This window comes from Macaca thibetana, chromosome 2 (assembly GCF_024542745.1).
Source record: "Macaca thibetana thibetana isolate TM-01 chromosome 2, ASM2454274v1, whole genome shotgun sequence".
Lineage (NCBI taxonomy): Eukaryota > Metazoa > Chordata > Mammalia > Primates > Cercopithecidae > Macaca > Macaca thibetana.
This window is the reverse complement of record NC_065579.1, coordinates 146,960,153-147,244,855: the sequence shown is the minus strand read 5'-3', so window position 1 is coordinate 147,244,855 and position 284,703 is coordinate 146,960,153. Positions and strand designations below refer to the sequence as shown.

General features: G+C 50.2%; 5 protein-coding genes across 20 annotated transcripts; 2 read left to right on the top strand and 3 right to left on the bottom strand.

Annotated features, from left to right (window-relative positions):
* Positions 1–28,660: 28,660 nt before the first annotated feature.
* TPRA1 (transmembrane protein adipocyte associated 1) lies at positions 28,661–46,541 on the bottom strand. Of its 8 annotated transcripts, none has more exons than XM_050781734.1 (11): positions 46,112–46,541; positions 35,983–36,124; positions 35,614–35,833; positions 32,521–32,607; positions 32,352–32,424; positions 32,148–32,227; positions 31,471–31,581; positions 31,279–31,339; positions 30,970–31,072; positions 30,752–30,832; positions 28,661–29,374 (listed from the first exon to the last, which is right to left on the bottom strand). In XM_050781734.1, the coding sequence occupies exons 2-11, from the start codon at positions 36,105–36,107 to the stop codon at positions 29,107–29,109; spliced, it is 1,209 nt and encodes a 402-aa protein (XP_050637691.1). In that variant the 5' UTR covers positions 36,108–36,124; positions 46,112–46,541; the 3' UTR covers positions 28,661–29,106. The 8 variants fall into 8 exon arrangements, with proteins under 8 accessions (XP_050637691.1, XP_050637693.1, XP_050637689.1 ...); XM_050781736.1 differs by lacking the exon at positions 46,112–46,541 and adding an exon at positions 45,459–45,666 and having other exon boundaries at positions 35,701–35,833; XM_050781732.1 differs by lacking the exon at positions 46,112–46,541 and adding an exon at positions 45,459–45,650.
* Positions 46,542–52,199: 5,658 nt separating this feature from the next.
* On the top strand, positions 52,200–127,490 carry LOC126949096 (DNA replication licensing factor MCM2). Of its 2 annotated transcripts, XM_050781594.1 has the most exons (18): positions 52,200–52,448; positions 53,321–53,550; positions 59,248–59,423; positions 59,535–59,795; positions 60,762–60,981; positions 61,254–61,461; positions 63,034–63,168; positions 63,505–63,696; positions 70,177–70,270; positions 71,188–71,316; positions 83,875–83,982; positions 93,837–94,115; positions 115,525–116,318; positions 117,392–117,466; positions 123,113–123,269; positions 123,818–123,879; positions 126,117–126,296; positions 126,950–127,490. In XM_050781594.1, the coding sequence occupies exons 1-18, from the start codon at positions 52,443–52,445 to the stop codon at positions 127,160–127,162; spliced, it is 3,519 nt and encodes a 1,172-aa protein (XP_050637551.1). In that variant the 5' UTR covers positions 52,200–52,442; the 3' UTR covers positions 127,163–127,490. The 2 variants fall into 2 exon arrangements, with proteins under 2 accessions (XP_050637551.1, XP_050637552.1); XM_050781595.1 differs by lacking the exons at positions 83,875–83,982; positions 93,837–94,115; positions 115,525–116,318; ... (3 more) ...; positions 126,117–126,296; positions 126,950–127,490 and adding exons at positions 71,599–71,725; positions 72,288–72,400; positions 73,339–73,590; ... (1 more) ...; positions 75,617–75,772; positions 76,194–76,958 and having other exon boundaries at positions 52,342–52,448; positions 71,188–71,438.
* Positions 127,491–127,592: 102 nt separating this feature from the next.
* On the top strand, positions 127,593–135,695 carry ABTB1 (ankyrin repeat and BTB domain containing 1). 5 transcript variants are annotated; one of them, XM_050781718.1, is made up of 12 exons: positions 127,593–127,775; positions 129,076–129,138; positions 129,218–129,273; positions 130,762–130,906; positions 131,062–131,221; positions 131,326–131,371; positions 131,763–131,879; positions 131,964–132,082; positions 132,262–132,360; positions 132,473–132,640; positions 134,756–134,956; positions 135,040–135,695. In XM_050781718.1, exons 1-12 carry the CDS (start codon positions 127,720–127,722, stop codon positions 135,244–135,246), a joined length of 1,437 nt encoding a protein of 478 aa, XP_050637675.1. In that variant the 5' UTR covers positions 127,593–127,719; the 3' UTR covers positions 135,247–135,695. The 5 variants fall into 5 exon arrangements, with proteins under 5 accessions (XP_050637675.1, XP_050637677.1, XP_050637676.1 ...); XM_050781719.1 differs by having other exon boundaries at positions 127,618–127,775; positions 129,076–129,103; XM_050781721.1 differs by having other exon boundaries at positions 127,647–128,081; positions 129,076–129,103.
* An 8,050-nt stretch (positions 135,696–143,745) lies between these two features.
* Positions 143,746–280,323, bottom strand: MGLL (monoglyceride lipase). Of its 4 annotated transcripts, XM_050781756.1 has the most exons (9): positions 279,388–279,957; positions 278,774–278,918; positions 237,104–237,210; positions 176,903–177,039; positions 175,511–175,621; positions 170,317–170,394; positions 165,050–165,139; positions 149,560–149,775; positions 143,746–147,041 (listed from the first exon to the last, which is right to left on the bottom strand). In XM_050781756.1, exons 1-9 carry the CDS (start codon positions 279,395–279,397, stop codon positions 146,916–146,918), a joined length of 1,020 nt encoding a protein of 339 aa, XP_050637713.1. In that variant the 5' UTR covers positions 279,398–279,957; the 3' UTR covers positions 143,746–146,915. The 4 variants fall into 4 exon arrangements, with proteins under 4 accessions (XP_050637713.1, XP_050637710.1, XP_050637711.1 ...); XM_050781753.1 differs by lacking the exon at positions 170,317–170,394 and having other exon boundaries at positions 279,388–280,323; XM_050781754.1 differs by lacking the exons at positions 170,317–170,394; positions 279,388–279,957 and adding an exon at positions 280,162–280,323.
* On the bottom strand, positions 222,182–222,701 carry LOC126949173 (60S ribosomal protein L23a-like). Its single transcript, XM_050781806.1, has one exon. The coding sequence runs from the start codon at positions 222,699–222,701 to the stop codon at positions 222,231–222,233; it is 471 nt and encodes a 156-aa protein (XP_050637763.1). The 3' UTR covers positions 222,182–222,230.
* Positions 280,324–284,703: the final 4,380 nt, after the last annotated feature.

The window sequence follows — 284,703 nt, the reverse complement described above, 5'->3', positions numbered from 1 at the left end:
TCTCTACAAAAAGTTTAAAAAAAAAATTAGCCAGTATAGTGGTGTGCACCTGTGGTCCCAGCTACTTGGGAGGCTGAGGTGGGAGGATCACTTAAGCCCAGGAGTTGGAGGCTGCAGAGTCATGCTCACACCACCGCATTCCAACCTGGGCAACAGAGTGAGACCCCATCTCAATAAACAAAAAACAGGTGTATTTTGCAGGCAGCATCTGAAGGCCCAGCTGCTGGCTTGGCTGTGAGCTTTGAGGAAATGAGCACAGTCAAGATGGAAGTACAGATGTGGGCAGGCCCTGTTCCAGGCTCCAGATGTTTCCATCCTAGCACTGGTAAGGATGAGCTCATTTGTTGAAGGGGGAAGTTATGCGCTTCAGGAGGGCAAGGGAATGGGGCATTGTTTAATCCTGCCTTATCCTTGAGCCCCCACAACTAGAGAAAATGTGTAACAACAGTGGAAAGGCTGCCTTCCTTCCATGCCTGTGGCCACTAGGTGCTCTCACCCCTGCTGCAGGCTAAGGGCATGGCCGCCCCCTGCCCAGGCAGCCTTCAAGGAGTTCCGTGCCAAGCCCAGAGCCAGAGCAAGAGCTGGCTCTGCCTGGAGGAGCTCATGCGAGTTGAGGAGATAAGGCACAAAATAATTAGTGAGCAGAGTGTATAATTAAGTGCTAAATTGTGTGTTTCAGACTCACTGAGCTGTGGGAGTGTGAGGTGGGGGAGTCACGCCAGGTTGGAGTGGCTGGGTGAGGCAGCTTCTGCAGGTTGGGGGCATGACTAAGCGGGGGCAGCCCAGAGAAGGAACAAGGTTCCAGGTGGGGGCAAGGCAATGGGGCAAGGGGTGGCAGGAGCACAGTGAGGTGCAGAGAAAGGGAAGAGAGCAGCCATCAGAGCGATAGGGTCTGCAGGTTGGGGCCCCAAGACTGCACTGGGTAAGCAGTGGATCCCAGCACCCTGTGACATGCTGGGCCTCAGGTGCCACATCTGCGAAATAGGGATGCTGAATGTATTTAGTGGGAAAGTCCGTGTATGGGTCCAGCCCAGGGTCTGGTACATGGGGACACCCAAGCAGACAAACAGGCAGGCACATATAGACAGGGGACGGGCAGACAGATGGGAGGAGCCAGGTGGTCGGACAGATGTTCAGACATAGATGGGCCAGACAGACAAGGAAGATAAGTTCAAACAGACAGCTGGATTCCTGTGTCCCAGCTCCTGGCCCTTCCACAGCCCTGACCACAGCAGGTCCTACCCACCCTCACCCTCTGAGAGGCGGGAAGCCTGGGGCTACCAGGTGGCCCCGAGCCTGAGGGCCCTGCATGGCAGGGTGTCCTTGCTGCAGCATTCAGGACCTGGGATTCTGGGAGAGTTGGGCTGACTTTAGGGTTTGGGGACCAGGGCCCAAAAGTTCAAAAGGGCCCAAGCAAATGGAAGGCAGGGCTGAGCATGGGTGGCCCTGGGCTGGAAGGAAACCAGGAGGCAGAACCGTGAGGGACACGTGCAGCCAGGCCAGGCCCCGGGCAGTCAGGACACACACAGAAGAAGGGGCATCATGTCGCTAGCATGGCAAGGGATCCCAGCAGCACAGGAGGCTTCCCCTTGGCAGTGCTGTGTTTGCAGCCTGGCTTAGTGTGCCGCCGCCTGTTAAACAAATATTGTGACAGGCCCACTCCGTGGACTCAGGGACGGTGACGGCACTGGCTGTCACCAAGGGCGGCCAGTAATGCGGGCACTCTGTACCACGCAACCTCTCCTTCCAACGCAGAGCAAGCCTGCTGCCTAAACAAGCACAGGGCTTGGCCACCACCAAACACACCCAGAGGAGACACGGGAGTGGGGCCCAGCCTGACTCCAGCTCTCCTGCCCCACACACACAGGCAGGAGGAGGCAGCCCCTCAGGCCCCTCTGCCCCACCTGGCACGGACACCTCCAGCCAGCAAACACCAAGCATCTATCATGTGTGGAGCACTGCCCTGGAAACAGGGAACAGGGCAGAGCTCCCGCCTAATGGAGGAGGCTGGCCATGGATGGATGGAAATACAGCATGCCTGGTGACAATACAGAGTCAGGAGAAAAGCCACAGGTAGAGCATGACAGGTATTAAAGCAAACTGAAAATGGCTTGAGAAGGACTTCATATTTCTGTATGTTAGTCCTTGTGGATGAACTGTAACCTAACTTAATAAGTAGACAAAATTGGAAACACTGTGTTCAAATAAGGCAAATGCCAACCTATAACCAATCCAGCTGTTTCTGTACCTGACTGCTGATTTCTGTACGTCATTTTCCCATTTTTGTCTATAAATCTTCTTCCGCCATATCTGCACTGGAATCTCTGTGAATCTGCTGTGATTCCAGGGGCTGCCCAGTTCCCGAATCATTCATTGCTCAATTAAACTCCTTTAAATTTAATTCAACTAAAGTTTTTATTTTATCACAGGGCAGTCAGGGAAGGCCTCCTGGAGACTTGGGCAGAGACCCAAAGGAAGTGAAGGGGCGGGCGGGATGGGAGAAGAGCATCTGGAACAGTGCACGCAGAGGCCCAGGGCCATGGCTGCCGCTGACATGTTCCGGGGCTGGTAAGGAGCTGGGTGTGGTGGAAGCAGACTCTGCACCAGGAGAGGAGGCCATGAGGCAGAGAGGTCCCCGGCCTCCATACAGGCCTCTAGGCCATTGCTGGGCTGTTTCTTCTGAGCAGGTCATGGAGTGCGTGGAACAGAGGAGGAACAGGACCTGACTTTGGGTTTAGGAGCGTTCCTCTGTCTGCTGTGGGGCAGGAGCAGAAGCAGCGAGGCCAGCAAGGACTCTGTGGCAATGACTCAGAAGAGGTGGGGTGGGTAGCCCACACCAGGGTGGGAACGGAGCCAGAGCGGGAGGTCAGATTCTGGGTGTATTTTGGAGGTGGAGGTGGCAGGGTTTCTTCGCAGGCCGGATGTAAGGCGTGAGGGAGAGAGAAGAGACAGGACAGAATGTGCTCATCCACTCGTTTGTTCATTCACCCTACATTCACTTTGTCTTTTTGACTAGGTGGGCAGGGAGTGTGGCAGCATTGATGAGGGTAGCTTTGTGGAAACACTCCTCTTAAACATCAAATACGCAGCCTCAGCCACACAGCCAAGGAGGAAGAAGCTCTTCCAAGAGTCTCCCATCCTCCCGTCCCTCCTCCTCCAGACTGAACCCCTGCCCAGCCCACAGGGACTGCAGGGCTCCAGAGCTTCTGACCCGCCTGGGGCGGGGGCAGGCCAGAGAAGGGTTGTGGACCACGGCACCTGTGAACCCAGTCCTGGAGGGGTACTGGGCAAAGATGAGGCGCAGGGCGAAGGTAGGAGGCAGTGGCATGCTGGCCCTTGTGCAGCGGAGCGAGGTCTGGGGCCCCAAGCGGCCTCACGCACCTGGCTGGAGGTTCAACTGTCCTGAGGCCGGGCAGCCATTGCAGGATTGTAAACCGGAGCAATTTTGTTTAAGACGTCGCCCTCTGGTGGCCATGTGCAAGGTGGCCTGGAGAGACATCCCTGGGAGGGCTGTGGCCCCAGCTAAGGCAGGAGGAGGGCTCAATCACCTCTCTCTTGGCCACCACAAAGAGGACAGAAGGGCCTGTGCCCCCTCCCACCCAGACCCTCACACTGCCACTGTGTGCTGAGCTTGTCCCTGCCCCACTGTTCCCTCAGCCCTGGTCCCAACCTCACTGTGACCTTGGGCAAGTTCTAATCCCCACAGCCTCCACGGAAGGGCGGGGCCCCAGGGTCTGTCAGCCAGAGGATCTGACAGTCCTAAATCCACACTTCCTTTTGCAGAGCCCAGCAAAACTGGGCAAGACAGGCCTGCAGTCCACCGTGGTAGCACAGCTGTGCGGCCTGATTTCAGCATTTTTAAACAAAGCCTCCAGATGGACTTCTTCTGCCTGCCGGGGAGGGCTGGATGGCTGCTGAGCTACCCTGGGCAGCTGCTGCACTCAGGGACTTTCCTCTAATTGGATCCCCTGGAAAGGAGAACAGCCTCAATCCCAGCCAGCCCATCCATCCATCCATTCATTGGTTCCTTGAGAACCCATCATGTGAACCAGGGCCCTGAGCTGGGGTCTGGGTGAGCAGGAAGAGGAAAGGCTGCACAGATGGAGCACACACTCGGGCAGGGAGGCCCATGGCCCTAGGCAGGCAGGGATCTGATGCATCATGTGGGGAGGCAGAGTTAAGCAGGGTGGAGTGACCCAGCAAGTGCTTCTCCGAGAAGGTGACATTTAGGCTGAGGCCTGAATGGAAAAATGGAGCCAGCCACATCACAGTCCAGGGAGGGGCTCCCAGAGAGGGGACTGCAAATGCAAAGGCCAAAAGACCAGCAGGAACCTGGGGGCTGTTTAAGGACCAGCACGGGAGAAGGGGGAGGTCAGGATTTCAGCAGGTGCCTCTCAGGCAGGGCCTGTGTCTGTGGCAGGAATAATCTATATTTTACAACACGTGTGCTCGGAGGGGCCTGCTTCGAGCCTGCTGGAGCCGCTCCCTCTGCTGTGGTGGGGACTAATGATGCCACTCATCTGTGCACAGCCACTTTATTATTACTTATTGGCCCACATGATCCTCCACCAGGAGGAACTGTTGGGCTTATTTAATGGATCAGGAAACTGAGGTTCCGAACAACAAGCAGGGCTGAATTTGAGCAGGAATAGCCATTCCAGCTGAATCCAGCCCTTAGAACTAGTTTGTTTTACTTGCATAGCTTTGAAAATTTGAATCCATTGCCAACTCTACAATATTGGGAGGCTTCACACTGAAGATGTTTCAACTTTTGGCATCTCTTCAATAGTCTGTGGCACTAGGCTATGGCAGTGTGAGCTCAGGCTCTGCACCAGGTTGTCTGAGGATGCCCCTTCAAACCGGAGGGCACAGCCCCTGCTCTCCCAATCCCATGCCCCTCTGGTGTCTTGACCTGCTCCCCCAGCACCTGAGTTTGCCACCTGGGCCACCCCTGCTTGAGGTGGGCTTCAGCCCACCTGCCGTGGCCAGCCCCTGCCTTGCCCAGCTGACAAGGGACACATACACTAGAGATTATCTGAGGGAACAAACAATCCTCCCACACCGCCCCCTACCCCAGTTCCACGACTGTCTCCTCACTTTCCTGCCACTAGACCTGAGACTCTCAACTCCAACTTTCAAGATGTGAATGAATTCAGAGACCCTAAGAGCTAGAGACCATGGATGGGGCTATCCTCCAAGGGGAAACTGAGGCCAGTGGGGTTCAGGGCCGGCCAGCCAGTCACTCCTGGGGCTTCTGGAGACATGCTGTGAAGAAGCACATTCTTCCCTTCACCGTGGGGCTCGGAGCCCCAGCTCTACCTCCATTTAACTGTGACGCTTGGGCAACAGGCCTCAGTTTCCCCAGCCGTTCACTGACGGGATCACTGTGAAGCTCACGGGGGCTTCTCGGCTCATGTACCCATTGTCTCAGGAGAGGAGCAGCTTGTCTCTCTGATTTCAAACTCAGCCTCCACTTTTGGCTATGTAACCTTGGGCAGGTGGCTTAACCTCTCTGAAGCTTGGTTTCTTCATCCAAAAAAGGAGATTATTGTGGGATTATTACGAGATTCCAGGATATGATTCAAGAAAAGCCCTTAGCACATAGCAAGTGTTCAGCAAATATGAGCAAGAGCAGGGAGTTGTGAGCTGACCCGTGTCCCCTCCCCAAGGGCATAGGCCAGGGTCATGACCAATAGGTCAGTGTCCCAGAGAAGGCCAGGCTCCAGGCCTCCTCATCCAGAGTCCACCTGCCTGAGTGATATAGTCCCAGACTGAGGTCACCCTCCACTCCCACGTCACTGAGTCCCTGCCATGTGCCAGGCAACCCTGTCAGTGCTGGAGGGAGGTCCCATGGAGACAGAGACTGGGAGGGTGCTGCCCTGAAGTTCTAGGGGGAGCAGGAAAGGAATAAATAGGGGAGTGGAACAGAAACATACAGGGAGGAATTGGGACTACTTGGTCCATTGCAGGGAGAGAGAATTTTGGGCCCTCAGGAGAGGTGGAGGGGAATTGCCAAGGAAGGGCTTTCCAAGCCAGGGAGACACACGTGCTGGGGCAGGAGGCAGGCACAACCCTGAGGCCTTGTGGATGGCCCAAGCCTCTTGTGCCCGATGCAAGAGGAGAGGAGGGGATAGGGGAGCCGCGGTGTCAGCTGGGCGGCAGGGCATTCATTCCAGCAGAAAGTCTCCTGGGGATTCTATTTTAAGGTGACAGGAGCCCTGGAGGGTTTGAAGCCAGCTGGGTGGTGGGCTTCCCATTCCACACCGAGGCCAGTGGCAGGCTCAGCTCAAACCCTGAGAGTCTGGCTCCAAGCCCAAAGCTCCAGGCAAGAAAATGAAGCTCAGAGGGGAACTCCTGCGGCAAGGATTGGGGTTGGGAAAGTGGTGCGACTGGGGAGGGAGGGACACAGGCTGTGGTCAGTGGGTGCGGTCTGAGGCTGGGGATTCAAGCTGGGGTCTGGAGGTGAGACACGGACTGGGTACTGGAGAGGGGACATAAGTTGGGGTACTGGGGAGGGGTCAAGGGAGGAGGGACGGGGCTAGGGCTAAGGGCTGGGTCCGGGGGAGGGGTTGGGGAGTAAGTCAGGCGGTGTTGGCGTAGCGCAGAGCAGACGCACAGCCCGGGGCTGGACAACAGGGCACGCGCTGCCGAGCCCCTCCGAAGGGCGCAACTGAGAGGAGCCTGCGGCAGTCCCGAGGCCCCCCTCCTCCTTCGCCTCCCTTCCTCCTCCTTTCCCTCCCCTCCTCTCGCGGCCTTCCCCTTTCTTTTACCCTCCCCTCTCCTCCCCTCTCCTCCCCTCTCCTACCCTCTTTCTCCTTGCTCTCCCCTCCCTTTTTCTCCCCTCCTCTCCCTTCCCTTCCCCCCCTTCCCCTCCCCTCCCCTCCCCTCCCTCCCCTCCCCTCCCCTCCCCTCCCTCCCCTCCCCTCCCCTCCCTCCCCCTCCCCCCCTCCCCTCCCCTCCCCTCCCCTCCCCTCCCCCCTCCCCTCCCCTCCCCTCCCCTCCCCTCCCCTCCCCTCCCCCTCCCGCCCCGCTCCCCTTCCGGAGCCCGACCCCGCGCGCCGCCATGCCTGGTGCCGCACCGCCCCCTGGTGCCCGCGTCAAGCATGGCGCGGAGCAACTGCACCGCGCCCGGGCTGCAATGGGGGCCAGAGGCCAGAGAACCCCTACAGCCTCCGGAGGCCGGGCATGGGGGCGGGCGCAGAACGTCGGGGACTTCCTTGGGACCCACGCTCAGCTCCGCCCTGCCCGCACTCGGCTGGGTCCTTGAGACCCCTCCCCTCTCTGGATCTCGCTTCACAGCGGAACATGGCCAAGGTCACTGACTGGGAGTGGCCGACCCAGCGCCAGGCGCTGTCCCGCAGCGCTGTCCCCGTCCCCGCAGGTCAGCAGGCTGCACGACTGAGCCTCAGTGTCCTCATCTGTAGCACGAGCATCATCATACCCCCGGCTTCAATCTTCACCTCTGAAACCATTGAAATCTCAGCAGTAAGAATCCAAGTATCCAAGTGCCAAATTCTCCATCAATGTCTACATAGTTTTGGTTTAAGTCTACCTTTTCGTGCATTTCCTTTTAGCACTGGAATGAAACTCAAGCCACAGGCCGGGCACGGTGGCTCATGCCTGTATTCCCACCACTTTGGGAAGCCGAGAACGGCGGATCACTTGAGCCCAGGAGTTGAAGACCAGCCTGGGGAACACAAGGAAACCCCGTCTCTACAAAAAAAAAAAAAAAAAAAATTAAAATTAGCCTGACTTGGTGGCTTGCGCCTGTAAATCCAGCTACTCAGGAGGCTGAGGCGGGAGGATCGGGAGGATCGCTTGAGCACAGGAGGTCGAGGCTGCAGTGAGCCGTGATCACACCACTGCACTCCAGCTGGGGCAGCAGAGCAAGACCCTGTCTCAAAAAAGCCCCTCCCCACACTCAGTAGCAATGGGCCCGCCTGCCCCAGCTCTGTCCTGGGAGCCCATCTAATCGCTCCTCCAGGGAAAGCCACATGGGCACGTGGCCAGGGCACCTGGGGCTATTCTTCATTCTGAGCAGTCCTGGCTGTTGCAGTTGCCCCTGCTGAGCGATTCGGGTCCCTTCCTCTCTGAGTCAATATGGATCCACTGCCCTACCTCGGAGCATGGATCTTGCAAACATCCCGGGCGCCACGAAATGATGCATCCTCACAGTTCCACCAGGGGAGCCACTGCTGCTGTTCATAGTCGTGAAAATATTGGAAACAACCCATCCAGGAGCTGGTTAGAGAAACTGCTTTGGGCACACAGTGGAATACCGCACAGTTGTTGAAGACAGTGAGGAGGCTCCGTGGGCTGACAGGAAAATTCCACATGCTGTTGGGAAACAGGTCCTTCCACATTGCTGTGAGACTCACCACTACCTCTAGATCCCAGGGCCCAGAACAGTCCTGGCACATAATGGATGTCCAATAAATACATGAATGAATGAATGAATGAATGAATGAATGAATGATCTGCACACTCTAACACTTAGGGATGAGGCAAGAGAAGCTGCATTCCCTGGGCCGTGCTGGTAGATGTTAGCAGAAGAACAAACATGCAGAACCACGCACAGAGTATAAGGCTTTTGTGTAGGAATGGGGTGGGGAAATAAGAATGTCTATTTGTATATGTTTGTGTAAAGAAACATTAAAAGGATCTATAAGAAATCAGTACAAGTAGTCACCTGTCTGGGGCATGGGGTGGTCAGGAATGGGGAGGAGAGAAAGAATTCTCAATATACATCACTGTAGCTTTTTAAGCCCCGTGAGAATATATTTCCTATTCAGAAATTTAAAAATTTTTAAATCAATGTACGTGGCTCTGACGAGGAGTGAGGAAGGAAGCCAAATACAGAAGGATATATATAGAATGCTACGGTTTGTGTGGGAAAGGCATTTCCTTATGTGTGGAATATCTCTGGAAGGATTACAATCCCCTCCTCAAGTGCTGGCAGTGATGGCCTCCAGGGGGAACGTGGGGCAGGGATTGGAGAGAGGCTCACCTTTGACTGCTGATCCTTTTGGATGGTTGGTTGGTTTTGCTTTTGTTTTTTACCATACGCGTGCTTTGAGATTTTCAAATCAAAAGAAAAAGAGATGAAAAAGCAAGTGGGTGAAAGCCCATGGCTGTTATAATAACACAGCAGCTCCCCCCACAGCATTCTGAGGGCGTTGGCTGCATTCAGTCACCTAGCATTCTCTGTAGGTACCATCAGCAGCTCCACTTTATGGCTGAGGAAGCTGAGCTGCAGAGCAGTGAGGTGGCCTGCCCAGCGTCACACAGGGTGAGCACACCCCCGGCAAGTCCCCATGGCCAGCAGCTGGAAAACACCGTTGTAGCCCAACACTATTCAATGCAGGGATTTCCTCTATGAAACCCTCTCAACTGGTTACCCAGCCTATGCTCAAATACCTCCCAGAATAGGAAGCTGGCCGCCTTACAGGGAGGGCATTCCATGGTCAGATGTTTGGGTCAAAAGCCCTCCCCACACTCAGTAGCAATGGGCCTGCCTGCCCCAGCTCTGTCCTGGGAGCCCATCTAATCCCTCCGCGAGGGAAAACCACGTGGGCACGTGGCCAGGGCACCTGGGGCTATTCTTCATTCTGAGCAGTCCTGGCTGTTGCAGTTGCCCCTGCTGAGCGATTCGGGTCCCTTCCTCTCTGAGTCAATATGGATCCACATGTCCCCTTTTGTTAAACTGCTGTGAACTTCACAGGGACAGTGCTAGCACACACAGAGGCCCCACTGATCTCCTCTAACTCTTCTCCATTTTAATCTTTGGTCTTGCACACATCAACCCAGCATGGGCATACCCCAGGGCCTTTGCCCTTGCTGTCCCCTCTGTCTGGAAAGCTCTTATTATGCCTGCATCTCCCCAGGCTTCAGTTTCTTAGCAGGAGTGTAACCTCCTTAGAAAGGCCTTCACCCACTACTCTAGCTAACATGTCTCCCCGCCATTCCCTTTCTCATTCCCATTTCAATCTGGAATCGTCTTGCTTCTTTGTTTCTTTGTTTGTCATCTGTTTCCCTTAGTAGAATATAAACTCCAGAGGACAAGGACTCTATTCCATGCACTGCTACTGCTAGATCCCAGTGCCCAGAACAGTCCTGGCACATAATGGGTGTCCCATAAATACGTGAATGAGTGAATGAAGAATCTGCACGCTATAGCACATAGCAATGAGCCAGGAGAGGATGCATTCCCTGGGCCATAGATCTACGAGTCCATCTCAGAGCAGCCCCCACACAGCCACTGTTACAAGCCCTGCACTTTAGCCCTCTCCTCTCCCATCCACCACCCAGGGCAGAGGTGAGGCCAGGAGGCCATCTTCCCAGAGAAATATCAGGGCTCTAAATTCAATTTAAAACAGTTTAATTGCCTAATTGCTCAGCTCTTCGGTGCAGTTTGTTAACAGAAGCGATTCTGCAGCAGCCAGGCCAGCCTAGCAGAAAATTGGCATTTCAGCCAGAGGGAATTAAAGAGGCAGAGCACAGAACTGCCACTGCTCCCAGCTGCCCCCATACCCACTACTCCACCACCCCCAGCCCTGTGTGAGGCCCGACTCCCTGAAGGACTTGCTTGAATCCCTGTTCACATGTCCATAGGTATGGGGGTGCAGGGTGGCGTTTGTGTTTGGGGATGAGCAGCTGTTCTGCCAGCATGTTTGGACGTCTCAGCCATGTGCTTACCTAAGCATGTCTGTGCTTTCCTTTTCTTCATTTTTAATTTAGGCTTTCAAAGGAAAAACACATGCAAATAATGCAAAAAAAAAATTTAATTCAAGATTTAAACAGGTTTACATCTACAATGAGCCCCTCTTCCCCAACCCTGATTCCAGACCACCAGTTCCCTTCCCCAGGGACAAACACTGCTATTGGTTTCCTGTGGGTCCTTCCAGAGACAGTTTATGTTTACATGTGCATAAAATTGTTTCTATGCAAATGATTACATACTATAAACATTATGCTGCTGTTGGCGGTGGCGGTGGTTTTGAGAATACATCTTGGAGACTCTTACTAACAAGAGCTTATCTAGACATTCCTCAATCTTTGGAACAGTTGCATAGTAATTCCATTGAAAGACTGTACTTTGATTTCTTAATCAATCCCCTATTGCTGGACATATAAATTATTTCCAACCTCATGCTTTTATAAACCACATAGCAATCTCAATCTTTATCCATACTTCGAGTTTGTACATGTGGGGGTATATGTGTATAGAATTCATATTCCTTTCAAAATCAATCCTTCCCTTCCCTTGCCTTCCCTTCCCTTGCCTTGCCTTCCCTTCCCTTCCCCTCCCCTCCCTTCCCCTCCCCTCCTCTCCCCTCCCCTTCCCTCCCTCCCCTTCCCTCCCTCCCCTTCCCTTCCCTTCCTTTTTTTCCTACCCAGAAGGCAATTTTTTTTTGAGATAGAATCTCATTCTGTGGTCCAGGCTGGAGTGCAGGAGTGCAATGGTGTGATCTCGGCTCACTGCAACCTCCACCTCCCAGGTTCAAATGATTCTCTTGCTTCAGCCTCCTGAGTAGCTGGGACTAGAGGTGAACACCACCATGCCCAGTTAATTTTTTGTATTTTTAGGAGAGACGGGGTTTCGCCATGTTGGCTAAGCTGGTTTCAAACTCCCCTCAAGTGATCCGCCCGCCTCAGCCTCCCAAAGTGCTGAGATTATAGGCATGAGCCATTGTGCCTGGCCCCAGAAAGCAATTCTTGATTCCCTTACAGGAAAATAAAGAATGCCACAATCCCACCAACTCAAAAGCAACTAGAAGCCAGGCACAGTGGCTTACTCCAATAATCCTAACACTCTGGGAGGTCAAGGTGGGAAGACTGCTTGAGGCCAGGAGGTCAAGACCAGCTTGGACAACATAGTAAGACCCCATCTCTACAAAAAATTTTAAAAAATTAGCCAGGCATAGTGGCACACACCTGTAGTCCCAGTTACTCCAGGGGCTGAGGTGGGAGGATTGCTTGGGCCTGAGAGGTCGAGGCTGCAGAGACCTATGATCACACCACTACACTCCAGCCTGGGCAACAGAGTGAGACCTGTGTCTAAAAAATAAAAATAAAAATAAAAAAGCAACCAGAAACAACCGTGATTAGCCCCCCAGAGCAAATCTTTCAGTCCCTCTTCCAAGCTGCTTCTGACTTCTGTCTTACCCAAATGGGCTCATACCATTCAGATTATTTTGCAAGCTGCTTTTTGTTGCACTCAGCAATAAATGACACTCATCTTCTGTGTAAACAGCTCCGTACTTCCTCTTGAGGGCTGAATAGCATGCCACTGTGCCCTCCAATGACAATGGACTTTACCACCCCTTATTAGAATCTAGATTGTTGCCAGCTTTTTATTATTGCAAACAGCACTGCAGGGATATTCCTTGCAGCTGAGTCTTGGCACACATCCTTAACTCTCTCCTAAGAATAGCTTCCCAGAAATGGAATTTTTAGGTCAAAGGGCATGTACTTTTTTTGCAGCACATGTTTAAACCATTTCAAGTGTGTGTGTGTGTGCGCATGTGTGCACTTCTGTCTTGTGTCTGTGGGCCTGAGCCTGTGGTTCCTGCAGGTCCCGGTGCAAATCTGTCATGTGTTTTTGCATAAAGGGCATGCATGTGTGCTTTCTCTTCAACCTTAGTCTCTAAAACTACTCAGCGCTGCCCCTCCTCTGCATAGTAGCCAGGGACATCCGGGAGTGGTTCTGAGCCTGTATGGTCTTTCTTCCTCGGCACAACCGTGGGAGAGGTTGCAGGCCTCACTCTGATCCCTGAACCGAGACAACTCTCCTCTGCCCCGGAACCTCTTGTAGCCAGAGTCAGAAACCCATCCTAAACCGGCTTCACAGTACAGGAGTATTTTGAGTCATTGCAGTGCAGGACTTTGGGGCTAGGTGGATCCAGGTGTTGAAAGAAGTCCATTCAGAATCGATATCTGTCTCCTGGTTCTGGTTCCCAGTGTGCTCGGAGGATGTCCCCACATTGGGCCAGCTGAGATCACATGTCCTTCCTGTGGCCATGGGACTGTGGTGCTTGCCAACTAGCCTGTGTCACAGGCCACCCACCTGTCCCCACCCTACCCAGATCTCCAGCTCCTCTCTGGAGCCACACCCTGCTCCCTGTGCCCTTGCCCCATCTGCTCATCTGCAGCCCACAGTGAAGAGGTCAGCAGACAGAGATGTTCATGTTTGCTTCACGCCTAGGATAACTGCAGTCTCAGAGGAGACCCCCAGAAACCCAAAATGCTTCCAGCCACAGAAGAGGAGAGCAGCTGGCAGCCAGAAGCATCCATTCCAAGTGAGAGAAGTCGAAGGGAACAAGGTTTAACCCCCTTGTCTTTGAAAAGCACTAAATGATTCAGCAAAAGGGATGAGAGGAAACCTTTGGCCAATTCACAGGTTCATGGCCATCTGTATATGTTCCTATCATCCTACTTTGTACCTCCAGCCTGAATGATGGGGAGGTCATTTGAAAATGGGACTGACCCTTCATTGCATGTACTGCTTCCAACCACAGATTCCATCAGGCTACACTTCTGAGATTCCCACTCATCCTTCAAAACCTATCTCCATGTCGCTGCCTTAGTGAAGCCCTCCTTGGCCCCCTCAGGTAGGGAGGGTCTCTCTGTCCACTGGCAGACCAAGATGGCCAAGCTCTGCCCTCTGAGAATCCATCAGTGTCCTGAGCTGACTTTCCCTAGCCTCATATCCCTTCATTCCATGAAAGGGGAACTTAGGGTGGAGTGGAAATTTTGATCACCTAAAGGAACAATAATTGTTTTCATTCCTTCATTTAAACAATATGTGTTGAGCACCTACCAAGAACCAGGCCTTGTGCTGAGTGTCCCCACAGAGGTCACAATAATCATATACTACAAACAAATACAGCATCACAAAGGTTGGCGCATGAAGAAGAGACAGCAGCTAAGGGCATGGTCCTGGAGCCAGAATGCCTGGGTTTGAATCACAGCTCCACTACTTCCCAGCAGCTTGGTGAGCTTAGCCAAGTCGCTAAGCCCCTCTGAGCCTCAGCTTTATCATCTGTAAAATAGGGACAAAAGCGCATCTGCCCCATTCATCTGTTCACAGGATTACATGGCCTGTGGAGGGAAGGTACCCAGGCTCCTGAGTGGGGCCTCCTGACCCACAGAAGAAGCCCTGTACATGTCTGCTCAACAGATACCTTTGGTGGCCTATATGTACCAGGCACTTCTCTTCTCTGCTGGTCAAGGAGGGCTCATGGTGGAATAGGATTTAGCCTTGGGAGAGACTGCAGGGGCATTCTAAAGACACCGACTAGCTGGCATCCCATGCCAGGCATCCCAACCTTTTGTGCATCGCGACTCACCTGGAAAAGACACGGTGAGGGGAGGGAGGTGCCACCTGCATGAGGCATGGTAGAAAAGCATGACATCGCCTTTATAGTGCAAAGCTTGACAGGAAGAATAAGATACAAAGTACTTAAAGAAGATAGTCAGTATTGGATGTGTATTAAATTTCCAAGGAAATTATTTTTAAATATGTAAATTCATCTTGAGTTGGCTTCTACAAGCATAACTTTTTTTTCTTTTTTCTTTTTTTTTTATTTTAAGACAGAGTCTCGTTCTATCACCCAGGCTGGAGTGCAGTGGCGCGATCTCGGCTCACTGCAATCTCCACCTCCCAGGTTCAAGTGATTCTCGTGCCTCAGCCTTTTGAGTAGCTGGGATTACAGGTGCACAACACCATGCCTGGCTAACCTTTTTATTTTTAGTAGAGGTGGAGTTTCACCATATTGGCCATGCTGGTCTCAAACTTCCCACCTAATCAGGACCTACCCTGATCTGCCCGCCTTGGCCTCCCAAAGTGCTGGGATTACAGGCGTGAGCCACTGCACCCAGCCTTACAAGCATACATTTTTGATATACCAATTTACCAGGTTTCATGTTTGAGCTGACTAAGCACAGTCCCTGATCAGGAATGGTTTTCAGGGATCAATCCTTTAGTTTCCCGACAGTCACCACTGATGAGAAGTGGCCCGGCAGGCAGCAGCGGAAGAGGACCGCCTGCAGTACTACAGAGAGCCCTCTGGTGGCAGGTGGGACATCGACTGGGCACAGTTGCTCTGACTGAATCTGAAAGGTGACAGTGGTGCCAAAGTTACTTTCCAATAAAATTCAACCATTGCACATTTTTGAATGGTTGTGAGACAATGATTTTGTAACTATAAAAATGTATAACTACAAAGAATCTATAACCTTCAATGACTGGCGGGCTAGGGTTGGAAAGCTGAGAGTTTGAGGGCTCCAGAGCCTGGGGTGCTGGGGTGTAGATGGGGAGGCACGGGAGGAGCATGTGGGGGCCATGCCAGAGGGGAGCCGAGGGAGGGGGCTGAGCCACCGAATAGATCTCTGTGTTTCAAAGGTCTCTGTAACTGAATGTGCAAATGGAATAGGATGGGGCAGAATAGAAATGACAGCATTGGCCTAGAAGAGAGGTAATGGCGGCGTGGACCAGGCTGGCAGAGGTGGGAAGGGACGGGTAGATTGAAGCTACATTTTGGAATTAAAATGCACAGGACTTGGTGATAGAATGGATGTGGGGATGAGAGAGTAGTGGGTGTCAGGAGAACTTCCAAGGCCTGGCTCCTGGAACTGGGCAGGCAGGTGTCCCCTTTGAAGTGGTAGCAGAGCCGCTTTCCTTACCCAGAAGCCAGCTGGGGTGGGGGTGAGGGGTGTCACAGGTGAACACACCTCCCAGTTTTCTGGGGACAGTCCTGGTTTATACCTATCATCCCTGAATATGTACCTATTGCCCCCTTCCACTCTCAAAAATGTCCCTGTTTTCCTCTGAATGATAAATAAAAATAAATGTAAATAAATTTTAAAATAAATGAATGGATGGGGAGATGAGAATGCTCTTCCTAACAGTGGAAGCTAACCGGTAAATGTGGAAGGGGTGGAGTATGTGATCTGAAAGTCACTATTTGGCCACCAGTTGGGGAACAATTGTTTCAGGCAAGAATCAAAGGACACTAAAACTGGCAAGTAAGGGCCAGGCACAGTGGCTCATGCCTGTAATCCAAGCACTTTGAGAGACCAAGGCGGGTGGATCACTTGAGATCAGGAGTTCAAGACCAGCCTGGCCAACATGGTGAAACCCATCTCTACTATAATAGAAAAATTAGCCAGGCATGGTGGCACATGCCTATAATTCCAGCTATTGAGGAGGCTGAGACAAGAGAATTGCTTGAACCCACGAGGTGTAGGTTGCAGTGATGAGCCAAGATCACATCACTGTACTCTAGCCTGGATGACAGAGCGGGACTCCATCTCAATTAAAACAAACAAACAAACAAACAAACAAACAAAAACCTGGCAAATGGAAGGTGGAGGGAGAAGAGAGAGTGCACCTGGGCTCAAAGCACTGCCTCTCCACAGAGGCATGTTACTCACAAAGGGGAAGAGCACATTTCCCACATTTACAGGGAAGAAGGTCCTTCCATAATCAAATGATAAGACAAACTGCTACCATGGGCCCCAATAGGGTGCAGTGAAGAGAATGCAGCATCCCTTCTGTGCCATCCCTCTGAAAACACAAAACCTGATCTCATCGTTAGGAAGCAGCAGACAAACCCAATTTGAGGGGCATTCTACTTTTTTAAAAATGCTGGAGGAGGCCAGGCATGGTGGCTCACGCCTGTAATCCCAGCACTTTGGGAGGCCGGGGTGGGTGGATCACCTGAGGTCAGGAGTTCAAGACCAGCCTGACCAATATGGCGAAACCCCATCTCCACTAAAAAATACAAAAATTAGCCAGGCGTGGTGGCAGGTGCCTGTAATTCCAGCTACTACTTGGGAGGCTGAGACAGGAGAATTGCTCGAACCTGGGAGGTAGAGGTTGCAGTGAGCTGAGATCATGCCACTGCACTCCAGTCTGGGCAACAGGGCGAGACTCCGTCTCAAAAAACAAAAAGTTCTTTGTAATATTTTTGTATCTTTTCTAGACATCTGAAATTATTTTAAAATAAAAAATATCTTTAATGTTACCCCAAAAAGGTGTGCTGGTGATTTGGACAAAATGCCATCCAAACCACAAGGACTACAACACAGTCATCACACCCCTTTGACCAGATTCTGCTGGAGACTGGAGAGGAATGGTCCCCAGAAGCCCTTTATATGCTACTTGACATGGGAGGTCAGGAAGGGAACACTCCCCTTTCCTACTCCAGGCCCCTTACCTATGCCCACCTGCCCCATAGCTCTAGCACTTCCTGAGGATGCACTATAACCTCAGGCATTGCCAGCTGGAGCATCTGATCAGGCCAGGCACGTTCAGGATGGAATGCTCTGACCAGCCAGCCCTGGTCAGAGCATTGCCCCTTCTAGCCATCAGTGTGGCCTATCTCAAGCTGCCCCGGGTTGGCATTCCTGGTCCTGGCTCAGAATCTGTCTTCCCTGGGAGCCATCTCAGTGGCCTCAGCCCTGAGCCCCAGCCACACACTCCCAGCTATCAAGACCGTGCTGCTTGATTTCACTGTCAAACATCAGATATAGCCTCCCATTCTTCAGCATTCCCCACCCTACGGCACCCACCAGTTCATTCATCCATCCATTCCTTCAACAAAATTGCTACTGAGCACTCAATACCATCAGTCACTATCCTAGGCACTGGGGAGACAACAGTAAACAAAGTATACGAAAATCCCTACCTTCATGGAACTTACACAACAAGGGAGATCAACAAGAAACTGTGTTAACAAACAAGTTAACACAGTTAATTTGTGAACAGGAGTCTCATGGGTAAAACAACAGCAAGACTCTGTACTTATCATTCCTGTGCACTTACTGTTTCCTCTGAACTTACAGTACCCTAGCACTTAGTGTTCCACCATCACGTACTGTTCCCTGCACTTCCTGTGTCCCCAAACATCCTGTGCTTACACACTTCTGTTCCCCTGCATTTCCTGTTCCCTTGCACTATTTCCTCTGCAATTCCTGTTGCCCCTACACTTCCTGTTACCCCTGCACTTACTGTTCTCCCACACTTGCTATTCACCTTTTGATGACTGTCCCCTCACTTATTGCTCCCCCTGCACTTACTCTTCCCCTGTACTTACTGTGCCCCCTTGCACTTGCTATTTGCCCCTCAGTTACCATTCCCCTGCACATATTGTTTCCTGCACTTACTATTAATCCTGCACTTCCCGTTCCCCTACACTTTCTGTCCCCCTGCACTTCCTAATCCCCTTACAATTACTGTTACCCCTGAACCTACTCTTCCCCCATACTTACTGTTCTCCTGCCCCCACACTGCTGTTTCCCTGCTCTTCCTATTTGCCTGCATTTACTATTCTCCCTGCTCTCCTTGTTCACCTTGCCCTTCCTGTTCCCACTGTACTTCCTATTTCCCTTACACTTACTATTCCCTTGCACTTACTGTTCCCCTGCACTTGCTGTTCCGGGGTGATATATGTTCCCTCTGTACTTACTATACTCTTAGCTGCCCACTTCTATCCCCAGATACCCACAATGGAGCCCCCTCACTTTCCTCATATCTTAACTCCAAAGTCACTTTTTCCTAAGTATTTCCTGCACAGTTTATTTACACTTTCTGCTTCTTCTCCCCACTCCAGCAATTCCCCTTCCCCTTCTCTGCTTGTTTTTCTTCCTAGCACTCACTGCTGTCTAAACCTCTGTATATTCCGTGTGTCTCCTGGATTATCTACCTCCCACACTAGAATATCAGCCCCTTCAGGGCAGGGATTTTTGTCTGGTTTCTTCACTGCTGTTTCCTCTGTGTGGATAAATGAACAACAAAAGGCGCTGCTTTCTAGTGTGGTTGTTCAGCTGTGTTGCTCTGAGAAGGTGATGCTGACCAGAGAAGGAGGTAAAGGAGAATCTGCAAAAGGAGTGAGAATTCAGGTTCTGTGATGTCACCTCACCGTTCCCAATGCAATGCTGATTTTCCCCTTAGATGTGCCTGCTCTGTGGAGCCACCACTGTCTGTTACAGTCTTAGGAACCCAGCTGCTCCCCAGGCTGGTTGCAGCAGGCCCTGGAGTGGCAGACCAGACCTAACACAGCCATCACACTCCCCACTGTCTCACATCCAGGTGGAGCAGCCCCATATTCCTCCCCTGCTGGTGCCTGTTCCATGGACTCACTGCCAGCTTGGGCCTTTCCATAGAACAAGCCAGCCTGTGACCACTTTGGACCCTCTTTCTTCACATAATATGCTCCATCGCCAAGTCTTCCCCATCCTGCAAGTCTTCTCCATCCTGGACAGACTGCTGACTTATTCTGGAAGAGGACTTCACCTGGGTCCCTGCCCTCTCAGCTGGCAGTGAGCAGAATCATTCCTAGCAGCTGAGGCCTGTGAATGTGATTCTAGCACCAGGACATACATAGATGTTTGGGAAAAAAGCCAAGTTATTGATCTCTTGGGAGAACCCACAGTTCTCAAGAGCCTTCTGAGCGATGGCTATTTTATAGGTCAGCTAATCCCCAACAGGAAGAGATATTATTGTCCCTATTTTACAGAAGAGGAAACTGAGACCCAGAGGGTAAAATGACCCACCCAAGGTCACTCTTAGAAGTAGAGTGACTTGCAGCCCAAGCATCCGACTTCTTTCCCTCACATGGCTGCCTCCCTCTGCACAGTGCTGACCTTCCCAGCTGGCCTGTTCAGATCTGGAAGTGTCCCTCTGGCCTGAAAATCACAGTTTTCCAAATTGGGACGGAATCAGAGAGGTTGGATCAATGACACACTGTTAGCAACCCCCAGGGGCCAAATGGGGCCAGTTGCAATGGCTCTGAGATGGGCCCAGAATGTGAGGAGTGTATCCCAGCAAGGTGGTTCCCAGAGCTCGAGTTGCCTCCTGAGGATCCATGCAGCAAGGGCAGTCGACACAACAAGGGCCTGTTTCCACTGGCTGCATTTGAAATCACTTTGTCTCAGCATCCCAAGAAGTAGACCCAGCAAAGAGGAACAGCAGTCCTGAAGCAACTCACCCGTGGACTACCCCTCGTCCTCCCCGGCTCTGTGGGTCTAAATGGTGGGTCTGTCCCTTGGCAACCCTAAAACTTTTAGGTCTCAGGACCCCTTTACACTCTTAAAAATTGAGGCCCTCAGACAGCTTTTGTCAGGAAGAGCTTTATCGATCAACGTTTACCATACTCATTAGAATGTAGAGCTTCGAAAGCACAAGAAGCCATGAGCATGCATCTCACTGGCTGTCAAAGCTGTGATGTCATCACATGACATGCCTGGAAAATTCCACCGTGCACTGTGACAGAATGAGTGAGAAAGGCAGATCATAGCTTATTGTGAAAATCGTTTTCACCTCACAAACCCCCTCAAAGGGTTTCAGAAATCTATAGGGGCCAGGACCCAAGTTTGAGAACCCCTGGTCTATGTCACATCCTTGTTTCAAAAGCTCCAGGGATTGCTATGACCACTTGGAAGAAAACTTTAGCAGCATTGAGTGAAGTTGAAGATGTGTATGCACATGACCCCAGAAAGTTTATTCCTCAAGACACACCCTAGGGAGGGCTTCAGAAAGTCACACATCAAATCATGCATGGGGATGTCGTTTGCTGTCACAGCTTGCAAACAAGCTGAATTGTCAGGAAAACTGACAAATAAATGATGCTGTATTTGTATAATGGAATACTACGCAGTAGGTGAAAGTGTTAACATAGATGAGTCGCCAAAACAAAATGAAATGAAACATCAAGTTATGGAAGAAAGTGATCAGTATGAACTTATTTGATTAATTTAAATGCACACAAGACAATGCCACATACTGTCACAGATACATGCTCCATGGATAAACACAAAATTTGAGACAGTGGGAGAGTAGTTGCCTACTGTGGGAGTCAAAGAAGGGAAAGAAGAAGGAAGGATTACACATGGTGGGGGGATGAATTGTATCCATGATGTCTTAACTTATAAGGTAACATTTGAAAGACCTATCTGAATGACTATGGGAAACTATGACAGGCCACTACCACCAGCACCACCAGCACCATCATCATCATCACCACCACCACCACCAGCACCACCAGCACCAGCATCATCACCATCAACACCATCACCAACACCACCAGCACCAGCATCACCACCACCATCACTACCAGCATCACCACCACCACCACCACCATCACTACCAGCACCACCACCACCATCACCACCACCATCACTACCAATACCACCACCACCATCACCACCACCATCGCTACCAGTACCACCACCACCAGCAGCACCATCATCAGCACCACCACTGGCACCACCATCAGCACCACCATCACCACCAGCACCACCATCATCAGCACCAGCACCAGTTCATTAACTGATACTTTGTATTTCTTAGTACATGTAGCAGAAACTGCCAATTGCCTATCTAATATCTGTTTTCTTTCTCTGTTTTATGATTTATGGGAGACAGCATGTGCCCAACCACCTCAGAAAAGGAAACCCTGCCATTTCCAACCTCCCTTGCAAACAGGGGTGACTCGATCAGCAATTTTTGGCCAACAAGGGGAAAGTGAGAGTTATTTAGTACAGTTGATGCGCCAGCTCTTCCCATGGAAGGGCTGCTGGCCCACAGCCCAGGGACCAAGACAGAACATGACAGCGGGAGCCACAGCTGCCATCCCAGGACTATGAGGCCACCTTTAGGATAGGAGCCAGGGCTGAGGCTAGCAGAGAATAAAGCCAGAAGGAGCCTGGGGCATGGACTGGCTGGCCTGCCCCCTCCTCACCTCAAGCTCCATCCCCTCTTTATTTAAGGTTCTCTGGTCCGGCTGTGTGTGTCCACAGCAGTGCACCCTCATACCCCACTCACTGGCAGAGGTGAACAATCGCACCTCCCCAGGCACATTCAGAGGGCATGCCGCTCACCGACGGTGCAAGTGGCATGTGCCCCAATTCTCCTACTGACTCACTCTAGCTGCTCTTCGCCTTTCTGTAGTCTGAGTTATAAGCTTGTCGAGCCTTCTTTTTTTTCTTCTTTTGGTGCCAAATAATGAAATTTCGACAGCTAGCCTAGAGAACTCTAAGCCTTTCTTACCACCAGTGAAAGAAATCTCAGCAAGATAAGAAGAAAGAAATGTTCCCCCTTCCCTAAAGCCGCAAAAATACAGGCACTCTTTGGAATCACAAGGCTGCCTCTGATAATGTGGGGAATTGAAAATGTTATATACATACACATATATATTTCTCTGTCTCTCTCTCTCTCGCCTCCCCCCTCTCCAGTGTGAAGACTGATGAGAAAATGTAAAATCCCATTCTATTTTCTGTTTGTATAAAAGTGTTTTCAGAAGGGATATTTGGACAAAGAAGTCTTGAAGGTGCCTGGACTTGGCTTTGCCAGCACAACCTGCGATGCTCTCCGGGCTGCGAGACCCATGACGAGGTGTCTTGTATGATAATTTCTTGCTCTGCTAAGAATATTTAATTTTACATCTGTCACTTTCTGAAATTTTTTGGTCAAACTATAAGAGGATCATTGCCATCTGCATGAAGGAAAAAATTAGTAAAAGCTAAGACGCTATTTCATTCCTTATTTGAACCAAGGTTCTGAGAGTCCTGTCTTATTTCAATCCACACTGATCTACCAGTCTTGTGCTCATGACTTCCCCGGACCAGCATGCCCTCCCTTTCCGCTCCTTCCTTCATTTCCCTGACACCTGCTCACCCTTCAATCTCACTGGTTGGAAGGCCCCTGCCTCCAGCTTGGAGCTGGGTCTCCTCCCCATGCCTGCAGCCACTGGGCATCCCTCTGCCTGGCTCTCCCCTCACCCACATAAGGCAGGGCTCCTCTAGTTACAAGTGACAAGAGCGCAGCTTCAACTGGCTTGAGCCAAAAAGGAGCTGTGTTGGCTGCAATGCCTGGAAACCCCTGCCATGCCCTGTTCAAGCTTGGATGGGTCCAAGTGCTAGGCGGAGGGCTTGCTCCTGAGCCCTGCCCCTCTCTAAGGCTCTGCTAGCCCTGTTGGCCTCATCCTCAGAGGATCTCACAAGGGAGCTAGGGCAGCTCCAGAACCACATTCCACCAGCTCTGCAAACCCTGCAGAAAGACACTTCTTGTTCTCAAGAATTCCAGAAGCAGCTCACTGATTCCGATTGGCTCAGCCTGAGTCACAAGCATGTTCCTCATTGGCTAGGCCTGAGCATGTTCCCACCAAGGAGCCGAGGCAAGGGCCAGTCCCCAGAAGGGAAGTTGGGGGCATCTTAGAAGTCTGGGCAGGCAGGCTGGGTATGATGGCTCATGCCTGTGATCCTAACACTTTGGGAGGCTGAGTTGGGAGGACCATTTGAGCTCAGGAGTTCAAGACCAGCCTGCGCAACGTAGCAAGACTCCATCTCTATTTTATTTTTAAAAAAAATTTTTTTTAAAGAAGACTGGGGAGGCAAAAAAGACTGGACCCCATGGCAACACGAGGTTGTAATTTGTTTTCTTGTCTGCCTTCTACATCTAGATTACCATAGAGTGTGACACAGGCATACTAGGTAGGTGCTCAGTAAACATGTGCAGAATGCCATGAGTGGGAAGGACAAGATGTAGCCTGGGAGAGTCCTCCTGATGACAGGGCCCAGGATTGCAGGGATGTCTGAAACTCTGATATGTGCAGGAGCCAGGCAGGAGACACGATGGTCCATGCCAGAAGGACCGGTCAGAACTGGGGGCGAAATGTCCCAATCTGAGACTGTCACATCTTCCAATTTTTTTTGAGAAGCCAAATACTTGGACATATATATGAAATCTTGTAATATTTAAAATCTGACAACTAATTTTTTAAACATTGTGCAAACCCACAGGACACCTCCATTTATGAGGATGATGAGGGTCAGCATTTGGAATGGGGAGGAGCAGGAACCCTCTGGAAGGCCACCGTCACAAGGGCTGCATCGGTGACTAGAGGAGGGTGCTTGTCACCCACTCCAGTCTGTAGTCAAGGGTTTCAGAGCCAGTCCCAGAGGCAGCCCAGGTGCCCACAGTGGGGAGGTCAATCGTGTGAGGGGGTGTGCCCCGCAAGCCCATGGCCCAGCTCCCGCCCGGGCAACCTCCAGTCCATGGGGAGGGCCAGCTCCTTGGAGCGGCTCTCACATTTTCCACCTCGAATTAGGCCCTGTCTTCCCCAGAATACCATTCGGCCCCAGCCAAGCAGAACTGATCTTTCGTCCCGGAGCCTCCTGGAGCCGGCTTTAAACACTCTTCACAGCAGGTTATTGGATCTGGATTTGAGGAGTGCATTCAGCTGAGTCATTGTCCCCAAACAATATGAGAAATTAAACGTTGGGCATGCTCCTGATCCCAGAGCCAATTACACGGGCCACTCCCCGCAAGCAGCCCCCGCACCCCCCAGAGAAGGTCCTGCTGAGAAACAGAGCGTGAACCGTTCCCCAGATGAAGATGCTGCACTGGGCCAGGCCCTGCACGGGATGGGGTGGAGGCTTCATAGAAGCCAAGGAGGCACAATCAGCCCCACATTATAGGCAGGGAAACTGAGGCACAGAGCACAGGAAGCCTGCCAGCTCACTTGAGGAAGTGGCAGAGCTAGGAGTGGAAACGAGTTGGCTCTATGCTCCAGAGGTGTGCACTCCAGACCCCGCTCTGCTATAACCGCCCCAGGCGCTCTCAGTCCCATCGCAGCAATCCTTTGGGCATTTCTCTGCATCCTTCAGACTGGCTTTGGAGGGGGTGCAGGCTCCTCATTTTGGTGCAATGGCCCAAGAGACAAGACTCGGGGCCATTCCAGTGCTGAGGGTGTTTCTATCAGATGTGACAGTACGGGGCAGTGGTGAGAGGCCTGGACTCAGTCAGATTGCCTGGAGTCAAAACCCACCCTACCGTGTATTTGGCCATGTGACCTCACTCCTTCAGGTTTCCCCGTCTGTAAAGTGGGGCCGTATAACCCATGGCGAGTGTTTAGAATGCTGCCGGAACACAGTGTTTAGAACTACTTTCATATCCCACCTAAATAATTGACCAAAAACACGTGCGGTGCCAGATGACCCTGCCTTCCTCTCCGATGTGACACGTGAAAGCCAGCTCCTCCCATTCACACCTTTCACACCTGATGTTGTTAAGGGGGACAGTTTGGTAAAATTGCTCTCCGTCCCCCTCCACTGACCTGGGTCCTCCTGAGAGGGGTGTTGCGACCCGGGTAAAGTCAGGTTGCAGATCTGGTAAGGTCTCAGGACCTTGCACAGCGTCAGGAGGTCAGAGGGACAGAGGCTCTAACGCCACTTGTTATGGCTGAAGTGCATCCCCCCAACACTCATGCACTGAAGCCCCAGCCCCCAGCACCTCTGCAGGGGACTGCATTTGGAGATTTGGCCTTTACAGAGGTGACTAAGGTGAAAAGAGGCCATTGGGGGTCCTAATCTAATCTGACTGGTGTCCATATAAAGAGAGGAAATTCAGACCCAGAGAGACAGCAGGGACCCCACACACAAAGGGAAGACCACTCGAAAAGGCAGCAAGCGGGTGGCTGACTGCAAACCCAGGAGAGGGGCCTCAGAGGAAACCAACAGTGGACCCCTTGATCTTGGAATTCCAGCCTCCAGAACTGTAAGAAAATAAACCCGTTGTTGAAGGCCCCCATCTGTAGTACTTTGTTATGGCAGCCCTGGCAAACCCATATATCACTGGCCATGCGTTCACCCGTCATATCACCGTGCTCCAGTGCTCTGGGTGGGTGGACCTGCAGGTCTCAGAGCTCTGCTGCTTCAGGGCCATGCTTGGGCTGGCATTGAGCTTGGCAGCAACTGAGGACCCTGTGTCCAAGGTCTCCTTCCCTAAATTCTCAATGGTGACACCTCTAAGGTGGGGGCTTCACTGACCCACAAACATCAGGGTGCAGTTACTGAGGGAGGAAAAATGGGTATTGGTAGCAACCAGTCACCTGCTACCCTGTACCATCAGTGAAGAAACGTCCAGGAGAAGCTGTGACCTGCCCAAGGTCCACGTGTAGCAGCAGTGGGAAGGTAAGACTAGACTTTGGCCACACACAATGAACTCTGTCACCACGTTAAAACTCCAGGAACCCCGCATCCTGCCACTCCTCTGCCTAATGCCTGTTCCCACCCAGACACCACAGAGGAGATGTGGTCCGAGCAGGGCTCTTCAGAAAGACTGAAAATGTGACTAACACACGTCAGTGAGGATGTGCCGGTGGGAATGAAGGCTGGCACAGCTTCTTGGAATGGGTGTGTTAGTTCAGATTAGGTTCAACTGTAAGAGAAACATCAAAAGTGGTTTGAACAAGATAGCCACTCATCTCTCTCGCACGTTCCAAAAGTCATCTGAAGGTAGGATGTCTGGGGTCATTACAGATGAGCTAGTGTCTGTGACATAGGCTCTATCCTGTTGCACTTCAGTGAAAAACTTCCATTCCCCAGATTACCCTATGGTTCAAGATGGCTGCTGTCACTCCAGCCATTATAAGCACATCCTACTCAGCCCGAAAGAAAGGCCACCTCCTATCCCTAGGGAAGTTGCATGCATACTTACATCCATTGGCCAGAACCCACCTGCAAGGAAAGTTAGAAAATGCAGTCTTTATTCTGGACAGCTGTGTATCCAGCTAAAAATCAGGGATTCTCTTTCAATGGAGAAAAACAGCATATATTGGAGGACAACTATTAATCTCTGCAGAAGACTCATAAGAATAATTAAAACTGATTAAGACTGTGTGCTCCAGCAATTCTACTTGCATGAGTTACCAAAAGCAAATTTGTAAGGATTGTTGATGTTGCCCTGTTTGTTGCTGGAAAATCTTTCAGAAACAAAAGTCCACCCCGAGGGAAGTGGTTTATAAATTGCCATATATCCACATGTATGCAGCTGCAGGGGTTAAGCAGTCCTGCACTTGACATGGAATGATCTCCAAGATCCACTGGAGCTACAGAATATTAGCATTAAGAAAGAGGGATGATATACACATCCATCGGTGTGAACACAGGATGGCTCTGGAAGGTTATGGAGACCCTGGGTGCTTCAGGAGGGTGACGAAGGAATTCAGTGCCACACAGGGAGATTTATCGTTCACCAAATACCCTCCTGTACTGCATGAACCTTTTTTTTTCTTGCCATGTACATATATGACCTATTTTTAAAAAACAAAAATTACAAAAATGGCCGGGCACGGTGGCTCACGCCTATAATCCCAGCACTTCGGGAGGCCAAGGTGGGCGGATCACGAGGTCAGGAGATCAAGACCATCCTGGCTAACATTGTGAAACCCCATCTCTACTAAAAAATACAAAAAATTAGCTGGGCATGGTGGCAGGTGCCTGTAGTCCCAGCTACTCGGGAGGCTGAGGCAGGAGAATGGCGTGAACCCAGGAGGAGGAGCTTGCAGTGAGCCAAGATGGCGCCACTGCACTCCAGCCTGGGCGACAGAGCAAGACTCCATCTCAACAATAACAACAACAAAAATTACAAAAATGGTCTCTTTTCTTCTGTTGATGCCTCTCTGCTCATTCACTGCACCCAGCAAACCTCAGCTGACACTGCCATCTTGGACTGCATGTGGATTTGATGGTCAAATCCCTGCTGGCCCCCAACCCTTACCCTGCTCACTCAGAATGCCGTGAGCTTGCCTTCCCTGATTACCAGGCTTTTACGTGAGCTGAGAGGCCTCAACAAAGTATGCCACTCAGGGGCACCCTGCAGTCCCCGCTGCAGCCCAGGAGTCCAGCTCACTGGCCATACTGTCAGCCCTGCCCACTAGCAACCCTCCTGGTCCTGGATCCCAGGGAGCCTGACACACTGGCGCCACAGACATGAGCTGTGTTGGAGCTGGTGCTCTCGGCACCCCGTTCCCGCCTAAATAAAGGCCAATCGTGGAGGCGAGCAACAGCCTGACCCTCAGGGTCCCCATGGCCGGGGCGGCGACCTCCTCAGGCTCTGAAGCATGCGGTTGGCTGTGTCCTGGGTGGGCCCCTGCTCTCCAACACTGGGGATTACATAACTGGCAGCAACTCCCTTTCACTCTGGCTGCCAAAAAGCTCAAAGCCGAACTCAGGTACAAGGGCAGTGGCAGGGACACGTGGGCCCCTCTCCCCTACTCACGCCTTATGATCCCAGTGCTTTGTTCTGATTTACTCCCATTTTTAGCCAACCACACCCATCCTTATGACAAACATCATTCCCCGCATCCTGTCTGCTGAGGGTTTACTAGTGCCAAGCACTATTCTCGAGGCTAAAAATAAGAGCTATCCTTATCGTTCATGACTGTATGCCAGCCACTCACGCTTAGTGTTTTCCAATCCTTACAAAAGGCCCTGCAGGATGCGTCTTCTCCGGATTTTACAGATGGCAATAGTAAGTCCATTCTGAGTTTTACTGGAGCTGAGCAGAGGGAACCCGCTGCTCAAGACAACAGTGTGTGTCTCTGACACAGAAGGGAGAGGGGCTGGCTCACAAAACATAGTTCTCCTCTCTCTCCAATGTCTGTCCCCACGACTCAGATGGGCCCAGGGGCAGGGGCAGCTGGGATCCTGTTTCTCTCCACCTCCCCAGCAGCCAGTCCAGGGCTTGGGCAATGGGGATTGTTCCTTAGTTGAGCAAACAGAGGCCCCCTGAGCCTCCCAGCCCCTCACCCAGCCCTCAGGCTCCTGAAAGGAACCAGCACCAGTATTCCTGCAAAACCTCCACATTAGCACCTTCTGCTCCTTTTCATTTTTATTAAAAAATAGATCAAGAAAATATACACACTTCAGTCCATCTACCACAGTGGGCTTTGAGGAGGCCAAAGCACCATGGGGATGGGATGGAGGCATTGGGAGAGCCAGCCCTGCCCTCGTGCCAAGGATGCAGAGAAGGAGGGTGCCCTCAGCCAACCTTGCCAAGCATGGCCCTGGAAGGAAAGCCTGGGCCATGTCGCTGAGCAGTATGAGACCAGATGGGAAGGGAGGAGAGTCCCCAGTGAGAGCAGAGATGGCAAAGGGGATTGGGAGCCCCAGGGAGGTGGGGCCTCCAGACTCATGGTGGGAACAGGGCCACACAAGGCTACCGCCCACAGAAGGTCCCTTGACCTGGTCCTCCTCCCCCGGGGACTCTGGACCTGCTGGCCTCCATTCTGGCCTGTCCTCTGCAGGCCCTGGCAGCTGCTCTCAGGCATTGATGGCCTTCCAGCGCTCGCTGTCCGTGCTGTTGATGCTGCCAGTGTGGCAGGGCATGGAAGCGATATCATCCAGGTAGGCCACCCCGCCCGCAGAGTCAAACTGTGTGCTTGAGTAGCTGGCAGCTGAGGCCCCAGCAGCCCCTGGAGCCTCCAGGCCCTCCCGCCGGGCCACAGCGTAGGGCTGGGGTAGGTGTACATCCGGCTCCTCTGTCTCGTCCACTTGGCATTTGTAGGAGAAGAGGATCTTGGGCTCTGAGCTGACAGGAGGGAGACAGGGGCACAGGAGCCTCACTGAGTGACTCAGGAACAGTCTTCCCTCCAGGCCAATGGGGCCACCAGATAAGGAAGGAATCGGCCAACAGCTGCCTGACACACACCCCAAGTAGGCCTGTCAGCTGGACCCCGGTGCCCATCTAGACTTGTTTTGGAACCCAGCCCTCCTCCCCCGACTGTGTGAGCTCAGGCAGGGGGCCTCTGTGCCTGCTTCCTCATGGTGAAATGGGTGCGTGGACACCGTGTGGAGGAAGAACGACATAAATCACGAGCCTTCAACAGCGCCTGCCCAAGCACTCAGGAAACACTGGCTGTGGCCTCCGCCCCACTCCTCTGACCCCTGCTGCTCATGTTACTGCCTGCTCCACCCTGATCTGGTCCCTCGGCCCTCAGGGTAACTCTCCAAGGGGGACACACTACACCCAATTTACAAAAAGGAGCCTGAGGCTCAGGAGAGAAATTGTGTCTGCAGATCCGAGCTGTGGCTGTGGGCCAGTCTGACCCTCTGCCAGCTTCACCCAGGGGGAGGCTGAGCCCCTCCCCACAAGACCTGGCAGGTGAGAAAGGAGGGGCAAAGCACCCACATTCCGACCACATTAGAGGCCTGGAGTGGGACCCCCAATCCCACGTCTTCAGCATCCCATCTCACAGATGCTTCTGCAGATGCACATGTGCATAGCAGTGTACTCACCCCCAGAGAATCCAACTGACTTCCCACCCCAAACCTGCTCCCCACTTAAGTCTTCCCCCAGCAGGGTACAAGCTCCATGAGGACAGGGATTTGCATCCACTGTGGGCCTCGCATCTTCTGGCTCTAGCAGTGTCTGGCACACAGTAGGTGTTCAATGAATGCTTGCGAATGAATGAGTTCATATATTATTAAATAAAAACTAGCAATGTAGGACAACGTGCACAGTCACTCTATCTCTCATGGTGAGAGTATGTCTGTGTGTACTGTACATACAATGTGCATATATATGTATGTATATATGTATATGTGCATATATCTACATGTATGTATATATTGAGCGCCTGTGTGTTCATGTGTGTATGCATGCATGTGGGCGTGCATGTTTGTGTGCATGTGCCCGTGTGTATCCGTATGTGTATGTTTGTGCATGTGTGCATGCTTGTGCATCTGTGCGTGCATGTGCACGTGTCCATGCACATGTGGGTGAGTGTGCATATATCTGTGTGCATGTGCATGTGTATCTGTACGCATGTGCCCATGTGCAAGTATGTGCATGCGCATGCACACTGAATGCATACACAGCCCCTCTGTTTCAATCCTCACACCCATTCTGGAAGAAGGCGCAGTTCCGCTAGCAGCCACGCGGGGGCGCCGGCGGCCACAGACTCACCCAAAGAAGCCCCGGAGGAAAGCCACGTAGATGAGCGGAGCAAAGAAGCTGAAGTACAGGAAGGTTGTGGCATCTACACAGCTGCGGAGAAGACAGGTCAGCGCAGGGCCTCCCAGCCCTATGCTGACTCCACACCTCCCCATGCCCCCAGTGGGTGGACACCCTGCCGCCCACTTCCCATGCCCCCACGAGGTAGACACCCTGCAGCCCCCACGCACCAGAGCCCCTCGATGATGTCCAAGCAGAGCAGCACACTCCCCAGCCCCTGCAGTAGGTTGAGCAGTGCCAGGATGCCCGCATACACGTAGAAGCTCCTCCGAGCTGGGGGCCAGACAGGGTGGGTCGTGAGGTCCCACCCTGGCCAGGCCAGACTCTGCCTCCAGCACCTACCACCCTCAAGCCTGGTGTGTCCCTCGGGGCCCCCCTAGGCCTCCCTTTCACCCAGGGCTCTCCAGCTCCCAGCCACAGTGGCCCAGTAGATGCCCTCCCGTCCCCGCCTGTCCCAGAGCTGCTGGCCAGCTGCTCACAAGGCAGGGAGATGCGCTCCTTCAGCGGGGTCTTGGGAAGGACGACCACCAGAGAGTAGACCTACAGAGACAGGCAGGGCTGAGACAGTGCTGGGGGCGCCAGCCCTGACCCACAGCCAGAAACCCAGGCATCCAATCCCCTACCTGGCCCTGAGGCCCCAGCCACCCCAGTTGCCCCAGCCTGAACCTCACCAGGAAGAAGAAGCAGGAGCTGACCAGCCAGAACTGGCGGCCCCCATGGCCATAGATATTAAAGTCCTCAGCTGAGAGATGGGCATCAGGGTACAGGATCTCCAGGGTGCCCTGCAGGGGCAAGCAGGAAGGGATGAAGGGAGAGGATCTCAAGGCTCCTCCCTCCCAGGGGCTTTCCCTGATGCAAAGGCCCCTAAGCTCTCTACCACACCAAGTCCAGCCTCTTGGCCTGACCCTCAAGTCACCTGCCCCAGCCTGCTCCCAGGCCACGTACTGCCCACCTGATTATAGCATCCGGAGCCGGCCCAGTCTTGGGCTGAGTCACATGGGGCAGGGGGCAGAGATGGACGAGGTGCAGTACCTCCCCCCAATCCAAGAAAGAGGCCTCTAGATGCATGCTTCTCAGGGAGGTCTGCGGACCTGCACTGTCCCTACCTGAACTCCTTATTAAAATGGCAAGTCCTGAGCCTCCCGCCCTGGTGCCCTGGCCTACTGGATCCGAATCTCCAGGGGACCCCAGAATGTGCCTCGGTAACAAGCATCCCATGTGATTTCTCAGGTGCAAAGTTTTGGGAACTCTGAAGGTGACAAAGACTGGAAACCTCACCCAAGCCCAGAAGCAGTGGGTGCCTGGTGCCCTGACCCCTGGCATCTCCTGCCCAAACCCACCCTCTTACCTGGGTGACAGAGTAGGCCAGAGACAGCACTGTGGTGATGGCCAGCAACCGCTTGATGCTGGACTTGCTCTCCAGGTGGCCTGGAAGAAACGTGCTGGTCAGTAGGCAGGAGCCAGCCCAGGTGACCACGCCAGAGTCAGCCCACAGCCAGGGAGGGGCAGGGGAGAGCGTTGCCGGGGCCCCGGAGCCCAGCGGTACACACACCAAAGGCCAGGCCCAGGATGATCACACTCAGCTCGATGGCCAGCAGGAAGAAGCGGGTGATCTCCCACAGGATCTGCACGCAGAGTGGGCACAGCGTCAGCCCAGGCCAGCATCCCCAGCCCACCCCAGGCCAGGCCTCCCTGGCCTCCCTCAGAGGGCCCAGCCGCACCTTATCAGCAACAGTTGCAGCGTTCGAGGTGCTCACCGTCATGGATACCACGGCCCGGGCAATGCCCACCAGTGCCACCACAAACACCTGGTGGGCAAGGGAGTGGCGTGGTAGTCAGGGAACAAGAGCCTCTGCATCGGCAGGGGCAGTAAGCTCATCCCCATATCTATAGGAGCCTTTGGTTCCTGAGGTTGGAAAGGAGGAAGGGGCAAGTCAGGGTGGGACACAGGGAGGTGGGGATCAGGCTCCAGGGAGCAAGGCTCACAGACTTGCAGACCCTCAACTGCAGGTGACCTCCAGCCTGGCCCTCCCCTCTTGGGGCCCCAGTTTCCTGGCTAGGAACAACAGCCTTGGGCTGGTGAGTAGGGGTGAGCACGGTGGAGCCAGATGGGCCAGGTTCACATCACAAGTAGCAGGCTGCTGCTTCCTGGCTCTGTACCTTAGCTTTCTCATCTATAAAACGGGGGCAGAAACAAAACCTACTGCATTTGATTGTTGGGTCAAATGGGTTAACAGATGCAGCAGAAGACTGCCTGGCACCCAGGAAGGGCCAAGTATACATTTGCTGTTATTATCATATTCATGGTTTTAATTCTGAGGCATGCGGGACCAGGCGAAAGGTCACCGACAACAGGTGTGGAGACCTCTAGGGAAGCCACCGGCCCAGCAGGTTTCGCAAAAGGGCCTGCTCAGCATCTGTGGCACTTATCGGCCTGGTATATCCATCCCCTTCCTCTCCCTCCTCACCCCCACTTCAGTGGTTCCAGGTGAGGCTGAGTCCCCCGCTCCTGGCTTCAGGGATGGGCCTAGGACGCAGCACTGGCCAGTGGTGTGTGTCATTCCCCTGGCCTGAGGGCTGGTTCAGGGAAGTGCCTGGGACCCACGGGAGCCCCATGAGAGAGAACCAGGATGTCAGGTGCAACTGCTGGGAAAGGCACACCAAGGGCATGCAAACCTGGAACCATGGACGCCACCCTGCTGCCACAAGGGCAGATGGCAAGAGAGCAGGGCCATCGGGGAGATCTCAGGCTAAGTGGGAGATGGAGATGGTGCCCCAGCACCACTGCTGTGCCCCAAAATCCTGCTGTGCCTGAGGCCCAGGAACTGCCCAGTTTCTCAGTCAGAAACTGGCTTCTGTGAGTCTCAGTTGGGTTTTCTGACACATGCCCAGATCCATATATACTCTGTCTTTTATGCCATGAGAAATTGTGTCAGCAGGGCAGGCAGCAAAAGCAACAAACTGCCAAACACCTACTGTATGCCAAGCTCCCACTGGGCTGCAGCTATGCAGATGACCTCATAGGTGCTCATACGAACTCCATAGCTAAAGCAGATCAACATCTATTACGCAGAAGGGCACTGGGGCACAGAGAGACCAAGCCACTGGCTCCAGGTCACACAGCAGCACGGCTGGGGTTCAGAGCTGGACTTCCTGAGTCCACTCTTACCATTGCCTCCTGAACTGTTTAGGACAAAGTCCTCAAAAGTTGATGGGCTGGGCCCTGTTCTATGTTCCTGGACATTTAGCCCTGGCTCTTTCTTCCTGCCTGCACTCCCCCTTATCCCACAAAAGGACATCTGCCTAGCATACAGTAGATGTTTAATATCTGTTGAATAAATACACAAATAAGTAAATGGGGAGAGAAGCAGAGAAGAAAGCAGGCCTCAGTTCCCAGTCCTGTCCATCACCATCTTGCAGGTGTAAGGGACATCAGGCCATACAGCCTCCAGGCTTCCCCAGTCCCTTGTCTGTCTCTCTGCCTGCCCACAGCCCACTCCTCTAACTGGGAAGTTCTGGGCTAGACCACAAAGAGGCGACCAGGGAGCCACTCGGCTCTCATGTAGTGGTATCTAAGGGTGGACTCTAGCCAGGCAGGCCCTGCAGGCAGGGTAAGGGCGCCCTGAAGGAAGGGAGCTGGACAGCCCACACCCGAAGCCCATACCTGGACAGCCCGCACCGAAAGCCCACACCAGGACAGCCCACACCTGGACAGGCTGCACCTGGACAGCCCTGAAGTCCACACCTGGATAGCCTGTCCCTGAACAGCCCATACCTGAAGCCTACACCTGACAGCCCCCAACCAGACAGCCTGCACCTGGATAACCCCCACCTGAAGCCCATTACCTAGACGGCTCATACCTGAAGCCCGCACCTGGACAGCCCATACCTGGGTAGTCCACACCTGAAGCCTTCTGCAGCCCACACCTGCACAGCCCAGACCTGTGGCCCATATCTGGAACCTGCATCAAGACTGCCCACACCTGGAACCCACACCTGAAGCCTATACTCAGCGCCCACACCTGGAGCCCACACCTGGAGCCCATACCTGGAGCCTATACCTGGACAGCCCACACCTGGAGCCCACACCTGGAGCCTATACCTGGACAGCCCACACCTGGAGCCTATACCGGACAGCCCACACCTGGAGCCTATACCGGACAGCCCACACCTGGAGCCTATACCTGGACAGCCCACACCTGGAGCCCACACCTGGAGCCTACACCTGGAGCCTATAACGGGACAGCCCACGTTTGGAGCTGCCTTCTCAACCACAGCCCTGACACCTCTCCCCAGGCAACATGTGCCAGGACCACCAAGTGGTGAGAATGCAGGCTCTCCCAGCAAGTAAGATGTCTTCTCCAAAGAGGTTTCACAGAATGGACAGATAAGGGACGAAAGGTTGGAGGATGCAGTGGGCATTTTCCCTACCCAGCATCCATTCCCCTCCCCTCTAGTATCAGCTCCCCAGTTCTGTTGTAGGGACCACCTCCCTCAGTCCACATGGTCCGGCTGAGCTGATGCTGCCCTCCCAGCTTCACAGAGCCCCTTTCCTTCCTAGCCACAGTGCTTGGCTCAGGGATGAGGATGGGATCCTAGGTGGGCCAGTCAGAGGAAATCCCAGGTCTACACTGGCACTATCAGCAAACAGGCACTGTCTGCCTGAGTTGTAGAGGCAGGATGTTAGCTCAAAGCTGTTCTTGGCCATCTTTGACACCATATGAGGGGAACTCATCAGAGATAAGTCCCAAAGACAGCAGAGATGCAGAAACAGATCTTAACGGCAAAATTTAACTGCCTGGATCCAGCCATACCTGAAGCTCATTTTCATTATAGAAGCAGCTAATTCCTTTTTGTTTCAGTTGTGTCGTTGGCTTTTCTGTCAACTGCAGTGAACTCACCAGGATGTAGAAGGTGATAAAAATGGGGCTGGAGGTGATGCGGATCTTGGCCCGAGCAGATGGAAGCTTCCAGAGCAGGAAGATGAGGAATAGCACATTGGGGATGAGCAGCAAGAGGTCCCAGTACCGGACCCTGGCAGACAGGCACAGGAGCTGGCTCACTGGCGAGGCCACATATGCACCCTCTCTCCAGCACACAGTCTGGCCCACCCTCACCACTCCCCGACTCCAGGAAAAGCCACTGACACTCAGCAAGCCTGCCCAGTGTTGTGACTGCCTCACCTGGAGGTGCCAATGTCTTCATAGAGCAGCAGCAGGCAGCGATGAGGCACACTGATGTTTGGTGCCAGGGGTGGGGGTAGTGCTGTGCTCCCATTGGCCCAAGTCGCCTCCTCCAGGGTGTCCATTCTGCCAGCAGCCAGCCCTGTGGGAGTGAGAGTCACCCAGTGAGCCGTGCAGGAGCTGTGTGGCCTGGGCCACTGTCCTCCTTCCTCTGGACCTGGGACTCCCAGGGGAAAATCAGAGGGGCTGCACAGAGCACCCCTGTAAACCACCCTCCCTACCTACTGCAACTCAGTGTGGGACTCCACACAGGTCACGACCCAATCCCCCATCTCAGGCTCTATCTCACGATCCGCAAACAATCACAAAGCCACCCCCTCAGCTGAGCATCTCCTGTGTAAGGCACAGCCATTTGGCTCCTTTCAGTCCTGAGGGCCCATGAGAGCAGCATGGGTGAGAGCACAGGCTCTGGGTTCACAGCCCAGCCCTGCCCTTTCCTTCCTGTCCTCTCCGTGCCTGTGTCCCCCACCCATGGAATGGGTGTAACAAGTAAGGCTGTGGTGATGCCAAATGCCTCAAACAAGACACACACGGGGAGTTCTTGGGAGCGGTCAGCCGTGGTTCCGACCCGCCACACCATGCAGAACTCAGAGGCCACTGACTCGTATGAGGCCACGGAACTGCTGAGGGCCACAGCTGGGCACCATGCCCTCCTCAGTTGCACCCTCTGGCCCTTATCTCCCTCTGCCACCACAGACAAAGATGGAGGGGACACTGAGCCGTGCCTGGGAGATGCACAGGAGGTCTCCAAGTGGAGATGGGCATGGGGGAAGAGGCTATACCACAGAGGGGCAGGGCAAGCTATGTCTGCAATGGTCAGGCTACAGGGTGAAACCAGGGACAGGGTGGGCCCATAGGCAGGGGCCCACACGACACTCTGAGCACAAGAGGTTGAGTCTAGCCTGGAAGACAGGAGAGCTGGTGGTCTGGGGTCCTGGGAACCACTCTGGGGTTGGAGGACTGAGGGTCTGGTCAGAAAACCAAGACTGTTGGCCGGGCGCGGTGGCTCACGCCTGTAATCCCAGCACTTTGGGAGGCCGAGACGGGCGGATCACGAGGTCAGGAGATCGAGACCATCCTGGCTAACACGGTGAAACCCCGTCTCTACTAAAAATACAAAAATTAGCCGGGCGCGGTGGCGGGCGCCTGTAGTCCCAGCTACTCGGGAGGCTGAGGCAGGAGAATGGCGGGAACCCGGGAAGGCGGAGCTTGCAGTGAGTGGAGATCGCGCCACTGCACTCCAGTCTGGGCGACAGAGCGAGACTCCGTCTCAAAAAAAAAAAAAAAAAAAAAAAAAACCAAGACTGTTGAGCTAGAGGACTCTCAGGGAATAGCAACAGGTACTTCCGCAGGGAATTTGGGGTGATCCAGGTGTGGCCTGGGGCACCAGAACATAACATATGCCAATATTTAGAATGATTTGAACAGATTGGGCCAGATGCCTGTGACTCTGCTTCACCAGGAATGCTCATAAAGCCTGTGGATGAAAGCTCCAGGCGGGAAGCAGCCCCAGAGCATGGGCATAAGTGGTCGACACTGCACAGCATAAAAAGAACGACCCACTGCTACAGGCAACACGAATGACTCTCAGAAGTGATATAGCGTGAAGCCAGGCACAAGGGCCGACAGGCATACAATCCGTGGACAAATGTAGACGGGGCACCTTTGGGGAGATGAAGAGCGTGGTAATTGGGGGAGGCATGCCAGCTTCTGGTTGTCAGATCCAGGTGGTGGGTACACAGGCGTGTTCACTGTGTGGTAATTCATTGAGCCACACACTGATGACTCCTAAGTCGTAGGTGCACTTCAGTAAATTTTAAAAAGTAAAAAAGATGTGGCTGGGCACAGTGGCTCACGCCTGCAATCCTAGCACTTTGGGAGGCCGAGGCAGGCAGATTGCCTGAGCTCAGGAGTTCGAGACCAGCCTGGGCAACATGGTGAAACCCCATCTCTACTAAAATACAAAAAAAAAAAAAAAAAAAGATTAGCTGGGCATGGCATCATGCACCTACAGTCCCAGCTACTCAGTAGGCTGAGGCAGTAGAATTGCTTGAACCCAGGTGATGGAGGCTGCAGTGAGCCGAGATGGTACCACTGCGCTCCAGCCTGGCCGACAGAGCGAGACTCTATCTCAAAAAAAAAAAAAAAAAAAAAAAAATGTGTCCTGAAAACATATCAAGGGCCCAGGCCTCCCCTTCAGCAAGGAGCTGCCCAGTGAGCTGCATGCCTGTCAGCAAGGTCTGCAGAAACGCAACAGGAGACCTGCTTCTGTTGTTGCCAAAGCCATCCCTGAACAACAGCAGCCCAAGACAGGGCTGGGGGAACTTAGGAATATTCCCATTGCTGGTCCAAGCCCTTAAACACCAGAACACCTCTGGATGAAAGGGAGGGAAGACTCTGAAGGGGGCCATGGGCTGGGGCTCAGGTTGCTCCAGTGGGCCACTCACTGGCTCTGGGATCAGGTCCCCAACTAAACAATAAGGACAGCAGGGTGCAGTGACTCACACCTGCAATCCCAACACTTTGGGAGGCTGAGGAGGGAGGACTGCTTGAGCTCAGGAGTTTCAGACCAGCCTGGGCAACATAGCAAGACCTCATCTCTACAAAAAACACAAAAATTGGCCAGGCGCAGTGGCTCACACCAGAAATTCCAGCACTTTGGGAGGCCAAGGCAGGCGGATCACTTGTGGTCAGGAGTTCAAGACAAGCCTGGTCAACATGCCAAAATTCCATCTCTACTAAAAAACACAAAAATTAGCCGGGCACGGTGGCGTGCAGCTGTAATACCAGCTACTTGGGAGCTGAGGCAGGAGAATCACTTGAATCACTTGAACCCGGGAGGCAGAGCTTGCAGTGAGCTGAGATCGTGCCACTGCACTCTAGCCTGGGCGACAGGGCAAGACTCTGTCTTAAAAAAAAAAAAAAAAAAAAAAAAGGCTGGGCGCGGTGGCTCACACCTATAATCCTAGCACTTTGGGAGGCTGAGGTAGGTGGAGAGGTTGGGAGTTTGAGGCCAGACTGACCAACATGGAGAAGCCCCGCCTCTACTAAAAAAAAAAAAAAATACAAAATTAGGACCAGGCACAGTGGTTTACACCAGTAATCCCAGCACTTTGGGAGGCCAAGGCGGGCGGATCACCTGGTCAGGAGTTCGAGACCACCCTGACCAAAATGGGAAAACCCTGTCTCTACTAAAAATACAAAAAAATTAGCCAGGCGTGGTGGCACATGCCTGTAATCCCAGCTACTCAGGAGGCTGAGGCAGGAGAATCACTTGAACCCAGGAGGCGGAGGTTGCAGTGAGCCAACATCGTACCATTGCTCTCCAGCCTGGGCAACAAGAGTGAAACTCCATCTCAAAAAAAAAAAGAAACAAATACAAAAATTAGCCAGGTATAGTGGTGCATACCTGTAGTCCCAGCTAATAGTAAGGCTGAGGTGGGAGGATGGCTTGAGCCCAGGAGTTCAAGGCTGCAGTGAGCTATGATCGTGCCACTGCACTCTAGCTTGGGTGACAGAGTGGGACCACGCCTCAAAAAAGAATTAATTAAAAATAATAAAACGAGGCCATAGCTGCAATCTTCAAGCGATGGGGAATATTAAAGACACATAGTAGATCCTAAGAAAGAAGATGGGTCCTTCCCTACTGTTGGGAGGGGAGCAAAGCAGCCCAGCCTTCATTAACACAAGCCTTTTTTTTTTTTTTTTTTTTTGAGACATCGTCTTGCTCTGTCACCAGGCTAGGGTGCAGTGGCGTGATCTCGGCTCACTTCAACCTCTGCCTCCCAGGTTCAAGCAATTCCCCTGCCTCAGCCTCCCGAGTAGCTGGGGCTACAGGCGCGTGCCACCATGCCCAGTTAATTTTTTGTATTTTAGTACAGACAGGGTTTCACCATGTTGGCCAGGATGGTCTTGATCTCCTGACCTTGTGATCCGCCCACCTCAGCCTCCCAAAGTGCTGGGATTACAGGTGTGAGTCACTGCACCTGGTCAACCTTTTTTTTTTTTTTTTTTTTTTTGAGATGGAGTTTCTCTCTTGTTGCCCAGGCTGGAGTGAGGTCTGCCAATTTCAGGTCATGCCCTTCTCCCTTCTGGGTGGCTGGAATATGGATAAGACGGTGGGAACAAGAACAGCCTTCTCAGACCATGAGGCAGAAACCCTGTATGAGGGTAACGGAACAGTGAGAAAGAAAGTGTCTGGGTCCCCAGCACAATGGGGACTCCGTGCATGTACTGGACAGCTTGCACGGAGGCTGTTATGCATAGATAAAAATAATCTATTATCTTAGCCTTTGTTTCAACAGCTAGCCCAAATCCCAATGAACATAAAGGTACTGCTTGGATTGGGTGGTCAGACATCTTGAGCCCAGCTCTCAATAAATAAGCAGGAGCCAGTCTTGGAAAGATCGAGATAAAGAACATTCCAGGGAGAATCACATGAGATCCAGATGCACAGGTCCAGAGGTGGGAACAGGTTTGTCCTGCCCCAAGGGCAAAAACAGGCCAGGGTAGCTGATACCAGAAAGGTTGGCAGGGCCAGGTCCCACATGCAACTCAACTTCACTCTTAAGTGCAACCAGAAGGGTGTTACGAGGAGTGAGGGGTCTGGTTTCCGTGGGGACAGGATGCCAGTGAAAAGGGATGAAGTGGAGGAGGAGCAGAGACAGGGAGGCCATGAGGAGCTCCTGCAACAGTCCAGGCATGAGAGGACAGAGGCTTGCACTAGTGGCAACAGCGCAGGTGGAACAGAGGGATTTGGGAGACCTTTGGGAGGCTCGGCCAACAAGACCCACTGACAGATCAAACACAGGGAATGAGAGAAGAGGCCAAAGAAGGCTGATGGTACAGTTTCTGGCCTGAGCCACTGGATGTTTTACAACTGAGGCCAACACTGCCCACAAGACACTGTCCCCTTCTTCCTCACTAACAAGCTACTATTTTGTTCAGGATCCCTCCATAAAGCCTAGTGTTCAAACAGGCCCCTCCCCAGCACCAGAAATTGAGTCTCCATTAATTTCAGCCAGTGGTCTCTGGGGTGGAGCTGGTGTGGAGCACTGCTCTAGTTTGACATGGCAACTGCTAGGGGATGGAGGACTGTGGACTTTTTTGTGTGCAGGGTCCAGGGCTGCCAAATGTCTGCAATGCATAGGACAGTCCACCAAATGAGTAACTGTCCTCCCCTACAGCTAGCATGCCCTGCAGAGTGGCTCTGGTCAAAGTCAAGAAGGGTGGCCCTTCTGCTCCTGGCCAGCAGCTGGTTGAGGCAAAGGCATGCGATGCCTCATGGAGAGATCTGCGCCTGCATGGGGCAGTAGAGGGCATGGTGTCCGGAACTGTGTCTTCCTGCACCCCTGGAGGACTGGGCCACCACCTGAGCATGGAGGAGCTTACAGCTGGAAGCGGGTGTGCAGTGCGGCCTCCTGCCTGACTTCTGGTGGCAGGAGATAATAACTTGTAACTCTGAGTTGAGAATATTAGCGACCTGATGAAGGAGGGAGATTCTACAGCCCTCTCCTCCCCACCCCTCTTATTTATTTATGTATTTATTTTTGAGACAGAGTCTCACTCTGTCACCGAGGTTAGAGTGCAGTGGTGCGATCTCGGCTCACTGCAACTTCTGCCTCCCAAGTCCAGCCTTCTGGGTTCAAGCAATCTTTCCATCTCAGCCTCCCAAGTAGCTAGGATCACAAGTGTGCACCACCATACCTGGCTAATTTTTGTATTTTTAGTAGAGACAGGGTTTCGCCATGTTGGCCAGGCTGGTCTAGAACTCCTGACCTCAAGTGATCCACCTGCCTCAGCCTCCCAAAGTGCTGAGATTACAGATGTGGGCCACCGTGACCGGCTATCCCCACACCTATTATAAAGCCAAGCCAGGCAGAACAAATGCCTGGTCCTAACAGCCCAACACCAGCTCTGACTCAGGATGGAATGTCACGCAGCCCCAGGATGGAAAGGGCCAGGGTGCGGGCCAGGCACCCTGCAGTCACCAGGAAGCAGAGCGGCCCCTTGCAGCACAGAAGCCAGTGGGGAGGAACAGGGGCAGGGAGGAGAATGGGGGAGTCAGGCAGAGTCCAGGATATGGAGGGTGGGGTAGGCTTCTGCTGGTTTTGCCTGCCCAGCATCCAGCCTCCTGCTAGTTGGTAAGAGTACTGCTTTCCTGAAGTGGAAACTCAGCTCCCAGACTCTCTGGAAGTTTATGGATGCCTGACTCCAACCCTTCACAACCCAGGGAATGCACCTGTGATCTAAGCCTGGCTAGTCAGGATGTTCCATCACCCTGGCCAATGAAAATCTGCCCTGAGACTTTTGCTGTAAATTATTATTAGAATAAATTATTAGAGCAAAAGTCTCAGGGGAGATTCTCATTGATAACTGAGGAAACACTCTCTGCTGACCTCAGTAAGTCAGGGCTGTACCACCTTGACCTCACACTCAGGGACCCGCCTCAGAGTAAAGCCGACACGGAGGAGTGCAGAGCTGAGACACAGACGGAGACAGATGTTGATGAGCTCACTGGAGCCCCTGGATTCAGCCACACCTAAAGCTAGTCCTACCCCCTTGGATTTTTCAGTTATAAATCCCAACAAATCCCCGTTTCTGCCTAGGCCAGTTTGAGTCTGATTTCTCTAATTTACCACTGAAAAACCTCCAGCTAACACAGGTTATGGAGTCAAGAAGATGGGCTGCACTGCTGGTTCCGCCACATGCTTGCTGTGTGACCTGGGTGAGTCACTCCCCCTCCAAATATCATGGGGAAAACACCTGCCTAATAAGGGATGCCATAAGAATCAAACAAAACCAGGGAGATAAACATCTACAAAAGCGACACATGTACAAAGGTGGTTGCTGCTTTTCTTTTTTTTTTTTTTTGAGACAGAGTCTCTTGCTCTGTCACTCAGGCTGGAGTGCAGTGGCGTGATCTCGGCTCACTGCAACCTCCACCTCCTGGGTTCAAGCTATTCTCCCACCTCAGCCTCCCAAGTAGCTGGGATTACCAGAGAAGGGACTGAAGGGCAAGGAGAGAAAGGAATTGGTTCCCAGGTCCATGGACTCCTTTGGAAGCCCCCATTGCTGTGGGGTCTGAGGAGAGGCAGAGGAGGTATAAGCTGCTCTCCCTGCCCCCACTCCCCTGCCAACAACGTAGCAACCTCTGTGCCCAACCTCTGTGCCCTGGTTTCCAATCCTGGGAGGGAGGTACTTATGTTATCCGCATTGTGCACGTGGAGCTCAGAGGGGCAGCCACTTGCCAGGCCGGCAATCCAGGCTGTCTGTCTCCAGAGCCCAGGCCCCCAGTCAACAACTTGCCAGGTACCCCTCTCCAGGCCTGTTTCTCCATCTGTGGGTCAAGAGCACCAGGCTTGTTCTAGAGCTATCTTCTCAGACCTGATGTGGGAAATACCCTGGTGTTGTTAACATGCAGATGCTCCTCCCAAGGGCAGGGGTAGGGCTGACAGTCTGTTTACCACAGGCTCCCAGGTGGTGCCCCTCCTGCTGCTGCTTGGGTCCAGCAACCCCACTGGGGTTATGGGGCTGCTGGCCATACCAGGATTGCCATTATGTATCAAAGCTTATGAAATACCTGAAGCCCTGACTTTTTTGGTTTTTTTTTTTTTTTTTTTTTTTTTGAGACAGTTTCGCTTTCTTGCTTAGCCTGCAGTGCAGTGGTAAAATCTCCACACAACCTCCGCCTCCTGGATTCAAGTGATCTCCTGCCTCAGCCTCCTGAGTAGCTGGGATTACAGGTGGGTGCCACTACACCCAGCTTATTTTTGTAGTTTTACTAGAGATGGGGTTTTGCCATATTGGCCAAGCTGGTCTCAAACTCCTGACCTCAGATGATCCACCCACCTTGGCCTCCCAAAGTGCTAGGATTACAGCCGTGAGCCACCACGCCTGGCCGGCACTGACTTTCAGTTAATAGGACCCTTGCTCTCATCTGTGCAACGGTATTGACCAAACCCCAACCACGGCTACCAGATGGGAAACCCTGGGGAGAGGGGCCCTCAATGCTTCCCACCCCAAAGGACTGTTGAGCTTACAAACCCTGGAGCAAGGACATGGTGGGGAAGCGCCATAGGGCAGAGGCCAAGTTACTTTGCTCTCCCGTGTTGTCCTTCAGCCTTGGGGCTGGCAGGTGTGTGGTCCCTGTCCTAAGCCAGAGACCCCAGAAGGATGGGGAGGCCTGGGCCCAATCTGACCTGTACCAGGCCCTCCTGGTTGCCTTCCACTTGCTGAGCTGGTCCCTTCCTCAGGGCCTTTGTACTGGCTCTCCCCTAGCTCTCTCCTGACACCTCCTCTGAGAGGCCCTCCCTTCTCAGCTGTCTCCAGCGCCCGAGCCGCGTTTGGGTGTTTACTACTCTCTATCCAGGGAGTGCTCAGGAATCGGTCCCCTAGAACACGGCCTGGCACGACACGAGCAGCCCTCAACAGGTTGTTATGACGGAAACAACTTAATCTCCAGCACCGCCAAGCCCCGCTGGGGACTGGACGACCCCGCGGCCCCTCCTCACTGCAGAGAGGAGCGCAAAGCCAGCCCCCACACGCCTTCCCCGAGTCCAGGGGGAGCGGAGGCTTTGACACTGCCCCTCGCGGGGCAGCAAAACCCCGAACCGGCGCAGGCTTGGCTCAGGAGCACCTCGGCCGCTGCGGACAGCCACCGTGGGGCTGCAGCCCGTGCCGCCACCCCGCGCCGGACCGGGTCGCCGAGGTCCGGATCTCCGCCCGCACTGCCTCCAGCCGGAGCCAAGCCCAACGCCGCTGCGTGCGGCTCCCTCCCGGGCCTCGCGTGACCCCGCGCCCCGAGCGACTCCTGACTGCCCAGCGCTTCTCCCCTGGGTTCTCACACCCAGGGCCTTCCCTCCCAAACGCCGCCTCGGCCGTCCGAGCTGTGCCCGAGCGGCAAGGGGCAGCTTGCGGAGCAAGGAGGAACACCGCGGCTGGGCTTCCCCTCTAGCTGCGGCAGGAGACAGGGAGAAGGCCGCTTCCTTACCTGAAAGCCCTGGCCGCGCTCAGGCCCGGCCGCCCCGGCCGCCCATCCGCCGCCGCTGGGTGTGCGCGGACCCAGTACAGGCCGCGGGACTCCGGCCTCCAGCGCCTGACCAGGCGGCCGGGGCCGGGGAGCGTCGCGCAAGGACCGGGCGCGGCCGGTTCCGCGGAATGAGGGCTAGGCAGGAAAGGCGAGGCGGGGTCAGCTCGCACACCCTGCAGCCCTTCCCGACAGCGGCCACCCGTCTTTTTCGTCCAGCCCAAACTGCGAAAACGGCCACAGTCCCACAAGTCCCAGAGTCCCTGTATAACTCGGGCCCGCCCTCTAACCTGCAGCAGCCTATAGGAATAAGCCATCACTGAAAAAAAAAAAAAAAAAAAGTGGGCGAGACCAACCAAATTCCCAAGAGGCGGAGCAGTCCGCTGACCTCTTAAAGAGACAGCACAGAGTGGGTGCGGAGGCGCGACGCTGCTTCAAGGAAGAGAGAGGCCTGCCTTTCTCACTCGGAAAGCGGGCGGAATCGAAGACTGGAAAGCTGAGGACGCGCCACTTCTCGCCCTGCGCGCCTTACAGCTGGCGGCAGTTGTCAGTGGACCAGCTGGCGGTAGCCGCGCTCCACCTCCCGGCCGGGGCCGCAGCCGGACCGTCGGGGCGGAGCTTCCGGGGACCGCCCCCTCGCCTGGAGGCGCCTCGGGAGCCCCGCAGGGGCGACCTGAGCTCAGCTGGGGGGAAGGCGGGGCGGGGCGGGGACCCTCACCCTCCCCGGCGCCACGCGCTCCCGCCGCGCCACGCCGCAGGGACGCCGCCTCCCAGCGCGCTGCTCCACGGGGCGGCGCCAGGCCTCCGGCACTCCTCTTAACAACCCTGCTGGGCGGTCATTATAGTCACGTTTTACAGGGCCACCTGAGGCTTGGAGAGGTCAAATAACTTGCCCAAAGCCCGCAATGAGGAAGCGACACAGCCAGGACGCCTCCCCCCAACTCTAACTTCCACAATTCTTCAAGCCGCTTCCTCTGGAAAGCCCTCCCTGATTGCGCCTGTCTTATCCCCTGGCATGGATGCTGCATTCACCATACTCACGCCATGCGGGTCTCTGTTTCTGTTCCTCAGCTATTCCAAGCTTGTTCCTGCTCCTGTCTCTACGCCTGTTCCCCTGCTGAGCTGGCTCCTTGCCACATCATGTCCTCAAGAGGGTTTTGTGGGCACCCTCGCTGGAGCAGCTGTCCAGTCTCATTTCCTTCCAAGCATCTTAATTCTCTCCTGATTGTCTTCATTAACTGCCTCCCCGTCCAGTCTCCCCACTCTATTATAGAATTCCAGCGTCATGAGGACAGAGCCAAGAGAGCCACGCTGCAGGATGTCCCCTGCAGCATCTTGAGGCTGACTCAGAGCCTGGCACAGATTGTAGGCACCCAGTTATTACAGGCACCCTAAGACTCATACCTCGTGACAGCACCGCTGGGCTGGAATGAGATTGGGTCCCATTCTCCTCCTTGCTCCTGTCCTAAAAACACAGGGAGATTGGGGAAGAAACCACCTTGTGATCCTCTGGGACTTCATCTGGGACTTTCCCAGCCTGGACTGCACCCAAATGTGCATAGCCTAAGTTTCAGTTTCTGTATTCACCAGAGAGGCTGGGCAATGGCGGCCTGCGTAATCACGAATGACCACAGACACAATGAGCCGTGGGGAATCCAGTGGCTCCTCAAGGGCCTGCCAGAAAGTTACAGGTATCACTCACGCTCACATTCAATTGGCCACCGCTTCTAGCCTCCAGAGGGCAGGAAACTGCCACCCTACCATGTGCCAGGAAGGAGAAGTCATGGGACATGTGTGACCAGGCCTGATAACTACCCTCTGTAAGGTTCTTGTATCAGTTTGAACTCTGAGAGCGCACCAACAGACAACACGAGGCGGTGTGGAAAAACATGCTGTTTTAATGAGCGCCTGGGTGCAGGTGGGCTGAGGCCTAAAATGGCATCAGCCCCAAGTGAGGACAGGGCAAAGGTTTTATAGTCTCCTGTAAACAGGAAGTACCCTAGTCTGGCATAACTGATACGTTGTACCCGGATGGCCTCTTTCTCCATCTTCATGGGTACGTGTCTTCCAGCCAGGGTAGGTATCTTCTGGCCGGCTCTTATCCTGCTTCTGCTATCTGGCTGGCACAAGTAGCCTTGTGCCTTGGGCCTAAGAAGGGAGGAGTTATTCATCTCCTTAAGCTTTCAGGCCCCGGGAAGAATCTTAAACCCTCTATTTTTCTTTTTCTCCCTTTTGAGACTTGGAGAATTCTACATTTTCTTCTCTTGAGTTTTGGACCCATATCTAGGTTTCTGTGGGATTTTGTTGTATTTATGAAATAACCGAAGGTATCTATTTCACCTCTCTCCATTTGAGAACTGAGGCAGTGGCTAATTCACTGCAGTATCCACTACACACAGGACAGAGCGTGGCATCTGCAACGTTAAATGAAAAGTAGCTTAATAGGACAGATCTGACTCTCAGGTTCTCCATCGCCCTACATCAGGCTCAGGGGTGGCCATGGCTGACAGTAGGAGATGCTGCTACAGAACTGGGCTCCCTGATAGCCATGGGGATGACAGCAATCTGCAAATAACAGAAGCCAGATGGTAGTGCTTAGGCGTGAGAAGCAAGGTGGGTGCAACTGTCATATGACCATCAAGATCAAGCTCAATATATCACTGGGATAGACATCCTGTGTAGTAAACAAAATGCCCGCACTGGTTCCTTGGTCTATGGGGTAAGAGTGATAGTAGTAAAAGTCAAGTGAAATCCTGTGAGACCCCACCATCACCACCACCCACCCCAGCCAAGAGAGCAAGCACATAAACAACATCACACACCAGAGAAAATGGTGGAGATTGGTGCCGCCCTTGAAGACCAAAGACGTGTGGGAGGGTTTCCCCGACCATGAACCTATTTAATTCATCAGTCTGACCTTATAAAAATAAACAGAATGGCAATGGACTGTTGCAGATTCAGCCAAGTGGTAGCCCTGACCACAGGTGCCGTGCAGGTGTCATTGCTAGCACAGACAAATCAGCACAGCCTCAGGGTATAGCCTTCCATCTGATCACCATACTTTTTCATCCCTATCAGGGACCATTTGCATTCACAGGAAGGGCCAACAGTACACACACATGGTCTTGTCCCAGGCCAATGGTACCGTTCCCATCCTTTGTCATCACAGAGTCTGAAGGGGACTGGGCCATCTGAACGTCTTGCAGAACACTGCACTGGTTCACGGTGTCAATGACAATGTGCTAATCAGGATAGATGAGCAGGTGGTGACAAGTACATGGAAAACTTGATGAGACATATGTGCTCCAATGGGCAGAAGATTAAACCCTATGAAGAATTAGGGGCTTGCCACATCAGTGAGATTTGTAGGGGTCTGGTGGTCTGGGGCACACCAGAACATCCCCCTCACACTCCATCCCAGAGGAGCAAGCACAATGCTTAGAGGCCTCTGAGTTCTGGAGGTAGAAGATTCCACACCTGGAAATGCTGCTCTGACCCACATATCTCGGGGTCACATGACATCAAAGGCTGTCCCTCAGACTATGGGACCCACAGCTCCCATGATACTAGAGGCATACCCGGTGGGAAGACATGCTGTGTGAAGCTTACAGCAAGCTCTGGTGGGAAAACCACAAAGTATACCCCCTAGGGTTCTGGAGCAAGACCAGGCCATCTATAGTAGAGAACCAGACACCATTCACAAAGCAGCACTGCCAGGCTACTGGACCCTGGTAGAGATGACTGGGGAACATCAAGTGACCATGAGGCCAGAGCTCAGAGCTGCCCCTCGTGAACTGGGTTCTGTCAGGCCCTCTAAGATGTAAATTCAGGTGGGTAGGCCTAGCAGCAATCCACTGTGAGACTAAGCAATCCATTGTAGATCCACGTCACCTACCACTGCCACAGCAGCTCCTCTGCCTCAGTTCACACCCACGCCCATGGGCAGCTGGCTCATTACATGCGCTGAGCTGGTTCATTACATGGGTCAGATGTGGTACCTGGATGTGCAGCGGTCGCATGGAGCCCTTGAGGATGAAAGCCGCAGGCTACAGATGGTGGAACCAGAGAGGGGAGGAGACTTGTCCTCAGCGATGTCCTGAAGCAGATGCCCCAGCAATGGATGCCTAGTGATGTGGGAAGAGCAAACCCCAAGGTGATGTGTCCTGGAGCAAGTCCAGCATGACTGTTGGCTGGGATCCCAGCTCCTCACTCCCCAAGCCTGTCCCAGGCTGCCCGAGTGTCCTCAAGACAGGGATGCTGCCTTTCCTCAGAGTGAGCAAAGCTGCAGTCTTTTTGTAACTGAATCTCCAAAGTAACATCCAACCACATTTGTCCTATGCTGTTGGGAGGAGATCACACAAGCGTGTGAATACCAGAAGGCGAGGGCCATAATAGAGGCTGCCTACTCACCCCACCCACCTTTCCATCTCTCCTATCCTGCCCCCCTCCACCAGTGTTTAAACATGCCCAAGAACCTCTCATCTGAGAAAAAGCCACATCCCACTCCAGTGCCTGTCCCAGCTCTCACAGTCCATTCCACACCTGGGAATGCCTCTCTGACCCATACATCTCTGAGTGACATAAAAGCGCTCCAGCCTCCAACTAGTAACTCACATTCACCTTTCTCACTTCCCTGTATCCTACCTGTCAACACACTTCAATGTGGTGTCTGACTCTAGACACACCGGCCATCCCAGATCTGCTATCGCCAGGCCCACTAACAGCTCCTAGTCCTCATCAGATGACCTCTGGGCAGCCAGCTGACCCCATCCACCATCTCGACTGCTGTCTTCAGTGGCCTTTGGAAGGGCTCCTGATAATCCCCAGCCCTGCTAGGATCTCCTCTCCTTGAGTGTGGGCCGGACATCAGGACTCACTTCTACCTAACAGAATATGGCAAAAGTAATGGAATATCACTTCCAAAACACGGCATCTGTCTTGAATGGCCTCTGTCTCTTGTTTGCTTGCTCTGAAAGAAACCAGCTGCCAGGTTGTAAGCTGCCCTGTGGAGAGGCCCCCACCCAAGAGCCAGTGGGAAGCTAAGTCTTCAGTCCAACAGCCTATGAGGACCTGAATCCTATGTGAAGAAAATTGGAAGGGGATCCTCCTCAAGATGAGCCTTCAGATGAGACCGCAGCCCTGGCCCATACCTTGACTGCAGCCTTGAAAGACCTGGAAGGCACCCAGCGGCATCATGCCCAGATCCCTGACCCACAGACACTGAGATAATGTGTGCTAATTACTTCAAGCTGCTAAATCCCAGGATAATTTTTTTTTTTTTTTGACACGGAGTTTCACTCTTGTTGCCCAGGCTGGAGTGCAATGGCGTGATCTCAGCTCACCGCAACCTCTGCCTCCAGGGTTGAAGTGATTCTCCTGCCTCAGCCTCCCAAGTAGCTGGGATTACAGGCATGCGCCACCATGCCTGGCTAATTTTGTAGTTTTAGCAGAGACAGGGTTTCTCCATGTTGGCCAGGCTGGTCTCTAATTCCCGACCTCAGGTGATCCGCCCACCTCAGCCTCCCAAAGCGCTGGGATTACAGGTGTGAGCCACCGTGCCTGGCCATCCCAGGATAATTTTTTATGCAGCAATAGATAACTAACACAAGCCCATGCAGTCTCGTCAACTTTACTCTCAGCAGCTCCTAGCATCCCAGGTGTATCCTTCACATCCTTTGTTGGTGTCTCTTAACTGTTGAGGTTTCCCAGGTCCCAGGCTTAGACCTTCTCGTCTCCCTACACTCACTCTGGATTATACAACCACTCCCAAGGCAATCTACAGCTGCAGTCCAAACTCCCCCTCAAGTCCCACACATGGATATCCAACAGCTTCCTGGATATGTCCCCTCGGCCCACATTCAGCACAGCCCAAAACAAACTCATCTTATTTCCCCTTATTGTTGGTCTTCCTGTGCGTTCCCATCTCAGCTATCATTCCCCTAGCTAAACCAGGATCCTGGTGTCATCCTGCATGCCTCTTTTGCTGTACTCAATCACCAACACCAATAGACCCCACCTCCTGGCTGGGCACGGTGGCTCACGCCTGTAATCCCAGCACTTTGGGAGGCCAAGGCAGGCAGATCCACTTGTCAGGAGTTGGAGATCAGCCTAGCTAACAATGGTGAATTCCCATCTCTACCAAAAATACAAAAATTAACCGGGCATTATGGCGTGCATCTGTAATCCCAGCTACTCAGGAGGCTAAGGCATGAGAATCACTTTGGGAGGCGGAGGTTGCAGTGAGCTGAGATCGCGCCACTGCACTCCAGCCTGGGTGACAGAGTAAGACTCTGTCTCAAAAAGAAAAAAAAAAAAGAAAGAAAAAGAAAAAGAAAAAAGATCCCACCTCCTAAACATCTTGTATTTCCAGTTCTCTCCATCACTCCTGCCCCTACCCTGGGTCCCATGCAGAGATGCTTATTCACTGCACAAAGTGCCTGGCTAAGAGGGCTGCGATTCAGCCCTGCCTCTGCTCACTAAGGCTGCCTGTAACTAGACAAGAACCACAACAACCTCCTCATTTGCTGCCTTCAACCTTGTTCAATCCACTTCCACCTGGTAGCAGCCGTAGGGATTCTAAAACACACCGGTTCACGTCTCACCCTGCTCAAAATGCTTTCATGGTCTTCCATTGCCTTCAGAATACAGAATAGTCAAACTCTCTAGAAAAACATCTAACTCTTTTTTGATCCGGATTTTCTCTCCCTCAAGTCTTGTCCATTGCCCGGCATCATAAGCTCCTAGCCTTAGTTCTTAGGCAGGGGCTTGCCCATCCGGGCCGTGCCATGCCCTCTGCGGCTTTGCACATGGCATCCTTCTATCTGTAACATTCTCCCTGCGTCTTCGCTCCCCTGGGCAAGGATAACTCCTACTAAAGCCTCAGATGTGACCTCCTACAAAATCCCAGAGTTGTCCAGCTACTTGAAGCATTGAGCCTTTGAGCTTTGGGAGAAGTTAAAACATTCTGCTCCTAAGACAGTAAGAAGGCGTCGGAAAACCAGGCTCTGGACCTCTGTTGCCTTGTCAGTAAAATGGCCCTGGTGTGACCGAGGTCACGTAGCCAGCAAGTGTCGTCGGGGGGCCCTGGAACCACAGCTCCTACCTCCACCCCGGCTCCCACTCCAGCTCAGGAGAGCGCACGCGCACAGCGCCCCGCCGCCCGCCTTCAGGCTCTGGGCGGGACCTCCGGGCGGCATGGGCGGGACCCGACTCTTTGGCCCACCCCTCCGTGTCCCCGCTGCTCGCCAGTGGACGCCGACGTCATGACGTCGCGTTCCGTAGGGCTCTTACCCGGCTTTGGTGGGTCACGTGAGCTACTTTTCGCGCGAAACCTGGTTGTTGCTGGAGTGGCTGAGAGGATCGTGGTACTGCGATGGCGGTGAGCGCGCTGGCGCGGGGCGGGCGGGATGGTGCGGGCGCCGGGGTCATGGGTGCGGAGGCTGCGCGCTTCCCGTACTCTTGCCCCGGCCCGGGTCGGCGCTCTGGGTGAGGTGGGGCCTCAGGCTCTGGGGCGCAGCTGCTTTCTCGCCTGCACCCCGCGTGACGCTAGGCCACCTGGCGACTCGTCTCCCCACCACTGACCTGGGGCCCTGGGCTCCCTAAGCCGCGCCCGACCCGCTCAACCCCTGTCCTTTATTCACCGCACACGTGCTTATTGAGCGCCATCTGTATGTCTGGCGCTGAGTGTACAAAAGACAGGCCCCCATCTCACTGCACTTCTTAAAACTTTTTTTTTTTTCAATTTCCTAATGATCCTTGTTCTGAATGCTACACTTACTTTCGTATTACTTTCTTGTCCCTTTGTCTTGTGTACTGTCTGTTCCACATCTGAGTTCCAGACCTCTTGTTTTGGTGGCTCTTCTATGCCATCTCTATCACAATACCTTGCACACTGTGTGTGCTGAAATAGCTCTAATGCTTAAGGGGGAGATAGTAGACAATAAACAGGTAAATAGGCAAATGACATAACCTCAGTGGTTTTTCATGGAGAAAGCACGGTGATGTGGGTGACCCGCTATTTGAGCTGCCTCCTATTTGTTTGGAAGCCACTGGCTCGGATTGCCCAGCAGAGAGCATTCCAGCTGAGAGAACAGCAAGGGCAAAGATCTGGAGGCTGGAAGGGGATTGGTGTGTTGGAGGACAAGAGTCACAGGTGGAGAGAGAGGAGGGAAGAACCCTGATAATAAAAAGGAAGCTGTATCATGCCTCACCAGCTTCTTAGGTTTCTGACAGCGGCACTTTCTCTTGCAGGAATCATCGGAGTCCTTCACCATGGCATCCAGCCCGGCCCAGCGTAGGCGAGGCAATGATCCTATCACCTCCAGCCCTGGCCGAAGCTCCCGGCGTACTGATGCCCTGACCTCCAGCCCTGGCCGTGACCTTCCACCCTTTGAGGATGAGTCTGAGGGGCTCCTAGGCACAGAGGGGCCCCTGGAAGAAGAAGAGGATGGAGAGGAGCTCATTGGAGATGGCATGGAAAGGTAATTTCAATCAAATTGAAATTCAAATTCAATCAAATTGAGCCCCTGGACTCAGCAGACAATTTTGCAGAGAGCCCATTGTGTGTCTGGTGGCCTGGCTTTGGGAGCTGGGAACAAATGAATCTGATGGCATTCTTGCCTTTGAGCACAGGTTGATCCAGGGTTCTGGGGAGACAGGTTTACAGAGCCGTGACATAGGTTTCTTTAACTTACTGTATGTAACTTGGAAAGACTAGACCCTAAGGGTTGGATAAGCCTAACTCCATAAGCACCCCAGGTAATGCAGAGCTCTCTAATCTGGAGGACTGCAACTCAAAAAGACAGGAAGCAGGAAGCCCAGTGTTTCTTGGTAACTTTTCAAAGGAAAGGTGCATGGGGGAGGAGGGATCTGATAAATAAAGTTTTAGAGTCAATCAGCAACCGTTTATTATACGTAATGTGCACCATGCCCTTTGTTAGGAATGGTCTTGTTTATTAGTAAACATGTGTTGGCCGGGCATGGTGGCTCACACCTGTAATCCCAGCACTTTGGGAGGCCGAGGTCGGCGGATCACCTGAAGTCAGGAGTTTGAAACCAGCCTGGTCAACATGGTGAAACCCCGTCTCTACTAAAAATACAAAAAATTAGCCAGGCGTGGTGGTGCATGCCTGTAGTCCCAGCTATTCAGGAGGCTGAGGCAGGAGAATCGCTTGAACCCAGGAGGCGTAGGTTGCCGTGAGCCGAGATCATGCCACTGCACTCCAGCTTGGGCGACAAGAGTGAAACTCAATCTCAAAAATAAATAAATAAATACATAAGTAGGTTATCAAGACTTAATGCTAGGAGAGTGGAGTAAGCTCTGCGCATGAGCAAGGCTAGATTTCTACTCCTGCCTTACTCTGCGTTTCCAGCTGGGATCTGGTAGATATGTCAGTAGCGGAGTTGTGTGAATGCCCAGGAGCCTCGTGGAGATGCTCCTTTTGTGCCTTTCCAGCCTTAGCGTGTGTGAGAGTACTGTGCAGGGCGTCCTGCCATCCCTAGGATGTCAGACAGCTGAGGGGCTTTCAAGGGCACTCCAGACTGGATGGATCTTTGCTGTTACCAGTACCACCCCCAACGATGAGACTGCACATGCTGTAGACTGTAGAAGGAATGAGGAGTCTTTGGATAAATCCGCCCTGGACTTGGGGTCAGGGCATGGGGCCTGGACGGCTTCCCCATTCTGCTCAGTGGAGTTGTTCAGGCCGAATGCTCCTCCTCCACTGTGTCCTCTCCCTGTCTTGACCCTTTCTCTTTGCTTCTCTTTTCCTTCAGAGAGTGAGAGGCCCTTGGCAGGGGGCTTCTGGGTAGAGGTAGCTGAGGGATAGCTGAGCCCAATTACATTTGTTTTTGTGGTTTTTCAAAAAAATTTTTATTGGGCTATAGTTTTTTAGAGTTTGCCCCTTTCAAAAATACAATTCAATGCAAATTCAGTGTAAATTTCCTGAATTATGCAGGCTTCACCACAATCCAGTGTAAGAACAGGGCCATTGTCCCATTGATGTCCCTCCTGCCTGCTTATAGTTCATTCTCAGTTCTTACCCAACCCACGGGCAACTGAGAATCCACTTACTGTCTCTAGATTTTCCAATCTGGTAATTTCATATAAATTGAATCATATTATATATGCCCTTTTGTGATGAGCTTTTTTCACTTAGTGTGGTTTTAAGGTCTTTCTGTGTTGTTGCATGTGCAGCACTCCATTCCTTTTTGTGGCTGAATCATATTTCTTTGTGTGGAGATAACACATCCATTCATCAGTTGATGGACGTTGGGTTCCTCAAGCCTTTTGGCAATTATGAATAATGTTGCCATGAACATTCATTACAGGTGTTTTTTTTTTGTTTTGTGTGTGTGTGTGTTTTTTTTTTTTTTTTTTTTTTTTTTTTTTTTTTTTTTTTTTTTTTGAGACGGAGTCTCACGCTGTTGCCCAGGCTGGAGTGCAGTGGCGCGATCTCGGCTCACTGCAAGCTCCGCCTCCCGGGTTCCCGCCATTCTCCTGCCTCAGCCTCCTGAGTAGCTGGGACTACAGGCGCCCGCCACCGCGCCCGGCTAATTTTTTGTATTTTTAGTAGAGACGGGGTTTCACTGTGGTCTCGATCTCCTGACCTTGTGATCCGCCCGCCTCGGCCTCCCAAAGTGCTGGGATTACAGGCTTGAGCCACCGCGCCCGGCCTTTTTTTTTTTTCTGAGTTTTGCTCTGTTGCCTAGGCTGGAGTGTACTGCCACAATCTCAGCTCACTGCAACCTCCGCCTCGCAGGTTCAAGCAATTCTCCTGCCTAAGCCTCCTGAGTAGCTGGGATCACAGGCATTTGCCACCACACCCGGCTAATTTTGGTATTTTTAGTAGAGACGTGGTTTTGGTTTTGCCATGTTGGCCAGGCTGGTCTTGAACTCCTGACCTCAGGTGATCCACCTGCTTCAGCCTCCCAAAGTGCTTGGATTACAGGTATGAGCCACCGCACCTGGCCTGTTACAGGTTTTTATGTGAACAGGTCTTTAATTCTGTTGGCTATGTAGGAGTGAGATTGTTGGTCTTGTGTTGAATCTTTTGAGGAACGGCCAGACCGTTTTCAAAAGCAGCTGCACCATTTTGCATTCCCACTAGCAACACACAAGGGTTCCACTCTTCCATGTTCTTGCCAACACTGGTCTTTTTAATTCTGGCCATCCCTGCAGGTGTGAAGTGGCATCTCATCCCTGATGGCTAATGATGTTGAACATCTTTTCGTACATTTGATTGCTATATGTGTATCTTCTTCAGAGAAATCCTGAACCCACTTTTTAATTGGGTTGCTTGGCTTTTTATGATTGAGTTGTAAGAGGTTTTTTACTTATTCTGAATATAAGTCCTCTATCAGACATGTAATTTGCAGTTATTTTCTCCTCAATCTGGCTTGTCTTTTTCATGTTTTTAATGTTTTCTTTTGAGGTGCAAAAATTGAAATTTGATGTCCAGTTTACCTTTTTTTTTTTTTTTTTTTTTTTTTTGGTATGAACCAATTAGAAGTTTGCTGAGGGCATTTTGTGTGACTTGAGATCCAAGGAGAATTGGACCGATACCTTTTCCCTGAGAACACAGAAGAAATCAGACCTGGTCAACTCTGATATCTGCCTGGCTAGGTTCTGTTTGGGGCATCAACAGCATAAAAAGATGTGTTCTGACAGTAGTTTGACAACATTTATTGCAGAAAAATAGTAGCAGTTTCTCTTATCACCATTTAACTTGAAAAAAGGAGAATTCAAGGGGATTGTCTTGGGAAGGCGGTATGGCATGGGAGAAGGAGCTCTGGGCTTGGACTGTATTTTGACACCCAGGTCTGCAGAGCGACCATAGGCAAAAATCACATCTTCTCCTCAACTACCCATTTCCTCATCTTTCAGATGGAATGACGGTATCTCCCTCTCAGGAAAGAGAGCACTGCAGGGAAGTGCTTTGCACTCATTGGGTGCCTTATTAAGGCATTATTTCTCTTCAGTATCTGAAGGAAGATAATGTGGAAAATGTGTGTCTGATGATCTTGGAGTAGCTCAAAGGGTTGAGACAGTGGGTGGCCATTTCAGAGGGCTGGTTTGACTGACTGCGTAGAAGCCAGGACATCAGGTTGTTGAAGGCAGCATAGTCAGAGATGGGGAAAGTACAGGGAGAATTCCAGCCCTCACAGGGAGTTGGGTTAGCTCTGTGAAGCCTTTTGGTCTAATGTTTTGTGGTTCCTTGAATTCTTTTATCTTACTGGGTGCATAGAACCTCTCTGGAGATCTACCTCCCCTTTTGTAATTGTGGTAAAATACACATAACAAAATTTACCTTTTTTTTTTTTTTTGAGACAGAGTCTCACTCTTGTTGCCAGGCTGGAGTGCAGTGGTGCAATCTCGGCTCACTGCAACCTCCGACTCCCTGGTTCAAGTGATTCTCCTGCCTCAGCCTCCCAAGTAGCTGGGACTACAGGCGCCCACCACTGCGCATGGCTAATTTTTGTATTTTTAGTAGAGACGAGGTTTCACCACGTTGACCAGGATGGTCTCGATCTTCTGATCTTGTGAGCCACCCACCTCGGCCTCCCAAAGTTATAGGCATGAGCCACTGCGCCTGGCCCGAAATTTACCATCTTAACCGTTTTTGTTTGTTTTTTTGTTTTTTGAGATGGAGTTTCACTCTTATTGCCCAGGCTGGAGTGCAGTGACGCTATCTCGGCTCACTGCAACCTCTGCCTCCCGGGTTCAAAGTGCTAGGATTACAGGCATGAGCCACTGCGCCCGGCCATTTTGTTTGTTTGTTTGTTTGTTTTCTGAGACAGGGTCTTACTCTGTCACCCAGGCTGGAATGCAGTGGCATGAACATAGCTCATTGCAGCCTCAAACTCCTGCACTCAAGCAATCCTCCCACCTCAGCCTCCTGAGTAGCTAGGACTATAGGCATGTGCCTCCAGGCCTGGGTTATTTTCTTTTTTTTTTTTTTTTGAAATGGAGTCTCACTGTGTCACCACCAGGCTGGAGTGCAGTGGCACAATCTCAGCTCACTGCAACCTCTGTCTCCCGGGTTCAAGTGATTCTCCTGCCTCAACCTCTCGAGTAGCTGGGACTATAGGCGTGTGCCACTACACCCAGCTAATTTTTGTATTTTTAGTAGAGGTGGGGTTTTACCATGCTCGCCAGGATGGTCTCGATCTCTTGACCTCGTGATTTGCCCACCTTGGCCTCCCAAAGTGCTGGGATTACAGGTATGAGCCACCGTGCCCAGCCATTTTCTGTTCTTTTTTTTTTTTTTTTGAGACGGAGTCCCGCTCTGTTGCCCAGGCTGGAGTGCAGTGGCGCAGTCTCAGCTCACTGCAAGCTCCGCCTCCCCGGTTCAAGTGATTCTCCTGCCTCAGCCTCCCGAGTAGCTGGGACTACAGGCGCCCGCCACCACGCCCGGCTAATTTTTTTGTATTTTTAGTAGAGACGGGGTTTCGCCATGTTTGCCAGATGGTCTTGATCTCCTGACCTCGTGATCCACCCACCTCAGTTTCCCAAAGTGCTGGGATTACAGGCATGAGCAACCGCACCTGGCCGGGGTCTCACTATGTTAAGGCTGTCCTTGAACTCCTGGGCTCAAGTGATCCTCCTGCCTTGGCCTCCCAAAGTGCTGGGATTATAGAAATGAGCCACGGTGCCCAGCCATCTTAACCATTTTTCTGTGTATGGTTCAGTGGCATTAGGTACATTCATATTGTTGTGCAGCCACACCGCCATCCATCCACAAAAGTCTTTGCAGTTTGAAAACTGAAACTGTCTCGGTTAAACACTAATTCCCCATTCTTCCCAGTCCCTAGCAACCATCATTTTACTTTCTGTTTCTATGAATTTGACTGCTCAATGAGTGGAACCATACAGGATTTGTCCTTTTGTGCCTGGCTTCTTTCATTCAAAATCATGTCCTCAAGGTTCATCCATGTGCCAGCATGTGGCAGAGTTTCCTTCTATTTTAAGGCTGCATCATCCATCATATGGACAGATTGTGTTTTGTTCATTCATTGGAGATATTTTCTGAGCCTTCTGTGTTTCTGACCTGGAAGTGCTAAGCCTACCCACATTGGGGCTCCTGAACCTTACTGAACAGGCCCAGTTCCTGGATGGGGTTTGGTGCTTCGGGTTTTTCTTTTGGTTAGTAACCACATCTGTTTTGGGGCTCCCTCAGGGACTACCGTGCCATCCCAGAGCTGGACGCCTATGAGGCCGAGGGACTGGCTCTGGATGATGAGGACGTAGAGGAGCTGACGGCCAGTCAGAGGGAGGCAGCAGAGCGGGCCATGCGGCAGCGCGACCGGGAGGCTGGCCGGGGCCTGGGCCGCATGCGCCGTGGGCTCCTGTACGGTAAGTCCAGGTGCCTGCCTGCCCGAGGGGCTGGGAAGCTGGGAAGGAGTCCGGGAGGGGAGTAGAGGTGCTGGAGATGACTACAGTAGCAGGCGTCTCTTGCCTCCCCAGACAGCGATGAGGAGGATGAGGAGCGCCCTGCCCGCAAGCGCCGCCAGGTGGAGCGGGCCACAGAGGACGGCGAGGAGGACGAGGAGATGATCGAGAGCATCGAGAACCTGGAGGATCTCAAGGGCCACTCTGTGCGCGAGTGGGTGAGCATGGCGGGCCCCCGGCTGGAGATCCACCACCGCTTCAAGAACTTCCTGCGCACCCACGTGGACAGCCACGGCCACAACGTCTTCAAGGAGCGCATCAGTGACATGTGCAAAGGTGTGGCTTTCCTCAGCTCCCGCCTCAGCCCCTGTAGCACCTCCATAAATCTTCCCACAGAAAGTTTTCCCAACCCAGTGAACACGTGAAGTACAGGGCATGTGACTGAGAGGTCTGTCAGAGAAACCAAAAGTATTGAGTTTTGCATCAGGGCTCTCCTGCTGGCTGTGCAGTGACCACATCTGGGCCACCAAAGCATTTTTTTGATAAGCTTGTAAATGGACAGATTTTATATAAAAATCTGGATTACTACTTTGATATATGTAATAGGAATTGTCTTTTTTTTTTTTTTGAGACGGAGTTTCGTTCTTGTTTTTGTTTCCCAGGCTAGAGTGCAATGGCGCAGTCTCAGCTCACTGCAACCTCCGCCTCCAGGGTTCAAGTGATTCTCATGCCTCAGCCTCCCAAGTAGCTGGTATTACAGGCATGCGCCACCACACCTGACTAATTTTTTATTTTTAGTAGAGACGGGGTTTCTCCATTTTGGTCAGACTGGTTTGGAACTCCCGACCTCAGGTGATTTGCCCACCTTGGCCTCCCAGAGTGCTAGGATTACAGGTGTGAGCCACCGTCCCCAGCCAGGCATTGACTTTTAAAAGGGACGTGTACATCTTGATTCCTGCAATTCCTTCCCCTGCTTTTTGTCCTGTGTTTGACAGTTTATTCATAGGTTTTCTTCTAGGCTCTTGTAAGGCATTTTGTGTTTATAGTTCTGTAGGCACTCTGCTCGTGTTTAACCCCCCAGCAACTTTGTGCACCATGTGACAGGCCCATTTTACGGAGTGGAGAGTTGAAGCTCAGGCTATGTCACAGCGGAAGTGTGGTAGACCTAGAAGTGAAAGCTGGACTTTCTAGGTCAAAGTCAATGGTCGGGGTGGGTAGGCCTCACTTCTCACACAGACATTGTTGCCGTCCAGCCCGGTTCTCATGCTTCATTAACTCTCTTCTCACCATGCCTCCCTCTAGAGAATCGTGAGAGCCTGGTGGTGAACTATGAGGACCTGGCAGCAAGGGAGCACGTGCTGGCCTACTTCCTGCCCGAGGCGCCGGCGGAGCTGCTGCAGATCTTTGACGAGGCTGCCCTGGAGGTGGTACTGGCCATGTACCCCAAGTACGACCGTATCACCAACCACATCCATGTCCGCATCTCCCACCTGCCTCTGGTGGAGGAGCTGCGCTCGCTGAGGTGAGCTGAGGGCAGGTGAGGATGGCAGGTCTGAGCTCAGTGCTGGGTAACTCAGTCGTGATTCCAGAGAGCGCTCGTGGTGTGGGCGGGGCAGGGTGCAGCCAGCAGCACCCTCATCGCAGGTGAGTTGTGGTTGCACAGGAGTGTGATGGGAGGTATCTTCCCAGGCTGGGGGCTGGGCCCAGTTTCCAGGACAGTGTGTTGGGACACCCTCGTCTGCAGCCTGGCCTCACCCTAGCTCACAGCTTCTGATGCTCCCTCTGCCTCTGCAGGCAACTGCATCTGAACCAGCTGATCCGCACCAGTGGGGTGGTGACCAGCTGCACTGGCGTCCTGCCCCAGCTCAGCATGGTCAAGTACAACTGCAACAAGTGCAATTTCGTCCTGGGGCCTTTCTGCCAGTCCCAGAACCAGGAGGTGAAACCAGGCTCCTGTCCTGAGTGCCAGTCAGCCGGCCCCTTTGAGGTCAACATGGAAGAGGTGAGAGAGGCCACAGGGCCTGCTGCCAGCTCTCCTTAGGGGTGCCCAGTGTGCAGGCCCTTACTGGCCTCTCAGGCTGTGGAAGACCAGTGTGGGCAGCCTCAAGAAGCAAGATAGAATTGTGTGTTGGCCACACCCTGGGGTGGACCCAATCTGTCTGGCCAGTGAGCTTAGTTTGGCCCACACGGTGTTTTTAGGAATTCAAGTCAATATTTAGGTGGGGCGATTTTGTTTAAACCATTCAAGTTTATGGCTCCTCTTGAAACATGGGAAGATCTGGCAAACATGGGAAGAAGCAAACAGGTCCTGCTTCTTGCCAAGTTGCTCCTTCAGAATGTGTGCTTACCAGTCTCCAGGGGGCCATCACTTGCGTGGGGCGGCTGCAGTCCCATCGGGACTTCCCCTCGGCTTGTTTTGGGGACCTGCCTGGCTCATATGGGGCCCCTGGACCATACCAACCTCTTGCACCATATTCAGGAGATGCTGCCAAAGCCTCTGGCCTTAAGGTCTTAGGCACATTACATGTGCCTTTGTACTTGAGCTTCCCTGTCTGTAAATGGGCTTGTCGTAGTCCCTGTGGTGGCGCCCAGGCCCCCTGACTGCCTTGCTGCTGTGGCTGTTGGCTGTCCTCTTCTCACCGCTCTGCAGTTCTGAGAACTGTCCCAGCTCGAGCCGCCTTGCCAGAAAATGCCTCAGAGGTCCCACCTGTGGCCATCTACAGCCAAAAGCTGACCCCTGCCTCAGGTGGGACAGCTGCAGGCCAGATGCCTGCTGAGCTACGTCTTTGCTCACTCTTCCCATGCCCTGTCTGCCTCCCTTAGGCCTTGCTTCTAGGGACCTGAGATAGTACCTGGTAGAGGGTTAACAGTTACAGCTATCATTCATGGAGTACTTATCAGTGCCAGGTAGTGGGTGGTTTATTACCTGGTCCTTTTTCACAGCTCGTGAGGCAGGAACTGTTACTGGCCCCACTTTTCCGAGTGTTTAGAGAACTGGCTGAGGTCACCCAGCCAGAATGTGGATCAGAGGTCCACAGCTCAGGCATCTTGATCCAGAACATGTGCTTTTAACTGCAGTGCGTGTTGTGAGATAATGGACACGAAATGACATGGCACAGTGCTAGCCTGTGATAATTGACAGTGACAGCCAAGACTTCCTATAACTTACATTTATCAGATGCTGGATTAGGTTGATGTATGTTTGACTTGCTTTAATTCTCATTGTGAGGTTGCAGAGAAGGCACAGAGAAAGGAAGTCACTTGCCCAAGATCACACAGCTTAGACACAGAACCAAGGCAGCCTGGTTCCAGCATTGGTACTCAAGACAGCTCAGCTGTACAGCATAGAGCAGGTGCTGAGTCTGGCAGTCAGAAGGCATCCCAGAGGGATGGTGGCAGGAGTGGGTACTGTCCACTGATGTGCTAAGTAGCCATGAACTCATTCCTTGCTGTCTTTGGCTCTCCATTTGCCACTCAGGAGTCGGAATCCTGCCTGTTGTCCCGCCTGGTGAGGGGTCAAGGTTGGGTGACATAGTAAGTCAGTGCTTTGAGGCCTTCTCTGTGTCCCTCGCAGACCATCTATCAGAACTACCAGCGTATCCGAATCCAGGAGAGTCCAGGCAAAGTGGCAGCTGGCCGGCTGCCCCGCTCCAAGGACGCCATTCTCCTTGCAGATCTGGTAGACAGCTGCAAGCCAGGAGACGAGATAGTAAGTGGCCAGGGGTAGGCTGGAAGGGAGCCAAGTTGCAGAGGGAATTGGCAGAAGCAGTTGTGGCTGGGCTGGTGGAGGTGTGTATGGTCGCAGGGGCACTCAGGCTAGCATCTGTTTTTGCATGGCTGAGGCAAAGAACTTTATCTCCTCTGGTGGATGGGTTGTTGGAATGGTGGGTTTAGGAGGGCTTTTACTGAGTTACTCATCTTGATGTGTGTAATGTGGAGCACTTGCAATAGGAGAAATTGGAGGAAGGCAGCACGGAGGTGGGCCCCCACTCTGCCTGTGGCCCCTCGGTTAGGCTCTGACTTCTTGGCCCCTCCCTTTCCCCAGGAACTGACTGGCATCTATCACAACAACTATGATGGCTCCCTCAACACTGCCAATGGCTTCCCCGTCTTTGCCACTGTCATCCTGGCCAACCACGTGGCCAAGAAGGACAACAAGGTCGCTGTAGGGGAACTGACTGATGAAGATGTGAAGATGATCACTAGCCTCTCCAAGGATCAGCAGATCGGGGAGAAGGCAGGTGGAAGGCAGGGGCTGCCAGGATGCTGTGAGGGGACATGGAGGTTTGCTGGGGGTGTGGCAGGCATCTAGGGCTCACTGCTCAAACCTTGCCTTATTCCCCTGGAGCTCAGTTAAGCTTGTCTGGAAGGGAGGCCCTGTGCTCCGGGGAAGAGGTAAACTCGCATTGGGGATGGGTGAACCTGGTTCTGGTTCTACCACGGGCCAGCGAGGTAGTGGGATAACTTGGATGACCTCTCTGAGCCTGTGTGGTGGGGAGGAGTCCCCTGCTGAGGATAGGGTTGCGACGAGAAGAGCTCTTCCTTTAGCAGATCATTTCGAGCTGTGGTTTGAAATGGGAACAGAGGCAGGCAATAGGATAATTTGTGTCATGAGGGATTCCTAGGGATCCAGTTGTGGCCAATGGGAGTTTTTTCAGAAAAACAACCCAGAATGGTGGTGGTGTTGTGTTTTGTTTTGTTTTTAAATAGAGATGGGAGTCTCACTATGTTGCCCAGGCTGGTCTCAAACTCCTGGCTTGTCTCACACTCCTGGCTCAAGATCCTCCCACCTTGGCCTCCCAAAGTGCTGGGCTTACAGGTGTGAGCCCTTGTGCCCAGGCAGTTGGGCAGTTGGTTTTTAATGTAGACATTCTTACTGAAGGATGAGGAGATGGGGGTTTATGTTGCAGAAATATGGATTACTTAAACAGAACATCAAATTTTTGTTGATAAAAGTCCTTTGCTGTTTCTCCCACAGTACCTCTATCCTGCCTCAGAGCACTGCATGTTCTCAAGCTCACTGCTCTCCCCTTTCTCTTCCTTCCTTCCTTTTTTTTTTTTTTTTTTTTTTTTTTTTTTTTTGAGATGGAGTCTCTGTGTCGCCCAGGCTGGAGTGCAGTGGCGCAATCTCAGCTCACTGCACTCCTGGGTTCAAGTAATTCTCTTGCCTCAGCCTCCCGAGTAGCAGGGATTACAGGCACGCATCACCACACCTGACTAATTTTTGTATTTTTAGTAGAGACAGCATTTCATCATGTTGGCCAGGCTGGGCTCGAACTCCTGACCTCAGGTGATCCACTTGCCTCAGCCTCCCAAAGTGCTGGAATTACAGGCACGAGCCACCACGCCCGGCCTTCAAGTCAACTTGAAGTTCAGTTTTTAATGCAGAGCAGTTTAGTTTGCCCTTTAGCCTCCACTCTTCTGCTGCCCTCTGGCAACATAAAATTCAGATCCCATTTGGCTTCTTCAGCGAACTGGATGATTTCCTTCTGATGTATGTTAACCCCCCAGGGACAGGAGCCATCGCTGGCTTAATCACCTCTGTCCCCAGAGCCTGGCTGCAGGAGGCCCTGAGTAACTCTGAAGGAATGGATGGTGGGGTAAGGAGAGCTGCATCCAGGCTGCAGGCCAGCTGATAGGTTGTTTTGGTTGTTTCTCTCCATCCACCTTCCCCTGAAGCCTGTGGAGCCCCCTTTCTTGGTTTCTTTGTGGCATGGCTATGGTTGTCCCTTCCTTTTCCTCCTCACCCATCACATTTACCCATGTCTGCCTGCCCCTTAATATTCCTACACATGCATGGTTTGTTCTGTTCCTTTCTTTACTCCTTGAGGCATGTTCTGCAAGTGGGCAGGGTAGTTTTATGTCTCGGTTCCTTTCGTCAAGTGTATTGCATGTCTTTGCATCTACTGTGAGAAGCTGCTGCAGGCTAGATGCAAACCCAGTAGGGGCAAAGCATCCAGCATTTGGTGGGCTTATACGTTACTGTCATTGTTCAGGAAAGCTCCAGAAATGCATCCCTGGCATGGGTTGGTATTGGTGCCATTCCTTCCCAGCTCTTGGCCATCTAACCTAGTCTGTAAAAATTTGGGGTTCCCATAGGAGAGGTGGGTGTTTCTCAGCCTCAGGAGGCCAGGAGCTTCAGTTCAGCCAATATACATTCATTCCTGGAAGACCTGCTAGGGCCAAGTTCTGGGGATACAGTGGTGAGTAAGTCAGATATGACACTTGTCCTCAGAGCTCATCTTTTACTAGGGTTCCCAATAATAGGAAATAGACAAGATCTTTTCACGTAGGTTTACATGCGATCAAGACAGTCACACAGGCAAAGAAAGCCAGGACCTCCTAGCCTTCTACCCTCACCACCTGCAGAGGCTCATGAGTGCTACCACGGTGGACACCTTTGCAGAATTTCATCCAGATGTTTGAGCCAATTTCTTCAGGCTTGGGTGGACTTGGCCCTGCTGGGGTCTTGCAGTCCCTAAGCAGCTGGGCCACCTGTGTCCCACATGCTTGTCTGTGTCTGTGCCTACCACGCCAAAGGAGCTGCATGCTTCAGGAACACCCTTCTGGCACCTTCTCTTTGCCGTGATCTTCAGCCACTAATCTCCCACTCTGTTGACTGAAGAGGTGAGAGACCCATAGGTGAGCGTGTGGTGGGCATGGCATGCCTGGGCACTAATATGGCATCTGCCAGGGCCATCCCCATGTGCCTGTGGAGCCCCAGGTTCCAGAACGACTTGTTCCCCAAATGGAGGCAGCCCTGCCCCACTCCCGTGTCTTGATGCCTGCTATTTGTATCTACATTGAGCACCTTCCTCCCTTACTTGTCCCCAGCTGACTTCTGTCTTCTACAGACTCCACCTCCAGCAGGAAGCCCTGCAGACTTCTGCAACTGACTTTTCGTATTTGTTTTTATTTTGAGTTAGTTATCCTTGAGGGATCAGGAGACTTCACATAGAAATCCGGGTGCTTTTTGAAAATCCAAGATCTGTGGGTGCTGGCTCTGTGTTCCTCTCTGGTAGTGCTGATGGAGCTGAGGCATAACTGCCCTTGCGGGCGGGACCTGTGTCCCCAGGTTTACTCTGTCTCCTACTCTGTCAGTTTCACAGCCCTGCCTGCCTTCTGTGGGCCCTGGACACTGATTGGGTAAAGTATTAAAGAGATCAGGGTCATGCCCAACACTTAGATTTTAAAGAACTAACAGAAGCAGCATGCAGTCTGAAGCCAGATTTTTTAGGTTTGAATTTTGGCCTAATCCTTAGGATGGTCAGATGAGTCACCCTTATCTATAGAAATGAGAGGATGAGAGTAAACACTCATAGAGATGTTATAAAGATTGAATAAATCAGTGCATATAAAGTACTTGGCTGTTGGCGAGTGCTCAGTATCTGGCTGTTATTGCACATGGCTACAAGAGTTGAACTATTTGTACAAAAACTGGATGGAAGAGCCTGTGACAGGCGTGCAGAAAGCATAAGCAGCCAGTAAGTAGGAAAAAAATAGCTTGGAGCCTGGTGCTTTAGGTATTTTACATAACGTTATCTCAGACTCATGGTACCCATGCAGGTGGGTGCTCTCTCTCTATTTGCTGGGTGGCACTCACAGTACCCACTCAGTTGGGCACTCTATCCCTGTTTGCTGGGTGTGGAGACTGAGGAGTGCTAGGAAGCAGCACAGCTAGAGCCATGAGGAGCATGAGCTTTGGCTTCAGATGCATCTGGGGTCAAGTCTTGCCTCTCTTCTAGGAGAAAATGTTTTGACCTAAGCCTTGGTTTCCTCTGTAGGACGGAGAGAAACAGGGTTATTACGAGAATTACATGAGGTAATTCATGGAAAGCACTGTTATTCCCTGGCAGGTCTGGGATTTGATTCTGCCCCACTTTCTAGCCATTAAATTAGCCTGTTACTCTCTCCTGGAGTAACTGGGTCAGCAGTGGAAGGCACAGCAGGCAGTGTAGGCATTCGCACATTTGCGCTCCTTGCCCTCCAGTCCCACGGGGAAGTCCCCCTGGATGCAGTGGTTGCTTTACAGGAGGGGAATTGAGTTGGGCAATCTGCCCTGCATAGCAAGCAGGAAGCGTTTGGCCCTGGAGGGAGACATTACCTCATCCTGCAAGGTTGCTCGCTACAAAAACTACACAGGGAAATGAGCTGGGTTAAGAGGAGTCAAGGACTGGCAGTCTTGGCACATCCAGCACGAGGTGTTTTGGGGTGTGAGACGTCCGTGGAGGTTTGCCCAGCATCCGCAGCACAAAGTAAGGGTTTCATAAGGGAGTCATTATACTTACTGAAGACTTAGTATCTGCTTGGCCTTGTCTAGGTAATTTCTAGATAGCAGTGGTCCTATGAGGTAGGTTTCATCTGTGCCCGTTTTACTGATGAATAAACTAAGGCACAAGAGGTTAGATAAGTTGGCCACAGTCACATAGCAAGTGGCAGAGTCAGCAGCCTGGCTTGAGTCCATGCTCCCAGTGACTGTATTGTGCCAATAGTTGGTGAGTTTATTTGGTTATTGTGAGTTCCATGGGCACTCTGTGGCATAAGGCCTGGCCCACATTTTAAAACTGTACAGAAAATTTCAAACAGGTATGTGGAATGGTGTAATGAACTTCGACTATTTGTCTTAGTCCATTTTCTGCTGCTACAACAGAATACCATAGACTGGGTAATTTATAATGAAGAGAAATTTATTGGCTTATGGTTCTAGAGGCTGGGAAGTCCAAAATTGAGGGCTGGCATCTGGCGAGGGCCTTCTTGCTGTGTCATCCCATGGCAAAAAGGTGAGAGTTAAAGAGACAGTGAGAGCCCAAAGGGGGCCAGACTCATCCTTAAGGACCTACTCCCTGGATAGCAGTGCTTTTATTTTCCATTCATGAGAGCAGATCCCTCATGGCCTGATCACCCCTTAAAGGTCCCACCTTTTAATACTGGTAAATGGGGGATTAAGATGCCAACACATGCTTTCTGGGGGGTACATTCAAACCGTAGCACGCTACCCAGCTTCCACAGCTGTCATAGTCACAGCCAATCTTGTTTTCTTAATGCACCACCCATTCACCCTTAGTATATTTCAAGGCAAATTCCAGGCATGCTGTTTTTTTCTGTAACTACATCAGTAAGTATATGAAAAAGAAAAAGCTCTTTTTGAATAAAGCTAACCACACTACCATTATCTCACTTTAAGAGATAATTAACAATTCCTTAATATTCAGTATTCTGTTGGTGTTCACATTTTCCTGATTGTCTTACCCCTTCCCCCTGTTTTTTGCAGCTTCTTGGAGTCATTATCCAAATAAGGTTCATAAATTGTGATTGGTTGATGTCTCTTAAGTCTCATAATCGTTAGATCTTTTCTCCATCTCTTTTTTTCCTTGTAATTTTTTTGTGAAAGAAACTGGGTCATTTGTCCTGTTGAGCCTTGCAGTCGAGATGTTACTAATTATGTCCCCATTAGACACATGCCTCTGTCACCTGTGTTTTCTGTAATTTGGCAGTCAGGCACTGAAGCCTAGTCAGATAAATGCCTGCTTATTTTCTTTTACTTACTAGTTTTAAAAATAATGAATTGGTTCCCAGGTGACCTGGGTATCATAACAGATGAATAGGCCCACCGGGTGTTGAGGTTTCCACGCTGCAGGTGTCATCCCTACGATGCTCAAGTGTCCCTTTTTTGCCAGCGTGAACCTATTCATGTTGGCCCCTGAGTTCTGTTGACATGACCTTAGTTGTCTTTGAGTGCTTTTTTGCTTTCTGGTAGAAGATAACGCAGGCTGCTTTTGTACATTTCCTGCCCCAGACCTGGAATCGGACATTTCTCCAAGAAGCCCTGTGGGAATTGTTACTTTCTTTCAGAGGGAGATACCTCTAAAGCTGCATGAATTTGGTGGTGCAGGCAGGACGCAGGATGGGGGTCTCCCCTCCACCTTCAGGGCTGGTTTTCCTGCCTTAGTGCCCTCTCCCCAGGGGAGGGCCGGTGCTTTCTGAGCTCCTTTGTCCTGTAAAGAGGGAAGGATGTGGGTGTGGCCAGTGCAGGGGGGTATGAAGGATGAAAGTCATCAAAACACGGCTGTGCTGCAGGTAGAGTTGGAAGCAGTCTCCTACAAGCAAGAAATGTCTTTGATGTCTCTGATTCTATCTTTAAAATTCATGAAGATTTTGCTGTCTCCCTGTCTCTTTCTTTCTCTCTCACACACACACTGAAATAGAGAGAAATGTTCCAGTGACTCACCAGTTAGAATTACTTACTGGTGGAGACATCTCCCAGATGTGCCACATTGAATGCATTGATGAGGCAGGCACTTGCATGAACTGTTGCATTTGTACCCACCCTTCTGTGAGTTGGGTGTTGCCATCTCTCTTTCCAACATGAGGAAACTGAGGCTTGGGGTAGGCCAGTGCCATGACAGACCTGGTTCTCGTCTCATTTCTTCTCTTGGTCTGTGATCTTGGGAAAGGCCTTTCTGAAATATGTCAAGATTAGGGGTTCACATTAAGGTTCTTCTAATCTCCAAAGTTCTGTGATTCTTGGGAAGAGCAAACTAATGAAAAGCTTTAGAGTCGGGCACGGCTTGATACCAGGGCCTGATGCAGTTGCAGCAGTTGTGGAAGTGGGTATCTTTGAGCTGGAGATGTCCTGGTTCCCTGATGCCAGAGCGTGTGGGTGACCTACTCTGTGAGTATCTGTTCCCATTCCTGTCATTCTCCCTCCCTTTCTCAGATCTTTGCCAGCATTGCTCCTTCCATCTATGGTCATGAAGACATCAAGAGAGGCCTGGCTCTGGCCCTGTTTGGAGGGGAGCCCAAAAACCCAGGTGAGCACCCGCCTTTCCTCTGCAGAGGTGTTAGCAGCTTTCTCTTTGAGGTGCCAGCATTCGAAGAATGAATGACACGGTGTTTTTAAAGCCTGGGTGCTGGGGAGAAAGAAGGCATTAAAAGATGGTCTGGGTGGGTGTGACTTGTTCTTCAAGGGAGAGGGTGGCCCTGAGTTGGGCATTCTGGATGTCGGGCTGTTGGTCAGGGAGCCAGTGTCTGCCTGCTTTTGTGATTTAAGCAAATGAGTCTTTGCTTCTCTTCTATTTAAAAAATACTTTGTCTTTTAAAAAACTGTTTTAAGTACAAAAATACTATTGACACATGGGTATGTATATTTATATTACACTTTTATAGAACACTAAAAGTCACAGGTGAGGCTGATCTCCCCATGACCTCCCCTTCTCATCCTAGTCCCCTCCCTTTGTGGCCATTTACAATTACACAGCAAACACAGGGTTTCATGACTACACGCATTTATGTGTACAACCACAGCATCCCCTGTGTGTGCCCAGTGCTGTGCCTGTGCGAAGCGCACCCCGCCAAGCTCTCCCGCTCAATGCCACACTGCGGCATCTTTTCTTTTTAGTGCATACAGAGCAAGTGCATTCTTTTAAATGACTGTATCGTGTCACCGGATAATGCAGTTTATTTAGCTCTCCCTTTGGAGAACACCTAGATTGTTTCTGGTATTTCACATTCGCCAAGGACATCTCATGCATCCCTCCTCTGCACCCATGTGTGTGTCCCTGGGAGTGCCCAGAGTGGGACTGCATGGCGTAGGGTATTGTATCCCTTTCGAGAGAGACTGTGCCTTACCATTCATAACAAGTAGGCTGAGGAATTGGTGGAGGATGCAACTGTGCCCTCCTCTCACTTCCCACTCTCCTCCTCCCCCGCTTCCACTCGTCCCCTCCAGGTGGCAAACACAAGGTACGTGGCGATATCAACGTGCTCTTGTGTGGAGACCCTGGCACAGCAAAGTCGCAGTTTCTCAAGTATATTGAGAAAGTGTCCAGCCGAGCCATCTTCACCACCGGCCAGGGGGCGTCAGCTGTGGGCCTCACGGCGTATGTCCAGCGGCACCCTGTCAGCAGGGAGTGGACCTTGGAGGCTGGGGCCCTGGTTCTGGCTGACCGAGGAGTGTGTCTCATTGATGAATTTGACAAGGTGGGTCCCTGGGTCATGGAGGCTGATGGGACTCGGGGTGTGTATGTGGGATTGGGCCTTAGCAAGGGGAATGGTGTTAATGGGATGCATTGGGACCTCATTGGAGACTTAGTGGTAGGAGCACGAACCATGCTAAGGGCCGGCCATTTTAATCTTGCAGATGAACGACCAGGACAGAACCAGCATCCATGAGGCCATGGAGCAACAGAGCATCTCCATCTCGAAGGCTGGCATCGTCACCTCCCTGCAGGCTCGCTGCACCGTCATTGCTGCCGCCAACCCCATAGGTGCAGCAGGCACCCTGACTGCTGGGGCTGGGGTGGGACACAGGGAGGTCCCACCTGCTTGAATCGGGAGCCCACTGGGTCCCCAGGAGCTGATCTGAGGAAGTCACTGGACAGCAGAGGGTTCCCCTCTTCTGCATATCCTGCCAGAGTGGGGAACAGTGAAAGTGGGACCTGGGACACCTGGGTTTCCTGTCGAGTCATGTTCCTGGATCCACCTTGGATGTTCTCAGAAGGCATGGGAGGAGAGCCCAGTGCCCCACTGGCCGGGATGGAGTTGGCTGTTGGTCTCAGCAGCGAATGCTTGAAGAACCCAGGCTCTGTCACCCACTGTGTTCTTGGTTTTTCCTTCCGGGGAAGCAGTTGTGCTTTCTGTCTAAACTAGGCTATTTTGGGCATTGCTTGGGGTAAGCTCTTTGCTGTCTCAGACAGCAGGTGCTAAGTACCCACCCATGTCTTCCTCTTCCACTGTCCTTACCCCCTTCTGCCATCAAAGCGGCCTGGGGTCTCTGAGACGGGAGGATAGGGGAATCCACCCTGATAGAGATGCTCCCCTGTGTTTTAGGAGGGCGCTACGACCCCTCGCTGACCTTCTCCGAGAACGTGGACCTCACAGAGCCCATCATCTCACGCTTCGACATCCTGTGTGTGGTGAGGGACACCGTGGACCCAGTCCAGGTACAGCTCGCATGTGCCCGGTTTCCATGCACTGTGGTTTGGGGACCTCAGGTGAGGCTTGGTGTCATACGGTGTGCCCAGCGCAGGGGACGGGCGCTGCAGGGGCCGTAACCTGTTTTCCAGGCCTGTTCCCTCAGTCTCTTCTCATGTCCAGAAGTCACCCTGATTTCTCTTTCCTTCACAGCACTCCCAACCCCCACCCGGAATAACCCACAATCCACCAAATCCTGTTGTCCCAACTTCTGAACCTGCCCACCTCCCTCGCTTCTGCCTCTGACCTGAGGCACTACCATCATCTGAATTGGCCTCCTGGCACCCACGTAGACTGTCTTCCAGCTGAAGGCATAAATCAGATCAGCCCCATCCTTAACAACTGCTCGAGGCTTTCTGCTGTCACCAGAATAGAATCCATGGTCCTCCCCTCCAGCCCGCACCCACCCTCTCTGCAGCTACCTCCTCCTCGCTCCCTTCTCTCACCTGCACCTGCCCCTCTGTCTCTCAAAAGGGCCAAGCCTTGGGGGCTCTCTTATGCTCCTTGCTCCTGGCACATGCGCTCCCACACTGTCACGTGACTTGCATCTCAGCATTGTCATCTCAGTTCTCTGTCCATCAGGGATGAGCTTTGCAGGGCACCTTTAGCTAGAGGCATCTCCTTGGTCCCTTGATCCCATCACTCTATTTTTCTTCTGAGCATACTTTCCATAATCAATTTTTAAGACTATTTGTTTCCCCTTGTGGAGGTGGGCCCTGTGGGGACTCTGTCCCATTGTCTGGTTTGCCCCCCACACCCAGAACTGCCCTGCACATGGTCAGTGTAGTCAGTCTTGTTGAAAGAGCGTCACCCTTGTAGGGCACACATGCAGCTCTTCTCCAGCCACTGACCTCCCCAAGGTCGCGCACACCCACAGTCAGACCCACCCTCTCATGGCTTGTCTTAGGATGAGATGCTGGCCCGCTTCGTGGTGGGCAGCCACGTCAGACACCACCCCAGCAACAAGGAGGATGAGGGGCTGGCCAACGGCAGCGCCACCGAGCCCGCCATGCCCAATACATATGGTGTGGAGCCCTTGCCCCAGGAGGTCCTAAAGAAGTACATCATCTATGCCAAGGAGAGGGTCCACCCAAAGCTCAACCAGATGGACCAGGACAAGGTGGCCAAGATGTACAGTGACCTGAGGAAAGAATCTATGGTGAGAGCCCAGGAAGAGCCGGGAGGTGCGGTGCAGAGAAGGAAGTGCAGTGTGAGCCTTCTGACTGATGCAGCAGGGGCGGCAGCCGGTCAGTCCAAAAGGTGCCAGAGCAGGGAGGCATTAAAAAAAAATGAAGGTGCCAGGCATGGTGGTTCACGCCTGTAAATCCCAGCACTTTGGGAGGCCGAGGTGGGAGGATCATGTCAGGAGTTCGAGACCAGCCTGACCAACATGGTGAAACCCAAAGAGGCAGGAGAATCACTTGAACCTGGGAGGCAGAGGTGAGCTGAGATCGCACCTCCGCACTCCAGCCTGGGTGACAGAGTGAGACCCCATCTCAAAAACAAAAAACGAAGGTTGGGTACAGTGATTCATGCCTCTAATCCCAGCACTTTGGGAGGCCAAGGCAGGAAGATTGCTTGAGGTGAGTTCAAGACCAGGCTTGGCAACATAGTGAGGCCCTTTCTCTACAAAAAATGTTTTAAGGCCAGGCGCGGTGGCTCAAGCCTGTAATCCCAGCACTTTGGGAGGCCGAGACGGGCGGATCACGAGGTCGGGAGATCGAGACCATCCTGGCTAACATGGTGAAACCCCATCTCTACTAAAAAAAATACAAAAAACTAGCCGGGCGAGGTGGCGGGCGCCTGTAGTCCCAGCTACTGGGGAGGCTGAGGCAGGAGAATGGCGGGAACCCGGGAGGTGGAGCTTGCAGTGAGCTGAGATCCAGCCACTGCACTCCAGCCTGGGCGGCAGAGCGAGACTCCGTCTCAAAAAAAAAAAAAAAAAAAAAATAGCTGGGCCTGGTGGTTTGTGCCTGTAGTCCCAGCTACTCAGGAGGCTTAAGGAAGAAGGATCTACTTGAGCCCAGGAGTTCAAGCTGCAGTGAGCTATGATGGCACCACTGCACTCTAGCCTTGGTGACAGAGTGAGACCCTGTTTCAAATAAAAATAAAAACAAAAAATGATAGGTATTAATATATACCTTAACCATTTTGTTTTAGATGAAATTTAAATGTGCATTCATTTGTCTCGGTATAGGGCTGGGGCCTTAATTGTTGACGTGCTTATTAAGTTCCATATTGACTTTGTGTAAATGTCAAGCAAATGAACAAAAGTTCTTTGGCTCATTCATAGTGGAGCGGAAACTTAAAGGCAGCTTGCAAGCCATGGGAATGCCGAGTTCTTGTAGATTGCTGCCTCAGCCACACCCAATCAACACAGCAGCTTTTTAAATTTCTGCCTTTTAACTTTACCAAGTTTTTTCATATCATTCAATTTAGTTTTCCTACAAACAACTACTTTTTTTTGCACTTACATTGCACAGGATTATTCGATATTTAGTGTGTGACAATAACCAATACAGCTTTCCACAAATATAACAGCCTCTGAGATGTATAGAAGTCAGCTGGCGGGAACAGAACTGTGCAGGTGTGATGGTGACAGGCGGTAAGCATGCAGCGTCCACCGGCATCCTCCAGTTTCGAGGAGGGATAGGAAGTGTGCATTCACTGGGCAGCGCAGTCAAGCATTCTGCATTTCTGCTGTGGCACTGTCAGATGGGTCTTCTTGGCTCTGGGTGCTAAGAGCGCCGATGTTTTATTTTCCTTGCCTCTCTTTCCTGCCCGTAAAAGACCTGACGTGCTTCTCTCCAGGCGACAGGCAGCATCCCCATTACGGTGCGGCACATCGAGTCCATGATCCGCATGGCGGAGGCCCACGCGCGCATCCATCTCCGGGACTATGTGATCGAAGACGATGTCAACATGGCCATCCGCGTGATGCTGGAGAGCTTCATAGACACTCAGAAGTTCAGCGTCATGCGCAGCATGCGTAAGGTAGGTGTGTTCCGAGGTAGGGGCCTGACGGGCAAGAGAAGGAGGCCGGCCACACGTGGGTATCCGAGGCTCTGGCCTGGACGTGCACCCAGCAGCGGCAGCCTGTCTGACCTGGGTGCTAGCACATCAGGTAAAGGGAGTGTGGCAGGCATAGTGGGAGCGGGTGTTTGACTGAGGCTTTTTTCCTGCAGACTTTTGCCCGCTACCTTTCATTCCGGCGTGACAACAATGAGCTGTTGCTCTTCATACTGAAGCAGTTAGTGGCAGAGCAGGTGACATATCAGCGCAACCGCTTTGGGGCCCAGCAGGACACTATTGAGGTTCCTGAGAAGGACTTGGTGGATAAGGTATGGGCCTAGAAGGGAAGTGTGAGGGTCGGAGTTTGCTGCCTTGGGAGCTGCCAGTCCCCTGAAGGGGCTCCGTCATACTGGGTCGTGAAGTGGGTGGGCCGTTTATTGAATGCTTACAGTCTGTTGAGTCCAGTTCTGTGCCTGTAGTCTGACAGCAGGGGAGTGAGGTGAGTCTTGTTACTGCCTTCCTGTTGTACAGAGGTGGAGACAGATACAGGGCAGCCAAATAACTTGTCTCAGTTTACACGCGCAGCTTGCACAGCAGAGATTTGAAGCCCCTTAATCGGCCTCTCCACTCCTGGATATTTTCCTCCCGTAAATAGAGGTGATGGTGTCTGAAAGTGCATTGTATATGGGTGCTCTGGAAACAGCCTGTTCTCACAACACTGATGGTTCATTGGACACTTCCTCCTTGCAGGCTCGTCAGATCAACATCCACAACCTCTCTGCATTTTATGACAGTGAGCTCTTCAGGATGAACAAGTTTAGCCACGACCTGAAAAGGAAGATGATCCTGCAGCAGTTCTGAGGTCCTGCGCCATCCACAAAGATTTGGTTTGAGGCAGTCAGACTGAGTGATCAGTGCCCTCTGTGCTTTATGGGCACAAAACCAGAGCACTCGATGAACTTGGGGTGCTAGGGTCAGGGCTTGTAGCAGGATGTCTGGCTGCACCTGGCATGACTATTCGTTTCTCCAAGCCTGCTTTGTGCTTCTCACCTTCTGGGTGGGATTCCTTGCCAGTGTTTCTTACTTGGTTGCTGAACATCTTGCCACCTCCGAGTGCTTTGTCTCCACTCAGTACCTTGGATCATAGGTGTGAGTTCAGGATGCCTGCGCGTGGTTTAGGTGTTAGCCTCCTTACGTGGATGTCAGGAGAGCTGCTGCCCTCTTGGTGTGAGTTTCGTATTCAGGCTGCTTCTGCAACCTTTGGCCAGAGAGCTGGTTGAAGATGTTTGTAATCTTTTCAGTCTCCTGCAGGTTTCTGTGTCCCTCTGGTGGAAGAGGGCACAACAGTGCCAGCGCAGCAGCCTGGGCTCCTAAGTCGCAGGGATGGGATGTGAGTCATGTGGATTATCCACTCATTACCAGCTGCCATTGCTGCCTGTTTCCCCACTCTCTTATTCGTGCATTAAGTTTGGTTTCTGTAGTTTTAATTTTTAATAAAGTTGAATAAAATATAAACGCTGGTATTTGTTGGCTTCCATTCTGCTTTAATAAGTAACCTGGACTTCCTCTGAAGGCCCTTTCCACCTTCTCCCTTTAGAGTTCTGTAGGAGATAGGTTGGGTTAAAAAAGCTGTTTTGTTTGTGGATGTAGAGAAAGCAAAAATGATATGGATGTCCCCATGGAACTTGGTTTGCTGTTACTGCCTCTGTGATATCTAAGTGGAATTCATGGAAATCTTAGTTAGACATATGTATAGAAGGACTAGAGGTGGTGTAGCCCACCTCCCAATGGGGCAGTACCATCCACCACCTCACCCAGAGATGCTGATGGGCTGCCAGAGGGATTGCAGTTCCCAGATGGGATTCTGACATCTGTCTTGTCCAAGTTTTCCCTTCTTGAACTTTTTTTTTTTTGAGGTAAGTTCTCAATCACCCAGGCTAGAGTGCAATGGTGCAGTCATAGCTTACTGCAGCATCGACCTCCCGGGCTCAAGCAATCGCCCCGGGTAGCCTGGACTACAGGCATGCACCACTACACCTGGCTAATTTTTTTAAGTTTTTGGTGGCAATGAGCTCTCACTATGTTGCCCAGGCTGGTCTTGAACTGGGCTCAAGCGATACTCCCACCTTGGTCTACCAAAGTGCTGGGATTACAGGCCTGCGCCACCATGTTGAGCCTGGAGTGACTTTTTAAAGGAAAAGGTGCCGGCCACAGGAAAACGGGCTGAAGTATAGGGCGGGGCAAGGATTGTGGCCAGAGTCTGGGTCACACAGGACTTGTGCTCTAAGGAGGTTCTAGTCCGGCACAGCAGGCAGCCAGCAAGAGGGTGTTCAGGACAGCAGCGGTCCAGCAGTCTTGGAGAGCTGGCTGGCTACCAAATCATACTGAGAGGAGAAAGGGCGAAAGAGTGGAGACTTGGGTGATGGTGGAGATGGGGGAAAGTGGACATAGGTGTATTTTGCAGGTAGATTAGACAAGATTTAGTGATGAGTAAGATGTAGGGGTGGAGCAAAAAGGAAAAACCCTGGATGACCAGGTATGTGGCTGGGGAAATAGGTTGAAGTTTAGTAGGGAAAGCCGGGAGCTTTGTTTCAAACATGTTGGCTAGACAGGCCTTTTAGGTCTCCAAGTAGAAATGTGAAGTCTGCAGGCAGGTTGAGTCTGGACCACTGAGCAGAGGTGTGGGCATAAGGGGCAGTCATCATAGCTGCCACAGAGGCAGGCCACTGAGGAGAGGTGTGGGCATGAGGTGCAGTCATTGCAAAAATTAGTTGGGCATGGTGGTGTGTGCCTGTAATCCCAGCTACTCGGGAGGCTGGGCAGGAGAATTGCTTGAACCCAGGAGGCAGAGGGTGCAGTGAGCCGAGATTGTGCCACTGCACTCCAGTCTGGGCAACAGAGCAAGACTCCATCTCAAAAAAAAAAAAATCTGGAAGGCGACGTGACACCCATCATTTGAAACAGCAAAGGAGACAGGAGGAAAATGTGGCAGAAAAACCAGGGGAGAAGGGTGTTTGTGGAAGCCAGAAGAAGAAGAAATTTCCAGAAGATTGAGGTCAGTTGGCCAATGTAGCTGAAAGATCAGGTGAAATGACAAACCTGCCTACTACCATGTTTCATTGAATGTAAGATGCCATTGAAGATAACAATCACCATTTTATGTGCTTCTGAAGAAAAAATGTAAACATTTATAATGATGTCATCAACCTTCAGACATCCTTATTTATTTATTTAGAGACTGAGTCTTGCTCTGTCGCGCAGGCTTTCTCTGTCACCCAGGAGTGCAGTGGTACAATCTCAGCTCACCGCAACCTCCACCTCCCAGGTTCAAGCAATTCTCTTGCCTCAGCCCCCTGAGTAGCTTGGATTACAGGTGTGCGCCACCATGCCCAGCTAATTTTTTTTTTTTTTTGTATTTTTAGTAGAGACAGGGTTTCACTATGTTGGCCAGGCTGGTCTCAAACTCCTGACCTCAAGTGATCCACCCACCTCAGCCTCCCAGAGTGCTGGGATTACAGGTGTGAGCCACCGTGCCCAGCCAGACATCCTAGTTTAGATGTGCACCTTTGAAATACAAGCTTTGTGGTAATGTGGGAGTTGCTGTGGCCTCGTCCAGCAGTTTCAATCCCTTGGTGACAGTGGAAGCCAGGTTGGAGTGCAGGTAGAATAAACGGGAGGTGAGGAGGTAGAAATTGCACATGGAGAAAACACATGAGAAGTTTGGCTCCGAGGAGCGTGTGAAATGGACAGCCAACAAGGTATACAGGACCACAGTGAGGCTTTTCCATTGGTGTTTACTCTAGGACTGGAAAATTAGATTTTTTTTTATTCTTGCGATAGAATTTATTAATGGATTAATTTGAAAGATAATTATGAATGAAAAAACAAGATGCTGAAGGATGTGATACATATATGTAAACATTTATAATATACCGATATTACATAATGTGTGTGTGTATATATGTGTGTGTGTGTTTGTATGTTAAAGATAATATATGCCAGCGAGGTGGCTTATGCCTACAATCCTAGCACTTTGGGGGGCCAATGTGGATGGATCGCTTGAGCCCAGCCTGGGAAACATAGTGAGACCCCATCTCCACAAAAAATACAACAGTTAGCTGGGCGTGGTGGCAAAAACCTGTAATCCCAGCTGCTCTGGGAGCTGAAGCAGGAGGATCAGTTGAGCCTGGGAGATAGAGGCTGCAGTGAGCTATGATGGTGCCCCTGCACTCCAGCCTTGGTGACAGATCAAGACCCTGTCTCAGACAAACAAAAAAACCCAAGATAAAATGTGAGCTTGGGTAATCTTGTGTTTTTTTACAGGTTGATTGAGATATAGTTTACATACCACATAATTTAAAATGTACAACTTGGCCGGGTGTGGCAGCGCACACCTGTAATCCCAGCTACTCAGGAGGCTGGGGCAGGAGAATCGCTTGAACCCGGGAGGAGGAGGTTGTAGTGAGCCAAGGTCACGCCACTGCACTCCAGCCTGGGCAACAGAGCAAGACTCCATCTCAAAAATAAATAAATAAATAAATAATTTTAAAAATGTACAACTCAATGGTTTTAGCACATTTGCAGTTGTGCAAATTATCACACTTTTACGTTTTCATCACTCCCCTCCTTCCCAAAAAAACCCATACCCATTAGCAGTTACTCTTCTTCCTCCCCCACCAGCCCTAGGCAACCACTAATCTGCTTTCTATTGCTAAAGATTTACCTATTCTGGACATTTCATAAAAATTGAATCATATAATATGTAGTCTTTTGTGATGGGCTTCTTTCACTTAGAATAATGTTTTCGGCCGGGGGCGGTGGCTCAAGCCTGTAATCCCAGCACTTTGGGAGGCCGAGACGGGCGGATCACGAGGTCAGGAGATCGAGACCATCCTGGCTAACATGGTGAAACCCCGTCTCTACTAAAAAAAATACAAAAAACTAGCCGGGCGAGGCGGCGGGCGCCTGTAGTCCCAGCTACTCGGGAGGCTGAGGCAGGAGAATGGCGTGAACCCGGGAGGCGGAGCTTGCAGTGAGCTAAGATCCGGCCACTGCACTCCAGCCTGGGCGACAGAGTGAGACTCCATCTCAAAAAAAAAAAAAAAAAAAAAAGAATGTCTTCAAGGTTCATCCATGTCGTAGCATGTGTCAGTACTTTATTTCTTTGTATTGCTGACCAACATTCCATTGTATGGGTATGCTACATTTTATTTATGCATTCATCAGTTGATGAGAATTTGGGTTGTTTCCACCTCTTCATTATTATGACTAATGCTGCTATGAACATTCCCATAAGGTATTTGACTAGACATATGTTTTCTATGCTCTTATTTGTGTATTAGGAGTGGAATTATGAGATCATAGAGGTAACTCTTTTGAGAAACTGCCTATGTCCAAAGCAGCTGCACTGTTTTACATTCCCATCAGCAGTGCACGAGGAGGGTTCTTTCTCTACATCCTATATAACAAGTGGTCTCTCTTTTTTATTCTAGCCACCCACCTTAGTGGGATGCGAAGTGGTTTCCTTTTTTTTGAGACAGAGTCTTGCTTTGTCACCCAGGCTGGAGTGCAGTGGTGAGATCTCAGCTCACTGCAACCTCCGCCCCCTGGGTTCAAGTGATTCTCGTGCCTCAGCCTCCTGAATAGCTGGGATTACAGGCATGAGCCACCACACCTGGCTAATTTTGTATTTTTAGTAGAGATGGGGTTTCTCCATGTTGGTCAGGCTGGTCTCGAACTCCCGACCTCAGGTGATCTGCCCCCCCCTTGGCCTCCCAAAGTGCTGGGATTACAGGGCATGAACCACCGTACCCAGCCTGAGAAGTAGTTTCTTATTGTGGTTTTGATTTGCATTTATCTGATGGTTAATGAGATTGAGCACGTTTTCTTGTGCTTATTACATTTGGAGGAATGTATATTCAGATCTTTGCCCATTTTTAAAAATTGGGTTGTCTTTATTATTGACTTGTAAAAATTCTTTGTATATTCTAGATACATGATTTCCAAATGTATCTTCCCATTCTGTGAATTGCCTTCACTTAATTTTTTTTTTCTTTTTTTGAGACAGGGTCTCACTCTGTCACCGAGGCTGAAGTGCAGTGGCACAATCATAGCTCACTGCAGCCTTGAACCCCTGTGCTCAAGCCATCTTCCCACCTCAGCCTCCTATGTAACTAGGACTACAGGTGTGTGCCACCATGCCTGGCTAATTTTAAAATTTTTCATAGAGATGGCCTCTTGCTTTGTTGCCCAGGTTGGTCTTAAACTCCTGGGCTCAAGTGATCCTCCCACCTCAGCCTCCCAAGTAGGTAGGATTACAGACATGAACCACCACACCCGGCTAATTTATTTATTTAGAGATGGGGATCTCACCAAGTTGCCAAAGCTGGTCTCAAACCCCTAGCCTCAAGTGATCCATCCTCCTGCCTCAGTCTCCCCCAGGTAGCAGGGATTCCAGGCGCATGCCACCATCCCCGGCAGCTTTAGAGTTTTCTTCATTTAGATCTACATATCTGGTTTGGTTTATTCCTGGTTTTTAATAATTGTTGCTGTGATTGCAATCTTTTCTCCTACTACATTTTCTAAGTAGTTATTGAGGATACACAGCAAAGCTATTGATTTCTGTATGTTATCTTGTATCCAGCAATCTTGCTGAACTCATTGGTTTTCAATTATTTTGCCAACTGATGATCTTGCATTTCCTAGATAAACCTGCAAATAATGAGTTTTACCAAGTTTTCCCCCAATACGTTCATCCCATTTCTTCTATCAGGCCTTGTTGCAGTGTCCCTTATAGAACATTCAATCATTGTGGTGGTAGTGAGGATTCTTTGGTTCCATTCACTTAAAAGAGAAAGTTACTAATGTTTCATCATTAAGTATGGTTTCACCATTAAGTACGATAATAAGGGTTTCTGGGAGATACCTTTAATGGAATTGAGGATGTTTCCTTCCATTTCTTGTTTGCTTCTAAGGTCTTTGTTTCTTTTAACAGAAAAACAAAACAAAAAACCAAAGGGATGCTCCTTTCATCCTCAGAGGAGGAAAGAAGAAGAGGGAAGCTGGGTGGACACACCCTGGATTTCTCTTTTCCAAGGCCAGCCGACAGCCACTTTTCTAGTACCCCTAACACCCATCAAATAAAAGGTGCTATATTTTGCTCATGTTCTTTCTTTTGCCTGGAACCCATTTCTTCCCTATGCTTCTCCACCCCCAACTCCTATTTTTCCTAAGTATTAATATTTAGCCTGGAAGAGTCCCATGAGATCATCTCCAATGTCTGATGCTATCCCCCTGCATAGGGGGGTGAGGATATACTTTGAAAAAGCATATTCAATATAATGATTTGTTATTTTAAAGAAATGTTTTCCTAATATGCTATATATAAAGTAACATTCCACAAAATTATGGTTGCTGTATATTTAAGCTGCAGTAATTCTAAAAGGGTAGTCAGGGCTTTTCTCTCCCTTAAAGAGGCTGAGCTTCTTTCTCACTCAGGAACTCTATCAGTGGGCTTTCCCCTCTGCCTTGTACGTTCTCTCCCAAACCCAATCTCCTGCCTAATACCCACTCATCCTTCCAGATGCCAGCCAGCTTACCTTAAATGCTGTTTCTTCAAGAAGGCAAGCATAAGGTTCCCCTCTGTGCTGTCTCCCAGCCTCTTACACTCCTTAACAGACTACCAATTGCAATCATAGGAGCATTTTGTTTTGTGTATCCATTTTGTTTTTCAGTCTGTTTTCTCTACTAGCCGAAACTATGAGGACAAGGGATGTGCCTGTTTTATTTACCACTACAGTGCTTGGCACATTAAGGATCTTCAGTTGCCAAAATGGAGCACATGTTAGAGAAGTCAGCACTGCTCTCATAATCTAAAATCCCCCAGTTAGCAAATGGGGCAAGTGGGGCCCAGAGGTGAGAAGAGATTTCCTCAAGGTCTCGAAACCAGTCTGAACCTGAGCCGGACTGCCTGGCTCTAAACTCCAGTTCTTTGCTCTCAGGTTCGCCTTCAGGGCTCGCCCAATCTAAGTACCCTGAGAAGTCTTTCCTTACCCCATGCCTCTGTCCACCCTCAGTCATTTCCCCGCGTCGTCCTCGTCCCATCAGTCCCATCTGCCGCAGTTGCCCACTCTGCTTCCCAGGGAACGGGTGACGGCTCGGGGAGACAGAAGCACCCGGGCGCGAGGTGCGAGGCCCGGGTCTGCGGGCGGCCGGGCCAAGCCCCCTAGCCTCCGCGGTGCTGATTGGACGGCCTGGCGTCGGGGGGACGGGCGGAGGGGCGGCCACCCGCGCGTCCGCTTATTCTCCGCGGGGGCGCGCCCGCGGCACGCGGCCGGGCGGGGCCGGGCCTGAGTGACGGCCACGTGAACCAATGGGACGGGCGCGCGCCGCCGCCGCCGCCCGCGCGGCCCCTGACGCGGGCCCGGGCGCCGCGCCGCTGCGGCTGCGGGCGGCGACGGCTGCACCATGGGCCGGCTACTGCGGGCCGCCAGGCTGCCGCCGCTGCTGCCGCTGCTGCTGCTGCTGCTGCTGGCTGGGGGTGAGTGCGCTCCGGGCCCGGGCCCGGGCGCGGGCGGGCGGGCGGCGGCGCGGGCGCGGTGCTGGACAGCTCCCCGGGCCGCCAACAAAGGGACCAGCGTGCGGCGAGGCCGGGAGCGAGCGTGTCCCGGCCGGGCCGCGGCGCCGCCCCGACACGCGCGCACGCGGAGTGGGTGCGTGGGGGGCCGCGGCGGGCGCCTGGCGTGCGGGGCGACCCCTTGACCGAGGCGCGGCGGTGAAGCTGGGACACAGCACGGTGGTCCCCACGCCGTGGCTCGCAGGGGCAGGTGCGCAGGCTACTGCCTCGCAGGCCGGGGGGGCGCGCACGTGTGGGTGTGCATGTGTGTGCGTGTGCATGTGTGTGTGCGAGTGTGTATTGTATGCCTGCGCACTCGGGGGAGGGGGCGTGTGTGACAGCTACGCGGGGAGGAGGCTGCATTGTGAAGGTCCCAGGGGCTGCCGGCGGAGTGTGGGGCGGTTCGCTGAGGCGCGGGTGGCTGTTTACGCGTGGCGTTGCCGGGAGGGAGTGTGTGAGTGTGTCACGGTGAATGGATATTCTCCACTGTTCTGGGCGACTCGATTAGGAGCTGACAAAAACGGGCGTACAGCCACGGAAGGCCCGTGACAGCACACGGCGGGAGGCTCCCACGCAGCTCACACACGAGGGAGGTGTGAGACTCGGATGTGTGGTTTCCATTCAGCAGCGACGCCGGGCGGCGGGCCGTGTGGGTGCGTGGCGGGCTGGGGGTGTGGCACAGGTGTGAAAGGGATCTGTCTGCCTGAGAGAGAAAGAGACGGGCCTCCTGATGGCTTCCAGCGCAGACGGGGATTTAGTGGAGGGGGTGTGTAGGAAGGTGGGCATGGGGTGTGACAGCCCATGAGGCAGGCGGCCACTATGGAAATGGCGGGGAGAAGGGCTGTCTGCAAAGGTGGGTCAAATAAGGTCATAGCTGAGCAGCTCCTGCACACAGTGGCGCAGCAGAGGGAGTGTGTTACGGTGTATGTTAAGGTGTGACTGGTGCTGCTGGAGGAGTACCCGGATGAGCAAGTGTGCATGTGTGCCTGTACACACTCCGGATGAGCAAGTGTGCATGTGTGCCTGTACACACTCAGCCAGCTGTGAGTAACTTCACTTCTAATGCACACATCAGAATAGCGCTTTAGTATGATGTGTGTATGTGCATGTAGGAGTGTGCACAGGACATTTCCCACACAGCCGGCCCATGAAGACACAGGCACTTTATGTCCAGATGTGTGTGAGTGAAAGAGAAACTACTGAAGGGTCTCTATGGGAAGGGAGGAACAGTCTTTGCTTGAGATGGGCCATGACCCTGGGGCTCCGAGTGGCAGAATTCCAGGGTAAATGGCTGGGAGAGGAAAGCAGTCCCTCACACATTCCTGTGCATTTCATGGGAAGGCTCAGTTCAGGGAGGGTACACTTTCTCCACGGTCAGTCTAGGGATGAAGAAAGGCCCTAGGTGGTGTGCACAGAAAAACATGTCCATCAGTGTTGGCTCAGACACACACAAACCCACCCGTTCCTTCACGCCTTAAATCGTCTTTGGAAGAAGGCGATATTCAACAAACAAACATCAATCGATTGATCTGCTACTTCTTTGTGTGACAGTTGTAAACCAGAACTGGCGAGCAACATCCGTAAGGACCCAGGCCCAGCTGTAACTGCCCATGTGCTTATGTGACCAGCAGTGAGGACTGTGGGCAGCCTGCCTCCCTGCTTCTCTCTCCCATGCATGCTCTTCATGACGCACTTCTTAGCCCATGCTTGGAGGCCATGTGTGTGTGTCTAGCAGTGTGTCTCTTTCTTACACACCTTTGTGTGGAAGCTCTTCGGAGACCTGTCAGCGTTGTTTCTCTGGTGCTTACGGAGTGGAGGTAGCGTAACTGTGCTCGGCAGTTCCTGTTGTCACTGACACTCAAGGGTAAGGGGCTGTGTGACAGATGCTGCATGGCCCCTCCCATGTTGGTGTCTGCCAAGAGCTTAGGGAGACTGGACTTCAAAGCCCCTGCTTAGGGGAAAGATGGGGTGTAGCTAATGGTGAAAATCAGAAAGGAGGTTTGCACCAGGAGCAGATTGCAGGGACTGATTTGGAAAGGTACAATAAAACATGAGGATGGCTGGGGTCTTGTTTTTTTCACCTCTCCAAATGTCAGCCTGCTTCCTTTCCCTCTTTCTGTGTTTGTTTGGGTCGGATTTTCAGTTCTTTGAGGCTGATCCCCTAATCCTTTTCATGTGCCATCTTTTTCTCTCTCCTCTGTTGGGTGTGATGATGTAACAGAAAATTATAGGTGCTGAGGGAAAAAGGAAATCAATCACACGCAGAGTGTAATTCTGAAATTTTAAGTCAGGTGGGGTCTCAATTAAGGTAGATTAATTATTAAGTGCAAAACTAATTATACACAGAATGGCTAGGTCTCAGCTACTATTTTGGTGTCATCTTATGGTGGGCAAATTTGAAAAGAAGTAACCTCTTGTAATTACTTAAATAATTACCCATTGCCAAGGCCTTTGAAAATATCAAGGTCTATATAAAGACAAAACAGTTATTAGAGGGAAAAATAACTTTAAGAAAATGAAACTTTTTACTGGAAAAGGAATGAAAAACCAGAAAATACCAGATTCCTTTTTCTTCAGTAGGGTTTTCAAAATCTTTGCCAATTCCTATCAGACCATTGGTAAGGGAAGACAAAGAAGGAAAGGGAGAGATGTTAGAGAAAGGTTGTGGTTCCTGGCTTGACAGCTGAGAGAGCCTAGAGAGGTGGGGGCTCACTGGAGCCATGGAAATGACAGGGAAGAGGCCTGGCAAACACACCAGACCACAGTCCTGTGCACAGAGAGCTGGACTGACTAGAAAGTTTTATCCCCTAGAGTGGGGAAGGAAACAGGCTCCTCTGGGCACACTGACCTGGAGAGGGCAGAGCAGTCTTCTTGAGTTCCAAGCCACTCCGAGGAGCCAGGGTAGGGTGTAGACGGCAGCAGCCTCCCCCTGCCATGCCACAGCCTCTCCCTGCCATGTCACAGTTCAGCTCTGAGAGAGAGTGCCAAGGTTTGAGAGACAACCCGTGTTTAATCCTTCAGTGTTTGTAGAGAGTGAATTTCAAAATTCTTAGGGAGAATCAGTTTACCCTTTTCTAACAAGGCTGAAGTAATATCTTTCCCAGCATACCTGCTGGAGGTTGGAGCATGCAGATAAAGATCTCCAGTTCATGGCCCTCTCAAAGGCAGGCTGCCCGGGTGCCCTGGGAACCTATACAGTGCGTATTATTTAATTGTTATAAACGTTTTCCATCAGTTGGCTTTTTTCTTCCTGGAATGCATAAATGAGTTTTTCCAGATCTGTTTCTTGTATTTTGGCTCCCTGCCAGCCCTGGGGATACTGCTTTTGCAAAGCAGTCTGTTGCATCGGCTGACATCCCCTAAATAACTTAGGATTTCACTTCCCAAGAGTTGGTAATTTTCCTGAGGGCAAAGCCTGTCTCTTGTTCATCTGTCTCTTGTTGCACCCCCAGGAAGGGCCTAACACACTGTTTGGCACAGAATAGGAGCTCAGGAGTGACTATATTTTTCTTTGTAATCGACAGTCTAATAGAAATTTTACCTCTAATAAGAGCACAGCCCACCTGAAACCAAAGTTCAATTGTAATTGGTATCACATCTGATTGGCAGTATTACATGATTCTGATTCACTTTTCAAAAATTAGAAAATAACTATTAAATAAGTACAGTTTATAGATGAAAAATTTCCAAACACAGGAGCCACATGGAAATGTAAATAAAGAGATTCTTGCTGATGAAAACATTGGGAGTCACTTTACTAATTTGGTCTTTTTCAAGAGAAGAGGTTCCTTCAATTGATTGGATTGGTTGTGGGGACCCTGGGCAGTGTTTGGAAAGGGGTATCTTCTAGTTTTCAGCTCTGGCTTCTTTCCCTGGCCCTTAAAGCGCATGAAATATTTAAGCTGTCTTACATATTATCTTCTTTCTTGTATCCTTTGGAGGAAGGAAGGTACCCAGCCCTACAAGTAATAGCTTTCCATTCTTCCTTCTGGAGCATCCGCAAGACCTTTTTGTGGGGGAGAAACCAGCTAATTTCAGCTCCTATATTAACTAGCTGTTTGACCTTAATCCCACAAGGCCTCAGTTATTTCATTTGTAAAACAAGAAAGTTGGACTAGACTACTAATTATTTATTCATACCTTTATTGAGTCCCCAGTGTGTGTAAAAGGTTGTGCTAGGCACTGGAATTCCAGAGTGGAATTGACACAAGGGACTTCTCATTTACAGTGGAGGCACTGTGAAGGTCGTTACAATTTGGTGAGAAAAGTGGAGTGAGAGTAGTTTGTTGAGAAGGCTGTGATAGAGAGGAGTGGTGCCTCATCCAGACTTGGAGTGGCCACAAAAAGCTTCTTGGAAGCTGAGACTGGAGGCAGGAGTGAGAATTAGCAGGTGGGTGGTGGGACAGAACAGAGATAGGGAGATATGGATGTTCAAGCAGAAGAGCATGTGCAAAGACCCAAAGGCAAAAGAGACGGCTGTGTTCTGGAAATTGCAGGTAGTCAGTTTGTCTGAAGCATAGAGTATGATTGGGGAAGGTGGGGACAGAGAGGGGAGAGGAGGTAATGGTCAGTTTATGAGAGCCTTCTCTGCCTTTTCAAAGGATCTGACCTGTATGATAGAATGATAGAACCAGATTTGCATTTTAAAAAGACCTCTTGGCCGGGTGTGGTGGCTCACGCCTATAATCCCAGCATTCTGGGAGGCCAAGGTGGGCGGATTACTTGACGTCAGGAGTTTGAGACCAGCCTGGCCAACATGGTGACACCCCGTCTCTACTAAAAATACAAAATTAGCCAGGCGTGGTGGCACATGCCTGTAATCCCAGCTACTCCGGAGGCTGAGACAGGAGAATCGCTTGAACTCGGGAGGTGAAGGTTGCAGTGAGCTGAGATCGCGCCATTGCACTCCAGCCTGGGCAACAAGAGAGAAACTCCATCTCCAAAAAAAAAAAAAAAAGTTGACCAGGCGCAGTGACTCACACCTGTAATCCCAGCACTTTGGGAGGCCGAGGTGGACAGATCACCTGAGGTCAGGAGTTCGAGACCAGCCTGGCCAACATGGTGAAACTAAGTCTCTACTAAAAATACACACAAAAAAATAAGCTGGGTGTGGTGGCAGGCGCCTATAATCCCAGCTACTCAGAAAGCTGAGGCAGGAGAATCACTTGAACCCGAGAGGCGGAGGTTGCAGTGAGCCAAGAATGCGCCATTGCGCTCCAGCCTGGGCAACAAGAGTGAAACTCAAAAATAAATAAAAATGAAAAAATAAAATCAATAAAAAGACCTCTCTGAGCGTTGTCACTCAAAGTGTGATCCAGGGACCAGCAGTATCACTCACACCTACTGTGTCAGCAGACTCGGGTGACTAACACACATTTCAGTCTGAGCAGTGCTGATTAGAGGGCAGTGTGCGGGACAGATGGGTGCAGGGGGAAATGCTAGGGGTTTGTAAAAGAGCTCTCTTTTTCTTCCAGCGGTGAAGCACTATGAGGACTGTAATTCTAATGGAGGCGTCTCTCATGTCTACACACTTATGTTTCTATATCTTCCCTGCTATTTTCTTTATCGTGAAGTGTGGGGCATTTCAGCCATGTGCCCCCCTGAGTGGCATGGTTGTCTACCCTAGAGAATGGGAAACTGAACACATGTTCCTGAGCTCCCGGTGCTGTTATTTCCTCCAGCCTCCTTTCTCCTTCACAGTGTACTGAGCACAGTCAGTACAGTGCCATGAGCAGCTCTGTTAGTAGCTAACTTTGAGATCTCTCTCCCTGCCCTACTAACCCTGTGGCTCAAACAGAGTTATATGGTCACTGGTACACTATTGCATAATGATGTGTTTTCTTGCTGGTCTCTGTAGTAGAAACTGACCCTTCTGGGGGCAGGGACTATATCTTTCTTATTTCTGTAGCAACATAGCCTTGGATCATGCCTAGTCCAAAAAAGCATTTAATAAAGGCTTTTCGGTTGAAGAATGAATGAATGAATGGATGAATGAATGAATGGAATTTAACCATTTAAACACTACTCTGATCCAAAAGGAGAACTCGATTTATAATTTTTCTTAATGTATCAGTTGGCTATTTCTGTGTAATAAATCACCCCAAAATTTAGTGGTTTCAGATTCTCAATTCTCGAGATCTGATCCCTGGACCAGAAGCATCACCTGGGAACTTGCTAGAAATGCAAATTGTTGGGCCCCATCACAGACCAACTGGATTCAGAACTCTAGGGTGGGCTTAACAGTCTCTGTTTTAACAAGCCCTCATGGTGATTCCATGCTGGTCCTTTTGAAAGCTTTGGATTTAAACAGTAGCCATTTATTTAGCTCATGATTCTGTAGTTTGGCAATTTAGGCTGCAATCAGCTGGGTGGTTCTGGTCTCAGCTGAACTCCTTCAAGTTTGTCATCAACTGTTTATCACCTTTGCGGGTCTTGTCTGGCTCTCTCACTTTGGGACTTCAGCTAGGACACTGAGCTGACCTGGCTGTCTTCTGCATGGGCTCCCGTTTTCCTGAAGGATAGCCTTGAGCAAAATCCTGAGAGAATGGAAGCATTCAAGGTATCTTGAGGCCTAGCCTTGGAAATGGCACATCATCTTTTCTCCTGCGTTGTCTTGTGTAGTAACTCACAAAGGTAGCTCAGATTCAAGGAGTGGAGAATTAGATTTCATCTCTTGATGGGAGGAGCTACAAAGTCTCATTGCAAAGATGTGTGTTATTGTAGGTTATTAATTGGGACATCATTGGATAACCCCTCTCAGGAAGAATCTTAAGAAGGTTCTGTTTTGTGGTAGGACTTGGCACACTGTCTCTTTCCCATCTATCTAGTAGGGGATAGATACTGCTTTCTTCTGTAATATTTGGGCTAGGAAAAAATCCAAGAGTAGCTTAGGGTCCCCCTATGATGGAAAGAGGAAATTAGAGTGGAAGAGGTCATGGGAAAGTCTGGGCTAGAGGGAATCCAATATTCTTAATTCATCCTCTCCCAGGAACAAAGGGGAACTTCAAGGGGAGTGGACCCAAAATTGATTGTCTTGGCTTTCTCTGGCTTTTAAATGCCTTTGGCTCAAAGAAACCACAAAATATGAGATGGTTGTTTCTCTGTTTGAGTCAGGGATTCAGACACAGGCTCCAGGAACATGGCTTCAGCTTCATGGAGCCAGGGCCTACCTGGAAGCAGAATCTTTGACCATGGACGTGGTGCCGAGGCGAACAGAAGACATTCTGGATGGGGTGTGATGGCTTCTTGGTTTGGACTTGGCAGAAGGCATTCTCCTGTGAGCAGTCCTCAGGAGCATTGGCAACACAGCAGTGCCTCCCACCTGCCCAGGGTCACAGCATGCCCGCCCTTTAGTTATTTTTTTATTTTTATTTTTATTTTTTTGACAGAGTCTTGCTCTGTCGCCCAGGCTGGAGTGCAATGGCACCATCTTGGTTCACTGCAACCTGTGCCTTCGGGGTTCAAGCGATTCTCCTGCCTTAGCCTCCTGAGTAGCTGGAGACTATATGCGTGTGCCACTACGCCCAGCTAGTTTTTGTGTTTTAGAAGAGATGGGTTTTGCCATATTGGCCAGGCTTGTCTCAACCTCCTGACCTCAAGTGATCCTCCCGCCTCGGCCTCCCAAACTGCTGGGATTTATAGGTGTGAGCCACTGCACCCAGCCCCACCCTCTAGTTATGATGGTACTTTCTAAAGCTCAGAGTTGGACGTGTGAATTATTTTATTGAGAGACAGAGCTTTACGGGATCTTAAAGGCTGGCACAGATGTTACTAGCCCTGGTCAGATGCTAAGGCTCTGATGCCTCCTTAGCCCCAGCGTTGGCTTTGAGGCCACATAGAATCACTCTGATCTTCTTATTCACATCAACCTTTTAATGTATTTGAAGATACCATGGTGTCTTTTAAAATTTTTTTTCCCCAGGCCATGAACTTCACAGGTCTCTGTTTTTTATAAAGGATAATAACACAATATTTGTAGAATACTTTGGTTTGTGAAGCTCTTTGTAGAGCAGCTTTCACACATGGCTCAGGAATTACCTCATTTGGTGCCCCTCACACTGGAGGCATGGTAGGAAGTGCTGTCCTTATTACACAGAAGAGTAGAGCAAGGCTGGTGGTGATGAAGTTGCTCAGCCAGAGAAGCCAGAGTGTAACCTGTTTCCTGGTACCAGCCTTTCTCTCCTGTTATAGAACATCTTCCTGTCTCTGACCTCAAGGCCTGACTATCTTCCCCTGGAGTCTCTACTCCCTGTCCGCCATCCACACAACCCAGAATACACCCCTATGGCTGGATGTTGCGTTCTTGGCTGTGAGTTGTCTGGCTGGTGCACGGTGTGCACAGACTCCCTCATACCCAGACTCACAGGACAGTCTGAAACGCTCATTTTTTTTCAGTGGCCAGTCACAGTATTGGCACATATCAAGCTTAGGGCCTGCTCAGCAAAGCACATGGCACCAATAATATTAGCTCTATTTTTATTGTAAACATCACTAAAAATTGCCATGCACTACAGTCAAGTCAGGTCACAGTAGGCATCTGGTGTAGAGCAAGAGGAAGACTGTGAAATTCCCTGTTCCCTAGATCCTTAAATGTTAGTCTTAGAAAATAATTCAGAGGTCATTTCATTTAGCTTCCTTGCCTTTCTAGTGAGGAGACTGAGACCCAGAGGTCTTGAGCAGCTTTCCAGGAGCCTCACAGCAAGTTAGTAATTTGTGTGGTTAGGTCATTAAGTTAGAGGTTAAGTTGTGAAACTGGCAAATAGGGCTATATTCCTGTCCTTAAAGAATGAGAGTGAAAGAAGAGGAAGAAGGCCTCCTTTAATTTGTTTTCCTGTCCATTTATTTGCTTGTTTTGGTAAATTAGGAGAGAGAGAATCCAAGATTCTAAACAAATACATCAAATTACCAGCACTGGGTTGGGTTTGAACTGTGTGACCTCACGTGGTTTTTTAAAAGACTACGTTTAGAGGCTGGGCTCAGTGGCGCATGCCTGTAATGCCAGCACTTTGGGAGGCTGAGGAGGGCAGATCACTTGAGGTCAGGAGTTCAAAACCAGCCTGACCAACATGGCGAAACCCTGTCTGTACTAAAAATACAAAAATTAGCTGGGCGTGGTGGTGGGCACCTGTAATCCCAGCTGCTCGGGGGGCTGAGGCAAGAGAATCACTTGAACCTGGGAGGCGGAGATTGCAGTGAGCCGAGATTGTACCACTGTACTCCAGCCTGGGCAACAGAGCAAGAGTCCATCTCAAAAAAAACCATAAATAAAAAAACTAAAGACTATATTCAGGATACTGTATTGCTGAAATACAAATCATATTCTTAATTCAGTTTTGGAGAAATTTCAGCCAAGGATGGAAGCCTGGGGAACACCATGTTCATCCAATCATACAGCTAGGTCCTTAAAAGCATGGGCCCTGTCTTCACTTCTGTTTGTAGCCCCAAACATGCAGCACAATTGCCAGCAGAGAGGGGGTACTCAGGAGGCGCTTTCTGAGTGAGCACATGCGCAGTGGAACGCTGACTCAGTGATTCCTCTCTCTCCCCTGCCTGTCTCCATCTGTCTCCCCTTGCCCCTGCCATAGGGAAGTCTCAGCGATTTGGCCTTTTTGAAATGAAAACAGCGTCTCGGAATCCCCGCAAAGCCTCTGGGTGTTCGGGAGTGTCCACTGAAGTCCCCCCCTCCCCAGGACCTTTGTCATTTGAGACATGCTCTAACCTGGCACCAGTCTTTGTCTTCTCTTGCCTCCCCTGACTGTCTGGCTTTTATGTCTACACAGGAGTGTTCCTGGGTGCCTGTGCTGCTGGGTCTGATGAGCCTGGCCCAGAGGGCCTCACCTCCACCTCCCTGCTAGACCTCCTGCTGCCCACTGGCTTGGAGCCACTGGACTCAGAGGAGCCTAGTGAGACTATGGGCCTGGGAGCTGGGCTGGGAGCCCCTGGCTCAGGCTTCCCCAGCGAAGAGAGTGAAGAGTCTCGGATTCTGCAGCCACCACAGTACTTCTGGGAAGAGGAGGAAGAGCTGAATGACTCAAGTCTGGACCTGGGACCCACTGCAGGTAGCTCTTCTTACCGACAGAGCATGTGTTGAGTGCCAGCCAAGTGTCTAGGCAAAACACCAGGTGACCATTTCCTTGCCAGAACCATCTCTTCTCTCTCCCTACAGTTTTTACCATGCTGCTGCTGTTTACCTGCACATCAGAGCTAAGGCTCTGGGACCCTGAGTGTCTCACAGGCCCAGGAGGCCCTTTCTCTTTAATATTAACCACTGTTTAGGGAGCCTTTATTCTGTGCTCATTTAATTCAATCCGATGCTTATAACCTGAGAGATAAGTAATATGACACCCCCTTGTAGACAAGAAAACACTGAGACTGAGAGGTTAAAAGCTGGCCTGAGGTCAAACAGCGGCTCAGATGCTCAGTCATGATTCAGACCTATGGCTTTCCAAGCCCTGGGGCTCATTGTTTTGTTTTTCCCTACTGCTCTATGCTGTCTCTGTTGAAGATTGCCACGAGGTCAGCTGATCCGTGTTTCCTTGAGTCTATCCGACCAGCAGTTGAGGCATTCTAACTGCCCTTCCCTCAGTCATGCACCAGAGCTGGTGTTTGGGTTTACAGAGCCCAGCTGGTGAACATTTGTGTCCTGAAGTAAGCCTGAGGCCTAGGGCTCCGGGCTGAATGCCCGCCGCCATAAGCTGACGCTGATGCAGATGTGCAGGAGCTTGCAGGCAGCGCTGCCAGCCATAGCCGCTCCACCAATGTCCTGGGCCAGCAGGGGCCCATCTCTCAGCAGGGACTGAGGAATTGGTGTGATTGTGTGTGCACATGGGGCAAGGTGTTACAGAACTTAACCTTAATGTTTCTTTTTAAATCAGATAATATTTATTGGATATACTTTTTCTAATTATGAAAGAACACATGAACATTGTAGAAAATCTAAAACGCACAAAAATAATACAAAGAAGAAAATAAGGCTGGGTGTGGTGGCTCTCATCTGTAATCCCAGCACTTTGGGAGACTGAGGCGGGTGGATCACTTGGGGTCAGGAGTTTGAGATGAGCCTGGCCAACATGGTGAAATCCCATCTCTACTAAAAATACAAAAATTAGCTGGGCATGGTGGCAGACACCTGTAATCCCATCTACTCAGGAGGCAGAGGCAGGAGAATTGCTTGAACCCGGGAGGTGGAGGTTGCAGTGAGCTGAGATCGCACCACTGCACTCCAGCCTGGGCGACAAGAACAAAAATCTGTCTCAAAAAAAAAAGAAGAAAATAAAAACCACCCATAACCTGATAATTAAAAGATAATTACCATTAGTAGTTTGGGGATACATCGTTCACTTTTATATTCAAAATAGGATTCGCAAGAACATTTTGTTTTCACTCAATATATTTCATAAGTATATTTCTGCATTGTTAAATATCCATTTGTAACCTGATTTTTAAACATGTTATTATTTATTTATTTTACTTTTTTTGAGATGGAGTCTCGCTCTGTCACCCAGGCTGGAATGCAGTGGCATGACCTTGGCTCACTGCAACCTTCATCTCCCGAGTTCAAGTGATTCTCCTGCCTCAGCCTCCCGAGTAGCTGGGATTACAGGCATATACCACCACACCCAGCTAATTTTTGTATTTTTAGTAAAGACAGGGTTTCACCATGTTGGCCAGACTGGTCTCTAACTCCTGACCTCAAGTGATCTGCCCGCCTCAGCCTCCCAAAGTGCTGGGATTACAGGTGCGAGCCACCTCTCCCGGCCAACATGTTATTATTTATTTATTTATGTTTAGAGTTGAGGTTTTGCTCCATTGTTCAGGTGCGATCATAGCTCACTGTAACCTCGAACTCCTGGGCTCAAGCGATCCTCCCACCTCAGCCTCATAGGTAGCAGGGACCAAAAACGTGCCACCACGCCTGACTAATTTTTTCATTTTTTTGTAGTGATGGGGTCTTGCTATGTTGCCCAGGCTGGTCTTGAACTCCTGGGCTCAAGTGATCCTCCTCCCTTGGCCTCCCAAAGTGCTCAGATTATAGCTGTGGGCCACTTTGCCCAGCTTGTAACCTGATTTTTTTTTTTTTTTCTTGAGACAGAGTTTTGCTCTTGTTGCCCAGGCTGGAGTGCAATGGCGCCATCTTGGCTCACTGCAAACTCTGCCTCCCGAATTCAAGTGATTCTCCTGCCTCAGCCTCCTGAGTAGCTGAGATTATAGGCATGTGCCACCATGCCTGAATAATTTTGTATTTTTTTTAGTAGAGACAGGGTTTCTCCGTGTTGGTCAGTCTAATCTCGAACTCCCGACCTCAGGTGATTTGCCCGCCTCAGCCTCCCAAACTGCTGGGATTACAGGTGTGAGCCACTGTGCCCAGCCCTGATTTTTAACAACTACATAATATTTCATCATGTGGGTCATCAAATTTATTAAACTGGTTCCCTACTGTTGAATACTTAGGTTGTCTTCAGTTTTAATGCTGCGACAAATATCCTTATACATTTTCACAACTTCCTGGTTGTTTCCTTAGGATTAATTTTTGGAATAAAATTGGTAAGTCAAAATATGTATCAGGGCTGGGCATGGTGGCTCACGCCTGTAATCCCAGCACTTTGGGAGTTTGAGGTGGGCAGATCATGAGGTCTGGAGTTTGAGACCAGCCTGGCCAACATGGTGTAACCCCGTCTCTACTAAAAATACAAAAATTAGCCAGGTGTGGTGGTGGACGCCTGTAATCCTAGCTACTTAGGAGGCTGAGGCAGGAGAATTGCTTGAACCTGGGAGGCGGAGGTTGCAGTGAGCTGAGATTGCACCACTGCACTCCAGCCTGCGGGACAGAGCAAGACTCCATCTCAGAAAAAAAAAAAAAAAAGATGTATCAGTCAGCATCCCACACAGAAACAGAAGACACAATCAAATTAAGACAATCTAAGGAGAATTTGTTTATAAAGCAGCAGATTTATGAAGGTATGGGCTGGATACGGGTGAACCACCAAAGGATCTGTGGCTAGCAGCAGCTGAGTGCTTACCATCTCTAGGCACAGGGAGACCAGGGAAGGGATGAAGATGGGAGCCTGCAGGGAAAGTGGTGTAAAGAGGTGGCCAGATACTGGAGGAGACCGAGAGAATGAACACCGCATCCCCCACCAAATGTTCTGTCTTTCCCTTGTCAATTTGATAGGAAAAATTATAATGGCCTTTGATTCTAGTAAATTTTAACTCATATATGTACAAAATATATATGTACATTCATTATATATAGAAAAAAAATAGCGACCACTTATCACTCTTCTTTTTTATTTGAAGCACAGTGTAGTTAAGAGAACAGGCCTTGGAGTCAGGAAGGCTCCAGCGCTGTCATTTAACAGTGACACAATTTTTTGTGAGTAACTTACCCTAAGCCTCAGTTTCCCATCTAGGAATTGGAGATAATCATATACCCACCTCACAGGGTTGTGGGGTTCACACACCATCATATATTTCGAGCACTTAACTCAGTGCTTGGCACATTGTTAAGTGCTCTGTGAGTATTAGCTATTATTATTACTTTTCTATTTTTTTCTATTGAGTCTTTAATTTTTTCTTATCCCTGTACAAATCTGAAAAAGGATACTAACTTTCCTCTGACATACATAGAAAACATTTTTCCAGTTTGTCAACTGCTTTTATTTTGATTATAATTTTTGGCGTAAAGAAATTAAATATTTTATGAGCTTAAAATTACTTTTTTTTGCCGGGCGCGGTGGCTCAAGCCTGTAATCCCAGCACTTTGGGAGGCCGAGACGGGCGGATCACAAGGTCAGGAGATCGAGACCATCCTGGCTAACATGGTGAAACCCCGTCTCTACTAAAAATACAAAAAAACTAGCCAGGCGAGGTGGCGGGCGCCTGTAGTCCCAGCTACTCGGGAGGCTGAGGCAGGAGAATGGCGTAAACCCGGGAGGCGGAGCTTGCAGTGAGCTGAGATCCGGCCACTGCACTCCAGCCTGGGCGACAGAGCGAGACTCCGTCTCAAAAAAAAAAAAAAAAAAAAAAAAAAAAAAAAAAAAAAAAAATTACTTTTTTTTTTCTTTGAGATGGAGTTTCACTCTAGTCACCCAGGCTGGAGTGCAATGGTGTGATCTTAGCTCACTGCAACCTCTGCCTCCCAAATTCAAGCAATTCTCCTACCTCAGCTTCCCAAGTAGCTGGGATTATAGGCACATGCCACCACACCCAGCAAATTTTGTATTTTTAGTAGAGATGGGGTTTCACCATGTTGGCCAGGCTGGTTTCAAACTCCCGACCTCAAGTAATCCACCCACCTCAGCCTCCCAAAGTGTTGGAATTACAGTTGTGAGCCACTGCACCCAGCAAAATTACTTCTTTTAAAATGTTTTTATGTGTTTTTCTTTACTTTATGATTAGAAAATACTTTCTGCCCTTGAGATACATGCACCTTTCTTCCTTCTATTCTTTTTTTAATGTAAATTCTTTTTTAAAAATTGTTTTTATTTTTTGGACACAGGGTCTCGCTCTTACCTCAGGCTGGAGTGCAGCAGCACAATCTTAGCTCACTGCAGCCTTGACCTCCTGAGCTCAATCGATCCTCCTGCTTCAGCCTCCCAAGTAGTTGGGACTACTGGTGTACCCCACCATGCCTGGTTAATTTGTCTGTTTTTTGGTAGAGATGGGGTTTTGCCATGTTGCCCAGGCTGGTCTTGAACGCCTGGGCTCAAGCGATCCACCTGCCTCAGGCTCCCAAAGTGCTGGGATTACAGGTGTGAGCCACCATGCCTGGCCCCTTCTATTCTTTAGCTTAATTTTTTACATTTAAGTCCAATCTAGCTATAATTTATTTTTGTGTATGGTGTAAGATAAGGATCTAATTTATTTTCTCCACACAGATCATCTGTTGTCATGGCAGCATCCATTGATAAATCTGTCCTCTTATCATTTTAAATAAATGGTATTTTGTTGCTGTTGTTGTTTTCAGACAGAGTCTCACTCTTGCCCAGGCTGGAGTGCAGTGGTGTGATCTCTGCTTACTGCAATCTCTGCCTCTGAGGTTCAAGTGATCCTCCTGCCTCAGACTCCCTGGTAACTGGGATTACAGGCGTGCCACCACACCCAGCTAATTTTTGTAATTTTAGTACAGATGGGTTTTACCGTGTTGCCCAGGCTGACCGAACTCCTGACCTCAAGTGATCCACCCACCTCAGCCTCCCAAGGTATTGTGATTACAGGTGTGAGCCACTGTGCTTGGCCAAGAAATGATTTAAAAGAAACTTTTACATTGTACCAGACAATTCTTGGGTCTTTGTCTGGCCTTTTCCTTTTGTTGAGACTGTTGAGTGTCAAGTATGGGGTAAGCAGTCACACAGAGAGCCTTGGCCTCAGGACCACAGTGAAGAGCCCTGAAGCCTTGATGAGCTCAATTTGTTGTCCTCCCCGCTCCCCAGGGGATTCGTTTCCCTTTCTTTTTCTTTCAGTTCATGTCTCTTCCTCCCCCATTGGCTTCCCTAGGTCTCATAAGAATAAAAATAGCTCTCATTCATTCAATATGAGCCATGCCTAGGCCTTTGCCTCCATCGTCTCTAGTCCTCACCACAGCTGCACATGGCATGGCTGTGAGGTGGGGATACCAGTCGCCCTACTCAGGATGGGCAGGAGGCTAGGGAGGTACAGGGAGGAGGGCAGGAGGCAGAGGAGGTGCAGGGGGGGAGGGTGGGAGGCTGGGGAAGGGAAGGGAGAAGGGTGAGAGGCCAGGGAGTGGCAGGGAGGAGAGCTGCTTCAGTCCTGATTCTCATTGCTCTTCTCCAGACTTGTCCACTTGACCACAGCCCTTACATTTCCTCAGGTCAGTCTCTTCTCCATACCACCTAACCATGATCTTGTGAAAAAACTAGAGTTTCCCATCTTCTTCTCAAACAGACTAGCGAAGAAACCGCTTCTCAAACCCCAGTGCTCACAGGTTAAAGGCTAAACTTCTTAGCATGGCAGAAAATGCTCTTGACATTCCAGCCCCAGCCTTCCCCAGCCTCTTCTCCTTCCCTGCTCCAGCATGCATCTGATTAGCTCATCATCAGCTTGTTCTCTTCCTTGCTTGGCAGAGTTGAACTGAGGTATGGGGAAGTGGGGTGCTTTGCCCAAGGGCACATGGTTTGGATGTAATGGAGCTGGATCTAGAGTCAGTGTCTTCTCACTGACAACAGCCTGGCCTATTCCCTAAGCCTATGATGCACTTCTTCCTCTTGTCCCATCTGCTTGGGAAGCTCTTCTCCATCCCGATGTCCTAGTGGAGGTGTATTTACCTTCAGCACCTAGCTCAAGAGGGCTAGCTTCAAGAGGCTTTTGCCAGCTCTCCCCAGTGATCAGGACCACTGCACGTGGTCATGCTGGTGGTGCCCTGTCCAGGGCTCCTGACCGAGCATGGGAGTTGGAGCTGAAGTCCAGCATACGCCCTGCCCATCAGGCCATGGTCTGGGTGGGAGGAGCACCTTTTTCTAATTCATCTGCCCAGAGGGGACATCTCCATGTACTGGCAGTGGCCCTGAAATCAGGCTAGTCACTCACCCCTGCTTCTGTTTTCTCGCAGCACCTTGATGGCACGTGATTAGGACATGACAGAGGAAAGAAAGTGGCTAAGGTGGCAGGCTGACAGCAAATAGGCTGGTCTAGGAGGCAGCCCAGGGGACAGTGGCGTGCCCCGCCCCACTATTCTCTTCTGCTCTTGTACACCAGAGTCACAGGCTTCTGTCTAGGGGTTCTTGGGGAGAAGGAAGTGGATCACCTCTTGGGGGTTGGAGGAACACAAAGGAACCTTGAGAGGCCTGCCTGGGTCGGGAGTCCTGCAGAGTCCAGAGTGACTGTACCAAGTGCTATCCTAACATGGCTATTAGGGACATTGAACTGCGTGCAGCAGTAGCAGGGACTGTTGAAAACTATGCTGCAAACAGGTCAATCTCAGATCAAGTACCCTTTTAATAATTGTGACATCAGTTCATGTATTCAACACTAGGTATGTGCCTAGCACTATGTTAGGGGTTGTGGGTTCTTATTTAACCTCCACTGAAAAATGTTTAAGTATATATTCTTACTTCCATTTAGCTGATAAGCAAACCTGAGGCTTAGGGAGTTTGAATTTACAGCCCAGCAAGTCAATGTAACAATCAGGATTCAAACCCAAGTTGTTACACTCCAAAGCCTCTCTGCTCTGTCATGTCACCTCTCAGCACAGTGATTTTACTAGAGACTAGCACTAATGTCATATTCTGTATGGTACTTATCACCATTTTTCCATAGAATTTTTTTGTTTTTGAGACAAAGTCTCACTCTATTGCCCAAGCTGGAGTGCAATGGCGCGATCTTGGCTCACTGCAACCTCCGCCTCCCAGGTTCAAGTGATTCTCCTGCCTCAGCCTCCCGAGTAGCTGGGGTTACAGGGGTGCGCCACTATGCCCAGCTAATTTTTGTATTTTTAGTGGAGACAGAGTTTCACCATGTTGGCCAGGCTGGTCTCGATCTCCTGACCTCGTGATCTGCCCGTCTTGGCCACCGAAAGTGCTGGGATTGCAGGCATGAGCCACCATGCCTGGCTCCAGAGAATTTTGAGTTAGCTCATTTGAACTTCACAACCACTCTGTGAGCTCAGCCAGGTGGCAGTTATTCTCTTTGCTTGACAGATGGTGAGCCGGGCCAAGGGAGGTTCAGACCTTTGCCCAAGGCCACACAGCTTGTGTGTGACAGAGCCGAATCTGGAGTTGGTGTCCCTGAGCACTGATGCCCTGGGCCTAGCTTCTTGCCAAGGGAGCACATTGATGGCACATGTGAGACAGGAAACCAGTCCATTCTGTTACTAGGACTTTGTCATACATCCCATTTCTAGTGTGTTGGGCCTCAGGTAGAGCTGATGCCTTCCTTCTCCATCTGTAGTGATGGTCCCCGGCCCCAGTGGGAAAAACAGCTGGTGGAGTTTCTGCTTGGTGGATAATGAACAGTGTGACCTTGAGTGGGTTGCTTTTCTAATGTTGGCTTCAGTCTCTTCATCTGCAAAATGAGACCTGGGAATAATAGATTGAAATGTTTCCAGCTTGAAAATATTATGATTCTATGACATTTCAAGTGAAAAGAGCGACCTCAACAAAGCAGGGAAAAAGACATGGAATGCGAATTGCTGCTCCACCAGCTAGCATCAAGCGAAGTTACAGCCTGATCAGTTAATTCATGCACAATTATTAATGATTAGGAGCAGTCTGTCAGGTTACCTACTCATTCGAGACTGTCCCCACTGTCCCCTCCAGCCCTTTCATTTTCTAAGCTCCTTAAGGAAATTGTCTTGCATGCAGTTTTAATTTTCCTAGTGAGTGAGCAAATTAAAGTGTTCTGCAAGAAACACTTTAATCTTTGGGGTTGGCAAGTCCTAGATACCCCACTCAGATGGGCTCACAGGCCTGTGTGATAAAAGGAGACTTTATTGGCTGAAGAACGGGGGTCCAGGAATGGGCTTCCTGCTCGCTCCAGCACTCAGCGTGCCGCCCTCCACGTGCCGCCCTCCACGTGCTGGAGCCTGCCCTGCCCCATCAGTCGTGCTCGGCTTTCCCTTGCTGGCTTCGTTCTCAGGCAGGCTGGTCCTGGGTGCTGGCTTGGAGAGCCCCAGTAGCTGCACACTGTCGTCCTATCACTCAGCACCCTGCAGAAAGGGAGACCTGCCTTCCCATCACTTCAGGAACAGTCTCTGGATGATCTCGCTGAGTCCGGAGCTTGGGGATGGAATTTGACTATCCACGCCCATGTTGAGCTGTCCCTGAAGCCAGGGGACATCCCAAACCAAAAAGAGAGGAGGAGTGTCCCCCAGAGTAGAATTGAGGTGCTATTAACAGAAAGAGAGCATGAGACAACAGTACTGCACTTGAGTAGGGAACACTCATAAAGTGCCTATATGTCATTTTCACTTGGATTTCTTTTTTTTTTTTTTTGAGATGGAGTCTTGCTCTGTCGCCCAGGCTGGAGTGCAGTGGCGCAATCTCGGCTCACTGCAAGCTCCGCCTCCTGGGTTCACACCATTCTCCTGCCTCAGCCTCCTGAGTAGCTGGGACTACAGGTGCCCGCCACCACGCCCGGCTAATTTTTGTATTTTTTAGTAGAGAGGGGGTTTCACCGTGTTAACCAGGATGGTCTCGATCTCCTGACCTCGTGATCTGCCTGCCTCGGCCTCCCAAAGTGCTGGGATTACAGGCGTGAGCCACCGCACGCGGCCCACTTGGATTTTTTTTTAACCTCACAGCAACCTGATGAAATCTGTAAAAGCAGGCATGATTATATCACTGTTTTACAGCTAGAGAAGCCGGCTTAAAGAGATTTAAAAGTGGCTCTAAATGACACAGTGGCAGAACTAAATCTCAAATCTGAGTTCTACTTGAAGACCTGCTGCTCCCCTCAATACAAAGTCCTTCATTAGGCTACTTTAATTATCATTGCTGTAATCAATTTTGGAGAAAGCAGACCAACGGAGCAGCTGTCTGCTGGGACCTGGAAGTGGTTCCTGTACAGCAAAGCCTTGTCGTGATTGTGTCTGCTGTAGAATGATTTGACCTTCTGGGTCATTGCCCACACATCAGGCGTGTCCATATCCTTAGGATGGGCTGATAGCTGTGGAGCCTGTGAACAGAGCAACAAAGAGAGCACTTTTACTTAGCCACCAAAACAAAAGCCTTGTCATTCTTGTTCTATGCTAGTAATAAATATCAACATATAAAAATTTAAAACTGCAACTAAAAGAAGAAAATAAAAATCACCTATGATCCAGTCATTCAGAGTCAGTGAATGTTAACGTTTTGGACTATCTCTTTCTGGACATTTTTTTTTTTTTTTTTTTTTTTTTTTGAGACAATCTCACTCTTTGTCCAGGCTGGAGTGCAGTGGTGTGATCTCAGCTCACTGCAACCTCCGCTGCATGGGTTCAAGCGATTCTGTCTCCTGAGTGGCTGGGATTACAGTCATGTGTCCCTACGCCCAGTTAATTTTTTTTTTTTTTTTTTTTTTTTTTTGAGATGGAGTCTTGCCCTGTCGCCCAGGCTGGAGTGCACTGGTGCAGTCTTGGCTCACTGCAACCTCTGTCTCCTAGGTTCAAGCAATTCTCCTGTCTCTACCTCCTGAGAGCTGGGGCTGCAGGCATGTGCCACCACCCCCGGCTAATTTTTGTATTTTTAGTAGAGCCGGGGTTTCGCCATGTTGGCCAGGCTGGTCTTGAACTCCAAACCTCAGGAGATCCACCTGCCTCGGTCTACCAAAGTGCTGGGATTACAGGCATGAGCCATTGTGCCTAGCTCTTTCTGGACTTTTTTTTTTTTCCTTTGTAGGCCATATATAAAATATACTTTTACAAAAAAATGGACAATAGTGGACACTGTGGTGTACACATCTTGCTGTTTCACTTAGAAACCTCTTTCCAAGCCAGCACACACAGCTCTGCAGCCTGTTCAAGGCTGCCATGGTCTCCCAATATAAGGCAGGTCTGTCATTTCTTTGGGCAGTCCCCTGCAGTGTGGGTGCTGGACCCCAGTCTTCTGTTACATGGACTGTGCCATGATGGGGATCTATGAAGCCACATGACTGTGAGCATCCCTAATCGTCTCCCTAGGGTACCTTTCCAGAAGTGAGATTATAGGTTCAGAATATTTGTCTTTAAAGCTTCTCGTTCCTATGACTCAGTAGCCCTCCAGAAATGTGACCTGCTTTCCTTCCCATCTTGCACCCTTCCAATACTAGGCATGAATGACCTTGAATGTATACATATACTTGTCAGGTTGGTAGTCCAAAGACTGGCATTTTGCAGTTTACTTTATATTTCTTTGATGACTATTGAGGTCGACTATCAAAAAGTAGTTTGAAGCCAGGGGACAATTTTCAGTGACTTGACATTAACCTAAAGGGACATTTAAGGTGATCTTTCAAGGACTCTGGCCCTTTTGCCTGTTCATTGATATTTCAGCCTGTGCTGAAGTTCATCCCTGGGGTTATGGCTGCCCTGAGAGACAGAAGAAACGTCCAGTGTGACCTTGATAAATTGGGGAAAGAAACCTATACAGAACTGTGATGAAATATAGGAGGAAAAAATGATCTATTTAGGGAACAAAGCCAGCACCATAATGAGTTTAAAAGAAAGGGGACAAATAAGGCCTGGGGGACCCAGGCCTGGTGCTTCATCAGGGTGAACTGGAGCTGCATTTGAGCCAGCACCGACCCATCACAGGGGGCGTGGGAGAGCTGACCTTACCAGCTGTGATAAATGACAGTAGTGCCACCGGAGTGGAGAAACCCCTTTACATTTTGCATCAGTTAGTCTCAAGTTAGTGAATCTTGTTCAGTTTTCAATAGTTCATTCAGCAAATGTTTATTGTGTACCCCCTGTGCTGATTTTGTAACACTCTTAAAACTGTGGTGAGGCTGGGCACAGTGGCTCACGCCCATAATCCCAACACTTTGGGAGGCCAAGGCGGGTGGATCACCTGAGGTCAGGGGTTCGAGACCAGCCTGACCAATATGGTGAAACCCCGTCTCTACTAAAAATACAAAAATTAGCCAGATGTGGTTGCGGGTGCTTTAATCCCAGCTACTTGGGAGGCTAAGGCAGGAGAATCACTTGAACCCAGGAGGCGGAGGTTGCAGTGAGCTGAGATCGTTCCATTGCACTCCAGCCTGGGCGACAAACCGAGACCTTATTTCAAAACAAACAAACAAACAAACATACAAAAAAACCACTGTGGTGAATCCAGAGTTTTCATAAGGGAAGGATGAAAATAGGAAGGTTGAGAATAAAGAATAATTACAGTTGCTTAGCCCCAAGAAAAGAGGCTAGGTTTGGGGGCAACTAAGAGACTATGTACATTGTTTCCTGTGAAGGCGATGCTAGCAGGTGCTGCTCACTTAACAGATGAAACAGAGATGGACTTGAGTTGTAAAGGAACCATCACAGCTGGGTTTAGGTAAATGGGGGTGTAGGGGTAAGTCAATAACACAGAAATGCCTCTCTAAAGAGACCCAGCCATATTCTTGAAGATAATTGCCAGCTCATCTTCTCTAGACTCACCGATGTCTGCCAGAGGGCTGAGGCCTCATCGGGTAGCCTCCTGTGGTCCCTTCCCATGTTAGGACCCTGACCCTAACCACGGATACACCTGCCGTGAGCTGGGCTGTGTGGATGCTGAGAGGAGCAGAGAACATGGAGGGTGACAGAAGGAAAGTGTGCCTTCTGTGGGGTGGGTGTTTTGCATTCCTGATGCCACTTCATCTTTGTAACAACCAGAGGTATTAGCCTCACATCATGGAGGGGTGGGTGTGCGGCACACAGAGGCAAGTGTCCACCCAGAATTCCAGCCCGTGCCTGCAGAACCCTGAAGCTTGGCCTGGGGCTCTTAACGCCAACCACTCTTGTGAGTCAAGCCCAGCTTTAAGGAGGCTGGCTGTGGCCACAAAGATGCGGGCAGACTGGGAAGAGGTCATGATTCTGCTTGTCAGCTTGCTCCTGTCTAGCATCCCAAGCCAAGCCTGGGTGCTGGACTAAATGACCAGAATGTGTCAAAAGACACTGGCTTTAACCACACAAGAGTCTAAGAGTCTTACAACTTTACAACTGTGACAAGTCTAATATCACAACTTAGAGCAAGTATCCTCCCCTCCTGTGCTCCCTCATCTGGAAAAGGCGAGAGATGGGCCCTTTGCTCTTGCAGGGCCTCTGTCTACCTGTAAAATCCCCAAGTCTGGGATTTGGAGACCCAACTGTTCTGAGGGCTCTGGGGAACATGTGGTTTCTGTGTAGAGCCACCAGGGGGGGCTGTGACTTCACAGTGCCATTCCCAGCAGTTCCAGGAGGGTCAGGAGCCCAGGAGCCTAAGGTTATCCTGCAGTCAATCCAGGAGGTGCTCCAGGGCTCTCCTGTGCAGTGAGGGGGACAGCCCTAGGTGACTTCCGAGCTGCAGCTTAGACACTCGTGGCTTCCCATGCTCTGAGGCCCAGCCCGAGCCTCTCCCTGGAGGGCCTGAGTCTTGGACGACCTTTCTCATCCTTCAGTGCCCCAGCTCTTCCTGACGACAGGGACAAATCCATGGAACCAGCCCTTAGACTTCCACGTGTCTCCAGTGTGTCTCCCGGGCGACTCTGCTTGCTTACACCTGTGTCCAGGTGTGGGGCTCTGGAGGTACACCTTGGTCCCAGACATGCTTTTGGGGTTTGGCTACAAACTAAAAGGCCTTCATGGAGGAACCTCTCTCCTGAGCCTAAAGTGGATGGAGTAGGAAGGTATTCCCTGGAGCGCTCAGCTGGTCAGACCCTCCCTCTGGAATCACAGCTGTCCGCGGCAGCAGGGCTGAGGGTGCGGGTGTCAAGGACTTGCCCTGGGTCACTGAGGGCGGGCTGGGAGGGCAGGGAGCCCTGTCGTTGTCCCCTCTCTCCTCCCTCTCCTCTTGCCTATCCCCTCTCTTTACTCTCCTCATCTCCATCTCCCTCCTTTTCCTGCTCAGCTTCACTTCTTTGTTTCTCTTCTTCCATTGTCGATTTGATCCTTTTTCACCTCCAAAGTGCCTGCTGAGGCTTCCTCTCCCCTCTCAACACAACGAGTTCCTGGAAGCCTGATCTGTATTCCTTGGACACGTGAGTGGGAAAAGCACCTTCCTCCCTGTCTCTCAAGACTGTCTTACCTGCTTCAGGGCGGTGTGGCTCCTTCCTGCCACAGGGCTCTGCGCTCTCAGCCAGGATAGCCTGCCCTGTCCCTTGCCATATTTCTGTTCCCCTCTTGACAGCTCAAGCGTGTTCACTGGCTTGTAGTGAAAGTCAGTGTCTCAGGACGGGTGCAGGGGCTCACTCCTGTAAGCCCAGTACTTTGGGACGCCAAGGCAGGCGGATCACGAGGTCAAGAGATCAGGACCAGCCTGACCAACATGGTGAAACTCCGTCTCTACTAAAAGTACAAAAAATTAGCTGGGCATGGTGGCGTGCGCCTGTAGTCCCAGCTACTCAGGAGGGTGAGGCAGGAGAATTGCTTGAACCCAGGAGGTGGGGGTTGCAGTGAGCCAAGATCGTGGCACTGCAGTCCAGCCTGGGTGACAGAGCAAGACTCCATCTCAAAAAAAAAAAAAAAAAAAAGAAAGTCTCTCTCACATGTGCACACTCTCTCTGTTACTCCTTATTTAAAAAAAATTTCCATTTACAGAAAAGTTGCAAGAATAATTCCATCCACCCCTTGCTCAGATTCCCCCATTATTAACGCTTTGCTGCATTTGCTTTGTCACTGTATATGTGTGCATGTATGCATATGGAGACGCAGATCTGTACTTCTTGCTGAACCATTTGATGGTAAGTTGCAGTTACTCCTTTGCTCCAAATACTTCAGTGTGCATTTCTTAGGAACAAAGCATTCTGCCAAAAACCACAGCAGGATGATCAAAATCAGGAAATTAACACTGATATAATATGCTTCTGTAATTACAAACTTTATTCAAACTTTGCCAGTTTTCCCAATAGTGTCTTTTATAGCAAAAGAAAAAAGAGCAGAATTTCATAGTCCACTGTCTGGTCCAGAATCATGTACTGCATTTAGTCAGCATGTCTCTTTTGTCTCTTTTATTCTGGAAAACCCTCTAGTCTTTCTTTGTCTTTCATGACCTTGACATTGTTGGAGTATAGGCCAGTTATTTTGTAGATTGCCCCTCAATTTTAGTTTGTCTCAAATTTTCCCATGGTCAGATTCGGGCTCTGCATTTTTGGCAGGCATATTGTGGACGTGATGCTGTATCTTCTTTTTTATTTTTATTATTATTATTTTTTAAAAGAAGTCTCGCTGTGTCGCCCAGGCTGGAGTGCAGTGGCACCATCTGGGCTCACTGCAAGCTCCGCCTCCCGGGTTCACACCATTCTCCTGCCTCAGCCTCCCGAGTATCTGGGACTACAGGCGCCCATCACCTTGCCCGGCTTGATTTTTGTATTCTTTTGAGTAGAGACCGGGTTTCACCGTGTTAGCCAGGATGATCTCAGTCTCCTGACCTCGTGATCCGCCCGTCTCAGCCTCCCAAAGTGCTGGGATTACAGGCTTGAGCCACCGCGCCCGGCCGATGCTGTATCTTCTTAGTGAATCGTAAGAAGTTAACTAAGTGTTTACTCTGTGGACTGGCTCTGCTCTTGGGTAAAGCCTGGCTTCTTCACTCTTTATTCTCAACTCACATTTGGATCCAGTCTTACGGGCTCTCTCCTGGGACCCCTGCTTTCACATTGCTGGTGTTTGCCCTGCAGCTGCCCACACAGACGCCCCTTACCCCACTGGTTCCTAGTGTGTGCTCCCATCAGGCCTCCCAGTAATTCTGCTTCTATTTTAAGAGACATTTGTAATATTAAGATCATATTTACACTTGTCAACAGATGACCAATCCCCTCCTGCCCTACCCTTTTTCCTGGATTTTCTTTGACTTAAAACTCAAGTGCTTAGGCTTTAGTTACATTCAGTATAAAAAATGAAAAATAAAAACTCAAGTGTTTATGCTGCTCCTCATTCTGTGGAGAACACTTCTACTTTTCCTGTTACGATTTTACCAGGTAATAACTCCTTTAATAATAATAATGGCAGGCAGATGGCCAGGCGCGGTGGCTTATGCCTATAATCCCAGCACTTTGGAGGGCGAAGGTGGGCGGATCCACCTGAAGTCAGGAGTTTGAGAACAGCCTGGCCAACATGGCAAAACCCCGTCTCTACTAAAAATACAAATTTTTCTTTCTCTTTTTTTTTTTTTTTTTTTTTTTTTTTGAGACAGAGTCTCACTCTGTCACCCAGGCTGGAGTGCAGTGGTGCAATCTCGGCTCACTGGAACCTCTGCCTCCCAGGTTCAAGTGATTCTCGTGCCTCAGCCTCCCGAGCAGCTGGGATTACAGGCACCTACCACCACACCTGGCTGATTTTTGTATTTTTAGTAGAGACGGGGTTTCACTGTGTTGGCGGGGTTTCACTGTGTTGGCCAGGCTGGTCTTGAACTCCTGACCCCAGGTGATCCACCCCCTTGGCCTCCCAAAGTGCTGGGATTACAGGCATGAGCCACCATGCCCAGCCATAATACAAAAATTAGCCAGGCATGGTGGTGGGTGCCTGTAATCCCAGCTTCTCTAGAGGCTGAGGCAGGAGAATTGCTTGAACCTGGAAGGTGGAGGTTGCAGTGAGCCAAGATCACACCACTGCATTCCAGCCTGGGCAACAGAGCGAGACTCTGTCTCAGATAATAATAATAATAAAAGCAGGAGGAGGCGGAGGACCCCCCACAGTTAACTGAGTGTTTACTCTGTGGACTGTGCACAGGGTCACCTCACTGAACCCTGACCACAGCTCTGTGTGGCAGGTACCACTGTTATTTTACGCTTAAGGAAAGGGAGACATGTGGAGGTTAAGCAACATGTCCAAGATCATACAGCTGATAAGCAGTGGAACTGAGACCACACAGTAAAAAGAAAAGGAATAATTTTAGATCTTGAGCACTGGTAAGAAAGTGGAAAAGGACTGCTGATTCCAAGTGCTAGTGAGCAAGTGTTTACTGATTTGTCAAGTCACTGGAGTGAGAGGCTGGAAAAAAGCGAGGAGCTCTGGAGAAGATGTAAATTTGGGAGACTTTAGCATAGAGAAAATAGATGCAGCCTGTGGAATAAGCACTGACCAAGGAAGAAGTGTGGAAATGATGAGTCAGAGGCTGACCCTGGAAGGGACTGCATTTTGAGAGGCAGGAGAGGAATTCATAGAGAGAGTAAAGAAGTCTGTATAGTGACAGGTGGGCCTCCTTTTTTTTTTTTTTTTTTGAGATGGAGTCTCGCTCTATCGCCCAGGCTGGAGTGCAGTGGCCAGATCTCAGCTCACTGCAAGCTCCGCCTCCCGGGTTTACGCCATTCTCCTGCCTCAGCCTCCCGAGTAGCTGGGACTACAGGCGCCCCCCACCTCGCCCGGCTAGTTTTTTGTATTTTTTTTTTTTAGTAGAGACGGGGTTTCACCATGTTAGCCAGGATGGTCTCGATCTCCTGACCTCGTGATCCGCCCGTCTCGGCCTCCCAAAGTGCTGGGATTACAGGCTTGAGCCACCGCGCCCGGCCGACAGGTGGGCCTCTTACTCCCTGGAGGCACAGGCCCTGGTGTTTAGGAGGCAGAAAAGTTCAACAAACACACATTGCTCTCCTTTCTACTCTGGACCAGGCACTATGTTAGATGCTGGGAATGTAGGGATGAAGAAAATCACTTTGCTTGGCAACAAGAATTTGTAATCTAGTGAATCCTGTTTTATTCTTATTTAAGACAGTAGAGTTGTTTGTAATGCCATTGTGTTACATAAGACACATTTATCAGAACTATATCCAAAGCTTAAAATACCAGCGATATCAAGAACCTTAGAAATCATATATACCATCATCTTCATTCCACATAAAAACTGAAGCCCAGGCCAGGTGCAGTGGCTCATGCCTGTAATCCTGGAACTTTGGCAGGCCAAGGCAGGAGGATCGCTTGAGCCCAGGAGTTCAAGACCAGCCTGGGCAACACAGGGAGACCCCATCTCTACAAATAATTTTAAACAATTAGCCAGGTGTCAGGTGCGGTGGCTCATGCCTGTAATCCCAGCACTCTGGGAGGCCTTGGTGGGTGGATCACGAGGTCAGGAGTTTGAGACCAGCCTGGCCAACATGGTGAAACCCCGTCTCTACTAAAAATAGCTGGGCGTGGTGGTGCATGCCTATAGTCCCAGCTACTCGGGAGGCTGAGGCAGGAGAATTGCTTGAACCTGGGAGACAGAGGTTGCAGTTGAGCCAAGATCGTGCCACTACACTCTAGCCTGGGTGACAGAGCAAGACACCATCTCAAAAAAAAAAAAAAAAATTAGCTAAGTGTGGTGGTGTGTGCCAGTAAGTCCCAGCTACTCAGGAGGCTGAGGCAGGAGAATTGCTTGAGCTCAGGAGTTCGAGACCAGCTTGCACAGCGTAAAGATACCCTATCTCTACAAATAATTAAAAAAATTAGCTGGGTGTGGTGGCACATGCCTGTGGTCCCAGCTGCTTGGGAGGCTGAGGTAGGAGGATCACTTGAGCCTCGGAGTTTGAGGCTGCAGTGAGCTGTCATGGCACCACTGCACTCCAGCCTGGGTGACAGAGTGAGACCCCGTCTCAAAAACAAAACAAAATATCAGTGATACAACCACTGCATGCACAGATAAGTTAGTGGCTGAGTCCCAGATCATGTGGCTGACAGTGTGACCGATGATGCATCTCTGAAGAGGCTGTACACAGTTTAGGGAGTTCTGTTGGTGCCCTCTGGAGATGTTGGTGCTCTCTCTGACTTTTGGAAAGTCAGCACCAAATTGAGTAGAGGGATTGTTTTAGTCAATTTGCCCTCCCAGGACCTCCCTACCCTGTGGGATTCTGCTGATGGGTGTGTCACCATCCACCATATTCCTGCCATATCCTAGGCTTCATTGAATCCATCAGCTATTTTAAGTGCGTCTTGAAGGTTTCCAATATGCCTTTCCTCTGAACTTCACCATCTTTACTAATGGCTTGGCTACTCCGGCAGCTTCTTCCTGTTGGCCCTCCAGCTCACACATCTGATTACTTCTCCTTCAGAGTCATCTCTTAAATCTGCTCTTTTCTCATCATTTCCAGTGTTGTCACTGCCATGCATCTCTCCTGAACCACTGCAGCAACTCCCTGACTCTTCTGTAAACTTTCATTCATCTACTCCTTCACCTAATCTTGTAAATTGCTGTTAGATTAAATCTTCCAATAATGAAATATGCTTGTAAGGGATTTATGTTGTATTTCCTAGGCACCCATCTGACTCCTATTCTGTTACCCAGTATTCCTATCAAGTAATCATCCAACCCATTTCAGTTATGTTTTCATGCATTATATTTTAATTTTGAATAGATCTGGCTATTATAAAGTTGTTACATTGAAGCAAAATATTTTTATTCTTCTATATACTTGTTTTATGGGTGTGGTTTCCTCCTGAATCTTTCTGAAGATATTAACAAGAAACTTTTCTGAATTCTCTTTTGTTAACTAGACTGACTCTTCCTAGAGGTCAGTTGCTTTACGGTCTCACCCTCATGCTTCTTCATCAGGCTGGCTTTCTTAAAATATCTTGGGAACCTTGGTTGTTCTTTCTTTCTTATTTATTTATTTATTTATCTGTAGTGACCTCACTACAGAGCATGACATCAGGTGGAAGAGGGGGAGGATCTGCTACTCAAAAAGTCTAATTAACAGAAGTAGACTGGATAGAATATTCTAATTGTTGATGTAAATACTATAGTGAGCTTTCAGTTGTCACTAGGATTGTTCAGCTTCTAAGTCATACTTTTTATGACAGGGAATCAGTTTTTCTTTTTGAAGTAATCCTTCTCAGAGCTCTCTCTCTGTGTTCTAATTTGAACCAATTGCTTTCCAGACTTACTGCACAGTTTCCATCCTGAGATATATTTTCATTACATTCCTCTCATGTTTCTTGATTTCCCATGTCTTCTTTTTTGGGTTTCTTAGAGAACTTACTTAGATCTCTTGGAATCTGTAGATAATAACACTTTTAAATCTTTGCATGTATGAGAATGTCTTTATTTTGCAGTCACACTTGAGTAGTTGTTTAGTTGGGTATAAAATTTCAGGTTCAAAATAAACATCCCTCAGATTTTTCAATGCATTTTAAAATTCTTCCTCTTGGCTACTGATATTAATTAGAAGCTTCATGATAATTTGATAATCTGTTTCTTATTCCTTTACAGATAACCTGTTCTTTCTCTGAGAGCTGTTAAGATTTTCTCTTGCTCCTTAGAATTCTAAAATGACATGAGAATGAGGCTAGGTGTGAGCCTTTTATCATTCACCCTGATGATATAGCCTTTCAATGCGAAGATTCATGTTGCCAGCTCTGGAAATTTTTTTTCTTTGTTTCTCTCCATTATTCTCCATTTTATTGCTTCTGTCTTTCTGGAAATCATATTAGCTAGGTATTGGATCTCCTACATTGGTTGTCTGTATCTTTTAACTCTTCTCTATTGTCTTTTCCCTTTTGCCCTAGAGGCTTTTCCTTGACTTTTTTTTTTTTTTTTTTTTCCAGCCATTAAAAATTTGAATTTTCAATCTGCTGAATTTTTAAATTTCAACAATCAACTTTCAATATCCAAGAAATTTTTCTTTTTTAAAGATTACTTGATTTTCTTAGTGGCCTCTTGTTTTAGGGATGCAATAGTTTTGAATCTTTCTGAGGATACTAATTAGATTTTTTGAAATTACCTTCTGTTCTCTGAATTTCCTTTGTTCTGCATCCTTGCTCCCACAGTTGTGCCTCTTCCTAACTCTGGGTAAGAAAGCCTGCCCTCCCCTGCTGTTTTTTCCTATGTTTATGTTGGCTGAGGGGTTATCTGTTCCTATAATCTCAAATGCTTTCCATGTTCCCAGAAATTTCTCTAAAATGTTTTTACCTTCATTTTGACCGTTAAAATTTTTCTTTTGTCGTTTGATAAAAATTTTGGAGGAGGCAGTAAATGAATACCCTTAGTTCACTATCTTAAAGTGTTCCCACCACTCCCTTTCTAAAGAGTATTTTAAAACTACAATATTTATTATTTTGAAACAAAATGGCAGCCAATGAAAGTTGCTTCCTAGATATAGCTTCTGATATTTTGAATGAATTTCCAAAAAACTTGTTCTGTAACTTTCATACATAGTTATTCGGAAGAGGCCTAGGGTTCATTGAAAAGCCAGAAAACAATCTGATCTCCAGGAAGTCTCCTAACTTCTCTGCTTCAAAATGTAATTCCCAAGAATGGCAGGGAGAATAAAATCCCCTCTCCCACTGCCAACAGTGACCCTGAACATTCTGGGAGGCCCTGGAAACCTCCGGGCTCAGCCCCTGGCCTCTCTCTGGCTCTCCCTACATCTTTTTCATTTCCTGTCTGGGCCTAAATTACAGAAAAAGAGCACAGTTTAGGAACAATGGTCATAATCGAGGGGTCTCACTTCTGTGATGAGAGGGCTGTCAGACCTCCTTCGGGAACTCCACCAAGAAGACTCTCATAACGACTCACTAGAAAAGGAGTAGGGGGACATTTCCTAGTGGGTTGTTGTGGGATCTTCTTGGTGAAATCCCTGGATGAGGACAAGCGAGCACATTACAAACACAGTGGAGAATATATACCTCAAACTACTCATGGCTCTTTTGGAGGGATGCAATATACAAAACTTTCTACATTCCTGTGTTCATTGAGTTTTGGTGATAAATTTGTATTATTTTATCATGATAAAGGAAACAGTGACTAGCCTTGTCCCTGTGTCCCTCCACAGTCTGCTCCCCTGGCCTCACCTCTTGGTCATGACCTGATGACTTCTGCCCCGTCAGTGTATTGTGGTTCTTTTATGCCATCTGCCCAGTAAATATTGAGTAAAGCAATAAATGATGAAACAAGTGAATGAACTTTTCATCTCTGTCCTTAGATTATGTTTTTCCTGACTTAACTGAGAAGGCAGGTTCCATTGAAGACACCAGCCAGGCTCAAGAGCTGCCAAACCTCCCCTCTCCCTTGCCCAAGATGAATCTGGTTGAGCCTCCCTGGCATATGCCTCCCGGAGAGGAGGAAGAAGAGGAAGAAGAGGAAGAGGAGGAGAGGGAGAAGGAAGAGGTAGAGAAACAAGAAGAGGAAGAAGAGGAAGAAGAGGAGGAGCTGCTCCCTGTGAATGGATCCCAAGAAGAAGCCAAGCCTCAGGTCCATGACTTTTCTCTCACCAGCAGCAGCCAGACCCCAGGGGTCACCAAAAGCAAGCATGAAGACTCTGGGGACCAGGCCTCATCAGGTGTGGAGGTAGAGAGCAGCATGGGGCCCAGCTTGCTGCTGCCTTCAGTCACCCCAACTACAGTGACTCCGGGGGACCAGGACTCCACCAGCCAGGAGGCGGAGGCCACAGTGCTGCCAGCTGCAGGGCTTGGGGTAGAGTTCGAGGCTCCTCAGGAAGCAAGTGAGGAAGTCACTGTGGGAGCAGCTGGTTTGTCTGGCCAGCAGGAGGAGGTGCTGGCCTCGCCTTCATTCCCTCAAACCACAGCTCCCGGTGGGGCCGAGCACCCAGATGAAGATCCCCTTGGCTCTAGAACCTCAGCCTCTTTCCCACTGGCCCCTGGAGACGTGAAACTGACACCTTCCTCTGCTACCTTGGGGCAAGAAGATCTCAACCAGCAGCTCCTAGAAGGGCAGGCAGCTGAAGCTCAATCCAGAATACCCTGGGATTCTACGCAGGTAAAGTGAGGGGCATGCGGGCCACCACCCCGCACCTTCTTCACGGAGCCTGGCCATCCCCAGGGCTGATGTGGCATGGGGGCAGGATCTGCCAGGTTGAGGAGGGAGGCCCTTTCCATGGCATGTAGATCCCCATGGAACTTGTGGGGATGCAAACCTCAGGGCCAACAATGGGTGTTCTCCCCACACTTCTCTACAAAGGCCTTCGGAGAAGCTTGGTGGCCTGGCCTGGGTTTCATTTGTTCAGGTGTTACACTACCACCCTTAGACTTCTTTTGTTTTTTTTTTTCCAAGATGGAGTCTCACTCTGTCGCCCAGGCTGGAGTGCAGTGGCCACGATCTCGGTTCACTGCATCCTCCACCTCCCAAGTTCAAGCAATTCTCGTAACTCAGCCTCTTGAGTAGCTGGGATTACAGGCGTGTGCCACCATGCCTGGCTAATTTTTGTATTTTTAGTAGAGGCGAGGTTTCACCATGTTGGCTAGGCTGGTCAGGAACTCCTGACTTCAAGTGATCCACCCGCTTTGGCCTCCCAAAGTGCGGGGATTACAGACATTAGCTACTGCGCCCAGCCCACCCTTAGACTTCTGCACTGATTCTACCAGCAGCTAGAGCTAGTGGTTGACCTGTGCTTTCCCCATCCCATCTCACCACCCTCCTTCTCCCCACCGACACCCACGTGCACAGCAGGCACAAGTCAGTGTTCACACCCACTGACACCGCAAGGAAAGGAAAGGAGCCCCAGAATATTAACGATAAACTTGCCCTTGAAAGCCAGCATGTGGGGCAAGCTCTCTGCAGCCTGGCCCCTTTGATATAGCCCCCTTTTTCCTGGGAATAATGCCTGGCCTCCTGCTCTCACTCAACACATTCCCTGCTTGGTCCCCAAAGACATTCGAGTTTGTACTCCTCGGCATGGTGCCTCACAGAGGCTGTCAGCAGCCCCTCGCTGTAATACGCCTCTGCTGGCCTCCACCTTCCAGCTTCCCAGAGGGCCTCCGACCGGGGCTCTTTCCCCCGTGCCTTTCCTATGCCTTCGTAACTGTCGCCTTGCTTTCTGTCTCCTCACGCAGGTGATCTGCAAGGACTGGAGCAATCTGGCTGGGAAAAACTACATCATTCTGAACATGACAGAGAACATAGACTGTGTGAGTGCCCAGCCAGGCTCCGAACCGCAGGGAAAGGCTGCAGGCAGTGGGCAGGGTGGGGGGTCCCAAGGCTGTGGGGACAAGCAGTGCACGGGAGGAGGTTTAGTTCTTCAGTTGGTGGCCCAGGGATATACCAGCAGCCACCAACATTACACACAGAGAGCTTTTGTATTTTAAAATTTCCGAAGGCTCTTTGGTTCTTGCCTCCCTCTCTTTTTAATTTAAACGAATACTTTGTTCATGTGTGCACTATCTTATTTCTCCAGTGATATTGAAACCTTTCTGTCTTTTTTAGAGTTGTTTTCTTCCTGTATAGGTTGCTTTTCTCCGTTTTGGGTCTCAGCCTTTTCATATATATACATGCTCTCCACACATGTCTGGTGGAGTTTGTTCACAGCTTTCTCTATCAAAAAACTGGCTGGAAGCTTTGAGCATGGTGCTAGGGTTTGTCAGCTATGGCTTCTCATGAGTGGTCTGGCTAGGCCGTATCACTTAGAAATTTGTAATGGCAGCATTGTTAGGGCCTTCCTCCTGAGGTGATTAGAGTCTTTGAAAAGGGAACTTCTGTTCTGTTGGAAGTATAACAAGTTGGTTGTCAGTGTTTTGGGAGCCAGGGTGGAGAGAGAGGGCTGGGTGTTTCAGTATTATAAATATGTATCCATAAATATCAATATTCATGTACTGTCTCTTCCTGTTTGCAGCATGACCTTTTCCCTCCCCAAAACACACACTTGTGTCTGATGCTCTCTGGGTCAGAGACCCTCTGTTTTATCCTTTTTAAAGAATAAACTTCCAGTCTTCTGCCAGGGAGAAGGGACATTTCTTGGCTGTGCACCATTGCAGGAAGAACTAGGGACCCAGCCGTTTCTTAAGCAAACTTTTGACCAGTTTATATTTTTAGTAGCATTTTCATCCCCTCTTCCAAAGGTAACCAGGGCCCCTATTCCAGGGCATCTGGGGAGTGTCAATCAGTATGCATCTGACTGCTTCTCAGCTTTCCTCATTTTGGCTTAGGGTTTGGCTCTTTAGAGTTTGCTAAATTAGGAAATTCTAACTCACCCATCTGCTTCCAGTGTCTAGATTTTGTTGCTCTTGTCTCCTCTTCTGTTTTACTTTGTCTCTGTGGTTTTAGGCCTTAAATTCTTTACTCTTGTTAGTGGGCCTGGGCAAGACTGAAGGGACATACATGCATTTAATCCAAAAGTCCCCAGCAAGGTTGGTTTCCCCCACCATGACTATACTGATGGATCTTCACCTAAGTGATGTGTGTTTTCATCCATTGCAGTTATTATTTTTACTGATGCTCAATACCTCATCTTTGGTCAGGGAAAGCCTCTTTGAGTTGACCTCTGAGTCCTTTTGACCAATCTATTAAGTGTCTGATTGCCTCCTTGCTTTCTGGAATAATAAGACATTCCAGGCTCATCTTCCTCCCCAGACATGGAGCCCTCTCATTCCCTTCATTGGGAAATGGTACGTACATAAAGACCACAGTATGGGTACTTGGGACCCTTGGGCATATTGTGCGTATTTGAACAATATAGCCTAAAGTTCATATCTTTTTTCCAATCAATACATAGATATTAAGATGCTTTTATTCTGTTTTCCCTGTTTTTGTCTTCTGTGCTATTCTATTATGTGACTCAGTCATTATTTTTTATGGTAGATTTTTTTTTATTGTAGTAAAAAACATAAAATTTCCCATTTCACCCTTTGTAAGTATAAGTTCAGTTGTGTTAAGTATATGTACATTGTTGTGGAACCGAGCCCCAGAACTTTTTCATTTTCAAAGCTGAAACTCTGTACCCATTAAATGACTATCTGTTCCCCAGCCCCAGCACCCACCATTCTCCTTTTGGTTTCTATGAATGGGACTACTCTGGATACCTAATAGAAGTGGAATCAGACAGCATTTGTCATTTTACATCTGGCTCATTTCACTCAGCATAATGTCCTCAGGGTACATCCATTTGGTAGCATGTGGCAGAATTTTCTTCTTAAGGCTGAAAAATATTCCATTGTATGTATATGCCACGTTATTTATCCACACAGCTGTCCACGGACACTTGAGTTGCTTCCCTCTTTTGGCTGTTGTGAATAGTGCTGCTGGGAATGTGCTGTGCAAATATCTCTTCAAGACTCTGTTTTTAATTCTTTTGTGTATATACTCAGAAGTGGGGTTGGTGGATCATGTGGTAATTCTATTTTTAATTTTTTTGAGGACTCTCCATACTGCTTTTCGCTATGACTATACCATTTTACATTTTCACCAGCACTAGGGTTCCAGTGTTTCCACATCCTCATAAACACTTGTTCTTTTCTGTTTTTTTTTGTTTGTTTGTTTGTTTTGTTTTGAGACGGAGTCTTGCTCTGTCGCCCAGTCTGGAGTGCAGTGGTGCGATCTCGGCTTACTGCAACCTCCACCTCCTGGGTTCACGCCATTCTCCTGCCTCAGCCTCCTGAGTAGCTGGGACTACAGGTGCCCGCCACCTCGCCCAGCTAATTTTTTTGTAGTTTTAGTAGAGATGGGGTTTCACCGTGTTAGCCAGGATGGTCTCAGTCTCCTGACCTTGTGATCCTCCCGCCTCAGCCTCCCAAAGTGCTGGGATTACAGGCGTGAGCCACCGTGCCCAGCCCTTTTCTGTTGTTTTAAACAGTGGCCATCCTGAGGGAAATGAGGTATTTGGTTGGTGCAAAAGTAATTGCTCTTTTTACCATTGAAAGTAATGACAAAACCTGCAATTACCTTTGCACCAACCTAAATGGTATCTCATTGTGGTTTTGATTTGCATTTTCCCTGATGATTGGTGATGTTGAGCATTAGTCATTATTATTAACAGTCAATGCTTACTATATTTTATCAACATATTTGTTAGTTTCTTTGCCAGATTCATCACTTGTTAGAATTTTTTCAAACCATTTGAGAAAAAGTTGAAGACATTATTTCCTTTTGTCCCTACCCCCAAATACATTAGTTTGTATTTCCTCAGAACAAGAATATTTTAGATAACCACAATGCAATGGTCAAAATCAGGAGTTAGCACTGCTACAAAACTATTATCTGATCACCTACCTTATTTCTATTTCACCATGTTTCCAATAATGTCCTTTATATTTTTTTCCCTCCCAGTCCGGGATAGAATCCATGGTCATGCATTGCATTAATTGTCTTGTCTCTTTAGTCTCCTTTAATCTGGAATAGTTCCTCGGCCTTTCTTTGCATTTAATTATCTTGACTTGTTTGAAAAATGATAGGAATAAATGTGCATTAAAAACGATGGGCTATACAGAGAGTACATATTAAAAGGGAGAAAAGTGCTGGCAGTCTCTTGGGGAAAGTTTTACACGTTAGAACTACAGGAGTTCCAGGAGTTTGGCCCTCAAGATCTAGAGAAAGTGATGCAAACTCAGTGGCTTCTATTTTACCTAGATGTCACAGGTAACACAGAAGAAACTGGAAAGAAGTCTAATAAGGAAACCTATGAGAGGAGACAGAAAGATAAAGTAGTAAATCCAGAGGTGGTGTTTTTGAGTTCTAGAAGGCAAAAGAAATCCTTACTGTAGAGATGCAAGGATCTGAGCCTTTGAGGCCCAGAGAGGTACTTTTTTTTTTTTTTTTTTTTTGCTCACATCACAGAGAGCTGACAAATGGCAGAAACAGGATTTGAACCAATGTATTTATTTATTTTTATCACCCAGGCTGGAGTACAGTGGCACAATGTCAGCTTACTGCAGCCTCAACTTCCCAGGCTCAAGTGATCCTCCCACCTCAGCCTCCCAAGTAGCTGGGACCCCAGATGTGCACCACCACACTTGGTTAATTTTTTTGCATTTTTTGTAGAGACAGGGTTTGCCGTGTTGTCTGTGCAGGAGTTGGAACTCCTGGGCTCAAGTGATCCACCTCCCTTGGCCTCCCAGATGTTGGGATTACATGAGCCACTGCACTGGCCAGAGCCCAGATTTATTTGATTCCAAAGTCAGGGCTTTTCCCCCTTGCCGTGGACATTCAGTTTTCCTGTCTACATAGTAAGTGGTATGACATCTGCAGTCATCAGATCCTCCCACACTGATGTTGTGGATCTCTGGGCTTAAGCCAGGCTGACATATGTACCCAGGAAAATGTGGGGTGTGCAAACACAGCAGATCACAGAGCTGCGGCACAGAGAGCAGGCACTTCATGTGGCAGGAGAGTGCTTGTTTTGTAACCGGGGGTCTGTGGGTCATGGTGCACGTACCCTTGCTCCGGCAGAGGTGGGCATGCTTCTCCCCCGATACTCAATCAGTGAAGAAAGAAAGAACCATCACAGAACTAGGGCTTTCCTAGCTGCTCTGTGGCCATCTCCAGGTACCCATCTTCTCCCACATTTAGAACTCAGTTGGCTGGCTGTTAGACCAGTGAGTGCCAAGGCTTGAGCCTGAGCCTGGCATTTGCCATGGTAACAAAAAACAGAGGCCCAGCACTTCAATCCCCCTGGTAGACTTTAGGTTGGCATGACAACTAGGGAACAGCTCATTAGCCTGGGCTCTAACAGAAGGGAGATTTGGAGTGGCAGGGGATCCTGCAGGGCTGGCCTAGTGAGATGCCTGTGCCTCCCAGTGGCACTGGCTCTCAGCTGCATAGCAGGGCACTGTGAAAGAGCTGAGCACCTGGGAGAGAGGTATCTGCAGCAGGCTGTGGAGGCTAGGAGCAGGGAATGTGCAACTGTGCATGTTCAGGAGGGAAAAGGCTGCTGGGGAGGAACCAGAGTGAGGAGTAGCCACAGGGCCAAAGGAGGGTATCTTCCTAGATGGGGCTGGGCAGGGACAAACGGCAGGACATGAAGCAGGAGGCAGGGTTCTGGCCTGTACCCCAGCCTGGGCTCCTGCCACTCGCTGAGTTTCTGTTTAAGGCCAGGCTCTTGTTTTTGTTTTAAATTGTGGAATTACATATATATATATATATACGTGGTCAAGAAAACCTCAATACAAGCGATGAGAAAAGGTCTCCTCATGCCCCTCCCTCTGTCCCAGCCCAGCTCCAGGGGCTCCAGTTCCCATCTCTGTGTTTGCTCTTTTGGCCTCCACCGCCTACACAAGAGCACACAGATGGCTTTCCCCACTCACCAGCTTGGGGCTGCATCTTGTGATGACAGGCGAGAGGAGAGCCAGGTTCTGCCACTTCTGGCCCCTCCCCGATTTTTGGTAGTTATATGGTGCACACCTCTTTGTCCATCACCACTCCCACCCTCCCATGTGTTCATCCCCAGCACCACACACTTGAGCACTAGGCACAGGGAGCAGTTCTCCCATAGGCCTTACCACTCTGTGTACCTAGTTTCTGGGTTTGTCACTGTACATGGCGTGTGTGTGTGTGTGTCCCCGCACCACTCAACTGCATCTGTCTCTGGGATGGGCCCCTTGACTTTCTCATGGCTAGAAGCCAGGGCAGGAAGGAGCACCTGGTGTAAGTGAACAAATGGGTGTACATCTTGGGGTTCCCACATTCCCCAGCTTGCAGGTCTCAAAGGGTCTCCAGAGCTGACCAGAGCTGCCTCTCTGGGAACAGCCAGAGGGTTGAGGGTGAGTACGGGGCTGGGCCTAGAGGCAGAGGGCTTAGTAGAGCCCCTCTCCTTCACTGAACCCAGGGGGCTCTTTCTGCCCTTGTAGGAGGTGTTCCGGCAGCACCGGGGGCCGCAGCTCCTGGCCCTGGTGGAAGAGGTGCTGCCCCGCCATGGCAGCGGCCACCACGGGGCCTGGCACATTTCTCTGAGCAAGCCCAGCGAGAAGGAGCAGCACCTTCTCATGACACTGGTGGGCGAGCAGGGTGAGTGAGGGCAGGTGATGGGAGGGCCCAGGAGGGCAGTGGGAGGTAGGCGGCCCCTGAGGGCCATGGGAAAAAAGTACACGCATAAGGGCTTTGAAACTTGGAACTCCAGGACAGTAGTTTGAGCTACTTAGTTTAGGGGTCAAGGTGTAACCCACCAGCTTGGGTTCTGGGGACAAGGAGGGGGGTGTGAGAATGAAGGATGGCAACAGGAGGCAGGGGAAGAGGTGTGGTCCAGCACAGGTGGGAGATGAATGGACACTGTACCTGGTGTGGCAGGGGAGAAGGGGTGTGTTCAGAAGGCAGTGTGTGGGCTTCTCAAGTGGCTGTCTGATATTATACAAATCGATGTTCTAACAAATCGATGCAGTGAAAAGCATGTCTAGGAGCCTTCTCCTAGGGGGAGGCATGTGCCTTGAGGATCTGTGTGCAATTTGAGCCAGGAGGGGAGGCAGAGGCTCAGGCCAGCCATTGGAGTGCGGGGCCAGAGCCCTTGGAGGGGCACCTCAGCCATGGCTGCACTGATAGTGGTGTTTCTTACCCCCCAGGGGTGGTGCCCACTCAAGATGTCCTTTCCATGCTGGGTGACATCCGCAGGAGCCTGGAGGAGGTAAGAGTGCAGGGACCTGGATCTGTTAGCTTCTAATATGCTCCCTCCTGTCTCTGTTCCTCAAAGTCCCAGGAGGCTGCCCACATCGTGAGGTTCAAAGGAGCATAAGACAGAGCGTGCTCTGGGCGGGTCCCTTGCTTCAGGCCTTCCTTAGACATGGTTTTGTGGGAAAGACGGTGCACGTGCATGCTGCCAACCAATGGTGCAATGCAGGCAATGGCCAGGGGCAGAAAGGGGCCATGGGGGTGCGGGGGGCTGTGCTAAGAGGCTGACAGGAGAGGGCCCAGAGAGGAAGGGTCTGGGGGGCAATGAGGGTTAACTGGGACAGTTAACCGGGTGGACAGTGGCAGAGACGCCATGCAGCCTGGTGGGAGGGGACAGTGTTATGGGTTCCAGAAACCAAAAGAGCAAGCCTGGGAGACCTGGACATGTGACTTGGCGTGGATGTGTGAGTCTGCTGGTGCTTGCACAGCCAGGCTCTGCGCTCCTGCTGCGGTGAGATGCGGCACCTGGGGGCCAGGAGGCAGCCCTGCCATCTTGGGAGGTGCCCCCATCCAGTGCAGTCTGCTGGCTGCCTGGCCCAACCCGGCCAACCTCTCCTACCCAGCTGCCACACAAGCTTGGATGGGATGGCAGGGTCCCCAGTCCTCCTGCTCCTCATACCACCTTGCCTGTGGGGTCCTTCCGTTCCTCATCTCGCTTCTTCAGGACAGCCACCATCTCCAGCAAAACTGCCATTGCTCACTGTAGAGTCCAGTGCCCTGTCATCAGCCCTCTCCACTCCCAAAGGTGCTGCCACTTTTGGTAGGAGAGATGAGTGGTATAATCCTGGCCACCTCCTCATCCTTGCGTGCCAGGAGAGCGGAGGCCCTGGTGGTGGTGCTTTTCTGGTGAGCACGTCGAATGCCCACTGAGCACCACACTCTGCAAGGCTCTCTCCCTCAGTCCTCGCCACCACCCCTTGGGGTTGTGAGAGTTAAGTGGGGCACCTGTTGAGTACCGATGGTGTCCCCATGGAAGATGAGAGCTGAAGCGGGAGAGGTTAGGTGACCTGCCTGAGATGGCACCTCCGGTAAGCAGTAGAGCCAGGCTTTGCAGGAAGCCTGATTCCGGAGCCTGGGCCTTTAACCACACTGCTCTACTGCCTGGAGGGCCACTGAGGCCCTTCCCAGTTCTGGAATCGTGGGTCCATGAACAGTGGGGCTGCTGGTGGAAGTGTGAGCTAACCTTGACCTTTTATATAGTCCTCACCCTGCTTTTCGCTGCCCCTGAGTATTCTGGCCTTACTGGTCACTTAATTCAGACTGACTTAGCCAAAAGTCATGCTGGGTCTTTGGAAATATACTCAGGTGGATCTAGCAAGAAAAACTGACCCTTGATAACAAAAAATTGAGAAAAGTACTGGAGATACAGATGGTTCACAGAAACTAGGGAAGAGCTGCAACGTGGCCTCAGAAAGGGGGGCCTGGTGCAATCTAGGCCTCAGCACTGGGAAATGCCCTGACCCCCTCACCTGAGGAGTCCCTGGTGGTACTCGCCTTCCTGCTTCTCTCTGCTGAGATGCTGATCTGTGGAGACAGCACCTGCCTGGCCCCTGGCACCGATCTCCTTGGCCAGAGAAGGCAGGACTGACCATGACAACCTGCAGTGTGGAGGGGTGCAGGCAGCTACATGCCAGCAGTGAACACGCCGTGGGAAGGGAGGAAGCTGGGTAGCCAGGGTGGCCATGCATGTGGCCTGCATGCCCTTGGTATCCCTCCCTGCACTGGCCCTGGCATCGGGAAGGTGACTATCCCACCCCTCCCCACCGAGGTGGAAGCGGTTGTATGGTGGAAGATGTGTGGGGGGGCTCACATCTTCTTGTCTCTCTAACTGGTTAGGGATAGGTGTGGGGGATCTCTCTAGTTGGATGGTGTCCAGCAGCATGGGTCCACTCTCACTGGGGGGCTACGGCCACAGTGAGGTCACACTCAGCGGTTGGGGCAGAAGCTGTGGTGGGATGTGAAGGAGGCTGGGAACATGGGCATGGGGTGGAGAGGCCTATAGCTGTGCTGAGACGAACAGGATGAGCATGGGGTAAAGGCAAGCCCAGGCCCCAGGGAACTTCAGGAATCGGGAGTGCCAGCACCTTCTAAGCCTGCTCCCCCATCCCCACCCCTGAGCCCAATGCAACCACCCCAGAGAAGCCATGGCACCCCAGGACCTCAGCTGAAGAACCTGGCCCCTCCTACCCCCAGATTGGCATCCAGAACTATTCCACAACCAGCAGCTGCCAGGCACGGGCCAGCCAAGTGCGCAGCGACTACGGCACGCTCTTCGTGGTGCTGGTGGTCATTGGGGCCATCTGCATCATCATCATTGCGCTTGGCCTGCTCTACAACTGCTGGCAGCGCCGTCTGCCCAAGCTCAAGCACGTGGTGAGTGTGGGGACAGGTGGGGCTTGGGGCCAGTGGAGAGGAGAGTGCCCATCGATAGGTGTCCTCATCTGCAAGGGGAGGCAGTGACTCTCCTGGGAGCACAGGGTCCCTTGGGTGAAGCAGCTGGTCAGCCTAGCACTGCTGCCTGCTCTGCAGGGCACTAGCCCCAGGACAGGTGCTGGAGGTGCAGGGAGTGAGGGGGCTGCTAGCCCCACCAGGGGCCCCTCCCTGGCACCACCAGCCCCTTTCCAGGGCAGGCACTGCAGGGCCTGAGCACCTGGATACCTCACCAGAGACAGGCCCTGCATTGGTGATGCCCAAGGGTCAAGGAGAGGCTCCAGCAGCCTGGAGGCCTCCCCAGGAGGAAGAGAGCAGTGCCCTAGTGATGCCCCCTGCCCACCTCGCAAGTAGAGTCTTCTTAGGGGGCTGTTGGGGTATCGATGACGTCAGGGAGACCACGGGGCTCTGTAGTGCCAACGATTAGTAGATTTATTTTGAGAAAGGAGTTGAGCTGCAGCAACAGAAAAGAAGGATCTGGCACCTGTGGAGGCTGCCGCGGGGACCCTCTGGGTGGGGTTGCACAGACGGCCGCAGGCCTGGAGCCGTCTGGGGGCCGGCTCGCTCGCCCACGGCCTCTCCCCACCCCGCCGCAGTCGCACGGCGAGGAGCTGCGCTTCGTGGAGAACGGCTGCCACGACAACCCCACGCTGGACGTGGCCAGCGACAGCCAGTCGGAGATGCAGGAGAAGCACCCCAGCCTGAACGGCGGCGGGGCCCTCAACGGCCCGGGAAGCTGGGGGGCGCTCATGGGGGGCAAGCGGGACCCCGAGGACTCGGACGTGTTCGAGGAGGACACGCACCTGTGAGCGCAGCCGAGGCGCAGGCCGAGTGGGCCGCCAGGACGAAGCGAGGTGGACCCCGAAACGGACGGCCCGGAGCCCGCACCAGCCCCGCGCCTACCCGGGCCGCTCCCGCAGCCTGGCCCTCGGCGCGGGCTCCTCCCCGCTTCCCCCGACTTCACACGGTGGCCTCGGACCAACTCCCTCACTCCTGCCCGAAGGGCGGGCCTCAGAGCCCGCCTTGGCCCCGCTTTCCTGCCCCTGAACCCCGGCCCCGCGGGCGGCGGGCGACGGGCGGCGCTCCCTGCGCCCCGGGACTCCATTAAACCTGCCCGGAGACCACGCCGGGCTCAGCACGTCTGCCTGCCCGACTCTTTCTTATTTCCGGGGTTGGGGCGGGGCGGGGCGGGCGGGGGACCCCGGGGCAGGGGCGGGGCCGCGGGGCGGGGCTGGGCGGCCCGGGCGGGCGGGTCCTCCGGACGCCGCTGCGGAGCGGGGCGGGGCTGAGCTGAGCGTGTTTACATCCGCCGGGTGCGCAGCGTCGCCGCCCGAGGTCGTTCGGCTTGGGTACGAGCCTCAGCGCCATGGACACCAGCGACTTGTTCGCCAGCTGCAGGAAGGGGGATGTGGGCCGAGTGCGGTGAGGACCCCGCAGTCCCGGGGAGGGTGCGGGAGGTGGGGCGCCCTCGGAACGCCTCGGGACCTGGGACGTGCGGCTGGACGGCCGCGGAGAGAGGCGGGCGCCTCGGTCGGGTCACAAGCCTTCGGAGCGCCCCCGCGGGGCTGACCACCTAGACCCCGCCGCAGCCCCCCAGCGGAAGCGCGCTGGGGCAGGGACACTGATGGCCATTGACCCCCAGAGGGCTTCCTGGAAGAAGGGACTGCTCCACGGAGGCCCGAAGGCGCAGAAGTGGGCGGAGAGAAAGGCGGGCCACTGTTAGCCCTGGTAGGGCCCGGACGTCAGACCCCCGGGCGCGGGCCGCGGGTATAGGTCTGGGACTCCAGACGTGGCCCCTTACTCTCATGCTCTCTGGACCGGCGCGGGGAACACCTAGAGCCCATAATCGGCCTCCGGTCCTTGATGATTCGGAAACTCCTGACGCAGCTAAAGTGAATCTGGCGCTGAGATGGCACCTCCATGGGCTGGACGCGGAGGGAAGGGGTGCCCAGTTGGGTTCTGGGGCCCTTCCCCTCCTTGGCTTTCCACTATTCCGTTTGACCTCCTTTTTCCTTGGCCCCTCCTCCCCCTTGACCTGGTGCTGATTGACTACTTCCACCTCCCCTGGGCTGGCCCCAGGCTGCTGTACTCCCGTAGCATCCCTGGGCCCCTCCCCAACATCCCGTGCCACTCAAGAGTTAGTGCATAGTGTCAACGGTGCTTCCAGGTGCAGCCTGGAGGCCTCCCTCGGGCTGCCCCCACCTTGGTGGGGCTACACTAGCGTTGGCGACTCCCCTTGCTCACCTTCCGCATCCCATCAGTTGCTGTATCCCGCTACTCCTGCCTTCTAGAATTATGTGCCCTCCACACCACCAGGAGGCCTGCAGCAGCTTTTCCCCGGGCTCCCTGCTTCTAGCAGGGCCAGCTTCTTCCTGCAGTAGAGAGCTCTGGTGGGAGCGAAGGCTCCATCACCTCCTCTCTCTCCCAAACGCTGCAAGGTCAAAGGTCCAGCCCCAGCACTGGCGCTGGCCTCTGCCCCTGTAGCCCATCGTCCCCCAGCACTGATGGCACACACTGTCTGCCTGTCCGACCCCACCTCCACACCCTTGCCTGCACTTTGCCTCGAGTGCCTCTCCTGCTGTGATCTGCCTGTCACCTGCCCTTACCTGGGGGTGGCTTCCCCAGACCAAAAGGGATGTTTTCCCTCCACTCCCTTCCACGGGCCTTCTTTCTCAGACCATGAACCTGTCCTGACCCAGGCTCTGACCTCCTTCCTGCCCAGGTACCTGCTGGAGCAGCGAGACGTGGAGGTGAATGTGCGGGACAAGTGGGACAGCACCCCCTTGTGAGTGCTGGGGAGAGGGGTGCAGAGGGTGGGGGTTGGTGTACCCCTTCAGCGCTGAGGACTTGTTCCCTCCCTTCAGGTACTATGCCTGCTTGTGTGGGCACGAGGAGCTGGTACTCTACCTTCTGGCCAATGGTGAGAGCAGGGAGCCGGGCTCAGGGGTGTGCGTGGGTGCATGCATGCATGTGTGCAGCTTTTCCCCCGGCTCCCTGCTTCTAGCAGGGCCAGCTTCTTCCTGCAGTAGAGAGCTCTGGTGGGAGTGAAGGCTCCATCACCTCCTCTCCCAAACGCTAAAAGGCCAAAGGTCCAGCCCCAGCACTGGGCCTTCATACACATTTGCAAAGCACCACGATTCCTCTCTTACCACTCAGTAGAATCAGCAAGTACTGTTAGCGCTACTTTAAAACCTTTTCTCTGTCCACCCTCCCCATCTCTACTTCTATGACCTGGGTCCAGTCATCAGCATTTCTCCCCGGGCACAGTGCCTGCCTCCTCTCTTGCCATTGCAGCCAAGTTCTAATTCTAATCTCCCTCTTTTCACAATGAATCTGAGTGGCTAAAAATCCTCTAGCGAGTTCCCACTGCCTCTAGGACACAGTGAGCCTGCCTGGCCATGCCCAAGGCTCCACAGGGTCTGCCCTCCTGCTGGCCTCACTCCCTCGGCTCTCTTTGCTTGCTTGCTGCTATACTGGCCTCACTGGGGCTTCACTGTGCTACGCATGCGCCAGTTCCTGCCCCAGGGCCTTTGCACCTGCTGTTCCTCCTGCATGGACTGCCCTTCTGCAGACATTCACCTGGCCCACTCCCCCACTTCATTCAGGTCTCTGCATGCTGCCACCATCACAAAGTGACCTTTCATTACTTTCCTTCATCCAGTGCCATTCTTCATCCTATTTTGGTTTTCTTTTTCTTTTTTTTTTTTTTTGGAGACAGAGACTTGCTCTGTCACCCAGGCTGGAATGTAGTGGTGTGATCTCGGCTCACTGCAGCCTTAACCTCCCAGGCTCAAGTGATCCTCCTGCCTCAGCCCCTTCAAATCTTCCAATAGCTGGGACTACAGGCGTGTGCCACCGGGCCTGGCAAGTTTTTGTATTTTTTTTTTTTTTTTTTTTTGCAGAGACGGAGTCTCACTATGTTGCTCAGGTTGGTCTCAAACTCCTGAGCTCAAGCGATCCACCTACCTTGGCCTCGAAAAGTGCCTGGATTATAGGTGTGAGTCGCCATGCCCAGCCTTGTTTTTCTTAATTAGTCCCTGCCATCGTTAGGTAGTGCGTTGATTGTCCTGCCTCACTAGAGTATAAGTTCAGCAGGACAGGGACCTGTGTCTCGTTCACTGCTGTGCTCCAGTGTGTGGGACAAGCCCAGCCACCGAGTCTGCTCTCTGTTCTGTGTAGTCTTGTCTTCCGTGTGAGCGAGTATGTGCCTGTGTGAGTGCGCACAGACATGCCCATTCGTCTAGCCCTTGACTGGGAGGATGTTGGGTCAGAGTGGGCCCAGGGTAATTTGGGAAGGCATTGCCAGAGATTCGGAGCACCATGTGTGGGAAGGTGGGGAGGAGGGAGAGGGAGATTAGAATTTCCCCAGGCCCCTTCCCTGCTAACTGGTGAGTGCTGCATCCCCCAGGAGCCCGCTGTGAGGCCAACACCTTCGATGGTGAGCGCTGCCTCTATGGGGCACTGAGTGACCCCATCCGCCGGGCTCTACGCGATTACAAGCAGGTCACAGCTTCCTGCAGGAGGCGGGATTACTATGATGACTTCTTGCAGCGGTGAGTCAGGGCACACGAGGGGTGCAGCATGGGGTGCGGTGGCCGTGGTGAGTGTGGAGGGGTCTGCTCTGTGGCCGGCCCTGGGCTCTGGGTGCTTCAAGGAATGGGGTGGGGGCTGTGCCAAGCATCCTCCCTCCCGGCTTGTCCCTCCCCAGGCTTCTAGAGCAGGGCATCCACAGTGATGTGGTCTTTGTAGTACACGGAAAGCCATTCCGGGTGCATCGCTGCGTCCTGGGTGCACGCAGTGCCTACTTTGCTAACATGCTGGACACCAAATGGAAGGGCAAGAGTGTCGTGGTTCTCAGGCACCCACTGGTATGTCCCTTCAGGGTGGCAGAGGGGCATGGACTGCCCAGGAACAGCAGGGGGTTGTGCTGGGTGGCTGCCTCTGACATTCCTTTCTGGCTTTCTGCCCACAGATCAACCCTGTGGCCTTTGGGGCCCTGCTGCAGTACCTGTACACAGGTGACCCCCTGGGTCCAGGGTAGGAGGAGAGGGAGTGGGCTGTCCTTCTGGACAGCAGTACACCTAGGTGTCGCTGGGCTGACCTTTAACCTCTAGACACTTCATGGTCCCCCAGGGTGGTTCCAGCTGCCCCTCGCGTTGGGTTGCAAGAGAGGACTAGTGTGTCTGCTCAGGAAGAGCTTGTCCCACCCATATGCTGAGCCTTTCCCGTCTGTTCCCTGGGGCCTGTAGAACTCAGGCAGCAGCTCTTGATGGGGAAACCAAGGTGGCAAGTGGGTCCAGGAGTCCTAGCCCTGTGGCCAGGTGGCCAGGTGGGAGGGGATCACTGTTTTTCTGTGGGCCTGATGACAGCTCAGGTCCCGCAGGCCCTCATCCTCCCCACTGCCCCCAGGCCGCCTGGACATTGGTGTAGAGCATGTGAGTGACTGTGAACGCCTGGCCAAGCAGTGCCAGCTGTGGGACCTGCTCAGCGACCTGGAGGCCAAGTGCGAGAAGGTGTCTGAGTTTGGTGCGAGCAGGTTTTGGGGCCCGGGGCCATGGGTGCCGCCTGGTAGGGCTGGCCTGGCTCCCTGAAGTTGTTCTTCCCCTGTAGTGGTGTCTAAGCCAGGCACGTGTGTGAAGGTGCTGACCATCGAGCCCCCGCCTGCAGACCCCCGCCTCCGGGAGGACATGGCGCTGCTGGCTGACTGTGCCCTGCCCCTTGAGCTCCGAGTAGGTGCGGGGCTGGTGGGCAGGAGGGGCATTTTGGGATGGCAGGCTGTGACAGGCAGCCCAGATACTTGGGCTCAATTTCTTGTGTGGCCTTGGACCAGTTACTTCCCTTTTCTGAACCTAGTCATTCACTTCTGTGAACAACTGCTCTGATGGGGTCACACTCTTCTGTACCCCAGGGTGATCTTTGGGAGCTGCCCTTCCCTTGTCCTGATGGCTTCAACAGCTGCCCTGACGTTTGCTTCCGAGTGGCCGGCTGCAGCTTCCTCTGCCACAAGGTGCCTGCGCCCTCCTGTTGCCCCTGGCTCCAACCCATTGCCCTGAGCCCCGGTCTAGCTCCTCAGGAGACAGACCCTGGCCCTCACACTTCCTGAGCCCGGCCTTCCCCAGGCCTTCTTCTGTGGCCGCAGTGACTACTTCCGGGCCCTGCTGGATGACCACTTCCGAGAGAGCGAGGAGCCGGAGACCTCAGGGGGCCCCCCAGCCATCACCCTGCACGGCATCTCACCCGACATCTTCACCCACGTGCTCTACTACGTGTACAGCGACCACACTGAGGTGGGGGCTCAGGCAGAGCTGGGGACGGCACACAGCCTGTGCTGCCATGGGCTGAGAGGGAGTGCCAGGGCCTTGGGGGTCTTTGGGAGGGCCCAGTTGGCCCCATGATTGACATTTTGAGAAGGCTGGAGGGGAAGGATGTGGGACTTTGGATTTTTCTTTCAGGCAGAGGGAAGCCTTGTTAGGCTCCAGAGAGAGGGTAAGTGACAAGGCCTATGTCACAGGCACTCCACACTTGTCAGCCACTTGGGGTCCTCAGCTTCTCCAGCAGGAGGGTGGAGGCTGGGTGGGGACAGCCTCCTCCCTCTGCGATGCTGCAGATCCCTGGGGTTCTGGGTTCCTAGTCTCCTCTTCCCTTGCTGCCTCCCTCTGTCTCCAGCTGCCCCAGGGTCTCCGTAAGCCAAAGCTACAGGGCAGCAGCAGAGTGCTGAAGGTTTGATCTGCCAGGGTGTGTGTGTGTGTGTGCGCGCACGTGCATGCATGCTATAGAGACCCCCATATCTGGTGGCTTGAAGAGGGGAGTTTGTTTCTCCTTCACATCTGACTGAGGTGGCTACCCCAGGGCAGGTGACTTGCTGAAGACCAGGTCATCCCTCCATCTTGCCCCTGTATCCCTAAGGGTGAAGGTCAAAAACCCTTGTCTCTAAAGGTGAATGGTTCAGGTTCTGTGGGCCATATGGCCCTGTTGTAGCTACTCAACTCTGTAGTGCAAAGGCAGCCAGAGACAGTACAGAGATGAGTGGGTGAGGCTGCATTCCAATAAAACTTTATTTGCACAAACAGGCTGGATTTGGTCCGCAGGCTGTAGCTTACCCACCCTGCCCTGGGGCATTGCCTTTGGCCATGGAGATTGGGTCCTAGGCAAACTCATGCTCTAGGAGGAAGAGGAACACAGGGCAAACAATGTTGTTTTTGTAGAAGCTACAGGAAATTGCACACAGCACTTCTTATGTTCCCCTGGAGAGAACTTCGTGCCTACCTGCCAACAAGGGAGGGTTGGAAAGTCATTCTGTGGCCAGGGCCCTGTTTTGTGGGGGAAGGGTTCGAGGAAGCATGCTGGGGGACAGAGGGCAGTCCCTACTGCTGCTCTACCTCCAGTGGCAGCTCCCTTGTCCATCCCTCCCTGCGACCTAACAGCCCCTCAGCCTCCATCCTTCCCACCTCCTCTACTGGGCAACTCCTGCAGCTCAGCCCAGCTCTCTGGCCCCTTACCAGGGGTTACCTTTGCCCACCCTGGAGAAGCTCCCTCCTCAAGGAGCCTCGCCACCCCAAGGGCACCTTGTCTCAGAGTGTGGCTTGGGCTCCTAACCTGGGTTGACACTGGTTGAGCTGTGTGACACTGGGTGAGCTTTGTGATCTTGGGCAAGTTACTTAACTGCTCTGTGCCTCTAGAACATGGGGATAGCACTCATTGTCACTTCCTAAGGCCTTGTGCGGATGAATGGGTTCCCCAGGTAGAGGAGGTGGCATGGCACATGGCACATGGCCTGTAATGTGGTCGCAGAGCTTCCCTCGTCTCTGTCTGCAGCTTGTTCCCTGTGCCACCCAGGCTCTGGCCCGAATCTGAAGGCTTCAGTCTTGCCCAGCACAGGATGTACCTGTAGGTGGGCTCTGTGTCCCCACAGCCTCTTGAGAGGGAGGGAGCGGGTAGACAGTCTCCCACCCCGGCAGGGTCCCTGCATGGGTCTTGACTAGCTGCCTCTGCCCCACCATTCTGACAGCCCCCCAAGGTAGGCATGGTTATCTGTACCTCATGAACAGGAAATAGAGGCACAGGAGGTGCAGTGACTTGCCCAGGGCCCCACAGCTAGAAGCGACAGACCCAGGTCTATGTAACTCGGAGCTCAGACCCTGGCTCCTGCGAGGGTCCTGCCTCCCACCCAGCCTGCCAGCCTGCTCAAGGCTTGAGAGCACACCCACCCCACAGTCTTCTGCCCCCTGTGCGGTCCTGCAGTTCCCCTTACCCCCTACCCACACATGCTCAGGGAACTCGTACTCCCCCTGGAAGCCTTCCCACCACTGCCCCACAACCCCCACAGGCCCTGTCCTTGGCCATTGGGCCCTGGGAGCCCTTGGTGACCTCGGGGGGCACCTTCATCCCTGTCTCCACTGCAGCTGTCCCCTGAGGCGGCCTACGACGTGCTGAGCATCGCCGACATGTACCTACTGCCAGGCCTGAAGAGGCTGTGTGGCCGTAGCCTGGCCCAGGTGCTAGACGAGGACAGTGTGGTGGGTGTGTGGCGCGTGGCCAAGCTCTTCCGCTTGGCGCGGCTTGAGGACCAGTGCACTGAGTACATGGCCAAGGTCATTGAAAAGGTGGGCCAGTGGGCTGCAGCTGGCGGGAGGGAGTGGTGAGAGGGCGGGCACCCCTGCACTGAGCTGGCCCTTCCCGCTGATAGCTGGTGGAGCGGGAAGACTTCGTGGAGGCGGTGAAAGAGGAGGCAGCGGCTGTGGCGGCCCGGCAGGAGACGGACTCCATCCCGCTGGTGGACGACATCCGCTTCCACGTGGCCAGCACGGTGCAGACCTACAGCGCCATAGAGGAGGCGCAGCAGCGGCTGCGGGCACTCGAGGACCTGCTCGTGTCCATTGGCCTGGACTGTTGAGTCCCTGGCTGGGCAGCCCCAGGGGCTAGGAGCTCCCTTGGAGACAAGCATGTGTATGTGTGTGTGTGCAGCTCTTCTTCCTGCTCCCTGCACATTGAGGGCTTCATGGTGGGTGCAGGGGGCTCAGTGGGGCTTCTCTTCCCTCCATGAGCCTGGAGACCCCAGGGGAAGATGCATTTGGGATGAGCCCCCTCTCCCCAATGCACAAGCCGGCCCCCAAGATCCTGGGGGTGGGCACCACTCAGGGAAACCTGGGGTGGGGGTGGGCTTTGGTCTTAGCACTTTCCTTCCCCAGATCCCCCTCCCCACACCACCCCAGTCCCAAATCCAGTCTTGTAGCCCTCACCCAGCCCTGGATTGCTTCTCTAAGCCGGTGTTCCCATGCACAGGGCCATTCAGGAAGGGCTGGGGGAGTGTGTGTGGCAATAAAGCTTGAAGGCATTGTGGGAGCATGAGCCTGTGTCCTGGGGTACAGCTTGGGAAGAGTGGGGACTTCTGGAACCAAAGGAGCTAGTAGGACCAAGGAAAGAAGCTCCAGAGTTGGGGGCTCCCAGCAGAGGCTGGCCCAGAGCCCAAGGGCCAGAATACCTGGCTGAGCAGACTTAGAGATCTGCCACTGACCCCAGCGTGGCCTGGGCCCAGCCTGGCTCCCTCCCTCCCTGTCTCCATGGAGGCTGGTTGTGGTGGGCCTCATTCCAGGAAAGGGCCAGGACCAAAATGACCATTTTCTCTCAGCCCAGTGCCAGTCTTTTCCCCAGGGAGGCCCTTGTGGGCTGCCACCTTATTACGGGAAGGTGAGCTGCAGGGGCCAAGGGAGACCTTTCTCCTTGGCCCTCTGAAGGTTCACTGAAAACTTGAGTAAGAGGAGAAAAGACATGCAAATTTATTTAGTATGTAGACATGGGCATCTTCAGAAGGAAGACCCAAAGACGGGAAGCTGTCATTGTTAAGCTTAGGCTCAGCAAACTGGCCAGCTGAGTAGAAATGGGATTGGCAAAAAGTGCAGGATCCAATGCTGACAACAGGGAAACGCAGTCAGGCCTGTCTGGATTCTTCTTGGTCTCTCTGAGCAGCCTGCCTGCCTGTCTTCTGGGTGTGGGGCAGGACCCTCTGGAATGGGGGGGTCTTATGACCTATAGTCAAACAAGGTGGGTCAGACGCTTATGGCTACTTTTTACACAGATAGGGCAGAGGGAAAGTGAGAGTCCTGTTTTTAGGTTTTACGGCTGGCTCTGGGGAACAGGGGCTCTGGTTTCTAGGGCCCGCCCTAGGGGAAAAGGGATTCTAGTTTCTGTGGCTAGCCTCGGGATGATGAGACTGAGAGACAGGGGCAAAAGGTCAGAGAGAAGCTCCTGCTTCTGAGGTTGCTGCTTGGGCCTTCATTTTGGGGTATTTGAGCCCCAAGGGGGTTTCTCACGATGCGCTGCACTGCAGGCCCGTGGACCCCCCAGGCCTCTCTACCTTCTAACCTGGTTAAACTCAGTCACGTCACGGCCCTGGGGGAGGAAAGGAAGGCTGGTTCTTTCACAGGGCTTCTAATATCGGGGGTCTCCACCCTTCCTGCAGTTATTTCACAGCTCTTCATGCCTTTTTTTCTTTTTTCTTGAGACGGATTCTCGCTCTATCGCCCAGGCTGGAGTGCAGTGATGCAATCTTGCTTGGCTCACTGCAACCTCCACCTCCCGAGTTCAAGCAGTTCTGCTGCTCAGCCTCCCAAGTAGCTAGGATTATAGGTGCACACCACCATGCCCGGCTAATTTTTGTATTTTTAGTGGACACAGTTTCACCATGTTGGCCAGGCTGAGCTTGAACTCCTAACCTCGGGTGATCCGCCCCACGAAGTGTTGGGATTACAGGTGTGAGTCACCGCGCCCGGCCTCTTCATGCCTTTTTACTATGTTATTTTTAGATTTTTTCCTTTTTCCTCTCCAGCGCATTTTCAGCCGTGTTGCACTGGCATGTTGATCATCGCATGGGGGAGGTTGTAGGTCTGAAGTGACCACTAGTGAAGGATGAGCTGGGACAAGTCATGGTGCAGCCTGCAGGAGGTGATGAGTGTGTTAGGGAGGTGAGGAGGGAAGGAGTCCCCGGGAGGGCCTGTGGGTGTAGGTTGTAGCTTGTGCAAGGGCCTGGGAGCCTGAAAACAGCCTGAGATGGGATGGGCTGGGCGGGGTCTGCGCATTGCCAGAGCTGAGCTGCAGCCAGAGGCCCAATCCCTGCTGCTGCTCTGCCTTTCACTGCTGGCCACCGCTCTGCCTATTTGCCTGCCCACAAATTGGGGGTGATTATGGCAACTCCCTCTTAACTAGTGTTTGACCTATCCTGAGCCTGGTGTGTTTGTTAAACAAAAGCTGAGTCCACCTGGTGGGTGGCAGGTGGGAGCAGGGGAGTGACAGGGGCTCACTCTGGTTGCCCTGGGGCATACAAAAAGGGAAGGCTGAGGCCAGGCTAGTGGCCTAACACCAGCGGGTCTCACCTCAGAGCACACACAAATCCTGGTGTGCCAAGAGATATTTAAATATTTAAAGAAAAAGTTTTATTTCCTATGCATTTCTTTTCATATGCGTTAGGGGAGAAAATGAGCTACTACATGAAACCTTTTTTTACAGATGTTATTATTTGAAATCATGAAAGTTTCCAATCTTGAACAAATTTTAAATAAAATCCCTAGTGAGAGGGCAGTTTAAGGAAAAATTATCTGGAGTTGGGGTATTTTAGTGGTTCACTGATAAAGCGGATACAGCCAGGTGTACCAGCTATGGCATCTGTTCGGAGAGAGCTGCAATCTGAGAACTGCCACCCCTCAGGAGCTAGGCTGTGTGGTTGTGGGGGCAGCATTCCCCAGCCACACCACACCGTTCCTCACTTTATTTTATTTATTTTTTTGAAATGGAGTCTAGCTCTGTCACCCAGGCTGGAGTATAGTGGTACGATCTCGGCTCACTGCAACCTTCACCTCCTGGGTTCAAATGATTCTCGTGCCTCAGCCTCCAGGGTAGCTGGGACAACAGGTGCCTGCCACCATGCCCAGCTGATTTTCATATTTTTAGTAGAGACATTGTTTCACCATGCTGGCCAGGGTGGTCTGGAACTCCTGACCTCGAGTGATCCGTGCACCTCAGCCAATGCTGATATTACAGGCGTGAGCCACGGCGTCCCCATTCCTCACTTTAGCCTCAGGCAGAGAAGCCAGCGCGATGGGGAGACACTTGTGTAGGAAGGTGTCCAATGCGGTATTGCAAATCAACAGGAAACATTGCCAGCAGCCGCAGCGAGCAGCAAGTGGGGAAGGAAGTGAGAGAGCATGGACGTGCAGAGCTTCCTGTAGCCATGAGGGTGGTCAGTGCAGCCTCTGCATCCACAAGGAAAAGGTGGAGGACATTCAGGCACTAAGGGGTGCTCCCCAGGCTTATATGAGAAACCTGTGGCACAGACAGCCACACAGGAGTAGCGAACTACAACCATGGAATTTGAAATTTAGTGTCTAATACTTGGTTCTAAAATTGGGTTGATTTAAATTCAGAAGTGTGCCCTACTCTGACAAATGTTAAAATAGACTAACAGAAGACACATTTTGACACAGAGGCCCTGGGTTTGAGACTCCTCCATTATCCCTAAACCAGAGGAAGAGTTACTGTGTGAGAGCTGGGGATATTTGATCTGATTTCTGTTTAGTTTCTGTAATGTAGCTTGGCTACCTTTAAAATTAAAAAAATAAAAATAAAAACCATGTTTATCTCTTACTTTAATTCATTCCTACTCCCAGGTGAAAAAAAATTATTGTTGAATGAAAAATATTTCCATCATGTGTTATTGGAAAAATTATATGTGTGCTCTCTCAACTCAAGATACCCCAAATTTTTAACAGATAGAAAAATAGACTCGGCGTGGGGGTTCACGCCTGTAATCCCAGCACTTTGGGAGGCTGAGGCAGGAGGATGGTCTGAGCCCAGGAGTTTGAGACCAGCCTGGGCAGCACAGTGAGAGTCTGTCTTTCCAAAGAATAAAAAATTAGCTGGGCATGGTGGCACGAGCCTGTAGTCCCAGCTACTCTAGAGGCTCGAGCCCAGGAGGTTGGGGCTGCGGTGAACTGTGATTGCACCACTGCACTCCAGCCTGGGCAACAGAGTGAGATGCTGTCTTAAAAAAAAAAAGAAAGAAAAAGAAAAATCAATTGAACAATGACAAAATGAGCAATGATGGAAAGGAAATAAACTCCATTTTGCACAGGAAAGGTAGTGTAGGGATGGCTTACTGACCCACCAGAAGAGGAGGAGGAGTGAAGGTGGAGCTGGGCAGCCCTCTACCTAAAGCCCCAACCCTGACAGGCTGCCCTCTCCCACAGCAACTGCTGCTGTGGGGTTCCACTCCCTGCTGTGGCTGTTCGTGGACGCTGTGTCATCCCCTGCTGACCCCTTTAGTGACACCATCCTCGGTTAGGTGCAACCATGGCCCCGAATGAACATGCCCTTCACCCCTGTGCTCCAGCCATCCTGAGAGTCTCTCAGTTTCGGGGCCACCCTGAGCTCTCTGCACCTCAAAAACTCCCCCCCCCCGACCCCTCTGCTGTGCCCCCAACCCTGGCCCGCTCCTGCTCACCTTTAGCTTCTGGAGGGCTGTGCTGGCAGCCACTGGGTGCCCATCACTGTTAGGCTCTGGGGTGAGAGTCTGTGTTGCCCGGGTCCTCGTTCTGTGAGGGCGGCCCACCTTGTTCTGCCCTGGTCACTGTTCCTCCCAGCACTGGACACCGTGCCTGGCGCATCACAGACGCCCAGTAAGGAGCTTGTGATGAGCCTGAGTGTTCATGGAGGAGGCTGGAAAAGCCAACAAGTGCAAACATTGTTGACTCTAGGTTTGATACAGTGAAGTTCCGGGCAGAATTTGGTTGGCCGTAAATAGAGCATGAGGGCCTGGAGAAAAGGGGCTGTCCTTCAGGTCTGTGCATCTTTGGGGGACCTTCTGCACAGAGGCCAGGTGCCACCCACCCAGGGCCTAAGTGGTTTGCAGGGCCCACTGCAAAACAGCACGTAGGGCCCTTGCTCAAAGAGCATTAATAATTTCCAGAGAGCAATAGTAGAGCATTCACCCAAACGCACGGACCTTCTAGTGTGGGGCCTGGGTCACTGCATGGGTGGCCAGGCTGCAAGGCCAACTTGCATCCACACCCAGTTTCCAGCTCAGTGCCTGGCCCAGATAAAGCCTTCCTGCCTCCTTCCTCCCTCCTTCCTCCCTCCTTCCTCCCTCCTTCCATCCCTCTCTCCCTCCCTCGGCCACTCATTCATTCCTTCATCACTCCATCACTCATCCATTCTCTCACTCACTCATTTCCTCGTTTATTCATCCCCCTCACTCATGGACTCATCCATTCTCTCATTCATTCAACCCCTCACTCATTCCATCATTCATTCTCTCTCACTCATTCTTTATCATTCTCTTCCTCATTTCCTGTCATTCATTCCCTCATTACACATTCCCACGCTCACTCATTCCCTCATTCATTCATCCCCTCATTCCCTCATTCATTCATCTCCTCATTCCCTCATTCATCTCACTCATTCTTTCATTTATTCACCCCCTCACTCATTCACTCATTCATTATTCACTCACTCATTCATTCCCTCATTTATTCATCCCCTCACTCACTCATTCTCTCATTTCCTCACTCATCCATTCTCTCACTCATTCACCCATTCATTCACTAACTCATTTCCTCACCCATCCATTCCCTCATCACACATTCCCTCACTCACTCATTCCCTCATTTATTCATCCCTCACTCATTCACCCATTTATTCTCTCATTTCTTCACTTGCTTATTCATTACCTCACTCATCCATTCTCTCATTCATCACTCATTTCCTCACCCATTCATTCCTCAATTCATCCCCCTCATTCACTTTCATTCACTCATTTCCTCACTCACTCATCCCTCATTCATTTACTCATCACTCATTCAATTTCTCACTCACTCATTCCCTCACTCTTATTCCTTCATTCATTCATCCTGTTCACTCATGCTCTCACTCACTCATTCATTCCCTCACTCATCCATTCTCACTCATTCCTTCATCACTCATTCCTTCATTCATTAATTCCCTCCATCCCTCATTCATTCATTTTCTCACTCCATTCCTCATTCATTCCCTCACTCATCCATTCTCATTCCCTCACCACTCATTCCTTCATTCATTCATCCCCTCACTCATTCACTTACTCATTCTTCTCTCACTCGCTCATTCCTTCAATCACTCATTCAATCCCTCACTCATTCATTCACTCACTTCCTCATTCATTCCCTTGCTCATTCACTCCTTCACTCATTCCCTCATTCGTTCACTTATCACTCACTCATTCCCTCATTCATTCATTCACTCATTCTGTCATTTCCTCATCCCCTCACTCATTTGCTCATCCATTCATTCACTCACTCATTCCTTTATTCATCCCCTCATTCATTCATTCATTCATTATCTCATTTCCTTACTCATCCATTCTCACTCACTCATTCACTCATTCTTGCATTCTCTCACTCATTTCCTCACCCATCCATTTCCTCATCACACATTCCCTCGCTCACTCATTCCTTCATTTATTCATCCACTCACTCATTCACTCATTTATTCTCTCATTTCTTCACTTGGTCATTCATTCCCTCACTCATTCATTCTCTCACTCAGTCATCACTCATTTCCTCACCCACTCATTCCCTCAATTCATCCCCTCATTCGCTTTCATTCATTCACTCATTTCCTCACTCACTCATCCCTCATTCATTCACTCATTACTCATTCCCTTACTCATCCATTCTCTCATTCCCTCATTCACTTATTCATTTTCTCACTCACTCATTCCCTCACTCTTGTTCATTCATTCATCCCCTCATTCACTCATGATCTCACTCACTCATTCATGCCCTCACTCATTCATTCTCACTCACTCCATCATCACTCATTCCTTCATTCATCCCCACCCATTCACTCATTCTCACTCATTCTTTCATTAATTCCTTCCTTCATTCATTTATTTTCTCACTCACTCCTTTCCTCATTCATTCATTCCCTCAGTCATCCATGCTCTCATCCCCTCACCACTCATTCCTTCATTCATTCATCCCCTCATTCACTTACTCATTCTTCTCTCACTCACTCATTTCCTCATTCATTCCCTCATTTCCTCATTCATTCCCTTGCTCATTCATTCACTGTCTCACTCATTCACTCACTCATTCATTCCCTTGCTCATTCATTCACTCACTCATTTCCTCACTCATTCAATCCCTCATGCATTCATTTTCTCATTCATTCACTCACTTGCACAGTCCCTCACTCACTCATGTCAGTGCATTTTTTACATTTTTCTCCCTCTGCGGGAACCTAGGCTCAGTCAGTACCTGAGCCTTCACCTGCCCTGCATGGGATGGGGGCTTGGCTCCTCCTGAGGGAGAGGACAAAGAGAACACATCATTCTGTCACTCACTCATTTATTCACTTACTCACCCACTCCTTCCCTCCCTACCCTATCAGGCAGGTCTTTCCAGGGACCCTCTGGGAAGCAGGCAGAGGTGTAGTGCAGGGATATGCCCTTTTGCAGTTCACATGGGAGGGGACAGAGTGCTACCAAGAAGACAAGCAGAAGATCTGTCATGTCAGATGTCAACAAATGTGCTGGAGGAGGAGAAGGTAGGGCAGTGCCTGGGGGAGGGCCTCACTGAGAAGATGGCCTGCAAGGAGGCTGGCATGATGAGGACCGAGTGGACATGGAGGATTGGGAGAGGGGAGGCAAGGAGGCTAAAGGCCCAGCGCCCGTAGGCTTCAGCAAGAACCATGGCCTTTATTTAGGTGAGATGGTGGCCACCGGAGGATGTTGAGCAGAGAAGGGCCACAGTCTGACTCATACTTTAACAGCCCTCTCGCCTCCATGTGGAAACAGACTGGGTGCAGGCGAGAAAGTGGGGCCTGCCAATGAGGCCGCTGCTGCCGTCCCTCAGACGCTGGTGACAGCTGTGCAGCTGGAAGGAAGCTACAAGATCTTGGTCACACTTAGGGAGAGTGGCTGGGCCAGGTGTGGGTGTGGAACGGAGAGGGGCGTGGAGGATGCCCAGCAGCAGGAGGCCGGGTTCCCTATGCTGAGGAGGGAGGGCTGAGTTCGGACAGAGCCCAGCTTGTGTGGGGATAGGTTTGGCATCTACATGGGGCCCTGGAGAAAGCACAATCCACCTGAAGCTGGCGCGGGGAGGGTGGCCTGGGCTCCGTCCGCCCCAGCGGTGGGGCAGGGTCTGCAAGTGGATGTGTGTGTTTAGAAACCTGCTTCAAGCGTGGATGGGAGAAGATAAATTCCACACGCGCTGACCCAGGCTGGGAAGCACTGCTGGAGTTGGTATCAGGTGACAGGAGTGGCTTGGGCAGGGATTAGCCTGTCTGAAAAAGGGCCTGCTGTGCTCTCGGCAAGGAAGATTGCCATCCAGGGTCAGAGGCTGCTGTGACGGACAGACAGACGCCATTCCGAAAACATCGGATTTATTAGGATTAGCTGTAGTGTACACTGATTCCTTTAGCTCTAAACGGATACATATGTGCCCCGCAGACAGTATACACACAGGGATGTGACTGAGCCACAGTGACATAGCAAACCCAACAGCTGGCTTGTGAAGCCGTCGTGATCCCAACAAGGTCTATGTTAGCAATTGGTGAGAGAAGAGAGTGAGATAGGACCCAGGTGGGCCTGGGGGTGGAGTCCGAGCAGAGCCTGTGGGTTTTCAGAGGACCCACCAGTGCTCCCTCGGTGAGCCCAGCACCACCTGGAAGCGGGGGAAGCTGGGTCGCTGCTGGAAGGGAGGGAGGCTGACTCTCTACTCCTCGCCTCTGCAAGGAACTGAGGCCTGTAGGGTTGCGGCTGTCACCGGCTACAGGCGGCATCTTTCTGTAAAATATTTTTCAGGCATGAAACCCATTTCTGTATGAACTGGGCCGTGTTGACGGTGGTGCTTGGGCCTTGTGTGCCAGACCTCTCTGGGTCCTCTCCCTGACCTTGGCCTTCCTCTCACCTTCTCGAGGCCAAGCTATGTGAGACCTGGCATCCCTTCCAAACCTCAGTTCCTCCACGGCCCTGCGCCAGTGCGACTCCAGAGCTCAGAATGTCAGCACAGAGCCGTCAATATCGAGAAGGAACTCAACGCAAGACTTCACAGCTTTCCAAGGACGGGGACCAGCTCTGGAGTGGCCATGCGTGAGATGTCAGGCTCGCTCATGCACAGGGTCCTGTGCTGGCTCCTGACCCAGCAGGGGGACACGGTGGGCAGATGTACCAGCCCTTCTGGATGACATGAAACAGTCCCAATTTCAGGAAAGTTTTTCTTTTAAATATTGGTGATTCTTTAACCAGGAATGCAAATGCTACTGAAGTGCTGTGTGTGTCTCTGTGAGAGCCTTCATATAAATAAATTCATGCATCTAAAGAGTCCCTGGTCAGGCCGCATGCCGATACTTAATTTGGGGAATGGCGATGCCATCACATGCGTCTGGGGGAGGTGGCAGGGAGGCGTAGGGACTTTGTGTGACCTGCTTTGTCACAGCTCCTGGGAGAATTACAGATCTGAGCCCAGGGCGTCTCTTGGCTTTTGGAAAGGGTTCCTGCTTTTCCTGAGCTCCCATGGCTGCCCTGCTGCCGGTGCTGACCGAGCAGGCGGGGCTGGCTTTCTCTCTCAGTGCATATTTTACATTTTTCTCCTTCAAAGAGAAGCCAGGGAGACAAGCTGGAGCTACAGAAGGCGCTCTGTGGGGACGTGGGCCGGGTCAGCACCAGAGCCCCCACCTGCCCCTTGTGGCGTGAGGGCTTGGCTCCTCCCCCAGGGCACAGAGTGATCTTCAGCAGGGTGACCCGTTCCTGGCTCTGTCACGGTGTGATCAGGGCTGCTGGAGGGAGGGTGGAGGGGCACACGCTCCAGGAACCAAGGTTAGCCTCCAGAACAGGGCCTAGGAGAGCAGTGGCAGTTCCCGCTGCTGGAGGAAGAAGGGCGGGAGCCCCCAATGCCTAGACTTCATGTTGGGGGTCCTGGTGGGAAGTGGCCCCCTCCTCTGTGGCCCCAGAACCCCTAGATTGCACCTTCTGCAGGGCTTCAACGGTGGCAACGCCCTGACTAGGGTCACGTTTGCACTAAGGAGCCTCCTGAGGTAACAGCAAGTCCCATTTAGAAGGTGAAAGTATTCCCCAGGCGGGTAGTGACCCCCACTTATTGCTGGGACCAAGTGAGGCCAAGGGCAGGGCTGGGGTGGTGTTGGCACCTGAGATGGGCAGGCTAGGGCCAGGGCCTCGACTCCGAAAGATTGGCTGATGCCAGCCTTGGCCTTGGGTGAGGCCTGTCCTGGCCTGTCCTGCTGTGGCCTGGGGCAGGGCTGGGAGTGCCTCCAGTCCCTGCTCTGGGTCACTGAGTGCTCCATGTAGACCTGGGCAGGAAGGCCTGACCTGCCACTGTGCGGGGCCTCTCTTCTCCTGCCACCAGAGGTAGCTGTGCTGCTAGCACTGACACTCCCAGGGTAGCTCTGGGCCATAGGCAGGCCCTGGCCCAGGCCCAGGGATCACAGCCCCATAGGCTGCCACTGCTCCATGGTCCCCGGGGGACAGGGGGTGGCACAGGAAGGGCACTGGGCCTTGCCCATAGGAAAGGCCCAGCCAAGTCCCCTCTTGGGGGCTGCTGGCTTAGCTCCTGGAGCACAGGGCCCTCTGGCCCCACCACTGCTGGCCTAACCTGTCCAGTTCTGTACAGTAGCATCAAGCTCTGATTCCTTCAAACTCCCCTTGCTCCCTCCCACCTACCCACCAAAATAGTCTCTGCTTTAAAATATATATTATATATTAGACATTTCATCTTCAATACGATTCTCTAACAGCATCAGGTAAAATTAGTGACTCCAGAGGAAAGGCAGCCTTTGTGACTACAGACAGCACTCAGGGGCCAACCTGCGCCTCTCCCTGGCAGGAGGGGAAGGGCAGAGGACAGAGAAGAGGCTCAGTTTCCTGCTCAGTTATATTTCTGGGCTAAGCCTCACCCCCCTCCCCTCTGCAAAGCCTGGCCTCAGGGTAACAAGGAGCCCACAAAGTCATGAGTGGCTGCTTATTTTGAGGAAGGGCTGGGCATTTTCTGAGCCTCAGAGGGGCACGTGAGTCTGCCCCGGGGAGCTGGCCCCTATGGAGACAGCAGCCACCTCATCACACAGCCAGAGGAAGGCCACCAAGTGGAGGCCGGTCAGAGAGGGCGCTGGGGCGCGAGTGAGGGTGGGCAGGAGGGAGGTGCCTCCAGTTATTGCAGTCTGGTGTCCTGGGAACACCAGGAATTCCTGGAACCCCTGTGGGAGCTGGGAGAGGCGGGCAGAGGCTTGGCTTTGTTTTCAGTGGACATTTTAGCACATTCTCTGTGGAAAATTACCTGGGACCTTTCTCTTTTTTTTGCATAAAGTGTCTACCCATTAAGATAGATCCAGTGTCTGATAGTGTAATGTATAACAAAAATGTCTTTTTGTTATTTTTTAGTAAATTGTGCTAGAGATTTCTCCAATTTCTGATTTTTTTTTTTTTTTTTTTTTTTTTTTTTTGCAAGCCACATCTGAGAAGCCATCTCTGCCCTTCCCCTGCCTGCGTCCCCCAGACCATGAGCCGGGCACCGGCCAGTGCATTCAGGGTGGGGACGCAGTTCCTGCCGTGGCTGTCCTTTGAGAGACCCACATGTTTATTTCATGGAAGACGGAGTTGGTGACTTCAGGAAGCTCTTTGTGGAGAACGTGGTAGGCACCTTCATAAATCTGCAATGAGGAGACACATGGAATCAGAGCTGCACCATCAGAGGCAGGTGTGGGGAGTGGAGACCGCACGCAGTGGGCAGGGTTAGGAGCATTCTCCAGACCCTCTCCTTATGCCCGAGGACCTGGCCCTGACCTCCCATTATTAGGAGGCCAACACCTTTCTATCAGATGATGGTTCCAATGCGTTACAATGTCCCAACATGTTCCCGAACTTCCTCTCTCAAATGCAAACGTTCCCTTACTCCACATCTCTCCCCATTCCTGGGCCCGTTTCTGTGCCTGAGTCAGGCAACCTTCTCAAAAGAGGGGGTTCCACTCCTGGCCTCACATCCTGACCGCCACGGGGTCCTCAGCTCATCCCAAGCTGACTTCCACCCCTGCCAACCCACAGTGGCTATCCTGGCGAGGTCTCCAGGGACCTCTATTGCCGTGGCAGGGGACACTGTGCTGGTCATTCATAAGCTGCTCACTCTCACCTTCTAGAAACACTTTCTTCTTGTGGTTCCATGGCTTTAACTTCTGATTTTCTTTCGACCTCGCCAGCAACTCCTTCTCAATTCAGGCTTATCCCACCCACTGGCCTCTGCAGGCAGCTGGACTACGGGCTTGGCTGTGCCCTCCTTCACTCTCCCTGGTCACCTCGTCCAGTCCAGTGGTTTTAAAATCTATCCTGGGCTGATGACTCTGGAATTTACATCTCCAGCCAGACCTCCCTTCTGCCTCTAGACGGCTGACCTGCCATCTCCATCTGAATTCCTGGCAGGGACCTCCAGACTTCAGTGCGATGCTAATGGGCATCTCCAGGTGGACTCCAGCCATTGCTCACATCAGTCTCTCTGCCTGGCGTTTCTCGTCTCATTACATCCTCCTCATTACTGCAAGCCTGAACCCAGGGTTCATCCTTCATGACAGTGATCTCACTCTCTGCCGTCCTACCTGGCTTCCCCTGCCTTGGTTGTCACTGTCCCCTACCTCCTTCTTACCCCAGCTCCTGTCTCCCCAAGGCCACTGGGGGATGCTTTTAACATGAAAATCAGAGCATGTTACTTCTTGGCTCGAAATGTTCAGGTGGCTTCTCATCTAACCCAGAGATGAAGTCTAGATTTCCCAGGTGGTGGGGCTCCCCTGCCCCCCTACCAGCCTCCCTGCCTGGTGCATCCTCACTGGCTGCTCTTCTTGTGGCTGCGTGCCTATGCCAGCCTCAGGTCCTCAATCTCTCTCTTGCCTCAGTCTGGAAGGTTCTTCCACTGGCTCTTCTCACCAGCAGACTACAGGCCTGGCCGTCCCATCTAAAGTGCTGCTTTCCCCCCTGTCCCCCTCTATCCCTACACTACACTCTGCTGAGTTTCCTTAGGGGCACTGAGTTCTCTCCATCATCATCCTTTTCATTTATTTGTTGATTGCTTCAGGATTCAGGTTCCGGGGGGGCAGAGCAGAGCCTTTGCCTGTCTTGTTCTCTGGGCCTGACAGAAACTTAGGGCCCCATAAATACTTGAATTAAAGAAGGGATGAATGGCTAGCTGGGTAAATGAATGACTAATCTTAGTGGACTCCTTTTGCAGGGATTTGCAAGGGTTCACATTGGTGTAAGGGAGGTCTGAGTGATGCTCTCACAGATGAATGCAGTGTTCCACTGTGGCTTTTAAAAAATCTATTTTGCTGGGTGTGGTGGCTCATGTCTGTAATTCCAGCACTTTGGGAGGCTGAGGCGGGAGAATCACCTGAGGTCAGGAGTGAGACCAACCTGGTCAACATGGTGAAACCCCATCTCTACTAAAAATACAAAAATTAGCCTGGCATGATGGCAGGTGCCTGTAATCTCAGCTACCCAGGGCGCTGAGGCAGCAGAACCACTTGAACCTGGGAGGCAGAGGTTGCAGTGAGCCGAGATGGCGCCACTGCACTCCAGCCTGGGCAACAGAGGGATACTCTGTCTAAAAACAAAAACAAAAACAAACAAACAAAAAAACCCAAAAAAGATATATAGTCTTTATGTCTAATATTGCAACCCGCAGGGCCTGTCCTCAGGGTCCCTGTCTGCAGGGATAGCTCTGACAGTTCCCTTCACAGAGCAGGCTCTGCCAAGTCCTGCCAGCACCTGTGTGCTCTGAGCCCTCTGGTGGCCATGGCTCGCGGGCTACTGCAGCCACCGCTGGTGCAGAGGGAGGCTTGGGCATTACACGTGTCCTTGGAGCTTGGACATGCCTCTCTCTCGGGATATTTATTTGCTCAGTGTCCAGTTGCAGATTCTTTTCTTGCCTACAACATCTTTTGATTGTTCTTTTTTCCTTTGAGGCTCATTCATGCAAAACAATTAGCAAATGACTCGTGTGTTCTCTTGAAATTCATAGGCTCCTGGGATTCCTTTTATTTATTTATCTCTCGGTCAAGCAGGCTGTTCCCTATCCTGAGATCTGGGAGGTGGTCCTCGGGGGTCTTGGCAGATGTGCCCCAAGGGGTGCTGCCTCACCACCCTCCCTCCACCTTTGGGGGAAATGGGCAAGTGGCAGCCACTCACCTTGAGAGTCTTGTCCTGGCTCTTGGCTGACTCCATGAGCAGGTAGGCCCCTTTGCTGTCACACAGGCGATCGGCAGAGCCCTGGAGCAGCAGGAAGGGCACCGTCAGCTTGGGGAGGGCGCGCTCCACCCGTGAGACGGCATTCAGCAGCTGGATGCCAAAGCACACCTTCAGCCCTGCCCGGCAGATCAAGGGGTCTGAGTTATAAATGTCGACCTGGAGAAAGAAGGAGAGGGCTCCATCAGCATGGGCAGGGCTCACTTCCTTAAGCCAGACCTATTTCCTGGTAGATTTCCTTCTGCTCTGGCCTGAAGGGTTGATTCCATTCAGGTCAGCTGGGCTTGGGTGTGGCTCTGAGGGCCAGCTGTGTTCACCCACAGACTTCATCTGCACCACTGGCCGTGCGTCTCCTTTCAGGCTTGAGGGTTTCACATACACACGGGTGCCTGTAGAAAATGTCAAGTATTGGCCGGGTGTGGTGGCTCACACCTGTAATCCCAGCACTTTGGGAAACTGAGGCGAGCAGATCACCTGATGTCAGGAGTTCCAGAGTAGCCTGACCAACATGGCAAAACCATGTCTCTACGGGGTTTTTTTTTTGTATTTTTGTAAAAATACAAAAATTAGCTGGGCATGGTGGCGGGCTCCTGTTATCCCAGCTACTTGGGAGGCTGAGGTGGGAGAATCCCTTGAACCTGGAAGGCGGACTTTGCAGTGAGCTGAGATGGTGCCACTGCACTCCAGCCTGGGTGACAGAGCAAGACTCGGTCAAGAAAAGAAAATAAAATTTCAAGTATTAATTTGTATTTTTAAAAATATAAGCGACAACATATTGTTCACATCAATTATTTTATTAAAAAGTAGCTCTGCAGCTGTTTTAGCATTTGATTTTTGTTCTCTGTCTCCACTGATGTGGTGTCCACCTGGTGGAGTGGATGAGGGGCAAACAGTAAACTGCAGGAACAGTTTACTGGGGTCTGTGCTGGAAGGCGAGGGCCCGTGCTAGGAGCCCCCGGAGGGGCTTCAGCCAGGCACTGATGACGGGCTTTGGAGTGAGGGACACCCAAGGGCAGGTCTGGCTGTGGTGGGCTCAGTCTCTGTGAACCTTAAGGCTACACAGGATGGTCAGAGGCTCTGACAGGGAGGCCTGGGCCCTGGCTGTGCCCAAGGCCATCTCTGCCCCTCTACAGGACGTGAGTCCTCCCTCCTCAACCACCAGCCTGTGGATCTTGCCTTTCAAGGGGCTGCTCTCTCCCCTGTCCTTGCTCTCCTTGGCCTGTCTGGGTTTCTGGCTTCAGTCTTCCCGCCTCGGCAGGGACAGCTCAGGCTCTACTGCCCTGATCTCTAGCATCTGCCCCACAGGATCAGGGGATAAGTTTCTAGGTCTCTCTCAGGCCCATAGGGGGCAGGAGTGAGCCCCGATGCTTTTTTTTTTTTTTCTCTTTTGAGAAGGAGTCTCGCTCTGTCACCCAGGCTGGAGTGCAATGCTACAATCTCAGCTCACTGCAACCTCCGCCTCCAGGGTTCAAGTGATTCTGCTACCTCAGCCTTCGAGGTAGTTGGGATTATAGGCGGTGGTCACCACACCCGGCAAATTTTTGTATTTTTAGTAGAGACAGGGTTTTGCCATGTTGGCCAGGCTGGTCTCAAACTCCTGACCTCAGGTGATCCACCCGCCTCAGCCTCCCAAAGTGCTGGGATTATAGGCATGAGCCACTGAGCCCGGTCCCATGATGCTTCTTCACTCACGTTCATCATCCTTGCCAGTGGGTTCTTGGTGGGTTGGGGAGGGTCCACGTGGTGAGGACTGGGTGAGGGTCAGAGGGCATGTGGGGACAAGGAAGGAACACGCTGCCAGCTGCTCCCCGGGCAACCAGGGTGCCCACTGTGTCAGGACTCAGCATTTCCAAGAACTGGGCTACACCCATTCCATTACCACCCCTACAAGGCCTTGGCCAGAATTCCGGACCACACCAAGTGGGAGAGGCTGTCCTGCAGTCACCCCTGCCATCCCTGGATTCCTTCCCATGCTGGGGACTGAGCATCAAAAACCAGACCATTTGTGTAAAGCCACACGAGACAGATTAGCCACTTCCTGCAGCTGAGCTGGCATGAGTCCTGCTGGGCCAGGCCATCTGCTTGGAGCCTGAGAGGACACGGGACTGGCAGGGCAGTTCATGGGGGCCCATGGCCAGGCCCAACCACAGGGGTTGCTTCCCCAGGGTCAGCCAGGAGCCATGAGGGAAGGAGGGCTGTAGGGCCTGCAAAAGAGCCCGGGGCTTGGGGTCAGTGGAGTCCCCAACAGCAGCGCCATCTACCAGCTTGTGCTGGGCTGTGACATGCAGGGTCTCACTGAGTAATAAAAGTAATAATAGCTACATCTGAGCTCTGTCTGTCTGCCCAGCACTAAGTGTTTTTGCCTGCAGTAACTCACTGGGCCTCCATAACTCCCCTGTATAAGGAATTGCTCTCATTCTCTCCATTACACAGAGGAGGAAACTAAGGCACAGAGAGGCTTGTCAACCTGCCTGCTGTTAGTTGCCCCAATTCTTGTTCTCCCCTACAGAACCTTGATGTTTCTTTGGGTATACAACTGCTCAGAATAAAGACTATATTTCCCAGTCTCCCTTGCAGCTAGCAATGTGACTTGTGGTCACATGACCAAGTTCTGGCCAATAGAAAGTAGGCAGGCAGGGGCTGTGTGCACACTCTGGGTCTAGGTCTTATTTTCTCCTTGCCCCATAGAAAGAGTCAGGGCCATGTGGACAAGGTTCGCCCCTGGAAGCCAGAGCAACAAGATGGGTGTCCTGATGCCGAGAAGTCACACCGTCTCTTGGTTAAGCTGCTGTTGTTGGGGGTATGGGTTCCAGCAGGCTGGCCATGCCCTGGGCTGGGCCACCACCCCATCCCATGCTGTCTCCAGGGCTTCTGTGGGATCTGTGGGGTGGGGGCCACACCCTCGACCCTGCTGCCAGCAGTCTTACAACCGCCTTCTTCCTGCAGCAGGCCTGCTGCTTTACCCTGCTGACCCCGAGCGTCCTGGGCACAGCAGGCCCTTGGGGACTCTGCTTCTGAGTTTAATTGCACTGATGGCCAAGCGGCTTCCTGCTCTTGGCTTCATTTTCCATGTCTTGATCACGTAGGCCCTGTTTACACAATGGCCTATTCTGGGCCTGGGGCCCAGCCACCAGATGTGTCAGGGAAAGGGTAGGCCCCTCATGTGAACCACAGCCCGGACTGGGGGTGAGGGGCAGAGGGAAACTGGGACCAGGAGGCAGGGGAGGGCTGTACCACATGGGGAGATTGAGGCACAGAGGGGCCAAACCCTCCCCTCAAGTGGCAGTTCTGGCCCAATCACAATGGCCTTGATTTTTTGACAGCTTAAGATCTCAATCCACCAAAAGTCCTAGGAATGTGTCTTGTGGCTCCCAGGAAGGAGATAGCCAGGCCCCTTCCTCCCAAACCAGGCCCAAGCCCAGAACATGAGCCCATTCATTCAATATGGACCAAAGAGTCAGTCCCCAAAGATTCCACACTGCATGATTCCACTGATGTAATGTTCTTCATGTGACAAAACTAGAGAAACAGAGACCAGACTCACAGCTCAAAGGGCCGAGGAGGGTGTGGGGCGAGTGGGGAGTGGATGCGGCTGCAAAATGGCAACATGAGGGGTCCTTGTGGGGATGGAGCCATCTGTGACTTGACTGTGTCAAGGTCAGTATCCTGGTTGTGATACTGTCCTGTCATTTTGCAAAATGTCACTGCTGGGGGAAACTGGGTAATGGATGCATGGAATCACTCTGTATTATTTCTTACAGCTGCTTGTGAGTTACAGTGATCTTAAATGAAAAGTTTAACTAAAAACTAATAGCAAAGGCCCATGTTTAGCTCACCATGGCTCCCACCAGCTGAGACCAGGGTCTGCTGGGGACATGGCAGCTGGAAGCAGGAGCCCAAGCTGGGGACCCAGGTCCAAGTGACCACTCCACCGTGGCTCTAGAGAACTGATTTCCTGGGGAGCCCCCACTGGCTGAGAGCTGAAGTCTTTTTTCCCCCGGGGTGGGGTTGGAGTATGGTAAGGCTCTACTCCTTCCTGGGCCTCAGTTTCCCCATCAGGGGACCCCAAAGGCTCCTCTTGGGTGTTAAGTTTCACAAGCTGGCCTCCTGTTGAGCTTGACAGCCAGGAATACACCAGCTGGGGCTTCTGAATTTCCAGCACCGTCTCACTGTGGGAAGAAACTTTGCACTAAAGTGCAGTAAATACAGCTGCAATCCTCAGCTGGGAGTTTTCTTACACTTATGGTTGAGCAAAATCGAGACACAACCCCTGCAGTCAAATCTCTTGACCCTTTTTTTTTAAAACCTTTCCATGATGAAATGCAATATCGCAGTTTAATTAGAATACTATGAAAAATAACTCATGCGTGGAGCCCTTGACTCTTTACTAGGTGCTGTAGTAAGTGCTTCACTCGTACTTGCTCATTTAATCTTCACAGGAACCCTGTGATGTAGGAACTATTATTATTACCTTTTTACATATGAGGAGACAAGCTCAGAGAGGTTAGGTGACTCACCCAAGGTTACACAGCAAGTAAGAGGCAGAGCCAAGGTAAGAAACTAGGCACTCTGCCACTGCCATCAGCATTCTTAGCCACTTACCATGCTCTGCTGCCTGTCTCGAGAGGAGAAGGTGAAGGTCAGTGCTGGGGTATAGACAGCCAGGAGCTGTGCAGGTGGCAGGGATACTAGTGCTCTCAGAAAAGGCAAGAATGGTCCCTGATGAGGACCATAAGCAGATGGGCCTGAGAGATGGTGAAGTGATCTGGTGGGGCCCAGGGGTTACCGCCCTTCACAGCCAGCCAGAGGGGATAGGGGAGCCCTTCTGGGCACAGACAGGCATGTGTCCCCCTGGATGAACCCCTAATCACAGAGAAAGACAACCCAGCAGGCTTCATCCCTGTAGATCTGTCCACAGCTGGCTCTTCCTGCCTCTCCTTCCCTGCAATCTCCTCCCTTTTCCTATGGAAGCCTCACCCTTCCATCTGGGCTTTAGAGCCCATCCCAGAATTCCCACCTTCTTCCTCCGTTGTTTAGATCTCTCTTAATCCATCCCTTTCCAATACAGGGAACTCAGATAGCCTTCTCTGGCATAATAGAGAAAGAGTGCACGACAACTCTACCTGAGTGATCTCTGTGAAATTTAGAAACCTGCAGGAACCCTAACAGGAACTGGCAGGTCTTTGTAGAGACGATGCCTCATTTCCCACCTTTGTCTTGAATGACCGGAGACATAATTTGTGGTGGAAAGAGCTGGATGAGAGAGAATTCTCTTGTGATGGCTTCTGTCTCCCATCACAAACGGCTTTTCAGCCCCTTGCTCTTAGCTTAATTAACACTGTCTACTCCACTTTCAGGCCTCAGCTCAGCCTTCCCAGACCCCCACAGACTCTGCTGCCCCAAAGCCCTTCTCCCATGCCGCACTTGGCCTGGTCTGCAATCAGCGCATCTCTTCCCACATGTCTGCCCCACTTGAGGTCAGGGCTCTGTCCTGCCCTCTCCATGTCCTGCACAGTGGCTGGCACAGGGAAAGCCCTTGGTAAACTCTGGTGCAATGGATGAAGAGGCAAACCATTCCCTAATCCAGCCCAAGAAGTAGCACCTTTGGGTACTGAGAGACCTCACTCATGGCAGCTGAGAACTGCTGGCCGCCTCCTGGCCAAGCGAGTGTCCACAATGGGAATGAGACTTGGGACCCTCGAAAGCAGAGGCCCTTGTCATTTCATTCAGTGAACGACTTTTCTGCGTGCACACATGGAAAACCCCGACAGCACGCTTTTGGAGCTGCTTGGCATTGCTTTCCTTCAGTGCATCGTGCTGAACCTCAGGCCCATGGAATATCCTAAACGCAAATAAGAATGTACTGTAGGCTGGGCATGGTGGTGCATGCCCATAATCCCAGCACTTTGGGAGGCCAAGGTGGGCAGATCACCTGAGCCCAGGAATTCAAAACCAGCCTGGGCAACATGGTAAAACCCTGTCTCTACAAAAAATACAAAAATTAGCCTGGTGTAGTGGTGCACACCCGTAGTCCCAGCTACTGGGGAGGCTAAGGTGGGAGGATTGCTCGGGCCCAAAATGTGGAGGCTTCAGTGAGCTGAGATCATGCCACTGCACTCCAGCCTGGGCAAGACAGTGAGAGTCTGCCTCAAAAAAAAGACAAGAAACAACAACAACACAAAAAAACAGCAACAACGAAAAAAAACAATGTCAATGTCCTGTGGAAGTTGGCCTGAATTTGGAACATGCTGAAGGCTGGAAACAGCTGTGCTTGGCGTGGCTCTGGTGTGCTTCCTCTCCCACACATCCCCTCCCAAGCCTGTAGCACCCTGGTCACTGCTGTCAACTCCCAGAGGGCTCACGGCATTGGGTCCCTGCCAAGCAGAGGTGGGTCCCTGTCATGCAGAGGTAGGTCCCATTTCAGACTCACAGATCTGTACCTGTCCCCCTCTGTGAAGAACCCTGTAGTACTTCCCACAGGGGCTGCAGGGCAAAGTCCTAACTTCTTGGTATGGCCTGCGACACCGCCATCCCTGCCCTCCCTTAACACTCCCCACTACCCTTGACCCCAGGGCACTTGCACAGCATGTCCCCTCAGCCTTCAGACCCCTTCCTTGGCTGCCGGTGGAGTTTCTCCCTCCCTATCAACCCTCGGCTCAGCTGCCCTTCCTCCAGGCAACCTTCCCTGGTCCCATGTGTGTCATCCCTGGACCCCTTTCCTCATGTGCTTGTCACCTGCACTACAGACTGGCCCCGACACCTCCATTTCCACCATCCCCTTCCATGCCTTTTCTCTTATCTGCCAGCAACCCTGTTCCCTCTCTTCAAGGCCCAGGTTAAGCGTTTCCTCCTGTGGACAGGTGCCCAGACACCCTTGCTGACATCCGCGCTTCTCTCCCCGGGCTCCCGTATCTTTGCCAACACCTCCTTCAGTGGGCCTCTCTCAGAGCTGTGATAGCAACAGCTCTCACTTGCTAGGGTCCACACTGTGCTAGGTGGCTGTGCAGTCATCTGGAGGGATCTGAGGAAGGGCAAGACTGAGTGTGGCTTCCAAGGTCACACTGAAGAGATGGAGCAGGGTCCAGACTCAGGTCCTTTTGGAAGGCTGTGCTCTTCCCACTGAGCCCACCGCCCCTTTCCCCTCTGCGCCACCGCAGCTGATGGGCCTGGCCGGCAGGGACAACAGGGCAGCCTATGGGGTGTCGCAGCCTCCAGCTCTAGCCTGGCCGGAGTGGGAGCCCTGAGAAAGTTTGCTGGTGTGGTGAGCTGCCTGCAGGGTGCCAGAGGGGAGATAGGCCCTGCCTGACTCAGCAGAAAGCCCCTCCGGCTTGATAGACCCAAGCAAGCCCTGCCTACCAGGAGGCCTGAGTCCCCACAATGACCTTACCCTGCCTTGGGCCAGCCCTAGCTGGCAGCCAGCCTCGGTGGCTGAAATTCCTGAACCAGACCAGGGCCATTTGGAAAGAAGATGTTGCTGCACATTCTCCTCTCCTGGAAGCTGCAGTGCCATTTTGGACAGAAAGAGGATAATCAAGGATCAGCCTACATTTCTGAGTTGCCACTTAATCAAGGGTGTGCAAATTAATGAGCATTCTTTCCTCCAAATTACTTTTTACTATGAAGGTTTGAACTTCTGGACATCCTGGCATTTGTTTGTTTGTTTGTTTTTGAGACTCCCTCTTGTCACCCGCTGGAGTGCAGTGGTGCAATCTCGGCTCACTGCAACCTCTGCCTCCCAGGTTCAAATGATTCTCCTGCCTCAGCCTCCTGAGTAGCTGGGATTACAGACACACGCCACCATGCCCCACTAATTTTTATATTTTTAGTAGAGATGGGGTTTCACCATGTTGGCCAGGCTGGTCTCGAACTCCTGACCTCAGGTGATCCACCCACCTCGGCCTCCCAAAGTGCTGGGATTACAGGCATGAGCCACCGCACCCGGTCCTAGCATCTGCTTTTAAGAGCAGTGAGCTAGGAATGGCTCTGGAGGTCGCAGCCCTGGCAAATGGGGAAAGCTGTTTGCATAGCCCAGCGCCACCACTGTCTGCTCCCCCAGGATTCCTTCTGCAGGGCTCCAGAGTCTTCACAACCAGAAGTGACGCAAAAAGTCAACCTCTCTTTGTCCTTTGGAGTGGAGGGCCCTGGAATGTGGTTCTGAACACAGAAGTGCTCCTGGATGACCACCAAGGGAAAGGAAAAAGCAGCCACCACATTCTCCACCTTCTCACAGGCTCAGGATTTGAGGAATAATAAGAGAAACAAGAAAGAATTCCCGGGTCTTGCAGGATCACGTTCATAAGTACTGATCACAGAACAGCAAAATCATGCAATCTCGAGTCTTAAAATCAAACGGTGACAACTGTGGAAATTGGAGCATGGACTAGATCGAGGACAACAAGGAGGAATGACTGTTACTTTTCCTAAATGTAAAAATGGCGTGGGGTCCTGTGTGAAAGCCTCTGTTTTGAGTCCTTCCTCTTGGGCAACCCAGGCTGAAGTATTCAGGCGCATTCAGGATCATGGTGTCTGCAGTTTACTTTCACATGGTTCAGCCAAAACACGGTATCCACTTCATGACATTGGATTTGGCAATGACTTCTTGGACATGACACCAAAAGCACAGGCAACAAAAGAAAAACAGATAAACTGGACTACGTCAGAAAGAAAAAAACCCTTATGCCTCAGAGGACATTATCGGCAGAGGGAAAAGGCAGCCCACAGAATAGGAGAAAATATTTGCAAATTATATTTGCATGTGGGGTTAATATCCAGATCAGGGGTTAATATCCAGAACATATACAGAACTCCTGCAACTTAACAACAAATAACAAACAACGCAATTAGGAAATGAGCAAAGCAAACAATGGGCCAGACAATCCTAAGCAAAAAGAACAAAGCTGGAGGAATCATGCTACCCAACTTCAAACTATATTCCAAGACTACAGTAACCAAAACAGCATGGCACTGTTACAAAAACAGACACATAACCAATGGAACAGAGTGGAGATCTCAGAAATAAGACTGCATATCTACAACCATCTGATGGTTAACAAACCTGATGAAAACAAGCAATGGGGGAAGGACTCCCTAATTAATAAATGGTGCTGGGAAAACTGGCTAGCCATATGCAGAAAATAGAAACTGGACCCCTTCCTTTCACCATATACAAAAATTAACTCAAGATGGATTAAAGACTTAAATGTAAAACTCAAAACTATAAAATCCCTGGAAGAAAATCTAGGCAATACCATTCAGGACATAGGCACGGGCAAAGATTTAATGATGAAAATGTCAAAATCAACTGCAACAAAAACAAAAATTGACAAATGGTATCTAATGAAACTAAAGAGCTTCTGCACAGCAAAAGAAACTATCATCAGAGTGAACAGACAACCTACAGAATGGGAGAAAATTTTTGTAATCTATCCACCTGACAAAGGTCTAATATGCAGAATCTACAAGGAATTTAAACAAATTTGCAAGAAAAAAACAACCCCACCAATAGTGGGCAAAGAATATGAATAGACACTTTTCAGAAGAAGAAATTTATGTGGCCAAAAACATATGAAAAAAAGCTCAACATCACCAATCATCAGAGAAATGCAAATCAAAATCACAATGAGATACCATCTCATGCCAGTCAGAATGGTGATTATTAAAAAGTCAAGAAACAACAGATGCTGGTGAGGCTGTGGAGAAATAGGAACACTTTTACATTGTTGGTGGGAATGTAAATTAGTTCAACCACTGTGGAAGACAACAGAAACACCATTTGACCCAGCAATCCCTTTGGGTATTACTGGGTATACACCCAAAGGAATATAAATCATTCTATTATAAAGATACATGCACACATATGTGTATTGTAGCACTATTCACAATAGCAAAGACATGGAATCAACCCAAATGCCATTCAATGATAGACTGGATAAAGAAAATGTGGTACATATATATCATGGAATACTATGCAGCCATAAAAAGGAACAAGATCATGTCCTTTGCAGGGACATGGATGGAGCTGGAAGCCATTATCTTCAGCAAACTAATGCAGGAACTGAAAACCAAACACCACATGTTCTCACTTATAAGTGGGAGCTGAACAATGAGAACATATGGACACAGGGAGGGGAAAAATACACACCAGGGCCTGTCAGGGGGAGGGGCACGGGGGGAGGGAGAGCATCAGGATAAATAGCTAATGCATGTGGGGCTTAATACCTAGGTGATGGGTTGCTGGGTGCAGTAAACCACCATGGCATGTGTTTACCTGTGTAACAAACCTGCACATCCTGCATGTGTATCCTGGAACTTAAAATTAAATTAAATTAAAAAGAAAGAAAAACAATAGACAAGAAATAGGAAAAAGAAAAGAAATGGGCAAAGGATCTGAAACAAACATTTCTCTAAAGAAGACATACAAGGTCCCAGCACAGTGGCTCACGCCTGTAATCCCAGCACTTTGGGAGGCCGAGGTGGGCGAATCACCTGAGGTCAGGAGTTCAAGACCAGCCTGACCAACATGGAGAAACCCCGTCTCTACTAAAAATACAAAATTAGCCTAGCGTGGTGGCACACGCCTGTAATCCCAGCTACTCAGGAGGCGGAGGCAGGAGAATTGCTTGAACCTGGGAGGTGGAGGTTGCAGTGAGCCAAGATTGCACCACTGCACTCCAGCCTGGGTGATGAGAGAGAAACTCCGTTTCAAAAAAAAAAAAAAAAAAAGAAGAAGAAGAAGATATACAAAAGGCCAAAAATCACCTGAAAAGACACTCAGCATCACTAACCATTAGGGAAATAGAAATCAAAGCCACACTGAGATGCCACTCCATACCCATTAGGATGGCTACTATCAAAAAACACAACCTAACAGATGTGGACAAGGATGTAGGGAGCCCTTGAGCACTATTGGTGAGAATGTGAAATGGCACAGCCACTGTGGAAAACGGCAGCGTGGTTCCTCCAAAATTACCAGCGGAATATGGCCCAGCAATCCCACTTCTGGGCACATGCATACCCAAAAGAATGGAAGCAGGGTCTGGAGTCGATATCTGCACCGCCACGGGCACAGCAGTGTTATTCACCTCTCAGCCAAGAAGTGTCTTTGGGAGAGCTTTGCTTAGGCTATGTTCCCGCGGGAGCCCAACTGAGCCCACATCTTCTTTCTTTCCTCCACTGCCAAGGCCCTACAATGTGCATGTCCCATGTACCCACAAAGGTACTTGAGAAAGAAGCTCAGATGGGCCTGCTGGACACAGAGAACTCCTCAGTGTGTCCTGTATCTTGCTGGCAGCTGGGGCTTCCCTGACAGTCTCTGCAGTCCCTGGTTTTCTGCTGCCATTAAAGCATCCAACTTCCAGGACCTGCCTCTCGTGAGCTCAGAGCCGTTTCTCCCAGCCTTGGTGGCTGGCAGGAGTGGGGCTGGGAGCAGGTCCGGAGCTGGAACATCTACAGAGGGTGGTGCAGGGCGCAAAAGCAACGTAGCGCAATTCACACGCTCCCCCGCCACCACCCCACATGGAGCCATATGCCCAAGAGACTTTCTAGTCCTGTTGTTTTTTTAGAGCATTGGGAAATTTTTAGCTGCAAATACTGGTAATAAGATTGTCTCAAATAGACAAGTATGCTGTGGGGAATGTAAGTAATGAACGATGGAGAGCCACAAAATAAAATCTGCTAGCCAAACCGAGTTTGCTAGAAGGTTCTTAGCTTGTTCTCGGAGGGAACTCCCATGGGAGGCTGTGTCCTGGGGACAGGGTGGGAGGCTGAGGCCCATCTTTAGCTGTGGTTACGTTTAAGTCAAAGGCCTCAGCACGGCCGAGCTTTCTGAGACCCGGCAGGAGCCTTCTGAGGGCCTCTGGGCAGCATGGGTGCAAGACAGGCAGGCAACAGGGGGACCTGGAGCCGACTCCCCGACATTGGGCACATCCAAAACACCAGGCAGGGGAGACAAGAAAGGAAGCTGAGTGACCACTCCTTACAGCACCTGGGTGCTCAGAACTCAGCATGTGGCCTGTCTGAGGGAATATAAACTGGCAGATGCACAGGGAGGGCCTCCAGGGTATTTATAAAGAACAGAGACTGGGCTCTAGAAGACAAGTGGCCTCAAGAGACAAGCAGCTGAGGTTCCTAGCACAAGGTGTGCTCAGAATCATGGCCTCTTTGCCTCCTGCCTCCACCCCTTCCACAGCCTGGGAGAGGAAGCAGTGCATTCCCGAGTATATGGATGGCTGAGGGCATGGGCAGATGCTGAGCAACCTCTCCTCCTCACCTCCTCCCACAGCGTCCTTGGCCATAGAACTCTTTAGAATCACATTCAAGGCTTCTCAGAGTAGGAGGGGATTCATCACATTCTGATAAAGCCTTTTTTGGGGGGAATGATTACCATGTCAGTATTCTGATGTTCTGATCGGGGTCCCTAAATGCATTGACAAACATAGTAAATGTCTGTGTAGCAACTTCTTTGTTCCTTGGGTTTGAGTGCCAAGGGCACTTGGCCCGGAGTGTGTTCTTGGGCAAGTGACTTGCCTTCTCTGGGCCCACACTTCTACAACTACAAATACTGGTAACAAGACTGACTTCCTGGGGTCATGGTGAGACCAGAAGGGCTCTAGTGTCTGGTAAAGAAGAATGATGCCATCATTGTGCATTGGGTAGTGTTGAGACAATAAAAAGTCTTCTCATGCCTTTTTTCCCGAAGGCTTCACACATGCAGGGAGAATGTGGCTCTATAGGGTGGCAGCTGCGGGGCAAGGCAAGTGAGGAGAGCCTGCTAGCAGTGCTGGGTGGGTTGTGAGAACGCTTGTCACAGCAAACACCAAACATTCTGCTTTTGACATTCTGGCAACAGAGCCAACCTGATTCCCTTCAGAGAGAATTCCAGATCTTCCCTGGGACCTGTGCACCCTCCAGTCCCAGGCCCCTGCACCCTCGATTGCCGGCCAGTGGCCCATCCCCGTAGTCCTGCTCACTCAGCTTGTTAGGCAAACATTTCTTTGCGGTTTGAGGCTTTTATAGCTGCAGGGTTCCATGGGAAATGTCTTAGCTAAAGATGTGCTTCAAGACACCCTGATGTTAGATGCCTTTCCCAACACATTTTCCCCTCGGCGTTGCTATTTTTAAAGCTCAGCAGAACTTTCAGAGGGAGATGCAGAGCTGCAGCAGGCGAGGGAGGGAAAGGCGTGCTCTTGATTTTTTCCGACTGCAGTCCAGCTTTGGGGCTGACCGGCCACCTCCCTTCCTCATGTCTTCTCAGCAGGGACATTTATTAGTGTTTCTAAATAAGTGATGACCTGGCCAGCCAGAAACCTGAGGCAGGAGGGCTCAGACAGGGGGCTGTGGGTGGGGCAGGAACAGAGGAGGGGAGCCCCACCAGGCGCTTCTGTCCTGAGTAAGGCTGAGGAATATCTCATTATTGCAAAAAGGAGAGAAAAGATCTGAAATTGGATGATTTTGAACAGAGAGGGTTTGGAATCTCTTTTTAGTACCTCTTTTTTTCTTCCTCTTTGCCCATGTATTTTCAGGTGTTCAGATAAACAACTTGGATTTGCACCTGGGTGCTTTGTCTCAAAGGGAGGCCCCTCCCTCCCTGATCCATCTTTCTCAAACCTACTGTTGTCCTGGCACCGCTGCCACAAAGATCACTGGTTTTACCAGAGACCACGCCTTCAAGCAGGAGTCCCCACCCCACACTCAGTTTCCCTGACAAAGTGGGTCCCATACACAGAGCAATGGCCATGAGATGCGTGGACCAGCAATCAATTGTAAAACAGGAAACAGAGCTTAATTATCATAATTACTAGCTTGAGGGAGGCACCAAAGCATGGACTTTTGAATAAAATGGGCTAAAATCCCACCTCTGCCCCTGACTAGTTGTGCCATCTTGAACAGGTTATTTCACCTCTCCAAGCCTCAGTTTCTTCATCTGTGAAATGGGGTTAATGTCTATCTCATTCATGTCAGGATTAAATCAAACAGTGTATATTTGGCTTTGGTCTTTCTAGGTCCTAAAGTTGTGCTCTTTCACCGTATGAATCTGCTTTTTGGAATTAAAGATTTTTCCTTTACTCAGATATTCTTTCAGAAAGACCAGGGGCCACACATTGGCCCCTGATGGGCCCAACCTGGCCCCAAGATGTGGGTTTGGGAAGCACTCTGGGCTTTAGAAACCAAATTATATTAGAATTTTAAATTAATGTGGATGGGTTGAACAGATCGGATGCCCTCTGGCTCCGCACAGGCCTCATGGCTCGCTAGTCTCTCACCAGTCTGATTTTTAAGCAGTTGGCCCTCAGAGGCCTGGGAGTTTCAACCCCTGATCTAGAAAGTCTCTTTCCTGCACACCACGGGCTATTCCTCTTGAGTTGCCCACTCTCTAAGTGACTCAGAGGGCCAGGGGGCCACATTTTATAATGAAGCTAGAGTCCAACGGCCCACAGAAGTTTGGGAACATCCCCAGAATGCCAGAGCACTGCACTCCACTTCCCAGGGCCCTTTAGGGAGCCAGTGATTCAATGATTTCAAACTCCTAAAGCAAGAGGGCAACTAAGGCAGAAGAGTGGCAAACTTATTTGCTTATTCATGAAGATTATTCTGGTGTCTTCTGGATGCTTCCTACCCACTAGCTGCAAGCCCACAGGAACCCTCTCCCATACCTAGACAGAGCACAGCTGGAGACCACACCTACCCAAGTTCCCAGGCTAGCCTCACCACTGGCTGACCCCAGGCAAGTCCTCCCACGTTATGGGGCTCAGTTCGCTCATCTGCAATATGGGTCTGTCCTTCCTTTGCTACCACTATTCTGAATTACTCCCAGGGATCCCCTTCCTCTACTCTCAGTGGGTGGGGATAATACTACCCTCCTTTCCTGGACAAATAATCTAGGCCTGGACAATCAGTCAGTAAGAATCAGCCCTGAGACTTTTGCTGGAAAGAGGTGCTGTTTTTCCACTGGGGTTGCTCAGATAAACCTGCTGGTGGCCCTCTTGGCCTTCAATGGGGGAAAGCCTGTCTGGGAATGAAGCCAAACCAGGGGAGATGAGAGCTGGGGAGAGACCGATGGAGAATAAGACTTTTGACGCCCTGGATTCAGCCATGTCTGAAGCCTTCAGTTCCATTCACCACAAAATCCCTGCTTTTGCTTAAATCACTTTGACTTGGGTTTCTGTCTCTTGCAACCAAGAGAGTTGACTGGTACACACTCAACTTCCATTGTCGGCTCCTTTCATGTTTAGAACACAGCTCAGGCATCATAGCCAACCCACCCTTTTCACCCAAACCTGAAGCCAACCATGTCTCACGCACCACTGTGTGCTCGTCACTTTGCACGGGGCCTCGGTGAAAGGGCAGTAGAGAATGCCAAGGCTGGAGCCAAAACTCTGATTCCCTATGGGGGCAGCCACCCAAGCTACCCCTGGGGTTTCGGAAAGCCTCTCACCTCTGTCTTATTCCGAGAGAGCACGCTGGAGTCGATGGGCCCGAGGGACAAGTTTGGCAGCACAAGGTTGAGCACTTTTGCAGCAAGGACCTAGCGGGGGAGGGAAAACAAGAGCTGTGAGTACAAGTGGCATCCACGCCCGGCTCTTCCGCAGTGACAGTTTACAGTACATTAAAAAGAGTGACGCCCAAACTGAACATCAGCCAGGTTCATCTCCCAAGCCTGCATCCTCAAGCCTGCATGCCCAAGGACTCTCCCTTCTGACTCAGCCTCTATTCAGCCTGGCTCTGCTCCACCTGGGAGAGCTGGCCAGGCAGCCACCACGCCCAAGGCGGGAAGTCGCGTCTGAGTTTTGCCTGCTCTATACCTCCCCATGATTGCTCATGGGTTGTAATTTTGCATCACTGGCAACAGCTGTCCCGGCTGAGCTCTGGTACCCAGGCCATTTCTCTGGGGTACTGAAAATACACGGCAGGCGCAGAATCACCCAGATCAGCTGAGCACGAAGCAGGACAGCGCGTGAGGGCCCACAGGAACCACACAGAGGATCTGTGCATCCATTTCTCTCGGGCGGAAGTAGAAATAGCACCATCCCGATGAGAAGGCTGTGTGGCAGAGGGAAGGAGAGCTGGGTTTGATTCCTAGCTCTGCTGACTCGTGAACATGGGCTGGAATCTCCACATCGCTGAGCCTCCATTTCCTCAGCTGCCAGTGGGACCTTGACCCTCCCCCAGAGGACCACGGGGAAGGTGAATAACACCCTGTGTGCAGAAGCCCAGGGAACACAGCAGGAGCTTAATACATGCTCACTGAACTTGAGCCTGATTCAGGCCCAAACCTTCCCATCCCCTCCCCCTTTTCTCCTTCTGGATCTCTTGTTTTCCCAGGAAAACAGAGAACCCAGATCTCACACTTCTGCCTTCAGAGAGGGACAGTTTTCATTTCTGCAATGTGCACAGACATTTGGGGATGAAAGATGCTATTTCAAAAGTGAGCCGTGAAATGCTGAAATTAGAATCGGACGGAAGGTGGCAAGCAGTGAATTCTCAGTGCACATCAAGGGCACAGGGCCCATGCTCAGTACCCTTGGCAGAGGGCAAGGGCACTCATGGGCACCGAGGAAGCACCTTCTGGTGCATTGGGCACAGTTTCCCGATTTTTTTCTTTTTTTGAGACATAGTCTTGCTCTGTTGCCCAGGCTGGAGTGCAATGGCACAATCTCGGCTCACTGCAACCTTCACCTCCTCAGTTCAAGTGATTCTCCTGCCTCAGCCACCTGAGTAGCTGGGATTAAAGGCACGCGCCACCACCCCTAGCTAATTTTTGCATTTTTAGTAGAGACGGGGTTTCACCATGTTGGTCAGGCTGGTTTCAAACTCCCGACGTTGTGATCTGCCCGCCTCGGCCTCCCAAAATGCTGGGATTATAGGAGTGAGCCACGGTGCCCGGCCAGTCTCCCGATCTTTATAAAAACCCTGGGAGGTGAGGCTTCATCTCCACTGAACAGGTAAGAAAATGGAGGCTCAGTACCACGAGGTCCATGGGAGGGGCCCCGGGCTGGGGGGCCACTTTATGTTCTTATGCCACATGGCCTGGATTACTCTGTCTCTGTCGCTGTCTGTGTCTCTCTCCACAAATGTGACCCAGAGCTCTAACCTTCCCGTGGGTCTCAACATCAGCGGCCGCTGATGTTCTTTTGGGGGACAAGATTGCTGTGCTTGCCCACCCTCCCTGTAGGCCAGGGCTAAACCTTCCTGTGTCCTTGGCCTGCACAAGTGCGGCATGACCGCCCACCACGATTGTTTCTCAACCATCCAGTATCAGGCAGACAGCAAAAAACGGGCTTTTCTCCTAAAGGGCTTTGCTCCACGTGCATGAACCTATTCAGAGTTCCATGCGGTCAACTCCCCTTTTCTCAAATGTTGGAAATCAGTAATTCCTTCTTAGTGCAAAGGTGGCAGCCCCCTGCCTCTGAGGAGGAAGCTCACTGCCCTCCAGCCTTGGCATCCAGGCAAGCAGATCTCATTCTGCAGCTGCCACTGTGCCAGGTGCTTTGCTGAGCCCTGGGGTCTGACTTTGACCGTCTAGTGTAGAAGCATGTGGCAGCCTGACTTTGATCACTGTGCAGGGGCATGGTGTGTCTGCACAATCAGAAGCCTTGCAGCGTGGCCATGATGGGTCGGGAACATTCAAGAGTCCAGCTGGTGTCATGGGCCAGCTCCAAGAACAAGCCTGGGAAAGGAAAACTTGGAATTCTGGGAACTCTGCACAAGGATTAGGGTATTTTCAAACACGGATCAAATGTCTGTGAACTCCAAGAATTGGGAGCTCATCTGCATTGGGATCTGTGCTTTCAAAGGTTAAAACAATCTAAAAATGAGAAAATGGAGTGGATCAGTGCATAAAGGCAGTGGGCTGTGGCTCTGTGGCCTTCACTAGACTCTGGCTGTGTAAGGACGAGTGTTCCAGGGCCTCAGCTCTCTCCTCCAGCAGTAGTGATCAAGGGCCACACTGTGAGGGAAGACTTTTGTGTTCCACAGTTATGAAGAACTCACTTCTAGATATTCTGCTGTTCTCAGTACCCCATCACTTCTGCCTGACACTGACAGTGTGTGTGTGCATGAAACACCACAAACACCTCCTCCCAGTGCTGCCCTGAGAGACTCTGATTGTATCGGCTGAAGTGGGGCCCTGGCATCAGTGCCTTTTAACAATTCCCTAGTGAATCTGTGTGCAGCCAGGGCAGACATGGGGCTGCCAGCTGTGGGGGGATCCCCGCCATGCTCAGGAACTGCAGCAAGGCTCTGTGTGACAGGATGGTGTGCAAATGCCAGGTTTGCAGGCGCTGCTCCCAGGTCAGCCCACCTGCCTGCTGGGGCCCGCACAGCCTTCTCAGGGACATGGCTGTTTTATGTAAGCCAGCTTCCTACCCATTCCCTGACCAGATGGCTCAGAGCCAAGAAAAGGCCCAGGGACCCAGCACCTCAGCAGTGCCTGCCACAGAGGTGAAAGCAAGAGACCACCCAGCATCCACGCCATTTCGTTCAAGCCCACCACCAGATTTCTCATTGTGCCACCATTTGTGTTTTGGGGACCCATCACCTGATTCTGCGGGGACCTGGGCCCGGAGGTGCCGGTCCATTTTCAAGATCGGTCATTTGTGAAGACAGACTTACCTTCATCCTTGAACATATGTTTCTGCAGCTGGCACCTTTTAACCCAAAAGTTTTATACCAAAAAGCAACAAGGCCTCTACTTCCAGGCTCTGGAGAAGATGCTGACAGCTTAGGATCAGCGCCTCAAGGATCAGCACAGCTTGAGCCATCCTTGAAGTGGTTTCACAGGGGATGGGGAAGGGGGAACAGAGAGCCAGAGAGAGCCTGCCTCCAGGAGAGAATTACAGCAAGCCCTATTCTGTCCTCTCACCCAGCAAGCCTGATTTTCTTCCTCCATGAACAGAGGAACTTTTGCAGTTAAAGGAAGCTTTTAAGAAAAGAGCTTCATAGGAAAAAAAAAAAAAAAAGAGGAGAGCCACTTCCTGAGACGTATTTGCTTTAGAAAATGAACAATGCAAGGGGCTGCTCCCTGGAGGGAAGGAAGCGATTCCTGGCAGCGGAATGCCTCACCATCCCCTTCCAGGTACAAAAAGCCAAGGCCCGGGGGCCTCCCCCTCCTATAGCTGTGAATGATCTATTGCTGAAAGCGCAAACAGGAGATGTGGGGAGAGCACATCCTGCTCAGGAGTGGAGGCAGAAGGTGACTTCCGCTGCATGCATCCAGCTGAGCGCTGGCTGCCCAAGGACTGACGGGGCAAGCAGCCACCTTGCTCCCCTAAAGGAGCTGCTGCCAGCAGGTTCAGGATGAGGGAATGCGCCTAAAAGGACAAGCTTGTAACAGTAAAACTCCTGTGGCTGATAGTGTAGATGAGGCACTGGTGTCCTAGTGATAATAACTGGTTGTTTTATCACGAATGTAGACGGAGGAACACGCCCTCCAGGAACGCCTGGTGCAGATTCTGCAGACTTTTCCCAGTGAATGCGCACACAGGCGTGTCCTGGCACTAAATCCCTAGGAATGCCACCCCAAGAACAGAAAGATCTCAGTGCATAGATGGTTGCTGAAGCCCTGGGTGCAAATTACACCAGAGAGAGTGTACAAAGAGGCAGGAGGGGACCCAGGTGGATATACCATTCACAGGAAAGGTACAGAAAGAGAAACCCATGAAGGAGACTTCTAGAGTCCTGGGATTCCCTTAAAACGATCTGTAATTCCCTGTCTTCCCAGGAAGATGGAACCGTCTGTACTGTTCTGTTCCTTCAATCCAGTTGGCATATGGCAGCAGGCACAGCACACCCATCCCAACATCCCAGGGCCTCCCTGCTCAGTGTGGTCCTCACACCAGCAGCACCAGTGGCTCCAGGGTCACCCGGCTTCTGGGTCAGGGTCTGTAGCTTTGCAGGGCTCCTGGGCATTCGTGTGCGTGGTGAAGTTTCAGGGGCTGGCAGTGTGTGTGTCCATGAAACACCACAAACACCTCCTCCCAGTGCCGCCCTGAGAGACTCTGATTGTATTGGCCGAAGTGGGGACCTGGCATCAGTGCCTTTTTAAAGTTCCCTAGTGATCCTGTGTGCAGCCAGAGCAGAAGTGCTTCTGACAGGCACTAGCTAGGATGGGGGTGCACATGTTCATGCAGGGCAAGCTGCCCTTTCAAAGGAGCCACCATAAGAGATGTTTGCATGCCCTGACCTTCAGCTCTTTTTCTAAAATTGCATAGTAAGTTCCAAGCCACATTCCAACAAGACTCAATTGTGTAGAGGCAAAACTTTTAATGATAACTTCATGGCTTAAAAAAAAATTAAGTGTTTAGCCTCTTCCCCACAAAAGCCCCAAGAAAGAGGAGAGCTGCCACTCAGGGGCAGGATGCTTTGAACAACCGCAAAAGAGATCCCCTTTCCCTGCCGCTCGTTTAATATTTGTTGATTTCATGAGCCTAATCTCTCTTAAAGGAGGAAAGGGTAGGATGGGAGTAGAAAGAGCTAAGCAGAGGAAGTAGATTGATTGTGCACGAAGGAAGGCAGAACGGTTGAGCAGGGGACACTGAGGTCACATGACGAGGAAGCAGCGGGGAAGGAAGGAGTCATGGCAGGTCCCACACCTGGATGGATCGCATTGCCAAGGTTGATCAGATGACTACTGCTCCCGCTCTCCCACAACCTCCACCCTGAGCTGTGAGCATACCAGGGAAGCCTCAGAGGGGAGTTGCTCACCCAAAAAGGATTTGGAATCCAAAACTGTAACGTTCTTGATGCCTTTTCCATCGAATATTTCAAAATCCCCGAATAATCCTACAAGAGCATTGAGAGAGCCTTGGATCCAGCTCAGGAGAGAGGAGCCCCTGCATGGCTCCCCCATTGAGGTGAGACCCCCTGCACCTGCCCCATGACCCTGGCAAAGCCAGGTTTGTGCAACCACACAGCTCCCAATTATGCCAGCTCAACTCAGACCCCAAGGGTCATCGCCTGAGGATAAACTGGGACCAAAACCCATGACAAATGGCTACACAGTCACCGGACCCCAACCCTGGAAGAGACAGGTGATGAAATGGAGAAACCAGACTTGGAGACATGAGGCAGGCACATTTGGATTTGAACTTTGATCCTGAATCCTTGAGAAAGTCTATGATCTCAGTTTCTTCATCTATAAGACAGGGATAATTAAACTAATTCTGATGGGATGCCGGGAGAGCCGCATGAGACCCCACTGCTCTGGAGCAGGTCCCTAACTCTCTTCCTGGCTTCTGGCCCTAAGGAGAGGCCCAATAAATAGGTGTTGGTTGACTGAACGAGTGAGCAAATGTCATTCAAAGTAGAGGCTTCAGGAAAAGCACGTGACATGCAGCTTTGCAACAAATGATGCAGTCACCCACAAACAGGGCAACTCTCCCACAGCTGAAGTCAACATCTTGATGAGCAAGAGGCTTGAGGGGCGTTCCTGCTGCACCATCGTGCCTGCCACTTTAAATACTAGAGACAGGCACAAATGCTTTTATTGATCCAGAAGGTTTTAATGGCTCCCTGTGATCATTTCTAAGTGAATTTCACTTCTGCCAGTGAAAGCCTTGCCATGAGGAAGGCAATTACAGATGCTGTTTCCTAAGTGGCTCCCCCAGGCTGACCTGTGCACAGGAGGCTAGGACCCTCCCGCCTTCCACGGGGCGGCACTATGACAAGGGTCATGGGACGGCCATGCGGGGGACACGGCAGGGACCCTCGGGGTTGCACCAGATTTTCTTGAGAGCGAGAGGACACCTTAAGGCCGTCATAAAATACAAAGTGCTGTGATCCTTTGCCAGTGACCCTCGCTGGGAAGGCCAGGATACTTGTTTTCTGATAGATCAGGGGCTCACCAAAGATGTGTGGCAGGAGGCTTGCTAGGAAGACAGCTGGTTCCTGGAAGCACAGGTGTCTAGAAAGCCCAACACCTAGCTATTAGCTATTAGAGAGCAGGTGCCCGCAGGACAGAGGAGAACTAACACCCATGGCGGCTCATTGCTGCTGCCCAAAGGGCCAGTGCATAGCTAAGTTCTGGAATCCTGGGTCCAAATTCACCTGAAGCTTGAAAGAGTGGCCATGTTCAACTCATTTCCCCTCCATCCCTGCAACCTCCCACTGCCCCAAGGGCCTTCTGGATTCTATGGCTAAAAACAGATGAGTGACATTCAGATGGGAGCGGGCTCTGTCAAGGGAAGCTGATCTCAGGTGTGTTTTGGGGTGAAAGGGAGTATCCTGGCACGCTCGCTGGCCTGAGCTCGTGCTCAAGCTGACCTTGAGCAAGGCATTTGGCCTCGTTTCCTTGTCTGTAAATGGGGAATAATTTCTCCTCCTTCCAGGGCAGTGCTGGAGAGGAACGGAGACAATGCATGTCAGGCACCGAGTACTGGGCTCCCAGTGGCAATCCCCTTCTCCCTACTGGGCGAAGTGCCCTTCTTGGTGGGGAGTGGAAGTATCTTGAAGCACTGGCTGACTCCTGCATCGCTGCCCCGGGAACCCAAGGGCAACCTTGGCAAACAGCGAGAGGTCATTTAGAACGATTACTCCCGGTAGGCTGAGACCCCCATCCCTCAAGCTTAGCCCAGGGGGATTTTTCTCTCCCAAGAGGCTCCCAGAGAAAGGAGGGGCCCTGCAGCCTGCAGTTGCTCCTGAGTGCTGTCCCAGACAAGTAAGGGTGGGAAATCTCGAGGGGCGCCTGGAGCTTGACACTCTTCCAGCTGGGGGGCCACAGTTCCACCTCTGTAGCCAGGCACGAGCCGCGAGCCACGGTGAAAACCCCACGGAGCGACCTCACAAATAGCCAGATTTGTTCTGACGCGTGGAGGGTTCGTTTCTGAATTTCTGCCTCTGCCACTTTCTCTGCGAAACCACTTTCTCAGCAGAGACAATGTTTGGGGCCCCCCATCCGTCCTCATTGTCTCATCTCCAGGCTAAATATATCCCAGCTTGTTGAAAACCAGCATCCACATAAGAACCAGATGGTGGCGAGATTTAGGAGGGTGGGGGCGATCTGGCGTTCTCACATTGCAGGGGGTGGGGGCTGGCTGTCTTCCACAGGCCAGGCTGTACTCATAGACTGGGCGTCTCATGCTGCCCCTTACTAACTGGGGGAGTTGCTCTAGAAGGCGCCTGGTGCCGGGAAACTATTGAACGGCTTGAGGGATTGAGCACTGTCTGAGGAGTCAGGAGGCTGGGACTTGACTCTGCTCTGCTGCTACTCACAGCCACACTCAGGGAAGCCCCTCACCCCCACCACCAAACAGATTTCCCATCCAGAACGCAGGAGGGAGGAGGTGGGCTCTAGGAATTGTTCCATCATTGAGGCTCATAAGAGCAAACAACTGGAAATGACCCCAGGGCACCCTCCCTAAACCAGGACCTATCCCTGCAGTGGGACCCGTGGTAGGTCTTGATGGGGAAGGAGCACCAAAAGGTTGCTAAGTAAAACCACAAAATAAAACCCAAAACCCACAAAAACAAACACACCAACCAAAAGAACAAAAGCAAACACAGAGTACCCCCGACATGCATGGCGCAAGCTCCCATTTGTGTGAAGAAGAAGAACAAATGGAGTGAGCGTTGACGGGAGATGCAGAGACTTTCGCTGGTACCATGGGTTGCTGCCCATGCCAACGGGCAGAGAGACTCTCCCTGCATCCTCTTTCATATCTTTTGAATTTTGAACCATAGAAACGTCTTATTCTTAAAACTTTTAAATGACATTAAAAAATAGATCCTGTGAGACTTTCAGGAAGGTTGTCAGACAAGACTAGAAAATGTGCCAAGAGTGATGAAGCCTTCCAGGGGCAGGGTGGACGAATGCATCATGGACTTTGTCAGCCAAAATTGCCAGAGATGCAGGAGCAGCAACAGATTTCAGGGAGTGGAGGCTGGGCCCTCAAGTCTGGGGCAAAGGGAAACCTAATTTGTCTTGTTAATAAGAGGAGACCTGTGTTCCCCCAGGGGCAGCTGGCTCCCGATGTCACAAGGTGATCCATTAGCACAAGGCTTTGAAAGATCACAGAGGTGGCCTTGCCCAGAAGTGCCCCCTCCCCTGGTCAGTATGGAGCCCAGGAGGCTCTGGGAGGAAACCTTGTTCGTTCCACCTCCAGGACCACCTGCCAGGGTACCCATGGTGCACTTTATCTGAAAAGTCCTGCAGTCCCTGGCTTTTTTGTAAGGGAAAACACTGATTGCAGAAACATCCACTTTCTCCCCTGGGGAAATATCCTAGATGTGGAGTGGGCAGCCCTGGATTCAAACCCATCACAAGGGCTGCACAATCCTGACCAGCCATTCATCCTTCCTAAGCCCAGGTTTTCCCATCCGGAAAGTGCTGCTATAACCTGCTCCTGGGCTGGAGGGGAGTTAAGTGAGAAAATGCCTGGGAGAGGAGCATAGTGCATGCCTGGCATTGGCTGAATTTTGCAGACCTGCATACAGCAAATCTCATGGAACACAGCAGGAACGCCCTTGATGCTGAGTCTGGGCCTGCTTATTCTACTTAAATAATTAGAACCATAGTCACGGGAGATGTTGAGTAGGTCATGCCTCCCCCGGCATGTTCCAATGATGAGGTAGTGCACATCCAGGCATTGTGATGCTAAGGGACCTCGATCACTCTGTGACAGACCCCTGGTACTGTCCCACACTGCACTGAAATTCACTCATGATAGTCGATTTCAGTAAGTCCGTGATTTCCTTAAACTGGAGTAAAATTCAAATGAGATATCATCCATCTCTCTTGCAAACTAAATAAATCATCGTTCTCTAGCTAAACTATCAGATAGTCCCTGATTTCTCTTTTGCCAAGCCCAGCCCCATTTCAGATGGCTGAGATTTTCTGTATTTAATTGAAAGACTGTCTCTAGAGCCAGGAGCAAGTCTGTGGTCATGGGCTGAAGGAAACCCTTTGAGGATGTTGTTATAAGGTTTCATTCCCTGTGCTGTGTTGAGGAGAGTGGGGTGGGGGAATAAGAGCTAATGTCATTATTTAAATGATCCCATAGTCCATAGGGTAAGCCTGTGGAGGATGGCTGCCCAGCACACCTGGCACCATGACCTACTGCCTCCCCTCTTTCTCTTTTGAGAGTCTCTGGAACTGGCTCAGGAGGCAGCAGCCCCTGCCCAGCACTGGGGTGAGACTGAGGATTCCCTGTGGATACATGGATTCTCCACCCTCACTGGGGCTATGCATCTACCTTAAGTCTGATGCCCTCAAGGCCGGGTCTAAACCAATACCTTGTCAACAAGCCAGAGTCACAAGCAAGCAGCCCTGCTGAGGCCACTGGTTTCATCTCGTTTCTCAGGGAGAGAAAGTGCCTGCTCCACCTCTAGGTATCATTGGTTGGTTCATTTGCCTTGGCAAAAGCAGCCCAGAGTCCCAGCACCTAACGGGGTATGTCATTCCTGTGGGTCATTCCAACCAGGAGAACAAAATGACGGATCCCTCACAGTCAGAGGTCGAAAGTGCCTGGGGCGGAGGAGCGCGGCAGTGAATGCGACTCCGTACTGCAGTTAGGAGTACCTGCAGTTCCTCTCACTGCTCACTTTCTGCTGAAGTTGGCAAATAGTCAATGAAAAACAGCCCAGGCCTTGACTGTGACTTGTTAACAAATGTGACTTTGCTGGACTAATAACAAGTCTAACCTCTTCTCCTTTTAAAGTTCATCAACAAAACATGCACAAACAGGAAGGCATTATCCTTTGTCTTGGGGGAAAATGGCACCTGCCTTTAGAAATTACAGAACCCCGGTGGCAACAGTGTGGGATATTTGTCCAAACCCTTACGCAATACTGTCTGAGGTCCAAGGATGGCCTTTGGCCCTTTTACACAGACTCAGGCTACAAATGGAAGCCCCATGTCCCGGGAAACCTGCAGGAATTTGTATAGACTGGAAGGTCCTTTTACCTTGAAAGTTGTTGCAGATTCAGGATTGGCAAGAACCAGAGGTGAAATGAGTACCATGCCGGCGAAGTGGCCCGGCCTTTCTGCGGCCGTGAGGATGGCGATGGCACCTCCCTGTAATGCAGAACGGGCAGAGCTGCTGTGTTCGGCTTGCAACAGCGCACACAATTCTAATAAACACGACCAATGCCATAATTCTAATAAACATGACCAATGCAGTCCTCTTAAGCTGCAGTCCTGGCCAAGAGCCCTGAGGAGGACTACCTTGGAAGAGGCACCATCAAATGTTGGATAAACTAGATCTGCAATTATTTTATTACACATGTTTTTTTCTCTGGGTTTTCCAAGAGCAAACATTTCAGAGAGTTATAAATAAGGTTCCTGCCTGTGGGCCGCAAGTTAAACAATAACACATTCCCACTTCATTTCAAGCCCAAAGCTGGCGGAACCCCAATTCATCATCCCGACAGGCTTAATAGGAGGGTTGTTTTCTTTCTTTTTTTTTTTTTTGGTGGGGGGTAATGTGATCATAATAATAGATTGCTATACTATACTTTTTCCTGGTTTAGTAAAGGTCCTAGAAATTTAAATTCCAAGAAAAATGGGAGTGAATGTGGATGGTGCTGGAGAGAGGCCTCACGTGTTTGCTAAAGCACAAAGGTGCTTAAAAGCAAGGGTTGCAACTGCAAATGCTCACAGGGGCTGGGTAGGTAAGAGAAACTTAAGGACAGAGCCAGGCAGTGACCAAGGGGCGAGAGGCAACGCCTACCCTGGTGAAATGTCCCCAGGGATATAAATTCAAGCAGTTCGATACCTCTTGGTCAGCCAACCAGCCTACTTTTTCTGTAGGTAGATTTGACCTGGAGGCTGCCAGTTTAAGGCCTTCGATTTAAGATTACATTTGCTCTGTTACATTTTAAGACGATATTTGCTCGATTTACGTATTTAAAAGGTGGAAGGAGTTGGAGTAAGCTTTAAGGAATTTTTTCCAAGGGGACCCTTTGTCCCTAGTTATCATTCAATTCTGAAAAAAGCACACAAGGTTTGGGGACATTTCGTGTGCTTCTTATTGATGAAGGAGCTATTCCCCCCTCCAAGAAGTGGCTCTTAGTAGCCTCACTATGAAATGGCACCAAGTGGGCCAAAGAGCGTTGAGAAAAAGATCAGTTTTCCAAAAGGCCACATACTCAAGCTGCTCAGTCAGGACCGGCTGGCAGCCTCCCTTGTTTCCTAAGCACGGAATCGCCCAGGAACTCCAAGTGCAGGGCACAAAGGGAGACATCATGCCAGCAGGCAGAGAGCGGGGGGAGGGGCGGGGAGTCAGGGCCACTCCCTTCCCCCTGCAAGGCTGGAAGCCAGGGTGGATGTGATGTGGGTCTTCTGTGGTCTGCTTACCATGGAGTGGCCCAGAAGGAAGACAGGAAGCCCAGGGTAGTCTTTCTGCATGGAATCCACATGCTGCAACACATCTCTGACGAAAACGTGGAAGTCAGACACTACCATCCTCTCCCCTTCGCTCTGTCCGTGGCCAACTGGAAAGGAATGGGAGATGAGAGAGAGCTGCAGTTACCAGGTTGACTCCTGCCCAAGCCCAGAGGTCCCCTCACTGCAGTCACCCGCCTCTCTCTCCTGAGCGCCTGAACGTGTCACCTCATTTTAACTATTTCCGGCCACTCTTGAATGTTGGAATTCTTCTCTCCCACTTTTTATGGATTATGAAACTGAGGCACAGAGTGGTTGAGGAACGTGCCCAAGATCACACCCCTAGGAAGCGACGAGCCAGGGTGTAAATACTACAAAGCCTCCCTTGGGGTTGGTTTCCAAGGAAGGGAAAAAGGATAGGTGCACAGAGAGCCTCAGCATGCCCAGTTTTCTGCAAAGTGGCCAGGAGTAAGACGAAGACGGCTCAGAATTTTCCTGCGTTTTCCCTGTTCCTTGCCCCTGGCAGCTGTGCCTGAATATTGGCCTTTCACCAGGTAGAGTGGTACACTTAGCCCCTCATCTTACAGCTTTATGTGAAGATAACATGACGAACATAAAATAATATGCAGTCATTGGGTGTGCTTGCCAGAAAGCTCTCGACGAAGCTGCAGTGAAACTAGGTCACACTCTCTCCCTCTTGGGTTTAATCTGTCACCTATTTGTGCTGTTCACCCCCTTGTTCTTTCCTCAGGGCCCTCCACTTTCTCCCTCTTTGAAGGACATCAGTCGCTATAGAAACAACTCACTGGCTGTGGCTTCACATTCAGGCTGAAAGCAGCTGTGATGGTTTGAAAATTGCAAAAAAGAAAGCGCTTCTGGAGAACTGGGACCACACAGCCAGAGGGGCTGCCCAGACCTTCCCTGCTGAGAGCCTGAAGCACTCATTAAGCCTCTGCCACCTCTGGGGAGGCTGCTGCACTAATAACGGCCACCACCTGGAACTGACAGGCTGCCCAGACCTCCAGCTTGGAGACCCTCCTGCTGTCAGGCCCCGAGCTCCCGTGTTTCCCACTGGCCCGTCCCCCGCACCCACCTTCCCAGCCACCATCCCATGGTCTCTTTGACCATCCCACTGGGCCCGAGGGTCCCACTACCCTCTCGGCAACATTCCCCTTTTCCTTGCCCTTCTGAGTAGTTTTCTCTTTTAAAATTTATTTTTACTTTTTACTGTGCTATCATATCCATAACATAAATTTTGCTGTTTGAACCATTTTTAAATGTACAGTTCAGTGGCATCAAGGACATTATTGTGCAACTCTGTACTTTTTCACCTTCCCATGCTGAGACTCCACACCAATTGATATGGGTTGACTTGTGTCCCCCAAATCCATATGTTGAAGCTCTAACCCCCAAGATCTTGGAATGGGACCTTATTTGAAGACAGGGTCTTAAAAAACGTGATTAAGTTAAATGAGGTCCTTAGGGTGGGCCCTAATCCAAATGACTGGTGTCCTGTAAGGAGAGGGGATTACAACCCAGATAGAGGGAAGATTATGTGAGGATGCAGGGAGACGGCAGCCATCTACCACACAAGGAGAGCGTGCAGGAGAAACCAACCCTGCTGGTGCCCTGATCTTGGACTTCCAGCCTCTGGAACTGTGAGACAATAAATGTCTGTTGTCGAGGCCCCAGTCTGGGGTCCTTCATTATGGAAGCCCTGGCAAACTCATACTAGCTATTAAACCCCAACTCCCATTTTCTTCTTACTCTCTCTTCCCCCACACCCCTGGCACCCTCTATTACACTTTCTGCTTCTATAAATTTAACTGCTCTAGGGACTTCATTTGAGTGGAATCAGGTCATATTTGTCCTTTTTGTGTCTGGCTTATTTCACATAGCACGGTATCTTCAAGGTGCATCCATGTAGTCATGTATGTCAGAATTTCCTTCCTTTATAAAGCTGTATCATATTCCATTCTGTGGATGGACCATGTTGCGTTTATATATTTATCTGTCGACGGACATTTGGGCTGTTCCCACCTTTTGGTTATTGCAAATGATGCTGCCGTGAACATGGGTGTGCAAATCTCTCTTCAGGTCCCAGTTTTCAATTCTTTGGGGTAATACCCAGAAGCGGTGTTGCTAGGTCAGATGGTGATTCTGTGTTGAATTTTTGAGGCATGATCCCCCATATCCATGTGGAACATCTCTCTGCACACAGCCCCTACTCCTCCGCAGGGGCTGCTGCTCTCACTCTAAAGCCTGAGGCCTGGCTGCACACAAACGCTGAGCCAAGGCAACACCAGGGCTGCCCAGTGACAGGCTCCCTCTTCCCACAGGCTTGGTCTCCAAACAAATTCATCTGGGCATCTCTTCCGTATGTTTCTATGCTCCCAAAACTTGCAATGCTACCTAATAATCCTGGGGACATAGTATCACTCAGCTTTTTTGAAAACAAGGGGACAGTCCAAAACGGCCCTCTATATTGGAAGCATCCCCCTTTCTGATTCCAACCACTCCCAGCCCAGCCTGCTCCTCGTGTCAGCTACATCCCTGTCCTCCCTCCTTCATCCACAGCCCTCAAGCCGCCCTCTTCCCTCCCTCTTCCCCTCCCACTTAAGGGGTGATTCACACTCATGGCCCTTTCCCCACCTACATTCTCTCTCCAGCCCTAGAGGCTCCATGCAACCCTCAGCTGAGTCCACCCCAGTGGGCCTTTACCCCATCCTCTTCTGAGCTCACTCAGCACCACATGCTCCTGCTGACCTTGTCATGGGGTGCGCCTGGAAATGGACTTCCTTGGCTCTCCTCCTTCTTATCTGGCTGTGTTGTCTTTGTCTGTTTTCCTCCCTGGCTAATTTCTGTACTCATTCATTCATTCATTCATTTTTAATTTAAAAATTGCATCTTAAAAGACACTCGATTCACACGGTACAAAATCAAAGTGATATGAAAGGTGTACACTGACGGTCCCTTTCCCACCTCCTCCCATCCACCCAATTCCCCATCTTCCCCTAAACTCTTCTCTTAGTGTCTCAGCCTCTTTATAAGCAAATGCAAATACAAATACAATTCCTGATTTTTACCCCAGTCCTAAACACAAAGAAACACAAAACAGATCCTGCTCTGTGTGGGGCTTTGTTCACTCGACGCTATATCCTGATCTTCCAACGTTTGAAATAGGGCTCCTCCCCAGCTTCTTACTACAAAACTTTCAAATGAACAGAAACACTGAAAGAATACGTTATCATTTTATTTGCTGTATATATACACATTTATGAATATAAAAATGGCTGAATCTTGTAAAAGTAAGTTGCAGGCTGGGCAAGGTGGCTCATGTTTATAGTCCCAGTGCTTTGGGAGGCCAGGGTGGAAAGATCGCTTGAGCCCAAGAGTTCAAGACCCACCTGGGCAATATAACGAGAGATCCTGTTGCTAAAAAAGAATTTAAAACATTAACTGGGCATCGGTGGCATGGTGGTGCACACCTGTAATCCTATCTACTTGGGATCACTCGAACCTGTGAGGTTGGGGCTGCAGTGAGCTGTGTTCGCACCACTGCACTCCAGCCTGGACAAAAGGGAGACCCTATCTCAAAAAAAAAAGGAAAAACAGATAGTGAAAGAAAGAGAAGACAGAAAGAAAGAAAAAGAAAGAAAGAGAGAGGGAAAGAAAAGGAAGGAAGGGAGGGAGGGAGGAAGGAAGGAAAAGAAAGCAAGAAAGAAAGGAGGGAGGGAGGGAGGGAGGAAGGAAGGAAGGAAAAGAAAGGAGGGAGGGAGGGAGGAAGGAAGGAAAAGAAAGCAAGAAAGAAAGGAGGGAGGGAGGAAGGAAGGAAAAGAAAGCAAGAAAGAAAGGAGGGAGGGAGGGAGGGAGGAAGGAAGGAAGGAAAAGAAAGCAAGAAAGAAAGGAGGGAGGGAGGGAGGAAGGAAGGAAAAGAAAGCAAGAAAGAAAGGAGGGAGGGAGGGAGGAAGGAAAAGAAAGCAAGAAAGAAAGGAGGGAGGGAGGGAGGAAGGAAGGAAGGAAGGAAGGAAGGAAGGAAGGAAGGAAGGAAGGAAGGAAGGAAGGAAGCAAGCAGGCAAGCAAGGAAGGAAGAAACAATGGACAAATCTGGGTAAAGGATCTACAGGGGTTCTTTATACTATTCTTGCAAACTTTCTTTGAAGTTGAAGGTACTTCCGAATAAAAAAGTGTTATAAAAATAATCCATAAGTACTATAACATTTCACCGTAAACACTTCAGCATGCTTAGTGACATTCTCTTCATAACTATAATACCATTTTCCTGCCTAAGTAAATTAGCAATAACTCTCTAATATCATCTAATATACAATCTAAATTCTAATTTCCCAGTTGTCTGCAAGTATTTTACAGCTGGTGTTTTAGAACCAGGATGCAAAATTCATATGCTGTATTTGTTTGCTATGTTTCTTTAGTCTTAGAGAGGCCAGGCTAGTAAATGCCCCACATCCTGTATCTGACTGTTTCCCCTCATGGTGTCATTTGGCTTGTTCCTGTGTTCCCATTCATTATCAAGAACTTCCCCTCTTCCTCAACACAAATGTACCAGGCTCACCTTATACTTTCCTTGTCCCAGACTTGGAATTAACCATTTCTCCAGGGAGCTCCAGTTCCTTTCAGTGTTTAAAAATCAAGATTTAAAGTTGGGAGTGTCCAATGCAATCGAGGTGCCCTTGCTTTCATGCCCTTCATTAGGCAGAGCTGGAAAACTTAATTCTTTTTTTTTTTTTTTTTACGTGAGACTTAAGAAAACTTAATTCTTAAAAAACATGTGTCCATATAGATATTTTCAACTATAAATCAATGTTCTGGCTAGGCGCAGTGGCTCATGCCTGTAATCCCAGCACTTTGGGAGGCCAAGATGGGCAGATCTCTTGGGCCCAGGAGTTCGAGACCAGCCTGGACAACTTGGCAAAACCCCATCTCTACAAAAAATACAAAAAATTAGCCTAGCATGGTGGTGCACACCTGTAGTCCCAGATACTCAGGAAGTTGAAGTGAGAGAATCGTTTGAGCCCAGGAGGTCATGGCGGCAGTGAGCCATGATCATGCCACTGGGCTCCAGCCTGGGCAACAGAGCAAGGCTGTCAAACAAACAAAGAAACAAACAAACAAACAAAGAAGTAGAAATCAATGTTCTAAAGTTTTCTCTTACCTTCTATGATTTTGTATTTTATCTATTTTCTTTGGCACTGAAAATCTTGGTTCCTAATAGCATTAACATATTTACTTGTAGCATAGTGTCAAAATTACAATACCAATATTGCCACCAATAATAAGCCTATGGCAAGAAGCTAGAATCACTTTGCATTTTTTTGTCTTTAGAATATAGTTCAATAATAAATGACCAGAGTATTCAGTTTGAAGTTCAAATTCTTACAAACAGGTTATAATTATTTTCTCTGTGTGCTTATGTTACTAATTTGATAATTAGATGCATTAATTTCAAATTAAATTTCTTTCCAATTATAGGTTTTTCCTTTTTGCTTTTCAATTTAATTTTCTTTTCCAAATATGAGAACATCTACCTGATACAATGGTCAGAAATATATTAAAAAATTCTTCCAGTGAAGTCTCACTTCTACCCCATCTCCTCCATTTCCCCGCTCGTTCCCTAGGGTTAATCATTCTAATTATTTTCTGTTTTTTTCTCTAATCATTTCTTTTTGCAAAAATAAGAAAACTACCTGTTCATCCGTCCATCCATCCATCCATCCATCCATCCATTTATCCATCTAGTCTATCATCTATCTATTCTCTGTCTAATCTATTTATCCATCTACCCATCTATTCTTATTTTTCCTCCTTTCTTAGTTAAAAGATAGTACGCCACATATCCTACTCTAGAAACAGTCTTTTCTATTTCTGGATTTCTACCAGGTCTTTTTTTTCCCCCACGTTTAACATATTCTGGAGGTCACTCTGTGCCACAGACCCCAGACCTGCCTCCATTCTGCCTTACTGCTGCGTAGTACGCCTCTGTGGGGGTGAACCGTAGTTTCTTCAAGCACTCTCTCATTGGAAACATTTGGATTGTATCCAAGCTCTTATTTATTAAACACTTGGCTGCAGTGGATAAACTTGGACTATTTTATGTCATCTGCATGTTGGTGTATCTTCAGGGTATGTGCCTAGATGCAGGATTGCTTAGCTGAAATGTAAATGCATATGCAATTTTTGTAGGTATTACCAAATTCCCCTCCGTGTGGGAGTGTCGCATTTCACTCTGTGAGTGAGATGTCGGAGAGGGTCTCTTTCTCTTGGCGTGACCAGCAGACTGTGTGTTTGACATTTAGGTTTTTGCTCATATGATAGGAGACAAAGTGGGGTTGAACATCTCAGATTTTAAGAGCCATTACTTCTTTTTTAGTAAACTGAGTATTCACATCCTTGCTTATTTTTTTCTGTGGGGGTTTTGCATCTCTTCTTGACATTTAGGAGCTCTTTGTACATTAGTTGGTCATTTGTCTTTTGGCTTTGTTTACGTTGTATTTAGCCAAGCAGAAGAATTCTTACTTTTGGTTTCTTCTGAGATTCTTATTTTTGAATAGTCAAATTATCAGTCTTTTCATTTTATGGCTTCTGAATTTTGATTCTTGGTGATAAAGGCCTTCCCCACTCCGCAGTTACAAAAGAATTCAGCCATATTTTCTGTGACTTATATTTCTTTTGCAGTATAATATACATGACCTAAAACATTAACCAGTTTACATGTACAGTTTAGTGGTATTAAATACATTCACATTCTTGTGCAGCCATCACCACCATCCATCTCTAGATATAGTTTCATTGTTTTACATTCTAATCTTTGACCCATTTGGATTTTGTCTTGGTGTCGGGTAAGAGACAGCCATCTTTTACCAGACTTTATTTCAATTCAGAAAATTCACCACACATAAAATGAACCATGTTAAAGTGTACCAATTTAGTGGCATTTAGTGTATCTACAATGTGGTTGCTACCACCATCTCTATAGGAAGTTCCAAAATGCAGATGGTTCGTAATTGTCGCAGCAGAATTTATGAGCAAGTCCTTCACTGCTTCACTGAATTGCAGTGTCATCCTTATCATGTGTTAAAGTTCCCTTTTCACTCAAGCCCAGTCTATTTCCAGATTTCCGCTCAGCTCCGCCAGTTTGCTTATTCATAAGTCAGCCTCCATATTCTTGAGGCATTATAGGATCCTGCCCTTGACACACGTTACGTGCAGGAGGCCTCAGGTCACTCTGCGAGCTCTCCCTGGTCCAAGTGTATCACTCCCATGCTTTGACTCTGATGGTAATGTAGGCATCTCCTGGATAAACCGTTTCTGACTCTGGCTTCTTTCCAGAGCTACAGATCCACCCTGCCAACCCATGGTCAGACTCTCCTGGCTGTTCCACAGTTCCTCAGACTGCTTGCAAATAATTGGCTCTCTTTCTGGGCTTCACATAGTAGTTAACAGCCCAGTAAGCCTTCCAAATTATTCAGGCTCAAAACAGGGCTGTCATCTTTGACTTTAATTCTCTTTCCACATCCAATTGGTCCCCAAGTCCTTCTAGATTTCTACATCCAGTCTCCTTCTTTGCACATCATATCCTGGTAGGGGTGGAGACCCTTGTTACCTTTGAACTTGCAGTAGCTTCTTCTCCAATCTCCTTGCCCACCCCAAGTTCTCCATGACCCACCTCCTCTTCTGGAAGCTGCTCTGATGGTGTTGTAGTCCAACAGCCCCCACTGTTTGAGAATGCAGCCTGCACATCCCAGCCCAGTATTCCCAGCCTCCCAGGAAGGCTCCTACTGGTTCCTCTGCCACATTCTGAGCCACGTGCACACCCACCTGCCCACAGTTCCTGAAGCATGCGCACACGTTCCTGCCCTGTGCCTCTGAACGGGCAGCCTCTCCTTGATGTCTTCACCCTGCCCCAGTCCTTTAAGGCCCTTTCAGTCCTGTCATCCACGGGCATCCACTGTAATTCCCTCAATGCAGGTGCAGCTTCCGGAAGAGGAGGTGGGTCATGGAGAGCTTGGGGTGGGCAGGCAGATTGGAGAAGAAGCTACTGCAAGTTCAAAGGCAACATACCCCTTTCATACCCCTGAAGCACTTCTTGCCCCGTCACATGTGAGTTGATCACAGTCCTCCTCCAGCACCACCCCCCACCCTACAGATGGAGGGTCCTGAGAGCAGGGGCGCCACATGACTCTGGTTGGTGGCAGAGGCTGCCTGCTGCTCTGTGCTGCAGCGACTTCTAAGGCGAGTGTGGTTGGATGGGGCGCAAAAAAGTCCTGAGTGAACAATGATGTCTGCGTGGACTCAGGAAGGGAATGCAGAGTGCACGTGCCCATGTCTGCCTTGGAGAGCAAGGATCATACTTTATTCACCTGTGCATTCCCTAAGGTTCCTGGCACAGGCCTAGCAGAAGGTGGGTGTTTGATCAATGTCTGTTGAAATGAATTGTCGGCAATGTTTCCATAATGGCCACTTACCAAAGAAACTCAATTCCATTACTCTAGCTATAGCTGATGCATATGTTTCCTTGACCACCATGGAAACAGAGTTTGTTGAGAAGTAGCTTTGCATCTGCAATGAGAATTCTTTTTCTCCTGGTTTTATTTATGTATTTACATATTTGTTTTAGAGACAAGGTCTTGTTATGTTGCCCGGGGTGGATTCAAACTCCTGGGCTCAAGCAATCCCCTGCCTCAGCCTCCCAAGTACTGGGGCTACAGGCGCACACCACCATGCCTGGCTGCTCTCTTGGTGTTTATTATTATTATTATTATTATTATTATTATTATTATTTTTATTTTTAAAGAACCCTGCTTTGCAGACTTTAAGATATTTTTAGTTTTGTGTCTCTATGTATTAACTATATTTTTAAATTTTCTATACTTTGATGCTTTAACATCTCAGGACTTGCTGATCCTGGAAAGACAGCCCCACCCCATAGTGGATGGGACTTCAACCACCTTTATCAGACTTTCCCGCTCCAGGCCACTGTCCCCCTGTCCTGATCACCTCAGGGCCAGGCACCAGACAATTAAGGACAGCCCTGCATCTCAGAGCCCTGAAATTCTTCAAACTAATCAAACCTAAACCTGCTCACTGCACCTCACCTGTTCTTCCCTTTGGAAGCCACAATAAAAGCCCCGGCCCACAGTCCCCTCTCCCTCTGGCCCCTGACCCGCCCAGTGCTCCCCTGCAGGACCCTGCATGGAGTGCTTTGCCATCTGTTTCTAGGGACCTGTTAATGGAATAAACTTCTCCCCTCATGACAGTCATTTTCATGTCTGTGTGTCTTACGACACCCAATTAAAACAGATCCTAGGTACTCTTAAACACCCCAGTGCTGCATTTGATGAAAAGTATAATAAATTCATGATAATTCTTTGTTGAATGATTAAATAGTCTCCTACAAAATATTTCTGTCTGAAAATAACTTTCCATGTCATTACCATGAGCAAAGAGTCCCCCGGGAACCTACAGAAAGCTGGTGATCCTGTTACTGCTGGAATGGGAAGAGCTGACCTCTCACTTCACTTCCCTTTTTTCAGGGAACCAGGCTTACTTAGCATTCATTTTCTTACAGAAGAAAAAGCTGGTGAAATATAGCTTTGCATAAGGAAAGCGAGGTGAAGCCTTTAACAAGCAGTAAAAACAGCACGTGGTATTTGTGTGAGAGTTCATAACCCACAAAGCACTTTTCCCAGAGTTTGTTTCATTTGATCCCCACAAGCTTGTGAGGTAGGGATTCCTTTCCCATTTTCTAGCAAAGGAAACTGACCCTGGAGAGACTAAACGGTGGAGCTCAGCCCCCAGTGAGTGAGCCACAGGGAAGGGGCTTGAGTACAGGGCGTGAACTCCAGACCCAGGGTTGTCACTCTTACAGCTCAGGGCAAAACACAGCAGGAAGCAGGGGACGAAGATTGAGGAGGGAAAGAAAAGCCTTCTCAACAAGATAAAGAACCCACTGTGAAAACACAGGGCTGGTATCTTCCCTACAAGCCCGCCCGGATTTCTTGGTGATATGTGCCTGCAGTTGCTCACCCCAGGTGAGTCCTGAGAAGGGTCTGGCTCCGTGTCAGGCAGGGACAGGTTGTTTACACTCACCAGCACCTGCAGATGTGCAAACAGGGAGGCCACTGGGAAATGTTCTTTTGAAGACTTCACAAATTTCTAAGAGTGAGATACAATGGGAACAGAAGGGCTGGGCAGAGGCTGACCCTGACCCTGGAAGTAACCACAACAAATGGCAGCAAATGTCCACTGGAGACCTCATGTCTATGAGGCCACCGAGTGCACTGACGGACACCATGACTGGGTCTCAGGAGGTTCAGTGACTTCTCCAGCCCAGGGAGTTCTGGGAGGAGTGGTGGGTGGAAGGAGGGTGAGAGTACCAGAGGCATTTGAACCAGAGCAATTCCATCTTGAACAGGGGCTGGATAAAACGAGACTTAGACCTACTGGGCTGCATTCCCAGACGATGGAGGTTTTCTAAGTTACAGAGTGAGATAGGAGCTTGGCACAAGATACAGGTCCTAAAGACCTCGCTGATAAAACAGGTTGCAGTAAAGAAGCCGGCTAAAACCCACCAAAATCAAGATGGCGACAACAGTGACCTCTGGTTGTCCTCACTGCTACAGTCTCAGCAGAGCCATGACAGTTTACAGACGCCATGGCAACGTCAGGAAGTTACCCAGTATAGTCTAAAAAGGGGAGGCATGAATAATCCACTCCTTGTTTAGCATATCATCAAGAAATAGCCATAAAAATGGGCAACTAGCAGCCCTCAGGGCTGCTCTGTCTATGGAGTATCCATTCTTTTATTCCTCTACCATCCTAATAAACTTGCTTTCATGTTACTCTATGGACTCCCTCTAAATTCCTTCTTGCGTGAGATCCAAGAACCCTCTCTTGGAGTCTGGATAAGGACCCCCTTCCGGTAACAAGAGTGAGGGGGATTCAGGCCTGGGAAGCAAGGCAGATGCAGGCCCCCGCATGGGAGGAGAGGTGTCAGTGTCTTGGGAGGACGTGGCCTGAGACCATGGTAAGGATGCTGGCCTCTGCCTGGAGAGAGGGGAGGCTGAGGAGAGTTTTAGGCACAAGAGGGATGTTTGCATTTTTTTTTTTTAATTTGGCCTCATTATATCACTGTCTCCGCAAGACCATTATAGAAAAGTCTTGTCAAAAGCTTCATCCACCAACTCCGTGCCCCCCTGGGGAGAAAGGACCCTATGCAGCCATCGCTCTGACTTCCAGGGTTCAGAGGGGGAAGCTTTGCCTCTGAGCAGAGGGATGGAGTGGCTGGGTGCGCAGCTGCACCTGGCTGGGTGTGCTGATGTGGAGCAAGTCACTGAAGAGCCCAGTAAAGAGGGCAGGGCGGCCAAGCCCCTCCAGCCTGCCTCCCAGTCGAATGGTGTTGCGGCCCTGCAGAGGAAAGTGGGTGCTCCTTGCAGAGCAGGAGGCCCAGGCCTGAAGTAGAAAACCCTGCTGGAGCCCTTCCTGTGGTGGAGCCGGGTTGGTCTAAGGAGTCTAATTCTGGAGCCTGCTTCCTTAACCCTGTGGGCTCCATGGCTGCCTTGAGGCAGTGCTGTTTTCCCTTGAATCTACCCTGATCAGGTCTCACTTTTATAACCAGAGGAAAGACACAATATGTGTTATCCAAAATGCAGGAAAGTGGATTCAGGTGCTAACCTGGGACTGGTCTGGTCCCTCATCAGCTCAAAGACGAATGCCAGCGAGGCCAGCCTAGAGTAAGGAGGGGCTGCCACGAGGCGCCAGGGCACCCGGCTCCCAGTATTCCATTTCACCATGGAAACATCGCCCACTGCCTCTCCCATCGGGGTCTGCAGTGTGCCTGTGCCTTCATTTACCCTAACTCTGAGCCCACACGCTCTCCACTGGGGGTTCTGCACAGACAGACACTTCTCCTCATTTCTCACCCCTGCTCCTTTGCAGGTGCCGGCCACACAGTGTCTCCCTGACCCTCCAGAGTGGCCGCACAGGGGCCCTGCAGGATTTGCTAGCCTGCCAAATAAACCAGCTCCATTAAAAGATGAAAGAACACGTTTGAAAAAGGGCTCTTGTCTTGGCTCTGTCCCAACTTGACAGCCCGCAGGTGAAGAGGTCCAAGGAGCAATCCACCTTTCCACGGTCCGTTTATCCCCCTCAGTCCAGCAAATGCCTTCTCTCTGGATTTTCCTGGTCATCTCTCCTCGGGTGACTAAGGCAGCCAGTCACAGGAGGCACACCAGCTGAGGCTCTGGAGAGATGGGAGCACCTGACTGTGAAGAGGACAGACACTTCCCTCCCTTACAATTCGGCTGTCTGCCCTGCATTCCTGGCCAACCCACAGGAGGTCAGCCAGCACCAGAAAGGAGGAATCTTGCAGAATGTGTGGTCAGGGCAATAAGACAGACCATCACTGTGGGGCCTCTAGTCTCAAGAACCACACAATGGATCTGGAGGAGTCCAATGTGGGAGTCTTGGCTCATTCAGACCCAAAGGAAGAATTAAAGTCATTTGTTGATGAACACCAGAGTGGAACAAGCCTTTGTTTTAGGAGCAGAAAGGAAGAATTGCCTTAGTCCCCATTTTTAGATCTAAAGGAAGTCCCAAACTCATACATGTCGCAACAGGAGGGAGAGAAACTAGTACAACCTCCTTGGGAGAACAATTTGGTATCCAGTAAGGTTGAATTTCTATACTTTACAACCCAGCAATTCCACACCAGGATATATGTCCAAGAGAAGCTCTTAGACACAGGAATGGGACTGTTCACAGCAGTCCAGTTGTCATAACTAGAGAATGGATACATTGTGGCAAATGGATTATCACACAGTAGCGAAAAGCAAATAAACTAGAGCTGCACAAAGCAGCACTGATGAATCTTAGAAAAGAAATACAAAGTGTTAAGCAAGTCATGGAAGACTGCGGTAAGTATGACGCCATTTTATAATGTTAAGAAAACAAGCAAAAGCAAATATACATATTTTTAGAGACCCATACTTATGTGATAAACACATAAAATAAAAAAGCAAGGGAATGAAACACAAATTCCAAGATTGTAGTTATCTCCTGTCACCTCCCTGCCTGTCTCCTCTTCAGGTTGTTGGGGGAATAAATGAAACAGCACAACATACCCGGCAAAAGGTGGGTTTCTAGCACGCGCTCGCTCCCTGCCTTCTCCCATTCCCTCCCTTGGTATAGTTTCAGAGGAGAAAAATGTATAAGCTCTGGCATTCTCTTGGTGCTTACGTCCTTCCAGGGGGAGATCCTTCTGAAAAATCTAGTCTGTATCTCTCCCACTTACAAGGATTTTCTCCTGTTCAACTCTGCAAAGAGATGGGGCAGCTGGTCTGCACCTTCAGTTAGAATCCTGACTTTCTTAGAGTGCGAGCGTTAAGCCATCTTTTGGCTTAGTTCCTTCACGCTAAAAACTCCCAGGTTTAACATGGAAGAGATCTTTTTATTTTCACTTAAAGCATTCAGTTAGATCTGTTGTCCTCCGTGAAATTACAGAAGTTCCCAAATAGTGCTAGTTCCATCGTTTGGAGCTTAGGGTCAGTCAAACCTAATAAAAGTACAGACACGTGGCAACCAAAGTTTCACTTCTGCTGAAATTGTTGTATCACTTTAAAAAAACAAGGAAAATTGTATGAGGAAAAGCAAATTGCTTTAAAAAGAAACGGACATTCATTACTCCAGGATGTGAGATGCTATATTTTTTTTTTTTTTTTGAGACGGAGTCTCGCTCTGTCGCCCAGGCTGAAGTGCAGTGGCGCGATCTCGGCTCACTGCAAGCTCCGCCTCCCGGGTTCACGCCATTCTCCTGCCTCAGCCTCCCGAGTAGCTGGGACTACAGGCGCCCACAACCGCGCCCGGCTAATTTTTTGTATTTTTAGTAGAGACGGGGTTTCACCGTGGTCTCGATCTCCTGACCTTGTGATCCGCCCGCCTCGGCCTCCCAAAGTGCTGGGATTACAGGCGTGAGCCACCGCGCCCGGCCTGCTATATTTTTTAATAATTAAGAAGTGAAACTTTTAGAAAGGCTGGGCAATATGCAACTAAAAACAACTGAAGTCAGGATCCCAGAGCTTCCAGAAAAGGCAGCAGTTAGGTCAGCGAAAGAGTCATGAGTCACAAAGAGTAAATGAGTCTGGTCCTAGAGAGAACACATGTGAGAAATGGTTCCGCTGCCCTGGAGACTTCAGCTTCATGCATCCCTGCGCAGGCAGGGCTGGGTGAGGGGAAGGGCTCCTTTCACTGGGGTTTAATGAATGAATAAGCACTATTCCAAATTTAAATTCAGCTAAGATGTTATGAAGGCAAACAGAAAAGAGTCTCATTTGTTAAGGGCTTGCGGTATGCCTGGCCCCACGCCAGGCCATTGGGCCTGCTACTCCTCTTGTTTATTTATTTATTTATTTATATTTATTTTTTGAGACAGGGTCTCACTCTGTCGCCCAGGCTGGAGTGCAGTGGTGTAATCTCGGCTCACTGCAACCTCGACCTCCTGGGCTCCAATGATCCTCCTGCCTCAGCCTCCTGAGTAGCTGGGACCACAATTGCATGTCACCATGCCTAGCTAATTTTTTGTATTTTTAGTAGAGACAGGATTTCACCATGTTGGCCAGGCTGGTCTAGAACTCTGACCTCAAATGATCCACCTGCCTCAGCCTCCCAATGTGCTGGTACTACAGGCATGAGCCACCGCGCCCGGCCCTCCTCTTGTTTAATAACAACCCAAGCTGGGAGGGAAGAGTCCCCATCCGCCAGTTGGAAGATGAGGAGGCTAAGGCCAGCATCACTGTATCCTGGAGGTGGCCAGCAATTACAAATGACCTGGGCAGATGTTCCAGTGAGGAGAATACAGGGCCGCTTTGGTCCGCAGCCGCAATTTCCATAATGACCCTTACCACAGCACTGAGCATTTACTGAGTGCTTCCTGTTTGCCCCACTCTGTGCTAGCCACCATCCATTCCCTTGCTCACTAATCCTCACAGCACCCTCTGACATGTGACTGTAGTAAGGTGGAGGTCACCTCTGTGTGACCTTGGGCAGTGACTTCACTTTCTGAAGGCTCAGCCTCGTCACCTGCAATAAGGGGCACTCACAAGCCCACATCAGAAGGTGCTGTGAGGATTAGTGAGGGAGGGCATGGATGGTGGCTAGCACAGAGCAGGGCACACAGGAAGCACTCAATAAATGCTCACTGCCATGATAAGGGTCATTATGAAAATTGAGGCTGCAGACCAAAGCGGCCCTGTATTCTCCGCACTGGAACATCTGCCCGGGTCTTTTGCAATTCCGGGACATCACTATCCACCTCCAGGATACAGTGAAATCATCAATTGCTTCTTTTTTTTTTTTGAGACAGGGTTTCACTCTTCTTGCCCAGGCTGGAGTGCAATGGCACAATCTCAGCTCACTGCAACCTCTGCCTTCCGGGTTCAAGCAATTCTCCTGCCTCAGCCTCCCAAGTAGCTGGGACTACAGGCGTGCACCACCATACCCGGCTAATTTTTTGTATTTAGTAGAGATTGGGTTTCACCATGTTGGTCAGGCTAGTCTCGAGCTTCTGACCTCAGGTGATCCCCTGCCTCAGTCGGGATTATAGGCATGAGCGACCGCCCATCAACTGCTTCTTAAAACAGGCATTAATTATGCATTCACATATGGCACATGGTAATATTATCTAAGTAAGAATAACGTAAGAAGTGCTCGTGTGGCTGGGCGCAGTGGCTCACACCTGTAATCCCAGCACTTTGGGAGGCCAAGGTGGGCGGATGGCTTAAACCAGGAGTTCGAGACCAGCCTGGGCAACATGCTGAAACTCCACCTGTACAAAAAATACAAAAAATTAGCCGAGCGTGGTGGCACACGCCTGTAGTTCCAGCTATTCGGGAAGCTGAGGCAGGAGGATCGCTTAAGCCCGGGAAGTTGAGGCTGCAGTGAGCCATGATTTCACCACTGCGCTCCAGCCTGGGTGACAGTAAGATCCTGTCTCTTTAAAATAAAAAAAGTGTTCTTGGTTCCTGGAAGCAGGAAATGGTAACCTAGATCTTTCTTGTTGAATCCTCCAGCAAACACAGGAGCAAGCCACGCCTTGGGAGGCCTTATTTCTGGAATCACAGCTCTACCTCCCAGATGCTGCTGGTGGAGGGGTGGAGTCCGGTCAGGCCTCCGGTGTTCAGCACCCACTCAGCCCTGGGTTGCTCACAACCATGGACAGACAGAGGGAGGCCCTGGGCAGGAGCCACTTCCCAGGCTGGAGCACCCTGCAGCCTGGGTCCCAGCCCTTGGGCCTGCCTGCAGAGAGGTTAGAAAGGGATTATCTGGCCCTCTCCATGCACCCTTGCCATCTGGGCACACTCCTCAGCTTCCAGCATAAGGGGAGAGGGCCAGTCCAGCCCCTGCAGGAGTGAGCGCTCCTGAGTACCAAGTGGCAGGGTGGTATGGGGGCTTCTGCAGCAGGGCACAGAGTCCCTGGATGCCAACAGACAGTGTGACGGCATAAAGGAGAGGTCCCAATCTGCACCAGCCGCACAGGTCAGCTATGCTTACATTTACATCAATTAAAATGAAAAAGATGGAAAAACTCAGTTCTGTAGTCTTACCAGCTACCTGCAAGTGCTCTATGGCCACATGCAACCAGTCACTTCCACACAGGTTGGGCAGAGGTAGAACATGTCCACCATCGCAGAAAATTCTACCAGACAGTATTGAAGATGCCTTCGATTCAGGAGGCACCAGGTGGAATGAAGAAAATGCCTGTGTCAGTTTGCCTGCATCTTAAATGATACACACTGCGTCTCTGCTCTGATTGAAAAAGTAAAACATGTTCAAGGGAGCTACCTCAGAAAAATCTAGAAAAGCCTCAAGTAGCCACTAAGTGCAAAGACCCCAGAATTAGACTTCTTCAGATCAAATCCAGCTCCACCACAGGGAGGCCTCTTGTAGGGGGCTCAACTTCTTTAAGGCTCAGTCGACTCCTTTGCAAATTGAGGGTAGTGCAAGTCCCCACCTCTTCGGCTTGTTAGTGAGTTTAACTGAGATAATTGCTATAAAGTGCTTGGAGCAGCACCAGACAAGGAATAAGTGGGCAGTAAATATTGGTTGTAGAAATAAAAACTAAAAGTCAAACCACTCCTGCCAACCAGAAATAATTAAGTATTATTAGTTTGGTCTCCTTTCAATAAGTTGCCAACGTGAACTGTGTGAACTGGCCTGGGAAGACCTCCAAGACCCACTGTGGATAGAAAAAGCTTAAACTGCTGAATGACGCCTACGTAGCTCACCACTGATGCTTTTAAAAACCCACAAAATACTACTGTTTCCTGTGGCTCATACGTGATATCAAAGCAGAGAGAAAGCTCTGGAAGGTTATACTGCAAACCGGCCATGCTGGTGACCTTATGGAGGGCTTTGGGTTGGAGCAGCAGGCCTGAGATTTCATTCATGGAACTCTTACATGGACAACTGAATGCCACACAGGGGTGTGGACCAGTGGTACTGTGCTGCTTCTTTGAGGCTTTGGGGGTTCCTGGAGATGCTTTCTACCATCCTCCAAGTGTGCACGCAGCCAGCCCCTAGCACACCTTTGCTAAGCGCTTGCTGTATGCTGGCCAGTGTCTAGGTGAAGCACATACAGAGACTCATAAAACGCAGGTGTGGGCCTGGGGCCAGACACACACACAGCAAGTCCTCTTGCGTGTGTGGGGAGCCCGCTCAGAGGCCTGCGGAGCCGGTAGGCAGCTCTGACGGGGAAAGCCCTGGCATTGGCAGGTCCAGGCCACACAGGAATGTGGGTCCAGTGTGGCCCAGTCTTCCAAATGTTCAAGAGAAGCTAGAAATCCAGTTTTAAGGTCATTTCCTAGTTCTCTTTTTAAAAACTTGTGGTAAATGTGCGTAACCCAAATTGACCGTCTTCACTGTCCGAAGTCACCATTTGCGGCATGAAGCTCGTTCACACAGACATGCAGCTACCACCACTGTCCAGCTTCGAACCCTGCCATCCTCCCCAGCTGAAACGCGGTCCTCGTTCAGCAATTCTGTCTTTCCTGCACCCACCCCCTGGCGACCACCACTGACTTTTTGTCTTCATGAGTTTGACTGCCCTAGGACTTCATGTAGGTGGAATCATATAGTATCTGTCTGTATCAGTTCCAGTTTTAAAAAGTCTGAGTGGACTTTGCAAAAACCCCCCTGAGGACTGCCGGGACCCAGGTCGCCGTTTGCCGGCCTCACCCTTCAGCTTGGAGAATTCAAGAGAAAGGAAGGCAGGGGCCCTCCGGGGGCCCTGAGGTTCCAGTTCTGTGGGGATTGTGCAGGGCAGCAGGGGGTACACCCCAGAGGAAGTGGCCTGTGGTCCGAGTCACGTAAACTTCAGGATGAAAATATATGCCAGGTGGAGGATGAAGTCACCAGTGCAGGGCCAATGGTGTGACGCTGGCCTGGAAGGAAAGCTCCCCACGCTGAGGGTGGAGGTGAGGCTTGGAGAGGACAAAATGTGGCTGTGCCGACGTAGTGTGGGGACCTCCCAGGGCTGGATTCTGGACCTCCGCTTTCATACAAGAACACAGCATGGGAAAAATGTTCTGTTCAGCCAGGTAGGTCCCAGGAGAGCAGAATACCCCCACAGCAGTGCAGGCTTTCCCCGGAGCTGGACTGGCCCAGGCTGCAGGTACCAATGCCTGGCCCCAGCCTCAGGGAAAATGCTGCTCCCCACGGCCACCCCCAGTGAGCACAGAGCCTGACCTGGTAGTCCTAACCACTGGACCTTCGGCCACAGTGAATAGTGACAGCCTCTCTGTGGCCAGGTGCCTGAGCGCGGCTGTGTCCAAAGAGATACAGGACAACCAGGTCTCTGTGTTTCCTCTACATTCTATGGATAGAATGTTCTTCTTCATCACAGGAAACATACCCAGCAGCACCTAGGATGTGACATCCAGAGACACAGTGGGGCGGACTGAATGAGAATGGAAACATACAACACGGTGTGTATGATGACCTCAGCTGGAGGCCATGCCCACTCCTCCTGCTTTCTTGCGGGGGAGAGTGGACCTGTCCAGAGCAGACTGTGGGGTGGCCCCGAGTGTGGCTCTGGATGCCAGGGCAGGCTGGGTGCTCCCAGGGGGCATGGCCCTCTCAGGCTCTTCCCAGCCAGACCCCATTTCCCAGGAAAGACAAAGCCGCCTGGTGTGGGCTTACTCCTTTGTCAGCACGAGGCCCGCGCTAGGACACCACAACACATGTGTTACACAGGGGCAGAGGTTTGTGGGGAGCGGCTACAGACGAGCCTTCCAGCAGGAACAGCCAGGGAGTGTAATTTGCCTTCTTGCTCAGTCAACATCCCCTTGTCTCATGGTTCCCAGGGTGTGCGTTAGGGGCTGGGTGGGGACAAGGTCAGCCCTTCCACTAGACAAAGCCTTTTTCTATCTGGCTGCTACAGAAAGATCGTGCAAGCAGGTCACTTTCAATGTAACAAGCATTTCCTAAATACCTGTTTTGTGTCAGGTCTTGGTTGGATGCTGGGGGCTTAGAGTTGACTTGTAACTTCACATACATAATCTGTGAATATTTTTGCACATTGTTGCATCATTTGTACTCATGACTTACACTGAGTGCATAATATCCCATCGGGGGATACATCAAGACTCAACTACTTATTGTGGAGCATTGAGAGTGACTTCGATTTTTTACTTCTATAAATAACACTGAAATGAACATCTTTTTACAGATGTCTATGGAATTCTCAAGATAAACTTCCCAAAATGGGATTTCTAGATCAAAAGATACCAATATTTTTATGAGTCCTAATACATAAAACTAAAAATGCTTTTCAACTTGACATTTCATTGCCATCAGCAAAGTATGGAAGTTTGAGTTTTGCCATATCCTTGTCAGCACAGGAGTTACCATTTGAAAAAATGTCCTTATTATATAATAGGGGGCAAAACCCACCTTCTTTCTACTATAGTACTTGGTTTACAGATAAAAGTTACAGAAAGCAGACCCGGCGCAGTGGCTCATGCCTGTAACCTCAGCACTTTGGGAGGCCAATGTGGGCGGATCACCTGAGGTCAGAAGTTCAAGACCAGCCTGGCCAGCATGGTGAAATCCCACCTCTACTAAAAATACAAAAATCAGCCAGGCTTGGTGGCGGGTGCCTGTAGTCCCAGATAGTCAGGAGGCTGAGGCAGGAGACTCGCTTGAGCCCAGGAGGCTGAGGTTGCAGTGAGCTGGGATGGCCCCACTGCACTCCAGCCTGGGAGACAAAGCGAGATTCTGTCTCAAAAAGGAAAAAAAAAAAAAAAAAAAAAACATGCTACAGAAGGCATTGTTTTGGTCTGAAGAACATGCAGCTCAAGTTATGTGTTTCTCCTTGCTTCTTTTCTTAAGGCAACCTGTTTTCTCTACCTTTGGTGGGGAGAGAGAGAGCCATATCACTATTATACATGACCCAAACGGTGGATCAGAACATAATCTGGGCTTTCAGCCTGCGGATTTGGAAGCCCGGATTACAGGAAGAGACCATGGGGCTGCTTGAGCCATTTCTTGCTATGTCACCAGGCTGGCATGCAGTGGCGTGATCTCGGCTCACTGCAACCTCCACCTCCCAAGTTGACGTGATTCTCCTACCTCAGCCTCTCGAGTAGCTGGGATTACAGGTGCCCACCACTAAGCCCGTCTAATTTTTGTATTTTTAGTAGAGATGGAGTTTTGCCATGTTGGCCGAGCTGGTCTCGAACTCCTGACCTCAGGTGATCCGCCTGCCTTGGCCTCCCAAAGTGTTGGGGTTACAGGCGTGAGCCACCGCACCCAGCCTGTTTGAGCCATTTCAAATGCACCCAAAAGTGATTTGACAGAAAACCAGCTCAGTGGCCACCTACATGCCAAGAAACAATCTTCCAGTTTCAGTAGATTCCCCTGCAATCGCTGTGTATTTTCAGATTCCATTCTTTAACCTCGATCCTTTATTGGAGAGAGGATGCCAGCATCCCCATCTTTCCTTCCTACTTCAGGCTGCAACTTGATTATGCTTTAAAAAAACTTAGCTATCGTTGTTTCAAGCACAGTTTCCTAATGAAAGCCTGGTTTATTTTCTGTGCTTGTGTGACATCCAATAGCAGAAATTCCACCAGCTTTGACACTATATACCAAAGTATAGGGAAATAAGACAAATGACAAATTAAAGCAAAGGAACCACTTCCTTAGATGAAAGGCCATATGTCTATCAATTTTTGCTGCCACTACAAAACTATGTTTGGCCATCAGCTGACACATTCCACTAATGCTAAAAAACAAAAACAAAAACCTTCCAATCAGAGAATACTGGAACAAAGGGAGGCTCAAAGTCACAGGTAGAAGGGGCTGGAGAGGTGATGTGTTGTTAGACAAGAACTGCGTGCCACCCCCACACGCCGCCCTTCCCTCTCCAGGGCAAGGAAGAGCATATGACCACGGGGGCTCTGCTTCTCTCACTTTCTAAAAAATGTACAGATGGCAAAAAGTCCAAGATCACAGCTTGTTGGCCTGGAGAACAGTTTGTTTCCCTCAACAAAAGCCATTTCCTTCTCTTCTGTTTGCTGATGGTCCCAGTTTCAATCCACGGCCACTGAGCACATGTTTCGTGCCCCCACTACCACTGCACTGAGTTACCTTGGAGTGAGGAAGGATGTCTCCCTTTGTGGCTTTCTGCAGCATCCAAGCACAAGCTCGGCTTTACAAGAAAGATAAAGGCAGAAATTAATTTCTTTACTAATTGACAACAGCTTGAAAAAGGTATAAAGATGCCAGAATTTAGCATATGGGCTCTGGAAACACATTTCGACTCAGATTTTTTTTTTAAGCTGTTACTACATGCTTTATAATGTAACCAACTAAAAGGCTGCTAACGGTGCAGCATTTTCGAAGTAATGCATTCTCAGGATTTCATATTTAGAAGGTTTATTTGAAAACATCCTACTCTCCACTGTATAAATAAGAGGAAACAGCATGACAAAAAGTGTCATAACTACAGTTCTTGGCATCTAGCAAGATGATCTTCCTTTTGTATCACGCTGCAGGATGACGATCTGGGTTTCAGAGAGTGGCAAGAGGCTGGTTCTGTGGGGTTAGTGATCACGTTGCCACGTGTCATGCCCACAGTGGCCATTCTCCTGTTGATTTTCTCTCTCATGAAATGTTAGGGCTCTGTGCAGCTCTGGGTTGGCCAGAATCATCCAGAAATGCCAGACCTTTCTCTCAGAGCTCTCTGATGAAAGTTGAATATACAGAAAGTGCCTCTGGCTTATAAATAAGTGACAGCTGCGGAGTGGGGAGAGGCTTTTGCCACTAGAAACTTCCAGGATAGGATGCATGAGATCAAGGAATTAAGTCTGTAACAAAATAACAGGATGCTCTGTGAAGTCCAAAGAATGCTTGAGGCAAACTGCAGAGCTCCACAAGATCAGCAACCCCACGAGCTTTTACAGCCCAGGAAAAGGTTTAATAGGAAAAAATCTCCCATACTGTATGTTTAGAACCAAAGGAAGGGAAATGTCAAAGGGGCCGGAAACAATATGTCAAATTAGGCAAATTCCTGACCTGACTCAGATTTTGCGGAACATTTGATCCTAAACTACGCTGTCCACGTCCTTAAGATCACCTCTAACTGGGTTAGGAAACAGATGACAGAGATTGTGTTTTGACTAATATATATGCTTCTGTCATACACCTGCTGATTGGCAGAGTCCCTGGCAGGCAGCAGAAAGCACACAGGCAATGGCATCAGATCCGGGGACAGACCCCAGCTGCTACTTTGTAGCTGTGTGACCTTGCAAATGACTTCACCACTATGATCCTTGGTTTCCCCATCAATGGAAGTCGCCATCAGGGGCCAGGGTATTTCCTGAGTGGGTTGCTGAAAGGGTTAAATGAGGAGGCAAATGAAAGTACTTGTCACACAGTAGGCGCCCAAAAAATGCTACTCTTCCTTCCTCCACCTTTCATACTTCATCCTTGCAGGAATTGACCTGAGTGTCCATAAACAGATGGCTGGATAAAGAAAATGTGGTGGTGCATTTATACATCGAATGCTACTAGGACCTCAAAAGGAGTGAAATCCTGTCATTTGCAATAATGTGGATGGACCTGGAGGCCATTATCTTAAGTGAAATGACTCAGGCACAGAAAGTCAAACGCCGAATGTCCTCACCTGTAGTGGAAGTGAAATAAGGTGCACATATCGACATAGAAGGTGGAATGACAGACACTGGAGGGCTGGAAGGATGGGGGGTGGGGGATTGAGAGATGACTTGTGGGTACAATGTACATTGCTCGGGGAACGGTACACTAAAAGCCCAGACTTCGCCACCACGCAATATATCCATGTAACAAAGCTGCACTTGTGCCCCATACATTTATATGAATAACAATAATAAAAAAGAAAGCCTGCTTCAGGATGCTGGGGTTCCTGATGCAATGTCCATCCATCCTCCGGGATGCAGCCGCCCTGCTCAGGCTACACAGGCCTTTCCCAAAGCTGTGCCCTGAAAGAGTCCCAGCCTCTGTACTGATGTCACACCTGCCATCCCTGCAAGTGGGGACAGATGGCACAGGGGCGGGGCATGGAAGGGGAAGGCTGCACAACAGACTGACCCCTCACAAGACTGGCGCTGGAACTTTATATTTTTGTGCACCATGTTAACAAAAGTTATTTTGACTTTACTGAAGTGAAGAACAGAGTTTGAATAGAATGAGAGACAGCAGCTTGGGAGATGGGGGCCCAGAGAGAAACAAGGAAGGTGGAAACGGAAGAGATGGAAGATTGAGAAACCAACAGCACCGGCCAGGCGGGCTGGGGAAGAGGAGACTGCGAGAACGCCGGGGATTGTGAGGATGGAACTGAGGCCAGCGGGAATGAGCACATCCTCCGGACTCTCCTGCAGGGAGAAAACAAGCCCCAAACATGTGGCCATGGCCCCTGAGTTTTCTAACGTGGCAGCTCTGCACAGCGTCCTTCCTACGGCTCTGGCTGCCTCCAAGCCGTTCATGGCTCCTGGGCAGATGGCAGTCCCCTCTGCACTGCTCACAGCACTCTCTTGTCCTGGGCTCACAGATCCACCCTGCCTCATCTGCCCCCAGGTGGTCTCCCTTTACCCCCACGATCTTCCCTTCTCCACCCTGCCCATCCTTTTCTCTCTGGCCCTGGAGGCCTCATCCACATGGAACACTTAAAGACACCCTGGTGTGATCCCTGGGCTGGTTTCTGTGTCATTTGGCTCTGGATCCCACCCCCACGTTTCCCACCTGTCTGGAACCAGTTATGTCCCCTCCCAACCTGGCCCTCTAGTCTTTATGGGGGTAGAACTGCAGGCTCACATTCCACTCTTCCGTCTCCCTCTGCGTCCACTCCCTCCAAAGGCATGCATGCCATCCTTCCTGTCTTCTGCCACTCCTGTAGGAAGTCTCCCTCTCGTCTACTGGGGCTGGTTCCCCCGCCTTCCAGCCTTTCTCCCCACCCCCAGCCCCTACTCTCCCTCCAGCCCAGTGCATTCCACAAGATCCACTCAGTCTGTGGGCCTGGGGAGGAGATAACCCTGCCCCTTCCTCCTCCTTCCTGAATTTTCCTCAGGCGATGGGGTCTAGGAAGCTGGTCCCTGGGGTGGCTCCCAGACTCCTGAGCCTGCACAAACAAGTGACTCAGCCCTGTTCTCGATTGCTGATGGAGTCACCTGAGGTCACAAGTGGGTCATTCTGTGTCTGCCTTTGTGTGTCCCTGTCTATGTTCCCTTCTCTCGTGCTGTGTCTGTCCCTCCTAAGTGGACGTAAGGAGCTCCTCAGTCCCCTCTTCAGTGCCTGCTCTTTGATGGGCTATTGGGAACATCTGGAGATTTGGTCTGGGACTCAGGGGAAGTGACCCAAGGCCACTATCCCAGGCCTCCAGGCAGCACCCACTCACCCATCCTTGCACTCCTGCACACCCCGGGCCTTGCACACACACCTGCTCCATCTGGAATACCCCTTCACCCTGTGGAACATCTGCACTTCTCAGCTCTTCCCTAGAAAAACCCCAGCCTTCTCCTGTGCGTCTAGAGGTTTAACTCCAGTGTTATCACAGGATGGCATAATCAGGGTCTACTACAGACCCCCACTGGACTGTGTGCTCCTGAGGGGCAGGGTGCCTTGTGATGTCTTTGTATCTCCAGCACCTAGAAAGTGCCAGGCCCTTCACAGATTCTCATGAATAAGAGAACTCATCAGGACAAGAGCTTGTGGTTTCTTAAGTCACAGAACAAGAGATTCCCTCCAGGGCAGCTAAGAGGTAACGGAGACTTGTGAGCCCAGGGTCTCCGGTCCAGCCCAACCCAAATGGGCACAGGAACGATCACTTCCATCAAGTGGCTGTCTACAGACTTGGGAAAGAAAATCTCAGACTCCCTCGGGACACGAGCTTCCACGGTAACACCTATTTGAGCTCCTCAGCGGCTGTCTCCAAGGTGATGCCCAGAAACCGTGATTGGAGCGGGTTTCTCCTTCCACACCTGTTGTCCCTGGGGTGGCTCCCAGACTCCTGAGCCTGCACAAACAGGTGACTCAGCCACATCCTAGGGAAGGGGGTCCTCCCACTGGAACAGGATTTGGCCACAACTTGGCACTCGGGGACCTGGTGTTGAAATGAGCCAAATGGGGACAGATGTTCTTTCTTCCCAAGTCCACGTGGGATTTCACGTGGGGAGGAGCCGCAGTATCTGGTTTAAGTAAAGGAAAAGTCATTAGCAAGAGACTCAGAAGCATTCTAGGACAAGTGTTGAAAGTAATCCCAAACAACTGTACAACAACTTACAACTCCCCTCACTGGATCTGACTAACACGGGCAGGGCTGTGCTTTTTTAATGCTTTTCCATAAAAGCATGCCTACCCAGACTCGGGTGGCCTCCCCTCCACACCACAAAGAGGCGCCTGGCACTCAGAGGACCATCCGAATTCAATCCGAGTCATTCTCAACTCAGGGTTACACATCACAGTCTGTTGACATTGTTCCGTCCTTGATCATACCCCAGAGAGACAGAACACACGACAGAGGTGGGAGAGGGAGGAGGGAGAAGGGAGGGAGGGGGAGAGAGAGAGAGAGAGAGAGAAAGATTCCCATTACAGTGTTACGGGCTGAGCTGTTTCCCAAGATTCACAGGCTGAATGAAGCCCTAACCCCCAGTACCTTCGAATGGATACAAAGTCTTTGCCAAGGTAATGAAGTTAATATGGGTGGGCCCTAATCCATTATAACCCAAACGTACACACTAGAGGGGGAGGACCACGTGAGGACACAGGGAGAAGACGGCCACTTATAAGCCAAGGAAAGAGGCCTCAAAAGGAACCAGCCCTGACAACACGTTGATCTTGGATTTTCAGCCTCCAGAACTGTGAGAAAATAAATCCCTGCTGTTGAAGCTCCCCAGTCTGTAGATTATTTTGTTATGCTGGCCCTAGCCGACTCATACACATGGCATCTTTCCATTTATGCTCCAACAGCCCCAGGTGGTGTGCAGCTCCCTCCACACCTCTCACTGCCACGTGACTCCGTTCTTTTGCAAATGTAATTATCTTTGCTTGGAATGATGCCCCTCTGCCCACCTCACAAACTTCTATTCAACCTTCAAAACCCCTTGTAGATAGCACATCCTCTGTGCAGCCTCACCTTGCCCTCTGCCCTCTTCCCCAGGGAGTGCTCCCTCTTCTCTGTGTCCACAACCCTGATCACTCTCTTACTAAGCATGCTGAAGCCTGGGTTTGGCAATGTGTCAAGATGCCTGTGATCTGGGCAGTCTGAGCCTCTCGACACCGGAATGAGGACTCCTCTCTAGGGCTGGCACAGGGCCTGGCGTGCCACAGACTCTCCATGTATTCATTCAAATTCTCAACTCTTCTATTTATTTATTAGTGACTGTCTTGACTTTGGATCAGAAAACTTCATCCTGGAACCTCCCTATCACTCTGAAATAAAGAACATTTTCATTAGAACTGGGAAGTGCAGCATCCAGCCAAGATCTCCAAATAAACACCATTTTCTGATGGAAAGAAATAAAGCAAATGTTTCCCAGAGCTTTCTGCTGTAAGGACTTAGAATTTACAAATTCAGATACCGTTCATCATAAAAGGAAAAGTGCACAGTGCCCTCTTGTACTCCTTTACTTCTAGCCCTCCTGCATTCCACATTCCATCCTTTACTCATCCTTTCTTCACTGAGCACTTGCTGTGTGCTGGGGGGATGGGTTTGGCATTCAGCAGTCAGCAAGATGAGCACAGATCTTCGTCATGATGGGGGTCAGACAAGAAACACAGAAAATCTAAAGTGGGTCTGACCACTGGTAGTCTGGAGGGAGCGGGTATGGGGTGCGTGTGTATGTGTGTTATGTGAGGGGGTTTACTGTTTTAGAGGAGGCCTAGCTGAGAAGGTGATATTTTAGTAACGACCAGAAGGAGGTGACAGAGCAAGCCATTCAGACATTTGGGACACATGTTCCTAGCAAAGGGGACAGAAAGTTTGAAGACTCCAATGGGCCCAGTAGGTGGGAACAGAGGGGAGGCCAGTGAGTTGGAGCCAAGGACAGGGAGAGATGGGACCAGGTCACGGGGGTCTTTTAGGCTTCTTGGGGACTTTGACTTTGACCCCGAGGGAGGTGGGAGCCACAGGGGGTGGTAGCTGAGGAGGGCCATGGTCTCACTTGGGCTGAAGGGACTCCTCTGCCCGAGTGTGGGGACTAGACTGTGGGGGTGAGGGTACAGCCTCCCTGCTGAGAAAGCTACTTCTGTGTCTCGTTCGCCTCCTGGTGAAATCAGGGCACCGTTTCTTCTGGGTTTGCTGTGGAGAAGGCATCTGAGTGACAAGGAGGCCATAAAAGGTAGTCTGGGACACTGGGCTAGGAACTGAGATCCAGTTCTGCCCCCAGCTCGCTGGGTGCCTTGGGCAGGCCACTTGCCTCTTCATGTGCGCAGTCAAGAAGATGGTCTCCACATCTTCTCCCGCCACGCTTCAAAGGCTGCACTCTCATTCTCTAACTTCAGAAGCAGCTTATTAAAAAACAGAGGGTAGTGCAAAAATGAGGGAGAGAGAACCGCGGTGGAGAAAACTGAGAAAGCCCCAAACAGCAGGTGGAGGCCAGGCCCTCCGGGACTCACAGGGAACAGATGTCCATTCTGTTGGCAAACCACAGGTTTCAGTCATTTCCACTCCCGGGCAAACACACACTGGCACACACACACACACCACTGAAAGGATATGCCACAAAATGGGGTACTGTTTGTCTCTGGGTAATTGAGTTAAGGCTAATTTTTTTGTCCTTTGGGTTTTCCAAGATTTCTACAATGAACTGGTATTTTGTCATGAGGGGAAAAAGACTTCCCCACCCACAAAATGCAACTGTACATATGCACAGTACAGAAAGCATGAAAACAAAATCAGCTGGCTCTGAATCAGCCCACAGTCATATCTGGTCTTGAGAAACCACTATAATTGGAGTTAGTGCCTTCATGCATTAAATGGATGTGCCAGGGGCAAGGCTGGCAGTTGAGGATGTGAAAATGAATGAGTTGTGTGTGTGGAGGGACCAGAGGTGAGGATCACTGATCTGGCAGAGCCCTGCCAGAGCAGTGGTGTTTCTGGGGGTCTGGATTACAGCATCAAGACAACCACAACTATCACTGAGACATCCCTGGAATGGAGAAAAGCAGTGATCAGAAATAGCTCCCAGGAATGGTTTTCATTATCTTCCGCCATTGTTGCCTTCTCTGAAACACACTGCTCTCAGTCATTCGGTAGGCTGACTGCAAAAATGGCTTCAATTCTCCCTTCTCCTTCCCCTTGCCCCTGTCCATGCCCCTCTGCAAAGTGCCCTGCAGCTCCTCCCAGCAAGGCTGGAGTCTGTGCTTGTGACTTGCTCGGACCAACACAATGCAGCAAAGGTGATGCTGTGCCAGGCCTGAGCCTGGGCTTGAAAGGTCTTGCATCTTTTGCTTGGTCTCTTGAAACCCTGCTGCCACCAGGTGAATAAGCCCAGGCTAATTGACTGGGTGATCAGAGACACATCCCAGCCAACTTTCTTGCATCTGTCACCTCAGCCAGCAGCCAGATGATTCCCAGACACAGAGCTGCCATGCGACCTGCAGCTGACCACACACGTGTGAGGGGCCCAGTTGAGATGAGAGAACCGCCCAGCTGAGCCCAGACTCACGCACTGGCTTGAAGCATCATGAGCTAGATAAATGGCTGTTGTCTGAAGCCAGTAAGTTTTGGGGTGGTTTGTTACACAGCTGTAGCTAATTGATTAACTGGTTACTGTCACAGATGTACCTGAGCAAAAACCAACCAACCAACCAACCAACCAACCTTTGGCTTGATTGAAACTGTCCCTCAGAGAATTTCATTTTAGAATCTGTGGCTCTTGCCAAAAGGGTGGTTCTACCATGATGGGCATCTGGGCTTTCCAATTTAAGGTGGGCCTTTCAGAGGTCAAGAACTGTGGCAGGTGAAAAGCCATAAATGATGCTTGGTTAACATGCACTACGTCTACTGCTTTACAAATTGTTATTTAAAGTAACAAAATACATGAACGCAGTCTCACTACTCCCTCAGGTGACCAATTATCTCACTTTGATGTGTATTCTAGACTTTTTCCTACACACTCACACTCATGTCTCAGCTCTGTGTCAATTTTTTTTTTAGATGGAGTTTCACTCTTATCCAGGCTGGGGTGCAATGGCCAATGTCGGCTCACTGCAACCTCCACCTCTTAGGTTCAAGCAATTCTCCTACCTCAGCCTCCCAAGTAGCTGGGATTACAGGCACCCGCCACTACGTCCAGCTAATTTTTGTATTTTTAGTAGAGATGGGGTTTCACCATGTTGGCCAGGATGGTCTCGAACTCCTGACCTCAAGTGATCCACCCCCCTCAGCCTCCCAAAGTGTTGGAAATACAGGCATGAGCCACCATGCCAGGCTGTCATTTTGTTTTATGATCTTCTTTTTCTTTCCATAAACAGCACTTTATATTTTTCCCTTAACAACAGGTCTTGGAGGCCTTTCCATAGCCAGAATTATAGACCTATCTCCTTCTTTTTAATCATGGCAAAGGATGACAGTACCTTAGTTTATCTGACTCTTCCTGTGCTCATGGCCATGTGAGTTGTTCCCAACTTTTCATGATAATGAGGTTTATCTCTCTGTACACATGTGGCGGATCCCTTTAGTGAGCAAGCAGAGATATGGCATCCCTGGTCAAGTGAGCATTTAAAGGAAAACAGTCGCAGATGGAGCCTTTCCAAAATCCACAGACCAATAACTGACCCTTTCCAAAACCGGCTGAGCTTCCCCAGCCCCGGGTCTTTCACCTTCCACCACTTTCAGGCTGCCTCCTTACCGTCTCTTCCCACAACCTGAAATGTACCTACCATGGGGTTTGTCAGGTAGAGTTTTCCTGCTTTAATCTAAAGTGAATGTGCATGGAAGTGGCTATATTTTTCTAAGAGGGGAAAGAAATTACCCTCCATTTAGTCATTCTGTTGTGCCCTTGATTGATTTTTTTTCTGAGTCAATGGTCCTGCACAGGGGGAAAAAAAAGATTTTCTACTGTTGTATTATAAAAGGAACACCTGATTCGTATGGACAGAAGGCTATAAGAGGAATCATTACAAAAATGGGAGACACAATAGTCAAAGGTGTAAATACAAAAGAAGCCCCAAAAGAAAACAAGAAGCCAGAAGAGAAGTAATGACACAGGGAAAGCTGCAGAGCAACCTCCCCAGCGTCTCTAGGAGCCTATCACTCAGTCACTCTCCTGCAACCGGGATGGCGAGTATTCCGGAAAGGTGAGGGGCTGCAGGTGTGAACAGTGAATTCCCTTCACCCAAAGCAGACCATATTGATGATAATGTGCCCTTTCCCTGCTGATGCTGGGTCCTTGATGTGACCAGTTTTTAACGTAGTCTCAGAACCCAGGGATGTTCTCAGGGGTTAGGTGTGAGGTCATCTGTCCCAGCACAAAATGGCCCTTGCCCATGGGTTTCCAAGTTGGCATAGCTCTTTGTTCCTGCAGTCACATTCCATGGATTCTACCAGCATGTCAACTGACGTGCTGGGCACTTCTGCAGACCTTGCCTCATCGAATCAGCATCAGGCACTCCAGGGCCTGAGCTTTGTCTCTGTGATTGGGTAGCTGTGCACAGACAACATAACCTCTGTGGCCTTCACTTTCCTCGCTTAAAATGGCCACACTAATAAGGTCGGCACACAGTCTACAGGGGGTAAAGGGAGCAGGAGATGCTCCATCTACAAATGTTCCTTCTGCATTGGGCTCAGAAACAGCCCGATGACTGAATCAAGGCCACACGACTAGAGATGGCAAAGGAGGCTGGTCCAGAGCACAGGCAGGTCTCCCCCAGTCCCACAGGACCCCAACACACGTCCTTGGTGATGGGTCTCCATTCCCACCCTTGACTTGGCATGGGAGGCACCAGATGTGAGCCCTGTCTTCCTCAGGGGTCACTTCCTCCCACGAGCCTCATCACAGCCTTCAGCGCCCTGCACTCCTAGCCCATTCTGTAGCTGCAGTAGCTGTTTCTGTTGGCACCCTGTTCTGTTTTGATCACTTCTGGGTGGTGGCCCGCTGGGGCCTGACACTGCACTCTACAGAGGAGGCCACAGCCTCCCGCTCACCCAGGCCCCGGCTTCACTCTGCAGCTTCCTCCTTGGCAGGGGCTTCGCTCTGTGAACTCAGAGGTCACGACCTGCCAAGCACTGCCACCCACTCCCCACCAAGCTCACTCCCAGTTCCCCTGGAAAGAAGGAGGTGCTTAGACTAAGTGAGAAAATCTCTCCCTTTTAGGGAATCAGTCCTGCTATCACCCCCACAACCATAAAAGGCAAAATAAGAAAGAAAGAAAAAAAAACCCAGATCTATCAAAAGCTCCACACCAGTGCCTTCCAAGACTGCAAGCCGTTCTTCAGGCAGTGGCCTCCCCTTCTGCTCCACGCGCCTCAACTCTACACAGGGCCTCACCCCTCACCGACATTCACTGGATGAGTACTTGCAACGGCCCCACTAGGCAGCAGTACTGCCTGTGTCCATTTCTCCAGGGTGGACGCTGAGGCACAGAGAGGAGAGGGGGCTGGCGGGCCGGGATCCACAGCCGTTAGGTCTGTTCTCACCACTCAGGCTGTTGGTGCCAGTCGGGGGTGCCTACAGGTGTGCTCCCGAGGCTGGGTCGGGCAGGAGGACGGGTTTTTCTTGTCGGAGGGCAAGAGTGTAGGTTTCACACTGGATCTCCACCCAGGCCTCAGTGGCCTCCCCATGTGCCTCCCACTCAGCTGCTGAGAAAACCAAACCAGAGAGCGAGAATGTCATCAGAGAGGGGTGTGGGGTATGTGTCTTGGGAGCTGTATTTCTAGGTGTGTGTGCTCATGCCAACGTGTCCCAGGCTCTTTAGAGGGAAGCGTTCCCTAGGTACGTGGCATTCCCTTTCAAATTCACCTAGCGCCTCAGCGAAGGGATCGTGTGGGAGGAACACGGGTTTCCACGAGATGGTAGGGATGTTTTATGTTTGTCTTCTTGGCATTTTGTGGTTCTGCAGTCATGAGCTGTGGCATCCCTGGGGGAAAGGTCCTTGCCAATGTGGGGGCTGCTCTTTTTGCCCACACAGCCTCGTCAACTAGGGGATGCCCCGTGCATTGCTCAACCCCAGAGAGAAAAGGAGAAGATAAAACCTGAATTCAAATGATTTCACTTCTCATTAGCTACTGTGACCTGGGAACAAGGGAAAAACCAAAGATGAAACTGTTCACGTTAGCTAGACTCAATGTTCTTGTAGAAGGAGGAAGAGGGTGTTTAAAGAAATAGAAGGGTTTAAACATTTGCTCACAGCTTTATAAAGGATAACATGCCTCTCCCACCCACCCTGCCTTCTGGGGTCTCAGCTCCTTCCCCTACCCAGCAATCCACTGCTGCAGGCCCCCAAACATGGGAGACACATATGCCAGTTGTAGGTCAGTGGGTATTTCAGTGACAAGGACAAGGAGAAGGTTGCCTCTGAATGAGTGTGGGTGGGAGGTGCATGGTCACAAGGGCGGACCACATGCCGCGGCGAGACTCAGTGCCACCAGGACACTGGCACATGTGCCTGTTGCTCCGAACGAGGACAAGTGGCCCCACTGCGGGCCCTAGAGAATGCATCCAACCTTCTATCTCCCCAAACATATGGAGCAGAGTCACCCAATCTTCGCACACCCCCTGTATTATTATTTACCTAATATACTTCTTAATTACATACTCATGTTCCCTCGCCCCCTTAAATTGATGTATTTATCAAAGACACTTTCTATGACTATTGTTTGTAGAAAATCTGTCACTTCCTGTAAACACAGAGTAACTGGTGGAGATGGCCATTTGTCTACCCAATATCCACTCTCTCTTTTCTTCTTAGTAACTGAAACCTGATACTATTCAGACTGGCAACGTGCCTGGGCAGAGCACTCTACCTCCCAGCCTCCCGAGCAATCAGTGTGGCTATGTGATTAACTCCTGGCCACTGAGATACAGGATGACATGGATAGATGGAACTTCCAGAAAGGCTTCTTAAGTGGAAGATAGGTATCAGTTTTTAGATCTGAAATATGAATGTAATGTGATGGCTGGAACTCTTACAGCCATCTTGGGCAAAGAGGTAAATGAAGCTGGGTGCTCTAAAGGTTGGGCAGCAGATAGAAGAAGTTGGTTTCTTGATAAAATAATGGAGCTGTTATCCCAAGCATTAAGGATGTCTTTTTATTCTGATATTTTGAGATCTAAGGCCTTGCTGACTGGGGAAATTACCTGTTCTAGGGCTAGCCAATTACTAGAGATAGTAAAGTTCTTACAGGGAAGCACATCTTTCCTATGCAAATTAACTGGTCCAGAGCCCACACCTCCACTCCAGGCCAATATTTCTCTGCTTTCATCATGCCAGGGCCAGATGCCAGACAGCCCCTACACCCCAGAGTCCACAAAATTATTCAATCTGGCTATTTCTAAGCCTGCTCACCCCATCTCACCCATCCCTTCCCATGGAAACCACAATAAAGATTTTTTTCCAATTTTTCTCTTTGTTCCCTTTGCCTCCTGATTAGCCCTGGTGCTTCCCCACAAGCCCCCGTGGCATGCTGTGGCCCCTTCTCTTGGCAACTGAGAAGAACAAACTCTCTTTTCAATGGCAGCCTCTCCTGATGTGTTGGCCTTAATATACCTGAATCACAATACAACCTACATTTTCAAACACAGGCGTGGCCCATCTCCAGACTTCTTTTCAGAAGAGAAATAAACCTTCTTCTTGTGTAGTTGACTGTTACAACTAGTCTTTATTTCTAGCAGCCAAACTGAATTCCTTACTGATATAGAAATTGTAAAATAAATACATATACATAAGAAAAAAGTGATTGCCTACATACTATCTAAAACCACTATGGCTGCTACCCTTGATGACGCAGGCCTAGGTCAGTAGCAGGACGGGCCCTCGTCTTCCTAGGAAGACCTCCTCCATCCATGCTTCTTGCCACACATCCCTGCAGGTCCTCCCACCAGGCGAGGAATACCTGTCCCCACTGTCCCCATCCTGTAAATAAATGTTGGGCTTGGCCATGTGACATGCTTTGGTCAATGGAAGGTGGACAGAGTGATGGCAAGAAAGTTTGAGTGCAGACTTTAAAAAGCATCACCATCCTCATGTTGTCTCAAAAAGAACATGACTCTTCTAGCCCACTGTTGCTGGAGACTGAGAGACACATGGAGAGAGCTAAACCAACTTGAGGCCTGGAGCCACACCCAGCCAAGCCCAGTCTAAAATATCTGACCTACAGACACAGGAGAAAGCATCAGTTGTTGTTTTAGGCTGTTGAGTTTCGGGGGTATTTGTTATGCAGCATTATCGTGGTAACTACTGGCTCAGTCGGGAAGGCAGCAATCTATATATATTTATTGATCTCTAATTTTTAAATTAGAAACTGCCTTAGGCATATCCCAGCACCTGTATATAATATATAATACACACAGACACACAGGCACACATACACACATATATGTATATAACCGGTGAGATGGCTTCTGACTTCAAGAAATTGATGACTTAGCTCTGGAACTCTCCGCTTTCAAAGACCACTGAGATTAGCTAGATGCCCAGTTGCCAACTCCAGCAGGAAATTTAACTCCAAGTGAATTGACTACACCAGAGAAAGAAACTCTTCATTGAACTCCCTAAAAGAAAAAGCACCCAACGAGCCCTGGGGACAATGAACAAAGCCATGACAGTGTCATGAAGCTGGGGGAACCTGCCTCTGAGAGAGCGCTTCTTGACCCCAACCAGGGTAGATCTGAATCCAAGAATTCAGGAGATCTGAATCCTCCTGACCCAGTCGTGTTCAGCCACGTGTCACCAACACCTTGTAAACGGATTGCTGATATGGGAGCGCCAGGAAGGAACGCACACTTGCTCACACTGGTGGGGAACCTAGCACACCCGCAGGTACTTGGCTGATGTTATTCATCAAATCTGTATGGCAGCTGCCTGGGGGCTTCTGTTCCTGTTTTATAGAGGATAAAACTGAGGATCTCTGGGCCCCGCGTGGCCAGCTGCACACCACCTCTGTTTCCTCTCCTACGGTGCCCTCCTCTCACCTCAACTCCTGTCTCCTGATTGTTCTTCATGAGCCAGGCACCCTCCTGCCCCAGAACCTTTGCATTGGCCGCCCCTTCTTCCCCTAGTCATCTGTGAGGCTCCTCCTTGCCTCCTTTGGGTCTTTGCTCAACTACCACTTTCTCAGTGGGGCCAGCAGCTTGAGCGTGGCTCCCTGCCCCCACTGCCCCACCCTCCTCCTCCTAGGTTTTATTTTGCTTCGTGGCACTTATCTCCCATGGACATACCCTAAAGTCATTTATTGCTGCTCATGGTCTGCCAAGGGCAGGGGCTTGTGTCTGTTTTGTTCACAGCTGCATCTCCTGTGCCTCGCACCATGTGTGGTGTTGGTAACTGGGCATCAAGCTAATACATTATAGACTGAATAAATGAATAAATACATGAATGAAGCTTGGTGATGTGAAAAAGCTTGTAAAAAGTCAATAGCTAGAAGTTTTTCAAGCTAGACAGAAGCCTAGGTCGGCCTGGCCCTCTTAGAGCAGCCCCTGAGCCTTGTATAATTAAACGGTGTGTTCTGTTGTTAGTGCTGACAAACTGCCAGTCTCCTTTCCCAACAATTCGGCTGTACCAAGCAAGGAGAATGGGGGAAGCCACCTGTAATTTTCTTTTCTCTCTTGCTCTTTTAAAGGGCCTTTAAAAATCAGATGTGTGTTATAACAAACAATAGGAGAATTGGTCAATTTATCATGTCATGACAAGCAATTGCTAGGGAGAAAAATATCATTCTTGAAAATGTGCAAAAGTGCAATGGTTGTAAGTTGTAAATATGACCCTCACAGGTCAGGATGTTCTGGGGGCTCCTGGCAGCTATTTCCTTCTTTTTCTTTTCTTTTCTTTTTTCTTCTTTTCTTTTCTTTTCTTTTTTTTTTTTTTTTTTGAGACAGAGTCTTGCTCTGTCGCCCAGGCTGGAGTACAATGGTTGATCTAGGCTTACGGCAACCTCTGCCTCCCAGGTTCAAGTGATTCTCCTGCCTCAGCCTCCTGAGTAGCTAGCTGGGATTACAGGTGCCTGCCACCATGCCTGGCTAATTTTTGTATTTAGTAGAGATGAGGTTTCACCATGTTGGCCAGGCTGGTCTCGAACTCCTGACTTCGAGTGATCAACCTGCCTCAGTCTCCCAAATGCTGGGATTACGGGCGTGAGCCACTGCGCCCAGCCCTGGCAGCTATTTCTAACAGCATCCATTATTATAAACCAGCTCTCCTATTGTGCGACCCCAGCAACTGAGACACACAGAGTAAGGCGGCTCTCAGTCCTTCTCTCTGCTACGTGTGACCCTGGCTAACGTCTCCAACCTCTCCGGGACTGTCCTTACCCCTCCCGTGGTCCCCTACGACACCTGATGTGACCAAGGCTCTCAGCACCATGCCTGGCACACAGTAGATGCTCAGTGGAGGTGGGTGTGTCTCTTCTGAATCACGTGCTCAAGAGGGATGTCTGTGTTCACCCGCAGTCATTTAAAAATCTCGGCTGTGGGCAAGTTCTTATGTCTCCCTGCACCTTCGCCTGCTTAGAGGTCATTTTCCAAGGAAGGGAAGAGAGAATGTAATTCACAGAAGCAGTGCCACTTTATAGAGATGCTTTGAGCCCAGGGATCCCGATGACTTCAGAGATTCTTGGTTCTTGTGTGGACTGGGAGGAAGGAGGGGTCTGATGTAGAGCTCCCACCTGCTCAGATCAGCCCAGCTCCTTTTCCCTCACTCAACACAGGGTCCTTGGAATCGGTCCCTTTGGCCTTCAGATGATCCTCCTTTTTTGGTAAGAAAGCTTCCACTAAATAAAACCTTTAAGTGATTTTTCCAGTCTGGTGGCATCTGCACAATAACTGAGGAAAGAAATCATTATGATTATGGGGCCTGAATGATCCAGCACTTCTCCACGACTCTGGGGAGGAGGCAGCTGGCCCCTGCCTCTCACACTGACTGTCTGCGGGCAGGCCCTGCTTAGACGGCTTGGTTTTCTGTGTTGGAGAAAGGAAGCCAGTGGTGTAGCAGGGAGGGCGCTGGATGTGCACACAGCTTTCAAAGAAAAGCAAAGGAAAGCGGACAGGAGGGAAGGGCAGAGCCACACAGGGATGGAAGCGTCTGTTTATGGGACACTGAGTTTGTGTGGGGTCCTATGAGCTAACGTTTCCATAGGAAGCCTCAGGCCTAACATATAGATGGGAAACCTGAGGCTCAGAGAGGTCAAGTGACCGTCCTGGCCACACAGGTACAAACAGTGGGCCAGGCCACTCTGCCTCTGCCCAGCAGGTTCACATAACAGAACTCTCTGGGCTAAGCTCCAGTTGTCAACAGGGGACCAACCCCTCTGGGCTCATACCATGCCACACAGGGCACACGGGTGCTGAGGAATGAAGATGGAAGCAACTTGTTCTCCCCCTGGAGTCAGCCCTGACGCTGGCTCTGTCCCTTGGCCAGGCTCAGGCGCCACCTCTGGGAGTCAGAGCATCTCCTAGCAGAGCCTTGGCAGAAGGCGAGGTGAGGAGCTGGCACGGCACCCCCGACAGACTGCGCGTCGCAAGCTATTCCTGGAGCCGCTGCGGCACTTCTGTCAGATGATACAGAAACCCCAGGGCCACTCGCCTGGGGGCTGCGCCCCACGCCAGGCTGCTCAGAGGCACAACACTGACTGGGGGGCTGGTCTGATAGAACCTGCGGCTCTGCACCCCAAAGCATCTTCCCAAAAGTTAAAACTGTAGCAACATGCAAGAGTGTAAGAATTTCAGTCCGACTTTGCCCCCTGATGAGTGTGTGAGCTTGAAAAAATCACGCAGCATCTCTGAGCTTGTTTCCTCCATAGGGACGTTGCCTGCCTCGCTCTGCTGCCATAGGATTAAATGGGGTGATCCATGGAAAACAATTATTAGCACAGAAGTCATGGATTTTTCCAGCTCGGCAAGCGTTACTTGATTTTCTTTAAACAGGGCCCATCCTCCAGGCCAAATTCATACCCACACATACAAGATTCACGAGTGTGAACTTGAGCATATCCAAAGAAATTGTCATTTCTGTGAAATGCCTTGTAATTCTGCAAGCCTTCACTGAGCAGCTGCTATGAGCAAGGTGCCACATGGATGTGCAGAGCAGAGGCCCCGGTTGCTGTGTTCAGAGAACCTACAATTCCCTGTGGCCATCCGGACCCTTCGCACTAGCAAGGGGCCTACCGCCTGGAAGGGAGTTCTGGGGGTGCTGATGACGGGACTGCTTCGCTTTCTGGGGCCCACTGGGCAAACTGGGCTTCTCCCCTGCTGCTGTGTCTTGTCAGAGCCACTGTGTTGCGGGTGCTGGCTTAGTTTAGGGTGGGGTTGAGAAGCTTTGAGGCACCAGGTGGAGGCCTCCCCAGGGCTTCTCCTTCTCCAGCAAGCAGTACTAACCTCCACAGCCAGGGTAGAAGCCACAGAACACTCAGAGACAGCAGTCAAAGAGGCCACTTCTCTACCGCCTGGACCAGAGACTGCAAACTGCCCTTCAAGCTGCATTTCAAGTGCCTTCTGTGTGTGTGTCCACGTGTTCCCCTAAGCAACTGGGCTACACCAGTCTATCACAAAGCTACTGTTGGTTTCCTCTTTTGGCTGGTGAGGACATGGAGGCACAGAGAGGGCTGGCGCACAGCCGGCCGTAGGCAGAGCTGGATTACCACGCAGGCTGCCTCCCTCCCGGCATGTCCGGTTCCTGGCTTCACCAGCCAGGCCCTTGGGAGCCCAGCTCTCCGGGGAGGGACTCCAGGCAGAGCTTCATTCTCAAATGCCCAGACAAGCACTAAATATGCGTAGTGTACCCAGTGCACTTGCCAGGGAGTTGTGACTGCGTCTGAGGATCCCATGCAAGGTTTGAGTCCTCCATTTGCTTTTTAATTTCTCCCTTTATCTCTAACAGGGGAGAAACCTAGACACTGAGAACACAGCTTAATAGAGCTGTGATTTGGAATTCTGATCCTGGCTCTACCACTCCTAGCTTGTTCTCTTTCCTGTAAAATGAAAATGACGATGGCTTTACCTGCCTTGGAAAATGAAATTAAATTAAATAAAGAATATGAAGCCCTTCAGAAAGGGCAGCCTGACAGTGCATGGTGGTTTATTACTTCCACATTAGTGACACGTGAAGCACCTTGTCTGCCGGCATGCGGTTCTTTTTTCATTGTGAGGAGGTGCCCGCTGGGCACTGCTCTGCTCGCGAGCTCTCCGCATCCTCCCCGCCTGCCCTGACGGTTGGCAGCATTACAGCCGTTTATTTTTAGTTCTTGGTGGGCCAGCCATTTCCTGGTCACATGCTGTTTGAGCTCCCACTTCAGAAAGGCTCAGCTCACAAGACAGACTCTGCCCATCCTCAACCCCTCAGCCTTTCTCAAGGGCTGTGTCAAAGCGAAGCCAGCCCCGGCCCTACCTGTTTTAAAGTTCCTTTGAGGAGCCCTTTCTTCTGGCCCACTTGCAGCCAGAATGATTTTGAAGTTTAATTTACGAAATGGGCAAGGTAGCTGTTTCCATGTGTGGGGAGAGGTGCACAGAACCTGGTTCTGGGAGCTGGGGCCTGAGATCCGGGTCCAAACCTGCCACCAACTGGTGGGACCTCAAAATCTGTCCCTGACCCTTGTACAGTGAGAAAGGAAGGTATGGAGGCTTCCTTGCGGCCCACTGCTCTGTCAGTGACCATCAGATGAGAGCAGTTCTGGTCACTGCTGCAGCTTCAGTTATGAGTATGCACATAGTAACAGGTGCACCTGCTGCATGCTGCTCTGGGCCAGGGCCTGTTCTAAGCAATTTATCACTGGTAAGTTTACAGATGGGAGCTCTATACCTAGGTACCATTATTACCATCTCCACTTCACAGATAGGAGATGGGATGGGGACGCCTCAGGCCAGGTCTGTGTTTGTGCCCTGTAGCTGGGACTGGAACCCAGTGTCACTCCAGACTCTGCCTTCCCTCCATGGCAGCCTCCCCAGCTTTGCCCTTGATCTCCATGTGTGCTGGATCACAGTGTGTCACTCTGATTGGGGAAAGATGGGTGATCGACCCTCCTTGAATGTCTTTAGGGAAATACTCAGTATTTGGAGATAGAAAAAAAACCAACCATGCAAGGTCCTTATTACCTAGGCAGGGTGCAGCAGTGTGGCTTCATAGGGTGTCAGGTGTGTGGTGAGTGTGCATGCACTGACATGCACCGGCAGGTCCAGGCTGCCCCAGCAGCCAGGGGACAGGTGTGCTAGAAAGAAAAGGCTCCAGAGGGTATATCATCTCCAAGATGGATCTGAAGATGCCAGTCTGAGGGTGATAGAGACTACTGCTAAAGATCGAACGGCTTCTTCTGGGGACCTAGAGTGATGTCTGTTTTCTTCTCACCCTCTGGTCCCATGAAGCCAGGTTGGACACAGAAAACACTGGACTGTACCCAGTTGCTGTGGTAGCAGGGGCTCCTCAGGCTCAAGACCAGCTCTGCCTCAGCAGAACGGTAGCGCCTCACAAGCATGCCAGGGGTGTGGCTTCTGTTCGCCAAGGGGTGTGCCGCAGCAGCCACGGCCATCTGGATCTCAGACCCTGCCCAAGCAACCTGGGTGGGGACATCTCCCTGGAGCCCCACCTGGACCTGTCCTGAGGCCAACCCAGCCCCTGACCCTGGCTGGAGTGAACCTCTGCCTGTGCCCCAAGCTCGACCACTGGGTCCTTCCCTCTGTGCCACCTCACTGAGCTTCCTTCCTTCCCCTCCCTGCCGCCTCTCCTTTTCCTATTGCCCTCTTGTCCTCAAACTCTCCCAGAGACAGAACCACTGTGCGGGGGAGGGGGACATAGGGCTAAATTGCAGATGGGACTTGTCCTCAAGGAGCAACTAAGTTTACTGATGTCGCCATAGTCATTACACCCACCTCAGTATGCAGTCTCAGCTGCGTGCTGAGAAGATAGGAAAGGAAGATCCAGGTTTCAACATGGGTGGAAATAAGAGGCTCCACCTCCACCCTCCTCCCTCCCGGCTCTCAGGCGCTCCTCTGGCTTCTCAGAGCTTGTATGTCACCATCTAAGCTGCAAATCCCCAATGCCCATCACGTGGCCTCTCTGGGTGGCACCCCATGCCTGATGCTGAAGTTGCCTGAATACCACCCCCAGTTGTGCTCCCCTTTCCTCTCAGATTCAGGAACCCACCTCTGACATGATAAAGATGGGCCCTGGGAGGGGCACACACCCTCCTCTGTGAGCATCTGCTCCCACCACAGACTCCTGGGGCTCTAGGAAGCCTAACAGCCTGAGGACGATGGGCAACCCTGTGTCTCATTCGGGGAAGAAGTGGTGCTGGAGCGAACGGGGCTGCAGACCTGGAGTGGAAGAGGTCCCACTGGCCTCTCAGCACCTTATGACTTTACTATGTCTCCCTGCCTGCAGAATGGGCATACAGATATCAAGGCCATATACTTGTGGTGCGGAATAAAAGAGAAGAACAGAAAGTCCCCAGGAGAGGCCCGGGCCGCAGTTGTGCTCTGCTGTGGGTGAGAAGAGGTGCATGTTTGGGAAGCTCACGTGCTCTCCTCATCTATAATAATTACCACACCTATTCCAAGGCTGTAATGAGGGTCAAGGCAATGTTTGAAAAGCTTTGCATGGATAATCAGGCATATAATAAAAATTAATTAATATTTAATATGAGTATCATCTCTCTCTCTGAGAATTCTTATCAATACTCTATGACATAGGTAATATTACATCACTTTCCAACTTTGGAAGCCACACTAGTTAGCATGAAGCTGTGACTGGCGTCGAATCAGGTTTTCCTAAGGCGAAAAAGCAGTCACCCCAACATAGCCAATATTTATGGAATACTCTCTGTGGGCCAGGCCCCCTACATAGAGGAGCTCATTTAATTCCCTTTTAATCCCCCTACTGAACCTATGGGGTAGAAAGAGACTTTGACTCATCCCTTACTGTAGATGAGAAAACTGAGGTGCAGAGAGGTTAGTAACTTGCCTGGAGTCACATAGCAAATAAGTGGTTAAACTGACTCAAATTCAGGCCTTTCAGACAACAAGGACTATGTATTTGTTCTACACCCAAATATAACCTACATATCTGTTATAATTAGCTACATCTTTTCTCAGCTCCTGAACCACAGCAAATAGCATCCCTGGTGCCGAGAAGAATTTCCTTTCCTAGAATTATTCAGTCTTTCTTTTTAACACAGGATCACGTGTAAGTAATTTGACTTTTTTTCTCCTCCAACAAGTGACTCATTCAAACACTTCAGAAACGGCTTCTTCTGGGGACCTAGAGTGATGTCTGTTTTCTTCTCACCAGGAAACCTTAAATATTTTCATCTGAGAGACCATATGAATAATTTTGAATGAATAACTACGCCTTTGGGGTAAATTCCTTCTGAAAGATAACCAGGTGGCAAATTATCAGGCCGCTGGGCACTGGAATGAGAAGAGACGGTGCTGGGTCTCCAGGAGCGTCCATGTGGCTTCCAAAGCCTCCAACACAGAACTGCAATTCGGCATTCAGACGGCACACTTGCTGCGGCCCTCGGAAGAGCCACGTGTTCTTGTCACTTCAGTGAAGCTGAGTGAACAACGTGCCCGATTCCCGTGTGACTAGCTCGGGGTTCACATTGTACCTGCCACAGCAATCACTTTGCAAATTTTTAAAAACAGTTCAACAGTGGGTAAAAGAACAGAAACATGTACCCCCAACGTCGCTGAAGGCTGATGAAGAGCATTCCTGCAGGAGCAGCCACACTGTGGGCCGCATCACTTCAGATTAGCTAACACGGGAAGCATGAACTTTTTATAGAAAAGATGGGAGCTGTCTATTTAATTTCAGGGAACTGAAAAAAAAGTTTCTCTTCTCAGCCAGTGACTAATGTGTGGTGAGGAGAGCAGGGATCTGTGTGTTGGGAAAGAGGACAGTATGGGGGCTTGTTGAGCACCTACTATGTGCCCACCAGCCACTCTGCCAGCAGCTAAGATATTCATTTAATCTTCACCGGGTAGAAACTATGACTTAGAGTTACAAGTGGGGAAACTGAGGCTCAGTGAGGTTTAGTAGCTTGTCCAAAGTCACAAATGTTATGTCCTATGAAGATCTTTCCCTATGATCACTCCCCAAGGTAGTCTGGGCCCTCCCTCCCTCCCCCATACGTCCCATGCACACTTCTGCCAGACCCCCATAATGGCCCCCCACCAACTACTTTTGCTCTTGAAGTATGTCTGTCTCCATGGATTCTCCGAGGCAGTAACCAGGTCTGTGTGATTTCCTAATTCCATACCCAGCATTGACCCAGCACACAACAGGTTCTCATATAATAGCTGTTGAATCTGTTTATTGCAAATGTTGTGTGTATATTTCCCATTTTAACTATGTAGACACACGCCTTATTGAAAGTAAATCGTACCCAGAAAACACTCGTAGTGCCCCTGGCTCTTTTCTCCTTAGAATCTGCCAAACCCCTTTCTTTAGCGGGAGCCCCAATCCACTTCCTCAGTTGCACACAGGGTCGCCTCCCAACTGTGCCTTCCTGGCCTGTTTATCAGTCAAGCAGAAGCACTCTTACGAAGGGTGCTGTGTCCTCAAAAACAGCATCAAAGAACTCCGAAGACAGTGGCTTTGTTGGTTCGTTATAGAGGATTCTGGAAGTCAGTTGTGCCATAATCAATGTAAAACCATATGACATAAATTTTTGTGACAAAAGATATTTGTAATGAGATCTTCTCTTTCAAATATGAAGCCTTAGTTTACCTCTTTAAAAACACTAGTTACAGCCGGGCGCAGTGGCTCACATCTGTAATCCCAGCATTCTGGGAGGCTGAGGTGGGCGTATCGCTTGAGGTCAGGAGTTCGAGACCAGCCTGGCCAACATGGTGACACCTCATCTCTACAAAAAATACAAAAATTAGCCGAGTGTGATGGCATGCCCCTGTAATCCCAGCTACTCAGGAGGCTGAGGCAGGAGAATTGGTTGAACCCAGGAGGAAGATTGTGGGGGACCGAGATTGCACCACTGCACTCCAGCCTGAGCCACAGAGCGAGACTCTATCAAAAAAACAAAACAAAACAAAACAAACAAAAAACAAAAAAACTAGTTAGGAAATTATCCTTTAAGGCTTACCTTCCTTATATTCTCCATCATCACCATCACCATCACTCTCACCAATATTACCATCACTATCACCATCAACATCTATGGGTGCCTGTCATGGAGCCTGGATTTATTTGATCCCTCAATATTTGCACTATTGCACCCATCATGTTAGATGAGGCAATGGAGGCTCAGCGAGGTTAGGAAATTTCCCAGGGGTCACATAAGCAGTCAGTGGCAAAGGCAAGGTGACATTCTTGCCTGCCTGGTTCCAAAGATTGTAAACAATTCACTAATCAATGGGGCAGTCATAAAATCCCATATTTCATGATTCGTGGCAAGGATCAAATAATTCAAAAACACATTTGGGGCTGGACCTTAGCTTGTGAGAGTCTCAAGGGCAGAAGTATGGTCTCATTCCTCTTTCTATCCCACAGTGAAAGCACATGGTAAGCACTTCTTGAAAGAGTGAATGAACGGATTATTATTTTTTTTTTTTGAAAAGATATATATATATATATTTAGAATTAGGCAGCTGGACTCAGTTTAGATGATCCCAATTTTGTTGGCAACATCCAAAGCGTCGTAATCAGGAGCCAGTCGAACATACGCCTTTTTCTCTCCATCAGGCCGAATCAGGGTGTTGACCTTGGCCACATCAATGTCATAGAGCTTCTTCACAGCCTGTTTAATCTGGTGCTTGTTGGCTTTAACATCCACAATGAACACAAGTGTGTTGTTGTCTTCTATCTTCTTCATGGCAGACTCAGTAGTCAGTGGAAACTTGATGATAGCATAGTGGTCAAGCTTGTTTCTCCTGGGGGCGCTCTTCCGAGAATATTTGGGCTGCCTCCGGAGTCGCAGTGTCTTGGGCCGCCGGAAGGTGGGTGACGTGCGGATCTTCTTTTTTTTGTGGCTGTGGACACCTTTCAACACTGCCTTCTTGGCCTTTAAAGCCTTCGCTTTGGCTTCGGCTTTAGGAGGGGCAGGAGCTTCCTTCTTCGCTTTCGGCGCCATCTTGTGAAAAGGGTCCGAATGAACGGATTATTTAAGAAATTACAGACTATCAGAGCCCTGGGGCACTCTGTTCCATAAGAGTGTAAAATGTTCTCAAATAAATTTTGAAGCAAGTTTAACTCTAGAAACAGAATAGCAATTTGTAAACTTAAAGTCTCAGAATGATGCATTTGACAATATCCAATGCGGCCAGGTTTTAGCTATTAAGAAATAGAATTCAAACACTTTTCAGTACATGTCTCTGGCAGGTAACTGGAATGTGGTGAGGCCATCAGTAATAATAATGAGCAGGTGAATACATGCTATATGCCAGAACCTTTGAAAAACACTACACCTAAATTATTGTTTACTCCTCACAACAACTTATGAGGTAGAAATTTCAATACCTTCATTTCATAGATGAGGAAACCAAAGCTCAGTAATGTTCCAGTAACTTGTCCAAGGATAACAGAGGATATTATGGACAAGCGTATGCCAATAAATTTGACGTCTTGGATGAAATACACAAACTCCTTGAAAAACACTACTAAAGCTGACACAAAAAGAAAAAGAAAATTGGGATAGTCCTATTAATAGTTAAAGAAACTGAATTTATAATTAAAATCCTTCCCAGAAAGAACACTCCAGGTCTTGATAGCCTCACTGATCTACCAAACATTGAAGGAAAAAATAATAATGATCTTACACAAATTCTTTCAGAACTAACTAAGAAGGAGCACTTCCCAATTCATTTTATTAGCCAGAATATCCCTGGTACCAAACCTGGAGAAGGACATAACAAAAAACAGACTGCAGACCAAGGCCCTGCAGCTAGTAAATGACTGAACCAAGATTTGAGCCCATATCTGATGCCAAAGCCTGTGTGTTTAACCATCACACCACATTGCCACTTTCTGTGCCAGTTGCTTTTGTATAGCTGATGTGTGGTTTAAGGATCACAGCCCTCATTTTGGGGATGTGTAATGACTACTGGAGTCTTAGAAATAAAATGTTAAGAACCGAGGCCTGACCTACATTACTCTGACATCCAAGACAACTAAGTAAGGGAGTATTTCCCAATAGTTTCCTGACTCTGACTCTCCCTTCTCCCTTTGGCATTTCCTTCCCCCTCCCCCGTACTGAGATATCCTTTCCTCTCTTTTTCCTACTGAAGCTCCCTGTCCTGTCCATCCCTCCAGCTCTCCAAGCCCCGATGCTCACCTCCTTCAGGGAACCTAGTGCATCACTCATGTGTCTACCCCTGGGCAGTGATTCTAGGCTGTAGTGTCCATCAGAGTTGCCTAAGGGCTTGCTAAACACTGACTGCTGGTCCTACCCTGGAGCCCGAGAGTGTGCACTTCCCACAAATCCCTGGGTGGTGTTGCTGCTACTCCTACTGCTGCTGGTTTGACCAGAACCACACTTTGAGAACCACTACCATACTCACAGCCCCTCACATCTAGAGATGGTTCCTTTCAGCTCAGCGTATGGAGTCTCTGGGTAAAACTCTGCTAAAAAGAATTGGATTGTCAGGCCAGGAGTGATGGCTCATGCCTGTAATCCCAGCACTTTGGGAGGCCGAGGTGGGCAGATCACCTGATGCCAGGAGTTTGAGGCCAGCCTGACCAACATGGTGAAACCCCATCTCTACTAAAAACAAAAAATTAGCCAGGCATGGTGACGTGCACCTGTAATCCCAGCTACTCAGGAGGCTGAGGCAGGAGAATCGCTTGAATCCGGGAGGCAGAGGTTGCAGTGAGCTGAGATCGTGCCATTGTACTCCAGCCTGGGCAACAGAGCAAGACTCCGTCTCAAAAAAAAAAAAAAAAAAAAAAAGAATTGGATTGTCTTTGACCATAGGCTTCCTACAAATCAATTTTTAAACAACTGGCATTTCAAAAGTTCAACTAACCTGCATCACCTAGACGTTGCCCTCACTTAGTGCCATAGTCCACACTAAAACCCTGTGACAGAGGTAGTGCATCTTCCCCATTTCTCAGATGAAGACAGCAAGGCCCAGGGAGGCTGGTGAGGGGGAGGCTGCCATCGCAGCTGAGGTCTTCTCCTCAGAGTACTGAGGAGTCCAGTACTCAGAGTACTGGACCCTGAACTGCCGGCCCGGGTGGCTTAGCCCCCAGGTACTGAACATATTTAAGTAGCAAGTGAGCTCCAAGAGGCTGCGAGTTGATATCTGTTTGGTTCAGCATTTCTCCAGTGCCCAGACAGTGCAGGCACATAGTGAGTTTCAATAAATACTTGCTGAGTGGAGGGAGAGCAGAGCAGCCTCCTTGCCTCCACCCCACATCACCCCACCGCTGAAGCACCATCAGAGTCCTGGGGGTCTGTCCTGAGGATGGAGCGGGCTCCTGTGAGCACTCAGCTCAGTGCCTGGCATGCGCCATGACTGCTTTCCTCTTCCACCCATCATCTCGACATCAGCCAGCCCTTCCCCAGGCCACTCTGCCACAACAGCAATATGGTGCTTCTCTTCATAACTATCCGCCCTTGTGGTTAACAAAGAGCTTTCATAGCTAGTTTCTCATTTAGAATCAGAGAATTCTAGAAGTGGAAGAAACTTCCTAAATCCTCAATCTCCTGGGCTCAAGTGATCCTTCCACCTCAGCCTCCCAAGTAATGGGGTCAGGTGCACGCCACTGCATCCAGCTAATTTTTGTATTATTTTTGTAGAGACAGAGTCACATCCTATTGCCCAGACTGGTCTCAAACTCCTGGCCTCAAGCGATCCTCACACCTCAGCCTCCCAAAGTGCTGGAATTACAGATGTGAACCACTGCGCCTCATCCTGAAAAATTTTTTTGAAGTGAATCCTTTAATCAAATGAAATCTTCTATAGAAAAAGAGCTGAGTGGCCCTGCATAAGGTGGGAAAGAAGGCAGTGCCCAGCCCTCTCGGTTTCGGGGACACTCCCCACAGCCCCTTGGAGGATATAGACTCTCCAGGGCAGGTCTCGTCCACTCCAGGTCTCTTCACCTTTCAGAAAGAACCAAGAGAGCAGGAGGGAGAGTGCCATGTCCAAGCCATGGCGTGGGTTGGTCAAAGAACTAAGGTGTGAGGGCCAGGTGCAGCTGCACAGAGGGAGTCTTGCAAATGAACAGTGAATATCTAAGAATAATGGAATAGACTCCAGGAGGCAGGGCTGTATGGAGCAAAGCCAGGTCACAAAACCCTGTTGGAGTCTTTAAACATCTTTAACCACTTGGCCTGTGATCCAAAGTGAGCAGCTCAGTGACTTGCCCAAGGTCACAAGGCTGGTTGCCCAGGGTTACAAGGGTGAATGCCAAGGGTCACAGACTGAGTGCCCAAGGTCACAAGGCTGAGCACCCAAGGTTATAAGGCTGGGTACTCAAGGTCACAAGGGTGAATGTTGAGGTCATAAGGTTGAGAGCCCAAGGAAAGGCTAGGTATCTAGGGTCACAGGCAGGGTGCCCAGGGTCACAAGGATATGTGTCCAAGGTCACAAGACTGAATGATTTATTTATTTCCTCTTTCCCTTTATGCTGCTTGTCCCTAATTAGGCCCCAGAAGCCTACTTAAACCCCCATCTGCCTATGTCTCAACCCTACGATTTGTGCTAGCCAAGCCCATGTAAGCAGGAACCACAACTGCTCATTGCCTCAGGCAGTTACCCTCCCAATCCTGCCTCCTTGAAGGCCTGGCAACCGGTCCAACAGGAGCAGAGGCAGCTGCTCTCTGCTCACCGTGAGCTTTGTGGTCCCAGAGACCATCTTCCCTCTGGTCCTGCTCATCACAAGGCAACCCTTTACTATTTCTGCCTTCCTCCAGTTATGCATTTTATTTTATTTTTTGTGATAGGGTCTCGCTCTATTGCCCAGGCTGGAGTGCAGTGGTGAAATCACAGCTCACTGCAGCCTTGACCTCCCGGGCTCAAGCGATCCCAAGTAGCTCCCAAGTAGCTCCCGCCTCAGCCTCCCAAGTAGCTGAGATCATAGGCATGCACCTTTAAGCACTGCTAATTCTTGTGTTTTTTATAGAGACAGGGTTTGACAGTTGTCCAGGCTGGTCTCAAACCCCTGGGCTCAAGTAGTCTTTCCCCATCAGCCTCTCAAGGTGCTGGGGTTACAGGTGTGAGCCACCACGCCCAACCTCCTCCATTTATCTTGAAAGGTTTTCATCTGCCTTAGGAAGAAGACAAATGTCCACCACTGGCTCTGCATCATTCTAGGACTTAGTGCCATACTTACCATCTGCAGTTAACTCAAGGGGCATTTGAAAATTATAAAGAGAAGCCCTACGTTAATTTTAATCCAGGGTAGTAGAACACCAGGGGCAGCATGTATGTGGGGAGCAGACAGGTGGGGGACCTCAGCCTGGTGGCAACAGTCCTGGCTGTCTTGGGAAGGACGCCTCCTGGCCTCCATGAGGTTCTGTTTCTCAACACAACAGTAGTGCAATGGTGGGTCTCACACCAACGTCTCTCAGGGCATCTGAGCCTCGCACTTTCCTACCGTCCCTCAAAAAGCAAAAGAGGTGTCATGGGAGGAAGAAAGAAAACCTGTGTTTACCAAACCCCAGGCTCCGAACCAAGCACCCTACATACTTCACCTCACTGAATCCCTGGGATAACCCCAGCAAGCCTTATCAGCCCTACTTTTTCAACTTAGGGGATTGTGCAGACTTGCCAAGGCCGCACAGGTAGTAAAGGATGAAGCCACAATTCGAGGCCTCGTCTGTCTGGTTCCAGAGCTCCTGCTCCCCCAACCTCTAAGTGCAGACAGCATGCTGCATTGGTAGTTCACTTCTGACAGCACCCCACAGGCTGGTATTGTTAGCCCATTTTACAGATGAGGAGTGTGAAGTCTAGAGAAGTCAAGTAACTTGCCAAGGCCACAGAGCAAATTAGAGCCAAGGTCTGTCTCTCTAAAGCTAAGCCTGTTTCACATCTGTGCAAAGGCTGGTGGAAGGAAGGTCACGTGAACTGTCCTGCACACTACTGCATGCCAAGCGTTCCCACGGCACTCTTGAGGGAGTAGTCTGGCTGCTCCTCTTGCAAGCAGGAAAGCTGAGGTTCCTGTGGGGTTAAAGCCACGGACTCCAGCTGACCCAGCAACTAGGGAGAGGCTGGATATGCAGGGGGCTCTGTATGCATCCAAAACTCTGCTCTCTGCTGTGGTGTGAATGTTTGTCTCCCCTCGGAATTCATGTTGAAATCCCAACCCCAAAGGTGATGGTGTTGGGAGGTGGGGCCTTTGGGAGGTGATAGGTCATGGGGGCAGAGGCCTCATGAATGGGGTTAGAGGCCTTATTAAAGGGGCTGCAGAGCTCTCTAGCCCTCTTCCCACCATGTGAGGACACAGTGAGAAAGCATCATCTATGAACCAGGAGGTGGTTCCCTCACCAGACACGGAATCTGTCAGCACCTTGATCTTGGACTTCCCGGCCTCCAGAACTGTGAGGAATAGATCCCTGCTGTTTCCCAGCCACCCAGTCTAGAGTGTTCTGTTACAGCAGCCTGGGCGCACTAAGGCACTCTCAGCAGATTTGAAGGCAACAACTGGGCTCCAGCCTGGGCTGGTTTCCTCCCAGGGTTACTGAGATGGAATGAGATGCTTGAGGAAGCCCCTTATAAACTGTGAGGTTCTGTGCTTGTGACTATTGTTATTTTTGAGGGGCCCAAGAATGCTGTGGGCTGCTGCTTAGAGACCAGGGTCCCCCCAGGGGGCCAAGTTCTAGACCCCTTGCACTCTAGAGCCAGACAGCTTGGGCTTGAATCTAGGGTCTGCCACATAGCAGCCGTGCCACCTTGGGCAGTGGCTTAACCTGTCTGTGCCTCAGCTTCCTCAACAGTAAGAGGAGGACAACAGTCTTGCCTCCTGGTAGTGCTGTGAGGACAAGTCAGATAAGGTGGGAACACATAAACACAGTGTTGAGCACATGCTGGGGGCTCAGTACTTGTGTCTTCTTAGGACAGGCCATGGGGGTCACCACAAGACAGAAGAGGCCTAGGCAGGTGGGGTGGATACAGGCTGTGCCGGGCTGGCTCTGGACCGGGACAGCGTGATGGGGACTTGTTAAAGGAGTGCACCTGCTCTTATCTCACTGCCTTATGTGGCATCCACAACATGTGGACTTGGGGGAGGGACCCTGAGACATCGTTCAATATGATGCAGACTAGAACTCAGCCTTCCGTTTCTAGAGGCAGATGTCATTACAAAGAGACTCAGGCTCGCCACTGTTGGGCCTTCCCTGTCTCTCACCTCTCTGCCAAATCTTGTTGCTTTTATCTCTGCGTCTCTCCACTCTGCTCAGGCCTCTTTATTCCTAGGGTCACCACCCAAGTTCATGGCTCAGAGAGGTCTCGTTGACACTGCCACACAGCACACGGCAAGTCCCTCCCAGCCTGGCAGCCCAAAGTCCTCCCCACACTCCCTGCCTTCGCCTTGCAATCTGTCTTCACGCAGCAGCCTTGGGTCGTTCAGAAGCCACACACGTCACAGCATATTGCTCCCCTGCTTGCAGCCCTCCCTCCAGTGGCTTCCAACATCCCAGAGCAGCCTCTGCTCCTCCTCCTTGGGCCCATAAGGCCCCTATCCACCACTGCTCACCGGCTGCTTTGTCTAAGCTGTGGCCATCCTGGCTTGCTGGCGACCTGGGAGCACCCTGCTAGCCCCCGCCCCCGGGCCTAGGCTCCCTCTGCCACCTGGACCTTGGCAAGAACGGGTCCAACTGACTGCCACAGCCTCTTGAAAGGCTTCCCGAACTGCTGGGCAGAGGGAGCCCCTCTCCCTGGCAGCCTCCTGCCTCTTGCCTCCCCTGCACTGGGCAGGGCATAACATTTCTCCTTATTCACTCATGTCTGCCTGGCTCACTGCTGGACTTCTGTGCCTAGAACAGTTAGGAGTGCAGTTGGGCACTCAGTGAATATCAAAGAATGAATGAAGAAGAGTTCCTTCACCTGAATGCTCTTTCTCCGTATTTCCCTGTTCAATCTCACCTCCTTGAGGAAGCATCCTTTTGAAGTCTGGGCCAGAACTTCCAATAGCTGCAATGTCTCCCCGAACCTTGCTTTGCAGGTGAGCTGGCAGGTGCTGCATGTCTAATAGATGCCTGGCGTTGTGTATGGTTTTTTACACACACTCTCTCAGGGGTCCTTAGCAGCAGCAGCAGCAGCATCACCCCTGGCGGCCTGTTAGAAAAGCATATTCTTGGGCCCAACAGCAGACCAACTGAATCTGAATCCTAGGGCGGGCCCAGCCATCTGGCTTTCAACAGGCCTTCCTGGGGATGCTGCTGCCACTGGAGTTTCAGACCCTGTGCTATCTCATTTTGTCTCCACGGCCACAGAGCAACCTTGTTATTATCACGGTCATCATTTTACAAATGAGCAACTGAGCTGCATGGAGGTTTTTGTTTTGTATAACAAAGAGACAAATGACCTCATATCAGAGAGGGCACACAAACTCAGATCCGAGGTTTACACCAAATAAACTCAACAGACTTTCATCAAAGGTGGAGCATTCACTATGCTTAACAGTGAATGAAGAGGGAAGAGGAGGAGGCAGGGAGAGGAAGGGAAGGAGCTGGCAACAGCAGAGACCCTGCGGGTCTCAGGGTGGCATGGTCCACTCTCCCACACTCTACCAGTTGCAGCAAGTTCACTGTCACCCACCCTCGGAGTTGGGCCCCCATGAACTCTTGAAGCCTTAAAGGGCAACTCACTCTGTTATTTTAATTCTCGTATTTACTAAGGCAAGAAAAACGGTTAACGCATTTTTCAAACGTTTCAAACAAAAATATATTACTTGTAACCGATGGCAGTTTATTTTAGAGTACTTCCAGCAAGAGACCTTGACTCAAATCTGTCTCCCTGGATGAAAAACACTTGTATACAATTATTCCCCCTGAATTTCCTAAATACTCTTCTTCTGACTGGGTAGGACCCACCCGCCAAAAAGAACCGCGCTTAACTGCCGCCCACAGACATTACCTCAAAACTTCCTCTTCTCACGTGCCCCAGCTGAGTTAAAACACACACACACACACACACACACACACAGAGAAAGCCCTCTTTAACACTTTCCCTCAAATATTTGCAGATAATTAATTCACTGTTAATCAGTTGAGGATGGTTCCTTTATACTCTGTAAATACAGAGGAGGCGTCTCTGGCCCCAGCAAGTGCGCTTGGAGCCGAGCGTGTGTGTTAGGAAGTCAGGGGGCTGCTCCCTGGGGAAGGGCCCTTTCCAGCAGGACTGCAGGGAGCGGGCCTGCTGGCGCCTTCCAAGGTGAAATGGGCCTCAGATTCCCGCCGTCTCTCGCAGCAGCACCTCCCGGGTGGGGCCGTGTGTGCCCATCTCTCGGAGTCCTCCTGGCCTCCTAGGGGTGAGACCGGCCCTTCTGCCTGCGTGGAAGGCCGAGGGGTTTCCAGTGAGTCACTGCAGCAGCTGGCAGACCCAGGGACCAAGAGAACGCCAGCCCTGGTTTTCTCCCTGCTATATTTAGAATGTTGCAGAAAATCCCATCTTCTGGTGTCCCCACCTGTTCACACATGGCAGCAGCCCCTCTGTTTCTGTCTGCCCATGCACCTCTCCCTCATGGGCCCTGCTCTGGGGCCCCTCTCCTGAGAATCTCCAAAGTCTCCTGGTGGCCTTCCATCCTTCCAGGCCCCAGAGTCCTTCCCAATAAATCCTGTCTTCACTGGCTCCAAACCGTGCCTGTGTGGCCTCCTCTGCTTGGTGGTGGTTCTCAACCTGGGCTGCACATGAGAATCGCCTCGTGTATCTTTTAAAATCCTGATGCCCAGGTCACACTAAAGACCAACAAATCAGGATCTCTGAGGGGTAGGGGAGGGGGAGTCCAGGCTTCAGGATTTTTTGACTCCCCAGTGATCCTGACTGTAGCCAAGGTGAGAACCATGGCTCTCAATGATCGGAGCCCTTCCTCCTGCTGACAAGCTTCCACTCTCCCGACAAGACCTGGCCACCCTGCCGGCCCTCCAGGCACTGAGGATGCCTTGAGCCCCGGAGGTGCCACACCCCTGTCCAAGCTGCTGGCCTGGTGGCGCCTCTGTCCCAGCAGTGCCTCCACGGCACTTACAGGCTCTCCACCTGCTTGGTCACCAGACTCAGGTCCAGTGGCCACGTTCCTGGACCCTCTCCTCATTGAGGGGAACCAGCAGTGCCCCACTTACGTGGATACCTTAATGTGGATGTTCTACCCTTAATATTTAAAGCATTTCTGGTCTGATCTATTTCAGCTTATAAACTCTTCCAGTCCTTCAACAAACACTGGTGATGCCTCCACTTCCTGCTCAGTCCAGGAATGGACCGCGCTGTGCAAAGATGACGAGAAGGTTCTTGGGGGAGGGAGACAAGTGAATGGACAACACAGTGTAAGACACTGTCTTTGCCTGCCTGCAGTGGCTGCCTTGGCCTAAAGGAATAGTTCCCACACAGGATAATACATGCTATAAAAAGCTATGCCCTTAGAGAGGGACTGCTTGCTTTCTCTGGGGAAGACAGGTCATGTTCTCATTAGGACAACAGTTACTGTGTCCATGCATTTCTCCTTGCTTCACATCTCACCCAGAACAAACACCCAATTAGGAACTTCAATCAATACTTATTAATGATGTCAATACTAATAGCCTTCACACCAAAACCTTCAGAAAGAACACAAGGATGGGTGAGAAGAAAGGAAACCCAGTGAGCGAGCTGAAATGCCCAGAAAATACATAAAGTAGAAACAACTGGGGAAATGCTCATTTAATAATAAACCCGGGAGTGTGGCGTGGCAGAGATGGATAGCCATCAGTAATGTCCATTCTCTGTGTCTATCTTACCAACAGAAGTTTCTGTTGTTTAGCTCAGTAGTTAACAAATTACAGTTCCTGCCTCCCTTGCAGCTAGGCAGAGCCCTGTGAACAGCGCTGGTCAATGCGGTGTAGCTAGAGCCTTCTAGGATTTCTAAAGAAGGTTTGCCTTCCCAATAGGAGCCCAGACCTTTTTCTCTGTCACTTCCTGCTTCATCTACCTGTTAGAACATGAGGCCGGAGGTAGTGCCCACACAGATGAAAGCCACATGCTAAGTAGTACCAGCTGAGCAAACTACAGATGGAACCCTGGGCATTGATGGTGCCATGGAGTCCTTGCACCTGTCTCAGACGTCACGTGCCCTGGAAGAACACGAAACTTCCCTCTGCTAACACATGTGCAGTGAGAATGAGTCTGCTTGACTATACAGCCACAGGTTCCTCACTTATGAAATGGGGATAATAAGATTAATTGTTATGAGAAATTAGAGATCATATGAGAAAATTGCAAGGTACCGAGCCTGGCATGCTGTTGACACGGAATAAATGACAGGAATCACAATTTTCACTGCTGGCAAGCTGTTCAAACCCGTGAGGTCATTCTGTACAAATTCTGAGGTTAAAATGGAAAACAAAGTTAAATTAGATGCTTACTGAACATGACTGTGAGCCCACCAATCTACCAGGCATGCTGGAGACACAGCCAGACTGCCACAACCACAGCGCCTAGAGGTTTCTGTCTGAACAGTGAAATACTGTAATGCATTGAGCAACGAGACCCATGGTAGTAAAATCAGTTAGCGTCAGATTTACAGAAGCCAGTGTTTCCATAAATCGTGTCATAGAAACTGGCAGTGAAACCACTGTAGGCAGCTCTGTCTACTTTGTAAAGCATTTTCCTGTCTATTGCTTCACTGTATCTTCAGAACAGCCTGTGCAGGCCTGAGGGGTGACCCAGCCCGCTCAGGGCAGCCACACCGGGACAAGAACCTAACTCCCAGCCTCAGTCCTGCTGGTCTTGCTCAGAGCCCTGGGGTCACGCCCACCTGGGTACACAGCACAGCAGCCGGTCTACATTGTAGCTGGAGGGGACTTGGACAGGGTAGAGTGAAGGGGAAGAACGCAGCACACACTGCTGGGCCCTTGATGCATTATCTCACAGCAATCTGTCAAATAAATGCCCTGACATTCTCCCAATATTTGCTTTATTTCAAATTTTTTTTTTTTGAGACAGGATCTTGCTCTGTCCCCCAATCTTCTGCCATAGGACAGCATTATCTTGCCCATTTGGTAGATGAGAACATCAAGACTGGTGATAGTTAAAAAAGGTCCAGATCACGGCTTGAACTCCCTGTTGAGTGGGCCCTGGACTGGGTGTATTAGTGTCTGAGCCCTTTTGCTGTCTGGAATGAAAGCTGCAGTGGCATGCTTCCAGCGACACCCTGGAGTGCAGATGACAACATGGCTAAAGACATGGGAGGTTTGGACATTGGAGCCCGGAGGTGCCACGGGCCCTGCAGCAGTGTTTTCAGCTCTGTTTTTAGTATTCAGTGTATCTCCAATGGGCACAACAAATGCCCTGACAGTCTCCCAATATTTGCTTTATTTATTTATTTTTTCTTTTTGAGACAGAATCTTGCTCTTTCCCCTAGGCTGGGTACAATGGTGTGATCATGGCTTACTGCAGCCTTGAACTTTCAGGCTCAAGTGATCTTCCCACCTCAGCCTCCTAAGTAGCTGGCACTATAGGTACATACCATAGTGACCAGCTAATTTAAAAAAATGTTTTTTTGTAGAGACGGGATCTCACTCTGTTGCCTGTGCTGGTCTCAAACTCCTGGCCTCAAGTGATCCTTCCACCTCAGCCTCTCAAAGTGCTGGGACTACAGGTGTGAGCCATTGCACCTGGCCTATTTTATTTAAATTGAAAAGCTATGTTGGGCTGGGCACGGTGGCTCATGCCTGTAACCCTGGCACTTTGGGAGGCCGAGGAGAGTGGATCACCTAAGGTCAGGAGTTCGAGACCAGCCTGGCCAACATGGTGAAACCCCATCTCTACCAAAAACACAAAAATTAGCCGGGCATAGTGGCAGGTGCCTGTAGTCCCAGCTACTCAGGAGGCTCAGACAGAAGAATCGCTTGAACCTGGGTGATGGAGCTTGCAGTGAGTTGAGATCACGCCACTGCACTCTAGCCTGGGTGACAGAGCGAGACTCCATCTCAAAAAAAAAAAATAAATAAATAAATAAAATAAAAGCTATGTTGGAAAGAATGCAGTCTGCATAGATCTCTGTAGGCATTTGTGCCTGGAAACATTGTATACAGTAATAAATTTTTTTCTTAGAAAAGTCTAGACAGCTGTGGCTGTAATGGAGCAGCTCAGGAACTTACATAACCTCAGCAATGCATCAGGCGACACATCGTGGATTCCAGACCTTATTAAATAAGAGGGTTTGCTGTTAAAATGCTGAACAGTGAAATACTATAATGCATTGAGCAACGAGATCCATGGTAGTTAGTGTCAGATTTAGCATCCATTTGCTCCTCTCCCTCCCCAACCTTCTAAGGAAGTTTTGACCTGGGTTCAAATCCTTCCTTCTTCACTTACTAGCACATTTCTCAGCAAGAAGGAAATACAGCCAAGATCACAAGCCACCAGTACCTGCATCGCCAGCCTGCACAAGATCCCTGAAATGGCAGCCCATTTACTTGGCTTCCTTCTACTAAGCAAGCCACAGTCATTTCCATCCATAGACAACAAAAGTCACACACACAAGCCAACAGGGTTCATTTCTTGAATTACACACTTTCCTTAAACACTTGCCAGGGAGATTTCCATGAGTCATTCAAAGAGCTTGAAACAGGTGAACACCAACAACCACTTTCGTACTATATTTAGAATGTCACAGAGAGCTCTGCCTCAGCTTTAGATGTTATTCTGGAAACATCAAAAGGTGGGCTGTTTCTTTTCTCCCTTTATTCTAAAAAAGGAGGCTTTTAAAATTGTTTCTCAAAGTGCCACAGTCAGACAAAATAAACAAGGAGCAACATTTACTTAATCCCACAGATTTGGCCAAGTTTTATCTGATAAGAAGGTGGTTGGTGCTAAGATACAAAATAGATTCTTGGGACTCTAGCTGCATAGTACAAATATTCTTTGCCTTCAGGATGTCTCTAGAACATAATGATGAGTGTAACAAATTTTAAAGGACGCAAATGCAATAGGAAAAAAAATTCCTATCTGAGGCTTTTACATGTAAGAAGTACCAAAGTTAATAATGACACAGTCCCCATACTAAAAGCCTCAGAGATAATCCTCAAATATCATTCCTCAAACAGTCTCACAAATATTACTGGGACAGTTTGCAAAGCACTAAAGAATGTCACAACTATGGTAAGAAAGAATTAGTCAATACTGTCAGTTATGAGGATGCTTGTATATATCCAGCTGAATAAGAGCTCCTGGCAAATCACATTTGCAGCTCTTTACCTACAGAGTGTCCCAGCAAGCTTTTCACCTCCCGTGCAGCTTCTCTGTACAGATAAGGCTTTTCCGCATTTACAAGGACTCCCAGGCCTTTGTCACTGCTCCCCTGTCCCTCTTTTCAGAGACATCACTTAATTATTATCAATTTTCAAATCAGATAAAACAGAAGCAACATTTCTGGATCTGGGTCACAATTATAGAATTTTACAATGAAGCTGTGGGGAAATCACCGTGTTTAGTCACAGGGAAGTCTTAATTTTAAAAAGTGTTAGGCAAAGAACTAAACTGGGAGACTTCCCAGCCATAGAGAATGTTGCAAACATGATTATGAAACTACGTACCGACTCAGGCAACGAACACTGGATTTTGACAGTTGTGGATTTTGCTGCAGGACAAAGAATCAAAGACCTGGCCTGGGGTTGTGTGTGTGTGTTTGTGTATGGATGTATGTTTATGTATGCATGTATATGTCTATATGTATGTATGAATGTGTGTATATGTATGTAGGGGTGTGTGTGTGTGCGCACATGTGTATGTATGTGTGTGTGTGCGTTTTATGTGTATGTGTATAGGTACAGGTGTGCATGTGTGGGTGTATGTATGTGTGCATGTGTATGTGTGTGCACATGTGTGTATGACTATATGCATGGGGGTGTGTGTGTCCCTGTATATGTATGTGTGTTGGGTTTTCTTGTGACCAATATGGCCTGTTGAGGCTTCTACTATTCTCCTGGTCTGAAATGCTTGGTAAACCTCGTGTGGTTAAACCGGGATTTACATTGCACTTGAACTGACTACATCATGTCCATTTGAGGGCACTTGGAGAAAAACTAGGGCCCATTTTGAGAGAAAGCACTTTATAAATGCAGGAAAGAATTCCTTGGCCTCGGGTAAGTTCTGAGATAAACATATCCGACTTTGTTTTCCAGTTGAGGTTTCTAATCAGCCTGCATTCAGTCTCAGACGCTACAGAATGTGCCCCTCAGACATTTTTTTTTGTTTATGTAACTACATTTTTTTACTTAGAAACATCCATGGGGAATAGAAGAATTGAGAAGGAAGGATGCTGGCGGTGAGATGGACTAGAGAGGGAGATCTCCAAATTGTCAGGGCCCGGCCAGCTCTGACGGCGCCCTGGGACACTCACCATGGTCGTGGGCGAACACCAGCAGGTCCAGCCCCATCAGCATCTGAGCCAGCTCTTCATAGCGGCCACAGTGCTCTCCAGCTCCATGGGACACAAAGATGAGGGCCCTGGAGGGACGAGAAGGGAGCCTGGTTAGGAAAGCCCAGATGGGGCTAGGCGTGGTGGCTCACGCCTGTAATTCCAGCACTTTGGGAGGCTGAGGCGGGCAGATTGCCTGAGCTCAGGAGTTCAAGACCAGCCTGGCCAACATGGTGAAATCCTGTCTCTACTAAAATACAGAAAAATTAGCCGGGCGTGGCAGTGTGCACCTGCAGTCCCAGCTACTTGGGAGGCTGAGGCAGGAGAACTGCTCGAACCCAGGAGGCAGAGGTTGCAGTGAGCCAAGATGGCGCCACTGCACTCCAGCCTGGGTGACAGAGTGAGACTCCGTCTCCAAAAAAGAAAAGCCCAGATGGCTGCCACTGTGCTGCAGCAGCACCAGAGCTTACACAACCTCAGCAACACCAGGAGCCACACCACGGGCTCCAGGCGTTGTCAAATTAGAGGAGTTTGCTGTTAAAATGCTGAACTTCAGAGTCACACAGAATGGAGCCCAAATCCCCGCTCTTCCTATGGGCTCCTCGGGCAGAGCTCTGGTCCCATGAAGTTTCATTTCTTCGCCTGTAACATGGTAAGAATAGCATCACTCTGCGGGTGCTTGTGAGGCTCATGGGAGCTAATCGATGTCAATGGCCCAGGCAGAGTGCTGGCGCGGGGCAGGCAGGTCCTCCACCAGGGTCTGCTTCCTCCCTCGGGGGCGAATGTGGCGGCATTTAGATTCCAAACTATCCAATTTTCAAGACCTATATTCTTAGCAGAAGACCCACGGAGAGCTAGAGTCTCCTTCAGGCATGGAGTAAATGCCATGAGGGATACCCACCAACTTCTGCTGCTGCTAATGGTGATGGGGAGAGAGAGGAGGAGGAGGAGAACAAGCTGCCACCTTCCTGAGCGTTTACTATACACCCATTCCTCTGCAACTCCACATGCAAGATTTCTAATCCTCCAGTCATCAGATGATTTATCTTCTTTACAGATGAGAGTGAAACACATAGAAGTTAAGTGAGTTGGGCCAGGCAAGGTGGCTCATGCCTACAATTCCAGCACTTACAGAGGCCGAGGCAGGCAGATCACTTGAGACCAGCTTGGTCAACATGGTAAAACCCCATCACTATAAAAAATACAAAAATTCAGGCGTGGTGGCACACACCTGTAATCCCAGCTACTTAGGAGGCTAAGACTGCAGTTGCAGTTGAGCCAAGATTGTGCCACTGCACTCCAGAGTGGGACTCTGTCTCAAAAAAAAAAAAAAAAAAAAAAAAAAAAAAGAAAGTTAAGTAAGTTGTCCAAGTCACACAGCAAGTTGGCAAAACGCCATTCACAGTATGTTACCACTGGCTTTCTGGTCTCCAAGAAGCTGCTGTAGGGCTCAGAACACAAGCCATGGAGTCAGGACAGACGTTGCCTTGGCAGAGGCCCCCCGTGCCTGATCTGGCAACCTCTCCTGGGCCTTTCTGCTTGGCCCTGGCCTCTCCGCACACCCCCGCTGACCGTCACTCTGGTTCCCCTGTTGCCTGCCTGCTTCCTAATGCCCCCACCTCGACATCAGCCCACAACCCTCTGAGGACTGGACCCCAGAGCTGTATCCCAGCCGAGCGACACGAACAGGGTCCCAGCTGAGGACACAGACACCTCATTCTACAACTGTGTTCTTCCTATGACTCTTTTTGGCCAGGCTGTGTAAGGGCAGAATGGCACCAGTTTGTTTTATGGTACTTCAATTAGCCCCATTTTTCAAATCACCTTTGCCATCTGTCCTTTTCCTTTTTCCTTCCTTTTTCCTAAAAACAGCAGAGGAATGTTCACGCCTTCTTCACTGCTCCATGGAATGCCCAGCCACCTCCACTCGATCAGATGTGTACTTGTGTAAATGACACCTGCCCGCCTCACATTTCTGGGGTTGGCTGATGGGATTTCTTTCCTGCATTTCCCTTGGCTACTGAGGAGCATGGCTGGAACCTCTAACTAGTCAGCATCTTCCGTCTTCAAAAGGGGCTGTGCTTCCAGAAGGGATAGCTTAAATCCTTTAACCCCCTTTGGGAGCACAGCCACTGCTATCATAATTCAGGCTACTGTTAATGCAGACAGACAAGTCGTTGAGCTGGATCATGCAACTCTCCGGCCTCTCACCACAGCCAGGGGCCACCCAGCAGAAAAGGACTTCGGGGTTCCATTTAGCAACCAAAGAAATGGCACAAGACATTGCCATCATGCCTGGAATTGCCTGTCAAGAGAATCCAGCACCAAGTCAATATGTGCAAAAACACGTGGTCTCTTACTCTACAGCAATTCCTTCTAATCCAGAGGTTCTCAACTTTGGCCACATATTAGAGTCACCTGGGGAGCTTTCAAAAAGGCTGATGCCTGGGTCCCACCCCCAGGGGACCTCTGGGTTTAATTGGTTTGAGGTTAGAAAAGCTCCACAGTGGCTCCGATGTACAGCCAAGGTGGAGAAGCACCTGTTCTCATCACAGTGTTGAGCTTAGGCCATGGTGCTGCTCAGAGGCTAAGTGGAACTTAAGCATGGTGAGAATGCAGCCATCGTGGAAACTTAGAGCATGCTTAGAGCCACCAATCTCCCTGGGGGGTATGCTGGGTAGACCACGGGTTCTAGCCATAAGGGTTGACCGATATAGCCATCCCACTGCAGGCGGTGGGGACCACTGCCACCCTTCTCTCTGCACAGGAAGAGCCCGTTGGCAGCACCTGCAGGCTCAGCCTTCGACAGCCCCACACTTCCACCCCCAAGGCCTGGTCAGCACCCTAAGAACCCATCATTGGACACCTGGACTCATTCTGATCTTCAGCTTCTGTTGTGGTAAGTAGGTTTCTCCTTAGTGCCTGGATTCAGATCCTGCCTGGACCCCGATTCTGATAACTCAATCTCCCCTTCCCCCTGGCTGCCACATTTACATGTTCCCAGGACCTTAGTGTGTTTTGTAAATCTGTCCAGCAAAGTGAAATCAAATCACGTTACTCTTCTGCTTTAAGCCTTCCAGAGACTTTGCACTGCAACAGAACAAAGCCTGTCTGCCTCTGAAACACCTCTTCCCCTCTGCCCTGCTCCCAAGCTCCGAGGCCTCCTTTCTGGTGCCCAGATGTGCCAGGCAATGGTGTGCTGTTAAATGTTTAACAACTGGGTGTGGGGGTGGTTCTAGGGTTCCTCCGCCCACTGCAGTGCCCAAGGCAGAGCCTCCTGGAAGCCCGCCTGTGCTGTGCTTACTGGCACCAGGGTTTCCATGTGCTTCACCTCACCCCCTGTGAGCACACCCCTCCTCCTGCGAGACCTTCCGCCTCCTTCCCCACACACCTGCTGCAGGCGGAGCCACTGCTGCCGCTCCCTCCTCTCTTCAGACCTCTTCCCAGCCTGGCCCAGCCCTTCCCAGCTTCCCGCCCTGTTGCCATGAACACAGCCGGCCATATCCTGAGCTATGTGTGTCTGCATTTGTCTCTCTGGGTAAATGGACAGACCCCAGCTCCAGGCTTCCTGATGGAAGGTCACATTCACCACTGGATGCTGGGTGCTGCGTGGAAGCTTCCCCTTCAGGGTTTTACAAAACATTGTGCTTCTATTTCTGCTCTAAAAACATACATGACCGAGCACTGAGAAACCCAGATGTGGAGGAAATGCACATCCCAGTTGCTGGGAGGCTGTGAACAGACAGCAAAGTTCAGCCAGAACAACCTAGTTGGACTCCCAGTGTGACCACGCAGGACCCTGGGCAAGTCGCCTGATGGCCCTCAGCCTGTCTCCTTGGTGTTGAAATAGAAAGAATGGGATGGCAGCAACAGTGGGTCCTACTTTCCTTCAGCTGAGTCTGCAAATGTGAATGAGAGCTTATTACGTGCCAGGTCCCCGGGACACTGAGATGAACAAACAACGTTGTCCCTGCCCGCACACAGCTTGCAGTCACTCAGCAGAGAACACATGTGTGATTGTGTACTGTGAGGAGCACTGTGAGCACCACGAGAGGGTCGACAGATAAGGGAGCCTGACCTAGACTCCAGGGAATCGCCAGGGAAGACCCCTGAGTGTCTGAGTGACTGGGAGTTGTCCTGGTGCAGAGGTCCTGCTGGGGACACACAGGTGTGCCTACTCCAGGCACAGAAGGAAGGCCCTGAGTCCAGAACACCGTGTGGAGGAGGAAGGTGAGAGGTGCACAGAAGGCTGGGTCCACAGCCCCAGGGGCAGCAATGGGGCGCTGGAGTTCTCCTCTGTGCAGGGAATGGTACTCAGCAGGGCAGCGACCTGATCTGACTTCAGCTTTGTGAGGACTGCAGGGCTGCTGCGAATGGAGTGGGAGATGAGAGACAACATTCATCAAGGGGCTGACAGGGCCCTGAACAGGTGCCAAGGAAAGTGGTTGGTTTCTGCCCTTCCTCCCTTGCCGTTCTGCAACCTCAACAACACGCAGCAGCAGAAAATTAGCAGAGCCATTTATGCAGACAAGGCAATACCCACAGCAGCAGAAATTAGGTTGCAGAGGAGGCTGGCTAAGATCTTTTTCCTGGAACTTCTTTAACGGCTGCAGCCAGTTGGGAGCCAGTCGTTCAGGGAGAAGGCAATGACTGTGGGAGGGGCGCCCAGCCCCAGAAGCAGATGGCCTGCCTGGCATCCAGCCCCGGGAGGTGGGGCAGCTCCCAATAAAGCACACACAGCCCTCGAGATGAACAAGCCGCAGAGCCTCTCAGACAAACCAGGCTACTTTATCCTCTCCATCGAAAAACGAATGCCCCCTTTATGCCTTTGTTCATTAATCAGGTGACCTAACCTCTCACCTGTGCCTCAGTTCATTCACCTGTGAGGTGGGGATAATCCCAATACCACCCGCCTCGGAGAATGACGTCACGAGGTAAATAAGGAAATGCGGATGGGGCAGGGGTCTTGTCTGGGCTAACGAAAGCCCCCATCACTGTCCGCTAGGAAGCCCTTTGCTCCAATGGCACAGGTGAGCCACTTGCCAGGTGAGTCACTTGCCATCTGGAGGTGTGGGGTGAAGCTCTGGCCCTCCCAGGAGCTAGTTCCTAGACCTCTGTGGGCCTCAGTTTCTCCACCTGAGACACAGGAACACTGCAGCCTCCAGGGGTTTGGAGGTAAAATGAGACAACGTGTGTGCAAGTGCACCGAGGCCCTGCAGCTCAGGATCCAGGCTTCTGCCTTCATGACCATCTGCTCTGCCTCACCTGCCTCCTGCATGAGGAGGAGGATTCGGGGCCAGGGACAACTCACATTCTCATGGTCACTGCCAGCCCCATGGGCAAGACGCCTGCAATACACCAGCAGCCACCACTGCCTTGAAAGGCAGAGACCAGAGCTGAGATGAAAGGGGTTCACCTCCACCGAAGAGGCTGGCCTGTTCTGGCCAGACTCTGGACTTGGCTGGACTTGCTGGCCCTCGACTGTTCATCCACAGAGTGGGGATGACGGTGCCTCCCTAGGAGGCCGCCAAGAGAATTAAAGGGACAGTCCCCTAGAGCATGCGGAACGGCCAGCACTGAGGGGAAAACGCTAGCCTCCTTCCTGCCTGACCTTGTGGAAGCAACGCCAGGCTCCCTTAAAGGAAGAACGGAATGCCCAGCTGAAGGAATGTTCCCTTCATTTTCTTAGAAAAAATCAGGAAAATGAACGTTTTGTTGGAGGAAATGTATGGTCAGAGGGATACAGTGTTTGTTCCTGCCACTAGGTGGGTGGGGATGCCGCCAGTCCTGGGCGAGGGGAGCCTCGGGGACACTAGTCCCACGACCCTTGGGGTGTCCTCGCTGGAGGGGCGGGAGCATTGCCTGCCTCTCCAGGGCAGTGCCTGTTCTTGATTCTTGCTTATTCCAGAGCATCCCACTCATTCAACTGGATCCCTCACTTCATCTTCCACTTCTACCAAACTCCTTCCTGCCAAATTTTATGACTTTGACAAATTTGACCAGCACGTCTGCCGTCGGGGCTGCGTGTGGGCTTGTGAGAGTGAGTTGGATCCCTTTCCAGTAATTAAAGCAGGAGCATGATGGCTCTGTGGAAGCCCAGATCTAACTTGTCCTTCCTCTTGGAGTTCCAGGGGGCTTTGGTTCCTCTCTGTCTCTGGCAGGGCTCCCACAGCGACAGTGCGCGGGGGACAGAAATAGAACAGAGCCAGTGAAGGAGCTAAAATCTCACAGAGGAAACTAGAAATAGACTTCTTTGTATAATAAAACAGATCAATAACGCCTGCCTCCCAGGGAGGGCCTTGGAGAGGACTGATTGAGAGAATTTATGGAAAATCACCAGCATGCTGCCTGGTGCAGAGTTAGGCATTAAATAACAGCCAGGGCTGACAGCTGACACCTCGGCCAGATACAGGTCAAAGTGTGTTATTACATATTAACTCATTTAACCCTCACAGCACCCCCATGATGTGGGTACTGTTATTTCCCATTTTACTGATGAGAAAAGTGAGGTCCAGAGGCTGGACAGCTTGCCTGAGGTCACACAGCCAGTAGGTTTTGAGCCCAGCAGAATTTTAACTCAGCCAGGCTGGCTGGTAAGTCTGCCTTCTTGATCACTATAATTAAATAATAAGACAACACCATGTAATGGTCAGGTTGTGCCCCGAAGGCCCCTCACCCTGACCAGCTTATCCTCTCTCTGGTTGCCTGCCCCGGCACCCCTACCCTACCCTGTACTCCAACCACAGGGAAGGACGTGTGGTTCCTCCACACCCTGCCTCTGTCTATGCTCCCATGATTGGGCAGAGGCCTGTTCTTGCCCTCTGTGCACTCCGCAGTCCTTCCACGCTTCCCCAGCACTGAGTTACGTGCACCCTCCTGGGGCCCTGCGGTACTCTGTTCATGGCTCGTATCCAGAGTTCATTGTCCAGGGTATGTAGACCCTGTGTTCTTTGAGAAGAGATCATGTTTTATTCATTCATCCTGGTGTCCTGTCCCTAGCAGCCGGCACTGCCTCTGCTCCATGAATGCTGAACGAACGAATGAATGAAATACATCAGAGAGAGGAGAGACAACTGTGGACTGGAACAGTCATGAAGCATTCCTGGAGGCCTACAGACCACTCCCGCAGTGCCCAACAGTTTTGAAAGCACTCAATGCCCCAGGTTAAATCCCTTTTTGCTTTGCCTGGCTAGAGAGGCTTCTGGTACCTGCAGCTGAACCTGGTTATCCAAATGCTCCAGTGGAGAGGTGGGAACTCTTTTGGGCTCAAGAGGTGTGGGGGGATGTGAAAAGGGCATTAAAGGTGGGGCAGGAGGGGGTGGAATGGCAAGGGACACAAGGCCCTGAGGCACGTGGTGGCCAGGAGGAGCTGGTGAGTGTGAGCAAAGCCCAGCCATGGTAGGAGGAGCCGCTGTGGACCATCCCCTGTGGGCTCAGCTTCAGGAGACATGGGCTAGAATGTGAAAAGGCCCAGGACCCATCTATGGCTGGAAGGAAAATTTGAGATTTGGGAACACAATGGGAATTAGACTCATCATCCCTGACACCCAACACAACCTTAGCTTCTTCTTAAAAGGCATATTTTGGGGCGGGTGAGGTGACTCACGCCTATAATCCCAGCATTTTGGGAGGCCAAGGTGGGGGAAGACTGCTTGAGGCCAGGAGTTTGAGACCACTCTAGGCAACATGGTGAGACCCCATCTCTACAAAAACATTTTAAAAATTAGCAGAGTGTGGTGGCGCAGCTACTTGGAAGGCTGAGATGGGAGGATCACTTGAGCCCCAGAGATTGAGGCTACAGTGAGTCATGATCATGCCACTGCACTCCACTCCAGCCTGGGTGACAGAGAAAGACCCTGTCTCAAAAAAGAAGAAAGAGACAGACAGACAGACAGACAGAAAGAAAGAAAGAAAGAAAGAAAGAAAGAAAGAAAGAAAGAGAAAGCAGACCTTTAATAGAGGCATTTTCCAAGAAGAAAACAAAATTGTAACCATAATAAAACAAAGCCACGGCACAGGTAAGCATTCTTTGATCTAATACTCCTTTCAGAATGGGCACAACTCAGACCCAGAGCAACTTTGCATCCAGCATATTTTAGCACAAATGCTGCCACCCACCTCAAGCTATGTATTTTTTTTACTATCATAAAACACTACAAATCAGAAGCCCTTGGTTACGCCAAGGTGGGTAAAGCGACAATCACCCTGATTAGTGGTAAGTGTGCTCGTTGATTAAGAAGCAGTATCCTGTGGGCTGGGGCCCTGGAATCAGATTCTTTGGACTTGAATCCTGGATCTGCCCCTGACTGGCTGCAGGCCTAGGTGACAAGTGACTCAATCACTCTGTGTCTCAGTTTCCTCATCTGTGAAGTGGGTACTTATGGTAGCACCCACCTCCCAGAGGCTCCGTGACGATTACATTGGTAATGAGTGAAACATGAGCCCAGTGTGCGTTGGGGCACTCAACCCACATGAGCTAACATCATCTCCCCAGATGTGATCTCAGCATTACGTAACATTCTAAGCCATTTGACAAATTAGGAATTGGGCATGGAGCTGTTAAGTATTTAGCCAAAAATGCACACATGCCAAGCTTGGAGGGAGGGAGATCTGATTTGAAGACCGCCTTTCTTAACCAGTACACTACATTGCCTGTCGTGGACAATTTACGCCCACTGTGACCTCATGGCAGCAGGAGATAAGATGGAGAGAGGGGTGATAGATTGGACAATCCTGAAATAAAGGCACTGTTAGTCCTTCCTTTCTTCCTTCCTTCGTCCGTCAGGGGTTTACTAAGTGTACTTTGTGAAGCCACCTCAGAATCCTGAGTTGAATGAGACCTGGTCCCCTGCCCTTAAGGAAGTCGCATGGGAAATAATTTCCCTGACTCCCTATTTTCCCATTAGCACAGCCTGACACCAGCCTGCCCCGCAGCCTCTTGCCTCCCCGACACTGGAATGCCTGGATTTCTAGCTCAGCTCTCCTACTCAAGTCCAGCCAGTCTGCCCACTTCCTGAGGGACCCCAGTCTAGGGGCCTGATCCTTCTCCCGCTCACACTGACAGATCCCACCATTTCCCCCGCGGGCTGGTGTGTGAACCTGCTCTGATGGAAATCCCAGGGGGTAGCCAGCCCCAGTGTGGTGAGGCCCAGTCCTCCATGTCACCCGTGCCACTGAGACTGCAGCTGAGGTTGCACTGTGCCTGCCCAAAGTGCGGGCTTAGTTAGGGTGTGGCCAGCCCAGTGTCTGGGGAGGCTTCCTCTTCCTTTGGTGCAAATGTCCTGCTGAAACAAGTGCTCCCAGAAATAGAAGAAAACTGCAGAGCCTGACTCCCAAATTCCCTGTGTCAGGAGCTTTACCTTTCAGTATGAGCTTTCTTCAGATCATTGAAAGATCAGAATCCTACAGGAGCCTGAAAGCTCCTCCCGCACACCCCTCTGTCCCGGGCACTAGAGGGCCACCCTGCCTCCTCTCTCCCTCCTTTCTTTCTCATTTCTTGCTTGTCTTTGAGCCATACTGTTTGAAAGCTCTCTGAGAAGCATCTGCAGCCTCCAGGCTAACCACAGTCCAGCTCACATTTCGTGTCCTGATGATTCTACGTGGTTGCAGTTGATTATGTTTTGTGTATATTGGGAGTATCTGTGCATCTCTAAGCTCCCCCTACCCTGACCCCTACCCGAAAAGGGGAGGAATGCTTATTGAGCTAAGTGCTTTACATATGTCATGCTGTGGACTGAACTCCGTAATTATATCATCCCCAGCCTCCTCCCAAAACTGTGAAACAGGATGCTCAAATATTAACATGGGCTGTTTATCTCAGTTTTAAACTCTTGAGGCCAGGAGTTCCTTCCTCGCCTTTTATGGAAATTCCTTGAACTGCACTGGCTCCCTCAAGGCAAGAGGAGCATGAATCCTTTAATATGCAGCATCTGTTGAGCACAGTGACTCACACCTGTAATCCCAGCACTTTGGGAGGCCGAGGTGGGTGGATCGCCTGAGGTCAGGAGTTCGAGACCAGCCTGAACAACATGGTGAAACCCTGTCTCTACTAAAAATACAAAAATTAGCCGGGCGTGGTGATGAGTGCTTGTAGTCTCAGCTATTCGGGAGGCTGAGAAAGGAGAATTGCTTGAACCCAGGAGCAGAGGTTGCAGTGAACCGAGATGGCACCACTGCACTCAAGCCTGGGCAACAGAACAAGACTCTGTCTCAAAAAACAAATGAACAAACATGCAGCGTCCCCACCCTCAGAGGTCACTCACTAAGTTCAAATCTATATGTCTAGGTCTCTCTCTCTAGAAGTTTACGTCTATCAATCTGGCTTTCAGATTCTTGTGTTAAATCAACACATCCACTTTTTTTCATGCCCAGACCAACACTACAGGCAGAAGTCCATTGCTGTGGTCCACACATGCACTTCTAAGATCTGAGGGACAGGGGTTCAAGAAAGGCTGGAGTAACGGCAACGGGCTTGCTGTGTGATGAACCCTGCCTTGTTATTTGAGAAAGTCACTCACAGCCTCAAGTGTCTCACTTGGAAAACAGGAATAATAATCCCTGCCTTGGTGGGTCGCAGTGGCTCACGCCTGTAATTCCAGCACTTTGGGAGGCCAAGGCGGATCACGAAGTCAAGAGATCAAGACCATCCTGGCTAACATGGTGAAACCATGTCTTTTGTAAAAATACAAAAATTAGCTGGGCGTGGTGGCACACACCTATAGTCCTAGCTACTCGGGAGGCTGAGGCAGGAGAATCGCTTGAACCTGGGAGGCGGAGGTTGCGGCGAGACGAGATTGCGCCATTGCGCTCCAGCCTAGTGACAGAGCGAGACTCTGTCGCAAAAGAAAAAAAAAAAAAAGAAATCCCTGCCTTGCAGAAAAGCTTTGAAGATAAAAAGCTGCTGGTAGGTACCAGTTCACTTCTCTTGGCTTCCTCTCCTGCGTGTGCATGTTAAGGTTTCCTCAGTCAAGCCACTGGAGAACATGCAAAGCTATGTGGGCCCTTGGGAAGACCGCTCCAGACAGCCTCTTTAGACACATGGCAGGTTTTCTGGCCTGTGTTTTGCTTTTTAGCACATCTGGTTCCCATGAAGCAGGCACATCTGGGCAGAAACTGACGGGTTCCAATCCCACCCAGGGGCCATGACTCAAAACATTTTTTCTTGGGAGCAGTGATGTTGATTGTCAGCCTACCTAAGTCTGAAGGAACTCTCCATTCCTCCTTGGCTGTGAGCCAGATGGAACTCTTCCCAGCTCCAACATGTGAACCACAGTGGCTCCACCAGAGAAATAAAGCAATCGGAGTGGACCCAGGCACCTGGCAGAATGGCAGCCGCCCTGGACTTTGGCTGACTCAGCAGTTCCCAGGCCACATTCAGGTCTCACTCTGTAACTTGCATGAGTCTAGGGAGAGGCAGCGAAGGGCCTAGCTTGTCAGAATTGCCCAAACTGGAAGTTAAAAATCCCCAATTGGCATAAACCCTAATAAATCAAAACATTAGAAAAATAGGTTGTGTGTGAATATAATTTATTTTAAGAATGATAACAGTAACATATTTTGAGAGCTTATGGGCCAGGCACCCGGCTAAGGGCTCTCTATTCACAATCTCCTTCCCCATAATTAGAGAAGCTCTAGATCCCACGGAATCTTTTCAGATGTCAGTTTCTACCCCTCTGCATAAGTGGGTCTTATTTTATAGATGACAAGTTTTCTTCTTCTTTTTTTTTTTTTGAGACGAAGTCTTGCTCTTGTCCCCCAGGCTGGAGTGTGATGGAGCGATCTCGGCTCACTGGAACCTCCGCCTCCCGGGTTAAAGCGATTCTCCTGCCTCAGCCTCCTGAGTAGCTGGGATTACAGGTGCATACCACCACACCCAGCTAATTTTTGTATTTTTAGTACAGACGGGGTTTCACCATGTTGGCCAGGCTGGTCTTGACCTTCTGACCTCAGGTGACCTGCCTGCCTCGGCCTCCCAAAGTGCTGGGATTACAGGCGTGAGCCACCGCACCTGGCCAAGTCTTCTTGAAGTGTGTTGGAAGTTACTGGAAATTTTCTAAACATCTTGAAGTAAGGCTGTCTTCTATGATGTAAGACTATCTTCTATGATGTCGGGCTGTCTTCTGTGATATAAGGCTGTCTTCTGGCCAGGTGTGATGGCTCACGCCTGTGATCCCAGCACTCCCGGAGGACAGGGTGGGTAGATCACTTGAGGCCAGTAGTTTGAGACCAGCCTGGCCAACACGGTGAAACCTCGTCTCTACTAAAAATACAAAAATTAGCTGGGCATGGTGGCGTGTGTCTATACTCCCAGCATCTCAGGCGGCTGAGGTGAGAGAATTGCTTGAGGTCAGGAGCTCCAGATCAGCCTGGCCAACATGGCACAACCCTTCCTCTACTAAAAATACATAAATTAGCTGGGCATGGTGGCATGCTTCTGCGATCCCAGCTAGTAAGGAGGCTGAGGCGGGAGAAAAAAAAAAGACTGTCTTCTATGAGGTAAGACTATCCTCTATTATGATGCCAGACTGTCTTCGATGATGTCAAACTGTCTTCTATAACGTCAGGCTGTCTTCTATGATGTAAGGCTGTCTTCTATGACATCAGACTGTCTTCTATGATGTAAGGCTGTGTTCTATGATACAAGGCTGTCCTCTATGATGTCAGACTGTCTTCTGTGACATAAGGCTGTCTTCTGTGATGTCAGGCTGTCTTCTATGATGTCAGACTATCTTCCATGATGTGGAACTTTCTTTTATGATGTAAGACTCTCTTCTATGATGTAAGATTCTCTTCTCTGATGTAAGACTGTCTTATGATGTAACACTGCCTTCTATGATGTGAGACTCTCTTCTATGCGTCGTATGTAGGCCTCCTCAGAAGGATACCCATCTCCTTTGGGCTACAGAGTCTTTCAGATTTCTGTTGAGTTTTGATCTTTTGCTCATCCTTTTGGAAGAAAGTTAATGTGTGTCTAGTATTAGAAACTGAGGTAGTTAAGCCACTATGAAAAGTAGTTTGGAGATTGATTCTCAAAGAACTACAAACAGAACTGCCACTCAACTCAGCAATCCCATTACTGGGTATATACCCAAAGGAAAATACATCATTCTACCTAAAAGACACCTCCACTCACTTGTATGTTCATCACAGCACTATTCATGATAGCAAAGACATGGAATCAACCTAGGTGCCCATCAACAGTAGATCGGATAAAGAAAAGGTATAGCGTATATGCAACGCTATACTATGCAGCCATAAAAAGTAACAAAATCATATCCTTTACAGTAACACGGACGCAGCTGGAGGCCATTATCCTAAGCAAATTAATGCAGGAACAGAAAACCAAACATGGCGGGTTTTTGCATGTTCTTATAAGTGGGAGCTAAGCATTGAATACACATGGACATAAAGTTGGGAAAAATAGACACTGGGAATTACTAGAGGGAGAAGGGAGGGAGGGGGCAAGGATTGAAAAACTACCTATTGGGCACTATGCTCAATACCTGGGTGAGGGGATCAATCATACCCCAAACTCAGCATCATGCAATAAACCCATATAGCAATGTACATGTATCCTCTGAATCTAAATAAAAGTTGATACTTTAAAAAACAAAACAAACAAAAAAAAACTGAGGTGATGATGAGGTTGCTGTCCAGACCTTTCAGCCCAGATGAAGCAAAAGGCTTAGAATTACCCTAAGTAGTGACTTAAAAATTATGTTGAGGAGGAGCAATTAATGTTCCTGGTGAATTTATAAAGTGAAAAAAGTATGCCACCAAATCTGCACATATGTAATATTGAAGAATGCACACACCAACTCACACATATAATTTATGTGTGCTTAAAAAGGAATATGGGTCATTGCAGAAAAATAGAAAAATATAGATGAGCATAAAGGAAAAAGCAAACTCCATCCACAATCTTATCACCCAGTGATAATAATTATGAACATTATGATGTATTTCCTTCCAGGTTCTTCTTTTCCAAATATATTAAAATTCATTTATAATTATTTATACATTATATGTTTCTTTTAAATCCCGCTTTTGATTCCATAACATCTTTCCATGAACATCTTCCCATGGAAATAGCATCAACACTTACTTCCAGAGTTGCAGTGAGGTTGAATGGAGAGAGCATTGGAGAAAGCCCCTCCCTGCCCCACAGCTCCCTGCACAGAGCCCAGAACTTGGGCGGTATCTTGAAAATGGCTAATTACAAACACATGGCATTTGGGCCACTGTCCCTGCTCCCGAACTCAAAGCAGACATTACTAACCAATCCCAGTTCCCTTTTCTGAGGAACCCAGAAGCCCTCTGACCCTTTTTCAGCACCACACTCTAGACAGTCACATACTATCTTCCTACATTGGGGCTTGGCTTTGAGAAGCCTAACTCTGAGACAATCTTCAATTCACAATTTCCCTGCAGGACTATGTCACCACTACTTAGAGATTCAAGACTTTAGTGCACAATGAATCTGCAGTTGGATCTTTCATATTTAGCTTGGGCTGTCATTAAAAAAGCACTGTGAAGCCAATGCATTAGGGTTGCCAAAATCAGTCTGGCTTCAGAAACTCCTGGTTAAGTATCCAGCAGATGAGAAACCTCCCTGCTGCGTGATTAGTGGCAGGGCAGAATTTAGTTTGAGACCAGTCCATCTTGACTCCTGGGTCAGCAGGACATAAGAACACTATCATACAACCCTCAAAACAGTGATGTACTGCAGCCAATGGTGCCCTATGGTGAGTGTCACGAGATGTTTAGAATCGTGCACTGAACCTCAGCAAAGCTCTCCCAGCGTAAGGATAATTAAATTCTAAAGTAGGCCTACCCTGAAGTTATTCAACTAGAAAATTACAAGCCACAGCAAAGATGTATTTCCATATAAATGTGCAAAAGCAAATCCAGCATCCACCAGCCTGAAACAGAGCGGGACGGACAGCCTGGTGCATTTACCACCTAATTTATCATGCTGCTAACATCTCTCTTTGGGCACTTACCACACTCCCCCGGGGCCAGTGCCTGCCTTACCCAGCCTGCTAAGCTGAGAGATTCTGGAAGGCGGATGCCTTACCCACTCTGCAGAGCCCCGTGGGAGGCCTGCAATCCACTGGTGTGCTTGAGGCCAGGGTGGCAGAGCAGAAGCCTGTGATGCCGTGTGGTCCCCAGGCACAAGAGGCCATGCTGTGCCGCACACATGACTGTCACTGTTGGCTGAGTGACCACATCAAAATCATCTCTCCAGTTGTCTCTCACCATCCCTCTGCAGAGGGTATATCCCAGGACTGCGTTCCACTCCGCTTCTGGGATATTCTGTGTGGTTGTCCCTGAGAACACTGGGGCAAAGCTGAGAATCCTCCTGGCTTTTTGCAGGCAAAGAAAAATGTTCCTGAGGCCAATAAGAGAACCATGTCTCCTAAGTAATATTCCTCTCCACCTGTCAAGACTCAGGCTAGTCTTGCTCTGCATGCAGCCTATTTTCTGAGCTGGAAGGCTCCTGAAAATAGAAACTCAGGGTGAAAAGATGGAGATGGAACACAATCCTTTTATTATGGCTGTCTATGATTCCTTATTTATATGCCTAAAACTATATATCCAGAATGTCACTAGAATCCTCAAATATTCCAGATTAGAAAAACAAACAACATAAAAATCAACTTTTTTTTTGAGACTTGGTCTTCTTCTGTCACCCAGGCTGGAGTACAGTGGTGCAATCATGGCTCACTGCAGCCTCAAACTCCCAGGCTCAAGCAGTCCTCCTACCTCAGCCTCCTCAGTAGCTGGGACTACAGGCACAAGCCACCACTGCCTGGCTTATTTTTATTTTTTGTAGAGATGGGGTTTCACCATGTTGCCCAGATTGTTCTTGAACTCCTGAGCTCAAGTGATTCTCCCACCTGGGCATCCCAAAGTGCAGGGATTACAGGCATGTGGGCCTACCATACCTGGCCCACTGTACCTGGCCCAAAATTCTTCATATAGCATATACCTCTCCAATGTATCTCCAACCTTCATCTCCAACTCTGCCCAGGTTGATGTCATCCAGAACAGCAAAAGGTGTGTGACATTTCATTGTGAAATAGATATAGGTATTAAAAAGTACAAACAACTCATCTGTGCAGGTCAAATAATCATGACAGGTGGAAACCCACGTACCTACTAACAGCCGAAGACACAAAGCACATGCCAGCACCTTGCAAGCACAGTGCATACCTTTCTCCCTGCAGGAGCAACCCACTATCCAGGGTTTTGTGAGAATCACTCTTTTGCTTTTCTTCGTATCTATGTATGTAGGAAAGCAGGAGCCTGTTCAGGTTCTCTATGCATCAGACTAGCCCATGAAGTGAATTCTTGGGGTGCCATAAAACAGGCAGCACATCTCTCTGAGCTCCCACCTTTAGCTTCAGCCTCTGCTTTGCTCTGAGTCACAGTCCTGGGGCTCCGAAGTACCCAGCTGGGACCCCAGGGCCCTGTTCTTGCCTCTGTGGCCCCTGCCTGTCCTCCTGCCCCTGGACTCTGCTCCTGGACTCTGGGTTCCAGGACTTCCTCCTTGGACAGGACCTTTGCTGAGTCCTCACTTCTCTTGGATTTGTTCTTTCCGTTCCCTCTGCTGTCACTCCTGGCCCTTATTACCCCAACAGCCTGAACAATCCCAACAGCCTCCCAACTCCACACCCTGCCCCCATTTCCCCCACTCAAATCTGTGCTTACACAAACGCCATATTCCTGTTGTGTCAACAGCCAAAATCACTGATGGCTCTGCTCTTACATCATCTCTCCGCACCTTTGCTGTGGCCTCTCCTCCGCTCAGGATGCCCTTCCCGTCCTCCTCGCCTGCAGGAAGGTTCCTATCGGTAGGAGGCTAGGCTCCACAGCCTTCCCAGGTACCCCAGTCACTGGGGCCCTGGTCAGGGTGTGTACAATGAAGTGAGGTCACAGGCGGTGCGGCCAAGCTGGAGAGCATCCGAGGGAAGCCGAGGGCAGAGCAGGGGAGCAGTCTCAGGAGCACTGCCTTTTAAGCCTGCAGCCGGATTCCCATGACGAAGGGAGAACTTGGAGCCAAACACCAAAGGCCTAGACAGGGCCCTCTGCCCAGCGTCGAGTCCATGGACTCATTGTTCTCTCGAGGACACATTCTTGGGACATCATGGAACATGCAATGCAAATTGCCAGGGACCAAGTGCTCTTAGGAAGCCAGGGAGAAGGACACTCATGGCTATGGAGTGTCCACATGCCCCAGAGACTCACCCATTGTCTCAGCAGGTCCTCCTCATGGCCCTTTGACATAAGTAGCCTGAGCACCAGTTTTCCAGATGGGGAAACTGAGGCTTCCAGGGGTGAGTGTAGCTATTCGTTAGGATCAGAAGAGCTGGGCCTCGAATGTGGACTCTCCCAACTTCGAACCTGCGCTTTGCTCTTTCTACTGCCCTCATGACCAGCTTTGAATCCTGCCCTTGCCGCTCGCCAGTCATGGGATTTCTGGTGCTTCCAGAACTCCTCTGAACCTACCCTGCCTCCCTCAGGGTGGGTGAGAAGGTGAAAGAGATTACGCACATGAACAGCATTTTGCCAGCTGTATCCTACTACAAGTGGGCTACCTCAAGTCCTTTCTCAGCACAAGACGTGTGTAAATAAACCAGGTTGAATGAATGAATGAAATCCACCAGTCAACTCTCTTTCCTCTTTCCTGTATCCTGGCTGATGTGTCATCATCTCCCAGCTGTGCCTCAGGAAGAGAGTGAATCAGGCTTCTTGGCAGCCCCCAAGCAGCTCACTACAGTAGTACCAGCAAAGGAAGGGCTTCATATTTATGAAATGAATAGATGACCCCATGTCTGCATATGATAATGAATGCATTTAACACTGTCCTTGTGGTAGCCCAGTCTTAACATTCACAAAAGAGAAGATGGTCTTTATGGTAGACTGCAAACTGATTGCCCCAAACTGCATTCTCTCTTCCATAGTTACAGAATTTTATAGAATTTTAACTGTTCATATGGCTGCCCAGATAAGGATCATATTTCCCAGCCTTCCTTGCACCCAGGTGTGGCCATATGACAAAGTTATGCCAATGGAATATGAATAGAAGTGATGTATGCAATTTCTACAACAACTACTTGAAACAATCTGCTTGCCTTAGACTTGCTCTTTCTCCCCAGCATGGTCTGGAACACAGAGACGGCAATGACCAGCTTTGGTGATTGAAGCACACTCTAAGTGGTGGTGGGACAACAAGATGGAAGGAACCTAGGTCCCTGGATGGCCATGTGGAGCACAGTGACCCTACCGACTTGGACTGCTCACCTCTGGACAGCTACGCGAGAGCAAAATAAACCTCTCTCTTATTTTGGCCACTAAATTTTGAGGTCTCTGTGCTCAGCCTGTACCTTAACAAATGAAGACAAAATAAGACCCCTTACATAGGGAAGAGCCAGTTGACTTGAGTTCCGATCTACACTCTGTGACTTCCTACCTCTGTGAGTTTGGGCAAGTTGCTGAACTACTGTTTCTTCATCTGTGAAATGGGGAGAACCACGGGACCTATAGTGAGAATTAAATAACATAGAATATACACAATAAAGTGGGCTACTGTTATGGCTACTGTTATCATCATCTTATCAAAATGTTTTCCTGCCTGTGGAGCCCCAGCCAGGCTACCCGTGCATTAGTCAGCCTGTACCAGAGGAAATAGCTTTTATGTTGGTCCCCTGTGTGGTTAGTTATGTGTCTTCCTGCCACAACTGATCTTATGTCCTCACATCCATTTTAATGCAAAAGCCCTAGCAAGCCAAGTGTGGTAGTAAGAACTACCCACGGGTTGGCCCGGGAACTTACTGGTAACAGTCTGAAAGCATGTGCTTCACCCCCTAAGGTGTCTAAGCATTGTAGCCAACAAGAAATCCCTTCAACTGCCTTTTCCTCCTCTAAGCTCAGCTCAGAGTCCCATAGCTCACCAGGTACCAGGCCAGCTTCAGAAAAAGCTGCTGATAAATTTAGAAGTCAGAGAGAGTACCTACAGTCAGAGAGAGAAGAGCAATGTTACTAATTAAAAAGAGGTAATGAGCCAGGTGCAGTGGCTCACGCCTGTGATCCCAGCACTTTGGGAGGCCAAGGCACGTGGATCGCCTAAGGTCAGGAGTTCTAGACCAGCCTGACCAACATGGTGAAACTCTGTCTCTACTAAAAATACAAAAACTAGCCAGGCCTGGTTGCAAGCGCCTGTAATTCCCAGCTACTCAGGAGGGTGAGGCAGGAGAATCGCTTGAACCTGGGAGGCGGAGGTTGCAGTGAGCCAAGATCACACCACTGCACCCCAGCCTGGGCAACAAGAACGAAACTCCGTCTCAAAAATAAAATACAATAAAACAAAACAAAAAAGGGTGACATTTCCAAGAAAAGTTCAGATGCATGCAAGGTTCTGGAGTACTCCCTAAAGCATTTATTTCCTTTAAAAAAGAAAGAAAGAAAATATATGTATATGTTATGGATTTTTAAATATGTATTTATAATAATATAATATATATTTTATAATATATATTTACACATATATAATTTTTTTCTAGAAAAGATGAAGCCCTATGAAAGTAGCTGGAAGGCTGCTGTGGCCACAGCTGTAACCCAACAGGAGGAACGCATGCTTGTCACCAACCAGAGGCCCACACAGCTCACAGCCCTCTATTTCTTCTTTAACAGAGAGTCCTTGAGAGCTCTGTCTGGCTAGTCACTGGGTTAGGCTCTGGGGACACATCTGAGTTATACCAAGTCCCTACCCTTATGGAACTTCCAGTCTAGTGTGGACCGAGAATAATTAGCAGATGAGCATATGCCAGGCTGGGTTGGGCACCCTGAGCCAAGCATGTCAGGGTCAGGGAACAGGTGACACCCGCTCCATACCACACAGCACAGGCCTGCTACCTACAGGACTGGAGACACTGGAGTTGTGGAGTGTAAGACATACTAGGTTCAAGCGTTTGGTCTTGAACTTCACTCATTTAGGTGCATACTTGTTTGCTGCTCATAAAATGCAAACAGGACCAAAGTGTGGAGGCCCACTGAGGGCGGTCAGAGCTTGACAGCCCTGGTGCCCAGGTGCAATAACAAGCAGAACTGACATCCTGCATTCCCTAATTAAGCCTGATTAGCCCCTCCCACACCTTCCCATCCGCCTGTAATCTCCTACAGGTGCAGAAATATGTCAGTGCCAGTGGGGTGACATGGATAATCGCCCCCCTTGTACTAGGCTGGAAACTTAGATGGCCCTTATTACTCCTCCAACACCAGATATCTACTGCCTCAAAATTATTTCATATGCTTTGGGGATGCAAGCTCCAGGAGTGATTTATTTTTAATCAAAAAGCAGTTCTGCATTATAGGAGGCCAAGAGATTAAGAACCTTTATTAACATGTGCTATCTCTTCAGATGCCTCTTCCAGGCCAGCCGGGGCCCTGGTTCTTATGCCAAAGGGCTCCTCTGAGGCGACATTTAGATCAATATTTGGAACTGCCCTTCTGGGAAATCACTGATGGTCTGTGGAAGGCACATGGTGTGACTTTTAGAGCAGTCCATTAGTGAAGAGCTCCACAGCTGTCCCAAGATTTCGGAAAAGGACCAGATGCTGGTATGACTGACCTCGCTTCTATGCAAGAGCTTGGAGCACTGTCTTTCAAGCCTGAGTCTCTCTCTCTCTTTTATTTTATTTTATTTTTTGAGACGGAGTCTTGCTCTGTCACCCAGGCTGGAGTGCAATGGCACGGCTCACTGCAACCTCCACCTCCTGGGTTCAAGTGATTCTCCTGCCTCAGCCTCCCAAGTAGCTGGGATTACAGGTATGTGCCCTCACATCCAGTTTATTTTTGTATTTTTAGTAGAGACGGAGTTTTGCCATGTTGGCCAGGCTGGTCTCGAACTCCTGGCCTCAAATGATCCGCCTGCCTTGGCCTCTCAAATTGCTGAGATTACAGATGTGAGCCACCGCACCTGGCCCAAGCCTGAGTCTCTTTACTGCTGCATGGGGAGGGCCTGTGTTTGCTCTTGTTCTGGCAGTGGGCACCACCTCCAAGCCACCTGAAGGACAAAGCAGTGGGGTGGGGGTGAAGATATTCTGGCCCCATCTGCTTCTTCTAATTCTCCTTGGTGCCAACCAGCCTCACAGCAAACCATGGGCAATGCTGGTGCGCTCATACCATATGGGATGCTTTTACTATACAGGCATGTTCCATAGGAGGGGAACAGTACACTTATTTATGGGATGGCTTTGAATGATGTGCATATATGTTAGGGCAAAAAAAAAATTGAAGAACGCTACATTCTAAATCACATAGAGGGTTGTTAAAAACCCTGCACATTTACTAGCTGGTGTGATGAGCCCTGAGTGTGCAAAGCATGAGTCTCTCAGCCTGTAAGACTCCCACAGCTGGCTGTGCCTGGGATGAGTTAGGGAAGTTTGAGGTCACAGCATGAAATGCCATCACCTTGTACCAGGAAAACATTACTCATTCCCTAGTTCATTCCATTCCAATCCTCTGAGTACATAAGAGAGAGACTCACTTAGGTGCTGTCCCATTGTAAGCACCTCTCAGGCACTAGCTCACCACCACTTTCGGGACGGGGTGGCTCAGGGCTCTTGAGTGCGCCCCAGTGCAGAGCTGGAATACACTGTCGTCTTGTTTTCTCCTTGTGGTCACCTATTTACAGCCCCTGACACTGGTTTCTACTTCTTGTGTTACAATAAAGTTTCCTCTTAAAATAGATTTAAAGTAAAAAAGAAAGTTGATTTTTAAAAAACTATGAAGAAATAGTAAGAAATTTAAATAGCCACTATGAAAATCACAAAGGTGGTGTGTAAACAATCAAGGTTTGGGAAAAGCTGACCTGGAGCCATTTAGCAGGAATTACCACCCAGAATGTGAGGTGGCCAGTGAGGAGGTAACATCAGTGGGAGGAGGATGGGGCCATGGAGCCAGAAAGCAGTGTCACCCAGGAGGCTGGCAGTGAGCAGAGGGTTGCAGGGCCGCGGGGCAGACCAGACCCGGCTCAAATGTCACATCTGCTTAAAGCCATCCTGGCCACATGGCAGAGTCCACTGATCGCTTCTGCTCACTTGTCCCCCGTCCCACAGTGACTCCCTGAGTAGGACTCCCAACTCCTGCCATGGCCACCTACAAGGGAATGAGTGAGCGTAAGTCCCCTGGGCCTCAGTTTCCCCATGGTAGAGCCCACAGGTCGAACTATAATAGATCATCTTCAGGGTGCTTTCCAACTCCTCAGAGCCTGTGCACATCAACATTAATTGTCCTGGAGCGGTCAGTAGTCATATATTTCTACTTCAGTTTCTCAAGGTTTTGTAATGAACATGTTTCCCCAAAACACAGAGCCAGTTATATTGACAATAACCAAATAAAATAACCTAAGGTGAGCAAGTAGAAGAAGAGCCTGTTCTATGAAGAAAAAATGGTAATAGTTGGGCCAGGCCTGCCACCCCAGAGAGGCACTAGGAGGAAGTGGGCCAGGGTCCTCTGGGGGTCTGCAGATACCTCGACCCCTGGAGAGGTCTCCCACCCACACCTGAAGGACAAAGGACAAGGCCACCAGCACAGGCTCTGCTGGGGACAATGCAGTGGGAGAAGACTTTCCTCACAGAGCCCATGGGGGTCTTGGAGAGAGAGCCATTCTATGTGAACACAGGGACAGTATGGAGCTCTTTTTAAAGGCTCTGCAAGAGAGAATGTTTAAAAACGGCAGCTGCCGTGTGATTGTGGACCTGGATAAAATAGGAAGCAAGAGGCAGAGATAACAGGGAGCTGTTTTAGTCAGAGAAGTGGTTTCCTGATCTTCTATAAGAATGTGCTGGGCTCCATCTTATGTAACATTCATTTTTCTTTCCTGGAAGGAGAACAGCTTGAACTTTCCAAGGCTGCAGATGGCTCCAAGTTCCTCTGGGTGGTGAAATGCCAAACGGATGGCGATAAATGATCAGGAATTTATTGAGAATGCAGGAGAGGTGAGATGAGTGTCGAGTGATGAATTTAAGGAAAATGGTCACAATTTCAAAGGCACAATGAGGCCTCTGCGCTCCATTATGACCTGAAGGGGCATCTGCAGCCAGGCCAGCATCATCAGCGGGAGCGGGAGCTGAACACCTATGGAGGGTAAACAGGGCATGGGCCACAGGCTCATACCACAGACCTGGCATTCCTAACTGTGAGACATCATCAGAGCCACTGAGCCTTTGTGGGCCTCAGTCTTTTCATCTGTAAAATGGGCTTATCTCACCCACCCCCCCCCCCACCCCGCCCCACTCAGGGTTTTTGTGAGGGTTAAAAAACATCTGTACAAACAGCTGAGTTACAGGCATGGTTCTGCAATGTTTTACAAGGCATAACTGGGTGTTGGAATTTCAATGGTGCTTTTAAAGCAAACAGACTTGGGTTCAAATCCTGGCCCTGCCACTTAATAACATGTGGCTGACACTGTCTATGGCAATAAAACAGCAAGAATGGCCGGGCGCAGTGGCTCACACCTGTAATCCCAGCACTTTGGGAGGTCGAGATGGGCGGATCACGAGGTCAGGAGATCGAGACCATCCTGGCTAACACAGTGAAATCCCGTCTCTACTAAAAATACAAAAAATTACCCGGGCGCAGTTACGGGCGCCTGTAGTCCCAGCTACTTGGGAGGCTGAGGCAGGAGAATGGCGTGAACCCAGGAGGTGGAGCTTGCAGTGAGCCAAGATTGCACCACTGCACTCCAGCCTGGGCGACAGAGCAAGACTCCATCTCAAAAAAAAAAAAAAAAAAAAATTGCAAGAATGAGGCTAGGCATCTCATGGGTGCTGTGAAAGTCAGGGAGGTAAAGACAGAGAAGTATCTAGCAACGTGTCAGACACAGGTTTGGGCCTTCCTAAGAGATTGGTTTCCTTCCCCTTTCTGGCGGTGATGCAAATAAAAAGTGGTTACAAAAGAATTTTAAGAAAGTCATGTATTCAAGGAATAAATGCTTCCCTGCAGCCCTCTGAGGTTAAGCCATGGAGATCAGCAGGCTGTCTCCCCCATTCTTGGCTGGGGCCTCAGTGGAGATAGAGCCTGACAATGCCCATCTTGGATCTGGTGCATAGAATTCTAAACACACTGAATGGCCAGGCGGGGCATAAGCATGGGACTATGAGGGTCCTCTCCTCTGGGAAGCTCTCTAGCTTCTCCAGGCAAATCACCCAGTCTAGACTCCAGACCCTGGCACATGCACTGGTGGCTGGCCTGCCTGCCTTTCTCCTTGTGCTGTGAGCTGTTGGAAGGCAGAGACCATGGGGTCTTAACGATTTCTCTGTCACCCAAGACCCAGCACAAGGCCTGCCATAAAGTTTGTGCTCAGTAAATATTTACTGAATGACACTAACGGATGTATGGATAAGTAAATGTGTGGATGGGTAGATGAATGAATAAATGGATGGATAGATGGATGGGTGGATTGGTGAATGGATGGGTGGAAGGGTGGATGAATGGGGTGGCTGGGTGGATGTATGGGGTGGGTGGATGGATGGATGGATGGATGGATGGATGGATGGATGGATGGATTGAAGGATAAATGAATGTATGGATGGGTAGATGGTAGGTGGATGGATGAGTGGGTGTGTGAGTAGATGTATGGGTGGGTAGATAGATGGAAGGATGGATGGATGTATGGATGGGTAGATGGGTAAATGGATGAATGAGTGGGTTGGTGGATGGACGGGTGAATGAACGAATGGATGGGCGTATACATAGGTAGACAGGGCCGGATGCGGTGGCTCACTCCTGTAATCCCCGCACGGGAAGCCGAGGCGGGTGGATCACCTGAGCTCAGGAGTTCGAGACCAGCCTGGCTAACATGATGAAATCCTGTTTCTACGAAAAATACAAAAATTAACTGGGCATGGTGCCACGTGCCTATAATCCCAGCTACTTGGGAGGCTGAGGCAGGAGAATTGCTTGAACTAGGGAGGCAGAGGTTGCAGTGAGCTATCACGCCACTGCACTCCAGCCTTGGCAACAGAGTAAGACTCTGTCTCAGAGAAAAAAAAAATTAAAAAAAGTAGGTAGATGGATGGATAGATGGGTGGATGGGTAGATGGATGCATGCATGGGCATGTGGCTGGATGGATGGAAGGATGAATACATGTATGGATGGGTATATGGGTAAACTGATGGGTGGGTGGGTGGGTGGATGGATGGATGGATGGATAAATGGGTGGAGGGATGGCTGGCTGGCTGCTGACTGGCTGGCTGGCTGGATAGGTAGATGGGTAGATGGATGGGTAGGTAGGTGGATGGATGGATAGGTGGATGGATAGATGGATGGTTATAGCTACACATGCCTCTTCCCTTGTAGATGCTGCAGAACATCCAGGCCTTTTGGAAGCTGGCAGCCTGTTAACATCCAACACCCATCTCTCTTCAGGGAGTCCTTAAATCATTCAAGGGAAAAACTATAGGGAGGAGTGTTGTGATGAAGCCATACCCTTAGCAATCTCCTCCCATACTTCTTGTTTTGTAGCTGGGACCAGCCCAAGTTAGGGAGAGGAGGAAACTGCCTGGCTAGCTGCAGGCCCACAGCAACTGTGCTCTGACAGTCCCCCATTGCCCCTCCTCTGACAGTGTTCTCTTTTGGTGCTCTCTCCTCTCTACTGTTTTTTGGTCTCTCCTTTACATGCTTCCTGATGCTGGATCTGCTGTTGATACAGCAATGGGGTCTCTACTATTCTCCCTGTATTAACTCCCACATACCCCCCACCAAAGGAGTCCCAGAGGCCTCCCATTGCCCACAAGATAAAGCCCAAACAAGGCACATGAGGCCCTTTCTAGTTTCGTCCCCTGTGCTCCAGCCACGTGCTCTATTCCCCATCAGGCCTTCTGATGCTGTCCAGTTCTGCCTAGAACATACTTTACTTTTTATTCAAATCCCATCATCCTTCAATACGTGGCTTAGGTATAATGTTCTCCAAAGTCTTCCCCCAAACTGCTCTTTTTAGAAAATGTTGGAAGTACAGAAAAATATGAATAATAAAATGAAAATTACCCATTATAATTCTGAAGCCTAGAGATTACTACTATTCATATTTGTAGTCTTTTTTTCCATGATTATAATTTTAATATGGTTGAGATCACAAAACCTCCAGCACAGTGTGGTTGGAGGTTCTAGTCTCTCCAGTACAATGTTGAGTAGAAGTGATGAGTTCGATATCTTTATCTTGCTCCTAATCTTAGGGGAAAAGCATCTGTTAAGTATGATGTTAGCTTTAGGTTTTTTGTAGATGTTCTTTATCAGATTGAGAAGGTCTTTCCTATTCTTTGTTTTTTAAGTGACAAAATTATGGTATTGAAGAAAGGGTATTGAATTTTATCAAATACTGTTTCTGCATCAACTGAAATGATCATGTAGGTTTTGTATTTTACTCTACTAATCTCATGCATTACACTAATTTATTTTTAGACATTAAACCACCCTTACATTCCCAGGATAAATCTCACTCAGTCATGGTGTGTGTGTGTGTATATATATATATGTATGTATGTATGTGTATGTATATGTATGTATGTATATATATATGTATGTATGCGTGTGTGTGTGTATATATATATAGTTTTGTTTTGTTTTGTTAAGATGGAGTCTTGCTCTGTTGCCCAGGCTGGAATGCAGTGGCGCAATCTTGGCTCACTGCAAGCTCCGCCTCCCGGGTTCAAGTGATTCTCCTGCCTCAGCCTCCCGAGTAGCTGTGATTACAGGTGTCCGCCAATACACCTGGCTAATTTTTTGTATTTTTAGTAGAGATGGGGTTCTGCCATGTTGTCCAGGCTGGTCTCGAACTCCTGAGCTCAGGTGATCCGCCCACCTTGGCCTCCCAAAGTGCTGGAATTACAGGCATGAGCCACTGCGCCCAGCAATACGTTTTTAAATGTTGCCAAATTCAGTTTGCTAGTATTTTATTAAGTATTTTTGCATCTCTATTCATAAGAAATACTGACCTTTAGTTTTCTTTTCTTGTGATGTCTTTGTTTGCTTTTGTTATCCAGGTAATACTGACCACTTAGAATAAGTTGGGAAGTGTTTTCTCTTCCTGTATTTTTTGGAAAGGTTTGTGAGAATTGATATTAATTCTTCTACATGTTTGGTATATTTCAACAGCAAAACCATCTGGGCCCGGGTTTTTCTTTGTTGGTAGTTTTTTTGGTTTTGTTTTTGTTTTGCTTATTAATCCAATGTCTTTACTTGTTTTAAGTCTATTCAGATTTTTTATTTCTTCTTGAGTCAGTTTGGGAAGTTTGGGTCTTTCTTAAAGTTTGTTCATTTCATTTACATTATCAAATTTATAAGGACACAATCGTTCATAGTATTCCTTTATAACCCTTTTTATTTTTGAAAATTTGGTAGTAATGTCCCCTCTTCCATTCCTGATTGTAGTAATTCAAGTCTTCTCTCTTTTTTTCTTAATGAATCTGGCTAAAGATTTATCAATTTTATTGGTATTTTCAAATAACCAACTTTTGGATTTATTTCCTCTATTGTTTTTCTATTCTTTATTTCACTAATTTCTGCTCTGATCTTTATTATTTTCTTCCTTCTGCTTGCTTTAGGCTTAGTTTGCTCTTCTTTTTTCAGTGTCTTAAGGTGAAAAGATATTTGCATCTTAAAAGATAATTTTATTAAGTGAATCTCTGGTTGGTAGATTCTGTCAGTGATGAGAAGAGAGAAGGGAGGTCTGTTGGCCTCCAAAGTCACAGTTGTACAAGAACAGGGGCTGTAACTCAGAACTTCATTTTATGATGCTTTCTGACACCTACTCTGGCTAATTTAGACACACTGTGAAAACTCTGCTTTTTTCTCTGCTCCAGAGTCTAGCTTTCTTATCAAAAATTTTGTTTACAACCTCCAACATGACCATAGCCTCCAATGTGACCATTTCCAGATCCATGATGATTCTTTCAGTTGTGACAGAAAGTGATTCCCATGCTCATTAGCTTATGTGATTGTTGGGCTCAGTGCTGTTAGGTTTGATTCAAGGGGTCTGGCAACATGACCAGGAACTAGTTTCTCTTTCAACATTTCTTAGCTTTGCTTTTTTGAGGTAGGTTCCATTCTTGGTCAGACTTCCCCCTTGTGGTCTCAAAATGGTTGCCAGAGTTCCCAGGGTTCACACTTCCAGAGTCAACTTCAGAAGAGAAAAGTGACAGTCTCCTTCCCAAAAGTCCCAGGGGAAATCTTATTGATCACTAACTTGCACTGGGTACTTGCCCATCCCTGAACCAATCACTGTAGCTGGGGAGAATGTAAAATGATGATAGGCTAAACTTGTCACATGATCAACCTCTCACCAGGGTGGTGTCAACACCATCAGAAACACATGAGCTGAAAGTAGAGGAGAGATGCCTCTTAAATTTAAGGCATTGTGGGTGGAAGAAGAAGGAAATGGATACTGGGGAGACAACCAACCAACGTCTACTCAGGCTCCAAGCTCATCTCCCACTATTCTCCAACATCAGCCTCTCTTCTCCTGCTCATTCCCATCTCCAGTGCCTCTACTCAGGCTGGACATATGCCTAGGATTCCTTTCCTCCTTCTCATCATGCTCCTCCATATCTGTCTTGGGCCATTTTGAGACTCAATTCAAGCATCGGCAGTCCAAATACTCACCACCATTTGGATCTTCCATCATTTGGATGCATCTGGCTGAAAGAATCAGAACACACCTGGTAGTTGAGACATATCAGTGTGGATTTTTGTCCTATCAATCAAAGTATATTTATAGGCAGATCCAAGGTTGCCTCAGCTATTCCATCAAGGACCCAGATTTTCCCAGCTTTCTCCTTCACTCTCTGTTGGCATCTCTTTCCATCTCATGACTACAACATGGCTACTGCAGCTGCAAGCATTATGCCCACAAAGGCAGAATGTAGGAGTGAGGGGAACTGGGGCAGAGAGAGAGATAGATCTTCTCATCTTGCTCTCTCTTGCCTTTTATCATGGAACTAAAATCCTCCAGAAACTTATTCTGTGTCTCATTAGCCATCACTAAATCCTATAGCCAGCCCTAGCTGCAATGTCACTGGGAGAGAAGAATGGGATAGCCATGTCTGATTAAGACCAATCATGAGGCCAGGTGCGGTGGCTCACACCTGGAATACCAGCACTTTGGGAGGCTGAGGAGAGAGGATCATTTGAGGTCAGGAATTTGTGACATGCCTGGGCAACATAGTGAGATCCTGTGTCTACAAAAAATGTAAAAGCTATCTGGGTATGGTGGCACATGCCTGTAGTCCCAGGTACTCAGGAGGCTGAGGCGGGAGGATCACTTGAGGCCAGGAGTTGGAGGCTGTAGGGAGCTATGATTAAGCCACCGCACTCTAGCCTGAGTGACAGAGCAAAGCCCTGTCTCTTAAAACAACAATAAAAAAAAAAGACTAATCATGAGTGATATCCCTGAGGACAAAAATCAGCATGAAAGAAGTGAGGATGGCCACAGTTCTCTGCATGGTGCCCTTACTCTGTAATGACAGAGTTCATTCCTGGCACGCTCCCATGTTGTGCTGGCTCTGCCCTTGAGCCAGGTGGCTTGTGGGGCTTGCTGAGACTAGATGGTCTTGGACAAAAGACATCAAGGCAAAGGATAAACCAACAGCAACTTCATGCAGGCTGGGGCACCCACCATGGAACCACAGAGAAGTACAGATGTGAAAATATGGGATCCTCACCCAATTCTAGACATTTAGCCACATAAAATCTTTGCAGGAATTTCTCAGTTGCTCTGGATGGACTAGACTGTAAACAATTACCAACCCACATGGCCCCTGACTCTATCATGGTTCCCAGCACAGCCTATACAATGAAGCCCAAATTCCTTAGCAAGTCAAAATGGCCATTGCCAACTGAACTGAGTGCACAAAGGAAAGGCCACCCGAGGACACAGAAAGAGTGTTGGCATCTGTGAGCCAAAGAGAGAGGCCTCAGCAGAAATCAACCCTGCTGACACCTTGATCTTGGACTTCTAGGCTCCAAAACTGCGAGAAAATTAATTTCTGTTGTTGAAGGCCTCCAGTCTGTGGTATTTTGTTATAGTCGTCCTAGCAGACTAGACAACAGCCATTCAAATCCAGGCTCCTGAACCCGCCATTCCAAACTCACATTCTACCATGCAGTTCAGACTCCAGTTTCCAAAGAATCCTTGTCATTTTCAGAGCACACTGTATCCTTTCTCACTTCCATGCCTGTGAGAGTGATTCCCTTCAGCCCAGAATGTCCCTTTCTACCTTCAAGATCCAGCCGAAAGTCACCTAAACATCTCTCTGAAATCCAAACACAGTATCCACAGCCTTCACAAGACAACACCCATGGTGTGTGGCACTGCCTCCCTGACAAATGTATGGAGATGCCTTCAAAGGCAGGGGCAGGGCAACTTCATTTCTGTGTCTCCAAACTGGAATGAGACCTGGCATACACGAGGTGTTCAGCAAGAGCTAGTGCCATGGAGAGGTCAGAAGTGAAAGGGGCCACATCTCCAAGCTGTTTGTGGACCCTCCATTGCTGTCTAGCACAGTGCTGAGTTTATATTTGGAGCACAATTAATACCTGTTGAACCATTCTCCCACCCAATCAAAAAAGGATGCAAACCCTCCAGATTCTGACATCCACAGCAACTTCTGTGCTAAAATGGAAAACACCTGCCATACTGCAACTCCCACTCATAGATGCATTTCACACAGAGTTTTACACCACAGCTAACTAAACTGGTGAAAGCACAGTCATCCAGTATCTCAAGGGGTAACCTGCAGGGAATATTCTTCTTCCAGGTGTCGCTAACTCCTTCAGTGATACTTATGGATTTAGCTCCTCCTTTTCCTGCACAAAAGGTTAATGCCTTGAAGCCCATATACAACCGAAAAGCCATTATTCTTTTCCTGGAAAACTATGGCAGTAGAGACTTCAGGAATCATCCTCTCTCAATCATCCCATTGTAAATATGAGGAAGTTGAATCATCCATGCAACAAATGTGTTTTGATCCCTTATTTTGTGCCAGGTATGAAACTCTACAAGAGGCCTGTGTTGGAGAAGACAGAAAAAAGCTAAACATGAATTCTGCCCTGGTTGGAGAAGATAGAAAAAAGCTAAACATGAATTCTGCTCATAGGTTGTTCTACTCCTGTGAGATGCAAACTATCCCAGAGTTATAGCAAAAGAGAAAACTTCTGGGAACTTGCTGGACAGTCTAGAGATGGTACCTTGTCTAAAGTTACTCAGAGGCAGAGGTAGTAATAAGACTTCAACCCTGGTCCCAACTCTTAATACAAATATATTTTCCCCCATGCAGTAGATTTCAAAAATAACCACAAAATATTCTCTCCTCCATCCTCGCTCCTTGGACATGCCTTCACATACTGCCTCTGGGCTGACCTCCTGATGTGCTTTGGCCAGTGGGACATTCACAAACGTGATACAAGAGAGACTTCAAAAGCACTCGAATACTGGCATCTGTTCTTGTTGCTCTTGAAACACTGCCAACTTAAGAACAGATCCAGGCCAGTCTGAGAAAGCATGATAAACCACATGGACAAGAACTGAGGTGATCCTACCAACAGCCTGCCAACACCAGACGTGGGTAAAGCCATCCAAGACTGGCAAGCCTCTAGATGGCCTGCCAGTGCCTGCCGATCCACAACTGACCATAGATACATGCGGGAGCCTGGCTGGGAGCAGCAGAAGACCCACCCAGCTGAGCCCAGCACTAATCGCCAACCCACAGAATCAAGGGCTGAGTAACAGCAATAGATTCCTAACATACCCTAGACTATCCTGTCCACTCTGGATCCAGCACATGGCCCTTGTAGTAACAGTCTCACTCTCTGCAGCATAAACATTTCCACCAACCACGATAATGTAATCAGGACCAAAGGAAAAACATATGCCAAAGACCAGAGTACCTTAAGACATGGATTAAGGTATTCTTAATTTTCTGAAATTTGACTGGATGCTCTGAAAATTGGATGCTCTAAGGAAGGTTTATTTGAGTTGACTTCCAGCTATAATAGCTAAGGGTTGTTTGGTTCTCCTTCCAGTCAAGAGTTATGCCACAAATCTTGTACTGAGCTCCACATAAAAGAAAAGTGTTGAACTAACCTTATTATGTGTTATCTCAAAAAGAATTTCGCCACCAAAGGCCGGCTTCCTTGTGGCTTTTTTGTTTTGTTTACTTTGTAAAAGAAGCACCCAGCAACTGCAGAAGTTTATTAGGGAGCCTGAAATCTCCTTGACATAGAACTGAGTTTCATTTGAAGAAACAAAAAAGTTAAGAAAAAAAAAGGTGAGTAACTTGAGCCCTGGGGAAAGCCTGTGGCCTGGTGTGGTGAGGGCAGCAGTCAGGTTGGAATCTGTCAAAAGCATGACTGCTTTCACACTGGGTCCTCTGTGACTGGTGCTTGCCATGAGGGTGGAGGGAAGTAAGGGGTAATGGTGGGCAATCGACAAGCCTGGCACAGGTCCAGAGTCCCCAGAACGATGGTGCAGGGAGATGAAGTGGACAAAGGAATCAGGAGAGTTTAAATTGACCCCTCAGGGAGCCCACATTTCTCTCTCACCCACACCACCCACGTGGGAAAGGTGCTATTAGTCCTCGTTTTAAAGATGAGAAAACTGCTGCAGTGATGGGTCAGTAGCATCTCTGGGGGCCCATACCTGGCCAGTGTCGACCAGGGTGTGGTCCTGGCAGTCCTGCCTCAGGACCTCCGCTCTTCTCCATGCACCATTGGCTTTTGCTGTTCAGAGAGGCAATGTTTCCCTGAAACACGTTTCTTTAAGATTGACGGAACAGGATAAACAGAGGGGAACTTCTAAAATGTCTAAAGGCAGCAATTTCCTAACTAAAGGTTTTCAATCTCTAATCCAGTAGACTGTCAGTGACCTGGGAAAATTGACATGCCTTGATAAGGAGACATTAACCAGAGGCTGTATGTGGCCACATGTGCAGTTTTTTTGTGCCCTTCCATCTCTTTCCCTTTTCATTCTTTTTTCCCCTCCTTCCCTCCTTTTTGTTTGGGGCCCCCTCATAAGAGTCTGCCACTTTCTTCTGACTCTTGTTCTCCCAGAGGCCTCCTGGGCTCCTGTTCCTCCCACAGTTTCTCCCCTCCTCCCACCTATCTCCTGGATGCTCTAAGTAGGTCTCTGGTCATCTCTTCTGAGGTCCATCTGCCCTTATTAGCAGCCTCGGTGGGCATCACCTAAGTGCCCTAATACTTCTAACCACTGTCAACAGACCCAGCAAAATGGAGGCTGGCCATGGGAGATAGGGAGCTGGTACCTCTCCAAGCCCTGCTCCAAACCGGACATTTGCTCAAGTCCTTCCTGGGGAGGGCTAACTTGTAGTTTAAATTGATCAGAAGAAGGCATGGGGGAAACTTCTGAGGAAGAGCCCAAAGCAGAAGCAATGCATAATCAGGAGGCTGCCCTGCAGCCCTGAGCCAGCCCTGTGGCAGCCTGAGAAGCTCCTTTCACCCCCGGGCCTCAGTCTTTCCTTCTATGAAATGACGAAGGTAGCAAAGAACTCTGGGGTCACTGACCCCCATTTTGAGAGTCTCGTGGAGCCTGTGATCCATCTTCCTTTTCTAGAGAAGTGTATACACCCCTTTGAGGTCAAAAGCCCCAGACTCTAACCCCCTAAAACTATCCACGAACCTACTGTAAGTCCCCAAGGTCAGGGACAGCTGCTGATGTCTAAAGATACCTTAGTGCTCAGTCTGTTGTTTTCCCACCCTTCTTTCTGTCCTCTATCCTTCCTCTGCCTTCTTTTTTCTCCTTCCTCTCTTCTCTTCTTTCTTTCTTCTCTCCTTCCTTCCTTCCCTTCCTTCCTTCCTTCCTTCCTTCCTTCCTTACCTCCCTCCCTCCCTCCCTCCTTCCTTCCTTCCTTCCTTCCTTTCCTCCCTGCCTCCCTCCCTCTCTCCCATCCTCTCTTCAGACTGTCACTAGAGCTATGACTCCCTGAGAAGCATGTGGTTTGAATCTTTTTGGGGGAAGGTGAGGCATACCTTCTCATCATCATATACAAGAGACTGTGTGGAACACCATGCACAGGAACAAATGGTCAGCGTTAGCCTGGGAGCAAGGCATGTTAGCAGACAGCCACAAAGGTCAGCTTGGGCCAGCTGCAAGTGGAGGGACACACAGCACACAGCTCTTCTTACAGCTTCAAACACACAGAGAACAATGTCACCCCGTTTCACTCGCCGACCACCGCTGCATCCCCACCCCCATCCCCTAATGAACAAGGCTATGTGAAATGAAAAGAACCTCCTACCAACAAGAACCTTGGATGACCCTGCAATATGGGACAAGGGTCATCTTGTCATCTCAGCTGTAAAAATTTGCACCAGTAAAGACCATTTCCTCCGTGTATACAATGACCAATAGTTTGGTTTGCATTCATGGACAAAGTGCATCTGGGATTAAGATCTAAACCCAAAAGGTGCCAATAAATAGACAATGGTGGACAAAGGTTGCTATTCAGGAAGCAGCTTATTCTGCTATTTTTTTTCTTCGACTCTACTGCAAAATAAAGCCAGATTTGTATCAGCAGAACATTCTTACAGCAACTGGAAGAAATTATCCCTTAACGAAGCTGTTGAAAAACTCAACTGCAAGAATAGCAGCCGGCCTTGCCTCTTGCCATCAAAAGATCTTTTCTATTCGAACAGTATTTTTAAAAAGCCCTAAAGAAATGCCCTGTTTAAAAATAAAACAATTTGCTATGCTATCACAAAAGCAGAAGCATCAGAAGGAGAAATAACAGCTTCATACAAGAAAAAGAAACTTCTGAAAATTCTTAAAATGGACAAAATAACATACAGGTGCTACTAAAATGCAATAATCTGACTAAAAATAATGTCATTGCTAGAAAATGCATGGTAGGGCCCATTTTCTCAGAGTTTAAGAGTAAATTTTATGGAACAACAGACATAAGTCAAAGGTGCTTCACTTTTGATTCCTCCTTGTAGGGAGAGAGTGTAAGCTGATTCCTTCCTTCCCTTCAGCACAGTCACTTGTGATTCATATTGATTCATATTGTATGGTGGCGTCTGAAATGTAATCAGTTCATTGGCCACTGCTCCTTCTCCTCACTCCCCTCCTGGCTTATCCCAGGGCTGTGCCAACAAATGACCCACAGCCTGCGGCGATCCCATGCGTCCTCCTTGCCACACAGCAGCCCCACCGTGTTCTGAGCTGAGAATATGCTAAAGGTGTGTGCTGTGAAGGAGAATCCCACATTCCCACACCCTCAATAACACCAGCTCCTTCTGCCATCACACCAGAGACACCTGGGAGTCACCTTCCTTCTCCCTCTGCAGCCCATGCATCCTCAGGCACAGTCCCTGTTCATCTCTCCATCCCCCGCTACCACGAAGTGCTATGTCTTTGCCATGACTCGGCCTTCTTCGCCTTGCACCTAGATTACTATGAACCTCTCCATCTGGCTGGTTATTTGAGATACAAAGCTGGGACCCCTACACCCACCCTTTGGCTCATGCTTTTGTGTTTGGGTCCTCTCCCCCACGTGCCCTTTCCAAGGGTGGAACACCATCCAGGCCACAGGACAGAAGGGCAAGTAGGAGCTGCGACCCAGCCCACACTTTGCTCATCAACTCACGGGGCAGCCTCTGCCCAGTGGGCACTTCTGTCTGATTTGCACAAAGGCTCTGCATGGCATAGCAGCAGCCCTGCCTCTAGGTCCTGGCTGCATCATATTATAATTATCCACGTGTTGGTCCATCCCCACCCCTTCATCAGATACATGATCTTTGCCACCCTTTCCCCACCCTGGCACCCAAGGACCATGTAGACATCAATAAGGAAGTATTTGCTGAATGAATTGCTGCTTTGGATCCTGGGAGAGGAGAGCAAGGAGCCGTATGGGGGAGCCACAGAGCTGCATGCGAGGGGCGCTGAGTGGGAGCCAGGCCGTCCTCACCCCTGCAGAGACTGACAGAGCGGAGTTCAAAATGGCCACCTGAAGGGACAATAAGTTGTGTGATTTAGCTGACCCCAGGGACCATCTGTGCTACACCAGCTGGTTGGTGATGCGGGAACACCTGGTCGCAGGTGGCATGAGTTCAGAAGGGCCACAGGGTTCAGCAGCTGCAGCCTGGGGAGATGGAAATTCACACTCCCTTCTACGCTCAAAGAAGAAAACAGGACGTGCAGAAGGCTTCCCAGAACACTGAACAAACCCCCAAAGCAGGGGGTGCGAGAGAGAAAGCACTAAACAGCCGGCTGACAACCTGCTTAGAAAACCTAAGGGCGGGGAAAGAAAAGCCAGTCCCACCTTTGAGGACAAAGTCTCTGGAAGGCCGTGGGGATGGAATTATGTCCAAGCAGATGGTGAAAATTCTTCACCTCCGGATGGATCCAGATGGCTGGGAGGGGCCCTTATTTCCTAGAGCCACAGGTGCCACACCCGTGTCTGACTGGGGGCTGATGTGAGGAGGACATTACAAGGATGCAAGAAGGGGGGATGTTCTATACCACTTAAATCTACCCAGGCCTCAGGGCACGGCCTCTCCTCCAGGTAAACTGGCATAGGTGGTGGAAGTGCCTGAGGATGGCACTGCCCATTGCTGCAGACACACACAGGGAGTGAAGACTTCATGGAGAAAGGGATCAACATGGGCCTGGAACGGGAGGGCTGTGATGGGGGCCATCACTGAGCCCCACTCCAGGAGCAAGGGAAGGAACAGCAGGAGTGAGGAGCCCTGTCTTATTGGTTCTAGATCCACTGAAAGCGGCCACAGTTCTGAGAACTTGGGCAGGTTCCAGAAACGATGCCAGATCTCCCTTGCTAGTCCCCTGCCTGTGTTCCCCTTGCAGCACCTAGCTCCACGTCACCGGCAGGAAATTCCTGAAAACCATGCAGGCTGCACCTGGCCCCGAGGCAGCTCAGACCGGTGGAGCAGACCAGGTGGGAGAGGAGGGAGCCATGGGGAGGGGGTGGTTACAAAGTTCCTGGAGGGAAAAAGCCACGTGACCCGAGGTCTGAGGCGAGAAAGGACTAGAAGGCAAGGCCAATAAGGTTCAGAGAAAGGGCTTCTGTTCCAGAAGGTCTCCATAAATGCAGGCAAATTGGGAACAAAATGCAAAACAGAGATTTAAAGGAGGAAGCACTTGCTGGAGGCCTGAGGGCAGGGCTCTGGAGGAAGTAGGGAGGGCTGGCCTCCCAGAGATGTGCCTTGGGACACCAGCGAGGGAGGGACAATCAAACTTTGAGCCAGTTCCTTCAATACACCAGTTGTTATCATCTTAACAGAAGCTACAGAAAAGAAAGTGGGCCAGTTCTTCAGAGTTGAGGGGCTGCCGGGAAGGCCAAGTGCGCGAGCGGATGGGTGCACTAGCGCTAGAGAAAGATGGGAGTGAGATGTGTCCACTCGGTACCCCTCTACTCAGCACCTCCTTCACGCCGGTCCTTGCAGATGAACAGCAAATATGGTCTGCTCCATACCTTGAACTCACTGCCTGGGAGGGGTCAGAGTTGTACAATCATATAATTACAGCCTGCTCTCCAGCCTTCCTGGTCATTCCAGTGTCAAATGAGGATATTTTTGGAGTCTAAGTCATCAAATTGCACATTGTTTTCACACCACACCCTTTCCCCCACCCAAGCACTGCCATTCAGTCATTCTCATGGGTAAGGAATTCTCACAGTTAACTTCCAGGTGTCCTTTCTATGAACTGAGAGCCACTTGGTGGGCTGAATTCAAAGGTGCTAAATATTTCTCAAAGAGGCACAAGAGCAACCGTGACTTCCTAGCTCAAGAGCCCACAAAGCAGCTCGCCCTCACCCATGGGCCAGTCTCCATCACCCTGTGATAGCATCAGTGGACATTTGCTCATGATCCAGTACCCTTTTTTTTTTTTTTTTTTTTTTTTGAGATGGAGTCTCACTCTGTCACCCAGGCTGGAGTGCAGTGGCGCAGTCTCGGCTCACTACAACCTCTGCCTCCTGGGTTCAAGCGATTCTCCTGCCTCAACCTCCCGAGTAGCCGGGACTACAGGCGTCTGCCACCACACCTGGGTAATTTTTTGTATTTTTAGTAGAGAGGGAGTTTCACCACTTTTGGTCAGACTAGTCTCAAACTCCTGACCTCAGGTGATCTACCCACCTCGGCCTTCCAATGTGTTGGGATTACAGGTGTGAGTCACTGTACCCAGCCAATATTTTTAAATTCCAGCATGCTGAATTGGATGAGGCAGCTAGTCAGCCAAGGGCATAAATTCCGCTTTTTCGTTGTTGTTGTTGTTTTCAGAATAGACACATATCTCTGATCTATTTTTTTTTTTAAGAGACAGAATTTCAACATGTCGCCCAGGGTGGTCTCAAACTCCTGGTCTCAAGGCATTTCCCACCTCTGTCTCTGGAGTTTCTGGGCCACAGATGTGTACCACTGAACCCAGGTCATTTCCCACTTTTAATATATCATGAGCAAACGATTAGGGAGAATTCATTATTCTCTTCCTCTTTACCCTAGGAAGTGATCTTTACCCCAACTCAAAATCTAAAAATTTATCAGGAAAATACTAACTATAAACACAAAATCTGTCCTGCTTGGTGGTGTAAGGAGAACAACTGGATTTGGTCCACGTCAGAAGAATGTGGACCAAATCCCCCCGCCTCCCCCCACTGCCAGCAGGGGTCACTTGTAGAAAGATACTTTGTAACATTGGACTTCTGTTTCCTCATCTGTAAAAATGGGAATAGTAAGAATAATAATACTTGTCTCACAGATTGATGTGAAGGTAAAATGAGATAATGTGTGCACAGAATCTAGTCCAGACCCTAGAACATACTTGGCACTCAATTAATATGAGATAATTCTGCCATGCCTTAAGTATAAGATTTGTTATTACTGTAAATACTACAGCATGAATTTGCCTTGGCACTGCCAAATGGAGTTTAAGCTCTGATTCCTGATGATGAAATACAGAGACTCTGGCCTGCTATGTTAAAAACAGCACTGACGGTAAAGGCTAACCCAAGACATGCTTTCTCTTTCTCAGGGTCCAGTCTGAGGAGGCTGGTGTTTGTACGACAGAATTTGCTTCCATAAAGCGGGTTAAGCCAGGTTCCCAGTGCAGCGACTGACACCTGTGGCTTGGTGTTGCTCTGAGCCACCTGCAGAGCCAGTCCTGGAACCCAGCAGGTCCTCTGAGGGCAATATGTCCTTGTAGGTGCTCATGGCAGGCTCCAGGAGCTGGAGGTAACTGATTGGCCAGAAAATCCACCCAAACCAGTACTGACTAACTGAGGCTGGCACAGATCCTTCTGCATAATAAGATATCCACGGGCCCCCGGGGTGGCTTCTGAGGTCCCGAGGGCCTCTATGAGAAAGAGAGCAGAGGCGGGGCTGGAGATGAGGTGCTCTTAACCCAGGTTTTGCCCACAGTTGGTAGAGTAGTGGGGGAGGGTTCAGTCTCCTCTTTTTTTGCCCCTTGCTTTTCCTCCCTTCTTTCTTCCTAACTGGGAAGAGGCAGGGTTGCACAAAGCCAGGCCCTGGTTTTGCTGAAGAGGGGTAAAGAGACTGGGGGGAAAGATTGAAGCCCTGGTGATTTGAGGTCCCCTCCCTCTTCCTAAAAGCAGAATGAATGATTCTGTGCATGCAATAATAATAATACTTATTATAATGATGCTGCGGGGTTCTCCCAGATCATGCAAGAGGGCAGGCATGCTGAGCAGCTGCTCTCGGTTATGAAGATACAGAGGTGTTTCATGCTGGCTGGCACAAACGTCTGCCCTGAGCCCCCACGCTAGGATCCCCAAGGCTGCCCCAAGATCCAGCAAGCACAGGGTTAACATGAGTCATGACAAGGGGCCTCCAGGACCTCTGCATCATCTCCAGGGGCTGGAGGCAGGGCAGGTAGGACCTTAGCCAGCCCCTTCCTCTTTGGTAAACTGAGGAAAACACAACAGAAAGTGTTCATTGAGCCACACATGCTCATGGTTCTGTTGCTTTTTCTATTTCAGTACTCCTGCCCTCAATATTTTTTTCCCTTTACCTTTTCTAGACCCATACTTTTCTTCCAAATTCTGGGGCTGAACTGCCCCAGCCATCCACCCCTGTTCTTAAGCCCATCAGCAACCACCATAAGGCGGACGCTGACATCCAAGAGGCAGCCCAGTTTAAATTCAGAAGTTGAGTTATCATTTCTAACTAGAGCAAAAGCAACGGAGCAGAGAGAGCTCCCTGCAATGCAACTTCAGCACAGAGATTGTGAAAACCACTCGCAGGCGAGGAGAGGGCAGGGCAGCCAACTTGACCATTTCGAACACACTCACCCACCGCCCTCCCCCTGTGCCAGGACTGCAGAACCTCTTTATTTTTGTTGACTTCGAACTAGGACAACCTCACTACTTAACCAACAAAGCCCCCCAAGTCTGAGACTCAGATTAAAAACTTCTATTTTCAATTATTTGTCCTCTTTCTGTATATTGATCAAATTACCACAAACCACTAATCTGTTAGAAATTAATCCAAGATTGAGCAATTCTACAGCCAGTTAAGACAGAGTGGAAAATTAATGATTAATTAGCATCATAATGCTCGACAACCCCCCACGCTTCCTCTAATGCATATGCACGTACAGACACATTCTTTAAGAAATGTATTACCAGAACTGGTAGGAACCCTTCTCAGCACATTACACACTTCAAAACACTAGAGAGAAACCATAGTCAGTATGTATAGCTGCCCTGAAGCTGTGACTCTACGCCGGGTTTTAAAAGTCCGTATCTCTGTGTTTTTGATGTGAGGCTCCCTGAATCATACCTTGATGAAGACAGAGAAGAGATTTTACACCTGTGTGAGGGTTGGGTGATTACTGGAGCACAAAGAGAGACATGATCCAACCACACAATGATCCCTAGGAGACAAGAGGCCTACAAAACAGGTAAAATGTCCCTGGAACAGGAAATGTTCACTTGTCACCAGGCCAACTGGTTACCACAAATAAATTCTTTTTCCAAATAACACACACAAGCAGGGTTTTCCTGCTTCATCCAAGAGGAGGGAGCAGCAGCAGGAGACCAACTGTCTTGCGTGTAGTCCCAATGCCTGCTTCTAATAGCAAGACAAATCCTTGATGGAAAATGTACAAAGTAATTGAGCAGGCAAGGAATCGGAAGGAAATACCCAGGCCCCTGTCTTCCTGGTGACACATGTATGCCATCTTCTGAAGCTCAGAAACAAGCAGGAAAAGAGAGCAAAGGTGAAGATATATGTATTACTTCGGGTTTCTCATCCATCTAGGGGATTTTCTTTAATTGTTGGGTTTGATTTTAAATGAATGCCTGTACAACAGGAAATCAACTCCAGTACAAAAAATAAAGTCATGTGGAATTTTTGAAAATTGCCATACGGTAGGATCCATATCTGAGTTGTTATAATGGAAAAAGAATTCCTGCTTCTTAATTTAAAAATTATAAAGTATACATTTTAGCTTTGTTAACATTGCTCAGCCTAACGTTAAAATAGCAGGGGAAGTAGGTCATAGAGAAAGCGGCCCCGCCCCAGATGGCACATGATAACGACCAGAGGAGAAGCAAGGGTCAAGCTCCCCTGTCACCTGGGGTGACTCTTTAAGGAAGACTTACTTGGGTGTGCCTGTGGGTTTCCAGTACCTGCAGAAGAGGTACTGTCCATCTGCATTGACCAAGTGAGGGAGATCCTGGTAGGGAATGCTCTGCGGGGTCCGCCTGGGGGAACTTTCCTCTGGCATTCTGGAAGGGTCTTCAGATCCTAGAAGGAAAGTGACATATTCCAAAGTCAGAAATATCTCAAGAACATGTATGGATAGGAGAGAAAAGCCTAGTTCAGAGTCAGTAACATTTTTTTAAAAGCAGTTTTAAAAACCCCTCCGTTTCAAAGGTTTAAAAAATACATATATTTCTTGCAAACCTCTCCAAGACTGAAAAATCCCATTTGTTCTTAAGAAAATGCTCACTTTATTTTTTAAGTGCCTCATTACAGCTTTTCCCCCTTCCCATCTGTGTTTATTTTAAATCATTTCAGGAAACTTCATCTTAAAGACTATTTTAGCTGTAATCAAGTGGAAATTACAGTCAGCTCTATGGGTACAAAGACCCAGCTGCAAGAAGACCCATCTATCTTAAAATCTCCAAGGAACAGTTTCAAGTGGGCACAGTAATGAGGTGGATGATACTCAGATTATTCCTCCCATCTGAAATTCCAAGGATACATGACAAACCTGTTTCCATTATGTGCTGGCGTTTGCATTCCACAACCACGACAGCCTGGAGAATCAGAACCAGGCAAACCCGGCTGTTCCCTCATCTAGGCGGCCCCAAGGCAGCATGAAGGCAGCTCCCGAGCCCTCTTCCCGCACCCAGACCCTGCCTTTCGTGCTGGGGCGCTCAGCCGGGAGCCTGCTTCCAGCTCCCACTGGCAGGCTCTCCGGGGCTCCCCTCCCTCCCCAGGGCGGGGAGCGGCGCTGCGAATCTCCACTACTAGTTCATGTCATCACTTTTCCTAAACAAATCGCTGGAGGGGCTCGGAGCAGGGAGGGGCCCGGGAAACTGGGAAACTAGCTCGGCGCACACCGAGGCACCTCGCAGACGCACAAATGCGGGTGCCCGAGGCAAAGTCGCCCCCAAGGTTTCTCACAAACTTTGCTTCCTGCGCGTCTCCGACAGTACAGGACATGTAGCCCCGCAGCTGTCATCGGAAATGCCCCTGGGAAAACCGGGGGGCGCTTCGCCGGTGTCTGCACCGGGGAAGGTGGGGACTAGAAAGATGGAGTTGATGGGGACAAGTTGGTTTGGGGGCTGGTGCGAGGGAGCAGGGAGGGCGCGCGCGCACACACACGCGCGCACACAAGGACACGCGCGCACACACACCGTGAACACACACACGCACACATGGGTAGCGGGAGCTCACGCCGGGTGTTTCCGGGACCCCGATGCTGCTCCCCACCCCTGACGGCGGCACTGGCGGGCTGGGGCGGGGGACGGGAGGCAGTTACCGGGGCCACGAGCGCCGCTGTCGCGTTCCCCGAGCGCCGCGGATCTTCGTTTGCGGCGGGCTAGGGCCGGGACGAGCTGCGCGCGACCGGCTTCGCGGCGACAGGGTGCGGCGTCTGCGCCGCCACTTTATCCCCGGGCCGGCTCGGCGGCGGGGGCGGCCCGAGGTGGGTGGGGACGCGCGGGACCCGGCGGGCGGCGGGCGGCGCGGGGAGGCGGCGCCCGGGGCCCACGTGTGCCCGGCCCGCGGGGAGGAGCGGGGGCGCCGCCCGCCGACCCAGCCACGCACTCCTCTCCTCCCCGCCTCGTGGACAGCCGCGCCCCGGGGTGGCCGCCCGGGGACTATCAGGGAGGTCTGAACTGAGCTGGGTTCATCGGAGCCTCAGCGCAGGAGGACACACCACATCCCCGGGCACACGCGCGCACACATACCCACAGGCACCGCACGTACACAGACAACGCGCGCAGGGCCGCACACATACCACACGTGCACACATGTGCACTCCCAAAGTCACTACACTGCATGGACATACCGACACACATCCCAGAGATCCTACATGCATACAGACACACACAGACCACACATGCATGCACACACACAGCCCCAGCGACACAAAGACACCTGACATCCACAGAGACACACAAACTCACTTAGATTCACATAGAAAGTAATGCAGAGACATAGGCACAGACAACCCACAGAGACACAGACGTGCACAGACATCTGCAGACTACACACCTGGCCCACACATATACACAGACACACTCACATCATACACCTGCAATGATACACACACATCATACACACGCAGTCATACACAGACACACTCACACCTCATGCAGTCAGACACATACAGTACTGGAGGGGGAATTAGTCGGGCGTGGTGGCACGCGCCTGTAGTCCCAGCTACTCAGGAGAATCGCTGGAACCCGGGAGGCGGAGGTTGCAGTGAGCGGAGACCACGCCATTGCACTCCAGCCTGGGTGACAGAGTGAGACTCCATCTTGGGGGAAAAAAAATGCTGGAGGGGGTCCACGTGACTCTTGGTAGTGTAAAAGCAGATGGTGTATGCCTACAAATGCCTTGTCCCTTCCCGGCAATCCCCAGCAACCCTCCCATGCCCAGTGGCTGTGACCCCCAGATAAAACCTCTGGTGCATCTACACAGGCCAGGGCACAGTCTGAGCTCTGTCCAGTATGTGGCCGTGGAGGATACGGCCACTGGACTGAGACTCCAGACCACCTGGGTTGAACATTAGCTCTTCCGCTTGCTCTTTGAGCCTCAGTCTACCACCTTCAACCTGTGAGTGATATACCTATGCCCCAGTGAAGTGTCCCTGACTCACACTGACCTCAAGAGGCCTTCCTGTCTTTCCTCCTCTGCAAAAAATTCTACACCATAGCAGCATTGAGAACTGTGTCTCAGCGTCACACTGTGTGTGTCCAATGAGGCCCAGGTTGTTGTAGAGCCTGTGGTCTAACTCGAGAAATAAAACAACAGCCTTTGAGCAGTGGCTTGAGTTGTAGGCACTGCTGAGCGTGACTCACCCACTCTCTGGCCTCTGGCAGGCCACCACGCCTGGAGCAGAGGAGTGGCCAAGTGACTTCTGGTCCGGGCAGCTCTACAGAATCCATGCAAGAGAGGTTGAGGGGCAGCAGTCTCAGGGGCAGGAAGCTTGGGGGCTTCACTCAAAGCTGGACACGCTAAGTGCACTGGATTTCCGTGGGTTATAATTCATTGAAAGGAAGGGTGGTTGGGGGTCTGATGGATGCTTTTATCAAGCCATTATTTCACATGTTCCTGGCTCTAACATTTCATGATTTAAAATACACAGCTTGAAAATTTGGAGGAGAGGCCGGGCTCAGTGGCTCATGCCTGTAATCCCAGCACTTTGGGAGGCCAGGCGGGTGGATCACCTGAGGTCAGGAGTTCGAGATCAGCCTGACCAACATGGTGAAACCCCATCTCTACTAAAAATACAAAAATTAGTTGGGTGTGATAGCAGGCACCTGTAATCTCAGCTACTCAGGAGGCTGAGGCAGGAGAGCCACTTGAACCCAGGAGGCGGAGGTTGCGGTGATTACACTCCAGCCTGAGTGAAAAAGCAAGGCTCTGTCTCAAAAAAAAAAGGTTTTGAGGAGAGCCTTAACTGAAGTTGTCAGAGGGATCTCAGTAGAAGTGACATTGCAAACTTGAAGAGATCCCCAAAACTTGGTTATGGACAGAACTGAGACTGTGGTGTGTGGCCAGCCAACTGGGAATTTGGGACTTAAGAGACAGATCCTATTGTTCTGTATCTGGCTTTTTCTTGTAATTAAACTTATTCTGAGATAATTGTAGATTCTTATGCAGTTGTAACAAATAATACGGAGAGATGCTATGTGCCCTTTACTCAGTTTCCTGCCGTGGCAACTTCTCACAAACCACAGTAAATATCACAACAGGATACTGACACTGATGCAGTATCTGTAGTCAAGCTACAAAACGTCTCCATCCCACAAAGTGGCACCCTTTTATAGCCACATCCACTTCCCTCTCATCCTCACTTCCCTAGAACCCCTGGCAACCACTATTTTGTTCTCCATTTCTAAAATTTTGTCATTTCAAGGATATTTTATGAATAGAATCATAAAGTACATAACCTCTAGGATTCACCTTTTCATTCAGCGTAATTCCAGGTGGTTGGGTGTAGCAGTCCACAGTATGGAAGTACCACAGTGTGCCTAACAAGTCATCTGCTGAAGGATATCTGCATTGTTTCCAGTTTTTGATGATTAAGAATAAAGCTACTGTAAACCTCCATGTTCAGGTTTTTGTGTGAACCTAAGTCTTCATTTCTCTGAGATGAGGGCCCAGGAGTGCAATTGCTGAGCTGTATGGAAATTGTGAGTTTTTAAAGAGAATGCCAAAATGTTTTCCAGAGTGACTGTAGTATTTTACATTCCCACCAGCAGTGTAGGAGAGATCCAGTCTCTCAGCATTCACGTCAGCATGTAGTGTTGTCACCATTTTAAAAATTTTAATCTTTCTGTTAAGTGTGTAGTGATGATATTTCACTATGGTCTTTAATTTGCTTTTGCCTAATGGCTAGTGTTATTTCATGTGCTTATTTGCCATCTATATATCCCATTCAGTGAAATGTCTCTTCTTGTCTTTTGGCTATTTTCTTGCCCCCCCCCACCCCCCCCCTTTTTTTTTTCTGAGACTGAGCCTCACTCTGTAGCCCAAGCTGAAGTGCCGTGGCGCCTTCTTGGTTCACTGCAACCTCCACCTCCCAGGCTCAAGCAATTCTCATGCCTCAGCCTCCCGAGTAGCTGGGACTACAGGTGCAGGCCACCATACCTGGCTAATTTTTTGTATTTTAGTAGAGATGGGGTTTCATCATGTTGTCCAGGGTGGTCTCAAATTCCTGAGCTCAGGTGATCCACCTGGCCTCAGCCTCCCAAAGTGCTGGAATTACAGGCATGAGCCACCGTGCCCATCATTTAGGCTATTTCCTTCCTTCCTTCCTTCCTTCCTTCCTTCCTTCCTTCCTTCCTTCCTTCCTTCCTTTTCTTTCCTTCTTTCTTTTCTTTTCTTTCTTTTTTTTTCTTTTCTTTTTTTTTTTTTTTGAGACAGGGTCTCACTCTGTCACCCAGTCTGGAGTGCAGTGTACGATCTCTCACTGCAGCCTTTTGGCTATTTTCTAATTGTTTTCTTGTTGATTTTTTACTGTTGAGTTTTGAGAGTTCTTGGTATATTCTAGACATTGGTCTATGAGATACTAGATATGTGATTTGCAAATATTTTCTTCCAGTCTGTAACTTGTCTTTTAATCCTTTTAACAAGGTCTTTTGCAGAGTAAAAGTTTTCATTTTGGTCAGAAACAATTTATCAATTTTTTGTTTTATGGATTATGCATTTGATGTCAAGTCTAAGAACTCTGTGTAGTCCTACCTCAAGAGATTTTTTCCTGGTTTTCTCTAAAAGTTATATAGATTTACATTTTATGCTTAAGTCTGTAACCTACTTTGAATTACTTTTTGTCTGGAGTGTGAGATTTAGATCAAGGTTCATTTGTCTCTACATGTCCCATTGCTCCAGCACAGTTTGTTTGAAAGGCTGCCTTTCCTCCATTGAATTGCTTTTGCACATTTGTAAAATTCAACTGGCCTGCTTGTACAGGTCTGTTTCTGGGTTCTCTATTTTGTTTCCTTGGTCTGTGTCTATTCCTCCACCAATAACACACAGTCTTGATTATTGAAGTTCTCTATAAATCTTGAAATTGAATAGGCTGGTTGCTCTCACTTTATTCTTCTTTTACAAGACCTTTTTTTTTTTTTTTTTTGCTAGAGAAGAAATCTCTCCATGTTGTCCAGGCTGGTCTTGAACTCTTGGCCTTATGCTGCCCTCCCACTGTGACCTCCCAATGCACTGGGATTATAAGTATGAGCTACCACACTCAGTCTATAAGATTCTTTTAACTATTCTAGTTCCTTCACCTTTCAATATAAATTTTAAAATAATCTTGTTTATATTCATTAAAAATCTTGCTGGGATTATG

What these genes read in the sequence shown, in the direction of transcription:
- ABTB1 (XM_050781718.1), top strand. Translation starts at nt 127,720, where the DNA reads ATGGACACCAGCGACTTGTTCGCCAGCTGCAGGAAGGGGGATGTGGGC. An exon ending in ACTCTACCTTCTGGCCAATG is followed by an intron (nt 129,274 to 130,761) that starts GTGAGAGCAGGG and finishes TGCATCCCCCAG; the next exon opens with GAGCCCGCTGTGAGGCCAAC. An exon ending in TGGCCAAGGTCATTGAAAAG is followed by an intron (nt 134,957 to 135,039) that starts GTGGGCCAGTGG and finishes TCCCGCTGATAG; the next exon opens with CTGGTGGAGCGGGAAGACTT.
- TPRA1 (XM_050781734.1), bottom strand. Translation starts at nt 36,107, where the DNA reads ATGGACACCCTGGAGGAGGCGACTTGGGCCAATGGGAGCACAGCACTA. An exon ending in ATAATGAAAATGAGCTTCAG is followed by an intron (nt 32,608 to 35,613) that starts GTATGGCTGGAT and finishes CTTGCCCACCAG; the next exon opens with GTGTTTGTGGTGGCACTGGT. An exon ending in GCTCCTGCTTCTTCTTCCTG is followed by an intron (nt 31,340 to 31,470) that starts GTGAGGTTCAGG and finishes CTGTCTCTGTAG; the next exon opens with GTCTACTCTCTGGTGGTCGT.
- MGLL (XM_050781756.1), bottom strand. An exon ending in GGTGTTCGCCCACGACCATG is followed by an intron (nt 177,040 to 237,103) that starts GTGAGTGTCCCA and finishes ATTCCTTTCCAG; the next exon opens with TTGGCCACGGACAGAGCGAA. An exon ending in TCTCTCGGAATAAGACAGAG is followed by an intron (nt 149,776 to 165,049) that starts GTGAGAGGCTTT and finishes TTCTTTCTCCAG; the next exon opens with GTCGACATTTATAACTCAGA.
- LOC126949096 (XM_050781594.1), top strand. An exon ending in GCTGCTGCTGCTGGCTGGGG is followed by an intron (nt 83,983 to 93,836) that starts GTGAGTGCGCTC and finishes ATGTCTACACAG; the next exon opens with GAGTGTTCCTGGGTGCCTGT. An exon ending in TACCCTGGGATTCTACGCAG is followed by an intron (nt 116,319 to 117,391) that starts GTAAAGTGAGGG and finishes CTCCTCACGCAG; the next exon opens with GTGATCTGCAAGGACTGGAG.
- LOC126949173 (XM_050781806.1), bottom strand. Translation starts at nt 222,701, where the DNA reads ATGGCGCCGAAAGCGAAGAAGGAAGCTCCTGCCCCTCCTAAAGCCGAA.